This window comes from Podarcis muralis, chromosome 15 (assembly GCF_964188315.1).
Source record: "Podarcis muralis chromosome 15, rPodMur119.hap1.1, whole genome shotgun sequence".
Lineage (NCBI taxonomy): Eukaryota > Metazoa > Chordata > Lepidosauria > Squamata > Lacertidae > Podarcis > Podarcis muralis.
In genome coordinates this window covers 41,146,513-41,432,985 of record NC_135669.1, presented here as the reverse complement: position 1 = coordinate 41,432,985, position 286,473 = coordinate 41,146,513, and the positions used below count along the sequence as shown (strand labels likewise).

General features: G+C 45.1%; 7 protein-coding genes, 2 long non-coding RNA genes and 1 other non-coding gene across 19 annotated transcripts in view; 5 read left to right on the top strand and 5 right to left on the bottom strand.

Moving 5' to 3' along the window:
• Positions 1 to 79,943, top strand: part of PPM1E (protein phosphatase, Mg2+/Mn2+ dependent 1E) — a 91,992-nt gene extending 12,049 nt beyond the window's left edge. For both annotated transcript variants that reach the window (XM_028707742.2, XM_077919526.1), the window contains exons 2-7: positions 66,916 to 67,034; positions 70,410 to 70,609; positions 71,269 to 71,457; positions 72,088 to 72,231; positions 72,979 to 73,072; positions 74,368 to 79,943. In XM_028707742.2, the coding sequence (XP_028563575.2) occupies positions 66,916 to 67,034; positions 70,410 to 70,609; positions 71,269 to 71,457; positions 72,088 to 72,231; positions 72,979 to 73,072; positions 74,368 to 75,431 (1,810 nt within the window). In that variant the 3' untranslated portion in view covers positions 75,432 to 79,943. The remainder of the gene's footprint in view (positions 1 to 66,915; positions 67,035 to 70,409; positions 70,610 to 71,268; positions 71,458 to 72,087; positions 72,232 to 72,978; positions 73,073 to 74,367) is intronic.
• LOC144325731 (small nucleolar RNA SNORA11) lies at positions 26,187 to 26,343 on the bottom strand. The gene has a single exon (XR_013390933.1). It is a non-coding gene; the product is annotated as a small nucleolar RNA SNORA11 (small nucleolar RNA).
• A 591-nt stretch (positions 79,944 to 80,534) lies between the features above and the next one.
• On the bottom strand, positions 80,535 to 118,444 carry TRIM37 (tripartite motif containing 37). Of its 4 annotated transcripts, none has more exons than XR_003703842.2 (26): positions 118,197 to 118,442; positions 117,996 to 118,095; positions 116,042 to 116,143; positions 114,295 to 114,335; positions 112,771 to 112,887; positions 111,006 to 111,093; positions 108,934 to 109,056; positions 108,080 to 108,203; positions 107,084 to 107,151; positions 105,731 to 105,855; positions 104,654 to 104,704; positions 103,688 to 103,769; positions 101,116 to 101,192; positions 99,044 to 99,223; positions 98,267 to 98,381; positions 96,872 to 97,084; positions 95,380 to 95,516; positions 93,934 to 94,028; positions 92,004 to 92,204; positions 89,980 to 90,285; positions 88,336 to 88,464; positions 87,587 to 87,773; positions 86,500 to 86,621; positions 82,769 to 82,934; positions 81,731 to 81,818; positions 80,535 to 81,230 (listed from the first exon to the last, which is right to left on the bottom strand). XR_003703842.2 is itself a non-coding variant. In XM_028707738.2 (26 exons), the coding sequence occupies exons 2-26, from the start codon at positions 118,014 to 118,016 to the stop codon at positions 81,227 to 81,229; spliced, it is 2,958 nt and encodes a 985-aa protein (XP_028563571.2). In that variant the 5' UTR covers positions 118,017 to 118,095; positions 118,197 to 118,442; the 3' UTR covers positions 80,535 to 81,226. The 4 variants fall into 4 exon arrangements, 2 of the variants coding, with proteins under 2 accessions (XP_028563571.2, XP_028563572.2); XM_028707738.2 differs by having other exon boundaries at positions 82,773 to 82,934; XM_028707739.2 differs by lacking the exon at positions 81,731 to 81,818 and having other exon boundaries at positions 82,773 to 82,934.
• A 5,141-nt stretch (positions 118,445 to 123,585) lies between these two features.
• SKA2 (spindle and kinetochore associated complex subunit 2) lies at positions 123,586 to 133,112 on the bottom strand. Of its 2 annotated transcripts, none has more exons than XM_028708369.2 (5): positions 132,990 to 133,112; positions 127,765 to 127,854; positions 126,538 to 126,714; positions 125,318 to 125,404; positions 123,586 to 124,351 (listed from the first exon to the last, which is right to left on the bottom strand). In XM_028708369.2, the coding sequence occupies exons 1-5, from the start codon at positions 133,053 to 133,055 to the stop codon at positions 124,322 to 124,324; spliced, it is 450 nt and encodes a 149-aa protein (XP_028564202.2). In that variant the 5' UTR covers positions 133,056 to 133,112; the 3' UTR covers positions 123,586 to 124,321. The 2 variants fall into 2 exon arrangements, with proteins under 2 accessions (XP_028564202.2, XP_077775656.1); XM_077919530.1 differs by lacking the exon at positions 132,990 to 133,112 and adding an exon at positions 129,501 to 129,595.
• Positions 132,690 to 146,980, top strand: PRR11 (proline rich 11). Of its 3 annotated transcripts, none has more exons than XM_028708363.2 (10): positions 132,690 to 132,790; positions 134,883 to 135,096; positions 135,952 to 136,087; positions 137,652 to 137,774; positions 139,476 to 139,706; positions 140,279 to 140,377; positions 142,331 to 142,443; positions 142,552 to 142,611; positions 143,191 to 143,287; positions 144,577 to 146,980. In XM_028708363.2, exons 2-10 carry the CDS (start codon positions 134,987 to 134,989, stop codon positions 144,643 to 144,645), a joined length of 1,038 nt encoding a protein of 345 aa, XP_028564196.2. In that variant the 5' UTR covers positions 132,690 to 132,790; positions 134,883 to 134,986; the 3' UTR covers positions 144,646 to 146,980. The 3 variants fall into 3 exon arrangements, with proteins under 3 accessions (XP_028564196.2, XP_077775653.1, XP_028564195.2); XM_028708362.2 differs by lacking the exon at positions 132,690 to 132,790 and adding an exon at positions 133,562 to 133,697; XM_077919527.1 differs by lacking the exons at positions 132,690 to 132,790; positions 134,883 to 135,096 and adding an exon at positions 133,543 to 133,645.
• A 2,582-nt stretch (positions 146,981 to 149,562) lies between these two features.
• Positions 149,563 to 156,315, top strand: SMG8 (SMG8 nonsense mediated mRNA decay factor). Its single transcript, XM_028708361.2, has 4 exons — positions 149,563 to 151,589; positions 152,237 to 152,382; positions 153,715 to 154,590; positions 155,810 to 156,315. The coding sequence occupies exons 1-4, from the start codon at positions 149,669 to 149,671 to the stop codon at positions 156,005 to 156,007; spliced, it is 3,141 nt and encodes a 1,046-aa protein (XP_028564194.2). The 5' UTR covers positions 149,563 to 149,668; the 3' UTR covers positions 156,008 to 156,315.
• LOC114585572 (uncharacterized) lies at positions 156,312 to 160,292 on the bottom strand. The gene is made up of 2 exons (XR_013390866.1): positions 160,130 to 160,292; positions 156,312 to 157,166 (listed from the first exon to the last, which is right to left on the bottom strand). It is a non-coding gene; the product is annotated as an uncharacterized LOC114585572 (long non-coding RNA).
• Positions 160,293 to 160,450: 158 nt separating this feature from the next.
• GDPD1 (glycerophosphodiester phosphodiesterase domain containing 1) lies at positions 160,451 to 191,447 on the top strand. 2 transcript variants are annotated; one of them, XM_028708367.2, is made up of 10 exons: positions 160,451 to 160,720; positions 172,629 to 172,671; positions 180,373 to 180,508; positions 181,755 to 181,800; positions 182,078 to 182,196; positions 182,474 to 182,563; positions 183,306 to 183,439; positions 184,910 to 184,969; positions 187,148 to 187,199; positions 189,400 to 191,447. In XM_028708367.2, exons 1-10 carry the CDS (start codon positions 160,585 to 160,587, stop codon positions 189,544 to 189,546), a joined length of 963 nt encoding a protein of 320 aa, XP_028564200.2. In that variant the 5' UTR covers positions 160,451 to 160,584; the 3' UTR covers positions 189,547 to 191,447. The 2 variants fall into 2 exon arrangements, with proteins under 2 accessions (XP_028564200.2, XP_077775654.1); XM_077919528.1 differs by lacking the exon at positions 184,910 to 184,969.
• On the bottom strand, positions 163,494 to 170,000 carry LOC144325658 (uncharacterized). The gene is made up of 3 exons (XR_013390865.1): positions 169,892 to 170,000; positions 167,739 to 167,905; positions 163,494 to 163,527 (listed from the first exon to the last, which is right to left on the bottom strand). It is a non-coding gene; the product is annotated as an uncharacterized LOC144325658 (long non-coding RNA).
• A 9,141-nt stretch (positions 191,448 to 200,588) lies between the features above and the next one.
• YPEL2 (yippee like 2) lies at positions 200,589 to 258,454 on the top strand. 2 transcript variants are annotated; one of them, XM_028708709.2, is made up of 5 exons: positions 200,589 to 200,731; positions 236,323 to 236,637; positions 248,459 to 248,502; positions 248,865 to 248,973; positions 250,712 to 258,454. In XM_028708709.2, the coding sequence occupies exons 2-5, from the start codon at positions 236,521 to 236,523 to the stop codon at positions 250,799 to 250,801; spliced, it is 360 nt and encodes a 119-aa protein (XP_028564542.2). In that variant the 5' UTR covers positions 200,589 to 200,731; positions 236,323 to 236,520; the 3' UTR covers positions 250,802 to 258,454. The 2 variants fall into 2 exon arrangements, with proteins under 2 accessions (XP_028564542.2, XP_077775957.1); XM_077919831.1 differs by having other exon boundaries at positions 200,590 to 200,725.
• Positions 258,455 to 286,473: the final 28,019 nt, after the last annotated feature.

Below are 286,473 nucleotides of genomic sequence, written 5' to 3'. Positions count from 1 at the left end.
GATTATCGTCTGGCACAGCTTGTGAGCAGAATGTCCCAAATGCTTTGCCAGCAATAGAAGCAAACACAAAACCTTTCAGTGGTGTAAACAGGAGCACTGCTAGCTCAGAAATGAGCTATTGTCCAAGAGGTGGTAAATTAGCCACTGCTTGAATAATGAGACTTTTTTTTCTCTAAGGAAAGAAAAGGGGGTGCTGTTTTAAAAGTGGGATGCAGATCTGCATGGCCCTCTGTTGAAGGAAATGAAAGCAATTGAAAAGAAAGAAAGGAGATGGGACTGTAGTTGAAGAGGGGACAGAGCTGTTCCACCAGGCCTTTGGTCAGGGCACAGCCTGACCCCCTCCTCTGGCAATCTGCACAGAATTTTGCTTGATGGTTGCCATTAATTTGATTTTAATTTGATCTAATTAATTTTATAATGAATGTTTTTAGAATGTTGGATTCTTTTGTTTGTTGTTAGCCGCCCTGAGCCCAGCTTCGGCTGGGGAGGGCGGGATATAAATAAAATTTATTATTATTATTATTATTATTATTATTATTATTATTATCTAAAGATGGTGGCATTCTGGGCTTGTTTGAAAGCCAAGGGTGGTTTAGGGAGGAAAGGAGATTGGGAGAGACGTAAAAGCATATGGGAGAAAGTAGTGAAGTTGGGAGACAGGCAGCAAATGAACTAGTTTGGAACAGGAGGCAAGTGGAAAAGGGAAGACCGCAGGGGTAGAGGCAATAGGAAGGGGAAGCAGGAGGGTCCCTCTGTGTGTGTGAGACATGTAGGGAAAGACAACTTCCTAAACTCATGCCTCAGCAACACATCATATATCTCCTGTGTATGATAGGGTAAAAAAAAGTTAACAGTAAAAAGTCGAAGCATGCCTGTAACTAAGCTGAATTGGGAGTGAAAGTTTCACTGTTGAAAGGGAAACAACTTAATGTTCAGAAAAGAGGAGCCAAAAACAACAGCAAGAGATGACATTTTAAACAACTCTATATAGTGAGACATTTGTTCACAAAATAGATACTGGCATGTAGAAAATGTCATTTTTACAGAAATGGAGGAAAGTAATGGAAAACCTAAAGGAGTGGAGATTGCTTTAGAATATCAATCCATGAATAATGATTCACCAGTATATGGAGAACGAAGTGCATTGACAATAATGAATGTATGTAGCTAAAGGCTGAAAGTCTGATAAAGAAGCTAGGACGATAGGTTCTCAGATGTTGAAGGCAGTGTAGTGAGAGCTACAAAATGTTGTTAAGTGAAAGTTGTAGAAGTTTAATGTAAGGTAAAGATAGGAAAGATATAAGGAAAAGCAGTGGAAAAACACAGCTAATATTTTTATTGTGTGCTATTTTATTGTAATTTAAAAGAAAACAGGTACATTTTATGACCAAACTACTATTAAGATTAAAGGATAGCCTCAATCTCAGAACTTGCAAACACATAAGGTTTTGTGTGAATCTTTTATCTCTGATTCAGAAAAGCTGGAATTTGATAGACTTTGGTGCAGACAGTTGTGATGGTCTAACCAGCTACTCGCCTTCATCTGAATGGTTTTCATTGGAAGAATCAACCACAGGGCAGAAAGGGGAGTGAAGATAAAACACATTGACACTTTTAGAAGAATAGTAATTACATAAGTGGTAGAAAAGTAACATCTTTTATGAATGGAACATGTTCTTAGAATGTTGGAGACTGTTCCTGGAGAGACAAAGCATCCATTTCACATGTCCTCATCTTGCTCTTCAGACTAAGCACTTTGCAGTTTGGGTGTGGAAAAAGCTTTGATGCTCTAGTAGTAACAGCATCTTTTCTGTAGCAAATTAGATTATCCAGACTGGGGCTATTTCCTTTAACTTGATACTGCAATGCCAAAAGCACCAATTAACACTGTGAGGAGATGCTGGGAGTGAGAAAATGAAACTGACAAGGATCTTTACTGCCTGAAATAGATTAGCACAGAAATGTTTTGGTTTGGCCAGACTGTTACAGCTAGAATGTTATTAACAAATCTTATTAGGTTATGCCAAAAGCCTGTAAAGCTGAGGTTAATGAAAACCAGCATTATTTATTCCTTCAGTTTTCATCCTTTGAAGACACAGTTTCTGTTGTCTTCTGTAGTAGAACTTTGGGGCAAAAGCTCAACACTGTGGGTGTTCTAGAGTTTGGTTCTCTCTCTCTCTCTGACACACACACACACACACACACACACACACACACACAGAGAGAGAGAGAATGAATCCTGTTGATGATGCCTCTTCTTAAGTACAGTGGTACCTCAGGTTACATACGCTTCAGGTTACAGACTCCGCTAACCCAGAAATAGTACCTCGGGTTAAGAACTTTGCTTCAGGATGAGAACAGAAATCGCACAGCCGCACGGCGGCAGCAGCAAGAGAAGAGGCCCCATTAGCTAAAGTGGTGCTTCAGGTTAAGAACAGTTTCAGGTTAAGAACGGACCTTCTGAACAAATTAAGTATGTAACCAGAGGTACCACTGTATTATTGTTGACTAGTATTTGCCTATGTCTTCCACAGATTCTAGAGCTTCTGGGAATGTATTTCAGTTTACCCAATACTATGTTATGGCATATACTTTGCAATGTAAGTGTTATGCTGTTTGGGAAGTTCAGATTCACTGGAAGTTCTGCCGTTCATAAAGCTTTATAGTAAGAAGCAGATCTAAGATTGCGGAACTAGATGCTGTTCCCACTTCAGAGACAACTATGCTTGCATTTAAGAGGTGATGTTTGGGGTGTGTTTATGTCTTTAGTAAACTGCTTGTAGTCTTTCACCTGAGATTATTTTTTCTGTAAAGCTAGGTCAAAATATAGCAAGCAGCTTCTGGGGCTATAGTTAGTACAAAATGGGGTGCTCCCAGTGCATACTGCCTTGAGGGCAAGGTACAGGTGTGATAAACGTCTCCCCCTGTTGACTCAGTCTACTCCATGGATGCTTCTCTTTGCTACTGTTCTGAGTAGCTGGTAACTTAGGAACATAGGAAGCTTCTTTATACAAAGTTAGACCATTGCTTCATCTAGCTTAGTTTTGTTTACTCTTGACTGCCACGACTCTCAATATTCTCAGGAGTCTTTCCTCAGGAGTCTTGCCCTACCTGGAAATGCTGAGGATTGAACCTTCAAAATGAGTTTCATATGTTTTCTAAAATCTGGAATATTCTGCAGAAGGTTAGCTAAGAATTAAAAAGTAATACAAATATTTAAATAGATTCAGATACTTAAGCCATTTAATTATATTTTTCTCCAGGAGTGTTGTATTTCCGTTAGAAAGATGAAATGAATATCCCCGCTGGGTAGTGACTGAGAGAACACCAAGTGCTATTTTTCCATGAGAAGGACGTACAGATTTGCATTAATTTGTGGAATTCTTGTTGTGTTCAGAATTGAGCATAGAGAAGAATAATTGTTCTCTGACAGAATGACGTTTGCCTTCTGAATTGTTGCCAGAGACAGATGGTGCTGTCTGATGACACACAGACAAAAGTTCCACAGTGGGAAGAATGAAATTGTCTCTCAAGGCAACCTGTCTTAAGCATCCTACCAAGGAGTAGGATGTTTAATAGCTGGCCTTGATAGTCAAATGTTGTTACTTATAAGCACTGAGGTGAGGGCCTATTGTTTTTGCTCCATAGAAGCAAAATAAGTGCAACCCTTTTGAGCCTGCTGCTTTATGAAAATGGCTTTATAAGAGAGGAGCCAACATGTGTATTACAACCTGTTCCCTCAGTCTATGATCTAATGCTGTACCCTAGCACAATAAGTAACCTGGCACCGTCTTGAAGGTTAAGAAAAATTATTTTGTTGCTCTTCTAACAGTATATTTGAAGCTTTCCCAACTAGTTGCCAGAACCAAATTTATGGGGCAGTAGGACTTGCCGATCAGAAGGTCGGTGGTTCAAATCCCTGCGAGAGGGTGAGCTCCCGTTGCTCGGTCCCTGCTCCTGCCAACCTAGCAGTTCAAAAGCACGTCAAAGTGCAAGTAGATAAATAGGTACCACTCCGGTGGGAAGGTAAACGGTGTTTCTGTGTGCTGCTCTGGTTCACCAGAAGCGACTTAGTCATGCTGGCCACATGACCCAGAAGCTGTACACCAGCTCCCTCAGCCAATGAAGCGAGATGAGCGCCACAACCCCAGAGTCGGCCACGACTGGACCTAATGGTCAGGGGTCCCTTTACCTTTAGGTATATTGCCTTTTAAACTGTGTGTGTGTAGGGGGTTGTTGTTTGTTTTGTTATTATGTATTTTTGTGTATTTCTACTGTAAATAACACTGTGATCATTGAATGAAGGGTGGTATATGATTTAATAAATATTAATAATTTGAACAAAGTTGAGGCATCTTCTTGCATTTGTGTAAGTTAAGATGGCAACCGTGGTCAGAACCATGTTCAGTTTATGGAATACTAGTTCGTCATTCACTAGTTCCCCTTCATGGATCACTGCCTTGCCGTGGCGAAGGGGCTTGAATAACTCAGAGAAGCTATGAACTATGCCGAGCAGGGCACCCAAGATGAACAGGTCATAGTGGAGAGTTTTGATCAAACGTGATCCACCTGGAGGAGGAACCGGCAAGCCACTCCAGTATCCCTGCCAAGAAAACTCCATGGACAAAGACAACAGGCATATAAAAGTTATGACGCTGGAAGATGAGCCCCTCAGGTTGGAAGGTGTCCAACATGCTACTGGGGAAGAGCGGAGGACAAGTACAAGTAGATCCAGAGCTGATGAAGCGGCTGGGCCAAAGCCGAAAGGACGCTCAGTTGTGGATATGCATGGAAGCGAAAGGAAAGTCCAATGCTGTAAAGAAAAATATTGCATAGGAACCTGGAATGTAAGAACCATGAACCTGGGTAAGTTGGATGTGGTCAAAAATGAGATGGCAAGAATAAATATTGACATCCTGGGCATCAGTGAACTAAAATGGACGGGAATGGGTGAATTCAGTTCGGATGACTATCATATCTACTACTGTGGGCAAGAAACCCGTAAAAGAAATGGAGTAGCCCTCATAGTCAACAAAAGAGTGGCAAAAGCTGTACTGGATGCAATCTCAAAAATGATAGAATGATCTCGATACGAATCCAAGGTAGACCTTTTAACATCACAGTAATCCAAGTTTATGCACCAACTACTGGTGCTGAAGAAACTGAAATTGACCAATTCTATGAAGACTTACAACACCTTATAGAAGTGACACCAAAGAAAGATGTTCTTCTCATTATAGTGGATTGGAATGCTAAAGTAGGGAATCAAGAGATAAAAGGAACAACTGGCAAGTTTGGCCTTGGAGATCAAAACGAAGCAGGGCAAAGGCTAATAGAGTTCTGTCAAGAGAACAAGCTGGTCATCACAAACACACTTTTCCAACAACACAAGAGACGACTCTACACATGGACATCACCAGATGGGCAACATCGAAATCAGATTGATTATATCCTCTGCAGCCAAAGATGGAGAAGCTCTATACAGTCAGCAAAAACAAGACCTGAAGCAGACTGTGGCTCAGATCATCAGCTTCTTATAGCAAAATTCAAGCTTAAACTGAAGAAAGCAGGAAAAACCACTGGGCCGGTAATATACAATCTAAACCAAATCCTTTATGAATACACAGTGGAAGTGAGGAACAGGTTTAAGGATTTAGATTTGCTGGACAGAGTGCCTGAAGAACTATGGGTGGAGGCTCACAACATTATACAGGAGGCAGCAACTAAAACCATCCCAATGAAAAAGAAATGCAAGAAAGCAAAGTGGCTGTCCAACGAGGCCTTACAAATAGCGGGGGAGAGAAGGCAAGCAAAATGCGAGGGAGATAGTGAAAGATACAGGAAATTGAATGCAGATTTCCAAAGAATAGCAAGGAGAGACAAGAAGGCCTTCTTAAACGAGCAATGCAAATAAATAGAGGAAAACAACAGAATGGGAAGAACCAGAGATCTGTTCAAGAAAATCAGAAATATGAAAGGAACATTTCGTACAAAGATTACCATAATAAAGGACAAAAGTGTTAAGGACCTAACAGAAGCAGAAGACATCAAGAAGAGGTGGCAAGAATACACAGAGGAATTATACCAGAAAGATATGGATGCCTCGTACACCCCAGGTAGTGTGGTTGCTGACCTTGAGCCAGACATCCTGGAGAGTGAAGTCAAATGGGCCTTAGAAAGCACTGCAAATAACAAGGCCAGTGGAAGTGATGATATTCCAGCTGAACTATTTAAAATTTTAAAAGATAATGCTGTTAAGGTGCTACACTCAATATGCCAGCAAGTTTGGAAAACTCAGCAGTGGCCAGAAGATTGGAGAAGATCAGTCTACATCCCAATCCCAAAGAAGGGCAGTGCCAAAGAATGCTCCAACTACCGCACAATTGCACTCATTTCACACGCTAGCAAGGTTATGCTTAAAATTCTACAAGGAAGGCTCAAGCAGTATGTGGGCCGAGAACTCCCAGAAGTGCAAGCTGGATTTAGAAGAGGCAGAGGAACCAGAGACCAAATTGCAAACATGCGCTGGATTATGGAGAAAGCTAGAGAGTTCCAGAAAGATATCTACTTCTGCTTCATTGACTATGCAAAAGCCTTTGACTGTGTCGACCACAGCTAACTATGGCAAGTTCTTAAAGGAATGGGAGTGCCTGATCACCTCATCTGTCTCCTGAGAAATCTCTATGTGGGACAAGAAGCTACAGTTAGAACTGGATATGGAACAACTGATTGGTTCAAAATTGGGAAAGGAGTACGGCAAGGCTGTATATTGTCTCCCTGCTTATTTAACTTATATGCAGAATTCATCATGCGAAAGGCTGGGCTGGATGAATCCGAAGCCGGAATTAAGATTGCCGGAAGAAATATCAACAACCTCAGATATGCAGATGACACAACCTTGATGGCAGAAAGTGAGGAGGAATTAAAGAACCTTTTATTGAGGGTGAAAGAGGAGAGTGCAAAATATGGTCTGAAGCTCAACATCAAAAAAACAAAGATCATGGCCACTGGTCCCATCACCTCCTGGCAAATAGAAGGGGAAGAAATGGACGCAGTAAGAGATTTCACTTTCTTGGGCTCCATGATCACTGCAGATGGTGACAGCAGTCACGAAATTAAAAGACGCCTGCTTCTTGGGAGAAAAGCAATGAAAAACCTAGACAGCATCTTAAAAAGTAGAGACATCACCTTGCCAACAAAGGTCCGTATAGTAAAAGCTATGGTTTTCCCAGTAGTGATGTATGGAAGTGAGAGCTGGACCATAAAGAAGGCTGATCGCCGAAGAATTGATGCTTTTGAATTATGGTGCTGGAGGAGACTCTTGAGAGTCCCATGGACTGCAAGAAGATCAAACGTATCCATTCTTAAGGAAATCAGCCCTGATGAGTGCTCACTGGAAGGACAGATCGTGAAGCTGAGGCTCCAATACTTTGGCCACCTCATGAGAAGAGAAGACTCCCTGGAAAAGACCCTGATGTTGGGAAAGATGGAGGGCACAAGGAGAAGGGGACGACAGAGGATGAGATGGTTGGATGGTGTTCTTGAAGCTACCAGCATGAATTTGATCAAACTGCGGGAGGCAGTGGAGGATAGAAGTGCCTGGCAAGCTCTAGTCCATGGGGTCACAAAGAGTCGGACACGACTAAACGACTAAACAACAACAACAAGTTCGTCATTAATTTTACCAAATTTGGAACAATCAGAAAAGATTAGCATGATATCTGTGATATATTTTGGCGATCATATGGAATTAAGTCCAAATAATCTTGATCCAAACCTTATTACCAACTACACTTGACTGCTACGCATTCTTCATACTATGTGTAATTTTATAAAATTATCAGCCCCTGTTGGACAACTTCTTTAAAAAAATGAAAATGCCCCAAATGCATTAGTCTTTCCTCATGGGGAAGTTTTTCCAGCCCCCTTGATCAATATAGTTGCCCTCTTCTGTAACTTTTCAAGTTCTTTAATAGTTCTAAACCAGAACTTATTTTTTAAATTGTCAAAAACTTTATATTTTAGGAGAAACTTTAGGATGGATCCGTTCTCTCAGTAAGGGCAACTTCAGGTTTTTTTGGGTTTTTTGTCATTATGTCAGCTTGAAAAAGGGAGGTGGTTGTTGTCCCTGTGTAAGTGAATTGCTCTTCACATGTTGATGCAACTGAGTAGAGTCTTGTGTGTGAAGCAGCCCTAGATTTCTAGCCTTATTGGTTGTAAAGTTGGCTGTTCTGTCAACCACACTGAGGGTCATTGATGTTAGCTTTAATTGTTGCTGATGGACTGAGTTGGAATGTCTGACCAGCAAGGCTCCGCCTACTATGGCTCCAGTGATTGGGTGATTTGAACTAGGAGATTTTGTGGACATTCGTGCCCTGTGATATGACCAGCTGGGGTGAACGTTAACATCCACCTGCCCCTGCACGATCTGGCTGCCCGGGAATGGTGGCAGGACTGTGAGGGGCTGTAACCACCACCCACCCAGAATGGGGTTAACCTCTGAATCAGCCCCTTTGCCAACTGTTGTTGGCATCTGCCTGCCACAGGGAAATGGCTCATCCTGATTTACAACACAGTATGTTAGCAAGGGGATAGCTCTTATCTAGACGTAATTAAAAGTCTATATTTTAATTTGCCATTAACGAGTTGATTGATTCATTGCATTGGGTAATCGATGAAGACTTTTACTCCTACTTTATAATTTTTCCCATGACTGATGAGATGTAAAGATTATTATAGTTTGAGCATTACATTTCCTTATTCAGACTTTTAATGACATGTTCTAACACCAGCTTTTATTTAATTGCATGTTACAACTCAGAAAGTATACTTTCTTGCAGGCAGGCTTTTTTAATATATAAAAAGGCAGCTTGGATAAAAAGTGGAAGGTGAAATAGTCTAATGAGTGTGGTGTGGCAGTTATATGATTCCCAGCCTCAGAATAAACCAGGTTCTAAACCAGGGTTTGAAGTTAGTTTAGGATCCTGGCTTGTTCTGAAGCTGGTAGCCATAGTTTTCTGATATCTGTGAAACAAGAAACTGTGGTTAACTGAACAGTTAGTCATAGTCAGTTTATTTATATGCCATACTTTCTACAGTTTAACAATTAACAGTTCATTTAAACTATATATTTAAAAATGAGGATAAAACTTAACTAACAGGCTTACTAATTGCATTCAGACTATCAGAAAGGGAACAGGGGTGTGCTAAGGCTAATTTTTATTTACTGTATTACAATTGATTTGTATTAGCTTGTATCCTATGTTGGTCATGCTCAGAGTAGATCCTTTGAAATTAATGGACATAGCTAACAGGTCCATTAATTTCAGTCTGAATAGAACTGAGTTAGGCACAACCTATTATTATTATTATTATTATTATTATTATTATTATTATTATTATTACTACTACTATTACTGCTACTACTGCTACCACTGCAACATTTTCATATACTACTTTTTCATATACTACATTTTCATATACTACTGTTACAATATGTAACAAAATACAATAACATGTCATAAATGAGCACAAGAGCAAAAATGACATTATTGGAAGGCTAGATAAAAGCATTTGCAAGCTAGAGAATTAAAGTGTGCTCTCACCAGAAAGGGAAGAGCAAAGGGAGTACATGCTTAGGCAAAAGTCTTGTTCTAAACTAATCGGAACCTGGGTTCAAGTACTCACTCAGCCCTGGGTGACCTTGGGGAAGACACCTCTTAGCCTAACTTACAGGATTGTTGTAATGGGTGGGAGGGAGAGAACTGTTTGTGTGTTCTTCTGAGATATCTACAGGAAGAGTAAGCTAAAAATGTAATAAAATAAACAATCATTTTGGCAGAAAGCCATTAGACTGATTTTTTTTTTTAGTAACTAGAATTATTATGTTGGGTCTTTATGTGTTTTAGTGGCAAGTTGCAACATCTCTCTCTAGCCCATGGGTCTGCAACCTTTAAGACAAAAAGAGCCACTTGGACCCGTTTCCGAAGGAAAAAAAACCTGGGAGCCGCAAAACCATTGCGACATTTAAAACAAATATATCTCCGGAGCCGCGATCTGACAGCGGGCGGGAAGGTGACGTCGGGACGGTGCGTGACTAACGCACGCACCGCCCCCATGCGACGTCACAGCCAGTACAGCGCCCGCCACAGTGGGGAGTGTCGGGGCGCACAATGCGCCTCCTCCCCTCGCTAGTATCCGCCCCGGAGCCGCGGCAAAGGTGTAAAAGAGCCACATGTGGCTCCGGAGCCGCAGGTTGCAGACCCCTGCTCTAGCCTTTAGACAAATGTTTCTGAAATTTATCATATTGGGCTTAATGTCATGAAAGAACTACCGTAGTTTGGCCCACTTAGCTACTCATAACTGCATAACTCCTGCAACTGGTAGATAGCCACAATTGCTGAGAACACTTGCAAGTGTCAGTTGTACTGTGTAGGTGAAAATTTGCATCCCATGGTGCCCCTTTTCCATTTCTATTGAACTGATTGAAAAGGAAGAAAATGGCACTCTTCATGACTCTTGAAGAATGCTTAGCAACTTTCTGTACCTCCCAAGGAAGGCTTACTGAATGCACTCAGAACCTTGAATCTAGAGCAGGAAGTGAGGGCTGATACACAAAGGGTAAGAATTGGCTGGTGGGTGAAAGGAGTCTTTTCCCTTCTATGTTCCTAAACAATAGCTGAGGAACACAAGTTCCGGCCCTAAAGGGACACACGACCAATCCCTGCTTTTTCCAAATGTATCCCAAGGCAGCATTCATACTTGTTTATTGCTAGGATAAATAATTTAAAAGGTGGGGGGCATGGGCGTAGCCCATGTTGGGGGGGGCAGAACCAATGTGATTGGTCAGGTGGTTAAGTATTTCTATTGTTTTACTTGATGGGGGGGCAGCTGCGCCCCTGCCCCCTCCTTGCTATGCCCATATGAGGAGGCATGTCTCATGAACCTCTTGCATGTGTTGATTTCCAGGAGGAGAGATTTTTGGGGATTACGTGTGGCACTAGGTATGATCTTGGGTAGTTTGTCACAACTGGGAGTCCCACTTACAGTGTGGTGCCTATGATCACACTGAGAGAGGCTGTCATTTGCTGCAGTTAAACTCATCTGCTCTCAGAGATCCTGGAAAAGGGGTGATTAATGCAGTATTATATTGGTCCAGGCTGAAGCTTCAAGGAATAGGATACTCCTTCCTATTTTCAGAGCAAGGAAACACATTGATAAAAGACAGGTTTCTGGCCTCTGCTCTTATTGAGGGTATATAGTGAGGTTTGCCACACAAATAGCAGTTGCACTGCACAATAATTCATGTTACACACTGATTACCAAAGATTATGTATCATGTATCTTTCTCTGGTATGGGGCCAAATTTAATTAAACTATCGGTGCATGCTGCTGTGGTATGATTCTTCGAAGCTTGGAATTCTTGATAAAATGCTTGTTCTCTTGGTCTCTATGTTGTTGGAGTCTGCTATGCATTGCCTGGGGCTGAGAGGACAAGATATGTTGTTTTTGACATACTTCTGCTTTCCTATTATGGGATTGATATTTATATATGATCTGGCAGTTCTTAATCAGTGAGGTTATCTTCAATACTACATTGAGCAGGTATAAGAAGTACATATGAACTAAAATTACTAAAATGTCTATCTGGTTTTATTTTGCATGGATGAAATGCTTTAGTGCTTTTTGTTTTTAGGCTTGCATTCCTGATTGATTCAGAATCACACCATCTTCCTCCTGCATTGTCATTTGCAGGAATGAATAACACTAATATGTGTTTTTTGTTTTGATTTGTTCAGTGTTGATGCTTTTATTTATTGTGTTTATTGTAATTGGTTTTAGTATTTTTAATGTGTTAGTCACTTTCGGACGTTATTATGAGTAAAGCAACTAGTTATTGTTAATAATAATAGAACTGTTCACCACTGATACTACAGGGTTACAGTCGCCAAAACAGAATGCCTAGTTGCCTTTTTGGCCCAGGTGGCTTGAAAGTCACATTCTTCAGTACGACTTTTTGGTTCCTAAAATTCATTCTAAATATGCAGATAAAATATAACAGATAAAATTCTACAGGATGTGTTGCTAGTGTGTGAAAACAGTCAAGATCCAAAAATCCCCAGCATGCACCTTCAGATGGTAGAGATGTCAGGTGCCATCTTGGCACCTGCGCAACTTCACTTGGTCACAGGTGGCCAATAGCCAGGTGCAAAATTTGCTTGGCACCTGGCAAATTTTGAACGCCTCTGTCAATCATCTGATGTCATAATAACACCACATGATTGACACCTGGCAAAGTCTCTTATGCAGTGGTTCCCAAGTGCCTGACAAGCAGCTGGCATCTTTACCTTCCCCACAACTGATGTCACATAATGACTAGGGCAGGTGAGCCAAAACAGCTTTGTGGGCCAAATGCGGAGGTCTGGTGGGCCAGAGGTGCCCTCAGCCTGCAGTAATAACTTGTCCATGGTTGCTTACAGTATACTCAGAATGAAGCCTCATTTAGTTCAACAGGACTTATTCTAGGTTGTGTGTAGGATTGCAGCCTCACTGAAACAGTGGGTGATTATGAGTGAAATGTAATGCATGAATATATTCCAGTCACTGTTCTGTTTATTCACTTTCCAAGTAGTCCCAGTTCCATTTAACTCTTGGGTCATTGTTGTTCCCAAATGGGAAGAAACCCTTGTCAATGTCTTATTTGTAAATCTTTGTTTTGTTTATTTATTAGTTAAATTCATATCTTGCCCATCCTCTGCTAATTTTCAGTGGCAGAATCTGTTTAACACTCAGTTGGCCCATTTGTTCTTTATTCATAATATGCAGCATTGTTGTGATTAGTTTGCTGCACAGTGGGATTTTGTTCTATTATGATGCCTATTGCTTTATATGGATTGGCCCAAAATGCAGTTTCATTTTGCCTTTATTAGAGTGTCTAACAGGATCTGTACAATATTTCTGTTTGGAAGACCTGTGGCACTAATATTTTTGAGAGATGACAGGTTAGGACAATGTCGTCATTATACAAACAAAGGAGATTGCTTTCTGATCAATGAAAGACTTCCTCTGCCATTGTATTTCAGCTTAGAAATTGCTTTAATGTTTCGTTCTGGTTTTATGAACTGCTGTAACAGCTTCTAAAAATTAAAGGCTGTGTTTTTACTGGTGTTTAAGTTGGTCGTGTGAACATATTGTTGTCTTTAACCTTAGGGCTTTTCTGCATCTTTCAGAGTGTTGTGGGGAGTCACAATTCTTTATACCTCATGGGAAAAAGAACTGTATGACATGGGAGAGGTTAATGATTATTCTGCACTCTGCTGCTATTTGGCTTATCTGGTGCACCAGTAGCTTCAAGTAATAATACCATGTCATTCCATTGCTCCCTATGTTAAATGAATGCACTAAGCGTTTTTATAGGGCAGCTGGAATCCTCTATGTCAGGGGTAGTCAACCTGGTCCCTACTGCCCACCAGTGGGAGTTTCAGGATTCCAGGTGGGTAGCAGGGGGTTCTACGGCACATGTTACTGCAGCACTGGTGGCCGGTAAGGAAATTATACCATCAAGAAAGATGCATTAGTGGGCAGTAGGTATAAAAAGGCTGACTACCCCTGCTCTATGCTTTTCCCCTTTTATAATCTCTCTGGGCAGATTGTGCAATGGTATATTTGAAACTTGCAGTCATTTTCTTGTCTGGAACCAGGGAAATGGACAAGAAAGTGAAGTGCAAAGGAGATTAAAAGGGACATGGCGGGTTGCCACAGGCAGCAGTCATATCTGATTCAAAGATTTTCATCCATAGACAGCTTTTAGTGCAGCAAGCTGGATGAAGGTGTGGAATATTTATCATAGTGTAAACTGTATCCATTTCAAATATTGTACCCACATTGGTTCACAGGTCTTTAAGAATGCAAAGTAGGGTATACATCTTTAAATATCAAAACAATACTTTAAACAACCACAGTTTCCTCAAGGTAAAATATCATGGTGGCTCCATTAAAATGAAAAGTGGAAGCTTCCAATCTTCAAATATGCAGAAGAGGAAGGGAGAGTGGAGTGCACAAGCTCAGGGCTCATCACAGCTTATTTACATAGTGGGAAGCTATGGATTTTTGCAGCACCTAAACTACCTGCTCAAATCTTTGCATCTGAATTAGTTTGAATTGAATTAGTTTAACTAATGAATCCATCCAAATTTCTCAATTAAAATGTTGCTTCTAAGACGGTGAGATTTTTTAAAACAACATCTTTTTGTTTCTGTGCTTTATTATGCCATAGTTTCATTTCTGTAATACCCCTTGGTTGAAGCAGCTGCTAAATAAATATAAACTAAATCTACAAGCAGGACTACTTAGGTTCACTACATGTTTCAAAGCACTGGAAGAAAAAATGGGACTACAGTGGTACCTCGGGTTAAGTACTTAATTCGTTCTGGAGGTCCATTCTTAACCTGAAACTGTTCTTAACCTGAAGCACCACTTTAGCCAATGGGGCCTCCTGCTGCTGCCGCACCGCCGGAGCACAATCTCTGTTCTCATCTTGAAGCAAAGTTCTTAACCCGAGGTAATATTTCTGGGTTAGCGGAGTCTGTAACCTGAAGCATATGTAACCTGAAGTGTATGTAACCTGAGGTACCACTGTATTTTGATTCCCAGCATGGATTATCTACCTAAATCTGGTGCTTATGTTCCCTGCTGAATCAACATGCATTTTGTGGGGGCTGGGATGGAGCAGTGTTTGAAACTCCCATTGTTCTAGGCACATTTTGCGACAGGGAATTTCATTAGTGTGAGCAGTTTCTGAGCTCTGGGTGCCGTACTGCACCTATGATTTCAGATTAAAACTGCAGAGTGGAAGGAAAGGAGGACGTTTTTCTGCTTCCCCACTTCCAGCTGCTCTCTGAAGACTGGAGAAGAGACCCTCTTAAGAATATTAGGGGGTGGGCAGGGGAAGGACTAGACCTTGTGAAAAATGAACATAATACTTTAGCTGCAGTTTATTCATTTTCAGCTTTGTATTCTTGTTATCAAAAAGCGCACTTATAACATTCCGTTGTTGCTCCCATAACCTAGGTTTAAGGTGGTGCCATTTAGCTCCTTGCTTTCATATCTCAGTTTCTAACACTGGGGTGGAGAGAGTGTGAATGCTTCCTCCATGACGTCTGCCTCACATTTTTAGGCTCGTTACTTCAGGTTGCTGGTGTTACAGCTATTAAAGGTGGCCTGCCCGCCCTCCTTTGGGAAATGCATAGTTTCATAAAAGGTGTGCTGCTAAGTATGTTTCCAATAAAAATTGCTGCAGAAGAAATATAGGAGTTACCCAAAAGAATGAGCTTCATATGACCTTGTCATATCCAATAATTGTACTAGAGTATGTAATGATTATTTCCATTTCTTCTTCAACTCTTTTTTAAAAGGAAGCACACCTGTGTCCTAGGCAAAATGAAGCGTACTCCCTTGACCACAGAAATGATACCTTTTCTCGTCACGTACTAGACATAATTATTTCTTCTGCTTCTCCATGGGATAGTCAGGGGAGCATGCTTTTGTTTTCCCCAAGGGGTATGCTAAAAGAAGATGGCATTGTTCCCTTTTTCTTTTTTCTTGACAAAGAAGATTCTGAAGGCTGTAAGTAGAGAAAAGAGCTAAGGCAGCACTTTCTATCACTTCATACAGTTTTTGTCCCAAAAAATGTAAAATAGAATAGATTAAATTTTCCACCATTGTCTTGGGATTTTATAGGAATAAATATTTCATAAATGTTTTCATCATAAGCAGGGCTTTTGTCAGCCAGAACTCACTGGAACCTCTCAGGTGGGCACCATTGCCATTATAAGAGAACAGGGGAGGGGTTCGTGGTGAGTTCTGGCACCTCTTTTTCTAGAAAAATATCACTGATCATAAGACATTATCAATCAATGTCTTCTTCGTAGAAGCACACCATCAGTGGCAAGAAGCATCTAATATCTTACTGACTACATTCATTCAATAGGAATTTTCATGATATACTGAAGCTGTGTGCTACAATTTGTGTGTTTCAGGGGCAGCTCATAAACATTTCCATAGAACACAACTCTGCTATTTTTTTGGTAGTAGTTCATATAAGGGTTTTTTTAATTGAAATAGTATATTTACAGTATATTTCTGTACGTAGCATAGAAAGAAAATAATTGACAGAGGTTATGAAAAAAAATGTAAGTGTAATTAGATAATTTGTTTATAGGTTCTAGTGTCTTAAATCTAAAAGTTAAAAAAAAGTCTCTAATCATTAGCATTTGGCCATCTGTAATAATAGGGTATAAACTCTAAATATCACAATGCTGTGGGCAGTGCTGGTGGGCATGGCAGCATGTTAACTAGACAGATAAAAATGTATTGTCCCTTTCAACCTCACTGCTATCTGCCTTGCATTTTTTATTTTTTTATTTTTTTTGGTAAAAGATTATAACATTTCGGCTCTCCAAAGCAGTGTGTATGTTCACATTAGCATTCTGTGACCCAGAGATAGCAGGTGATATTGCGCTGAGTAATGATGCCTGGATCATGACATAACAAAGATCCTTGTTGAATATTAGCCAAGAGATTACTGTGGTTACCCTTGTATGCAATGCCTAGAGACAACGACCATGTTAATCTCTTGATAGGCACAAATCTGCATCTAAGCAGTGGCGCAAGATATGTGGGACTGTTCTGTGATACTGGTGTTACAGTACTTCAGTTTTTTATTTTTTTTTCAAAGGTGTGGCCATGATAATCCATAAAAAGTCTCCACTTTCAGTTGTTGTTACTGCAATAATTGACCCAGGAGCTCACCCCGTTTCGGGGATTCGAACCGCCGACCTTCTGATCAGCAAGCCCTAGGAGTAAACAAATCATAAATACCATAAATGAATAAATAGCATCACTTTTTTACACCACAAATGAAGAGGCCTGGCTTTCTTTTTGGTTTCCTAGTTCACTGTGACAGCCCAGAAAATAAGCAGTAATCTCATTTCTCTTCTACTTGTAGCACCACCACTCTGTTGGTTTTTATGTGTGCTAAAATAAAAGCAGAACATTTTAACAAAATTCATAACATCCAATTCTACACACAGTCTAATTGGTATAATTGCTCTCTGGTAACTCAAAATCAGTACTGAGTGTACACTGCTCAAGAAAAATAATAATTACCATAGCAACAATATGTGCTACCTCCTAAAACATGGTTCATCCTCTTAGAGGCACAGAAACACAACATCCAAACTCTTTACACAGATTTGGGGAGGAATTATTTTTCTTTCAAATAATTGTTAAGAGGCAGGCTGGAGATGTAAAGTAGATGTCAGTCAATGCTTGCTCCTACATACTGTATTTCCTCTCTAGCTATTCTAGTCTTTTTTCCTTCTTGCAGGTGGAAAGCATCCTGAGGAATGTTATCTTGATAGGAAAAACAGCACTCCACTGGTTCTGATGAAATTTACAGCCTTTCAGCTGCTTTTTATTAAAGAAAAGAACTCAGTGTTACAAACCTTTAGAAGACTGTTGCGTATATCTGCCATGTAGTGTGTGTTTGTCACTTCCTTAGTTCAGTAGTTGACCTCTTGCTTTAATGTGAAGGGTAACATTCATATCCAGATGTGCCTAATCACTACAGGTGTGTGCATATTTGTGTGCTGAAAAATCTCAGGTTAGGGAAGGGGATTATATCTGCAAACTATCAAGTAATTATAGTGATTATTAATTATAATCCACTATAATTACAAATACTACTTCAGACATCAGTGTTGAAATGCTAGAGAGAAGTTAAAGAAAACTGTACAAAAGAATCCTTTTCTACTTCCCACTGTGCTTCAGACTACTGTCTTTATTTCTGTAATACTCTCAGTATTTGGATCAGTTGCAAAAGATTCTGACAATGAGGAGAATAGGAAACTGTCATATTCAAGGTCAGACTCCTTGTCCATTTAGTCCAGTTTTCCCCTAGAGTCTCAGGTAGAGGTATTTCCCATCGCCTACTACCTGGTCCCTCTTTAATTGGAGATGCTGGTATTACATCCCACTTTATGATGAAAGAATTCTGTTTTACTCAACTTCTATCCTGCCCATCATTGACCCAATTCAGGCTATATGTATGAAAGCACTGGCAGGTTAATTTAGGGAGAGGGGCTCTTTCAGGTGACTGGATCCCGAGTTGTTCAGAGCTTAGTAATTAAGCCTTAAAACCTTGACTAGGACTTAGCAGTATACAGACAAGTAGTGCATGCTTTTCAGAACGAGCATTTTATTAGCTTAACTAGATATATGGGACGTGGGTTGCGCTGTGGTCTAGGGCTTGCTGATCGGAAGGTCGGTGGTTCGAATCCCCGCAACGGAGTGAGCACCCGTTGCTCGGTCCCAGCACCTGCCAACCTAGCAGTTTGAAAGCACGTCAAAGTGCAAGTAGATAAATAGGTACCGCTCCAGCAGGAAGGTAAACGGCGTTTCCGTGCGCTACTCTGGTTTCGCCAGAAGCAGCTTAGTCATGCTGGCCACATGACCCGGAAAAACTGTCTGCGGACAAATGTCAGCCAGTAAAGCAAGATGAGCGCTGCAACTCCAGAGTTGTTCACGACTAGACTTAACTGCCAGGGGTCCTTTACCTTTACCTTTTTAGATAGACCAAGCAATACTCTTGCACCAGCTACAGCATCTGAATAGTTTCCAAGAGCAGCAACTGCAGAGGGCATTACAGTAATCTAATCTGGAAGTTAGCTAAGCATGGAACACTGCCCAGGCTACCTCTGTCCAGGAATGGTCATACCTGATAGTAGGCTCACTAACCTGCAGGGCTGATCTAGAAGGATACCATGGTCAATGGTGTGCAAATGACTGAGAGAACCAGGTGGATTCAGAGAGTTGCATTTCCCATGTCTCTTCCCAATACAGTGGTACCTCGGGTTACAGACACTTCAGGTTACAGACTCCGCTAACCCAGAAATAGTACCTCAGGTTAAGAACTTTGCTTCAGGATGAGAACAGAAATTGCGCGGTGGCAGCGGGATGCCCCATTAGCTAAAGTGGTACCTCAGGTTAAGAACAGTTTCAGGTTAATAACGGACCTCCAGAACGAATTAAGTTCTTAACCCGAGGTAGCACTGTACAGGTCATCAGCTGGGGCAACCAACTGAAATTTAATACATGATATAGAAATAATATAGAAATTTAATTAACAACAACAATATATGTTTAAGTGTCAAACTAGGCCTGAAGCCAGATTTGAACAGGTCTGGGTAATTTTGTGATTCTTAAAATTGTTTTCTTCCTTTTACCTAGACATAACAAATTATTTTGACACAGTAAATTTATTTCACAAGTTTAAAAGCTATTTTTGAATGTTTGGGGCTTTTCCTTCTTCCAGTATAAACTATTTAACAATACTTTAAACTGTGGTTAAAGTATTATTGCGATAAACACTACAGTCTGTTGAAACAACATCTTTTTTGTACATTAATAGAAAGATACTGCGATCTGAAGGATTTTTTTCACATTAGATACTTTTCAGTTTGGTGTAGTGTTTCATTTTACATGAACATTCATGCATACACAATCTGAAAAAATACCCTAGGTGACTTCTCAAAATATTTGCATCTTGCATTTTTGCTCCTATTTAACTCCAGCATTTCTGTAGGTGGAAGTTGCTTATTTTCAACTATTGGGTTGAGTAACTGCAATTAAAACATTTGAAAGGGAGGTATGGTGTTCTTTTCTGAAGCACACACATTAGTATTGCTAGAGGCAAAAGCATCCTTTCACTCGCTCTTTCAACTGCTTCTTTGTTCATTTTTTTTCTTCTTTGCTGCTTTTGCTGTCTCCATAACAACCAGAAATAACACTGTAAACCCTCCTTTAGTAAATGTCCCCCTTGTGAAGTAGGTTCATTGGACTTGCTTGTCTTTCCTCTTTGTTTTAATATTGAAAAGATTTCAAACTGGAGCAGTTAATGTGAAGCCAAATCCCCTTCCTGCTGCCTATCAAATGGGTGTATTTGGCTGGGCTGCAGTACTGAGCAAGGCCTGGAGGGGACCAACTTCAAATGAGAGTCATCCTGCAGGCACAGGTTCCAAGGGGCAAGGTCTGCAGAACCTGGGAAAACTCCCAGAGGAGAACCGTGTTAATTCGGCAGTGTTGAGAGCCTTAACTTAATGGCTGGGATGAAGCAGGTGGATTGGCAAAATATGTAGGCTAAAAATCCAGTGTTATCTGCCTCTGCTAAGATTAGGAATATGTTTAAATACTTCATAGGTGGTACTTGACCTCACAAAGATGTAATAGAATAAACAAGCAGGTCTCATAGAATCATAGAATCATAGAGTTGGAAGAGACCACAAGGGCCATCGAGTCCAATCCCCTGCCAAGCAGGAAACACCATCAGAGCACTCCTGACATATGGTTGTCAAGCCTCTGCTTAAAGACCTCCAAAGAAGCAGACTCCACCACACTCCTTGGCAGCAAATTCCACTGTCGAACAGCTCTTACTGTCAGGAAGTTCTTCCTAATGTTTAGGTGGAATCTTCTTTCTTGTAGTTTGGATCCATTGCTCCGTGTCCGCTTCTCTGGAGCAGCAGAAAACAACCTTTCTCCCTCCTCTATGTGACATCCTTTTATATATTTGAACATGGCTATCATATCACCCCTTAACCTCCTCTTCTCCAGGCTAAACATGCCCAGCTCCCTTAGCCGTTCCTCATAAGGCATCGTTTCCAGGCCTTTGACCATTTTGGTTGCCCTCCTCTGGACACGTTCCAGTTTGTCAGTGTCCTTCTTAAACTGTGGTGCCCAGAACTGGACACAGTACTCCAGGTGAGGTCTGACCAGAGCAGAATATAGTGGCACTATTACTTCCCTTGATCTAGATGCTATACTCCTATTGATGCAGCCCAGAATTGCATTGGCTTTTTTAGCTGCTGCGTCACACTGTTGGCTCATGTCAAGTTTGTGGTCAACCAAGACTCCTAGATCCTTTTCACATGTACTGCTCTCAAGCCAGGTGTCCCCCATCTTGTATTTGTGCCTCTCATTTTTTTTGCCCAAGTGCAATACTTTACATTTCTCCATGTTAAAATTCATCTTGTTTGTTTTGGCCCAGTTCTCTAATCTGTCAAGGTCGTTTTGAAGTGTGATCCTGTCCTCTGGGGTGTTAGCCACCCCTCCCAGTTTGGTGTCATCTGCAAATTTGATCAGGATGCCCTTGAGTCCATCATCCAAGTCGTTGATAAAGATGTTGAATAAGACCGGGCCCAAGACAGAACCCTGTGGCACCCCACTAGTCACTCTTCTCCAGGATGAAGAGGAACCATTGATGAGCACCCTTTGGGTTCGGTCAGTCAGCCAGTTACAAATGTCTCATTTCAGTATTGGAGACATTTTGGCTGCATTGGAACCATGTTTCACATGAGGTAGATATATGACTTAAAGCTTTCCAGAAGAGAATTTTTGATCAAATCAGATCAGTAGTTCAAGAAACACAGTATCCCACAGCTTGCTTTATTAGCTTATCTTGCATTGAGAACAGAAGGATCTCAAACACAAGGAATTGATTACCGGTACTTTTGTTTTTTGAGTTTCAGCAAGACAACTCATATCGCACAAATGGAAAAATCTATGCCACTTACAAATTTATAGCTGGAGACAAAAATACATTATTAGGTTGTTTTTGTTATATTGATTATGTATTTTGTGGTTTTATATTCTGATTTCTTCTGTGAACTGCCCTGAGACCTGTGGGTATAGGGTGGTAAATAAATTCATATACTACTACAGTCATACCTCGGGTTGAATGTGCTTTGGGTTGAGCGTTTTCGAGTTGTGCTCCACAGCAACCTGGAAGTAACGGAGCGCGTTACTTCCGGGTTTCGCCGCATGCGCAGACGCTCAAAATGACATCACACGCATGCACGGAAGCGTCAAAACGCGGCATGCGCAGACACACCGTCGCTTGTTACGTTTGCTTCAGGATGCGAACGGGGCTCCGGAACGGATCCTGTTCGCATCCCGAGGTACCATTGTACTACTACTACTACAGACAGTTGAATCAATGGAGAAACTTTAAAAAAAATAGCTATGTGACAGTTGGAATAACTTGTAGTTTTGTAGAGTACATTTTTTAAAAAATCAAACAGCCAATAAATACTTTTTGAAATAAGAATTAATTTTAGAACCAAAATCAGAGGTTGGGGGAACCACTAGTAAATATTAATGAATAGCATGAACTCTGCTTCTGTGCAACATGCAGCACTTACTCCTTACATCAATAAATCAAGGAGTTTCAGCAGCCTGCCCCCAAAAAAGTAGTCTTTAATAGGCATTTTTTTAGTGAATATTATTACAGTTCAAAGCATTGTGCAATCAATGAGAACGAAACTATTACAAGTCGAAATATAATTGAGAGTCTTCTCTCTTCTCCCTCCTTTTGTGTTCCTCAGACTGAAGTGTCTTGTGCTTAAGCCGTGGCAATTTACCTGCCTCTGTGTCACATAAGTAATTATTGATCAGCAGACATAAAGTAAGCCATTCTTGTTCTGTTTTTAAAAGTAGTGTGGGTGGAAGATGCATTTATTGTAATTATGTGTATTTACAGCCAGTGTCAGTACCTGGGGAAAAAGAAGTAGAAACTTGCTTGCAAAATGTATCCTCCCCCACAATTCTTGTACCTAAATTAAAAAGGAGCATTATTTCAGACAGTCCTAGCAATCATACCACTATTGTTTCTTTGTCCCGGGAGCCCCTCAGTGCAGCCTGAATGTGTTTTGTACCTAACCAACACTAATATAATTAAGTCTGCCTAACATCTCCTGAATTCATTCTTAAAAATGTTTCAAACCACAGACTTTCAGCTTTGACAAAGTGCCCAACTTCTCTCCCTCCCCTACATTTGCTAATCATCCATTTTGAAGAACCTGAAATTTGTTCATAATCCTGTGACTTTCTTGTTGGTCCTAATATATTCTGGCTTTTGGACCAACATCTTTCCTCTTGCCCAACACCCCCTTGTGAATAATTTGTGCTGTGTTGATAAATCCTGTAGGATCGTCTCATTCCATGTTTGATTGAGTTCTAATTAATCCACATTTACCTTTTGCCAGAGCTTTTTTTCTAGAAAAAGAGGTGCCAGAACTTGTTGAGCTTTTTTTAGAGGAGCTCACCCCTCTGCCACACCAATATCCATGTCACACACAGCCTCTGTCGCTCAACACAGCACAGAGCACTGTGCCGTGACACTACAGAGGTGCCGGAATGCACCAAAGAGGTGCCGGAACTCAGTTCCAGTGAGTTCTGGCTGGGGGGAAAAACGCTGCCTTTTGCCCCATTCTTTCCAGGCATGGCTCACGAATTAAGGCTCAGTTTTTTAGTTCCCTCCACTTTTGCTCTGCAGCTTTCCCAACAACAACCTGCTCTTTAAAGCTCATTTGGAGCAAATGTCAATCTGCTCTTCAGATCTGAATTAACCCAAAGTATATACACATTAGTAATGGTCAGGAATTATGTTAGTTGCATTCTAACAATATGTGGAGGACAGAAGTTTGGCTGTTACACACACACACACGGGTTGGGGGGACCTTTTTCTGTGGAGGACTACATCCCCTCAAGGGTAATCTATTGGGGACAAGGTACCAACAGTGGGGAGGGCACTGCTTTCTGTTTCTTCTGGTTCCTTACCTTTGTTTCGCTCCTTCCCACTGTCCTTGCCACCTGCATAAAATTAGACTTAACTCCAAGGTGCTCCCTTTTCTCCCTCCTCCTGTGTCATCTCTGAACTGCAATTGTTTTCATTCTGTTTACAAAATCACCCAATGTACAACACTTGCTGGCAAAATCTCCAGAAGGGCCTCCTCTGCAGATCTTGTGGCTCTGGGAATTTGATAAAGTATTTGGATCCCAAGTTGTTCAGAGCTTCATATGACAACAGCAACACCTTGAATTGGACTTGGTAGCATAACGATCAGTGCAACTGTTGTAAAACCAGTATTCCATGATTATGCTAAGCTGCACTGCTTGGCACTTTCAACGTTGCCTAAAACAGATTATCTGTTTTACTAAAATTGTCTTACCAAAATTGTCTCAGTTTATTGGCCTTCATCTAGCCCATTACACCCTTGAGGCACTAACTACTTTAGCACCTGTATGTTGTTGTTGTTTAGTCGTTTAGTCGTGTCCGACTCTTCGTGACCCCATGGACCAGAGCACACCAGGCACTCTGTATGGCCAGCACCTGTATAGCCTGTATAGGCTGTATAGGCACTCCTGTCACCTGTATAGCCTGTATAGGCACTCTTGTCATTTGTATAGCCAGCACCTGTATAGCCTCACCGAATTCTGATGACAAGAAGAAACAGAGCTGGCTGTCATCCATATATTGATGATACCATTATCCACATCCCCAACCATATACCAGTTGATATTACTTAGCGAAGGGGACAATATTGAACCTTGTGGTTCAGTATTGTACCTCTCTGACACATGTGCTGGAAGTCATGCAGAAGTCCCTCTATTAGTTAGAGCATGGTGCTGATAATGCCAAGGTTGCATGTTTGGTCGCCATATGGGGCAGTGCGTATTCCTGCATTTCAGGGGTTGGACTAGATGATCCTTAGGGTCCCTTATATCTCTACAATTCTATGATTTTATTCATAGAAACAACCCTGCAGGTAGGAGAAGAACCACTGTGATGCTTTGTATCCGTTTTCCAACCTACCAAACTGATCCTGGAGGGTACTATGGCCAATGGTATTAAAAGCTGCTGAAAGGCCCAAGAAGATGCAACAGTATTGCCTTCTCTGTCCCTCCCCTGATATATGTCATCTATCAGGTAAAGGTACCCCTGACCGTTGGGTCCAGTCGCAGACGACTCTGGGGTTGTGCGCTCATCTTGCTGTATGGGCGTTTACTCTATAGGGTTTACAAAAAGACTCTTAGGGAACAATAATCAGTCACCACTGCTTTAATTTTTATTTAAATCTTATTATTTTTGTCTTGATTTTATCCTCTTGTCAATCACAAGAGATCTGTGGCCAGGAAGAAATGTGGTATATAAATATTTTAAACAAAATTTTGGTGCTGTAGATATATAAAGCAAGGGTGCAAGATACTCATCTTGCAGGTTGCAGTCCTACATTTTGGTACAGGACATAGATGTGATTTATCTTACTGCAGCATAAGCCACTGACATTTCTGTTGTAATACTGAGAGAAGTAAAATAAACCACATTTTGTTGTCTTAAGAGTGAAATTCAGGCACATAAATCCAGCTGTTGCATTTAAAAATAGCTGGAGCTGTCCTTGGCAATAAAAGGCTTTTTGCATGTTGTTATAGCAACTGAAAAAAACCCAGAACTTAAAGATAAGGAGTATTGTGTGCCTTTCATTTAAAGGGGCACAAGCTCTTTACATAGCTAGGTCTGGGTGTTGATTGCTGTGATCATGGGGAAAATCTGTATCAGATTTCTATCTTGTTTTGATTTATTTCATTGATCACTTTTCTGCAGAGTATGGGGTTTGTAAGTTTGCAGCTCTTAAAGCTACTACAGTTTGCTAAACAGAGCGGTTTTATAGAGCTAGCCTATGGGTTCATTTCCACAGTTCACCTACTGTCTGCCTGTGATGCATTGTGTTTTTGACTAAAGTTGACCAATTGGCAGGCTGGTAGATGGATGGCCTTGCCTTACAGAAGTTGGAATGGAAAGTGCTCTTGACCCATCCAGCTGTGTGATTCTAGGCTGATTCACACATGTAAAAATAGCAAGGGAGTCATTACCATCTACTGACTGGTCCTGACTACGAATTTGGAACAGGGTTTCCCAAACTTGAGACTAGCTGTTTTTGGACTACAGTTCCTTTGGGATTTGTAGTCTAAAAACAACTAGAGACCCAAGTTTGGGAAACCCTGATCTAGAAGTAAGTAGTTCACACCCCCAGTAGCAATGCCACATGAGAACAGCTGTCCCTTCTATCACTAGATTGATTTCTTATCATCAGTGAATAATATGAAGAAAATAAATAAATTCTAAAAATAGCACTACAATTTAAGTAGCCTAAAATGCCATCCTGGTCCCTGCTTTCGGGTAATTATCCTTGTGTTGCCCAATGTGGAAGTGCATGCATTTAAAAGTCGGAAAGATTCATTTAAATCTATTGTTTTAATCAGAGACAAGTTAGCAAGAAAAACTTGTTTTTTAAAAGCTAACTCAAAACATTTATAAATAGAACATATATTTTCTGTGTCTCAGAATATGATGTTAGAATATTTATATAGGGTGAGTCTTTTAAAAGAGGCCCCGTGGAACATGTGTACAGTACTCTGTATCCACAGGGCCTCTTTTAAAGGACTCACCCTGTAGATGGGTTGCAGACCTTCTGATAATTTCCCATTTTGCAATACAGTAGTGTGGCTGCTAGCAATTCCACTACTGTCAAGTAGGAGCCTTGCTAATGAATTGAGTAGATAAGATACAGATTGCCCATAGTTAGTTAGTATAGAGCGTTGTTGTTTAGTTGTTTAGTCATGTCCGACTCTTAGTGACCCCGTGGACCAGAGCACGCCAGGCACTCCTGTCTTCCACTGCCTCCCGCAGTTTGGTCAAACTCATGCTGGTAGCTTCAAGAACACTATCCAACCATCTCGTCCTCTGTCATCCCCTTCTCCTTGTGCCCTCAATCTTTCCCAACATCAGGGTCTCTTCCAGGGAGTCTTCTCTTCTCATGAGGTGGCCAAAGTATTAGAATAATTGTCTTCAACTTTTTCAGACCTGGGGTGCACCTGGATTCTGGGACCTACTTCTTAATTTTTTACTGTAGTTTTTAACAGTGATAATTGCTACTGGGGCAAAGCACCTTATGTCAGGCTGCAACTTGGTAAGAGTCCTGACCAACTAGTTGAAGGCCAGTGGCACAGGGCGCCTGTGACCCTCTTGATGTGGCTCCAGCCACAGTAGTCCATGATCAAGGACTATGGGATTTGTAGGCAGGGCCACAGGTTCCTCATCCCTCATATAGAATATATCTACAGAAATTAGGATCTGAAAAATAACACAATTGCTTGCCATGCGCTCTTCTGCCATCTTGTTGTCACACAGTGCCTGCTGTTCAAACATTTCTACTTGGTATGCATTGGCAGTAGAAACCTGAAATGACGAGATGTCTGGCCTCTAAAGTACCATGCAATTCTACTTGCATTGTGATTCGTACACTTTCACCAGGCTAAACATCTAGCACAGATGGAGTCGTTGCAGACATGTACAGCACAATAACCAAAAGAAGAAAATGAGGGAGCCCAGAACATTGGGAGCAGAAGCAGGGAGAGAAATACAAATGGAGGATGGTTTTTGTGCAACACATTTTGCAAGTGTTCTACACATTTCCTGTTGCATACAATTACAATAGGGAGGTGAATCATTTTGTATGAAGGAGGTATATTACAAATGAGTGAGTGAATGTTTGGTGAAAAGTCTGAGTGAATATGTATATTGAAGGTGCCAGGCACCAAAATATCTGTGGTGAGCTCTGCCCGTGGGAAGAGTAAAAGCCTGTAGGTAGCAAATTGCAGAGGATTTTTGAAGGAAGTTTGAATTGCTTGAAAGCAATTTCACTAGAGAGCATAGTGAGAAATAATATATTTTCAGAGCCATTTAGGGCTTGAATTAGAACACAAATGGATGAGGATAGCTATAGATTTATGCCACTTTTCTACACTATTGCACTGGTGTACAGAATTTGCTCCTGAAACCTTTAGCTCTCAATTGATTTCTTGAGAAATAGTGGTAGAGAATCATCTGTAAAAAGCATTGAAATAATTGTCTTCTTTTTGAGAAAAGCCTTGAGCCACAAACTAGAAAATGCCCTCATTTTTTCATGGTAGACTTTTGGGACCAATTTCCCTGATGTGGGCAGACCTTTAAAGGATCTTATGCAGGTGGTCTTTGAATTGAATAAAAAGCTTGCCTTCTCTGTGGTCTCTTCACTGCTAGTAGTAATTAGAAATGAAAAGGAAAGTTAATTATTATGCCTTTCAACCAAAGCTTTTGTTTTATTTTCTCTTTACAGCAAATGTGGTGAATTGCAAAGTCTCTCTGCATAGAATCTATTTTAATTATACTAAAGGTTCGTAGTTTTTATTATACAGGCATCTAAACCATAAAGTAGAGCAGTCAAGTTATTTAAAAATATTTGTTTCATGATATGCACAGCATATCTGGCACTCTGATTTAAGACTATTGGAAGCAATATTGCTCTGGATGCTGCCGTTGCCTGAAATGAGGTTGTTGTTTTTTGTCATGAAATAAGTCGTCTCTCTTTTTGGTAAGGGTGCCTGATCTTAGGGAACTGTCTCTCTTTCATGAGGTCAGAATAGGGGTATAAGAAGGGCATTACTTAGGCAGACCCAGCAGAGTGATATGCTGAGGTAAATTTTGGGTCCATTAGACAAAGTTTGAGTATGATCAGACCAGGAAAGGTGGGAAGGAAATAGTAAATTCCCCTTCCACACCTGTTACGATGCCCAGTATTATCAGCCCTATTTGCATTTTAAAAAACTTATTGTTTGACTATCTTTGTGATCATACATAGAAAGGTACCTTAGAGTCAGACCATTGGTCTATCTAGCCCAGTATTCTTGACATTGACCAGCAATGGCTCTCTTGGGCTTCAGTGGTGGAGGAGGACGGGACCTGGGACTGTTTTGTTTGCAAAGCATGTATTCCACCACTGAGCTCTGGCTCTTTTTCCTGGGGCCCATGAGGAAGGCCAGGCTTGATGGCGAGATAAGAGCCTATAATCATATGCAGGGAAGGGGTGGAATTAACCCTGACAGAGCACTATGGACCACAGCCAAGTAGAAACTCGATATTTATTTATTTATTTAAAGCACCCTTTAGCTAAAAGGCTCCAAAAGCAGCTTACAAAAATTAGTAATAAGACAATGAGTAGAGTAATAATAGAGTAATTAGTAAAAGCCCTCTGTCTGCACAGATTCTGGCTGTCTAGCAGAGGTCTTTGGAAAAACACCACCACACTTCGAATTAGATCTGGGAGATCAGGTGATAATGTCCAAGCCAGGAGGATGTTAAGAACTGAACACAAATTTAATGTAACCCACTTGTAAGGAGTTGCACTGGCAATTCCTTTCTTGGTAGTGTCACATTATGATTTAGTGGTGTGGCAAGTGTTGTGATTCACGTTTGATTATGTTTTTGCTAATCTTTGAAGATTAGTAGATTTGATCGTGAAATAAGTAACGTTCTTTGGAATCTCTTCAGTAGGTTTACTCATTATTTATTTTATTCATTGTATATTCTGCCTTCAACCAACTAGCAGAATATAAATGTAGCTATTAACTACATTCAACTTTATCTGAGAAGAAGCCCTGCTGTACATAGTTTACGTTTGAGTTAACATGGGTAAGAGTGCACTTGAACTATATGGTGTTGCCAATACTTCTCATTTTTATGACTTGTATAAGTCTTCCAGTGAAAAGTTAATGTTCTGCTGTAGCAATTGAAGTCTTCTAGATGAAAATTAATTATGGAAGCACATCACCACATAATCAGAAATCATTAAATACTCATTGTTAGCTGGGCATTGCCATGATGCAGTATATCAAGAAAGATTTAGCAGAGCATTTAAATAAATTGCTATTATAAATTGCTTTCATTTCATGCAGATTTATGAAATAGATTGGTGTTGGATGTCACTATGACTTATACTGAGTTGACTTTTCTCAGTTGAGCAGAAGAAAAATATACTTGGTCATCTATTTGAAAGGGATTTTTAAAGAAAGTTGTTGTTGGCAATCATCTGTTTCAGGAGACAGTGGAGTACATCTCCAGGGGTGAAATCAAACCACTGGAGAATCACAGCACCCGCTGTGGCTGCAAAACTGGTAACTCTTAACTGCTGTCTCCATGTTTTTGCTGCATTAGCAGCACTGAATTGACCTTTCTGGGACACAAGCCTTGGCAGTGTGCATGGAGGTCCTGGATGACAAACCCTCCTCAAGGCCTCACTGATGTGATCCAAAGGAAAGCAGAGCAATACATTTGGCACCAGCTTGACTGCAGGAGTTGCCGGAAGGAGACATACAAGATGCTATCCAACCATCTTAGGGACTCCTCTCTGGATTTGTGTAGGATTTACTTCTTAGTCTTTTCTTTTCCCAAAAATGTCCTGCAAGGCAATGGGTCCAGATTTTTCCTTGGAGTTTACTCCCGAAGTCTTTCTCACAAATGAGAAAGCTGCAAGGCTACAGAGGCTTAGGATCAGAGTTTTTCTTCTCCTAGTAGATGTATTCTTCTCCTAGATTCCTTCTTCCCAGATTAACCCATCCACTCCTCGTTTCCCTCTACAGCACATGCTATAACCTCCTTCTTGATTGTTAGGCCCACTTGTCTGCTCAGTGTTCTGAAACCTGTCTTTGCATGCAGGGGAAATCCTTAACTCACTGAGGGTTTGAGCAAAAGGAAGAACAAAGAAACCGTGGGGTCACTCAGAGGAGAAGATGGTGAAATGCAAACAGGGGACACAGAAAGGGCTGAACTCCTCAATGCCTTCTTTGCCTCAGTCTTCTCCGATAAAGAAAACAATGCCCGACCTGAAGAATTTGGAGCAAATGATTCAGCAGAGGAAACACAGCCCAGAATAACTAAGGAGATAGTACAAGAATACTTGGCTAGTCTAGATGTATTCAAGTCTCCAGGGCCAGATGAACTGCATCCAAGAGTATTAAAAGAACTGGCAGATGTGATTTCAGAACCACTGGCAGTCATCTTTGAGAATTCCTGGAGAACAGGCGAAGTCCCGGCAGACTGGAGGAGGGCAAATGTTGTCCCTATTTTCAAAAAGGGGAAAAGAGAGGACCCAAATAATTACCGCCCAGTCAGTCTGACATCAATACCAGGGAAGATTCTGGAGCAGATCATTAAGCAAACAGTCTGTGAGCACCTAGAAAGGAATGCTGTGATCACCAATAGTCAGCATGGATTTCTGAAAAATAAGTCATGTCAGACTAACCTGATCTCGTTTTTTGACAGAATTACAAGCCTGGTAGATGAAGGGAACGCAGTGGATGTAGTCTACCTTGATTTCAGCAAGGCATTTGACAAGGTGCCCCATGATATTCTTGTAAAGAAGCTGGTAAAATGCGGTCTTGACTATGCTACCACTCAGTGGATTTGTAACTGGCTGACTGACCGAACCCAAAGGGTGCTCATCAATGGTTCCTCTTCATCCTGGAGAAGAGTGACTAGTGGGGTGCCACAGGGTTCTGTCTTGGGCCCGGTCTTATTCAACATCTTTATCAACGACTTGGATGATGGACTCAAGGGCATCCTGATCAAATTTGCAGATGACACCAAACTGGGAGGGGTGGCTAACACCCCAGAGGACAGGATCACACTTCAAAACGACCTTGACAGATTAGAGAACTGGGCCAAAACAAACAAGATGAATTTTAACAGGGAGAAATGTAAAGTATTGCACTTGGGCAAAAAAAATGAGAGGCACAAATACAAGATGGGTGACACCTGGCTTGAGAGCAGTACATGTGAAAAGGATCTAGGAGTCTTGGTTGACCACAAACTTGACATGAGCCAACAGTGTGACGCGGCAGCTAAAAAAGCCAATGCAATTCTGGGCCTCATCAATAGGAGTATAGCATCTAGATCAAGGGAAGTAATAGTGCCACTGTATTCTGCTCTGGTCAGACCTCACCTGGAGTACTGTGTCCAGTTCTGGGCACCACAGTTCAAGAAGGACACTGACAAACTGGAATGTGTCCAGAGGAGGGCAACCAAAATGGTCAAAGGCCTGGAAATGATGCCTTATGAGGAACGGCTAAGGGAGCTGGGCATGTTTAGCCTGGAGAAGAGGAGGTTAAGGGGTGATATGATAGCCATGTTCAAATATATAAAAGGATGTCACATAGAGGAGGGAGAAAGGCTGTTTTCTGCTGCTCCAGAGAAGCGGACACGGAGCAATGGATCCAAACTACAAGAAAGAAGATTCCACCTAAACATTAGGAAGAACTTCCTGACAGTAAGAGCTGTTCGACAGTGGAATTTGCTGCCAAGGAGTGTGGTGGAGTCTCCTTCTTTGGAGGTCTTTAAGCAGAGGCTTGACAACCATATGTCAGGAGTGCTCTGATGGTGTTTCCTGCTTGGCAGGGGGTTGGACTCGGTGGCCCTTGTGGTCTCTTCCAACTCTATGATTCTATGATTCTATGACCCAACTGCTACTCTCACCTGGTTTAGCCAGCCAGTTGAAGCCATTTCCTGGGGCATGGCTGCTGTTGCATGCTGATAGCCTCTAGGAGCCACAGTTGAGAGCTGAGTGCAGGGTAGGGTCCAATGGTGGACATACCGCTCCTCCCCTAACATCCCATATATACATACAAAAGTAAACCTTGAGAAATGCCTTAAATTAGCCAGCAAAAATGACTTGTCTTGAAGAAAACACTGTTTGCAACATAAAGATTCTTTTATGTTGGAAATTTTATGATTTCAGCTAAAAGCATGGGGTGCCTGTGTTGATGGAGTATATGCTAATGGGAAGGACTATAATAGATTTTCCTAATCTCTGTAGGATTCTAATTGCTTGTGCCTCAGTGAGTCTTTTTTTTCACAAGAGGATTATAATAACAAGAAATATGTTTATTCCTTTATTGCCATAAAAGCAGGAAGTTTCTTTTCTTAATAAAAAGAAACTCCATTTATTTTACTATGGCAAATAAAATGCCTGTTAAACTATGCAGAACTAATAAAGTTGAGCTAATGAAGTATTGCCAGTATTTAATGATCTTATTTTCCCTTAGTTCATTTCCATTCTTATTCTCTGTCAGCACCATCCCAATTTTGTGTTCAGTTCCTTGATCCTTAACCTGCATTAAACTGTCCCACAAATAGACATATACTGTACATAAATCTATTATGGTTGGGTGGGTGTTTCCCATATGTACCACTTTATCTTAATAAACTTGTAGCTTGGGGAGCGTCTCTGGGGCTTATTGGGCCTGCCAGACATTGCTAGATTCTCATCTTTCTAAGACAGCTCTTTTGTGCTTGTTGGTAAAACTCCTACTGCAAAAAGTAATCTCTCCCAACAGGGTGCCCAAGAAAGCATCTTGCAACATCCTTGATCACCAATACCATAGTCTGTGGGTAATAATGACTTTAGCTGCCCCACAGAATAAACACAATATATATATGCACAATAGGGTGGAGGATAGGGCTGGGCGATATCTGGTTTTCAATATCACAATATATCACCAGCTAAACATTGCAATGCCTCAATATATCACAATATCTTAAAGAAGGCTGGAGTTTATAATAATCTGGGGAAATATTGGGGGGGGGGGGGGAATCTAAATTTGATGCGTATATTTAAATGAAAATTTACTCAGTGGTAGCATGCTTAACTAAACCCTTAAAGATTTCTGGAGAATATATAACTATTCTGTTAAGGGCTTTATATACCCATAGTAACACATTGAACTTGGCCCTGTAGCAAATTGGGAACTGGTGTAGATCAGTGTTAGAAAGTCAGGTAAGCAATCTAGGTGCCATATGGTGCCTGAAAATTAGGTTACAGATGGCCACCCAACCTCTGCTTAAAAACCTTCAAAGGAGGAGAGTGTACCACCTACCAAGGGAGTCTTTTTCACTGTCGAACAGCTCTTACTGTCATAAATTTCTTCCTGCTGTTTAGTCAGAATCTCCTTTCTTGTCACTTGAAGCCATTCATTCGGGTTCTGCCCCCTCCAGAGCAGGAGAAAGCGTGCTGCCTCCAGTTTCCACGTGACACCCCTTCAGATATTTGAAGGTAGCTACCCTACCTCCTCTCAGTCTTCTGTTTTCCAAGCTAAACATACCCATCTCCCTCAACTGTTCCTCATAAGGCTGGGTTTCCAGACCCTTGATCATCTTAGTTGCCCTCCTCTGCGCATGTTCCAGCTTGTTAGTATCCTTCTTAAATTGTGGTGCCTAGATTTGGATACAGGACTCCAGGTGTTGTCTGACCAAGGCAGAATAGAGTGGGACTATGACTGCCCTTGAGCTGGACACTATACTTCTGTTGATACAGCCTAGAATAGCATTCACTTTTTTTGCTGCTGCATCACACTGTTGACTCATCTTAAGACTCTGCATGTATGTAGCTCTGCTTACTACTACTCTATAGTTTAGCGTAGGTATGTTTCTTATATATTTTGTGCTTTAAAAAGAGCACATTTAAAAATATGTGTTCTTAATATTGAGCCACACCAATAAGAGATGTCAAATTATGTGTTACTTACTAAATCCTTATAGTGTTTCCTCCAAGAAACTCAAAATAATGTACATGGACTCCACCCCACTGCCTCTCATATTATTTTATTTTATTTTATTTTATTTTATTTTATTTTATTTTATTTTATTTTATTTTATATTTATTTATTTATTTATTTATTTATTTATTATGTAATATATTTATATCCTGCCAAGTCGGGATTCAAAGTGGCTTACAACATTTAAAAACGTGTCATAGAATAAAGAATAATAAAAACAAACGTTAAAAACAATACTTAAAATACATCAAATATATCTCAAACTAGAAATTAAAATTTGAACAGACCGCAGCCCAGTCATCAGCATCGTCTGCAGTTAGTTTCCAAATGCATAAAGCCTTTACTGCAAAAGTAAATTGTTGCTTCCTTGCCTGAACAGATGCAGGAGCCAAGCCACAATGATCTTATCACAAAGAAACTTTGTTTACTGATCAGAATCTCTGTCCCATAGGCTGCTGAGGAACAAAGATTCCAACAAGCAAACAAAGTTTCTTTTTCTGCCGATAAGATCCACAGGGCCTTAAGGCACACACCATGTCTCTTGCTAGTAGAGCTCCTGATATCATGCTTAGCCTGATATCGTGCTGGGTCTCTATCCTGCCTAGCAAGAGGCACAGTGTGTGCCTTTAAGCCATGTGGATCTTATGGGGGGTGGGACTGGTTGCTGATCGGAATCTCCTTCCCTCAGCAGGGAAGCTGGGACTCCACGTTAAACCTCCATAAAAAAACAAGAGCAAAGCCAAGTAGATCTTATCGTTTGCTGATCGGAATAAGGGAAGCTTATTGTTATGCTGGGTCTGTCTCTAGCCAGAGGCACGGGGCTTGCGCCTTGCACATTGTGCAAGCAGAAAGCATCTTTTACTGCAAAATAAAGCCCTTTACTCTGCAACACCTGCTGAGAGGGACCAGGACCTTATGCCCTGGCAAGATCAGCAGGCAAGAAACGGCCATTTACTTTGCAGTAAAGTGCTGCTTCCTGCCTGCTGGGTCTGCAAGGCCAGCTGGGCAGTGCATTCTTGATATGTTAAAGGGTGGGGAAAAAATGAAACTTTTATCAAGGTCTGGAGTTCATACCATAAAGGTAAAGGTAAAGGTACCCCTGCCCGTACGGGCCAGTCTTGCCAGACTCTAGGGTTGTGTGCTCATCTCACTCTATAGGCCGGGAGCCAGCGCTGTCTGCAGACACTTCCGGGTCACGTGGCCAGTGTGACAAGCTGCATCTGGCGAGCCAGCGCAGCACATGGAACGCTGTTTACCTTCCCGCTGGTAAGCGGTCCCTATTTATCTACTTGCACCCGAGGGTGCTTTCAAACTGCTAGGTTGGCAGGCGCTGGGACCGAACAACGGGAGCGCACCCCGCCACGGGGATTCGAACCGCCGATCATGCGATCGGCAAGTCCTAGGCGCTGAGGTTTTACCCACAGCGCCACCCGCGTCCCTTGTTCATACCATAGTAGGAGACAAAATATCAATATATCACCCACCCCTAGTGGAGGATAGCTGATTGCTAAGGAGGATAGCATAGTATGTATCCTTTTTTTCTGTGAACTGCCCCTCCCTCACAAGATGAATTCTCAACACTGATACTGTTTCATATAGGACCTATTATATGTACTGCAAACATGTGTCTTTTCTGGCAGGTGTATGAGTAGCAGAGTGCCTTTATCACTACCTGTATCCTGCCTTTCTGTCTGTCAAGCATCCTGAAAACTGCTAGCAACTGTACAGGCAAAGCTTGTGTGGTCTGCAGTATTTTCTGATGTTTTGGGTCATGGGAGATGCATTGTTTAAACCTTATGTGGGCAAGAAGGCAAACGTGGATGGGTGTTCATTGTCTCAAGGAGGGACCATAACAGCATTCCACTAAACAAAATGACAGCAACAAACACAAGGCAGAAAATAATATAACAAAAGATTCTATTTTTTTATCTCATCCCATTTCTGCATTATGGCTGTTTGAAATTCCAAAAAATTGACAATTTTGGCCTTGCCAGACTCCACAAAAAACTTAAAAGCATAAACTTAGAATTTTAGATTAAAACCTAATATTTTGTACACTTGTTGAATGATCAAAACTAAGAAATTTGGATGACATGAGGTAAAAAAAAATGGATCGCTTGATATGGAATGACCCATGTACTTAAATTTTTTTTTATATTTCCCCATGCTGTAATATTTTTCCTCCTTAATGTAGTATATTATTGATAGTTTACAATTTCTCAGAAAAGTGAGGAATGCTTATTCTTTATCAGAGCATGCTATGGATTTCTCCCCTTTCCTTTTCTATTAACTCTGTAAACTGCAGCAAACCTAATGTTATTTCTCTCACTTCCTTTTGCTAGATGAAAATCTAAGGCAATTGATTCTCCCACCTTCCTGATGTATACTGCTGTTCAGGCTGTAGATCTTAATTTCTGGCATGGCTCCTACAAGCCATTTTGTAACCAGCCACCGAGTCCCTGCATTGCTCATTCTGTGAACAACCCTGAGTTTGAGTCAATGGCTGTCTGTTAAAACTCAGCCACTTTAAGATTTATGACATTTCAGCAGTTTCATCCTTTCAAAAAAGCATGAAAAATGAGTAACAAATGATGCAGTTTTTGAAAACATTTAGAGGATTCACCTTGCTGGAATAGAAGTCTGAAAGAACCATGTAATGTGCTTGTCGGAGTCTGCTAAATTAAGCTTACATATTTTCATGATACAATGAGTTGCCAGTGACTCATTACTACTTGGCTGCAAGATGCTGATGAAGAATAGGAAAGTTCTGATCTCCTCCTTGATAAAGCAGTGCTTAATATAATAAAATTAATATCTAGACTTCCCTGTCATCACTGCCTGTTGGACAAGAGAATAATCAGCATGGCACAAATTTTAGCAGGGGAGTAAGATGGCAGTGGAAGCTGAGCTTCCATTAATCAAGCAGGCATAATAGCCACCATCCTTTCTAAAGCTTCCAAGATACTGTCACTGTCACCTGTTCTTTCAACTGACCCCCTCCCCCAGCATAATAAAACATTGGCATATTCTGAAATGTTTTGCCTTACAGACATAAATATGTGTATATATATATATAGGCAGGGGTGAGCGGGTTATGATTAAAGAGAAGCTAGTTTTATAATTCTCTTTGGCACTAATAAAATATAACACTGAAATGAGTCATTTTTAGAGAAATCTGGCATGGCCTGATTATGTAACTCAAAACCTGATAAGAAAGAACAGACTGAACATCAGAAAACACAAAAACAGCTTTGCTTAAAAGGATGACATCCTGTTGTCCTATTACTTGTTTTATCGCAGAACCCTTCTGATGTTAGCAACTTGTTTTAATTTCCCCCAACCTCCAAGGAATTTGCTGCTGCCGCCTCTGCATTTCCTCTTGTTTGACCTTGCTGTAGTTTATTAATTTAACTTGGATTGCTTATTCTGAAAGCTTGTGTTCAAATAACTACTGAATCTGCGTACTATCATTATAGATGATGCAGTGGTCCCAGTTATGCCATTCAGAAATAACTCCATTTGACATCAGCAGGGTTACTTGTTCGGGGGGTGGGGGAGAACTCTAGCGCAAATGAGGACAGGAGTGGAAATTATGCAAGATGTTTAATTCTAAACACTTTCTGCTCCTCCGAATGTCTCAAGTCGTCATCAGCATTTCTGTTTCCGATTTTAGAGAGTCTTTTGTGCTTTCTGAGTTCTACCTTTCTGGGTTTCCCATCAGTTCTGCTTTCCACTCTCTACTACAGTCTGTTTCTTAGTCTAGCTGGCTTTCAATATACTTGGCCCAATGCCCATATGATTGGAACAACTGCTTTTCTATCCCACCTGGGGCTCTAAACTATTCTTAGTTTATAACAGCACCTGACATTTACTGATGGTGTCAGACAGAGGGAAAATGTAGAATCCTGAGTTAACAGTGCAATATGAATACTAGAGATTAGTGGAGAAGATGGGAAGAGTACAATGAACAAAAATTAAATCTAAATCTCGTAGCCTAACCAATCTTCACATTGTGGTATGATAAGGAGGAAAAACATGGAGGAGGAGCATATATATAGGTAAACTATGAGATCAGACTTGCAGCAGTGCAGTCTTACTGAAATACTATTTTTCTGTGATAGCAAGATCCCGAATCTTCCTGTTCCAACAGGCTTTTGGGAATTGACTGCTTTTAATGAAAGGGCTGGTGCCATGCTGTTTTTATTGTAATTATGTATATGTAATTTAAACAGATTTTATATGTGTATATAGTTTTAATTCTATTAATGTCAATTTGTTTTTTAATTATTGCTTTTTCTACATTTATCTGCAAACCCTTGAGTCCCATCAAGGAAAAAGGCGGGATATCAATATCAATCACAAAAAGCTACTGCTACTACTGTTGACAATAGAAAGCTTTTAATAGCAGGTCTTTCCCTCTTTGTCATAGACAGATCTGCAAAATCCAATGGCTGCTAGGATGGCCTGCCAATATTCAGTTGCCACAATGTTACAGTATTTTGGATCTTGATTGACTGAAATGGAAATAACTTTTAATCAAAAGTGGAAAATATTAGACATACTTAGACATACAGTACTTACCTATGTTAATATGTACAGTAATGTAAAAATGGTTTGCTCAACAAATGAATCACCTCACAGATGAACAAACAAGTCATGGTTTGTTTTCAGCTACTGATGGAATATATTCAGAAATTGATGGAATATATTTGCCTGAGAGATGACAATCAGCACATAATCATCTGGTAGTACTTTGTTCCTTTTGTGAATTTAAGATATATAATCTGGATATTAAAATGCATAAACATTTATCAGTTGATTGTATCCAAATATTTACTTAGAGTAGGCCCACTGCAATTAATGAATCCAAGTTAGTTATATCCATTATTATCTACTTTGAGGGGGACTAAGTATTGGATACAACCCAATGATTAAAAAAAAAAATAGCGTACACTTTATTTTGGCTATGTGAACATAAGTATGAAACCATTTTGATATATGTTCTTGTGGTTGGTTGATTCAACATCAGTTTCTTTCATGAATCTATTGTCTGAAGGAATGACAGTTAAGTTCTGAAAATATATCATTTTGTGCATGAGAGCTATGAAAGTCCCATATCACTGTGCTTGGAGGATCTTTTTCAACTGGAGGGTGTACATATCATAGCTCTATTGGATGGCAAATGTCACATCTTACTGCATCAATGATATCCAATTTTGGAAAAGTAATAAAATGTATGCATAATGTTTATCTATTCTGAGTCAAAGTGAAGTGCTTGCATGCCACCACACTGAAATACTGACTGAAGTCTCCTGTTTTACAAATTCTGACGAGGCATTTTATAAACCCATTGCACCTCATCCAGTCCTTGTATGATGAATTCTTACTCCTCCTTTTTTCCATCTCTAATAGTACTAATTCTAATACAATGAGTCTTTCTCAGGATTGTGCCATCAAAAGAGATTGTTTTGAAATAATTTCATTTTTATTGAGGTAATGGATATTTTAAAGAGTAACCTTCTATTTGTTCCTCAAATTAAATGAGATATCTTTTTTATGTGCCTTGTTTCTAAGTGTGCCTCATATGAAGCTAGAAAATGTTGTTTCCATTGCCAATTAATTTTGCTATTTCACTTTTTACCATTAACAAAGCCTGAAGTTAATATGATGCCTTGAATTTCCTCTCTTCCCTACTTGATTTCATTAACATTTGATTGCTGAAATGAACAGCAAATAAGAACAACATTTTGTTTGATTGACATGAGTGTGAACTCGTCTAAAACAGGACACACATAGGTTCCTGAAGACAATTGAAGGTGTTAAGATATCTACAAAAGAGATACCTTGTAACTTTTGAGTTATCCATGGCAAGCTGATGGTCATGGCTGATTTGCATATTCTAGTTTCATGTGGTTGGTGTGATTTGCCTATCATATCCATTAACATGGCAGATGCCAAAATACAATTTGTTGGCATGTCACACATATTTTACGTCATTTCTGTTATTTCTGTTGTAATCCACTTACTGGGTTTTACAGAGGTCAAAGTAATTACTGGTACTGCATTTTGCATCTAAAGCATTCTTGGTTATAGCATGTAGATAGTATAATTATTGTTTTCCTTTTTTATAATTACTATTTTCATATTATATTCCTTCTGCTTATACATGTTACTTGTTTTAAGTTCGAGAAGAATGATTTTGGGATCCATTCTGACAGCTGAATATAATTATGACATCACTGTATTTGAAATAGCCTTGAGTGTAATCATCAATGGGGATGACTCAGCTTTTGTTATAGTCTCAACTCACAGAGCTTTAGACAGATTCTGGTGATCTGACGTTTGCCATATGCTTTGAATATGTTTACTGCTTGATCCAACCTTAACTACCAGATATTACTAGGCTTTTCTTACCATTCATTAAAATAAAGCTAGAAAAATACATACATTACAGCAAAATTCTGCAAGCTGGATAATTTGCCATACTTTTGCTTGCAAACAGAGATTTGTGCAAACAGAGATTTGTGGGGGACTTGAAGAGGTATAGAGGACACTGTAGGCCAGAAGAGAGACTGGCATGCTGTGGGCTTAGTTAGGGAATGTCCAATTAGCTGCTGAAGCCGCATCTTAATATGATCCAATAGTTGATCATCTGTGAAATTCGCAAAAATAGGATACTATATCTGAAAATGCAAGCCATAATTTTAACTTTAGCACTTGCTGACTTCATTCAGAAGTGTACCATGAGCCCTAAGTATTTGCATAAAGTTTCACCAACTTAGTCCAATTAATGTAACTGACGAGATAAAGTTTGCCTGCCAAAACTCGTGTCCAGATAAACGGTTTCAATTCAAGTATTTCAAAGCCAATATCCAAACCTTGTTTTGGTGCTTTGGAGTATCACAATGGACTCCTTGCCCGCCCTTCCTTGGCTTGAGAGATACTTAGTTTGTTAAGACATTCAAGTTGAATATAACATTAACCATAGTTTGCTTCCAAACCAGAAAATAAAACTATGGTAACCATGGTTTGCCCAGTTCATTTGGGCAAAGTCTGGGTATCTTGAACCACAGAATGAAGCAGCCCACAGGGGCCCTCAAAACTGCCAAACTATGCTGTCTGAATTGTGCTTTACTTTAAGATATCACAATGCTTTTTTGCCATTTCAGCTCTCCTTGCAAGCTGCTCACAAGTACTAAATAGTATTAAGATCCAGATTAGCCCCACTATTGGTTGCATAACTTGGGTGCCACTAAGGGCAGTAGAGTAAAAGCCAAATTAAACAAAGAATCATAGAACTTTTAAGAGCTGGGATCGACCTTGGAGGTCATTTGACCCAAGTCTTCCCCACCTGGTTCCCTTCAGATTATTTGGGCTTCAACTTTAATTGGCCTCAGACAACACAGCCAATGTTCAGGGATGATGGGTGTGAACTGGGGGGGGGCACCAGGCTGAGCAAGGGTGATCTCATCCAACCACTGCTCAGTGTGCAAGATGCAGCTACAGCATCCCTGGCTGGTGGCGGTGGTCTCCCATGAAGGGGAGCCCAACAGCTGTCATAGCAGGCTATCCCATTGATGAACATGCCTTGCCTTCAGGATGTGGGAGATCCATGCTTTGGTCACCTATGTGTTGTTTTACTTTCTTTTAAAAATTTTATTAATGATTTTCAGGTTTATATATTTCAATGATTTTACAGTCATTTTAACTTAACTTCCTTCCGCCTCTTTCTGCAGTTCCTTAAATTTATTTTTACTATCTTCTGCATATCCAAATTAACTTAATTTGTTTTTTTATTCATCTATTTTAAATATATACCCTTATGAAACTGCAGGTTATTAAACTAATCCTGCCATGTTCTTAATCTGTTTACAGTTTGTCTGTAAATATTCAATAAACCATTTCTATCTTTTATAAAAAGTTTGTTATCTTTATTTCTTATTTTTCCGGTAAGTTTCACCATTTCTGCATATTCCATAAGTTTTTGTATCCATTCTTCCTTTGCTGGGATTTCTACTTCTTTCCATTTGGGGGCAGTTTTACTTTAAGCAGTCCCTATGCAACAGCTTTGAAAATCTGTTGTTCTGGTGGAGGGTGTTTAACACTTTTCTTTCTTTTTTTTCTTTTTTCGTCTTTTCTAAATTGCCCCCGCATCTGTACCTTTCTTCTTTTCCCTACATATAGATCCAAGAGCAGCTTTGTGGGAGCTGTTTAGATCTAGAAAAGGGTTAAATACCCTCTTTTAGTGTGCCACTTACCTGGTAATCAAAACAGCTGCATGCGATTGCTAATAGGTTAAAAAAACAAAAAGCTGAACACTAAAAGATGTTAATCATCATGAGATAACTGTTACTTGGTTTTGTAGTTGGTTGACTGACAGAACCCAAAGAGTGCTCACTAATGGTTCCTCATCATCCTGGGGAAAAAGTCACAAGTAGGGTTCTGCAGAGTTCTGTCCTGGGCCCGTTTTTGTTCCATGTCTTTATAAACAACTTGGATGAATGATTTGAGGGGATGTTCATCAAATTTGCAGATGACAGCAAAACAGCAAGGGTAGCTAATGCTGTAGAAGACAGAATCGGGGTTCAAGATGACCTTAACAGATTGGAAAACTGAGCTCAAACTAACAAAATGAATTTCAGTAGGGACAGATGTAAGGTTCTACACTTAGGCAGGAAGAACCAGCTGCACAAATATAAACTGGAGGACATCTGGCTTGCCAGAAGTACATGTGAAAGAATCTAGGGGTCTTAACAGATCACAAGCTTAACACTGTGTGATGCAGCAACAACAAAAAAGTCATGCTATTCTAGACTACATCAACAGAAGTATAGTGTCCCGATCAGTGGAAGCAATAATACCGCTCTATTCTGTCTTGGTCAGAGCATATCTGGAGTACTGTCTCCAGTTCTGGGCATCGCAATTTAAGAAGGATATTGACAAACTGGAATGTGTGCAGAGGAGGGCAAGCAAGATGATCAAGGGTCTGGAAACCAAGCCTTGTGAGGAATGGTTGAAGAAGCTGGATATTTTTAACCTGGAAAAGAGGAGGCTGAGAGGGAGGTATGATAGGCATCTTCAAATATCTGAAGGACTGTCACATGGAAGATAGAGCAAGCTTGTTTCCTCCTGCTGCAGAAGGTAGGACCCTAACCAATGGATTTACCTTTTCAAGAAAGGAGACTCTGACTAAACATCAAGAAGAACTTTCTGGCAGTAAGAGCTGTTCAACAATGGAATGGACTCCCTTTGAAGGTGGTGGGCTCTTCTTCCTTGGAGGTTTTTAAGCAGAGGTTGGACAGCCATCTGTCATGGATGCTTGAGTTGAGACTCCTGCATTTCAGGGGGTTGGACTAGATGACCCTCAGGATCGTTTCCAACTGTGATTCTGTGAGCTCCCATGTAATGTCAACTTTGGCCCCTTTGAAACCAATATCTGATCCACCAGGCAGAACCAGGAAGGACTCCTCATTCAAATTAGCAAATGCTGTGCAGGAGAACTTCCTGGTGGTCTGTGCCCCATGTTACTTAACAGGAAGAGGTCTATTTGAATTTTCCATCTTATGTAACAAGGGCCAGGCCTGTGTGTGCAGGCTGCCCTATTAGGAAGCATTGCAGTGGTTTTATAACATATTTCCAAGCTACTAGTTGATATTTCTGCAGCTTTAAGTGCAAAAGAAATCCACATTGTGTAACACTCCTCTGCCAGACTTGTTTGAAATCCTCTGCTCATTGAGAATCAATTCGTATAACCTCTGTGCGCAAAATATCTATATATAGAGGCAGTGCTGCAGGCAAGCTAAATGGTTCTGTAGGTCTGGAAGGCAGAGGCGGTGCACTCAGAAACAAAGCCTCATATTTCATCTTTGTTTTGTGCTTTGTCATTCGGTGGCTGACGTCTTCTTTAATAGCTGAGCCTGCTGTCTGGATATCATCCGAATGCAGATTGTGACTAACTCAACTGACAGCAAGGGGTGCTGTGCATATAATGGCAGAGGCAATGTTTTTATTTGTGTAGCAGCTAGCCAGGACATTGTTGCTTAGCATATCATTAACACTTTTGCATAGGAATCCCAGGCACCCCCAAACCCTAAAACCTTTCCATGAAATATTCTGGACTTTAAAAAACTGTTATTTGCATACAAAGATGGCAGACTAATGCAGTGAAAATGGATGCCAGTGAAAATGCACTGCCTGGTTTGGCATGGGAAATCTGTTAACTTATCCTATCTACTGTCATCTTAATTATCCAGAAATCTTGAACTTAAAACATTTGCATTAGCATAAAGTGATCGTAATATCAGATAAGCTTCCCTACAACACTAAAGTCAATGTCAGTTTCAGTGAAACAGCATTTGATGTTCCCTTTTATTTGTTAGCGCGTCAAACCTGATGTGCTTCATGCACAGTGACTTTTCTGTGTAGAGTTCATCTTCATGTGTGTAATATCCAGTCTCTTCTCTGTGTGTCACACACACACACACACACACACACACACACACACATCCACTTCGTTGTTGTCCTGCTCTGTAAACAACAGTTTCCAGATGAGAAGCAGGAAGTTAGGGTAGCAGGTCAGTGTAGTCTTTGCTATCTTGATGAATCAGAGAGCAAGTCTGACCCAGAAGCTTTTACTTGGTGATCAGGCCGCTTCCTTTGCCAGTTTGTTTACCCTGCACTTTCCTTCTCTTTGCCAGATTTTGATGATGCCACATTTTATAAGCTTGTAATCCTAGACAAATCCTCACTACTCAGCCATCTATGCAATCATGTATGAAAACCAAATGAACATATTTTCCCACAACTACACAACTGGAACTAACATCTTGGTTGTACTTGTTCACATGCAAATACTACAGAGAAATGTGCAACTTTTATACATGATGTTGTGTGGTACTTCCCATATGGAGATCATTCAGTCGGGGGGGGGGGCGTTGTAAGACATGTCATGACCCTTAAGATCTACCCACTGATTACTTTAAGCCCCACCCCTTCCAAGGGGCTCAAGGGAGGCTTATGTGAGGTTTCTGGATCTTTGTCCAAATACTAGCCAAGCACAAACCTGCTTAGTTTCACAGATGGAAGTTGGTAAAGTACCTTGAGACCACTGTTCTGTACCATTTAGCTGCTTATAGCAATTTTCTCCTGGAAGTTATTTGAGGCTGTATCAACAGAAGTATAGTGTTCAGATCACGGCAAATAATAGCACAGTGGTACCTCCGGTTATGGACGGGATCCGTTCCAGAGGTCTGACTGGATCTCAGGTTTTCGCAACCGGAGAGACCGCTTCTGCGCATGTACAAGCAGCAGAAGAGCGCTTCTGCTCATGCGCACGCGGTAAAACCCCAGAAATATACTTCCAGGTTTGCTGCGTACGTATCCCAAAGTTTACGTAACCAGAGGGATACATAAGTGGAGGTACAACTGTACTGCTCTATTCTGCCTTGGTCAGACCACCCCTGGAATACTGTGTCCAGTCGTGGGTGCAACAGTTTAAAAGGAGATTGACAAACTGGTACGTGTGCAGAGGTGGGCGACCAAGATAACCAAGGGTCTGGAAACCAAGCCATATGAGGAATGCTTGAGGGAGTTGGGTATGTTTAACCTGGATAAGAAGAGACGGAGAGGAAGATGTCACATGGAAGATGGAGCAAGCTTGTTTTCTTCTGCTCTGGAGGGTAGGACACAAACCAATGGATTCATGTTAAAAGAAAGGGGATTCTGACTAAGCATCAGTAATAACTTTCTGACAGCAAGAGGTGTTTGACAGTAGAACAAACTCCCTTGGGAGGTTGTGGACTGTCCTTCCTGGGAGGCTTTTAAGCAGAGGTTGGATGGCCATCTCATGGATGCTTGAGTTGAAACTTCTGCATTTCAGGGGATTGGACTAGATGACCCTCAGGATCACTTCAACTCTACAATTCTGTAATTCTGAATGGGGGCTTTGCCTTTAAGAAGGATTTCCCTGATACTTTTTCACTCTACAGTTTCGCCCATTTGATGGTTGATTAAAACAAAAGAGTGGGGAGGAGATGAAGATAAATAGAGAGGAACATTGAATTATTATGTTAGAATACTGGGGAAACAGAACATATTTAAGGCATTTGCTTAGGTTGTTTCTTTTAACAAATTTTGCTTATGATTTTAACACACAATTTTTTGTTCTCTTATAAACTGTGTATGAGATTAACTCTGTGTCTTTTGGAGAAACATTTGAAGTTAGATTTGGAACTGTGCTGCTTACATCACCAACCCTATAAGAAACAAATCTAAAGGGCATCTGAAATCCTCCCAAAGCCCTCTTCATGTGCTCTTTCAAACACCCCCTTTCTTCTGTGCTGTAAATAATTCAGATTCTTTAGTTTATCTACAACTTGCAACTGTTATTTATTAAAATTTAGTGGAATAACTGTGTGGCTCAGAAGAAGAGAATACAGTATATTTGGGATTCAGATGTGAAAGTGAGCATCTGAAACATTTTGGTCATACTTTAGACGGTTTTTGAAAGTTTTCTGTCAAGCTTTATGTCAATTTGGCAGTGATGGCATGGCACTGCGAGACTAGCATATAGATCATCTGGAGTGAGTCCAAATCCAGTCCCACTGTTTCTCTGAGGAACATTAAAAAGTGTATTTTCTCACGTGCACACATACTGGTTAATTATAAATTATTCCACATACTGCTCTGCGGATTCTCATGATTTGCATTATTGACTCAAACTGATGCAATATTATATAGTCAGGGAGTTCCACAGTTTGGTAGCATGGGCTTTCTTAGATGTTCCCAAGCCATTATCCTTCTGTCTTTGCATCATAGAAGTCTCCTAACTCATGCATGCATGAATATGTTTTTGGCACCATTACCTGTGTGTTTAATTGTAAAGACTTGCAGTGATTCCTTTTGTATGCACCTGGTTTTGGCATTGTATTTGGATAATTAGAATAAGAGGTTCTATGTTGGTTGCTTTATAGATTATGTATATAATAGGTCTCCCTGAAACCTTGGGTGCTTTAAGATAAAAGTTGCCCTGGCCTACTTATGTCACATGGTGGATTTTTTGCCTATGTTTGATTCAGGTACACTGAGGATTGAATTTGGCAATGCACCCCCAATCTCCACTGGGTACATGGACAGTCCAATGACCTGAAAATGCACTAGAGGTAATCTGGTGGAGCTCAATGTTTGGGGAAATTCTGGTTCAAGCTGCCAAATTAGCAGAAAGCAAGATATATTGATCAGGACCTTCTTGTCATGGAAGGGAGCCTGCAGTAATGGCTTAATCCTGCCAGTTTAGGGTCATGCTTCAGAAGTCTCTCAGGATCTTGCAAAGACACAACCCTATTCAGTATAATGGTCTGTAAGGGGATATATCTTCCACAGGTTCAGCTCACTATTTGTTGGCAGGAAACGCCACACATTGTATTCCTTGATAAGCTATAGGGTTGGCCATTAAGTGCAGGGCCTTACCTGTCTGAGAATGTTGTGGTTTGGGCCTTGCCTAGGCAGCTGCTTTGGAAAGAATTGGAGCTGATGGAGTAGATTGTGTAGATCCAGCATCAAAATTGAGGCACTTGAGCAACCAAGTGTCTGTGCTAATCTCAAGCACTGGATCAAACTCAATATTTATTTTATGTTTGTTTGAAGGAGAAAAGATCTTGGTAAGATGACAGTGTAGATATTCTTTAAAACAATGCATAAAACACCTTTAGGTCCCATGTGTTGTTCATCATAACATCTCATATTTTCACAAATCACAAGCACATTTTTTCTGGAAAGTATTAATTGCACTATTAAGCTAACACTCTCACCATCTCCTCTACAAAATTGGCCTTATAATTTGTACAAACACAATATATGTAAGGGAGAGAGAATTTAACACATTATCTTTAAGAGGAATGTTTCCACTCAGTTACTTTGATTAGTCTACTTTACATAGTTAAAAATATCAATAGCACAAGAGGGGGAAAAAATCATTTCACCAGGTGAGTGGCCCCGCCGAAATAAGTGAAATTACCAGGGGGGGGACGGACGACGTAAATGGTTTTCAGTGCTAGAACTACCTACCTTACCATGAATGAAAATAGAAAACAATGATAGTAAAGAAGAGTGACAGCATGGTTATCCTAATACAAATATCTAAAAGCAGGTAATCGAAGGGGTGAAGGACTGCACAAAAGTTCCAGATCTCATGAGATGGCAGTGCAAGTTGTGTTTGTAGGGGGTGTTTGTTTGTATACAATATAAATTTCCATCAGTGGTAGGAAAAGTAACAGATAGAGATGTGTCCCTCAGTGTTCAAAGATGGGATAGGTTTTTTCTCCAGAATAGCTACATTTCAAATATTCCTGTACCAAAGTGTAAGATCCAAGACCTGTAATGTTTTCCATTTTTGTACAGTGGAAAAGTGGAGCTACTAGTGAGTAATTCCCTTTCATGTCTTTTGACACTTTGACTCATGCAGTGTTGCATCCCATGGGATTGAATTTGTACCTTGTAAAGAAGCCATTCATTTTATTTAATGAATTCCTGGTGGGGAGATGATAAAATTTGTCTTTGGGGCTGTTGTTGTTGTTTAGTCGTTTAGTCGTGTCCGACTCTTCGTGACCCCATGGACCAGAGCACGCCAGGCACCTCTGTCCTCCACTACTTCCCGCAGTTTGGTCAGACTCATGCTGGTAACCTCGAAAACACTATCCAACCATCTCGCCCTCTGTTGCCCCCTTCTCCTTGTGCCCTCCATCTTTCCCAGCATCAGTGTCTTCTCCAGGGAGTCTTCTCTTCTCATGAGGTGGCCAAAGTACTGGAGCCTCAGCTTCACGATCTGTCCTTCCAGTGAGCACTCAGTCTTTGGGGCTAGAGCAGGTTAAAGTCCAATGAATAAACATAGAAGCTACAGTTCTTCCTCAGAAATCATGGGTGCTCCTTAATCTTTGAATACAATAAATTGCACTCTTCTGCTTCAGCATGTTTTAGATTATTTATGTAAGTGTCACCAGCAGATGCTCGATTGAATGAACTAGATCTCTGCTGAAAAATTGCCATCTGATAACCAGACAAAGGAGGAAGGGAAGGTAGCAAAGACAATAAGACAAATGAGATTATTATCAACTACAGTAATATATACAGTTTTTAAAGATAAATTCACAAGGCCTCCCAACTCTCTTAGTCAGAAAGAGAATATTTTCTCCACAATGGGAACAATACAAAAGAGTAGTTTAACCTCCACTGAAGTGATTCTGTGAACAATTCAGAATTGCAGTGGTGTAGTGCTGTTATTTTCCATCCTCTGCTAAGAAGTGCATGCTGTTAGTAGGTACCAGCTGTGGAAGGAGAGTGCCTCGTACAGTAGGGCTAGTAGGCAGCTGTCTAGTATTTATGGTATGTATGTATGTATGTATGTATGTATGTATGTATTTACTTACTTACTTACTTACTTACTTACTTACTTACTTACCGGTACTTACTTACCAACCAACCATATTTATAACCTGCCATTCATCCCAGGACAGGGTACATACAGTATAACAATACAATAGGAAATTAACAATAGCTTCAACTAAAATTTGTTAAACATTACACAGACATAAAAAGCAGCAGGTGAACAAATAAAACGGACAATATCAGTTCAACATTAAGCATTGTGGTGGTCAAACTAATCCACTGCTAAATAGGGACCCAAGGGCCCTCTCCTCCACACCCAAGCTCTTATTGTGCCCCCCACTTCAGTAGGAGAGTCATCAGCATACAAAATTGGGAGAAAACCCCCTTCCTGGCTTCTTTTGAAAGGAATTCACTGATGGAAGAAACTAGTGTGGGATGAGTGTTGGTCAGTGTTCAAACTATTAGCCACTGTTGAACACAGATGAGATAGTAAGCCACATTTCTCTTTGTTGGTTGCTTTCCTGTTGTTTGGGACAGTTGCTTCTTTATCTGAGAACCCTCCACACTGACAGGAGAAAGAAAGCAGTGTTTCTAAATAAAGCCACCACAGAATGTAAATAAAGCTTGGTGCTGGCTTTTATTCAAATATAAAATTGAATTAGTCTCTCTCTTTTATATAATAGAGTTGAGAATGAGGGGATGTTTCCTTTTGTTTACTAATGGAGCTATTAGAAAGATATTGAATCATGCTGGCTTTCAGATTGACTGAGAACCAAGCAGAGAGGAATCAATAATACCCTCCTAAAACTTCCTGGAGTGCTTTTTAATACCCCACCCTCATCGGGTGGAATCTGTAATGTGAAGATGAGGGATCTGAAATGGAAATAGTATCTTAAATTGGAATAGTGCTGTTCTGATAGGCAAGCATTCAACAGTTTCCTGCACAGTCTCATTTGCTGTCATAGTGGCACAATACTTGCTAATGCCACTTACATTTGTGCCTTTGAACTGGCAGCCCAGCCTCTGACCTATAGTGTCCCGATCGAGGAAAGTAATAGTACCGCCTTTGTTAGACCACACCAGGAATACTGCGTCCAGTTCTAGACGCCAAAATTTAAGAAGGATATAGACAAGCTGGAATGTGTGCAGAAGAGGGCAACCAAGATAATCAAGGGTTAGGAAACCAAGTCTTATGAGGAACAGTTGAGGGAGCTGAGTATGTTAACCTGGAAAAGAGGAGACTGAGAGGAGATATGATAGTCATCTTCAAATATCTGAAGGGTTGTCACATGGAAGATGGAGCAAGCTTGTTTTTTCCTGCTTCAGAGTGTAGGACTTGAACCAATGGCTTCAAGTTACAAGAAAAGAGATTCTGACAACATCAGGAAGAACATTTTGACAGTAAGAGCTGTTCAACTGTTGAATGGACTCAGGAGGTGGTGGCTTATCCTTCCTGGGAGGTTTTTAAGCAGAGGTTGGATAGCCATCTGCCATGGATGCTTGAGTTGAGATTCCTGCATTGCAGGGGCTTGAACTAGATGAACCTCAGGATCCCTTCCAACTCCACAATTCTATGATTATGAAAAACCCAGGTTTGGAGCTGACTGCAAGCCACAAAGCTCAACAATTTATTGCTATAAAACTTGGGTGGTGAGGAGCAGGGCGTAAGTTGCTTGAAGTAAGCTGTCCATGGGGAGGAGAGTTTAACATTAGATATTCTAATTATGCAGAAGCCGCTGCTTCAGTTTTGAGTGGCCCCATCTTGCTTCCAAACTGATAGGCACAGGACCACCCAAGTTTGAATTTGGAGGGATTGAAGATTAATTCTCCACCTATCTTCCTTTTCAGGCTGTTGATGTGCTACAAATGACTTACAGGAACCCTGCACTCTCTGGCTAGTTGTGGGAGATATGTAGTCAAATCTAACAATGCATATTCTTACTAGTTAGCATGTGGAAAGGTTAAGACCTTAGAGTTGTATTGCTGATAGGTGGACTCAGAGCATAGTAATGTAATTAGTAGAGAAGGCTCTATGTCATGGGTAGGCAAACTAAGGCCCAGGGGCCAGATCTGGCCCATTCGCCTTCTAAATCTGGCCCGTGGACGGTCCAGGAATCAGCATGTTTTACATGAGTAGAATGTGTCCATTTAATTAAAATGCACCTCTGGGTTATTTGTGGGGCATAGGAATTCGTTCATTTTATTTTATTTTTCAAAATATAGTCCGGCCCCCCACAAGGTCTGAGGGACAGTGGACCGCCCCCCTGCTGAAAAAGTTTGCTGACCCCTGCTCTGTGTGATGTCATTTTCCCTCCTCTGCTGGGAGAAGAAGCAAAAGAAGTATTTCCTGTTCCTTCTCCCCTTCTCTCTCTTCAACCATGCTTTAAACACAAGTATTTTACCTGCATTTATTTTTAATGTTGTTGCTGCTAAGGATGAATGCATTACTATGAGTAAAATATATGTTTTAAACTTACTTTTCAGTTTGTAGACTGTTTCTTTGATAAACAGGGTAACAAAAGGACAGCTCAGCCTAACAGCTGATTCTTATGCTTTCAATTAAACTGCATAACTCTATTTAAAAAGGTAAAGGGACCCCTGACCATTAGGTCCAGTCGTGACCGACTCTGGGGTTGCGGCGCTCATTTCGCTTTATTGGCCGAGGGAGCCGGCGTACAGCTTCCGGGTCATGTGGCCAGCATGACTAAGCCGCTTCTGGTGAACCAGAGCAGCGCACGGAAATGCCGTTTACCTACCTGCCGGAGCGGTACCTATTTATCTACTTTGACGTGCTTTCGAACTGCTAGGTTGGCAGGAGCAGGGACCAAGCAACGGGAGCTCACCCCGTCACAGGGATTCGAACCGCCGACCTTCTGATCGGCAAGTCCTGGGCTCTGTGGTTTAACCCACAGTGCCACCCGTATAACTCTATTTAGCCCCATGCTTTTAAACTTAAGTGGTAAGCTCATCCTTTTGCCTGTTAACCTACTCACGTGGGTCTGTAGGGGGATAAAATATAGTTAATTATATTCCCTTACCTACTAAATAAAACCCATCACTAGTAAAAAATTTTGTGGTCTGCAAATATTCATGGGCTATTTGCCCCGCTCCTGCCAAGGTTGCTTTGACATCACTGTTCCACAACTCCCCCAGCAGTTCCTCTTTGTGTGCCTTATTCAGGAGTAGCTTAATGGCCCATGCAGATGCACTAATGCTGCACCTTTTTGTTTTACAAAGAACAAACGACTGAGACTAGAACTTCCTGCAATCTGGAGTGTATACTCAGCTGCCATCCATTTCATTTAGTTTGAGCTCCCACAATTAAAAAGTACCAGGTGTTCGCTTCTTGGATTTAACGCTGCTCCTCTCTAACAACATCTGGCGTAATTTCAACATTGCTAAGATTTCTTCCAAGGGTATTGTAGTGACAGATGTCTGGCGATGCTTGTAGCAGGTATGGAACTGAAGGGTCTAGAAATTGAATTGAGCAAAGGGAGTTACAGAATGAGGGCATGGGACATGATTCATGTTACAGAACGATCTCGTTTCAGAAGGGTCAGAAAGGCACCAACAAAGTAACCCATATTAGGCATAATTATGTACATTATTCGTCAACAGATGCAGTGTGTTTCTGTCCTATAACTTAGGAGCTAATTATTGATCCCAGAAGGAGTTTGAGTGAGGGGTACCACCTCCTCAATCTCCAGCAGTCACTAATAAGGCCAGCAGCTTTTGAAATGCCATGTTTGAATGATGTCTAGCTCTAGCTAGCCAAACTTATGATTACATTTTGATGTGTTAATTTTTTTTGATACATGGTCAGGCAAAGGAATCAATGACATAAGCTTTTATTATAGTACTAATGTATCTTATGTGGACAGCAAACAAAGAGCACCATACTTCTGTTTCGTTTCTGTTTTTTTAAAGGCATTTGAACTTTTTCAGATTACAGGATAATTTACTCCACAATTCATTTTTGTTTTATAATTTTTCGGTCATCTTCTTCCTGCTTGGTAAGACGAAGCCTTCTTGCAGGCCCGCATTACTTCTGAATTCTTAAATGAGACATTTCCTTGATGTTTTCTAGGCATTACATTAAATGTTGTTTATTGGGGGGCAGGGAGTGTATGGCAAGACACGATGTGGCCTTATTCCACCCTAAACTCCATATACCTCTTTTACGCCTAACAAACAAAATGGATGTTTAGTTCACACAGCAAGTAAAATAATATGTCTACTGGACCAGCTAATGTCCAAAATAGAAGCTGGATGTTGCTGGACCACTCCTCTTCCCATCATCTCTGGGTGTGGAGGTCAAGTTAAATGATGGGGGGAATAATACTTTTGGTGTAGCTCACTGGATTTTTATATTAGATTTTGTACTTCTGGTGATGATTTCCCTTGAAAAATAGTGTTATGCTTAGAAGCTGGAACATGTTGAGATCCTTCTATGTTTTTAGACATTGTGACTGTCCAAGCCTGTTTTGGCTGGGCTTTGCTATATAGGGACTATAAAACTTTTAAATTTTTAAAATTGTTTTACCTATAATTTTGTTTTATTTGTTTTGTAAACCACTTTGAAGGTTTTGGGTTGTTGTTTTTTTACAGTAAAGCAGTGTAAATATTTTATGAAAAAATAATTTATGCTGCAAACCACCTGTAATCTTCAGATGAAGGACAGTTTATAAATTCAATAAATAAATAAATCAAGCAAGCAAGCATGCAGTTATGAAGCAATTGGGGTGTGGAGTCAGGGTAGTATGAGAGTCTTCATCTCATGTTATAGCATTCTTTGTAGGTGAGGGAGAATGTTTTGCAAACTTATTTTAAGGCTTTTCTTCATTTTCATCAAGTAGGGAGCCTGTGATTGCCAGGAATTTTATAACCTCATTTATGCCATCTCGCAAAATGGAAAAAGAAAAAGAAATGAAAGCTTGTGAAGGACACACGCTGTTCCTATAAAAGAGCACTCTTATTCGCTACATTTAACTGTAGAGTCATTGGACTATCTTCCCAGATCACAGCCTCAATGAATTTTCTATCAAACAAAGGGAAGAGTCTGATGGCACAAAACAAACACATTTCTGTCCACAGTCGGATGCACACAATTGGCTGTTTCATTGCAGTTACTGAAAACAATACAGTGGTACCTCGGGTTAAGAACTTAATTCGTTCTGGAGGTCCGTTCTTAACCTGAAATTGTTCTTAACCTGAGGTACCACTTTAGCTAATGGGACCTCCCGCCGCCACCATGCTGCTGCTGCGCGATTTCTGTTCTCATCCTGAAGCAAAGTTCTTAACCCGAGGTACTATTTTTGGGTTAGCGGAGTCTGTAACCTGAAGCGTCTGTAACCTGAAGCGTCTGTAACCCGAGGTACCACTGTATTATCTAAGAGAGGGTGATTGGCTGGGAATTGCACTGTCACAAAAAGCAGCTCCACCCATCCCTGGAGTGGATTATCATCTCTCTTTAAATGACATTTTAAGAACTAAGTGTGACAAATAAGCATTTAAATAAACGAAATAATTAAGTTATGCTTGAAAAAATACTTTTAAAAAGGTAGAAAGCCACCTAAAGTTTGTGGGGGAGCATGATGGGATTTTCAGATGTGTGTTTGAATCTCTGATAAGTATGTCAGATGCATTGTAAAGCTGTGGGGAAGTCATGGAAGAAGAAACAGTAGCAAGTCATGTGAATGCAACTACTGTTTTCTCTTCTTTGTAACGGGGTTGTTTTTTTCATTTTCACATTTAAGCTGTTTAACATGGTTGCATTAAGATATATTTTTGTTTAGATTAGAGCATATATGCAATAATTACATAAAATTAAAAACATAAATAAAACAATACACTCAGATAACGATTTATGAAAATATGAACAAAGTTGTGTCAAAGTTTACCAAATTTATTACAGTTATATCACATATGAAATGATTTATAGTAATGTGTATTGCTTAGATTGGTGATCAAAAGTAAAAGGTATTTTATATCAAAAACAATTCGAATTTATAGGTATTTACAGTGGTACCTTGGGTTACATACGCTTCAGGTTACAGACTCCACTAACCCAGAAATAAGTGCTTCAGGTTAAGAACTTTGCTTCAGGATGAGAACAGAAATCATGATCCGGCGGCCCGGCGACAGCAGGAGGCCCCATTAGCTAAAGTGGTGCTTCAGGTTAAGAACAGTTTCAGGTTAAGAACGGACCTCGGGAGCGAATTAAGTACTTAACCTGAGGTATCTATATATGGGACGTGGGTGGCGCTGTGGGTTAAACCACAGAGCCTAGGGCTTGCGGATCAGAAGGTCGGCGGTTCGAATCCCCGCAACAGGGTGAGTTCCTGCTGCTCGGTCCCTGCTCCTGCCAACCTAGCAGTTCGAAAGCATGTCAAAGTGCAAGTAGATAAATAGGTACCGCTCCGTCGGGAAGGTAAACAGCGTTTCCGTGCGCTGCTCTGGTTCATCAGAAGCGGCTTAGTCATGCTGGCCACATGACCTGGAAGTTGTCTGTGGACAAACGCCGGCTCCCTCGGCCAATAAAGTGAGATGAGCACCGCAACCCCAGAGTCGGTCACGACTGGACCTAATGGTCAGGGGTCCCTTTACCTTTTTATAGGAAGGGGGAGAAGGAAAAATATGTACTTCACGCACACCAGACTGTGCTATAAACTATGGGTACATTTCTACCATATGCCTTGTGACTTTATTGATTACACAAATAACACCAGTCTGCATAAAAATTGTCATGTTTCTTTTGGCCTCTTGCTACTTTTAGGTTTTGTGTCAGTTTTTCCAATAATGGTGTTTGCCTAATTGCATTAGCCACCTGTTTTCTAATGTCAGGGCATTTTGTAGAATAGAAGTTCCAGTCCTAACCACTGAGGTTTACTGATGAACATGTGTGTTAAAAATCTCAGGACATTTTACACCCAACACTAGACATTGATCGACTGATTGATTGGATTTACACTGGTGCATATGTGCATACAGTTTTTTAGAAATCCTATTTTACTAAATTTCTAGATCATCCATCAGGGCAGTTTACAATATTCAGATAAAATAAATAAACCAATTAATACAACCAAACAGTTAAAACGATAATGCCTTCAGAAGAGACCTTGATTCAAGTGGCCCTACCTTGTAAAATTACACTATTTAGTTTTATGTGGCTGTGTTTTGTTTTTATTGTGTTGTATGTTTTAATTATTTGTAACCCAACCCCCCCCCTCCCCACCACCGTTGAAAGTCCATTGTTGGATTTAGAGGCATATATGTGCAAAGACTGTAAATATTATAAGCTAATAAGAAGTCATGTAACATTCAGTGGTTTTATATTAGATAAGTTTCCTGCAGCAATTGCTGAAAAGACAGATTAATATTGCATTTTAACTGAGCACTCTCTATTCCATTAACACTTTCTATTCCAAAGACACTTTCTTTCCCTGAAACACAGGGTTTTTTTGCATCCTTTTGCTGTCTAAACACTGTCTAATGGAGTTACACAACATTTAAAAAGACAAATCTGCTTTCTTTTTCTCCTCTATGTGTGCAGTAGCTCTGATTTCACCGTGTGTCAGAAATAAGCACACTCTGATTTTGCCAGCACTTTGGGGCTTAAAAATAACAACCAGTGCCTTCACCTGCTGTGGAAAAACCACTAGCCAGCCATAGGTTAGGGCAGATCAGTGTGCTAGCAAGTGGGGGAAGGTGATGTGTGCAGATTGAGAGGAGAATCTTCAGTGACACCTCCGCCAAGAATAGCACACTCTTGGCATCCCTTATGTGCACCAGTAATCCGTTCAAAGCTCCACAGGCTGCTTATCAAGGATGGATGCTCCTCTCTCTGGCTGTCTCTGTGCCAAGCATCTTTGAATAACACAACCTCTAGCACTAAGGAAAGACCCAAAATCCTCACTGGTACTTAAATGCTAGAACTGTGGACAGAGTCATTTTTATTAGTTGATTTTTCTTCTCTAGCTTTATTAAATGTACTTGCATCTTAACAGAATCACAATAAAGTTTCATTTTCTGAGGTATGGAAGGAAGTTCAGTAATCTACAACGTAATAAGAGCTCTTGCTTGTTGGGAGGAACATCCATCTTTAATATTTTATTGTGTTTTGTATATACGGAAGAGGAAATGTCATGGGTTGAGGTGCAACCGAAACTGAGAAGCTTTCAGGAGTTCTGAGTTTTTCTTACTAATTTTTAAAGTTTTATTAATGTGCTCAACAACAAAAAACTACACTCCCTTACACACACACAAAATATGTGTGAGAAAAAAATACAAAAACAATATAATAAGGACCACTTCACTTGAACTTGTCACAACTAATCTTTACATTAACCTTATTTACACACTTAATAACTTATCTATCTATATCTGTATCTCTCTCTATATATATATCTACACACATACACACACTCTTAAAGAATATATTATGTCCTATGGTAAAAACCTTATAAAAATCAAAGTTGTCAAATCATTCAGTTGCAGAGATGAATCACAGGAAATACCTTTATTCACAACATTGCTTTGTTGTTGTTTTAATGCTCTCCATATTTTCAGGATAGTAGGGGATGCTGAGGATGGTAGATTTTGCGTATCTTTCTCATAAAGTGTATTCTGCACTCTATTATTTATCTATTCTTAGAAGTGATTGGTTTGTAATCAGAGCAAGATAGACAGATAGATAGATAGATAGATAGATAGATAGAATCAGTCCTATATAGTAGATCTTGAAAAATAGTTGAGGTGGTACAGGGAATATTAGAAGCACTGAAATATGTAAAGTACATAAAAGGTAACAAAAGCAAATATTGAATTTACTGGTAGCTGCAAGACCAGGTATGGGAAAGCCCAATCTGCTCCATTAAAGCATGAATGCTTGCAGAAAGTTTGGTACTTAAACTGTCAAACCTTATAAACTTATCACAAATCACTAGTTAAGTTTTTAACTCTTTTGATTATTTAATTTCTATATTACTTAATGTATTCAAAATATCTCTAAGCAGTGTACAAAAAACTGAAGCACCAACAGATAACAAAGTATTACAAAAATACACAGGTACATCCACCCAATCCAAATAACTTTATTGTATTAGCCATTGATCATGGCAAATCTGAATCAAAAATAAATACAAGCAAAAGGGATGTCGTGCTATTTAGATCTCTGCATCTTCCTTGCAGTTCACTGCTATATTGTCAAGAGTCTTCTTTCTGATCTTTTTGGCCTCCAAAGCAAAAAGGGCAACTTTATGAGTCACTGAAACGTTTACATCACTAAGAAGCCATAGGACCTTCTCTGCCAGGGAGAGACATCTTCCCTGTACGGATGGTAAGGTGAGAAATCACCTCCTGCAGCTGCCCACATATTCTTTGTATGGTACCCTTTTATATCGTCTATCTAGGACGGTGGAGGGCATAACTTGAAAATGCAGCTCAGTAAAAGGAAATTTTAAGTGAGGCTGGCTGGAGATTCGACAGGTAACTGGCTCTAAAATGGACCGTTTTTAGAAGGGGGAACCAAGGAGAGCGTTTAGAGGATTTGACTGCTTGCAGATCACGTAGTGATTCTGTCCAGTGGCACCAATCCCTTAACTGGCGTTTGTCTGTGGATATAATCTCCTCTAGCTTATGGAAATAATAAGAGTTCAAATAACGTTGGGTGTTACATTTCCACCATTGGCTGTTCTCCAATTCCAAATAGCACAGGGCTGGCGAGCTCTCGCAAGGCATGGAGGACAGTCTTTTCAGGTAATTAAATCTGGTGCAATCAGCTCTTGCGGTTAACGTTGGCCATCCAGCTTCCATGCGTAAGAGTGCAGCTGCCGTTCCCTTGGGTAGGGAAAACAATCTCTTGAGAAATTGGTTTTGCACCATCTCTAGCCCTTTAATAGCACTCTCATCCTCACCCCAGATTTCAACTCCATAAAGCATTTGAGGGATCACTTTACTGCCAATTATTTTTCTGCTCTTTGTGAAGTCAAACTTCATCAGAGCCCCCATCTCTCTCTTCCTTATAAAATGTGAAATAAAAATGTTACATTAATACAAAATTAAGGTAAAAGGTAAAGGTACCCCTGCCCATGCGGGCCAGTCGTGTCCGACTCTAGGGTTGCGTGCTCATCTCGCTCTAGAGGCCGTGAGCCGGCGCCGTCCGAAGACACTTCCGGGTCACGTGGCCAGCATGACGAAGCTGCTCTGGCGAGCCAGCACCAGCGCAGCATACGGAAACGCCATTTACCTTCCCGCTATAAAGCGGTACCTATTTATCTACTTGCACTTAAGAGTGCTTTCGAACTGCTAGGTGGGCAGGAGCTGGGACCGAACGACGGGAGCTCACCCCGCCGCAGGGATTCGAACCACCAACCATACGATCAGCAAGTCCTAGGCACTGAGGTTTTACCCACAGCGCCACCCGCGTCCCCAATACAAAATTACTAATACATATAAATCAATATCAGCTCATTTTCCTTCAGACAAACCCTTGCTCTCAGCCTCTGGGTTCTCACCCAGGGTCCAAACAAACTCTCAGCTCACCTACAGAAGTCTCACAATGAGAAGAGTTCCTAAAACAGCAGACATCACTCTAGTCTCTCACTCTAGACTTGCTTTTTATTGGCAGGCCCAAGGTGGATGGTACTTGCTCAGGCTGCCCACAGCCGTATCCCATTTAGCTGCACTCTTCACATCCATTTCCAGGTACAGCAGGTTTGTTGAGTTTCCCAAGGGGTCCAAATAATGGGGAAAGGGCCCCCCTCTATACACAACTCTTTCTTCATCCTCTGTCCTTCATCCTCCTCAAGCTGCTTTTGAGACCACAGGAGTTCACTCGTGTTTAAATGTAATGAATCGGCTCAATATCATAAAGATAATTGTTTTAACTTGTTGTATTAGGTGCCATAAATAAGTCACACTCAGACTCCAGCACCTGCCTTTCATGCAGAAGTAGGCTGGCTCTTGATTAAAATGAAGGCTACATGTGGCATTGCAATTTCATAAACATATTATATGGGATCAGATGAATGGCTGGTAAAACAGGCATATATTCCCTCAAGTAGAATGGAAAACCAAAGTGGCATTATTTATTGTCTAGCACAGGTGTGCCATCTACCCATACTACTGTTGGGCAAAAAATAACTAAGGGGCAAATTATATGAAGGCTAAATGTAGAATATATAGGTAAAGCAGCAACAATTTAAATTATCTCATAGCTACTTCCTTATTTTTTTTAATCAATTGATTTAAAGTTAGTTTTCCAACCCAATAACACTGCAAAACATGTTAAACATGTACTTTGGAAACTGTACATCACTGAGGACTAATTTTACACCTGACATTTTGCCTTTAGTTTAAGAAATAAAGCATGGACAACATTGTATTGGGATTATGCTTGTGTCTATTTTTACATTGTGTTGAGGAGCATCACACAGACTGAAACAATGAAAATACATTCCCTGATACTAGTTTGAAGTTAACTGGTATTAAGTCCAGAATAGTATTGGAGGTACTGAATTGCATGGTTGTATTTCAGAGTAATAGAGGGACATCTCCACTGTTTAGCAGTCAGATTCTTGTCTAGTCTTGGCTGGCAGCGCACAGCAATCCAGTTAAGGTTCCTTAACAAAAGCCTCTGGAAAGAGATTCCGATGGTTCCTAGTCAGAAGCAGAGGGACTGCCCCAGCTGATCACTTCCCTGCTTGCACTGCAGTCCTGGAAAGCCTCTCTAAGAAGATTTGCAATGTACAGATGTCAAAGGCAATTAATTCTGCGGCCGTCTGTTGGTATTATTAGAAGAGCAGGAAGGGGAGCTTTCCTGGAGATTTCCCCCCTTTATCTTGCCCATCAAAATTGTCGAATGACTGTTTTACGAATTTGGTGGATTGCTAACTTTTGTATTAAATTTAGAACAGAAATAGAACTGTATAGAATAAGTGCTTTTTATAGAGATTTCTTCCTTACTCTCTGACTGGCTCTCTGATGTTACATGGAGCCATTAGCCCAGACAAATGTAATAAGGTGACACGAGCCTATTTCAGACTGTTTCCCTCTAAAGTTAATTGATGGAAGCTGCCTGCCTTCCAGTTCAGTGGCTTTATTCCCAGGAGTAAAGGAGTGCAGCTGTGGGTGTTGTGCCAAGTGCTTGCATTGCCCAAGAGTCAGAAGAATATACTTCCAAAACCATCTAATTTATCTAATAACACCCTGAGTAGCTTTTGTTGAAGCCAGCGTTGTCAGGGTATTAGCTCGATATTTTGGCTAGATACAAGTGTGCAAGCTTCACAGGTGTGGACTAAGCAGACTCACATAGGTAGCTGTTGGCAAAACCCAGTCACTTGCATCTCAATGGTTATTTTCTGGTAATGCTAATGGAAAAATTACATTTTAAAAATCATGGGAGGATTTCAATTTCATTTTTGTGATAGGGTGAAAAACTATAGCTCATTAGTAGAGAAAATGTTTGCATGAAGAAAGTCCCTAGTCTCTGCCACCTCTAGCTTTATAAAGGGGTCAGATTGGAAGAATCTCTACCAGAGTCCCTGGAGAGCAGCTGCCAGTCAGAGGAGACAGTACCAGTGTAGAAGAACAACAGTTTGGTCTCCTACAAGGTAGCTTCCTACCCTTGGCATACCTTGCTCTATCCTGATCCTCAGTTTAAAAAGGTAAAGGTACCCCTGCCCGTACGGGCCAGTCTTGCCAGACTCTAGGGTTGTGCGCTCATCTCACTCTATAGGCCAGGAGCCAGCGCTGTCCGCAGACACTTCCGGGTCACGTGGCCAGCGTGACAAGCTGCATCTGGCGAGCCAGCACAGCACATGGAACACCGTTTACCTTCCCGCTGGTAAGCGGTCCCTATTTATCTACTTGCATCCAGAGGTGCTTTCGAACTGCTAGGTTGGCAGGCGCTGGGACCAACGACGGGAGCACACCCCGCCGCGGGGATTCGAACCGCCGACCTTTCGATCGGCAAGTCCTAGGCGCTGAGGCTTTAACCCACAGCGCCATCCACGTCCCTGATCCTCAGTTTAGCTTTCCATAATGACCTGAACTGTGACTGTTCTCAAATAGCATATATTCTCTGCCAAAACATTTATTTTTGATGCCACATATTCTGAACTGGCAAGGGGCAACTTGCAGCTTTAGGAGCATGTGACTCAGTAGGAATTGGTGTATTGCCTCCCTCCCCCCACCACCATTGCCAGTCTACAGGCAAATGAGGAGAAAATGGCATTTGTGGCACCTGAAGGGTCTTTTGAGAAAAGAACAAGGAGCGCTAGGCTTCCTTAAATGCCTAAGGAAGCCTACTGCTCCTTGTTCTTTTCTCAAAAGACCCTTCAGGTCATCTACCTGTATGAACAGGGCTCTGCACTTTTTATTATTTTTAGTATTCCACTATATATGGTAGGTATAAGGCAGGTCTGCTTCCAAACACGCTTACAATCAAAAGTTTGCCAGAAAGGAGAGAACAGAAGGACAGGCAAGAGCAAGCAGGGATGAATGAGAGAAAGTGTAGCATGTTTAGATTTCGTTGCAGTTGAGGATAGCTAGTTGTGGGTGTAATCAAGGGATAATACAAAAGTTGGGGTTTTGTGGGCTGCTTTGAAGGAAGAGAGACTAATGGAGAAGACTTCACACAAGAAGGAATGGGATCGGGTCATTAAAACCTTGTTCCTTTTTGTATTTTTAATAATCAGGTTCTGTTACTTTAGTATGAAAGCCACCCAGGATGTGTGTGTGTGTGTGTGTGTGTGTGTGCACGCGCATGCACACACAACACACACACACTGCTTAATTTATACATTCAGATTTTATAATTTGGCTTGCCTTTACATCAGATTTGTGGATGGGTGGCTACATATATTTATTTGTTGACTATTTTGTTGATTTATTTGTAGCCCTTTTCTCAAGAGCCTCCTGAGTCTATCACAGTTCTTAACACAGCATGCATGAGATGAAATAGCAACAAACTGTGATAGTTTTCAGGGACACAGGAGTTCATTGTAAATATGCACACACAGATACACCTCAGCTAAATAAAGCGATTCATTTTATAAATCTGTGGTTGCATTTTGAGCATGCTGGAAATGAGCTGGGAAGAGCATGTCAGAGTGCATTCATTTTTGCTGATGGATGTGGAGAGCCAGCATCTTGCTGTGTGCTAAATGGTATCCAAGGATTTGCCTAGTGCCAGGAAAAACCAGCCCAAAGACTCTGTAATATCCCATGCTAGTCGTGCTTCATTAGTGTGCATATTACTGAGCTTTGAAGTCACTGCGTGGGTAGTCGGCACAACTGCTGATGCTGAGAAAGGGCTCGTGTTGATGGCATTTAAGTTAAAGGGCTAGAACTTGACTCTTGACAGGATATCATTTGGTGGATATTGTTGGTATTTTATTTTTAACCCTATGTTTAAGTCCCGTATTTTTCCATGTATAAGACGAGTTTTTTTGCTAAATAAAAAAAAGTAAAAGAATGAGGGTCGTCTTGTACACGGAATATGGGCATCCAGGGGGATTTTTTAAATATTTAAGCATATGTCCAGGATTTTGGCTTGGGCGGGCTGAGGCGGTCCCTCCTGCTGCCGTCCCCCCTTTCTCCTCCCCCTCCGGGCTGCATGCTGGCGACTGGCTCCTGAAGCGACTGGCTGGTTCGACCACCGGAGCAAGAGCAGCTGCCACTGCTGCTGCTGAGAGCTGCCTCAGCTACCTGTCCTTGCCCTTCTTTCCTTCCCCCCCCCCCTTCCCCTCTCAAACTCCCACCCTGCCCCCAGCCCACTCACCACCTTCCTCAGCTCAGTTTGCTCAATGGCCTGGCCTGGCGCAGAGTGGGCACTGCCTTCCCCCAGCTCTCCTGCCTGGGAGCCTCCTTCGCCTCGCTTCCCCGCAGCAGCAGCTGCCACCGAGGGGGAGCATGCGGTGCCCCAGCTGCTGCCTTTGCTTCTGCACCGCGGTGCACTGCATGCAGCCCATGCTGGAAACTTTGAAGGAGATTGCCCCCAAAAAGATTAACCTGCCACCGCAGATCAAAAAAATAAGGGTAGTCTTATACATGGAAAAATACGGTAACTTACATAAACATGAAATGCTAAAAATTGAAATAGCCAGGAGATTTAGCATATGCACTTAAGTTATAAATCTCTTTATGTAATGACACTCCAGATTTACAGTTTCAAAAGGCTGCTTGTTGGCAAAAGCAATCATCTGGGAAGCACTGAGTAAAGTGGCTTTATAACGGGACTAAGAAGGGCTGTAGCTCAATGGTAGTGCACCTACATTGTGCCAGATTCCCAGATTCAGTCCTCAGCATCTCCAAGTAGGGCTGGAAAAGACTTCCTCTCCGAATTCCTGGAGACCTGCTGCCAGTCAGTGTCATCAGTACTGAGCAAAATGGACCAGTGACCTGACTCAGCATATGGCAGCTTCAAATGATTCTAATGGGTGCAAAGCCACGGTTGTTACTACTCAAGAGTGTAAGGTGTCAGGGTAGGGGTGGGTTACTGAGCTCTAAGACATTTGGACAGAGATTTTTTTCTATCTTACCATAATCACTGTTTCAATTTCCATGTTGTTGCTATAAGGGAAAACTTGTGTTTAGGCTGCAAAGTGTTATACACCATAATAAATCAGATATGTACTTCGTGCAGATTTGTGCACAGTTGTACTTGTGGCCATGTTGGGATCTTTCTAGTAGGTCCACGTCTACCTCTAAGCAGACTGGAACATATGGCAGATCTTACTCCAAGGGAAAGATTGCAGTAAATAGATGTGCATACGCTGAGGATAACATTTGATGCTTAGAATCAGTAGTGGAGTATTCAGATTGCCCCACATTTATTATTACAGCCTTAATACTTATTATTACCCTGTTAATTCAGTATTGAAATTAGTAGTAGTATCCAAATACTTGCAGATGGGATTGCTGAAAGAATAGTGGTTTGCCTAGTGGCCACCTAGTGCATTAAAAGCAACTGAGTTTTGCATTGTGGACTTGCTGGTTCACATCTGAGAGTCTTGGACACTATTCTCCATTAGATCTCATTTGCCCATGCCAGTAACACCAAAAAGAAAAAAAGTACAGTGGTGCCCCGCAAGACAAACGCCTCGCAAGACGGAAAACCCGCTAGACAAAAGGGTTTTCCGTTTTGGAGGTGCTTCGCAAAACGAATTTCCCTATGGGCTTGCTTCGCAAGACGACAGCCCATAGGGAAATCTCCGGGACAGTGGGGAAGCGCAGCGCGTCTTCCCCACTGTCCTCGGACCTCCTCCGAAGCCGGGCGGCGGGGCGGGAACACCTCCCCCCGACGCCGGGCTTCGGAACGATGCTCCGAAGCCGGGCGGCGGGGAGGGAACACCTCCTCCCGACGCCCGGCTTCGGAACGATGCTCCGAAGCCGGGCGGCGGGGAGGGAACACCTCCCCCCGACGCCCGGCTTCGGAACGATGCTCCGAAGCCGGGCGGCGGGGAGGGAACACCTTCTGAAGGCCGGCGGGGGGCAAAAGTCTTTGTCCCCCCTGCCTGCCTTCCCGGGGGCTTTTAAATCGCCCCGGGACAGCGGAGAAGTTCCCCGCTGTCCCGGGGCTTTTTAAAATGCTGGCGGGCGGCAGCGGAGGCTTCGCTCCCACCCGCCCGCCAGCATTTTAAGATCGCCCCGGACAGCGGAGAAGTCCTCCGCTGTCCCGGGGTTTTTTAAAATGCTGGGGGTGGGAAGAAAAGCCCTTGTCCCCCCCCCCCAGCCTTCAGAAGAGGTCGGGGGACAGACTGTCCCCGGAACTGGTCTGAAGGCGGTTTCCATAGGAACGCATTAATTGATTTTCAATGCATTCCTATGGGAAACCGTGCATCGCAAGACGAAAAACTCGCAAGACGAAGAGACTTGCGGAACGAATTAATTTCGTCTTGCGAGGCACCACTGTATGCTAGTGATCTAGCTCTGCAGTGGGTTATGTGGCGATTTTGGGGGAGGGTAACAAAGAGAGCAAGCTGAACAATGCAGCCTTTCAAAAGAAAAAGACCAGCCCTTAAAGGCCAGCTTTTTCTTTCGACGTTCTTCTTAGGAAAGATGAGACAAAGGACTAGTACTATTTGTTTTCAGTTTGGGGGCAAAATGTACCTTCCTATTTTAGTTAATATTGTCCTGTGTGATTCTGTGTTGTGGAACTTGCCAATTACCTTATTAGCAGAAAAATGATTTTCCCAATTCTATTTTCTCTTCCAGTAATTGCCCTTCATTTTTGGCGGCTGCTTTAGCCCGTGCGACAGCCGATGAAGTCCTCCAGAGTGATCTTTCGGCACATTACTTGCCCAAGCTTGAGGATAGCCCCGATGGGATCATACGTAAGTGCCTGATATACAGTATCTTTTTGTAAAGCACTTTGAGGTTTTTGCAGTCAAGTAGTGTATAAATGTTATGAAATAAATAAAATCCCAGAACATGATGAAATGTCAGTCCATCTGCTTAATTACCAACTCCGAGTCTCTCCACTCCTTTTGGCTTTGATGCCATGGAGCATGATGCTTAACTTGCCCCCCCCCCAGCAAAGAACAGGAACAGCATTGCAAGCAGAATCCTCTGATTTGCATCTTACCTTTGGACAGTTGTTTATGGGGTGGCATCCATTGTGACTATTTCAGGAGCCCTGCCCTAGGCTGTTCTAAGGGATATATTGTGTTTCTTCTTGTTCCACACATTATTCTCTTCTCACCTCCCCAGAAAATTCAGGAGAATTTCAGAGGGATCATTGTTGTTGTGACATTTGCAACACAATGTCTTTCTTTTCAAAGGCAATCTTTTAAAAAGCAAAAGAAACTTTCCCTTTTTACTTGTTTGTATTTATGATGCAGCAAAACTTTCCATCCTCCAGCCCTATGCTGTAATTCATTCTGAGTTGTGCTGACTAAGCTCCCTCTGCGGGCTCCCCAGAACGCTTGTTACAATGAAAGATAGCATCTCATAGGAGAAGCTGACAGGGTGTTTGTTGTTCAGCCTGGAAAATATATTGTCATCCTTCCCTCCTTTGCATTTGCTTAAAATATAAAAAATTAAGTTCATGTGTTATTTACAGCAGAGGCTAATACTGCCTATACTTTGCCCTCATTTGTAGGTCTTTCTGCCTTTCCCAATCCTGTGCAGGTGAATGAAGCAGATTTGTCATTGTTCTGGCTGAGCAGCCCTCATTAGTTCCAAATTGAGATCTGTTAAAACTTGCATAAATATTTGACAGTCTCCAAGGAAATGTTGACATTTTTCAAACTAATCACTCTACACAGAATATTTGAGAGAGCTGGAAATTCCTTGCAGCTGCCCCATTTAGAATGTCTTTAAGCTTGTAATGTACAGAGCCCAACACGCTAATATATCAGTTAGCAGAATGAGAACATGGGTCAGCACCAGTGACTGTGGCAGAATCATATGCAGAGGGCAGTGGCTCAGATACAGGATTGAGCAGGCTGGGATTTCCTATCTCCCTTGGCATACAGCTTCTTGGTGACTTAAGGCAAGCTGTGAGCCTTAATTTCCAATTTGTATGTTGGAAATAAGTCCTGCTTTGTCTTGAGAAGAGGAACTCCGAAGCATTTCTGCACTATAAATGTATGGTGATTCCATAAATTACTTAAGCTAGTTTCTAAAATACAAAAAGGATTCTTAAAGAATTGGAGGTTCTTAGGAGGACTTCCTAAAGACTGAGCGAGTTACCATGTGGCTTCTTCTGAGAGCCTTGACCTTCCTCTCTTTTTTTGATGGCTTTAGGAATGAACCTGAAAGTTATACAAGTCTCAACTGAATTAATGATGGCATAATCACAATCCTTGTTTCATATTGATTTTAATACTTTGTATTATATTTATATTGAACTCAAGGAATATTCAAAACAAAAAAATTCCTTCCAGTAGCACCTTAAAGACCACCTTAAAGTTAGTTCTTGGTATGAGCTTTCGTGTGCATGCACACTTCTTCAGATACCTCACCAAGGAATATTCAGCCTCACCAAGCAATATTCAGCTAGCTTAATGAACTCATCAGCTTTCAGTTGCAAACAGCCGCATAACCACTCCAGCAGCTTTGAATTTTGTCAAAAGAATATGCAAATCTACCATTGGAAATGGGTCACAAATTTGCTTTCCTTCCTTCACATGTCCCGTTTTTGCAGCAGTTGTCAGCTAGCCAATTCCCATTGTTGGGTAAAATGGCTGGGCTGGGTCTCCTTCTGTAACTGATGCAATTAAGCAGCACTTCCAGCCCTGATGGTTCCCAGGCAGCAGGGGGAAGATGAAATGGTGCATGACATAGGCAGGATGACAGCTGACTCAGCCCTAGCTTGGCACTGCAACATTAACGATTGATGAGTAATTTTCAGCTGCACGGGGGTGGATAGCCTGTTGAGGGCTCTTTTCTTAAAAAAATCTGAAGCAGTAATTATTGATGATGCTAACACTGTGTGTGTTATCCACAGGGGGCTGCGTTTAAAGTTTCAGCACAGCAAATGGGCACCTTCCTTCAGAGGGGTTTTCTGAAATGTGCAGAGCTGCAGGAAAGACAGTGCCTTCTTCCTCCGGGGTATCGGGTGGGGAAGCTCTGCAACCAATGTGGTGTTTCACTTGTGGGGGTGGCAACTGCCTAGACTAGAGGAGCGGGCAAATCACCATGTGGTTTGCTCTGATGACTTTTGATGTCGGAATATTCACTACCTGCTGCCAGGAAACCCCATTGGGGTTGGAGCTAGAAAGTGAGGAGAATGGAAATGAGCAACTGGTTCCTCAGTGGTGACTACATTAGAGATGTATCAGGCTGGAGAGCTGCCAAGGAAGTCTGCCTGATTAACTATTTGCTTCAGGATTGGCAGACACCAGACAGCTGGTTCTGGTCAGTGTTTTGCAGCTGAGATGCAACCCAAAAGACATATTGCTAATCCTAGAAGTTCAGAATTATGTAGCAGCCGGTTAAAATCAGATTGGAAAATAAATTTGGATAAATGAACTAAGTGGCTAGAAGCAGACTTGAATCGTAGTGTTTGGTTTGATAGCTCATGTTCTGACCCATCACACCAAATTGTTCATTACCCCAGCGTTGTGTTTGAGAGCTCACCTGGTCCATAGCTAACAAGGAATTATATGCAGGCAAATAAGCATGCTGGCAGCGGGATGGACTCTGTCCTCCTCTGCAGCCACCATGGAAACATGTAGTCCCCTCCCCCCTGCTGCCCAGACTACTACTTTTTTGGACTTATTTACAAAGTTAGATTAGAGGTTACTTCTGTCAAGTGACAAAGGCATGCAGTTTCCCCTGGCTACTTTTGGTGGATAAATCATGCCTACTTAAGGTTCATTTTAAGATCATGAAAGCACAACAGAAGGTAGACTGTGCAAATACTACTGGGGACCTCGCTAGTTGTGTAAAGGGATCTCTGCATACGATCTGTAGAGTGGGACTGGAAATTAGTATGTAGTTTTGTTTGCTACAAGCACCTGACATAGTGTTGATACATTTGAAAATTTCAATAAAACATAGACAGAAAAGAGGTTATCTGTTTAGGGGTGAGGAACCTGGGGTCGTCCAGATGTTGCTGGACTAAGCTGGGAGTCCATCAATATCTGGGGGGGGCACAGGTTTCCCACCCCACCACTGGAAGTTCCTGGTCAGCACAATGATGCTTCTTATTTCAGCAGAGACCACATGTCCACTCTTCTCTTCTCTTGTATCCGGTCTCTTAGAGGTAGAAACAGTGAAGCTGGCTCGTACAGTGTTCAGCAAACTCCATGAGGTTTGCAGCAGCTGGGTAAAGGACTTTCCCCTCCAGCCAAAGCCCCACCGTTACTACGAAACATCCATTCATGCCATTAAGAACATGCGCCGCAAGATGGAAGACAAACACGTCTGCATTCCAGACTTCAACACCCTCTTCAACATTGAGGTAAAGAGCTTTTTGAGGAAAGGAAAATGGACGGGAGGCAGCTAGGACACAGTTATCAAACCTCTGGTGGGACAAGAGCCAACAGATCCCTGGTGTGTTCTGAGACAGAAAGAAATTGGCACTTGCTGTACCCACAGATAAGCGTAGTGATGTCGATGTAGCTAATGACTGTCCAATCAGAGAACAGAGAAACATCACCAAACCAGCAACCCAGTTGCAACCACTTAATCAGTTGTTGTCGGCTGCAGAATAGTCAAGTCACCTAGCTCTTTATTGAGTGTGGCTTTTGTCCCCCAACCCCAGTTAAAATGCCAGCAGCTGAAGCTGTTTGCCTGTGCTATTTGATGAATATAATAAGAGCCCGCTGGATCAGGCCAGTGGCCCATCTAGTCCAGCATCCTGTTCTCACGGCGGCCAGCCAGATGCCAGTGGGAAACCAGCAAGCAGGATTCAAGCACAAGAGCACTCTCCCCGTTTGTGGTTTCCAGCAACTGGTATTCAGAAACATTGCTTCCTCCAACTGTGGATGCAGAGCATGGCCATCATGGCTAGATAGCCCTTTTCTCTATGAATTTGTTTAATCCTCTTTTAAAACTATCCAGGTTGGTGGCCTTTCTCAGCCTCGTTCTCAGATCATATCAATGCCCTTCTCTTGGCAGGATCAAGAGGAGCAGGCCTATTTTGCAGTATTTGATGGCCATGGAGGAGTGGATGCTGCCATTTATGCTTCCATCCACCTCCACGTGAACCTGGTGCACCAAGAGATGTTCCAGCATGACCCTGCAGAGGCACTGTGCAAAGCCTTCCAAGTGACGGATGAACGCTTTGTGCAGAAGGCAGCCAGAGAGGTGAATGAGCAACATTAATTCGGGTGAGGGTGGAGGTTAATTCTGAAAAATCTGCTCAACAGTCATTTGAGCCTATCTAAATGGCCTCCCCTGAGGAGTGGGGATTAAAGGGGTTTGGACAAAGCTTTCTTCCTGGGGCAGCTGTTTGTGCCATGAGATCTGCAACAGGGAGCACTTCTGCAGCCAGCCACAGAATAAACAGTTGTTACCTGGAGCAACTTGTGGTACAGGTTAATCTTCCAAATCTTCTAAAGGCTGTGTGTTTCAGTGGAAGGGTCGTTCAAGCTGGGGGGAAGAGTCCTCAGAGAATTACTTCCACTTTATTGGGGCTATTTCACATTCTCTGCAGTGTTTTGATTAATATGCCAGGATATGCAGAGGCACAACTCAGAACTGCACATTAGTGCATTAGAGCAACTTAGTAAAATCTTTGCTTGTTACTCCATAGGCTTCAAGTATACAATAATAATAATAATTTTATTTATATGCTGCCCATCTGACAGTAAATAGTCCATCAATCCAACTACCTGTTTAGTTCACAGTCTAGCTGCAGTTGAGATGTGTGTTTGAAAATGCCTGAAGCAGCTTCTGCCTGTCTATAGCAAGACTAAGGCTCTGTTTTCTCCCTAGAGCTTGCGGTGTGGGACCACAGGTGTTGTGACGTTCATCCGAGGGAACATGCTGTATGTGGCCTGGCTGGGAGACTCCCAGGTGATGCTTGTCAGGGGGGGCCAAGCAGTGGAGCTGATGAAACCTCATAAACCGGATCGTGAGGTGAGCCTTCCCTGGGATAATGGCAGAGTAGATGGTTTTCTAGCTCCACAGGAAGGGAAACAGGTGTGGTGGTCACTGCACCATTTATATAAAAGCATTTCTAAGCAACTTTGGAACAAATACAAGATCATAAGAAGATAAACAGTAAAACAGTATTAGAAAAAACACACCCCAAAACAAACCATAGTCAAATGGTTCAGTTTTTTGTGCCAGGAAAAGCAGAAGAAAAAGATGTGTCTTTTGAAGCAACTGATGGATGATGGCAGTCCCTCTGTTCTTCTGATTTGGGTCCTGTCAGACCCTCACTGTCCAGTTGCCTACTAGCTACTGTAGTTAGCCATTACAGTGGTACCTCGGGTTAAGTACTTAATTCGTTCCGGAGGTCCGTACTTAACCTGAAACTGTTCTTAACCTGAAGCACCACTTTAGCCAATGGGGCCTCCTGCTGCTGCCACGCCGCTGGAGCACAATTTCTGTTCTCATGCTGAAGCAAAGTTCTTAACCTGAAGCACGATTTCTGGGTTAGCGGAGTCTGTAACCTGAAGCGTATGTAACCTGAAGCGTCTGTAACCCGAGGTACCACTGTAATTTAGGGCCAACATATTTCTACTTCAGAGGGAAATGGATGAAAATTGCCACAGCAAGTAAATTGTAGTGTGTGAGAGCGAGAGAAAGCATGCACTGAAATATTTAGGAGAATCCCCAGCGTCAGCCTTTGACCAGCTTATGTGTTCCCTTCTGGTTTAGGATGAGAAGAAGCGCATTGAGGCCCTCGGAGGCTGCGTGGTCTGGTTTGGGGCTTGGCGAGTCAATGGGAGTCTGTCTGTCTCCAGAGCCATTGGTAGGAAACTGAAATCCTGTCTTCTGGTCTATTTTATTTTTCCTTCTTCATTTTCTTTCCTTATTAGCCCCTATGAGTTTTAGTGACTAAATATAGTTTCTAAATTGGCTGTGACTTCCCAGCCAAGGGATACTGTAATCACAGTGAAAGATCCAGTGAAAACGTCTGCTCAGAGTGCTGTAGTAGCGAACAAGGCAAATTCAGCACTGGGATAGGGATGTTAGAGAGTTGCTATGAAAAATCTGTCTTCAGATCTAGGTGACTGAACACCTCATCTCAGAATATTGTAGAGCTGGAAGGAAGTACAGAAGAAGGAACACCTGTAACAAAGAGGTTGGCGCTTTTCAGTTCAAAAAGCTGGGAAGAGAAAGATATGCCTTTATAAAACACTAGGCAGATGCATGGAGGAAAATATCATTAGCTGTATTAGTTAAAGTGGAAGCTTTCAGGAGGAGTATACCTGATGAGGGGACAAGCAGCTCCAACTTCAGAATTCCCTTGCCAAATCAATATGTCCATCTTGAAGTCTAGTAGTCATAATTGAGGTGTTTATTGGATTAACAGCACAAGATTATTGCACTTCCAATTAAACCAGAGTGTGACCAGATGGCTCTATAAGTAGAGGAGCAGATGCATTTTGCCAGTCGTCTCTTGAGTGGGGCACTCTCTGACTGCACCAGAGAGCATGGTGCAGGGCTCACATGTTGTGATAAGCAGGGGCATGTCCAATGCAGGAGTTACTTGTCTTTCCACTGTCCTGGAAAAGCAGTGCTACAGCAACATCCCAGAAGGTGGGGAGCTGTTGCTTATTAGGAGAGCTGTGCTTTATGATCAGAGTATGGGAGAAAGACAGCATGCTAAACTCAACACAAGACAAAATGGGCTTTTTATACTCAGGAATCCCCATTGAATTTGCAAGGTCCAATTTGATTTACAGCTTTCCTCTCATCCCCATAAAGCAGTGCAAATCCAAAAGGGGGCCTCTTACCAAACTGAGGTCTAAACTCCCATGAGCCAGTAGCTTAGAAAAGATGGCATTCTGAATCATCAATCGATTCCTAGGCCTTTTAAATTTGCTCCACCTCGTGTTTTCTGGCTTTCATGCCAAATGAGAGCTAGTAGTGAGTCCCCACCCAAGAGGTTTCAAGCCCTTGTCTCCCAACCAGTGAGCATTCTGCCTTCACTATTCCAGCAGTTCCGCTGCCTTAAGCCGAGAAGTAAAGAGAATTCACTGATCTATCCTGACTTCACAGCTGCCTAAATCTTCTCTGGATCTCTTTACCCACCTACTCCAGGTGATGCAGAACACAAGCCATACATCTGTGGGGATGCGGACTCGGGCTCCACAGTTCTGGATGGATCGGAAGACTACCTCATTTTAGCCTGCGACGGCTTCTATGACACCGTGAACCCTGATGAAGCAGTGAAAGTGGTGGCTGACCACCTGAAGGAGAACAATGGGGACAGCAGCATGGTGGCCCACAAGTTAGTGGCTTCAGCTCGAGATGCTGGCTCCAGCGACAACATCACTGTCATTGTGGTCTTTCTCAGGGACATGAGTACGGCCGTAAACATCAGTGAGGAGTCAGAGTGGACAGAGAACTCTTTCCAAGGTGGGCAAGAAGACAACGGCGACAATAAAGAAAACCACGGGGATTGCAAGAGACCGTGGCCTCAGCACCAGGTCTCCGCACCTGCTGATCTAGGGTACGATGGGAGAGTGGATTCTTTCACAGACAGAACTACCTTGAGTGCAGGTTCCAGGATCAACGTGTTGGAAGACCCAGGCTATATCGACCTGAGGAAAATAGGAGCTAGCAAACTTCAGAGTGCAAAACGCCTGTCCTCAGATCAGTGGTTCAGCACTTGTGAACCAAAGAGGGCAACCTTGGGTCAGGGTGTGTCAGCAGAGAACGAGACAGTGGCCGACCCTGCGCCTCCCGCAGGCGGGCAGAGCAGTCTCCAGCAGCAGCTAGCCTCTCTTCCTTCTGGCTCCACAAGCCCCCACGAGTACAGCATCTCCAGCAGGCTCGAAGGTGAGCACTTCAAATCTTGGGGAGGAAGAGCTTCCATTTTCTCTCCCCTTCACTTCTGTGATGCAAAGCGGTGGCAGCGACTAGCCAGACTCAAGCCCAAGCTCCACATGCTTCTCTTTGAGAACAGGCTGCTTTCCCCCACAGAAGAGTTAGCTCTGGCCTCACCTTGCAGTGTGAACAGCCGTAGAAATAAGTTGATAAGAAGCCGTCTCTGGCAGGGCTTCTCTAGTTGTTGCCGGGGTCACGGCAAGAGTATCCACCTGCTGCAAAGGCAGAGTCACTGTATACCAGACCCTGGGCTCCTCTGGAGGTGTACAAAGTAGCATGCTCCTTTGTATTCCCCTCTCCTGCCCCCCTCCCCCAAATAGTTTAGGTTAGGCATTCACAGAATGAGGAGTAAATTTAAAAGAGTGAGCATTTCAGAACCATGTGATTGTGGAATGCACCACTCATGTAAATAGATCCTAGGAATGTGTGTTTCAGTCTAAAAAAAATAAAATAATGGCTGGTGTGCCAGTCTCTCTCTCTCTCTCTCTAAGCAATGTCACATACACATTCTCTCTCTTACCCACATACACAGACACGTATCTATAGCTTCATCTTGCTCATGGCAACTAGATACTGACAGTGACACGATGGAATAAATAGGAGAGAGATTCTTTCAAAAGAGAGATTGCCAAAAAAAAGTGTTACCTGTTTGAGATGAGTCTGTGGAGCAATATTTTTTGAAGGATCTCGTTTTTAAAACCTGCCAGTTTTTGTAGGTGGGGTGGAGGGAAGGGAAGAGGAAGACAGAAGTAGTTGGTGGGGTGGTTCTTTAAGGTTAACAGAGCCATTGTGGAAGCAGCAGGCCTTTGCAGGTACATTATTAAAAGCCATAGGGGGTTTGAATCTAGCACTTGAGCACTCCTAGCCCCTGTTGTATATCCACGTTAAGACTAATCTTATCTATGCCCCCATGTAACATATAAAAAAGAGGGAATGCTAATTTTTGTAGTTTTTAAAGATCATTTCCTGTGGCTAAAGTTGAAACTATATTGAAATTTCAATAGCTTGGAGTCTTTTGGGGTGCTTAGTGACATTTTAGTCTTTTAAACTAAAAAAGTAATAATGTTAAAACTGTTTGCATCTAATAATAGTAGTGGTTAAATCTTTCCACCACTGTGTCCTCCCCAATCCCTAATTTATCTCAGGTGTCAAACTGATATAAAGCTAGTTCAGATTCAAATATGTTGTCCTGTGAACTGATGGAGCCAGCAACTTGCTTGTCAGACTTTTTGGTCATCAGTTCTCCCTTCCCCATTCAGAGGGGACAGTAATATGGCAGTGTAGTGTTTGGCTCAGCTATTTGTCTGGTCCTTGCAAGAGACTTTCAGAGTATGAAGCGACTGGGGGAAAGCTAGAGGAAGGCAGCTTGCTATAGCAGTTGTAAAATGAGAGAGACTAGATGAACTCTAATTGTCAGTTGCTCAGGAAGGGTTTGATGATTGCCTGTCTCCATCCTTCATACTAAAGAGCAAAACACTTCTCTCTCTCTCTCTCTATATATATATAAATAAAATCAGTTTTAGCATTAAATAGCTGAAATGCAGAATAATCAGGGACAGTATGTTAGAAGAGGTCTCTTGGTTGCTAACATTCGCTTGAATGATCTAAAATACTAAGGCATTAAATGTACACAGATCTGAATATGTTACATTACATAATTCCACGGGGATTAAGTTTTAGCTCAACAGAATCACTGCCCAATGCAGTTTGACATTAGTTATAGGAACATAGAAAGCTGCCTTATACTGAGTCAGACCAGTGGTCTGTCTAGCTCAGTATTGTCTACACTGACTAGCAGCAGCTCTCCATCATTTTCAAGCATGAAGATATTTCTAGCCCTAGGATTGAACCCAGCACCTTCAGTATGCAAAGCGGGTGCTCTGCCCCTGAGCTGTGACCCCTCCCCAAACTGATAATTTGCCTAAGGACTGGGGAGAATTAGGTAATTATTCTGAATGGCTTTTTATTAACTCAATTTCTTCAAGAAACTTGATGAAACTGTTAGAAATCAAGTGCAGAAAGCTAAAAGGTCTTGGCTTTTACCCACCGGGGGTGGGGTGGGGGAATAACCAAAATTAAGGAGCAACAGCACTTTCCCACTTATCTGCAAGCCTTAGGTGCGTTGTGTTACAAATCAAGTGTTACCAATGAGATGAGGAGCTGCAGACGAGCAGGCTGTTTCTGCTGCCATGCTTGAGGACATAGCAGGGGAGAAGGTAGACTGCAATGCCCTTCTGCTCAATTAGTTGTGCTTCTATGGGGAAAGTGCAGTTCTTTGAAGACATGTCAAAATTCTAAAATGTTGCAAATGTGTTTTGACCTCTTCCCAACATGCAGTCATAATTGGAAAGTACTAGCCTCAGAGTGTGCTCTCACGTTTTTTATAAAAGAAGTGTAACTCCATATGTGTGGATTCATACATGGATTATCTGCTGCTCATCCTGTTCATCCTACAGGAGAGAATCTGCCATCCATTCCTAGTGTGGTCCAGTACAAAATATTGTTACAACTAGAAAGTGTTCATCTTTCATTACATAGTGGTAGAGTATGTAGGATCCATTTGTGAGGCAAGTCTTCAGCCATGGTAGAATACATATTTAAAAGTAGTAGTTCTTGGTCCAATATAAGCTGCTCAATTCTACACACTAGGCAAAAAAAAAAGCAGTGCTTTGTGATATGCTGTGTGTTTTTCTCTTAATGCCACTGGTGATAGGACGTAGTTCTCTTCAGTTCAAACTCCTGTGCCCTTATTTGCTGCTTGCTGACGTAAGCAATAAGCTCCCCTTTTTAATTAATGATATTCTCAGTGTTCTGTATCTTGTACTTTGATCCTTTAGCTGGTGAGAATGTACAAAAAATATAGGTATCTAACTGTATTTATTAACTGTTAATGTTGGTTGTCTGTAAAGTGTTTTGTAAATCTGTGTATTTTAATAGTGGTGACATTTGCATAATGAGACCTTTCCAATAAAGAGCTGAAGCAGCCCTCAAGTTCTCATAATCTGCATCAGCTACATGAGTTGTGTAGGAACACTAGTAGTAGTGGTGGTAGTTGGTGAGGACAGGAGACTCCAGGCTGCCTCTCCCCTGAGGCTGTTCAAAACCTGCTGGTGAGCTTATTCACTGTGAGTTTCAAAGGGATTCATTTAATCCCTCTCCTAATGTCTCCTGTCTCCAGCTTTAACAGAGTTGTGAGGAATGCCTCCGATTGCAAGAAATGGAATAGCAGCAGAGCAGCAAGCCATTAATCCATTTCACTTGCACTAACAAGTTGTAGAAGTAAAATATTTATATTTTGAAGTGCCATCAATTGTCCTTGTCTGTTTGGAAGCCAGGGAGGCACACACCCGCCTACTCCATGTGACTCAGCCCTCCTCCCCCCAACAAAAGGAAGCAGACTCCTGTGGTTCCCCTGCTAAGCACTCCCTTCTTTGTCCCCTCACTTCCTTGCTCAGAAAAGCAAGGGAGGACATATGAGGAAGAGAATATCCATCCTTTATTTTGGCAGAGCCTGTTCCTGCTTCTTGTGGCTTTTAGCAGCCGACACTCCTAAGTAGCAGCTGCCACTTGCTAATGCCTTTTAAATTTAGAACCTTCCATCTCATCAAGTATAACATTACCTTTCGCCTTCTGTTCATAGTGGTCCATTGTCATTTATGCAGAGGCACAGTGCTCTTTTCCCTAGAACATTCAATTAAAGCAACTATGCAGATTACATTCAAGCAGTCCCTTCCGTTACCTATAAATTTCGTTACAGCTCTGGAGAACCTGAACAGCCGGCTCCGCCAAAATGTAGCTCATTCTCATGCAAAAAAGGGAAGCAAGGCGAGGCTACTGTAGCTTTGCGTATGCCTATGAGTTAGGGCTGTGCAGCATAAAAACCTTCAACTGGAGGTTAAAAGTCTTGCACCAATGGCCCATTTTGCACATGAAAGTAAGCCACAGTCAATGGCTTACCAAGAAAGCACCTTTTGGTGTTGTTTTGTCTCAGCCCTGCTTATGCTGAAAGGAAACCAATCATGACACACACACACCCAGCTTAGTCTTATGTTTGAACCGGGGATCATGTTTTGCTTCAATAGAGCATGATCAGTACGTCAAGAGCAAACCTTGGCTACAGATTGCTGGGAGCAAAATAAATCATGACCCCTGACGAAGCAGGGATCCGGATTTGTTTCCTGCTAGCATAAGTTGAGAGGAACAAAGTGGGCACAATCCACTCATGTACAGTAAGCCATGGTGGTTTATGAGCTTACCACACCATGTGAATGTGCCCACTGTCAAGGAATACATTCAAGTGACAAAGTCACTTTTAACATTACATTAAACACTAATCTATAACTTCCAGTATTAAACAGCACCGTATTATACAAGTATCAGAAGGTTTGGTTTATAAATATAAACAGATTTGTTTTACTTACCATTCTTGGCTGTTGCTTTTTTGTTTCTAGAAGTAGGGAGAGTCTAAACCAAGCTAGGTTGGGGAAAGCCAGCTGAGATTCACCCTTATTACTAAAAACGTTACCATGGCACATTCCTAGGAATGCCAAGTGTATTACTGAATTCCTGTTGAAATATACTTATGCTGTCATGAAAACTAATGAAGTGGGTTGGTTTAATAGAAATGACTTTACTACTCTGTTGGGACCCGTTGACAACTTTGTTCCTATAGCTCACAAGTTCAGTAGGAATCATGTATTAGCCATATTTTATTTATTAAAGCTGTTCACAAAAGGTAAGGACTATGTTCAACTTCTACCAATATCTTAATAAAACAGCAAACATTATGCTCTTGTGTACTTATTTCAAGGGAAATAACCACATTTTTGAAGAGGGGGAAACAAAGTCACTTTTTAAGAGGAGATGAACTGGGGGGGGGGGATCTTATGTCAGACAACAACAGGACTTCAATTCTGCTGCAAAGCACAGTCTTGCTGTTCTAACTGAAAATATCACCAGAGGAACTTGCAAATGGCTTGACATTTTGGAGTATTGGAATTGACCTTACCCAGTGCAAGCTACACTTTCAAGAGGAAATGTTACATCTTTGTGCCTAACGTGGGCCCTATGAAGTGTGGGTTGGAAGATTTCAGCAATCAAGCTATGACCAATAAAGCAAGTGGTATATCAACTGGCAGAGGGATGTGGCCAAGTTTACCCACTGGAGACGACCCAACCTTAAACACCTTCATCACTGCTGCTGCATTGATATGAAATCCTAAGAATATACATCATTCTCTGCTTTAGGCACTTTCCCTTCACCAGCTTGTAACGATCAGGGCATTTTAACAGCTATTTCTTGCATACAATCTGCCATCCTCGTACCACACACAATATCCCTTTCAATCCAAGGTCTGTGGTTTAAACTGCACAAGCACTGTCATTTCCATGTTCATTTTATTAATTAAAAGTGCAAACCATTTTCATCTGAACTATATGAATTTTTACAGCAGTTAGAACGACAATTTACGAATAAATCCTTCCATTAAGTACAACATTCAGGAGGACGCAACAAACATTTATACAGTAACTCATGCTTAAAAGGAAACAGCCAATTCAGCTTAGCTTCACAGAACACCTTTAGCAGCTCAAATGCAATGCACAGTGGCAAAAGAGTTTGGCAACAAATGTTTTCAACTGGCCAAAAATGGACTAATGGGGAGAGAGGAGAGACTTATGGATAGAGGCATTTCACTGTAAGTAGCTCAGGAATCAGAAGTGTAACAGCTTTAGTGTCCGTTCAATTCACTTAAAAATAAAGGTGAGGTGGGCATCCCCTTCCCCTTCTCCCTCACCCATCCCAAACTCCTCAGCCATGAAGAGCAAGGCTGAGGCTCCAGCACCTTTTAAAGGCACGCAGGGTGCAGGTTGACACCAAGCAGGATCAGAAAAGCGAGTACAGCTAGATTTTCAGTAGGAAAAGGACCGGAAGGAGCAAGGAAATGTGCACAAGGCATTACCAGAAACAATGCAGGTGAATTAAGAGGGACCCAGTGATGCTTCATCCAGCCACCTTCAACAGGCTAATGAATGCTAATCCATCTTCGGGTAGCCCCTGCTACCTCATGCTCTACCTGGGCCAGAGAGAGAGAGAAATTTCTTATCAGAAGTAGCCCAACATTCTGAGGGGGGCAGGGAGCACAGAGAAGGGATACACCTGAAGGTATTTTCCCCCCCAGCCTGGTTTAAAGAACCCAAGCCTAGAATTATGAACAAAAAAGGAGAAAGCAAAGCAAGTAGCTCTCAGAGCAGCCTAATGTCTCCTGCAACAACAATGCAAATAGGCAACTATGTACTGCAATGCTTCAGCAGGATCTCCTCCTCCTGGAAAGACAGTTCTTGACAGAAGCATAAAGAGTGAGGAAACCTATCAAGTCTTAAGATGTTACAATATCACCCAGGCAGAAAGTTACTTGTGCCAGAATGGCAGTTTTCTCTGGTAGCTGCCTCACTCCACAGATCCCAAATCCTCATAAAAGTTAATGTATCAAGGGTGACTGAAGTCAGTTGCCACAATGAGACTTTCAGGTCATACAGAAACTAGTAGCTCAACAGCAGTTCCTTTGCCATTTACCTTGTGCTGCCGTCCTTTCCGGTGGCAAAAGGGAGGTCTTCAGGGCCTGTTTGGTCACCCTCAGGAAAAACCGAGCATAGCTCAAAGGCTGAACACACAAACAACCGGGATTTAGAACACAACACACCAAAAGCAGTTTAAAATAATTTTATATAATGCAACCCATATAATGCAAGATGGGTGGCTGCTTCTCACACAGCTTTCCCCTGAACATATGATGATGGAAAATACCTGTACTATAACACTGCCACATTGAGCAATGTGCCCACTATACTGTGCTTGCATTGAGTTGCTCAATTTCCAAGATCCCTACGCATTATGGGTAGGGGATGTTTGTCCTACTTGCAAGACACTCAAGTGAAGGTCCTCCTACACCATGCAAGAGGCAGCCTTCACAACCATGTGCCCATCCAGGCTGCATCACCAATGTGGTCCTTTCAGTGAAAAGAGAGAGAGTGGTGATGCATGAAGCCTATGCAGTTGCTAAGGCAACCATACTGCAATAAGAAGGCCCACACAAATCAACAGAACTGTCGTTGCCTCTTTGGGGGAGTCCTCTCTGCTTCATAACTAGGAATGCTGAGGAGGTCAGAGTTTAAATATTGGCATCTTCAGGATCCAAGAGTGTAACTATGGGGTTGGGGTGTGTGTGTGTGTGTGTGTGTGTATGAGAGAGAGAGAGAGAGAGAGAGAGAGAGAGAGAGAGAGAGAGAGAGAAAGAAAGAAAGAAAGAAAGAAAGAAAGAAAGAAAGAGTGGCAGATGAAATATTTGGAGTAGCACTAGATAAGAACCATCAGTACAAAATCAGAAGTTCACAGAACTAGGAAAAGCAAAAGTATATGCAGAGTATAGTCCAGCCACCCTTGGCCTGTGCCCTTCCGATGTTTTGAACTATAACTTCCATCGGCCCCAACCAGCACTGGCTGGGGCTGATGGGAGTTGCAGTCGGAAACATCTGGAAGGTCCCAGGTGGGAGACAGTTGACCTAGATGCTGAGTTTTCCCCCAGCCCTGATCCCTGTCCGACAGCCTCCTTACCTACCGTCACTTGAAGGCTGGGACTGGAAAGCCTGGCTGAAGACATCTGGAGCGGCACTGGCAGCTTCCCCATCCTCCTGCTCTTCATTCTCTGTGTCGCATTCAATGTCACTGTCACTGCTCATGCCTGGCAGGAGGTGAAGGATGTGCTTTTGGCAAAGCCCAGCTGCACACAGCAAGGAGGAGAAGAGATTGCTGAGGCTCTAGAAACTGCTCTCAAAAAAAGCACCAACAGCTTCAGTCTCTTCCCTGAGAAGTGCAATCTAGATCTAAAAAACACTCAAGCTTCCCAGCCTTGTTGGTCCAGAAAGCAACATGGAGCCTTGGAAAGAGAATAAAATCATTCTCTCACTCTCCTATGGAGTGATGTGGTGGGGGGAGACTTGCTGAACAGGAAGAATCAGCACCACAGAAAATTATTGAAGAGCTGAAGCACCACAGTTTGTTTACACTCTTTGAGACAATACCATTAACAAAATAAGTTCCACATTTTAATGGGCACTGGCTGAAATCTTGCAAGTTTGGCTACTCTCTTTCAGCAAGATTCCAAAACTGGCCACCCAGAATTGTGAGAACTGAGTGAGCAGAGTTGGGCAGTCAAGTCAAAAGACGAAGCTGCAGCAAACCCACTGCCTCAGGGGACTCAGGGCAGAGTCACAGAGCAGTTCCTCATCCTCAAGCAGAGCAGGATATTCAGATTCACCTTGGATAAGGCCCAAGTTTTTGTTTGGGTACTTCTCTTTAGCAATGGAAACCTGTTTCCTCTCAAGATCTGCATTCCCATGGGGGTAAACTGGGAGACGGGGATGCATCAGCCCTTTGAGCCACAAGTTCAATGACCCTAGGAAGGGCAACCTAGTTAAAACCTTAGAAAGGACTCTTTATGACAGATGTTACTGTCTCACTTCTAGTTATATTTCAACGCTTTTTTGAAAATTAGTTTTTAAAGCTCTGATCCCTGTCCTATGGCCCCAGGATGGTTTACAGCACAGGTCGGCAAGGTTTACCTCACCTGGGCCAGTTCACTCCCGCAGAGATCGCTCCATGGGCCGGATTGCATCTGCACAGATGCGATTTCCTGCGTCTGCGTGGGCATGATTTCCGGCATCTGCGCATGTGCAGACGCAATTTCCGGTGCCATGGAAGCAAGTCCCCGCTCCGCTGGTTTAGCGCAGCGGGTGGGGACTTGCCGAGCAGGCGGCTCAGTTTGGGGGCAACTCGTGGGCCGTTTAAACAACCCCCGTGGACTGCTGGTGTCCCATGGGCCACAGGTTGTCGACCCCTGGTTTACAGAGTTCAGACAAATAATACAATAATAATACTTAATGCAGCTTTGTATTATATATGAGGGGTTTCTAGTAAGGTTTGGTTGGAGTGTAGCAATTCTAGGACCTATTAGGATGCTCTACTCCTGGAGACTTAGGGAATCTGATGCCTGAATGCTCTGAAGGATTTTTCAGCCTCAATACCTGAGTGCTACCTCTCTGGTGTGTATTTCCTTGGGAGCAGGACTTCCAAATATTACCAGATCATTTCCCCAGTAGAAATTTTGAAGTCTCCATGTCCTGACTCCACTGGTCAATGGGAGCAGCACCCATCACTAGACAGTAGCCTGGTTCCATCTGAACAGAAGGAACCTTAGAGGAAGTCCAGTGCTCTCCATTTTGCTTCCTTCCTAGTTTTCAATTCTGAGTCATTTTTGTTACTGACTTTCAAACATGTGTGGGCAACTACGTATTGTCTCTAGTTTTTTGTGTGTTTTTAATGAAAGCTATAATTTTAACAAGAATTCCTCATGGCCTGGACTGGCTGACAGGTTATATATATTCCTTTTCTACTCTATGTTAAGCTTCCATGTCTGCTACAAACAATCCTCAGTGCACTAAAAAGTCAAACCTGCTGACATCAATATAACTTGTTCTGAAGTTCACATGTTGAAGACTGGACTGTTAGCCACATGTTGTTTTCATTGCAGACCAACGTAATCTCTTTTTTACTCTTACTTCAGTAAATCCACCTAATGATAGTCTTTGCTTCCACTATTTAAGCTGCTTTTTGCAGTTGGTAGCCAGCCAGCCAGCATGCCCTCTTGCCACCAGCAGCACATCAGTGAATCACTGTTTTTCTAAAAGCTCCAAAGTCAAAACGTTATCTATATTTAGCAGCTGAAGGCAGCGCCGTAACCTCCTTAAGCAGGTTTTCACACCACCCAGCTTCTCCAAGTGCTACCCTGCAAATCAGGACACTTTTCCAGATCACAGAGAGGCTGTAAAGCACATCTGGGGAGTTTCAATAGAAGGGCCAAGGTGCTGTAGGGCTTCTGCCAAGCAGCTCCATTTAGGAAGGCACTCCCCGTTTCACATACAAAGAGAACCTAAACGTCAGAGTGAGGTTTCCCCAGCTCAGAGCATCACACTACAACATCAGGCTCCCAATTAACTTTGTCCTTGAGTATTAACAGAGAACTGCCAACATTCTCCGTCTCCATGGCTACAAAAAGCCAAACCAAAAGGGTTCTGCTGCTTCCGATTCCCTTAACAAAAGGAAATAAGAAGGAACGGGGTTTTCCATAATGCAGGTTTTAAAAAAACCAATAAATTAGTGTGTCTGCCTTCTTCCTGCTGCCTCCTACGACAGCCAAACTGCAAAGCAGAGTGACTAAGAAGGAATTTCAGCCTGATGTCAGACACGCCTCCTGCAACACCTACGCAAGACTGCCCTGCGCAGATAACGGTGGTGGATGCTGGCACCTTAGTGCCGTCACACATTGAAATTCAAATGCCTGCAGGGGTAGAAGGCAGAGCTTTGCAAGAAAAGTGTGAGTGGCAGGGGGTGGGTGGGGAGACCTTCTAAATGAACAACCTACTCCCTGCCCCAGGGTGGCCTCTTGTTTCCATAGGGAAAAGCAAAGTCTTCCCCACTGCTGCTAAGCTTGCTTTAGATCGCATTCTAAAGATGCATAAGAACCCCAACTAAGCCACAATCATTGCCAAGAGGACCTCACAGCAACCTCAGCCCACTGCTCAAGAGAGATAAACAGCCCCTTTGCTCATTAGCACAACCTCCTTCTGTGAGGCAAGCCACTTATTCCAGTTTCACAGATGGAAGAGCCGAGGTGAGAGATGGAAAATGTTTCCCAGAGGCAACCCACTGACTGCATGGCTACGGCAGAGCCTTGTTCTGCAGTCTGTTGAGGTGCACACCTGACCTTCAAAGCACTGCTCTGGATACTCCTGTTGCTAAATGGTTAGACCCACCTGGTGCCCTCCAATGTCACCTGACTACAACTCCTACAGTTTACTCAGACAGGAAGAAGGTCCTCCAAGGATCCAAGAACAGGGGCAGATTGAACCAGCAGCCTCCTGGATATAGAAGGTATGCTAATACAGGCTCTCTTTGCACTGGCTAACGACACATTAGAGCCCTGCATGGAAGGTAAATGACCAAGTCCCTCTGCAGCTCAGACTACTAACTTAACCCCAACCCCAAGCAAGCTACCAAGTACAGCTTGGCTTTCCAGCTAGTGATTTGCAAGATTCCAAACGTGTGGAATAGTAAGAGAAGGAAGTTCATTAGAAGGCTCTTTGTACCGACAACCACAGCTGCTTCTTTAAATTCACAATACTTGAACCTGCAAGGTCACTGAGTCCTTAATGCATGTGAAGAGACATTCCTGCTATTTTGGTTATTGGGCCGGTTTCCCTGCAAAACCGAAACAGCCTTGGGTTTACCTTCTTCCGCCCCTGCTGCTGAGGCTCCCTCAGAGAGCACCACCTGCAGCTCTCCAGCCTCCGTGTTGTTTTCTAAGTCAGCAGGCTCTGTTGTTTCCACGCGGCATCTATTTGAATTGGGTCTAAGAGGAAGAGGCAGGGCAGGTTTTACAAAGCAGCCAAGGACATTCAGTGCTAAGCTAGTACTGCCAAGAAGCTCGAGCTTTTGTTATTTAAAAAGGCACTTGGTTGCAGGGGTTAAACTGAAATCATGCAGACAACAACCACCAAGTCTAGAAGGTCAAGTCTCCATGCCCAAACTTTTACGTAAGAAAGTAAGGAGAACAGAAGAACTCTGCCAGGTCAGGCAAATGGCCCATCCAGCATCCTGTTCGCACAGAGGCCAAGTGGATGCCTGTGGAAAGGCTGCAAACAGGACCTGACTGCAACAACACTTTCCCAGCTTGTGATTCCAGCAACTGGGACTCCAGCCTGGAGGCACATTTGGAAGTTGTAAAAAACCTTCATGGGCACCCCAAAATATCAATTTCACAGAATAAAAAGTGGCTATGTTCAGAACCCCCTTTCCAAACAGGTAACCCACCTAAATAACCCCCCCCCCAAAAAAAGATAAAAAAGCAGCCACCCATGCAATCTGAATAAACACTATTCCAAAAAAAAAAAGAGGGAGGAGCAGGGGACCTTGCCAGGCACCAAAGGAGCACCTGAGGATACCTACAGACAGCAATTTGGGGCCTTACATGGCTATCAGTCTTTTACAAAGGATCACCCACCATATTGCCCCTCTGCAAATACTCCCCTGTCAAGCACACTACTTAACCCATCATTTGCAACAAATACAAGGTAAAGCCGGCACATGCCAGAGAAAACATGGGCTACTTTTACTATATGGTGGTTTTCTGGGTGCAGGTAAATTTATTATATATGTAGCATTAACTACTGAGCATCTCCCAAGAGTGAAAAGCAGAGGATGGAAAAGAGAGCGACCCCAAGTTGAGAAATATGCTACAAAAGCCACAAGGTGAGACTAAAATGATGTTCCTCTCTTTGAAGACACAAACAGGCTAACTGAGCAACACAAACTTACCCCACAGCAGTTATTTTCCTGGCCTTTTCCACAGGCATTATGCCATTTAAGCCACATGCACCAACATCAGAATCTGAGACTTCACATTGCCTGTCTTCGGGCTTAGACAATGGCTCTGAGGCACAGCCGTTGGTCAAGGACCTGGGGGAGCCATGCCTACTGCTGGGCTTTGGGTTTCCCAGGCAACCTATGGAAAGGCAAGGCAAGTGTGTCACACGGCCACCCAGGCTATAACAATGGGATCCCAATGTTGTTAGTGTTGTTAGCCGCCCTGAGCCCGGCTTCGGCTGGGGAGGGCGGGATATAAATAAAATTTATTATTATTATTAAATTTATTAATGTTGCAGCACACAATCCATACTTTGGAAAGTACTGTATATTGTCAAGCCTGGATACTTTGGGTGGTTTGGTTTATGAACAACTTTCTATTGCATGGGTAGACATTGGGGTCTCCTCCATACGTCACTGGACTTCAACACCCATCAGCCCCAGCCAGCATGGCCAATGGTCAGGGATGATGGAGTCTGGAGGACACCATGTTGGCTACCCCTGCTCTATTGTAAGGTCTATTAACAGCAATTTGGAATCTCAATATGCAGTAGTTACCAGGAAAACCAACCTACCTACCTACTTTCTTTCTTTCTTTCTTTCTTTCTTTCTTTCTTTCTTTCTTTCCTCTCTCTCTCTCTCTCTCTCTCTCTCTCTCTCTCTCACACACACACACACACACACACACAACCTGTTTATACCTTCAGAGGAAATCTGACAATCTCCCTTCAAGTGAAGATTTCCATCACCACAATCCATTGCTCTTCGCAGAGACAGACTCCCTGCTCCACTTCGACTTGCTTTGCTTGAATGAATTTTCTTATTTGTGGCTGCAAGATTTAGAAAAGGAAACCTACATTTAAAATAACCAGCATTAAAAAACAAAAAATAACAAAGATATGCCAACTAATGTTACCATTATCACACCTTTCAGTAATGACTCTGAAAATGAGGGTGACATCCCACTTGCCCCCCCCCCCCCCGGGAGATGGGACATTCCCTTTCTTAGGGTAAACCTCCCCACATGCCTTTCTCACTCTGCAAGTTTAATTACCCTCCATCATTGAAAACTGCTGCTACAACGGAAGTTATTTAGTATCTAAACCAGAGCACCTCAAAGCACATCTGTCACCTAAACTGATTAAAAGCTTCGTAATTCCAGTTCTGGGGATGGGAGATCACAGAGCATCTAGTGGGGGCACAGCTCAGTGTGAGCACGTGCATTGAATGCAGAAGGCTCAGTTTCTGGTGTCTAGCTAAGAGCATATTCTGGAAGCACAGATAGGAAAGACCTGTCTCTGCTGGAGACCCTGGAGAACTACTGTTAGAGTAGATAATATTCAGCTATTGAGATGAGGGGCCTGACCCGGGGTAAGGAAGCAGCCTACGATCCTTAGGTACATGAAGAGGCTCCTACTTAATTGTTATTAAGAACTCTCTACCCAGTAGACCCGCTGAAATCCTGTTATCTTGCTGTGTAAGCGATGATTCTTCATACATTAGTTAAATTATCTCTATCAATACAAATGAGAAAGCAGAGAGCAAAGGAAGAAGTCCCTTTCGGCTCCTCTGTCTGTTCTCTTATTATGTAAATGAACCTGTTTGCATCAACTTTTATTGGTCTGTGACTGTAATAAATCAAATCAATCTATTGAAGGTTTTGCTTCATTTAAATTCTAATGAATTATTTCTACACCAGGCCTTCCTGCTGCAGTCTATCAAGCAGAGCACAGCTTCCCGGCAGCTTAATAACCCTCCTGATCTTTCAACCTACACAGGACTGCAACATCATGGAATGCGCCTGGAGAACGCCACAATAGGCTCAGGCATGTGCCGGGCTTGGTAGATCAAGTTATGCAGGCCTGCTCTGCTCTGTGTGAAGCACCAGAAACGCACCACATGAGGAACCTCATCTGAAAGTCTTTTTTTGGATTGTTTCAACACTTGCATGTTTCAACACTCCCCAGGGCTGGAATTCTTAGAATCCCAGGAGGCTGCTAACTTGAGTAAAAACAACCCTCAAGAGAACCACCATCATGGTGGCTGCTTTGGCAAGAGCTGTTTAACATTCACAGTACAGGCGCAGTCGGTTTGAAATTGAATCAGAAAACTATATAGGCTTCCAAGCTGCTGGACATGTAAATCCACAAATCAAAATGTCTGGCTGGAAAGGTTTATTTAAAACCATTCCAATGGAACCATGAGTGTGGGCTATCAGCTTCTTTTGCCACCTTCAGAGCAGGCACACTCACGGCTAAGCTATAGAAAGGCTGCATACTTCTGTTCTCAGGCAGACAGACCCCATTCTGCAAAAAAGGGACACTTAAGCCCCCTTCCCCACTTACAATTCCGTATGTAGCAGCTAGAGAGGGATGATTTTGTCAGCAGCTCCCTCCCAAGTTCTTGCAGCTTGTTGTAGCTCTCCGTCCCACAAGTAGCCAAGGTTCCTTGGTCACCAGGAAACGAGTAAGCGGTTGGCCCATCAGAAGCATTGCTGCTCCGGACCTCCGACAGCTGGTTCTTCACATCTGACATTTTACTGCGGACTTCGGCCATCTGGCTTTTCAACCTCTTCAGCATCTTCAAGTCTGGCGGAACACGCCACATGGCCTGGTGCCTCCGCTGATCCCTCTCTTTGAGAGAATAGGATGCTTGACACAAGAGGAAATGGAAGGAAAAAGTTAGAAGCCCAGCAAGACAATGTCTATAGACAGAGAGCAAATACCTGGGCCTTGCACTGCGGAAGACGCCTTTTCTGCTCCCCAGCTAGTTTCACAATCACAGAGCCCATGATTTCATTCTGTTGCCTGTTCTGTGTACACCATACATAATGGCAACTACAGAACCAGCACAAACCATGCGGTCTGCACAGCAGAAGTGAACGCAGTTGGAAACCAATCAGATGTGGCCATGCAGGCACATCAGTGAAGGCAAACTGAAGCTGCACTGCCTTTGCTCTGAAGCTCTGGGTTCTGCTCAGAATGTGCATCTGGATATACATCAGAATGCTCATTTAAGTCCTTAAATTTGCTGTAGTTATCCCAGCTGCATTCCAACAAGACACCATATAATCAGATCTCTTCCTCTGCCCACTCAAAGAATTACAACACATGTACCACGAAACATGGCAATGGAAACGGCAGTAAAGTTCGCTCCCCATCATCTCACTCCTAGCTGAAATTTAGAGCTCCCTTGTCAGTGGCCACCTTGTCATTGTCCCCCTGCCTACGAATCTGGATAACTTCACAAGCCACTTAGCCACCTCTCTTTCTACTGATAACATGAAGCCTGCTTAATTTTGCCAGACTGCAGCAGCCAAGTTCTGTTCCAGCCTCTCTCTCTCTCTCTCTCTCTCTCTCTCTCTCTCTCTCTCTTCCTATCTTTAGAGCTGACAGTACAAGAGGCGTTGCTATGGAAAGAAGAAAAAGTGTGTGTGTGTGTGTGTGTGTGTGTGTGTGTGTGTGTGTGTGTACCAGATGGATCATCATTTTATCCTCTGCTCTCTAAAGTCAACAAAATGGTTGCTTCAAAGTGACCTGAAACCAGGTATCAGTGGCTCCAGGCCAATTAACTCCAAACAAAATAAAAACATTAAAGTTTGACCTTCACTGGTTTGTAGCAACAAAAGGATGTGTATGGTTAGGTCACCTTTCCTCTGGCACGTGCCCAGTTAAGGCCAAGATACATCTCCAGTGTTTGAAAGACAGATGAAAATATGGCAAACATGGCTGGTTTGCCCTGAGATCATGCCTGCCTCTCTAAGAGCTCAGATGGGCCATGGGCTGAGGACTGCAGGCATCTTAAACAACACCAAGGAGAAGCATCTGCAGCAGCAAGTATGCTACTAAAGGAAAACAGAACTGGAATGTATTATTAGAGAATTCTTAGGCTGGACAACAACAGTAAAGTTATGTGGACAACACTGGATAAAAACCCTAAGATATCTGGTTTAAGCCAAATGCCTACATCCAACCTCATGCACACCCCCTTGGTTGTCTTCAGGGTTCAGGTTCGGGTTCAGCTTTCTCCAACCTGGTGCCCTCCAAATATTCTAAACTCCAACTCCCATCATCCCTGACCATTGGCCAAGATGGCTGAAGCTGATGGAAGTTATGGTCTAAAACATCTTAGGAGATGAGGGTGGGCAGAACTGAGTTTAGGGGAAACTAGTGCAGACTATAAATCCTTCCCAGAAAAAGACCCTATGTGACAGACACAAACCTAGCACTGCACAGCTTTAGCAGCCAATTTCAAAACACACAAAGGTTTCGACTTAAACACACAACTGGATGACTGAAGGAAACCATTCAGAAAGCTCCATCCTGTTAATGCTGTTGATGGGGGGGGGGGGGAGGTTCCATCCACTCACCTCTGTTCTGCAGCAGTGAAGCAGGAGGGCGCGGCTGTAGGCCCCACAAGTTTTCCATCCCATTTCTGTCCTTCAGGTCCAACAGGTGAATTAAAATCAAAGGGTCTATGTCAAGTAAGCTGCTACTGGCTGAAGAGCCTAGTGCGCTTCCTCCCCTCCTGGACATGCGGCTGCTTGCAGTGGGATAGCCATGGCTCCCACCTGGAAGGAGGAGAAGAATGCTTAGTGTTTCTATAACGCTTAATGTCCAAAACACTTCACATTCAGCAGTGGAGGCCTTCTAAAGTCAGGGGTGGCTGCCACCCATTGGGACTGGTGAGATGGAAGGCAGAGAGACCAACAGGAGAAGAGTAGTAGAAGAGGAGGAGTTTGGATTTGATATCCCGCTTTATCACTACCCGAAGGAGTCTCAAAGCGGCTAACATTCTCCTTTCTCATCTTCCCCACCACAACAAACACTCTGTGAGGTGAGTGAGGCTGAGAGACTTCAGAGAGAAGTGTGACTAGCCCAAGGTTACCCAGCAGCTGCATGTGGAGGAGCGGAGACACGAACCCGGTTCACCAGATTACGAGTCTACTGCTCTTAACCACTACACCACACTGGCTCTGATAGTTCTACTTTTGTTCCCACCTTTCTCCCTGCTGAGTTGTACAAGGGCAACACTAAGGAGGAGGAAGCCGACAGGCAGCACCGCTCCCTGGATTGGTTGTAAGTAAGAAGGCAGGCAGTCGGAGGCTGGCTGAGGGCAGGTTGAGGTTGGTGGGGCAGTGCCCCGTCCGCTGCAGTTGCCAACCTCCACTCTCCCAAATAGCGGATTCAGTATGTGTGTCTGACAGGATTATAGCCAGACTACTCTTGGTGCAAAAGTCTGTGCAGGGAAACAGTGTATCTAGTTGCCAGCTGTAAGTTAGTTGAATGGGGAAAATAAACACCCATATAAAAAGCCACTAAGGGGCTCTGGCAAAGCAGGTGATTAAGAACACACAATTAGCAAAATTGGAGATTCCTCAGAATTGAGTGGGTTACAGACAGACACCAGTGAGGGAGGATTTTACAGACAGCAAACACTTTTAAAAAGAGAAGGCTAGGGAACACAATCAATCACTTAGTTCTGCAGACATTATGCCTCCACCTCTGTTCCTGTAAAGGGGGTGGTATTAATCAGCTAAATATGAATTAATTTCCTGGCTCAGAAGGAATTCTAACAGAGGTATAATTTAACTGTCGTATGCCAGTGATTGCTATCTGAGCCACAATAGGATTTAGACAGTTATAAGGAGAACTGCAATACAACACCATCAACGCTTCCCTCCCAACAGGATAATTGACAGATCTTTGCTAGAACTGGTATCTTAAAAAGAAACCTTCCAAGAGCTTTCAAAATCCCAGCTGCAGATGAAGAATCTGTGTCTGACTTAGCCAAATGTATAGGCACTATTCCCTTGGACTCCTCTCCACTTGATACTTAAGAGGGTCACACATTTCATCCCTTCCTCACCCCAGTAAGGAAGCTTATGCAGTGAGATCACACTGTTTAAGATAAAGTGTCAACACTCCCAAGGGAAAAGGAAAATGAGTAAAAGGCAAAAGAGGAAATCAACCACTGGCTCTCCTTAAGAGTACTTTTTCTCTTTTCTTTTTAAAAAAGAAGACTGGGAAGCGTCAGCACTCCATTGATGCGTTTTTTAAAAGCCCTTAAGGAAATTCAGCTGCAAACCTCCCATGACTGTGAGCCAATGGGAAGACTGCCCTACATTGCAATAATCTCCACATACGGTACATGATGCAGCAGTTCCAAAAATAGAAAATCCTGCAGAATACACAGCTCTGCGTTGCCTCTGACGTGGCAGTGAGAGAACAAGGAGAAGGATGGAAAGCAGGCTCCGTATACTAAGATGCAGTTTAATGAAAAAAGGGTCCCATTCATACCCGAGGCACCTGCTGCGGCAGAAGCTGCCTCCTCCACAATATCTCCTTCCTCCAGCTCCATGTTGTGATTGTATTCCACATCATTTTCCCCAGACCTAAGAAACAAATTGAACAAAAACAAAGAGCTCCTTTGAAGCCTTTGTTCTGAAAAATCACTTCTGCTTAAAAGAATTTCATAGATTTTAAACTGCACAGATTAGCAAATTCATTGTTATGGGATAAAACCACTCTTTCACACATGCACTTACATCACTCAAGTACTAGCATCTAAGGCTCAGTCTATATATGCAGCAGAATGAAGCAGCAGAGTCCCAGGGTGCTGGAATGGATTCTACCCCTTCAGCTACTTCAATACTTCCTACAAGGTAGGTATTCAAAAGGTTCTAGCTTTGCTAGTTTTCTCCTTGCAGGAAGACTTGTTTTTTCTACCCTTTAACATTTCCATTTCCACAACCGAATTCCCCCATCCTCTCCCCCTGCACCCTCCCCAAATCTGTTCTAGATAGCTTGAGGAACCCCCAGAACAGATTTTAGGGGGCACATAGGGAGAGGAGATGGAGGGCAAGTTCAACTGCATGGCCACAAGTGTGTTAAATATCCACTTCATCTCCCACTTTTACTCTGAAGTGGTACAGTTCATTCTGCTATCTCAATCAATCAATCAATCATTCTATTTGTATGCTACCTTTCCAAAGTTAAAACCATGCTCAAGGCGGATTGCAACATATAAAAAATACAAGCTTAACAAAAAGAGTAATAAGCAAGAAACAAAACATCAAAAAGTACACAACCAGACTGAACAATTTCCACATAAATCATTGGATCCAAAATAAAAGATATTAAAAAATTAATAGCAACAACCCCAACAAAACTCATAAACAATACCCCAGTGCTAAAAATGCTCATTCATCACTATTCTCAGCCCTTGATCCCTCATTCTATTAAAAGCATAGACCACTGGGGGGAAAATCACATTTGAAATGTACAGGCATGTAGTCTTAGAAAGAAGCCAAATATTTGTAAGTGCAGACTGCTTCAGTGTTACAGGCGCCACACAATACTTATTCTGCACCTCTGTGCTGCCTCTCCAGACATTTTTCTTTAGGCAAGCCTTTCTAGACATGTAGAACTGGACATGAATTTTAATCTCTTTTTAGCTTGTTGATTTTCATTATCCTCTGAATGCTTTTCAATACCTGTCCTTTTACTGATAATTATGATGGGGTATTTTTGTAAACTGCTTACAGGTTTTATTGCAGCCATGCACTGTCTGAATTTTGTTAAATAAATACAATAGATAAAATTTTTATCACAGTGTTTCATTTGTCCTTATGCTTTGTTAGCTGCCTTGGGAGCAACAATAATGTAGGGTAGGATTTCCCCTCCCAACCCCGCTTCCATTTCAACAGACAACAAAGATGGCAGAACAAGAACAGGGTCTCTTACATGGTCTCTTCATCAATATCATTTTCTTCTGTGTTGCTGGTCGCTGTGGAACTAGCTGAAGAGCTGCTGCCGTCAAGGTGGTTTGCCTCGTCCTCCCCAACAAGATCAACATCAAGGTCCCCATCTGAGAGTTCATGCTGCAGTCAAGAGCATGCAAAAATGGCTCTGAAATAATGCTTCTGTGTGCAGTGCAGAGCAGGGGCAGCCAACATGCTGCTCTCCAGTTGGTAGCCCAAGAACTTCCATCAGCCCCGGCCAGCGTGGCCAACAGTCAGGGGATTATGGAGTCCACACCACTAGGAGAGGACCATGTTGGTTATCCTGGTGCAGAGAAAGCAGTGACACTAATGTTTAGCTGGTTAACTGGAAAGAAGGAACTCTGGAAGCAGGTTTCTCACAGGCATCTGGCTGAACCCTGTGGGAACAGGATTCTAGACTAGATGGCCCATTGGTCTGACCCAGCAGACACTTCTTATATGCTTATGTAAGCCAGGAACACACAGGACTCTGCCCATACCGCCAGAATTCCAGAGGGTAGCTGGCCCTATTCCAGAATCAGAGATCTGCTGATGCCTGGAGCATGGCAGAACAGGACTTTCCTCTCACAGCATGGAATGAACAAGAGTAATGTCTATTGGCTTGCTAACTGTAGCAAGTAAAAGGGGCAGAGTACCTAAGAACATCCTCATTCTTGGAAGGAAGGCATGGTTTTAGGTACAGAACTGAGCTCCCTGAGAATCTCTACTTTGATTAAGAAACAATTTTTCTAGGTCTTATTCATTAAAAGCAGATACTGCATGTCTGAAATCTCCAAAGCCAAGGTGGTGGTCAATGAATAAGGTTTCCAGGACTACCAGAAACAGAATACATTATACATTATGCAAGATAGTAGAATTCAGCCACACTAAACACAGATTTGCATGCTCTGGGCACAGACATTGAAAGGGTGTGTGTTTCAGCACTGATAAAAGGCTCCTTTAGCAGATGTCCCTCAGTACCACCCAGGATGTACGGTAATCTATTTTGAGATTCAAACAACTCAGCAACAGTTAGCAAAACAGGTTGGCTACTATTTTCAGATGTGTACCTGTCATCTACCCTTTTCTGCTTACCAACCACAACCCCTCTCCATTAGCACAGGCTGGTCTATAGGCATTGGGATTTGCTCCCACAATAAATAGTGATGGTCAACAACTTGGATGGCTTTGAAAGAGACTCAGACAAATTCATGGAGAAGAAGGCTATCAGTGGCCAATAACCACATGGGCCGTGTTCTCCCCTTCACCATCGGAGGCAGTGTGCCTCTGAATACCAGCTGCTGGGATTCACAAGTGAGGAGTGTGGTTGTTGTGCTCAGCTTCTTCTGGGCTTCTCAGAAGAGGCATCTAGTAGGCCACTGTGAAACCAGGATGCTGGACTAAAGGGCCATTGACATGATCTCAGGTTTGGTCATTACAACAAATTCACCAGGGCAGGAGAGGAGGATTCTTACATTGAAGTCTTCATACTGTATTTTTTCTTCCTCGTCATCCTTTGCTTCTCTAGCAGATGCTGTGCTGGCCACAGCCTCAAGATGCACTTCAGAGTTTGATCCTGACTTCTTAGGTCTTGCTTCTGGACCATCATCACTTTGTGGGCTGAGGTGAGTATCAGGGGGAGACATGCCATGGGATTTCTGGGTACGAGAAAGCTCGATTGCAAGCCTCTGTCATTTAAAAAAGAAAAAGGAAATAAAGCATACACATATGGAAAACAGAAGGCATAGGTTTAACGTAGCCAACATTCTTTATACAGTCGTACCTTGGAAGTCGAACGGAATCTGTTCCAGAAGTACATTCGACTTCCAAAATGTTCAGAAACCAAAGTGCGGCTTCTAATTCCTGCAGCCAATCACAAGCTGTGGACGTTTGGCTTCCAAAAATTGTTCGAAAACCAGAACATTCGCTTCCAGGTTTTGATTGTTCGGGAGCCAATTTGTTCAGTAGCCGAGACGTTTGAGATCCAAGGTACGACTGTAATACTAAACCAGTTGTTCGCAAACCGCATGGTGACTGACAGCAAGAGCTGTGATGCCATGAGAAAATAATTAGATATTCCCTAGTGCCCAAGTTACATACCCAAAGAGATTACCCACCACATCTACTCCTGATTCACTTTTCTCTTTCCAATTAGCCTCTCCTGGAGACAGATAGCTCTGACACATCTCTACATTGGATGTGATTGGCTCAATCACTCCAGATGCAGCAGCTTTGCCTGCCTGAGAAAGCACACCCAGATCTGTGACTCATGCAGAAATTCAGAGGTAGGTCCTTCTAAAGGCAAACAGCTCTTGCACATCTGGAAAGATGCTGCAGCACAAAGATGCTGAGCAGGCTTCCTCAACCTCTGCCCTCCAGATGTTTTTGGCCTACAACTCCCATGATCCCTAGCTAGCAGTGGTCAGGGATGGTGGGAATTGTAGTCTCAAAACATCTGGAGGGCCGAGGTTGAGGAAGCCTGGGGCAGAGCACATGCTTTGCATGAAAAAGGGTTCTAGGTTCAATCCCCAGTGACATCTCTAGGTAGTAGAGGGAATGCCCCATCTAAAACTACTGCTGCCTCTCAATGTGGACAGTACTGAGCTAGTTGGACCAATGTTATGACTCAACATAAGAAAACTTCCTATGGACCCAAGTGTAAATTGAAGCATGCTTCCAATTTCAAAATATAGAAAATAAGAAAGGTTCCTAAACCCTCAGCAGTCTGGGAAACAAGCACAACACACTAACATTCATGATTTCATTGTTCAAATTAGCCCAATACACTTGCCCCCCAAAATATCAGCCACCCACTATAGTTAATAGCATTGTCCCTCAATTTAGCATTCATGTGACACAATGCTGCTCACCTCTTTAAGGTTATTTATCTGTTGGACATAGCTTGTCTGAGCAGCTTCCAGCTGAGAAATGTACCAGTGCTGATCCCGACATTTCTGGAAGAAGGTGGGTGACCGCACCTGGAACCTTGTGGGGAGCAGAAGGAGGGGAAGACTTCACAATGCTTACAAAAGTCCCATACAAGAATAATGCATGTTCTATTAGCAGTTGGGTTCTCTACAAAGCTGTGACAGCAACCATGTGTCACCTTTGTTAAAGAAGAATCTGAAAGAAGGGACAGAGCCATCCAACTTCATCCCATTTGCTGCTAAAAATTTAGGCTGCTAATTTAAATCAGTGAATTAAATCAGCTAAAGCTTAAAGCTTACACTTTGTTTACTGATGCTTATTTTGCTTCTAAAGTGCTACTGTAACAGAGATCAAAATTATATTAGAGAATACCCTTCCCTGTAACAGTGACAGGTAGCTTGCATCTATTAATCTGCAAAGTCCTCATACATCAAAAGGCACCAACTTGGAGGTCCAGCCAATATTCACATTTATTGGGCAATGATTGCTCAATTAAAATTCTTGAGAACTTTTTTAAGAGACAGGCCTACTAAACAAGTTAAATTGAACTCCTCTCACCATTACGACACTACATACAGTAATAGAGTGAGGCAAGGGCTGTTCCCCCACCATATAGGATGTAGTGCCAAGAGGTTCCTTTTCCTACTGTTCACCCTCAAAAAGCTATCTGTGGTCATCTTGCACCCTTACAGCACTTGTGCAGTAGGCCTCTCCCGTACCTTAAGATGACAGTGTCATTCTGCCTGTTTAAGTAGCCTTCATTAGCAAGCAAGTCCAGTCGAAAGAACCTGTTGTAACCCCAGCACTCGCCAACTTCAAAATCAGACGCAAACTCTCGAATGATATTTTTAGCAGGATCATTAGTGGACTGGTGGACCATTTCCACACGGTATTCATACCTAGAAAACAAAAATGCCACAGGTAAACAGAAGATAAATCACCCAGTGCTAGACCTGACCTTATGTGGAACCATATATTAACATCTATTAATTTTATAGTGCCACCCATGTATATGGCATTTTGCAAAGAATGAGAGGACAGGGCCCGGCCCCCAGGGGCTTACATTCTGTATATTCACACAGGAGGAAGTGGAAGGGGAATGAAACAGTGGCAAAAAGGGGAAGAACATTTAGTTACTTCAGTTATAATTGTTGAGCTTTGTTACAGTAATTGTTGGTTCAATTATATCCTAAGTTACATTTCACTAATTAATAAATTTCCATCAATTAGCAAGCATGTCATCTTTCTACCAGCTTTTAGTTTTGTTTAAACAAAAAACAAACCTGCATTTCAATGCATGGCTGCCCTGTGAGGCAGGGCATAAGTCACATGAAAATACAACTAAATAAAAAACCACAACAGCAGCACTACTATTCAGCCAAACATAGACTTGAATAAGTGTGTCTTCAGCCTTTTTTCAAAGACTAGCAACAGTGAGGCCATAGATATCTCCCTGGGATATTTAAAAAATGCTGATGTGATGGGTGCATGGATAAGGGTATACACTGCGGTAACAACCAATGCCAGACAGCTGTGGTGGCCCACTGTAGCCTTCGCCAACCAGAAGCTGCTGGGTTGTTGAGAGTCCAACATCTTATATGGAGGGCACACCTGACACAAGAGGGTAAGAACAACCGGTGCAACCATGGCTACAACTGTCTTCAACCAAAAATGTTCAGCTTCTGAGACAAAGTTTGCAAACTGGAACACCTACTTCCGGGTTTGCAGCTTTCAAGTTCCTAGTTGTTCATGAACTAAGCTGTTCAAAACCAAGGTACGACTGTACTATCAAAATGATTTAAAATATGAAGAGACAAATAAACCCATAACCAACCTTCCCATCTTATTTCACAGACCTTTTCAAAAAAGCACATTTATTAGCTGTAGCTTACCTCCCAAAACTCAAGCAATCTAAATGAAAACCCACCCCTGAAAAACTAGGATTGGGGACCAGGGTTTTTATTCACATCAGGGCCGGGAAAACTTTGGCCCTCCAGATGCTATTGGACTCCAATTCCCATGAGGCATAGCCTGCATAGCCAATTGTTAGATATGATGGGAACTGTAGTTCAGCAACATGTTGGGAGGGCCACAGGTCTCTTAGCTCAGATTCAGACTGGCAGGAGTGGCAGGCTTGGTTCCTTGTCAAGGACACAATCTGGCTGTGGATGTTTTGAAGCCTTTGAATCAGCTGTGCTTAAAAAGCTGCTTAGGGACTAAATTCTTAGGGACCTAGCATCTATGGTATTTTTTTGGCAGGTAACCTCTAGCTCACCTGAAAGACAGGCAATTTTCAACAATTCTGCTTTGCCTTAGCATACGCAAAGACTCGCTCCAGAAGATTGGGGACCATTCAGAACAGGATAGGAAGTGTTGTGGGAGGGGGGCTCAGGGGGGACTGGAAAAACTGCCACACCATTTCCATTCATAGAAAACTCTTCTGGACCAAAGCCCTTTCTACACAAAAAAGGACTTTTTGGATCGAGCACAGTTTTTGGTGAAGACCCATAAAAGATTGGACTAAGTACAGTGGTGCCTCGCAAGACGCACCTCCAAAACGGAAAACCCTTTCGTCTAGCGGGTTTTCCGTCTTGCGAGGCATTCGTCTTGCGGGGTACCACTGTAATACTGCCTAGGTTCTTTACTACAGAATCACATGGTTTGAGCATACATTTCATGTTTGGTCAGACACATAATTTAACTAGACTCCCTGCTTCCTCCCTCCAACATTACCACAGACACAGAGTGCAACCCTATTCCAGACACAGGGGGAAACAGTGATTGTTCTTACTTGGATGTTTCTGGCAATCCAGCCGACAGCTCGAGAAACACAGATAAATAATAGCCTCGCACCACTCCGTTTCCATCCTTTAAAAAACGTTAAAGTCAAAGTTAGTTTCTTACAACATGCCTACTACCTGCCAAATGAGATTTCAAAGTTCACAATTCAGCTTCCTGCAATTATTGAAAATACAGCTGAAGTGGGCTTTTACCTGATGCACAGTTCTCTAAACTGAGATAGAATGCTCCCCCCTCTGCCACCACCAATGCTTAAATACTATCAACAAATTGGTGATCTGTTTGAGGGGGCTTTACATCACGGAAACCACTTGTGCACTGAAGCCCCAAATGTCTTATGGCACTTTGGCCTCAAAAGCCAAGCACTAGCACCATAGTGCCTGAGCCACTAGCCCCTCCAATGGGTGCATGTTCAAATAAACAGAACTTGGGTGTTTCTCCTTCTTAGGGTAATAGTTTATAATAGTTTCTCCTTCTTATGGTAACCTCTTCTCACATTTGTTAATAATTTTCTGTGTGTGTGCATGGAAGAATTTTTCACAGAAACCAGTCAGAACAAGAGACAACCAAGGAAAAGGTGTGGGAGAAAAAGAAGAGGGGATGAGTAAACCCTGTTAGCATGCTACCCTGTCTTACAAGATGCTGTTTGTATACCACTTCCCACACAGCCTGACTGGGCTTAAGGAGGTGTTTCTGGAATAGATTTGAAGAATCCCAGCATATTATTCTTGGGGGACATGCCAGGGCTGCCTTGTCATGTTAGATCAGGACTTTTTGGCCACCATAACAAGCATGGGGCTGCCCAAGCATAGAGTTGGTTATATGTTCAACCTGGCTCCCATGACAAGGTGGAGTCAGCATGATCCAGGAGAGAAAAAGAAAATGTGTGTTCCCCAGCACTTTCCAACGCAGTCTTTGCCATTATTGGAAGAGGTCCAGCTTGTTCTTCCTTCAGTACTGGTGGTGAGGAAGATATTTATACAAGACAGGGCATCCTCCAGGCCAGCACTATGAAACACCCTCACAGGTGCAATCAGCTATGTTCACACACAACTGGACAACTCATCAGGCTTTTGAGGTATGATTGGTGTTGGGGAGATATTATCTGTTAAGCATTTATTGATAAGCAGCCATTTGATGTTTTCCATGTTTTTATGATTGATCTATTGCTTTATGTCATTAGCTGTCCTGTGCTCTCTTTTTGGAGGAAGACAGAAAAATGTCAAATAAATAAAAGATAGTATAAAGTCACACAGTGCTGCTTCATGCAAATAGATTGGCGTAAGGAACCCAAATGACTAGATATTTTCCTTCCTGTTGCCTCTGCCAGAAGGCTGCCCTTTCATTTGCTGCCAAAAGACATAAGCCTTCAGTCTGTTGCACAACCAGTGGCAGATATTTTTCTTCCAGCCTTGGAGTACTAACTTATTTGCCACTGTGAATAAGTGCCCTCAACAGCCAAACATGTTGCCCCTCCTCAGTTAGGCCCCATACAATCAGAATGTGGTTCAACAAAACGTTTATACCCAGAAACTGGAAAGATTTCTTCAGTGTTGTGGTAATGCAATATTATAATGTGAAAAACATCTTGCATTTTTAAAAGCAGAATATTTCCTCTAGGCCTCACTGCTTGGAAAATATCAGCAGCATATAAAGGTCCAAAATCTAGAAAACTAAAATTGTGTGCATGGCCTCCCTCTTACGGTTTTTCTGTTCTTTGTCACTTTGTTCTACCCACCAGGCAGCCACAACTGCAAGGTTTTTCCTTTCTTCCATTTTACCATATTATTTGAAAACCGAAGCTGCATAAAAGCTATTGGCAAAGTTCCTAACCTGCATAATACATCCTGAGCACAGATTTTTGGCTTTTCTACAGAAGCAATTTTAAGGGTTGTGTCAGATTCAAATCTTAGCAAAATTGTACGCTTTCAGAATAACCAGTTAACATGTGAGGTGCCATGCAATAAATAAGTAATTATTTACATTGCCTGTCAATGCAAGACCACTTTTATTTATTTATTTTTGCCTTATTCCTGTGGCCATTACATGCTTGCTTTACAAATTCACCCTGTTTTAAATATGTATTCACCCATGTAGTGAATAGGGCAAACATGAAACTGGGTAAATGCTGCTGCTAGATAAAAAAGTAACAACATTAAAAAGTATCCCAGAGGTGATTGGCCTAAAAAAATAAGGGGCTTATGATCCATCTGTAGTACTGTACTGAACAGAAACTGCTTGCAATATCCAAGCTGCTTTTCAGGAAATGGTCCTACTAAGGGGTGTTTTAGTGAACTCTTTTCTTCTGGTGTATCCCTGGTGTATCAAATCATGAGGGTTCTTTTTTCAAGACTCCCCCCTATTATGTTTCCCCCACATTCTTTTAAATATTAGTTCCAGGTAATTAACCCAGAGACTGACATTTTTGGTTTCTGGAAGTTGTACCTCAGGACTACTCATAAGAATAGAACACTGCAGGGCAAGTTATGGATCGCAATGCACCAGGAGTGAGGTTATGACTGAGATTTCAGTAGCTGTTTGTTAACAGTATCAGCCACACTCACTGGATAAACCTTGAGCCTCCAGCAAAGCCCAGAAACTTGAAGAGGTGGACTGTAAACTGGATCTGCCCGCTGGCGTAAAGTGCTGTTGAGATGAGAGAAATAAATATTCAGTGCAAAGGTTAAAGTAAATCTTTCAACACAAACGGGAGGGTCGTCATCTCTAGAGTAAGCATTCCTTAATGTGCATTTTCAAACCTAAGGAAATATAAAATAATTATTCACTAGGATCCACTCTCTCAATACACACCATTAGAATTTTCTTTAGCAGCCATTCCATTATGCAAAAATATTTCCGTGTTCTGTTCTATGCCTCACTCCTCTTTATTCTTTTCCAAGGCTTTTATTATAAACTCCCTTATAGTTCTCTCTTTCACACCTCAAAAGCAAATTTTATGCTTCCTTATATTTGTACACACCCTCCTATCTTGAAGAAGACAGGAGGACGGAGTAGCCAATGTGTGCCCTCCAGTTGATGTTGCACTGTAACTCATATCAAACACAATCACCGGCCACGGTGGCTGGGACTGATGGGAATGGGACTCCGACAACTTCTGGGGGAGATCATGTTGGTATCCATATAGCGGGACAAAAGCCTGACCCCACTCATTCTAAGTGGATTGTGGCTATTTGATCCTGGTGAAATGCACTCTGTATGTGCTCAGAAGCACCCTCTAGCGAGGAAGGTGATAAATACAGTCCCTGCAAACATAAGATATGGGAAACGCTGACTTCAGAGTTTGACACTTGCTTCTGAAAAACAGATTTTGGGTCCCCAGTTACCACAGAGAACAAATTAAGCATCATGTTCAGTTCTTTTGTTCCAGCTGGGAAAGTGAGCTGGTTACATAAACCAATCTGGAATTGAAACCCTGCCAGTGGCAACAGGCTTAGCCCACCCTCTGATTAAACTCCAGGGTCACACCCAAGCTAGCTAGAATCCCACTTCTTGGTAAGTCATGCTCCTACCTGAAGTTCTCCAAGACAAAAGTAGTCGAATCATATGCAGGAACCAACTCACTACAGGAAGGAAAATAACAGGTAAGACTTGAAAGTGCAAGGTAAGAAAAAGATTTACTTACCAAGAACATGAATGGCATACAAATGACTCTCCAAATGCCCCTAAAAAACTGCAGGAAGTTTCCAAAGTTCACTCACAACATTACTAAAAAGGATGGTAACAACTTGTTAGGCAATCAGTCTTGTTGCAATAGTGATTGTACCCTTAGCTTTATGCAGTCATTTGAACAAATCTGGGCTATACTCTGGCGGTCTGAGACACACCAAAGTCAAATAAGCCTTGTTGGTCCCGCTTCAGGTGTCCGTTCTTACCAACACTGAGGGAAGTGGAGCCTGCAGCTCGCTCCTGAACTCTCAGGTGGCTAAAAGTTCCATAGGAGAAACAGGCTATAGGTCTGGCCTTCAATCTGGCATCCCAGCGCCATACATTACTGAACATTTTTATCATCCGCTTTACACAAAACGTGAGGCTGCCTCACTCGCAGAAATCTGTCACTGGGCCAAACTAAAAGCATGATTAACACATGGTATCATGGCTAGAGTGCCAGACTAGGGCCTGGTAGACCAGAGATCAAATCCCCACTCAGCCATAAAGCTCACTGGGTGACCCTAGGGTGGCTCTCAGCCTAAATTTCCTCACAGAGTTGTTGTGGGGATTAAATGAGGGTGGGGGGAGAACCGTGTACACACCACCTTGACCTCCTTGGAGAAAAAAGTGAGATACAAATGCAAGAAAGAAATCCCCAAAGAGTTGTGGGGAGCCAGATCCCTCTTCCCCACTGGACAATCTTCACCTAGGACTTAATGTCTGCATAGAATCTATGTATGCAGATCAGAACCCTACAACAATCCCTTTCCCTGCAATTGTCAGGGGTAACAATAATGAGGATTTCACCAATGCCTATTGACTGTAGAATATGACATCCTGTGTGTAGATGTACACCTTGGGAAGCTTGCATGAATAAGGATCAAATGCCTTTTACCACATCAAATCTGCAAACTTAAAACTAGTGGAGTCTGGAGTACCTTGTGAAGTCTGGAGGGACAGGTGTAGTGACAAAAGAGGCCATGGGTTTCCGATGCACCTGCTGAAACATCATCAATATCTCTGAGCTTTTTGATATCAGTTCACTTTTACTGCATGACCGTAGCTGCAAAAAGAGGAAATGGAGAACAAATGCACGCCTATGTCAATAAATCCACCAAGTGACGTAGCATTTTTAATTGGTTTAATATATTAAAAGTGTCTGTGCTAAGCTTAAGCTGCAGCAGCAATGCCCAGACAGAGGACTAAGGATATCTAGCATAGCAATATCTAAATAATAAACTTCAAACTTTTAAGAAAGCCAACCAAATCAAGTAAAATAATTCAAATTTGCCAAATGAGGAAGACTAATACTTCTGCTGCATCCAAGCTTTAAAACAGAATGGATGTATGTAGCCATCTGTTATTACAAACACACACACAAAATGTGTTCCTAAGAGCAATTCTCTAAATGCTAATCATTGTTGGCATCTGTCTGTCTCAAGAGACAATGGAGTGTGCCTCCAGGGATGAAGTGAAACTGCTGTGGTAGCAGCACCGAAGTGAACTCCCCAGGGTGCAAGCCTGGGCAGTGTTCATGGAGGTCTTGGGCTACCCACTGATGTGGTCAAAATGAAAGCAGAGCAATACATTTCACACCAGCTTGGTTGAAGGAGTTGCTGAAACGAGGCACTATCCTACCGTCAGGTTCCACTCCGGATTTGTGCAGGGTTTATTCCTGAGCCTTTTGTTTCTTCAAGATATCCCACAAGGCAACAGAGGCTTAGGATCAGAGTTTTTCTTCTCCTAGCTGGGCTACCTTCCCAGGTTGACAAGCCCCAACTGCCCCTTACTTCCCTCTACAGCACGTGCAGAAACCACCTTCTTGATCATTGGACCCAATCTTGGCCTTGTCCATTCAATTCACCAGAGCTTGCCTTCGCATGTAGAGGAAATCCCTAACTCACAGAGGGTTTGAGAACTATCAGCTACCCTCAGCTGGTTTAGCCAGCCAGTCAAAGCGCGGGGCAGGGGGCTGCTGACACATGCTGATAGCTTCTAGGATCCACAGGTGAGAACTGAGTGCAGTGGGAACCAAAGGTGGACATACTACCCCAGAAGGACCACAGTGTGTCCCCCACCGCAGATACTACCCCTCCCCTAACAACCCATACACCCCACTAATAATACAGAATATATATTTATCCAAAACTGGAGTACTGTTCGCAGAATTTACATATGACACATATAAATTCAATTCCAAATAAGAAACCCATACTATTTGCTAGTGAGAGCTGCCGGATAAAAATAAATCAAACTTTCTCAAAGGGATTCAAACCAGCTGCTTCCATCACCTGGTGCTCTACTTCTTGTAACAGGGATTCCAGGAGTTCAGTTTCTTGGGTGAGGGATGTCTTCTGACCTATTTAATTTAAGCCAGACAAGAAAGCCATAGTCAAGTAATGATAGGCTTTTAAGTAAACTGTCCTGGTGCTTTAATGCTAATCCAAACAGCATTTAAGGGATAAAACTAAATTTGGAGGGCCAGTTCCTAAAACATACATTACATACATGCATTTATTTATTTAACCACTCTAATGCTTAATTACAGCTGTCTCCAAGGGGTGTACAGAAGGCTCAATACAGTAAAACTAAAATGAATTAACCTTAATCAGTAACACTATAAAACAGGTAACAGACCAGGTAACAAATCATAGGTAACAAAGAATACAATTAAGATGCTTCATATGCAATAATATGATTCCACTTCACTGTATTTTTCTTAACGTGTCCCCTTTTTAGTTAAGAGCATGAATTTGAGGTTTAATGCAAAGTTAAATCATGGGCTTACAGCATAGCTTGTGGGCTACACCTCCTGCCTGAAACACGTATTTATTTTTATATTACAAATATGTACATCTGGCTCTTCATCAGCCAACACCAGGACAGAGTAAAATATAAAATAAATAAGTCTTAACAGCCATCAATAAAACAAATTCCTAAGACAACCAGCAAAGCTAAGCACATCCATGAAGGTAAAAGTCACTCCTTACAAGACCTAAAAAGTCTGAGTAAACAGGTATGTCTTCACTTGGTGGCAAAATACCAACTATGTCAAACCTGACATGCCTGAAAAAGGGCACCCACCAGTCATATCACTGTACCGTTTAATTAGTCTAATATAACTTATTTTGGGCATCAATATATTTGCTTTCTCTGTCTAATTGTTACCAACTTTTGGAACAGAGCAAGCTATAGTTCTATGGATCACTCTTATCTCATGTGGGCAACAGTTTTGCCAAAATCAAGATGCCTGCCCCAAAATCTAACAAAACAAAAGGCAAGCCTACCCATTAGTGTTATAAGCTTGTTCTTCAGCTGAGTGTCTAGCCTAGCAATCATCATCTCTACTGCATTCCTGATTTCCCGAACACGCTCGTCTTTCGCACTGCGTACTGCTTCTACGTTCCTTTCCTGGAAGACACAAGACATTAGTTTACTACCAGCTGGAAAATTCACAAACCAGTTAAAAGTAAGTCACCTTGCAGCTGTAAAAGCTTTTTTGACTGATTTACTTTTAAGATGTTGATTCAACCAGCACCATCATGATCAGTTGAACACAGCATAAACTAGCTATAATGAAAACATGATCTATTATACAAAGCTATTGTCTAGACACATCCATCATAACAATCCCCAAAAGTAAGTAGCATGCATACTTCTTTTTTATAGTGCAAGCGCATTTTGTTTTGTGTTCTAAAGAGCGCCCTCTGGTGACTTCAAGAGAACTGGTGCCTGAGCTTGCTCCCCACCCGCCCCAACTCTTCTTTCCTTGTTGTGTTGTGTCTTTTAGATGGCAAAATTTGAGGGCAAGGACTATCTTTTCTTATTTACCAATAGTAAGTCATTCTGGGAGGCTTTTCAGCTAATGAGCAGCAAAGGGCCAGAATGCTTTAATGAATGAACTGAAGAGCAGAATATGAAGCAGAATACATTACCCAATGTGTCAAGTTTCTAAGTCTACAGATTGCAACCCAGCACAAAGGATGCATGAAGCAAAATTGCCCATTATAGGCATGATATTTTTCCAGTGTATATTTCCTTTGTAGAAGGTGCACAATATAAATTTAATAAATGAATAAAATCCTAAGAACATCATTGTAATGATATGTTAATCCAAAATGGGTATGAGGATTGCCCTTACCACTTCTTGCACCAAACTGATCAACTCCATCAGTCTTCGGCGAAGCTTTGCCACCTCTTCATTTACTTTTGTGACATGCTGTTCATAAATTTCAGCTAACGGTTTGAACGTATGTCCTCCATGCTGTTAAAAAGACAGAGGCTTCAGCTTCATTGCACCAGGACAGGACAGGTTACTTCCCCACCTCCTTTCTTAAGAGACTGTCCCATAGAATATTATCTTGCCTTTAATGTGTTAACAAGCCTTGGATCTGGCTTCTGTTCCAGTCACACACTTCCTGAAGGAATCTATTCTGAGTCCAAAGTGACTGCCTGAAATGAGGTTCTGTATTCACTGTGCATCTCTTCAGCTAATTAATTTGAAACTGGCTTGACACTCTGAACATGTATATACCATTTCAGGAAAAGGCTAAATTAGCCCCCAGACGCACCTCTTACGGGAAGACTAATTCAAGGTTTAGGGGACTTAAAGGACTTACTTTGACAAAGCCGAGCTTCCTCCATTAAAGGTAGATTTAAAAAAAAAAAAACAAAAAACCTAGACATTTAAAGAATGTTGTTCCAACAAAGCAGTTCAAATCAGAGGTTTCATTGAGCAGTGGGAGGTAGTTAGGCTACTATTTGGTAGTTCTACCGAAGCTGAGAGAAAACTATCACATTAATGGAATCCTCACATTAAGTCTATAAGCCTACAGGGATCTGCAGCAAAACAGACGGAAGCATTCCTTTATGGTGCAGCCCACTGAGAAGACTAACACTGCACTGCTCTGTCTTAAGGGCCCTTCATTTTTCTAATCCTATAAAATGTAATTTAAACAAGGTCCATTTTCAAGTGCCAACACCTACCATGAGCCAAATGAATAAACATGAAATTCTAAAGCAAACAGCACTGTTGGAACCTTAAAAGTGTGAGATCTGCATGTAGAGAGAGGCATCTTGACACTGATGCTGGAATGAACCAGAAAGGTAAACAAAAACAGCAAATCTATTTATGAGTTGCCTTAAACAAAAAAAAAGCCTCTAGGTGATTTATTTAAATGTTATACACATCCAATATAGGAAATATAATCAATAAAACCCTAGCTAAAAACCAGCACTATCCAAATTCCCCCCACCCAGCAGCATAAATACATCAATCTGCAAAAATAACGGCACAACCCCCTCCATCACAGCCTTAACTAACACTATTACAGTCAATAAATGATGTTAACAGCTGAAAATGAAAAAAATATATTTAAAAGTTTCAGGATAAAAGGAACATCTTTACCTGCCACCCAAAAGATGGTAAAATCAGCACCAAGCAAGCTACCCTAGGCAGACCACTCCAAGAGGGAGCCTCTGCTGAACAGGCCCTTCCTCTCATCAGCACCCTTTGAATCTCAGCCAGAGGGGCTACTCCAGAGGACCTCCATGGAAGAACTTAGGTCCTGGGTGGGCGCATATAGGAAAAGGTGCGATTGAATACAACAGAAGTATAAAAATGATTTCCCAATGTGTTTTGAGTAACCATGTTCTGCATCTTGGAATGTCAAAAATCTGTGATACAAAGAGTTATGCCTCCACGGTACTTCATCTTATATAGCAGCTGGCTGTCCTAATCAGATTTTCATAGTTAAGGCAGACTTCTTTTTCAAAACACATCTTTTTAATTTTTTTAAAAACCCTCAAACAAAGTTCTCTGCTAAAAAATCTCAATATTCAGGATTTTTGTGATGGATCAATAACCTGCATAACTTAAATGCTTGAGAGATAAGGGATCTGAGTAACTTAAGATTACTTATATCCTAAAACGAATGAGTTAAATGTTTCAATGAAGTAGTTTTATATTTGGTGAAGGATGGCTTTGTTCTTTTTAAGAAGGCACAAGCAATGTTCTTCTGTAATGATAGAAACAAGCTATGAAAAAGAAAAAAGAAAAACCATTCAGGATCATAATCATATATACAAGATTAATTTAAATAATTTATACCATCCTTTCTGAGCTCTTGGCTGCACTCCTGTATTAAAAAGCAAGCACTGAGTAGGAAGCTCCTTGCTCCAGCTGTACACAGAGAAAACTACTCTGCCACTTACCATTCCACCCCAAAGAGCACACTGGTGGCAAATGCATTTCTTACATGTCCAACAAAACACACTGAGCTTTTCGTGATGATTCTCACACCTATGGAGAGGGAGGAAGTAAAGAAAAGAGTTTGCAAAACACACACAAACATGTCTTTTGCAAGACTGTTTCTCAATCATTCTTAAAATTTAGTGTCACTAATGAGAATGAGTTCATTTTCACTTTCACTAATGAGTTCATTTTCACTTGCCATTATCAGGCTCTGGAATCAGACTAGTTTAGTCACATTTCTGATTCACTAAATTAGAAATGGAATTACTTTACGGTTAGTGTGTGAGGAATTCTTCACTGAATTTGGGCATGTTCACAACCAAATGCTGGTAATCGCTCATCTCTTCTGCACACCGCTTTTGATAACTTATCCCAATAATATTATTAAATTATACACAGTGTGGCCAGTGTCTATCAGGAATTACTTGTGCTCCCTGCACCCACCCACATCATGCCCATATAGGGCGAAATATAGAGGCAAAACAGACTTCTTAACATTATCCCCATAGCCTCTTTCTTTATATTTTTCACTCATCCTCTGTCCTCTAAATTGGAACTTGTTTCTTTTGTGCTTGTCCTACCGGCACTCCCCCATTCCTATAGTAAAATATTTGTTAATAGAATGGAGCAAAGAAATTACCGTCTTTTTTGCCCTATAGGACACACTTTTTCCCCTCCAAAAATGAAGGGGAAATGTGTGTGCATCCTATGGGGCGAATGCAGGCTTTCGCTGAAGCCTGGAGAGCGAGAGGCGTCGGTGTGCACCGACCCCTCTCGCTCTCCAGGCTTCAGGAAGCTATCCACAAGCCTTGCGAGCCCGGCGGGAGTGCCCGCCGGGCTCGCAAGACTTGTGGGCAGCAGCCTGCAGCCCGAAGCGCGCTCCGGAGGGCGCCCCCTGCTTCACGCAAATGTCCGCATGCCTTGCGAGCCCGGTGGGAGTTGCCGCCGGGCTAGAAAGGCTTGCGGGCGGCAGCATGCGGCCCGAAGCACGGGGCACGCTCTGGAGGGCGCCCTGTGCTTCACGCAGATGTCTGCAAGCCTTGCGAGCCCGGCAGGAGTTGCCACAGGCTCGCAAGGTTTGCGGATAGCAGCCTGTTCTGGGGGCTGGGGTCGGGGGAAGTTCGGGCTTCCCCCGCCCCAGCCCCGCGGCTGGAGGGGGGAAATATTTTTTTTTAATTTCCCCCCAAAAAAACGAGGTGCGCCCTATGGGCCAGTGCGCCCTATTGGGCGAAAAATGCGGTACTAAAATTCTTTGGGGGGAAAGATACATTCTGAGAAAGGCAACCTGAACACCTTGAGAGTTTTCCTATGTTCTTCATGCCATTCAAGAATCCCAAGATACAATTTCTCAATGAAATGAAAAGGTTGGTTACATCAGAGTCAGTGTAGACCTTGGACCTGGTTACACTTGGAAAGAAGAGCAAGGTGCTTAAAAAAAAATAAACCTAAAAAATGAGGGGAGAAAGCAGGGTTCTGATGACCACAAATTTGGCTGCCCAGGCCAGCCAAAGCTGTGGACCCTTAATTTAGACTGCTGTTAAATAGTTGCACTGTAAGAAGAGATCTAAACTCTCCGGCATCTTACTTAACACAATTGTCAATCCAGCCCTTGACACGATGGCAACAAATTTTACATAGACAGAATACTTTATTTCCCAATTCTGAGCAGAATTAAACCAGTCTTTAGGCAAGGCACATCGAAACTCGCTGTCTAATCCCACTTACTTGTCCTTTTCATTTTCTTCATGCTTGTTCAAATTGCACAGCTGAAGCGTGTCAAGCTGCTGGGTGACCTCCTCAGCCCAACGACAGTTGACAAGTTCTCGCAGCTGGAGTGGGGCCCTGCAAGTAATTAGTTTTCCCAAGTAAGATTGCAAGGAATTTAGTTTAGCAATTAGGAACCAATTCCTACTCTCTAGGAAAGTAAGAAAACAGGGAAAGCCTGGCTGCTGAATCAAACCAAAACCCCATCGAGTGCCGCATTCTGTACTTAGAGGCCAAACAGATGCCTATGGGAAGCCCCCAAGGCCAGCCTGAGTGCAACAGCCCTCTCCCCAATCGCATTCAGAGGTATACTGCCTCCAACACTGAAGGAAGAACACAACCATCATAGCTAATAGCCACTGATAGCCTTATCCTCCATGAATATTCAAGCAAACATTATTATTATTAGGAGGCTGGAATGTATGCAGTTAAAGGTAAAAAGGTAAAGGGACCCCTGACCATTAGGTCCAGTCGTGACCGACTCTGGGGTTGCGGCGCTCATCTCGCTTTATTGGCTGAGGGAGCCGGCGTACAGCTTCCGGGTCATGTGGCCAGCATGACTAAGCCGCTTCTGGCGAACCAGAGCAGCGCACGGAAACGCCGTTTACCTTCCCGCCGGAGCAGTACCTATTTATCTACTTGCACTTTGACGTGCTTTTGAACTGCTAGGTTAGCAGGAGCAGGGACTGAGCAACAGGAGCTCACCCTGTCGCAGGAATCTGAACCGCCGACCTTCTGATCAGCAAGTCCTAGGCTCTGAGGTTTAACCCACAGTGCCACCTGTGTCCCACAGTTAAAGGTAAATCACTAAAATAGATACGAATTTTCATCATTTTCCCCAGCCTGTGAGACATTGAATGGGTTGACTGAACACAGCTGAGAGTTTGAAGGGGAGGGACCATTAGTGAGGCCCTGACTGAGGGAGGAAACTGGAATTTGCCTTCTGACCTCACACAATTTCATATGAAATAAATTCATGAGGAACTGCAAAATGTTTTAATGCTCCTTCGGGAAGCCTTGCAAATAATTTAATCCTCCTTGAAAATCCTGGAACCTATAAACAAAAAAATTCTTCATGAGCAGTCAGGCTCTACACCAGCCATCCTCAACTTGGTTACCTCCAGATGTTGTAGGCTACAACTGCCATCAGTCCCCGCCAGAATGGCCAGGTGCATCTAGACAATGAAGGATGCTCTACATAGGCATGCTAAAAAGGTGCTTGGCCACAGAACCGAAAGAGAGATGCAACAGCAAGGTGGTAGAATCTCTCACACAATTTTTGAAAACTCTTTTCTTTTCCACAATTGTAGGACAAGTTTTTACCATACCCTGATTTGGTAATGCCACTATGGGTCAAATAACATTGCTTCATAGGTCAAATCAGGCCTACAGGCTACCTGCCATTCATCTTCACCTTAAGTAAACAGTGCAGCAAAAATAAGTGCCCCCAACTAAAACAAAATAGAGCTTTAGAAGTAAGCTTACCGACAATGAGGGCACTGAGCTCTTTGTTCTGTCAGCCAGCGCTGTCAAAACAATGATAGACATATCATAAGAGACTGGAGAATTTCAGAAGTGTTAGAAGATAAGATGTCACAGATCTCTCCAGATTTGGACTTACTTGTCAGAAGTAAGTTATCATTCAGGGGCTGTATCCAATGCCCTCTGTGCAGGAACTGAATAGACTTTATGCATACAAGGGGTCTTCACCTTCCTACAGCCCTCTGTGCACCGTAAAAATTTGCTCCAGAGGATTGGGGGACACTCTGAAACAGGTTTGGAGGTGTGCAGGAGGGAGGAAACAATGGCAAAACCTGCTGCACAAGCAGAATTCCACTCACACAAAATTGGATTTTGGAACACTCCTAGAACACTTTTTCACACACATAAAGACACGAGCTGAGGAAATCTGAGAGATAACTTACTGAGTCTGGGAATGGTTAACTTGAGGAAGTTTATGGAAGGAAAGTTATCCACCAGCAACACCCAGCTGGCAACCTTCACTGGCCTCTGAAAAGCCTCTCCAGGGGTCGCACTTGTTCAGAAGAGCCCCAAACTCTCCAGAGAGGCTTTTCAGCAGTGCAGGAGGTTGCAGGGGGAAGGAAGGGATTATAAACTTTCCCTCCGTCAATATTCTTAAGTTAACTTATGTAAGGGTCCAAGCCACTGGGGCATTTAGAAAGCATACATAATAGGCATCAAACTATAAATGCCAGAATACATAATACACACACTAACAAGACTACCCTTCCGGAAATTTTCAAACTTCATGTTTAGGAAACTCTAGGGTTCCCCAAAAGATCACTGGGGATTTCTCTATTAACAATTGTATGTCCTTTTCCCACAACACACAGCTCCATGGAGTGTTAGGTATAGCCTGGCCAGTGCTGCATATTACCTGAGTGTAACATTCCTGAAAATATGCTCCACTACCTTCTGCAGTGCAAAGACGTTCCATGCCTAACAAAAATTACCTCCAAATAACTGGCCAGAAACGCCTCACAACTGTTAGTTACCCCTCATCACCTCTTTGGTGGTCTGGTAACATAGTAAAAACGTAATGCTAGCAATTTTAGTTGACTTATCTGAAAAGTCTGAGAGCTAGTAACTTGCTGGTGTCTTTGAAAGTATGTGTTATATATGTACTTTTCAGATTCATCAAGTGGTTTAGAGCAATTCTACCTACCCTTCAGTTGCTACAGCAGTGACGTAAGAAAATGCAGTGTTTGTGGTAAGGAGGAAAAAATCTCCAACAAAAATGTATAAATTAGCAAAGTTTTTTTCTTTCAATTGCAGCAGCATTTCACACGTTCACGTACAAAAGCTGAAAGGGGAAAGGGTCAAACAACATGGGAGATGTAAAAGAAGTTGCTGGGGTGGGGGTGTTGAAGTAGATTACCACTATGGTCCAAAATGGGTAGATCACCACTGTGGACTGACGACCTAACATTTTCTCTGCATGGAGTTTCAAAGTCTTTTCCCCTCCCTGAATCAGTTATTAGTTATAGTAGGTAAAAAAAGATAGCTGCCAGTCTTTTACCCCACTGCCACTACTAGCAGTTGGGGAGAGCAGGTTTTTAAAACATGGAAATGGCGCAGAGAGAAAACAACTCCTCTCACCCAGAGCCACCACCAAACCCAGACCCTCCATGCTGCTTTGAAGTATTTTTTAAATAAGCCAATCACAAGTCTCCCACATAATTTCTAGTTTGACCCAAAGTTCACAGCTCACCCGAATGCAACTGAAGCAACACAGCTTGGAGCAGTGTGGACATAGGCGCGCATCACGCAACTTTTCCATACAAATGAAACATCGGAACACTTCAGCAATGCTCTGCAAAGGAAAAAAATAAAGTACTTCAGTCATGGACAAGACAAATTGTCTATGTATCAATCATGTATGTTAGCCACGTACACCCACTCAGTTCTTACAGACTCAAGGAACTGTGGAACTCTTAATACACACATTTAGACATAGTCTAAAATTTTGACATCTTCTAAAATATCATTTTAAATAAGACCAAGCCAAAACAGTTTTAAAAAAACAACAACCATAAAAAGCTCTTCCAGAGCAATTAGGCCATCTTGGTTTTGTAGTTCTGTGCCACTATACAATAATCAAAGGGCAAAAGATGAACAGCTAGCTTATTACTCATTCAAATGAAAGGTGAACCCAAGAAAGAGGCCTCCTACATCCACAAGGAGCACAGCACCTAGTCAAAAGGTAACCAATGCAGCACCCCAAGAGAAGTATTTATTAACTTCATTTTATTAAACGTATTTGCATGCTGCTTTTCAGGGAAATTCAGATTGGCTTATAAAACAAACAAATGCAACGAAGAAGTGGTGTTCCAACAACAAAAATAAGCCAACAATATGATATATCAACAGAGAAGGCTAGGAATCGCCATGTAGAACTTGGTCGGGGGGGCAACTTTGATGTAAGGACTTCCAGGACATTCCCCCACCCACTCAGAGGAGAAGAAAAAAGAATGGTGGTCCTGCCCAGTTAGGAAGTTGCTTTGGGGTCCAACCAAAAGGGACCCCCCCAAAGAAGAGCAGCAACACCCTCAAGAAACATACATGTGATGGAAGTTGCAAAAGAAAGGCTCAAGCGTCCTAATATTATGCCACCCCTACACACCAACTTCGTAACAACCACCAACTCCCAGCAAAGCAACCTTGTGAAAGCTGTAGCCTTTGGAAGGGTGCTTAGAATTATCTGAAATAAATTAATTCACTTGCCTGTGAGTAAATGGGGCAGGGACTCAGAAATCTTGATTCCAAAGTAGCCCCACCAACACACTTTAGGAAGGCAAGGCGAAGAAGAGGAGACCAAGGGAAGGACCCAGGAGTCCTAGCCCCCATATTAACCTCTTAACTCCTGTCGCCACCCGCTCCACTAACCCCTGATAATAAAGAAGCCAGGAAGCTTAGCTCCAAACTAACTAACACATACATACACTTTAGGAAGGCATAGGAAAGGAGACCAAAGAAGGGACTCTGGAGTTCTGACCCCCCCCCCCCCGCAAAAAAACCCTCCAGTGACCAAGAGCAGGAAGGAAATCCCAGGAATCCTGATTCCAATTTAACACATACATAGAGCAAGAAGATATGGGGATGGAAACCAAGGAAGGGACTCAGGCCTCCTGTCCCAGGCCCTGCCCTCTGAACTAATAATAATAATAATTTTATTATTTATAGCCCGCCCATCTGGCTGGGCTTCTGCAGCCACTTCCGGCGGCTTCCTCTACTACTATTCCCTCTACAAACCCATGATAGCGAAGAACCCAGGAGTCCTGGCTGCAAAATTACACTCACAGATATACATATACACAAGCACCCCTTAGGAGAGGAGACCCAAGGAAGGGACCCAGGAGTCCTGCCCCCACCCCCGCCTAGTATTGCTGCCCCTTTCACTAATATGTGATAAGAGAAGAACCCAGGAGTCCTGGCTGCAAAACAACACACATACACACACACACTCCAGGAAGGGACCCAGGAGTCCTGCCCAGCCTAGCGTTCATCCCTCCCAACCCGAGCGGGGAGGAGGACCCAGGAGTCCCGGCTCCACTAAGCCCACCGACCCACTTTCTGAGGGAGATGCGAGAGGGCGAGGGGTTTTTAAGGCCCCTCCATCCCCTCAGCAGGTGGATCCCCCGCCTGTTTATTTTATATTTTTTTACCTCAACACTTTGCTCGTCCATGACTCAAACAGCGTCTCCCCCTCAAGCGAGCGGAGGGGTGGGAGGGAAAGGAAGCGAGAGAGGCCTCCGGCGCCGTCACCTGAGGGAAAAGAAAAATATTATATTATATGTATGAATGAATGTATGTATTAATAAAACACACTGCAATGTGGAGGGAGGGGGTGGCCGGTTTTTAGGCACCTCACGCCGCAACCGCCCGGTGACCAGCCATTTTCCTCTCAGGCGAAATAGGAGGGGCGAAGCCGGGGGGCAAGTGGTGGGAGAATAAATAACAGGAATAACAAGGCAAATAACACGGGAGTCGTTAACGGCGCCTCCTCCTCCTCCCGCCTTGCGGCTGAAGGGGGAGAGCCGACGAGGCTCCTTCTGCCTCACTGCGCATGCGCCGCCATGCTCCCCTCAGAAAGGCCGGAGCGCCGGAGCAGAGCGAGCGAGGCAGCCGGCAGCCGCGCATGCGCCTATCTCTTCCCCGCCCTCCAAGGGAAATGGCTTGGGCTCGCCGGTGCTTTTCTCTCTCCCTTGGGCGAGAGGGAGGGAGGGCCCCGCGGCACATGCGCAGTACGGGCTCTCTGGCTCCGGAGGCTGCCGCATTCAGTGGAGGGGGATGAGCGCGGGTTTGTTTGGATGGCGGAAAAATAAGGCGCAGCCTTATAAATCCCTCCAGGGTGAACCGGGGAGAGGATTTTGGCTGAAACGCTGGGGAGCTGCTGCCAGTCAGTGTAGGCAGTACTGAGCTAGATCATGGATCAGTGATTGATTTCCTGTGTTTCCAAATAAGCTCAGCAGAGGTAGGTTAGCGTAGCATCCATAGCTAAACCTTACACTGCCACTTTTATTTTTTGGGGGGGAGGAAATAACTCCAAAAACCTCTCCATTTTCACCGACCAAAATGAAAGCTTGTGAGCAAGATTTTGAGTATGCCAGAACTCTTTATTTTTATCAGGGTTGCATGGATGTGGCCAAGGGGGGCAGAGGAGGGCAGCTGCACCCCCCTAAATCCAAGTAAATAAATAACTGAGGTTCTGCCCCCCCCACAACATAAATCCTGGCTACACCCATGCAAGCTATTTATTTATAAAAATATTTTATAGACCACCATATCATAAAATATCGGCAGTGTACAATATTAAAACTTAAAGTAGTTTATAAGCATATAAAAATATTATCATCAAGGTCTCTGGCTAACCAAAAATAAAAATTAAATAGCTACAAAGGCCCACCTACTATTATAGATGCCTGAAGGTCAAAAGCTTGAGGCCAGTCTTAACACTGGGGACTGAAAAAAATGGCAATTAAGCCAGGAATGAGGCACCTGCGGCTCTCCAGATCTTGGACTTGAACTCCCATCAGCCCCAGAGGTCAGGAATGATGGGAATTGTAGTCCAAAATATGGGGGACACCAAGTTGGGGAAGGTTTCATTGGATCCTAGCAAAGCTGGTGCTAAGAGTTCAGCTCCTTGGCCAGCTAGTGCCACAGTAATTAATAGAGCAGCTTATGTTCTGCAAGCCTATTAGAATGTATATCCTGTTTGTGGTAGTGGTTAGACCAGTGCTTCCCAAACTTGGGTCTCCAGCTGTTTTTGGACTACAGCTCCCATCATCCCTAGCTAGCAGGACCAGTGGTCAGAGATGATGGGAATTGTAGTCCAAAAACAGCTGGAGACCCAAGTCTGGGAAACCCTGGGTTATATTATTGGACTAGGACCTAGGAGGCAAGGGGTCAAATCCCCACTTGGCCATTAAGCTCAGGGTGTGTGATCCTGGGCCAATCACCACCACCTCTTGGCCTAACCAAGGGTTCTTGTAGGGATTAAATGAGGCAGGGAAAACCATGTATTCCACCTTCAGCTCCTTAGCTAAATGCAATTAAAAATAATATATACACAAGTCTTAGTTTCTGGTATTTATGCTACTTTTTTAAAAAGAAGTCACTCGCTATAACCCTAACAGCCACACATTTTAATCTGTTCCCCCCCTGCATTCATTACAGCAAAACTCTGATCGCCAAGTCAGTACTGTATTTGTGATCAACGTTGCTCCGGTTTTCCTGTCTACGAATGCTGACACAGTTTACATAACCCTGTACATGTAGTTTAGCAGCTCCACTGCCACCCGCTTCGCTGGGCACCACTCAATGAAGGGGTTAGCACACTGCGGCTTGCAGTTTATGCCACAAAGAAACTGCTTATACAGTGAGGGGAAAACAGGCCAGCTGACCAAGCAGATTCTGCTTATTATCCTATTATTTCCTCAGAGAAAACCTATTTCCCCAGCACATTAGGAGTACTAATACTTACTCAGCTGTATATTACTTTTAAATTAAGTGGGACTTCACTTCTGTGCCAGAATGAATAGGACTAAACTGCACGTAATTTATGGGGAAGGGGTCCCAGCTCAGTAGCAGCATTATCCGCTTTGCATGCAGAACGTCGCAGGTTCAATTGGTAGCACGTCTAGGTAGGGCTGGGAATGTCCCCTGCCTGAAACCCTGGGAGCTGCTACCAGTCAGTGTAGACCAGGGTTTCCCAAATTTGGGTCTCCAGTTGTTAGCTAGCAGGACCTGTGGTCAGAGATGATGGGAGCTGGAGACCCAAGTCTGCGAAACAATAGACAGTACTGAGCTGTATACACCAATGGTCCACCTCAGTATAAAAACAGCTTTCTATGTTCACTCCTAACCATATTTACCTGTAGGTTTATTGTCAGCCTTCCTCTGGACAAGTATAAAGAGCTGTTAGCCAGCATATAGGATTGAGGTTTCTTCTTAAACAGGTTACGATCTACCAGGGATGGGAACTCCAGATGCTAAACTCCAACTCCCATCATCCGCAGTCAGCATGGGCAGTGGTCACGGATGATGTGAGGTTGGTTTAAGATTTTGAATTGGGAAGGTGTGAGCAGCTGAGGAACAGGTAAGGCAAAGAGCGAGTAATTGACTTGTCCTGGTCAGTGAAACTTGCAGTGAGCTTGGGCATGCTACAGCCAAATGTATCTCGGGGTAGTGCAATAACCTCATTATTATTATCATAGGTAAAGGTAAAGGGACCCCTGACCATTTGGTCCAGTCGTGACCGACTCTGGGGTTGCAGCGCTCATCTCGCTTTATTGGCCGAGGGAGCCAGCGTACAACTTCCGGGTCATGTGGCCAGCAGGACTAAGCCACTTCTGGTGAACCAGAGCAGCGCACGGAAACGCCGTTTACCTTCCCACCGGAGTGGTACCTATTTATCTACTTGCACTTTGACGTGCTATCGAACTGCTAGGTTGGCAGGAGCAGAGACCGAGCAACGGGAGCTCACCCCGTCACGGGGATTCGAACCGCCAGCCTTCTGATCGGCAAGTCCTAGGCTCTGTGGTTTAACCCACAGCACCACCCATTGCTTGTTACACAAAGGCCTCCATGCACGCCATCCTTGACCTCTTGGAACTGATGCCAGGGTACAAGAGCCTAGCAGCTGGATCAAACTAAAGGCCTATCTAGTCAAGCATCCTGTTCACAGTGGCTGCCCACAAGCAGGACTCTTGAAGCTAAACCCACGGACAACTCCCCATCTCTCACATCCAGCATCTCCCGAAAAATGTTTGTAGCCTTCTGTGAATCAATTGCACTAGAAGGCCATCACACAGGAAGAAATCAGTTTGATCTGTTCAACCTGCATTAGCTTATGTCATGAAAAAACAAATGATTCTAATTAAGGTGATGCACACAGATGTTACACAAGATATCTTAAAGAGGGGTGGGGGTATTTCTTTTTAAGATAATGTTGGCCACCTGCATCCATTCATTAAGAACTAGCAACCTTGTTCCCAGCGTTGGTCTAGAATTCTAAGAAACCCAAAAGTCAGGGCGGTTTTGAAAGGTTCGGTCCATTTTGAACCAAAATTGTGTGCAGTCACATCCAACTAGAGACAAAAACCTCCTCCTTGGTGTCTGGAAACATCGTGCAAGATTTGGTTATGATATCTTAAGAGGTGTTGAAAAAAATAGCAAACAGAAAAATAACTCAAAAATATAGCAGCCTGCTACTTCATCAGGAACCCCTTAAAAAATATAGAGAGGGGTATTCTCCCCCCCCCCCGTCAATTATTCAGCTCAGGCTGCAACCCTAAACTCTTTACTATATCAACTAAATCTTACTGAGTACAGCAACACATATTTCAGATATATAGGGTTAGACTGTACACAGTTGAACCCCAAATTGTGCCAATTAAATGTCGCCATGAACAAAAATGAATCCCAGAAGAAACAACTGGATTAGTAACCAGTCAGCATAACTCAATCATATTACTAAATAAGACTATTCCCGTAAGAGCTCTCAGCCTCCCTTTATAAAACATGAACCTTGACAGACAGTATTCCAATAAGTAATCTTAGGATGATATGGTACCTTCCAAGAAATTCAAATCCAAGTGGAACTTTGGTTCGTAGGCACCTGGGTGACATTTTGTCTTATTGCATCCTTGAGCCTTATCAAGGCAAGGCCATATCCATGTGAACAATGCTTTTGTCTTGGGATGTTTGAAGCTTGGTTGTCCAGAGCTACAAGAGGCTCCCAGCAACACGAGTTTGACTAAGTTCACAGCAAGAAAGTGAGCTGCCTCTTGGCTCTTGTAAGTGAAAGGAACTTTCCAAAGGTCGCTCACCATTTCTGGCTGAGACACAACTGGTTGATCACTGGGTCCACTTGGGAAAATCTGGTGCCATTTCTTAATGCCAGCCTACTCGCTTGCCCTTCATGCCCCACCTGTGCTGCCACTGCTAGGCTTAACAAATTTTATGAATTGAATTGCTTTGCCACTTGTTGCTCTACAGAGGAAGTCGTTCAAAGGCATATTTAAGCCAGACTTTCCCCAAACTGTAGGCCTGACAAATCATTCAAACTTTCAGAATATGGAACAAGCCATTTAATTTTTTTCTTACATGATAAACATGCCTACAGGTTTACCCTCTAGGGCACAACCATTCAAAGTTAAGCTTATTTCGACAAGCAAGATTTAAGCTTTTACACTGAAATTGACAGGATTGAAAAGTACTTACTTTGACTGGCTAGAGCAGGCATCCCCAACCTTCGGCCCTCCAGAAGTTTTGGACTACAATTCCCATCATCCCTGACACTGATCCTGATCATGGGAGTTGTAGGCCAAAACATCTGGAGGGCCGCAGGTTGGGGATATCTGGGCTAGAGTCAATGCCCAGGAGGAAAAAGAGGTAACCTAACTGTGTGTGTGTGTGTGTGTGCGCGCGCGCTTTCTTGGAGTCACATCTGAGACACAAGTATAATATTATCTGCTCCCACAATAACTGCTACTCAAGAATTTTAGACACACACACACACACACACACACAGAGAGAGAGAGAGAGAGAGAGAGAGAGAGAGAGAGAGAGAGGAGTTATCTCTTGAGCTGTCACTCCAGGTTTACTAACTGAAGATTCACACAGCTATTAAGATTTGGCTTATTCTATCCACAAATCAGATTAGCCAAAGGCACAATAGTTCTGGAGTTAACTGAAGGTGAAAGACACACTAGGAAAAAAAGGTGAATAAACCACAAGATTTAAAAAGGAAGCCAACTCTTTGTGTTGTCGTACATTTATCTTTATTGTTTCTATGTATTTTTAAAAAAACAAACATAAAACTTTAAGCACAATGTATCAATTTGGCTACTGTTTCAAAGGTACAGCTATGGCTTTGAATCAGGCTTCCTCAAATTTGGCCCTCCAGATGTTTTTGGCCTACAACTCCCATGATCCCTAGCTAGCAGGACCAGTGGTCAGGGATGATGGGAATTGTAGTCCAAAACATCTGGAGAGCCGAGTTTGAGGAAGCCTGGCTTTGAATATACAAGTAGATCCACATTAAGGAGAAAGGTACTGTACAATGTATCAAAAACAGCTTCCATTCATTGTATAGTGTAAGCAGCAGAGTGAATTAACCCAGACCAAGAGGATGCCTGCCAGATGTTGTAGGACTCCCAACTCCCAGCAGCCAGCATGACCAATGGTGAGGGATGATTGGAGTTATAGTCCAGTAGCATCCAGAGGACCACAAGCTCTGGTTGAAAGCACCTTTGGAACATTACAATATCAACCCCATCACAACACCAACAACAACATCACCACCACAAAACGTTCAAGTCATTGTTCATCTGACAACAATTTAGGAAGTATGTACAGGAAACTTGGGTACCAATATTAAAAAGAAAACACAAGCAATCTAGACATTTAAAGTGTAGCCTCAGTTTTCAACTTCCAACTCTGATGGGTGCGCTCACATACAAGCTATGTTTGGAATTTTTGTCTGGGATCAGTGGCTTTCATGCTCTTTGGGACAATTCTGTAGAAAAGAAGAACAGCATTTTTAAAAAGACAAATCATATTCTGTCCTCAAAGGGGAAGAGAGAAAAAAGGAACTATCTTTCATTTGTAAGACATTGCTCTAAACTACAGAAGTCAAGAATCACAGGCTGCCATATTTTGCTCCAATATTTCTTATGAATTGTGTTAACTTTTGCAGAAGTATCACATATCACCGCCTATCTGAATTCACACACCCATGCCCACTAGACAAGAGCAAGATTAAACTGGTGCTCACACACAGGAGAACTGCCACTACAGATAATAAAGATGCAGATGGAACTTTCAATGCCTCAGTACTTCAGGAATGATTGTGGAAGTCTTATTCCACCCAAGCAAGAGCCCAAAATATGTTTTGTAGCTAGGTTTCAAAGCATATCTGTGAAAATATTTAAAGGGAGCAGAAAGTGTGAGCCCATTCTTTAGCGCTTCTCAAAGTTGAGCAAGTGGTCAAGTAACGATTTCTACAGGCAAAAAGGTGGGAGAAGGAGGTATTGCCTTGTTTCTATTATTACTTGTTAAATTGTGGAGTAGGAGAGGAACATAAGCCACTTTTCCGCCACCGTGGCGTGTTTTTATTTATTTATTTGCTGCCGGATGAATCAGGGTCTCCTGGGCAGCGCAGCAGCAGAAGACGTAGCAGCAGCAAAAAAACAAAGACGTGACTTTTGCTGCTGCGCCACTGGGTAAATCAGCTGTCTGGCAGGGTAGAGTGATAGCAAAAGATGTGCCTTTTGCTGCCGTGCTACCCTGGAGACCAGACCCCCTGAATCACCTGGCCAGGCAGGTGGAGATGCTGGGTGCCAAAAGTGGCACCTGGACATCGCCATCAAGTCGCAAAAGGCCAGTTGCAAGTTGCAAAATGCAACTGGCACCCGCTAATTTCGAACCCTGTCTGGAGCTACTCAGCAAAAACACAGAGAAGATCCCCAGGTTTCAGAATTACCTGTTTTTCTGGGGCATCTGTTACTTGAAGAGTCTGGTACATTAAGTGCTGCATTGCAAGTTCTTCTTCTTCAGATAGAGGTGAGATCTGGGGACAAGAAAGAGGAACATTTTAAAGCAGGGCTGTTTACATTCTGCAATAAAATAAATATTGTCCTCAAGAACCTCATCAAATCTTGCCTCTAACCCAGACCCTCTGTAATGTTTTGTAATTTCTTTGTTAAAGGTCATTTGTTCACATTCCTAGCCATATTTTAGATCATCAAACAAGACTGGCAGAGGGTTCCAACTTCCAATCATATATAAAGGAAACAAATATATATGTGCCATGGCAGGCCTTATGCTAATAGCTTCTATGTCAACTTCAGATGTTCCTCACTTGTGAAATTCGTTGGTTGCCTTTGCCAGGTCTTTGAGAAGTTATGCTGGGTGGTTTTTAAAACCCCCAGTTTGTAGAGATTTAAAATCTGTAGCTTTTAGTAATTTAGTGATATGTAGGATATTCCAAGGCTGGGGCAACCCAGCTAGATGGGCAGGGTATAAATACTAAAATTACTACTACTACTATTATGCAGGGTAAGCCAACCTGTTGCCCTCCAGAAGTCATGGGGACTCCAACTACCATCATCCACAGCACAGCTAAGGGCCAGGGAGAATGGGAGTTGTGGTCCAATGCATAAGCTATCCCTGTCCCAGGATACGTCTCACGAAGAGTGATAGAATATGGGCTCTGCCCACTAGCCAACACTTTGCAAGAGGCTCCACAGCCCCCAACCCTCTGACTCCAGCCAGTGGATCCCAGGAATGTAGCATAATAGATCCTACAACTCTGAAATCTTCCAGATCTTGTTCTAAGATATGCCGTGGGACTGATCCTGGTGCTCACATAGCTTGTGATGGGACATTGCAAGGCCCAACTGAGTCAAACTGAAGCCCAGAATATGCTCAGATGAGCCTTGCTGGATCAGGCCAGTGGTCCATTTAGTCCAGGATCCTGTTCTCACAGCGGCCAACCAGATGCCCCAGTGGGAAGCTCAAAAGCAGGAGCTGAATACCAGCAGGTGTACATTTCAGACCTGCAGATGCACACTTCAAGCAACTTGTGTTCTTTCCTGAAGTGCCTATATGCTGATGGAGGAAAGTCCAATGCTCTCTGTCTCTCCCTATATCTATATGTGTGCACACACACCTCCCTCAAGCCAGGCAACTCAAGAGCGCTACCTCCATTCCAGTGTGCTGCTGTATTTCCTGAACCAGCTTCATTGTTTTGGCCAGAGTAGCACGGATCAACCGCATGGACTCCCGCCGCTCGGTAGAAATCCTTTCTAGCTGCTCACACAACATTTTGTAGCGAGACTTCACCTGTGACAGCTGCTGTATGACAACCAGAGGATTCTCCTGTTGCCAAAGCAAGGAAGATGCACACAGTTGGAGGAGAAGCAGAAACGGGGGGGGGGGGAGAGAAAGGACCCTCAAAACACAACACAAATGGAAAGCCCACCCAATCAGATTCAGCTAACTGGAGGGTTAAAAGTCACAGCCACACCATACACTTAAAGAATCATGGGAACCATAGTTTCTACCCACAGAGCTACCATTCAAAGCACCCTTAAACGAAAGTCTCCGGGATTCTTTGGGGAAAGCCATGTGCTGGAAGCATATTGTGTGGATGTGACCAGAGAACTTGCACAGTGCAGCACGGACATGGTGATGTTTTTCAGGCAATTTTCCTTGGCAAGTATGTGAGTCAGTATACCATGGGTTGCTAAAATTAAATTAATTAGAGCGCCAGATTCAAACATCTGTGATTTCCCCGCCACCACCCATGAATTTCAGCAAATTAAAGCATGTACATCCCTATGAGCATCGCTGTGTAATATTTAAGCCATGTTTAATTCCACTGTCCACCACCACAAATTCAAATGCTTGTGGTGGTTCGGGACAAAAAATTAACACGGGATACTTTTTTAAAAAGCTGTGTTTACTGAATTAGATTACTCTCTGGGGCAGTGGCAACCAACATGGTGCCCCCAGGGATGTTGTGGGACCGCATCACCCATCATTCCTGGCCATTAGCCAAGATGGCTGTGGGTTGATGGGAATTTCAGTCCAATGGCATCTGGAGAGCACCAAGTCAATTAAACGTGCTCTAGGACACCGGAAAATTTTCTGATGCAAATTTCCCTATGTAAATCTGGCTAATTTGCATATAGAAAATGAATTCAACATTTTTTCAGAAAACTCACACCACTACTTTCAGCACAATCCTAGATAGGGCTACTCAGAAGTAACCCCACGTGGTTCAGTGGGGCTTACTCCCAGGTAAGTGGACATAGGAGTGCAGCCTTAAGCAAAGTTATTATTATTATTTTTCATTTCATTTCTATAGCTTTATAAGGGGGGGGGCGACTCAAAGTGGTTTACAACCTACATTAAAAGATTCAGTACCTCTTTAGACAGTCCGTCAGCATGCCCTTTCACCATTTCAAACTCCAACATTGCCTGAATGTAATCCAGGTCGGATTCGGCCTTCTGGAACTAAAACACCCAAATGGTCAATCACAATTCTGTTATATAAATTGGAAACAAAACACCCCTACTGTTGCAGTACACACATTAGTGCAGGAGATGTGAAGAGAAGATAGAGAAAGGTGCACTTGGGCTGGGTGATGTCAGCTTTTCAACTTCACAATGTATCACTAGCCACAAATTGCGATCTGCCGATACATCCCGATGTTGAAACCTGGCCGAGGGATGCCCTCTGCCCCCAGCGCTCAGCAGCAGCAGTATCAGGCAGCCTTGGCACCGCTCACCATCCCACATAATTACCCTACAAAACTCATCCTCTTGATAGCTCCTCTTGCCAGGCATTTGATAAACAAGGCTGATGAAGAGATAATCAAGCTTACAATGTTACCATTCCCCTCTATTCATGATTACTGAGCCACCAGGGAACTGAGTAAGACAGTGGGATGACAGGGGCATTACTTAATTAACGGTAATCAGTTCCTTAAAGGAGCTATTAAAGACTTATGGGAATCGCAGCTGCACACCCAGTTCACAGAAACAGCCCAAGGAATGTCTTCAGAGGAAAAACATCGCTTTGGGAAGGGACTTTATTATTTGCCAAATTTAGCCATCCAGATCCTGGAAATGTTACCTTGCCATACAGATTGGCCTCCATATTAAAAGTTGGGGCTAGCTAGTAATTAAAGGCTTCCTACTCAGAGGCCAACAGGTGCCTACGTATTTTAAAATGCTAAAAGAAAAAAGAATTAAACCAAAAGAATGAACCTCCCTGCAGGACAGAAGGCTGGAGGAGGGATGTCTAACCTGCGCTTCCCGACTTTGGACACAAGAGGGCAGCACGCCATTCACTCACCCTCAAAGGAGACTATGCAGTTATAGGGCATCAGATCCCTTGGAAAAGCCATCTCCACTGGGGTCCCCCTCCACTGCCCTCAGCTGTCACGTGGAAGCAGCCCACTCCAGCTGGCTGCCTTAATGGAGGAGAAGGGAAGCGGAAGCCCCATTCCCAGGCAGCTGTGCTGCAAAACTAGCCCCACCAGGCACCTCCTGCCCTTGCTGGCCATTGCGAGAACTACAATTTAACTTGAGGAAATCATGCCCGACTTTGCCTCCCCCACCCCCATTCCAGAGGGTCTTTTTTTAGCTGATCAAAACCGTTCTTGCGATCACAAGAGCCCAAAATACAAAGCACATGCAACAGTTTGTAAAAGACCACAAAAAGAGACAGGCTGTTGGATCGGACCTGTGGCCCATCCAGCATTCTGTTCTCGCGGTGGCCAACCAGAGGGCCTGAAGTGGGAATCCTGAAAACAGGACCAGAGTGCAAACAGCACTGTCTCTGCTTGTGATTCCCAGCAACTGGTACTCAGAGGCATATTGCCACTGACAGTGAACATAGCCATCCTGGCTAGTAGCCAGTGATAGCTTTACCTCCCATGAACTTGACTATTCCTCTTTTAAAGCCCTCCAAGTCAGTGGCCATCACAACTTCTTATAGAAGTGAATTCCATGTGTAAAGAACTACTTGGCTTTCTGTTTTCCTGCCACCTATCCAATTAGGGATTGCAGGCAAGGAACTCACAATGTCAAAGCTTGGATATGCCTGATGCCCAAAAGGTTGCATCTGAAAATTGTAAGCATGCCCTGTTACGTACCCAGATTTCCATATTTCAATTCCATTGAAAGGAATTACATGGTCATGCTGGGAGCTGCTCAATCAGAAAACTAGCGGTCCATTCCAAATTTCCAGCAAGCTGCACATAATAAGAGAAAAGAAGCCTCTTTCCAGCAGCAAAATAAATAAAACTAGTGCCATTTCTCAGTGATCACAAGCTTGTTGTATCATGCAACAGGCAGGCTGACCTCACAAAGTGATATCTAGTTACCAGGGCTGTCAACAAATTAAAGAGGAAAAAATGACAGGGCATTAAAAAATAAATAAACCTTTAAATAAAATGTGCATCTTGCCAGCAGCTCCAGTACCTTTGAGATGCTGAAAGACATGCAAGAAAACTGGCAATTTATCAAGCAAAAGCTGCAGTTTCAATCAAAAGGTGCCACTCCTAATTAAAAGGAAATTAAAAGCCATCCAATATTCTTCTACATCTCCTATGATGGCAACATGCCAGAATCAATATAGACTTTTTTAAAACTCTCAAAGATAGTTGTGCCCTTAACCCACAGCTCCATCAATTACCCAAAGAGTCAGTTTTAAGGAGGTACAGTAATAGGAACACAGGAAGCTTCCTTATACCGTCAGAGCGTTGATCCATCTGGCTCAGTATTGTCTACACTGACTGGCAGCACCTCTCAAGGACTTCAGTCAGGACTCTCTCCCAGCTCTACCTAGGGGTGGCAGGGATTGAAGCTGGGACCTTCTGCATGCAAAGCAGATGCTCTACCAGTGAACTGTGTCTCCTTCCCTGTCAAGTGACTGGCAAAACACACCGGACTAAAACAAATCCCACCAACCCATCCTAACCAAGGTGTGAATAAGCAGAGTTTATGGTTACTGGACAACATCCCATTTTGGTGGTGGTTGATCATTCCTCCATTCCCTTCTCAAAGCAGCCCTCCAGCAAATCCACTTGCTAGCCAGAGCCTTTGTTCACTAAGTCCCCGGCTAATGTTTGCAGGCCTGCTGTACAGTCATAAAAGCAAACACAAAATCTTTCCAGCCCCCTCTGCACGATTCACTTACGTAGGCTTTGGAGAAACAGAGAGAAGCCACAAGGCCACTGCCGAGGGTCCTGCCCACAAGTGCTTTGACAATACTATTGCACTGCTCATCGGGAAGTACAGTAGTGCAATGAAGTCAGAGCCCTTGTCAGCAGCAAGGTGCTTTGGAGAGATGTTCTGCACGAGACACATTGCAAGAAGCCTTCAGAACAATGAATAGGCTACTGGACTTTGAATTTATAAATGAACTTCACAATAAGAAAAAGGTAAACAGCTTCTCCTCCTTTTAAAAAGGGCTGGGGAAGCCTCCAAACTAAATCATAACTCCCGACACACACATAACTCTTTCCAGCAGGCTGTTTGCAACTCATCCACAGTCCATGTTAGTTTGATCTCACCTCATTTTGAGTGGTCTAGATCAAGGAAGAAAGAATTTGGCTCTTTTCTGACTGGGTGCTGATGCACTATTGAAGAACTGCAGTGGAAAGCTAGTAACTGCATAAGGCTGTTATTTATGCACATGTTATATAGCTGGGTGCACATATCAGTACACCAATTTTAAAATTCCCGCTATAAAAAGGCGTCCCCCGCCCCTGTTTCAGACAGACACACAGACATACAAAAGATTGCATACTTCCCTTCAAGTTGTCACTTTAGCTGACTGAGCATCGCTGGCCAATGCCCTTTTAACATTGCACTGCTTTTTGTGCACGTTCACTAGTAGTACAACATAAAAAGGGCAGTGGACAGACACCTCTCGCCATCCACAAGGAAGCAGAATCGAACAGGTTCAGAAGGGCGTTCTTTGGTTCCAAAAGAAAGGCTAGATCCTGAAAATGTAAGCGGCTTGGCAATAAAGAAAAGAAAAGCTTACAAAACATTTCAGCAACAAGAACTGACTCTGTGAAATGCACCATCACCTTTGGTTTAAAAAAGAAAAAAAAAGCAAGCAAGATATTTGGGGGGGGGTGTCTGTTTCTCCTTGGGAACAAAAGGTACTTTCAGTATTTTCATTTAAATATGTGTGTGTGCGTATATCCACACAAATGCATCTTTAGAGGAGGATGGTGTTCTTGTCAGCTTCCACCTCCAAGAAATATGCCAACTACCAAAGAAAGGAACAAGGAGTGTTCTCATCCAGCCAGCTGACCTCCTTCAACCCTTGACTCGGGATCATGGGTCTGAAGTCTCACTGTCCCCTCCCTCAAATCCACCAGAAATGGAGTGGATTCTTTGAATCCCTCTCTGGAAGAGGACAGTGATACAGTCTCATACTCCAGATCTGGGAGTGCCATCTGAGAAATTTTGAAAGATGAGTCTGAATTGTTACCATGTATTGCACCTGTATTTCACACGTTGTTTGTTCTCTTTAAGACCCTTGGCAGGGAAGACAAGATACACAATTGAAGGCCTTTCTCTCAATAGCGTGCAAGTTAAGCTGGAGTGCGCTACATTTTTTGCAGCTTCCTCCTAAAGGCTGGATTTCTGACCACTGTCAGGCCCCTTGCTTGGAGGACTGACTCAAAGCAAGCTGTAGACTCTGTCAGATCAGCTGCCATTCCTGGGATGAAGAAAATTGCAACAGCTACAGGTCAAATATTACTTGAGCCCAAACATTATATATTAATAATATAAAATAGAAACCAAAGTTCAAGCTCACCTAGCTGGTGCGATATCATACAAATTCTGCTTAAATAAATAAATAACTACTGCTTTGCATATGTTTCTTATTGGCAACCGCTACACCCCACAGCTGGTGGATCTATGTACATGGGTGGCAGTTTATAAAGAAATCAAGTCATATGTTGGTAATATAAAAGCGAAACCCAGGTTCAAGTGGACATAGGTAATGTCTTGTGAATTATTGGTTCAAACGGACATAAAAATTATTTTGGTAATTAGAGTTGTTGCTTAGTAGTGGCACCAGCCTGAACTCTATTTTCTCTCCCATGGAAGGGGGACATGGCCCCTTCTACACAGCCTTATCTTGTCCCACCTTCTAAGAAAAAGGACCTTTGATGAATGATGGGTGGGGAAATGGACCAATCCGACGGGCCACGCCCCCTCGAAGCTCTGGCCACGCCCCGTAAATAGCAGGCTTTTCAGAGAATGGGTTAGGCCGGAGGGCCACGCCCACACAGACGAGCCACGCCCCCAACAGCGAGCCTCCAAAGAGAAATGGACCAAAACCGGCACGCCCCTTTTTGTCCTCCCCTCAAAAGATAGTGGATTCGCCCAACGGAATCTTCTCCGAAGCCTCTCCGCGGTGTGTGGTTGGGTCCAAAACGGTTGGGGGGGGGATGGGACTATCCCCTTACATTTCCCCCTTCCTCAACTGTTCCTTCCCCCTCCCGATTTTTTTTTCTTTCTTTCTCCCATTCGTCGGTCCCACATTTTCAACGGTCGGCCCCTTCCCTCAAGAAAACCGCGGCCACATTCGTCGCGACGGCAGCCCCGGGACTCACCATGGTCTCGAGCGTAGTAACCGCCGTCTCCATGTTGAATAGTTGACATTCCTCAGGCGGTGGCATTCCACCCCTCTCCCCTCCCTTTCGTTATAAGAGGAAGGGACGGCGCCTCTGATTGGGCAGCTGTCACCACGTCCTCTGTTTCATTGGCTCCTCTCAAACACAACCTCGCGCCTATTGGAGAACAAAGCGTACAGCCCCGCGGCATGAGACAGCGGCTCCTATTGGACAGGCTCGAGACTGTGGCGGCTCTGATTGGTTTGTTAAGAGAAAACTGTAGGGGGCGATTACTGGGCTGGACCGAGAGACTCCATTGGTCAAAAGGCTCAACACCCGGTTCTTCATTGGTCCCATTTTTTTCTAAGGCGGGTTGACATTTTGGCCACCCTTTTCTCGTCCCTCCCCTTTCCCTTTATCTTATTGGACCCTTTTTTCCAGACCTTTAATCTGGTTGGCTAATGTTTCTTGATTGGCTGGATCTACAACCAATCGTGGGACGCAGGATGCCAATAGGTTTTTGTTTCAATAGAACACTGGCTGCAGCACGGGGAACTGTGATTGGCTGTGGCGCAGGCTGCTATCAGTTTGAAATGTTGGGCGTGGCAAGGAAATGTTGGCATGTGTCAAGAAGGGCGGAATTTTGGTTTTTTAATGTAGGGGTTTTATTTAAGATATGAAGAATTAGGAGATGGAATGAGAGCGCTCGTAAGTATTCTGCTTTGCGGGAACCACCTGCTTCTTTCTGGCTTTATTGGGTTGGGAGTCAGGTGTTTTTCCTGTCTGCTGAGGAACATTGCCATTTTTTCTTCTGTGAAATGGGTACTTCTGTGCCCCCTAAGAGAGTTTCTTAGATTTCCATATGCGCCCGCAGCCTCAACAAGAGTGGGGAGGACCCCATATTTCAGCTGAGCTTCTGTTTGTTTGTTGTTTAGTCGTGTCCGACTCTTCATGACCCCATGGACCAGAGCACGCCAGGCACTCCTGTCTTCCACTGCCTCCCGCAGTTTGGTCAAACTCATGCTGGTAGCTTCGAGAACACTGTCCCACCACCTTGTCCTCTGTCGTCCCCTTCTCCTTGTGCCCTCCATCTTTCCCAACATCAGGGTCTTTTCCAGAGAGTCTTCTCTTCTCATGAGGTGGCCAAAGTCTTGGAGCCTCAGCTTCAGGATCTGTCCTTCCAGTGAGCACTCAGGGCTGATTTCCTTCAGAATGGAGAGGTTTGATCTTCTTGCAGTCCATGGGACTCTCAAGAGTCTCCTCCAGCACCAGAATTCAAAAGCATCAATTCTTCGGCGATCAGCCTTCTTTATGGTCCAGCTCTCACTTCCATACATCACTACTGGGAAAACCATAGCTTTAACTATACGGACCTTTGTTGGCAAGGTGATGTCTCTGCTTTTTAAGATGCTGTCTAGGTTTATCATCACTTTTCTTTCTTTCTGCTTGTTTACTGTGCTTAATTTATATGTTGCCTTTCTGCAATATGCCCAAGACAGTTTACAGTTTTAAGATGCTCAGTCAGATGAAATACAACGTAAAGTTGGCCCTGTGGGTGTGGAGAGGATAGATCAATTGGAGCAGGCTGTGATTTTGGCTGCCTTGCCTGCTTGGCTCCCTTCATCTTTTCCACAGGGTGTGTAAAATGAACGCAGATATTACAAGAGATCAGTGCGCCTCCAGTGACCATATTCCAAAGGAAATCAAAATCTGTTTCAGTGTGCAGAATCCCTGAAAACTCAACACTTGGACAATGGCAATATTTACATCTGTGGTGGGTGGGTGTTGGTTTGTATGGGTGCTTCTTGGGCATGATGTTCCAGCTGGCAACACCTACATATTTAAAATCTACGCTTGGTCTTTTTAAAAAAGCTGTCTTTTTTTTTTTTTAAGGGTATGGCAGCATTCCTGTTACTCATTTGTCCCCTTCAAACAAAGCTTCAGATCAAGGACATCTAACAGGGATATGATTTAGCCTGAAGTCTAAGTTAGAGAAAATGGGCAAGGACAGTCAACGGCGTCGAAAACTGAGAGCCAGAGCAAAGCGTTTAGCAAACAGGAAGGAAGTTATCATTCAGCCTCAGTGTTCAAGTTCTCTCCCTCCAAAGTAAGCACCTCTGATCTTTTAATTTTTCTGTTCAGTGTTCTTTCTATGACTAGTCATCACAGTTGCCTTGTTTTCAAACCATTGAAAGTGACCGAGACCATTTATGTAGCAAGAAAGTAATAAAATGCATATAAAATTGTTGCGAAAGTTGGGTGCTTTCCCCTCTCTCTGCCAAGTGGTGGCAAGAGCTCAAGGGGTTCCAGGAACTCACCTAGGGTATGTGGAGACTGTAGTAGCTTTAAGAAATATGGTTTATTCACCTATTCACACCTTCAGTCTGCATGGAGGGAGTCCAGATCTTACAGCATAGCCATTTCAAGAGGGGCTTGTAACCCCACAGCAGTGCAGCCCTGGAGTCAAAGGCATATCTCCCAGTCAACCCTGCAGCCAGCCTGCCCAAGATGGATCCCAGTCCGTCTTCCATCATCTTCTTTTCCTCAGCAACCCTTGCTCAAGACTTTTTTTTCCTGTCACCTCACACCCAGTTATCCTGGCAACCTACCAAACCCCCATCTCTGTTCACACCTCAGGGCAAGAGGGGAGGACAGTTATCTTGCATTGCCAATGGCCCTATATTGTTTCTTGGCCAGGTCATTTTGCATAGGCTTGCACAGGAATTCATCTGCAGCTTGTATTTCCCCTTCATATCCCAAATAATGAAAATCCTACCATTTATTAATTTCTAATTAATTTCCCCCCTCCCAAATCTATAACAATATCTTTGTAATGCTCATGCGCTGCTTGTTCTAGTATGGAAGCCTATGGGAATGAGGAGGTTTGCTGTGCCAAAGACAATAGGAGCCATCCATGAAGGTCACCTTTTTATGATTTTGATTTGGTGTTTGTCTTTGGTAGGCTTCCGGTTTCACCCTGCAGCTGGAGCAAACCTCTTTACTCATGGCCCTTGGCATTTCTGAGCATTGCAGTAGTGAAGGCTTTACAGACCGCAGGGTTGTGTCTGTACAGGTGGTGCCAGAAAAGTGTTGGACGGGTAAGTTTTTGTTCATGTGATCTTTTTATTTAGAATACTGAAAACTGTAGCGGCACCAGCTTTGTCTGTTTGAGCTGGAGGGCATATGTGGAATTAGGAGAGTGCATGATGAATGACCGTAACGAAATGGAGGTGTAGCCTGACATAGAATGGCTGCCACATCTAAAAGAACAGAAAAAGTGACAAAGGCAATAAATTGTGCCAGGATGCCCCACCTATCAATGTGGGGGACTTTACCCCCCATTGCACTGGCTCGCAAAGAGACGTTCTTTGAACCCCTACTCAGTGCAGAATGGAAGAGAGCGAGAGTGTCTAATCTTGGCACCCAGTTTAATGTGGATGTTTTGGGAGGAGGGTGTTCAGCCTAGGAGGGGCTGAGCCACTCCATGCTCGCTGGTGGATCCCAGGCTTCACATGAGTAAAAGTACTGGGTTCAATCTCTGACGCCACCAGCTCAAGGGATCCTGAAAAGCAGCGCTAGAAAGGATGACTCCTCATTGCCATTCAGAATCTACAGTAACAAACTTAGACACAGGGACTCCAGCTTAGTGGGAAAGCATCGGTTTGCAAACAACGACTCCCTCTTTTGATCCTCAACACACCCAGGAAGGACTGGGGTAAGATTCCTGATGGCAGGACATCAGGTGTGGGGCTGTTGGACCAGACAAGCATCTTGATCGATCAAGTAGGTGTCTTCTTAAGTTGTCTGGGGCGGGCTCTGAGATCTCCTTTACCTGTCACCCTTTCTTTCCTGGGATCCTGGTCACAGGTTTTAAAATCCAGCATGATGATTGATTGTAGCAAGAATTTTAGACTCCCTTTTTCTCTTTGGAAATGGCTTTTCATTTCAAGCAACCACTAGGATGTTGGCAGTCAAGGGCCCACTTCCTGCTTTTGAGGCCCACCCCCAGCCAAAATGAAAAAATAACAACCCACCATTGGAACGGATATATTTTTATTCATATTTATCAACATTTTAAACTCTGTATAGGTTAAGAAAAACGATGTCTCATCAAATCATGTCTCTTACCTGCTCAGATTTGCAGCACTAAGCTGAGAGTCGCATTTGAGTCGGGTGCACATCGAAACAAATTGCCCCCAAAAATTGAATGTGAAAAAACTAAATCTGAGCCTGTTATGTACTGAAGTTCTCCCCCTGGGCCAGCAGGGGGATACTGTAGATAGTTTTCACTCAGGTCCACATATGCAAATAAGGAATTGAAAGTGACTTCAGTGATTGGATAGTTACAGAAAGTGGTTACTGTTGCGTTCTAGTGGAGCTCTATATAAGCAGGTTGGCTGAACCCTTCAGTTCAGTTCTGTTCTGGCCTGTGAATAAACAAGAGCTGTTTGAAGAATCGCTGTGTCGTCTGCTATGTTCACCCACAACCTAACAGAGCCCCCTTTTAAACCTGGAACCCAAGGAAAATGGCCCTCCTGTGTCCTTTCCCCCCATTGCATTGGTCCGGGGTGTTGGCTTTTTTTCTGCTGCCAAGTGTGCATATACATCAGGCTTATGCCTAGCTCTGTAGAAAATCAGTTTCTCTTGCTTCTTTTCTCCCAGTTCTTTCAAGTCGTCAAAAAAATTGTGTCTCCATCAAACACGCGTCTGCAGGAGTTGGCTGCACTCCGGGAACGGTTAGAAAAGCTGGAAACTGAATTTGCCAGCCTACAGTTGCTGGTCAAGGTAAGTCGTACTTTTTACAAAGTTTGTAGCAATCCAATCTGCCCCCTCCGGCCAGCTTCTGGTATATTGTAATGAACTGATTTGCTTCCTGACATTCCTACTTTGGAAACAGGATCCTTGAAGCCCAAACCATTGGCAAGACTTTTACCTGCGTGGAGGGGTGGCAACTTTGTCTTTAATGTTATTTCTTTGCCGCAGGCAAATAGCTGGGGATGAGTCCAATTTGTTGTGGTTTGTAAAATGTAGATAATAATTACTTTAAAATTAATCTATGTACTGCTTAATTCCATAATAGGCTTCCAAGTAGCTTATGGGTATAAAAATCAGCTATTTCAGTTATTTATATATACTGCTTAATATTCAGATACAATATACAAGCATTAAAATATAAGTAGCCAAAATTCAATTGTGTGATAGAAACCGCTTTAAGATTATCTGGGGGGGGGGGGTTTACAATCACGTGGCATAGACGTTTTATGAAATAAATAAGAGGAAACATATATTGTAACTGGGAGTTTGGGGTGTGTGTTGGGTGTGTGCACTAATGTGGTTTAATAAACTTCCAAAATGAAAAGTTGGTGCATAAGAGCTTGCATCCCATAATTGAGTTGACAACCTGGCCGCTCTGGTGCCTTACTGCCGGATTAACATTTCCTGCTAGAAAAATGCAACCTGTGTAGTACGACTCATGCAACACGTTGGTGACTAATATAGAAACAATAATTGCCAAAATAATTATACATTCTTTATCAATCTTCTGAGCAAAATACAAAACCTTGTGTGAAGCCACAGAGACTTATGAACTACCCAACTTAAGATGAATCATAGAATCATAGAGTTGGAATAGACCACAAGGGCCATCGAGTCCAACCCCCTGCCAAGCAGGAAACACCATCAACTTATGAACTTATTGTTAAGTTGTGGGTGAACATATCAGATGACACAGTGATTCTTCAGACAGCTCTTGTTTATTCACAGGCCAGAACTGAACTGAACTGAAGGGTTCAGCCAGCCTGCTTATATAGAGCTCCACTACAATGTAACAGTAACAACTTTCTGTAACTATCCAATCACTGAACGTCACTTTCAATTCCTTATTTGCATATGTGGACCTGAGTGAAAACTATCTACAGTATCCCCCTGCTGGCCCAGGGTGAGAACTTCAGTACATAACACTTATAATGTCTGGTTTCAATGCCAGGGCGAAACAGGTGCAAAACGCCGGCACTCTGTCTACAACTTCACTAACATCCATCTACAGCTTCACTAGCATCTCTCAGTATTGTGAACAACACCGAACTTATCCTTTGCTGGTATCTTCATGAACTCACCTAAAAGTTAAAGAAAACAAAAGACTGAGTTAAACATTTGAAAAATCCATTGAAGTTCATCTTAAGCTGGGTAGTTCATAAGTCTCTGTGGCTTTACACAAGGTTTTGGATTAACATTTCCAGCTGATGAGACTTCAGTTTTTGCCTCTATGTGCTCCCCCCCCTCTTTTTCTGTTTTATTAAATTTGCTTAGTAACATAACATTATTATATATATTCTGTAAAACAAAGAATACAGAACAAAATTCATTCATACTACAATGCCCAACTATATAACATTAATATATATGGTTTCTCTTCAGATCGTATAAATCTTTCGCCTCTATGTGCTGAATTGAATCCCCCTCGCTGATTTCTCCCTCTTTCAACAGAATGGAACTGTTGTGCCTTTCTCGGAAAAGCCGCCTTGCCAGATGCAGTTGGAGAAACCGGAGCCAGCTTTTCCCACGCATGCGCAGCTGGGCCTTCCAGAATCTTTGCCTCCACAGCCCTTAGCTCCCCCACCTCCCCCACCCCCTCCTCCACCCCCACCCCCACCCCCTCCGCCCCAGCCTCTACCTGCACCTCTCCATCTCAGAAGAGCTGATGGCATTAAGACGCCGGTAATGTGTATGGCAGTGAGAGTTCCTCTTAACTCCTCCAATTGGGGTCTTGTCCGTTTCAGTCTCTTGCCTGCTAGTAGCATATGGGTTGGTGGGAGCAATCCAGGGATGGGAAACCCATTTTCAGCCTGGGGGCCGCATTCCTCCCTGGGCAGCCTCCCAGGGGCCGCTTGCCAATGGTAGGCAGAACTAGAGGTGAGCAAAGGTAAATGCTTCCAAGCTTATGCAGACAATTAAGAACATACGTTAATCGCAATACAGTAGTTAGCTGATCTCCGATTCTCAGTTTTACATCGTTTTTTTATTTTATTTTACATACGATTGCTGTAGACAGCTTGGTGTTTTTTTAAATGAATATTGCCGTACAAATATCTAACTATGTAAGTATTTTATTTTTATGTAGCATTTCACTGCTCCCCACCCTGAGCCCCTTTAGACAGAAGAATGGGGTAGAAATTTAATTCCTGTAGGATTTCAGGAGGAGCTGAAGGATATTGAGTCGGAGACTTTGTTGGTCAGTGTCGTTGAGAGAGCTGTGGATTCTGAACCTCTTTTCTTCTTCTTGGATCCAGGCAGCCTCATTAAAAAAAGACGTACCCATGCAGATAACACTCCAGGACCTCCTAAATGTGAAACTAAAGAAGGCCCAAAGCGGCATGGGGATAGACAAGGTAAATTCGGAAAGGCGTATTAAATGTGCTTCACATTTTGTGTTAAATGCTCTGAGCTGAGCTGTTTGGGCCCTGCTGTCTGATGATCGGCCACTGTATCAGATTGGTATTGTGAAGGACTCCTAGGCTACGGTAACCTGGACAGGTGTGGTATTGTGATGGTGTCAGTAACAAACAAAATTATCTGCAGAAAACGGTCCACTTTCAAGCACTGATTAAATAGCATAATGAATGGGACCCAAGTGAAATTGGGCCAGGTTGATTCATACGGGCCAGGTTGATTCATACGGGGGAAAGTGGCCCTTGGTGTATTGGGGGGACTGAGCTGCCTAAGGCTTTATAGGTCAAAACCAGCCATTTGATTAGTAACAAAGGGAATTCTTTGAGCTCAAAAGGAAGGTTTATTGTATGGTTGTTTTATGAATCTGAGAGTTTGAATCAGGTTTTTGTAGTGAGCTATGCATTTGTGTAGTTTCTTTTTCCAAATTCAATTTTTATTGATTTTCATTGATTTTCTATTACAAAATAGTTTCAAAAGCGTTTGCAGAACATCTTTAAACAATTTTTTAAAAAATTTGAAGATCCAGTTTATCTTGGGAGAGTGTAATAAAAACAATATGATAGTGGGTTAGACCAGACAAATAGATTTGATTTTAAGCAATAACTTAATTATGTTTGTGCACTTTTCAGTCATTTCTATGAGTTATGAAAGCTATCTTTGTAGTTGTATAAAACCATTTTGATTATTTATATGATTTGTAAAAAGACATACATCTTTAACATCATTTCTTCTTTGGCTGTAACCAAAAATGCAGCAGCTTGTATGACTCTTTACGATACTTAAGTTAAAACAAAAATAAAGCTTTGAAAATACAGAAACACATAAAACACCACTTTCAATTGAACCCAAAAGCTAATTGGTAGCTGATGCAATTGGGCCGGGGCTGGCATTTCAGCCTCAGACTGCCTTGCCCTATCAGGCCCCTGAATTTGGCCACAACTGCAGTTTCTGGACAGTCTTCAAAGGCAGCTCCACGTATAATACATTGCAGTAATCTAACCTAGAGGTTACCATAGCATGAAGAACAGAGGTTTGGCTATCCCTCTCCAGGTAGGGGAATAAATTAAAGTCATACCTCGGGTTGAATGTGCTTCGGAATGAGCGCGTTCGAGTTGCGCTCCATGGCAACCCGGAAGTAACAGAGCGCATTACTTCCGGGTTTCGCCGCTTGTGCATGCACAGACGCTCAAAATGATGTCACGCGCATGTGCAGAAGCGCCGAAATGTGACCCGCAGACGCACAGACACGGGTTACGTTTGCTTCTAGATGCGAACGGGGCTCCGGAACGGATCCCGTTTGCATCTAGAGGTACCACCGTATTTTGAATAGCAAGTAAGAAATAAAATAAAATAACATCCCCAGACTTCAACAAGTAGTTAATTTCCTACTTTCCTGAAGTCACCAGCAATTTAAGCTATTTAAGGTTATGTCCGAACTTCAAGGGAATGGGGGTTGGGTAGAGGTATTGGTAGGGTTTATTTAGAGTAGGGGTCACCAACCTAAGGCCCATGGATCAGAAGCAGCCTGCGGAGGTTTTTTGACCGGCCCACAAGCTGCCCCCGAACCGAGCCACCTGCTTGCTCACTGCGCTAAACCGCCACAGCATGGCACAGGAACTTGCTTTCATGGCGCTGGAAATCACATCTGCGCAGACGGCGGAAATTGCAGGCAGGCGCGATCCAGCCCACGGATGGATCTCCGTGGGACCGATCCAGCCCAGGCAAGATAAACCTTGCCGACCCCTGATTTAGAGGATAAAAACAAGAATAATGGAGAAGGGAAAGGGCCCAAGAAAATTTTTGTGCCCCCCTGATAAAATTCCTCACAAAGGCCCTGTGTTGAAGCTTCTTTCAGAAGGTATGGTGCAGTAACAAGTCTTTCTTTTCTTCAGAGGAGATCGCCGTTTGAGAGGCGCAAGGCATTAATCACCCTCTCCGACTTGCAAAGCATCAATCTGAAATCCAAAGCCCCAGGACCACAAGCTCGGGTTACAAGTCACTTGATGTAAGGCACCTCTGACCTTTCTGCAAATTTTATGTGCAGCGTTAACGTTGGTCCACTTAGGAAATCTGTATTTTAATTTTCATGTTTGCTCTTCTTTTCCCCCTCCAGCACTCCTAGCAGAAGCAGCTTAGATTTCCGGAAACACTTGAGAAAAGTCGCTATTGAGAGGTAACCATCTATATAGGGAAGTGGGGGTCATTCTCCCCCTTTTTTCTTTATTTTAGCTCACTGTATGATCCTGCCCAGACCCCAAGGTTGTCATTTGAGGGAGTTCCGGGGTGAGGACAATGAGAGAACAGGGCCTTGTCTGTGGTAGCCCCCATTTTGTAGCATGGTCTCCCCAGGGGAGACCCACCTGTTGCCAACCTTGTCATCACATCAGCACCAGGCAAAGGCATTATTTCTTTCCTCAGGCATTTGGGTAGAGCCAATAATTTTAATGTTGTATTTTAATCTTGCTTTTAAGTTGAATTCATTCAACTTGTTTTTATTATTGCTTGTTAGCTGCCCTTGGCTGGGGAGGGCGGGGTATAAAAATAAATAATTAAATAATTAAATAAATGGAGGCTTTCCCTCTGTGTCTTAATACATTGACATATTTTTATGAAAGCATTTATTATTCCTGTTAAGTTGCTTTGGGATATGTTGCTCTAAGAAGCAAAACATAAATCCAGTTAACCAGAACACAAGTTTATGGCTCCCAGCATAGACCGTGTACCTTTTTTCCCTCCCCTTCCCCTGCTTCAGGAGCCCAGGAGGAACCCCGTTAAGCAACAAAGAGAACATGGAGACTGGCACGGGACTGACACCCATCATGACCCAGGCTCTGCGACGCAAGTTTCAGGCAAGGCTCTCTAGGGATCTCTGTTGGGTTGGCAAAGCAAGTGCTGAAAGGGGGCTTCGAACACACAGTCCCATCTTCCCAAGTCAGGGGTGGGGAACCTCGTCCCCATAAGGGCCACATATCCCTTGCGGGGGAAACCTTCCGCAAGCCATGTGCCGGGGTGGGTGGGGCTAGGGGCAAAATTGGGAAGAGCAATGGAGGTGTGACTTGTACTTTTGCACACTAGTCTACATTCCAACTGCAAAAGACAGAGGCTTTTTGCACGTCTGTATATGTGTGTGTGTGTGTGTGTGTGTGTGCTTGTGTGTACACACACACACACACACACACACACACACACACACAGAGGCAACCCCCATTTGCGCAGGGGTTATGTTCCGAGGCACCCCATGTTTAAGTGAATACCATATTTTTCGCTCCATAAGATGCACTTTTTTCCTCCTAAAAAGTAAGAGGAAATGTGTGTGCGTCTTATGGAGAGAATGCAGGCTGCGCAGCTATCGCTGAAGCCAACAGAGCAAGAGGGAGAGCTGCGCAGCGCCTCTTGGTCTGCTGGCTTCCCAGCGAAGCAGGAGGAGGAACGGAAGGGAGCCCTTACATCGAGCTCCTTCCGTCCCTCATCCTGCTTCGCTGGGAAACCAGCAGAGCAAGAGCCGCTGCACAGCTCTCCCTCTTGCTCTGCTGGATTCAACGATAGCTGCGCAGCTTGCTCTGGCTTTTCAGGGAGGTGGGAGAAGGGATGGAGGGCAGCCCATCAGTCCCTTCTCCCACCTCCTGGAAAAGCCAGCAAGAGCCACTCTATCTTTAAAGAGCCACGCCAAGCAAGCGTGTCTGCTGGCTTTTCTTGTTTTCCTCCTCTAAAAACTAGGTGCGTCTTATGGTCGGGTGCATCTTATAGAGCGAAAAATACGGTATTTGAAACAGCATTGAAAAAGCCTGCAAGCAGCGCTTACCCCACCCCTTCCCGTTCCGCTCCGCTCCGCTCCTTTTTGTGACGTTTTCGGGTCACTTCTGGGTTCAGTGTAATGCGCTTTCACATATTGAACGCGTGTAAATGCGGGGTTGCCTGTGCACACTCTCACACACCCCTTCCCCAGCCCAAGCAAGTGGTGTTGCTGCGACTAACATGCATTCTGCATCTGTACAAAAGAACTTGAGGGGAGGGTGTGAGGTGAGGTGTGCAGCCTGAGGAGAGGAAGTGCCTTTAGGAAGCGTGGGCAGAACGGCGCAAAAACTGAAGTTGCAGCCAGGAGGAAACGTTGAAACCTCTCTCTCTCTTTTCTTGACAGTTGGCTCACCCAAAGAGTCCTTCTCCATCCCTGTTGCCTAAAGGAAGCAGCTTTGAGGAGCAAAGTTAGCATCTCCTGCCTGCCTGCAGTTCCCCGTGCTGCTTTTCTGGCCTCTGCTGATGGGCACTACTAATGTGGAAGGAATTTATTTTTCAATAAAATACACTGGGAGCAGGGAGGGAAAAATAAAGGATGATCTTCACCGTCCTTTAGAACAGAACTCACCATCCCCAGGTGAAACACACAATGGAGAGACAGTATAAGTATTTTTTCCCCAGCCTACATGCTGATTTTTATTCCTTTATGGCAGAGATAGGGAAGCTGTGGCCCTCTGGATTTGTTGAACTACAATTCCCAGCAGCATCCAGAGAGCATCCCTCCTTGCTTGACACCATATTGGCAAATAAGAGGTTATCACTATAAAACACCTTTAGGATATAAAATACCTGCATGGGGAATTGGGCATTCCTAACCTTGTTTTATTTGTAACTTACTTGAAACGTTTATATATATATATTTAAAGTATTTAAAAAGATTTGGGGAGAGTAACATTTAAAAAAACATTTAAGAGAGTAACATTTAAAAAAACTCCCAAGTTCTTAAAATTCAGAAGGGTGGCAGTTAATCTTGGAAATTTCATCTAAAGTGGATGTGTACACATGAATTTGTGTATGTTTTCTCCATAATGAAGAAAAGGTCTAACATGCCTTTGTCCCGGAAGAGGCTGAATGTTCAGCAAACCTCAAATGAGGTTTTTGCTTCTGGTTTGAGATCCTGATGCATGCTGAGTCGTTCCTGACACCCTCTTGGTCTGCTGAGAGACAATGAGGTTCTGCCATGACGGAAGAGGTTGGAATCATCGGCTGGTCATTCAAACACTCCTTAAACAATGTGAGTAGCACCTAGAGCTATTTACAGAGTGTACCACTATGTACAGTTTGTATCTGTAAGATGGAGACTAGGTTCTGGTTGAAGATGACAGCTATTGTTTTCAAAGTGCTGACGGTGCTGTGAAAGCGGCTTGTCTGCAGGGGTACAGACTTCTCATCGGTCCTGCTCTCTTCGGTCAGACTGGGTTTTGAAGAACTGCAGAACTTATTTAACTGGAGATTCATCGAACAGAGGAAAGCTATTGAAAAAGCCACAGCAGCTCATCTAAAAAGCTGTATTGGCAATCTGAAGAATTTATTGTTTGCCTCGAGTCTGCTTGCAAGTGCATTAAAAGGCAAAGTAAATTTGCAGGACCCAGAAAGGAAGCTTCAGCTCATTAGTTTTCCAGGGCCGTTGACATGCTGCTTTTGCATCAAGCCCATGAGCAGCTCAAAAGGGAGCCAGCACATCAAATTGCCTTGGCGGTGCAATGGAAGGAAATGCCTTAAGTTAGGTAGCAATCCTTTCAGTTCAGACGCTGTGGTAAACAACTCTTGGTCTCCTTTAGATGCAGTTGGGTTAGATCCACACCATACATGTAAAGCACAGGTGCTCCCCTGCCGGAAAAACACACAAAGAATTCTGGGAATCGTAGTTTACCCCCACAGAGCTATTGTTCCCAGTAGCACAGTTCCCAAGATTATTTGTGAGAAGCAATGTGTTTTAAATGTATGGTGTACAATGTGGCCTTAGTGTTTTGCAGGGATATTGTGAGCATATGCACGTTGTTGAAGTGCCCTGGGACAAGTGGCGCCAGTTTTCTCCTGATATGCCTATGATACATTCCTGTGTAGCTTGGAATCTTGGAGATTGTTCGTCTGTGCAAGGACAGGGGCCTTTTAAGAGCATCCTCACAAAAGTTCCCAGGGAGAAGCTTTTTAAAAAATTGTGTGTGTGTGTGTGTGTGTGTGTGTGTGAAGCTTTGTAGAACAAGGATCTGGACCCTGTGGTCCTGCCAGACAGTGTTGGACTACAATACCCATCATTCCAGACCATTGGTCAAGCTGCCTATGGATGAAGGGAGTTGGAATCTAGTGACACCTGGAGGTCCATAGGCTCCCCAGCTCCACTGCAGAGTAAACAGACACCCTTCAGACTGTCGATCTGAAACATGGAGCATTCCAGAAAAAAGATTGAACCTTTTATGCTAAGGTAGAGATGGCCAGTAGGCTAAAGTGGTCCTAAATGTACACGTCTACATATGCATGCTGCATTATACAGCTGTAACCCAGCTCACCTAGTTACAATTATTTACAAGTTTACACTATGTTTCTGCATCCGTTTCTTACCCATTACTCATTTTATTGCTGTTTGTTACGTGTGTCAATTCAATCGCTTTGCTGCCCTACCTCCTGCACATTTCAAAGACAAATAGCTTCTGTAGCTACCTGTGGCACATTTTGGAGCAACTTGAAACTAAATATTGTAAAGCAGCGTGGACTGAAATCAGTTCAATAAAAAAAGAATATGGCAATCTGCTGGCTTTCTTGTTCTGTTCCTCATTCATGTTCTCTTTGGAAAATAGTGTTTTATTATTGTTCAAGATGATGGGTCTCATCAGAAATGTGTGAAGTGGTAGCCAATAACACTTGGAAGTCCACTTACATGGTTGATGTATGCTTCACGAAATGGCTGTAGCTCGGTGGTAAAGCAATCAACTTAGCAATGCAGAAGGTCCCATGTTCAGTCCCCAGCATCTCCAGATAGATGGGGGGGGGGGGAGAGGAATTTTAGCCTCAAACCTGGAGAGCTGCTGCCAGTCAGTGAAGAGGATGCTGAGTTGGCTGACTAATGTGTGGTCAGAGTCAGCAGGACAACAACAAATCTATGGTTACGTGAAACATACTCAATAAACACACAAGACGTAACCGTCTGTACTTTTGAATAAATAAGGTATACTATTCATTGAACTTTATGAGACTTCTGTTGAAATCTACAATACAATGAAAAAAGCAGAAGACCCAGTGGATCAGTTCATTCTCTAGTCAGTTCATGCATAAGGTCCATACATGTAAAAGTATCTATTCCACCTGTCTGTTCAAAGAGTCCAATAATCCACATGAAGGGTTGTTTCCGTTCCACAGAATCCTTTCACAGAGTCTAAGACAAGGATTTCCGGAATATTAGCCTTGTTTTGCCATCCCAGGCTTCATCAGTAGAGCAGGCTCATATGTAATATTACAGAATAGTGGATTTTATAGCATAGTAGTGATTGCAGTAAACTTTATGAGACTTCCGTTGAAATCTACAATTCGATACAATGAATAGTATACCTTATTTATTCAAAAGTACAGCCGGTTACGTCTTGTGCGTTTACAGAGTCAGCACTTCCTATGTGCTATACCCAAATAGTGGATAATGGGCTGCTGCCTACATAAGAGATAAGCAAACTTTTAGATTTGTGGGATCCGCTAACCAGAGCCACATGTAAATTGATGGCTTGGATCAGGTGAGCGTTGCTTATCTACTGTTATCCATTGGCATAACATGCATGCCTCTGTGCCAGGCATCCCCAAACTCTGCCCTCCAGATGTTTTGGGACTACAGTTCCCATCATCCCTTACCACTGGTCCTGTTAGCTAGGGATGATGGGAGTTGTAGTCCCAAAACATCTGGAGAGCAGAGTTTGGGGATGCCTGCTCTGTGCCGATCTGCACTTGAGTTATGACAGCTCACTGATTTAAACACACAACATTAAAGGTAGCCAGTATAGCGACACAAAAGATATGGTGAAAAGCAACAGATACATATTTATATTCTTACAGGAGAGAATCATGGAGTTTGATAGGCATTTGTCATAAGGCAATCTGTGCTGGAGAACTACTTTACTTGTTATTGATAAATGGTTGGGAGTTGGAACCTAGCTGCTGTACTGCAGATCGTGCAGAGTTATACCTTTTTGCTCAGTGTGGGCAAGATACGTAGCCTCTGTCCCCTATCCACCGTCTTCGGACCTTTCTGTCTTGCTTCTAAGAAGGTGAACTGTAGCGCTCTAGGTGTTTGACTACAACTGCCATCATCCCTGACCATTGGCCATGCTAGCTGGGACTGATGGGAGTTGGAGTTCAGCAACTTCCGGAGGGTCACAGGTTCCCCAGCCCTGCTCTTAAAAAGGACTTTAATGACAATCGTCGAGCACACATCTGCATCTGTCAACAGGTGCGTGGGGAGAAATAAGAGGGGAATTCATGGAATTTAGATCATATGTTGTTAGCATATGAAAAGCTGCGCAAGGCTATACACCTGTGCAATGCTTAAGGGCCCAATCCTGTGCACGTTGACTTAGAAGGGCGTGCGCTGACAGCAACACCCTGCCTGTAGCAGGTCACGTGCTCCATTCGGAGGATCGCAGAAAGAGGAAGGGCAGTTCCGGGACACAGCGGCTTCATAGTGATGTCTGAGCATGTGCAAGGAAAGAGTCCTTCGCCTCCCTGCCCTGACTTGTTTCAAACATAGACTTTAAAAGCAGACTCTCACAACGTTTCCACCTTCTGGCTTGACTTTGCAGATCTTTTTTTCCCCTTTGTCTCCTGCCTGCTGGATTGGCAGCAGGATTTGGGAGGGTGCTTGGGGACGGAATCCTGGGTCCCCGTCCTCACCTCGCGAAAACCAAGACGTGCAAGCGAATATTGCTGTGATTTATTTATTTTAACCAAAAATGCAGGCTACACATATTTCAATAAAAGGTAGCTGGGCTGCAGCTCCCATCAACCCCGCATTGCAAGGGGGTTGGACCAGATGACCATTTGGGTCCCTTCCATTTATTATTATTATTATTATTATTATTATTCCATTAACCCCTGTCAACACGTTCAGTGGTGTGGAATGATGCAGTCTAGATACCTTCCTAGATACCTAGGAAGCCTGCCTAGGGTGCAACCTGACAAAACGAAGGGGTCGGGTGTGGAAACAACAGGGGAAATCTCGCCTTCCGACGCTGGGAGTGTCCCTCTTCACTTTTTCCCATCTCTACGTTCGCAGAAGGCCTTTCCAGCCGCGGCGGCTTATTGGCTGCCGCTTCGACACATATCGCGTTCTTTTTCCTCCCCGCGCCTGCGCAGTTTCTTCCTTCGTGCTTCCCGGGCTTCGGACGGCGGCTGCTCCCGGGGGGCGACAAAGCAGCCCTGCAGGGAGGCTCGCGGTCCCGTTGCAAAAGGCGAGGATGGTGGGCGCGACGGCGGTGCAAGGCCCCGTGGGCTTGCATGAGTTGCTGCTGGCTGGAGCGGAGCGGGGAAGCAGCAGCAGCAGCAGCGCTGGCATTGCTGCCGCCACCCCTGCCGCCAGCACTGCAGCCGCTGCTCCTGCTGCCGCTGCCGCCCCCGCTGCTCCTACCACCAGCACCACCAGCAGCAGCAGCGGCCCCGGGGTAGTTACCCCGGGGGAGGAAGAAGAGGTCTGCGTGGTGGGGATCTTCGGGAAGACCGCCTTGCAGCTCAGCTCGGAGAAGGCGGCCTTGGTGAACACGGTGTGCGACAGGCAAGTCTTCCCCCTTTTCCAGCGCGGCGGCGAGGCCAGATCTTCCGCTGGAGGAACTGATAGTGCAGGAGGGCAAGGCGGTGGCGGCGGCGGCGGCGCAGACCCAGGAACCGTTTCCCCCTCGGCTTCTTCCTCCGCTTCCTCTTCCTCCTCGGCCTCCTCTTCTGCCGCCTCCTCTTCCCAGGGCGACTACAACCTCCTGGAAGCCTATTACAGCCAGGATTGCAAGGTGCTCTACCTGGTCCTCACGTCCATCTGCGACAGCCACCAGCTTCTGCAAGCCTGCAAGGACCTGGATGCCATGGGGGATGCCCGAGGGCCTGGCAGCTTGGGGGCTCACCTCCTGGCCCCGGGCAGCTCCCAGCTGCCCCACGCCGAGGCCCATGAGTTCTGGAAGCACCAGGAGAAGCTCCACTGCCTCAGCCTCCTCTACCTCTTCTCTGTCTGCCACATCCTGCTCATGGTCCACCCCACCTGCTCCTTCGACATCACCTACGACCGGGTCTTCCGAGCCTTGGACGGCTTGCGGCAGAAGGTGCTGCCCTCTCTGAAGGCCGCTATCAAGGACTGCCCCGTTGGCAAGGACTGGAAGCTCAACTGCAGGCCTTGCCCGCCCCGCCTCCTCTTCCTCTTCCAGCTCAACGGAGCCCTGAAGGTGGAGCCCGCGCCCGGCAGGGGGCAGGAGTTCTGTGGGCACCTGGAGAAGCCCCCCGCAAAGAAGCACTCTCCCAAGCGGCGACTCCAGCATGCCTTGGAGGACCAGATCTACCGCATCTTCCGCAAGAGCCGGGTCTTGACCAACCAGAGCATCAACTGCCTCTTCACCGTCCCGGCCAACCAGGCTTTTGTTTACATCGTGGCCGGCGGGGCGCAAGAGGGTGACGACCCCATTGCTGTCTTGCTGGACCAGCTGCGGAGCAACTGCACCACCCGGGAGGCGGAGGCCTCGCTGGCGCCTGCCTTGGCTGGGCCTCGGAGGTACCAGGCCATGCGGCACGGGAGACAGCAGCTGTCTTTCCACGTGGAGAGCAGCAGCAGCAGTTCCAGCTCCTCGGGGCAGCTGGTGGACTGCACCTTGAAGGAGTTCCTCTTCCAGCACGTGGAGCTGGTCCTGGGCAAGAAGGGCTTTGACGACAGTGTAGGGAGGAACCCGCAGCCTTCCCACTTTGAGCTGCCCACCTACCAGAAGTGGGTGGCCACAGCCCTGAAGCTGTACGAAGTGGCCATTGAAGGCAAGGACAGCGACCCATCTTCGGCCATCGGGGAGCTGACCTCCAAAATCATGGGGAGCATCAAGGTTTTGGAAGGCTACCTGGACATTGACACCAAGTTCTCAGAGAACCGCTGCCAGAAGGCCCTCCCCATGGCCCACAGTGCCTACCAGTCCAACCTGCCCCACAACTATACCATGACTGTCCACAAGAACCAGCTGGCCCAGGCCTTGAGGGTCTACAGCCAGCACGCCCGGGGACCAGCCTTTCACAAGTACGCCCTGCAGCTGCACGAAGACTGCTACAAGTTCTGGAGCAACGGGCACCAGCTGTGCGAAGAGAGGAGCTTGACTGACCAGCATTGTGTGCATAAATTTCACTTGCTTCCGAAATCGGGTAAGTTCAGGTCATTCAGGGTTTAGAAGCTCATGGTCTGGACTGTCTTCCTTCCTCCGCTCCCAATATTCTATTTGTTTACATATGCATCTCACTTAATATACACTCACACAAGTTTGGAAATGGGCCCTGCCAGATCGCACTAGGCAGGAAGGCAGAGTCTTTTTGCTAATCTTTTAGGTTTCTAGCCCTCATTGTCCTTCACAATATTGTTCAATCATTTCCTGCTACATGTTCAACTTCCAGAGTGGGGGATCCCTAATTGAAAGGTGAAACTTTCAGCATGTCACATCTTTCTATATACACATATATGGATGGATAGATACACAAACACACACACACACACACAGAGAGAGAGAGAGAGAGAGACTTAGGGGTCTTTAATCTGTCCTATCTGCATTAAAAGCAAGTACAAAATATTCAGTATAATGACAAACACCCTTTTGAATAAAATCTGTGGCAACAAATGTTTTCCGGGATAAAAAGGGCTTGCATCACTTCCAAAATGCGTGGTTTTTTTGGACCGAAAAAAGTGGGGTTATGATTCTCAAGTTTCTGGATTCTGTGTTGTTCAAAGCTTTTAAAGAAGCAAAAAAGTCAGAGGAACCAACTAATGGAAGTTTTCCTTCTGTGGCTCTCTTTTTTAGGGGAGAAACCTGAACCAGACAGGAACCCACCTGTCCTGTACCATAACAGCCGAGCTCGCTCCACTGGCACCTGCAACTGTGGGAGGAAACAAGCACCCCGGGATGACCCATTCGACATCAAAGCAGCAAATTACGATTTCTATCAGGTAATTATTTGTCACCTTCCTCTTGCCGATACAGTTCTTAGATAGATGGGTAAACTAACAGCCACACTCCTTCTGGGGTAATCTGTCAGGGGCTGCCTTCTGCAGTTGGAATCTGGGCCGCAAGTGGGCAGCTTCCTGACTTTCCCTGTTCCTTCTGCCGACCCACCCCTGTGCTTTTCCTGCTTCCCTCTTCATCTCCCCCCAGCAAGTTGCAAGGAAAGGGTCAGATTGCTCTTGCCCAAAGTTTTAAGCTGATTGCTTACAGAGGGCTTTTGTACTTAGGCCAGGGGCAGTAGATTTCCCACCCCTTTTTGAACTAAAGAGTCTTCAGCCAGGTGCCTCTTCCCTTTGCTGCCCAGGAGGGAGGGGGGCACAACCTCCCAGCAGCCTTTGGATATCCAGCTTCCAGGCCTTGGGCTTTTACACAGCATGTTCCTGGAGGCATCTCTATATCGCAAGGGTGGCGAACCTCTGGCCCCAGGTATGGCTCTCTGTGCCCCTCTGTTTGGCCCTCAGGACTTTCCCCAAGTCACCCGTCCTTTAGGCCACATTCACATTAGTTGCTTTTGCCTGGCTTGAATGCATCGTTGGGCTGGGACAATTGTTATTATAATTGGGGCAGTCCACAGAATAAAATACAAGATAAAACACCAGTAAATAATTAAACCAAGACGACCATAGCCTGGTTGAAGGGAAACAATGGCCCTTGCTCACCTAGAACAGGGGTCTGCAACCCGTGGGTCCGGAGCCGCATGTGGCTCTTTTACACCTTTGCTGCGGCTCCGGGGCGGATACTAGCAAGGGGAGGAGGTGCATTGTGCACCCCGACACTCCCCACTGTGGCAGGCGCTGTACTGGCTGTGACGTCGCATGGGGGCGGTGAATGCTTTAGTCACGCACCGTCCCGACGTCACCTTCCTGCCCGCTGTCAGATCGGACATTAAGGTAAGAAACAATATATGCGGTGTTATATTTGTTTTAAATGTCGCAATGGTTTTGCGGCTCCCAGTTTTGTTTTCTTCGGAAACGGGTCCAAGTGGCTCTTTTTGTCTTAAAGGTTGCAGATCCCTGACCTAGAAGGATGGAGGGGTGTGTGTATCTGTGTGCAGATACGGCTGCCTTATGCATGACTGGGCTATGGCCTGTGTTACAAAGATAGGAATCTCATTCATTGCTCCACCTGCTTTTGCACCTGTTTTTCATCCACCACTGTTATGCAGCCCCGCAGAAGGTTACCTACAAGGAAACACGACCCTCAAGCTGAACAATGTTCCCCACCCGGCTCTAGGTTGCAAACCTTCTCATTTCTACCCCTTTCTTTTGCTTTCCTAGCTGCTGGAAGAGAAATGCTGCGGGAAACTGGACCACATCAACTTCCCCATCTTCCAGCCAAGCACTCCAGATCCAGCACCGGCAAAGAATGAGACGTCGCCCAGCCCTCCAGAGGGCGAAGCCGAAAAGCTGAAGGAGAAGGAGCCGCAGACTCAGGGGGAGAGCACCAGCCTGAGCTTAGCGCTCAGTCTGGGCCAGTCCACGGACAGCCTGGGGACCTACCCAGCTGACCCTCAGGGCGGAGGGAACAACACGGAGTCTCACGGGCAGGCAGCTGACTCCAAAGGAGAGAAGAGGCCCAGTTTGGTTGACCGCCAAGCCTCGACGGTTGAGTATCTGCCAGGGATGCTCCACTCCAATTGCCCCAAGGGCCTCCTGCCCAAGTTTTCCAGCTGGTCGCTGGTAAAACTCGGCCCTGCCAAGGCTTACAACTTCCACACCGGCTTAGACCAGCAGGGTTTCATCCTGGGAACGAATTACCTAATGCCTTGGGACATTGTCATCCGGACACGGACGGAAGAGGAGGGGGAGCTGGACACGAATTCCTGGCCGGCTCCTAACAAGGCTGTCCCCGGGAAAAGGAGTGCAGTCGTCATGGGCAGAGGGAGGCGGCGGGACGACGTGGCCCGGGCCTTTGTGGGGTTCGAGTACGAAGATGCCCGCGGCCGGAGGTTCATGTGTTCGGGCCCCGAGAAGGTCATGAAGGTGATGGGAGGGGGGCCAAAGGAATCGGCTCTCAAGGCTCTCAACTCCGACATGCCCCTGTACATCCTGTCGTCCAACCCGGGGCGGGGGCTGAAGCCGCACTATGCTCAGCTGATGAGACTCTTTGTTGTGGTGCCTGACGCTCCGCTGCAGATAGTACTGACTCCACAGGTGAGAAGATTATAGAAAAGCTGGAGTGTGTTGCGCTCAGGTCCTGCTTGTGGGTTTCTGGCGTATGTGAGAACAGGATGCTGGACTAGATGGGCCATTGGCTGTTCTTAGCACACATGGCAGGGTCTGGTTTTATAGGTCAGGGGAAGGCTGTGCAATATAAGTCTTCACAAGATAACCGCAGCGACTGACATATCAGTATTTCAACCTGTGTTTTGGTGAATGTTCTTAGAATGTGAGTAGTGGTAATCCATAGCAGCAGCAGAATGCTAGGCCTATACTAAATGTATTTCTTAGATTTACATCCTACCTTTCCAAGGCTTGTGGTCATAGTTCCCCTGCAGTTTTTATCTTTGTCCAGTTGGTTTGGTTAAGAGGGGGTGACTGGCCCAGGGAGTAAGGCAGTTCTTTTGAAGCGGAGGGCAGATCAAATAGCTTTGTGAATTTTGCTTGTTTGGAGGCACTCATAGGCTTGCCATTTCAGTATCACACATCGTGGCTGGGTTTGGGAAACTTCAGGTCCTGAAGTGGACCTAAGACCTCCAGCTCTCGCTCTCTCTGTGGCCTTTGGGGTTCTCTCTCCAGGCCCCACGCCCTTTGCAGTGCTTTTGCCTGACTGGAATGTGTCCTGGGGGAGTGGCAATGCCTCTTGTTTGCCTGGATAGAGTGGGCTTATGTAGAAGCCCCTGACTTTTGCATGGCTAGAGTGTAGCCTGAGAGGCACATCCATAGATCACTCACTTTTGCCTGTTACCCCACCCACGGCTCACATGTGGCCCCTCAGAAGGTTCCCCATGAATGAATGTGGCCCTTGGGGTGGAAATGCTTCCTCACCCTTGGTTTATGCCGCGTTACTTTTATTTGTATTCAGTGTGTCATGAGACCACTTGATCTTAGCCACAAGGCTGAGAAGTGGATGGCTTTAAAAGAGGACTGGGCAAATTCATGAAGGATAAGGCTATCAATGAATGGCTATGAGCCATGATGGCTGTGCTTTGCCTCTACAGCTGGAGCAAGCAGTATGCTTCTGAATACCAGTTGTGCGAAACAACAGGAGGGGAGAGTTGCTCCTGTGCTTGAATCCTGGTTTCCCATAGGTATCTGGGTAGACATGAGCCACTGGCCTGATCCAGTAGGCTTTTCTTATGAGAGACTTGTCATTTTGCTACAGCTACCTGTCTGGAGATTTTGTTTATGTTTGTTTCTCTTTCATTCCTAGGTTCAGCCAGGGCCACCTCCTTGCCCTGTCTTTTACCCTGAGAAACAAGAGATAAAACTTCCTTCCGATGGACTGTGGGTTCTTCGGTTTCCTTACGCCTACGTGACGGAACGCGGACCGTCCTTCCCTCCAAAGGAAAACCAGCAGCTCATGAGTTACAAGGTGCTTCGAGGAATATTAAAAGCTGTGATACAATAGGACTTACTTGACCACACAAGTTGAATTGGCTTTGGAGTTTAGTATTTTCTTTCCTTCCCCCCCACCTCCACCCCATTATAAATGACGGATTTTGATTAACAACAGCTGGAATTCACACAGCAATCACTGCTTTGATTTTATTGCACTTAAAAAGTCCCGGTGTTGAAACCATATGTATGTGCCAAGTCCTATCAGAGACACTGGACTGGTGGGGTATATTAATGCGGGAGCCAAATTAAGTTCTAGTTTGTAAAGGTCTGTGGATCAAGATGAAGAAAGGAAAAATAAAACATAAGACCTGCTCTTAAGTCATTACTGTTTTATATTGTATTCAAGTGGCTGCAACGACATAATGAAGTATATCCTCACCCTGCAGGCTGGGGCTGATGGAGTTTGCTCTTAGGAGGAGGGGGGTACAAAGAGAGATATGAAAAATCAACTAAAAAGTGCTGCATTAAAGGACGTTCTGGATGCTATTTATTATTATTATTATTACTATTTAATGTTTATATCGCACTCTTTTACCAATAAATACTCAGAGCCGCTAAAAAAAAAAGTGGGACACAATGATGCGATAAAGAACAAATAAAGCACTTTAAAAAGGATTAGAAGCAACCAACCATAAAAGGCAGCAGTTAGAAACAGCAGCAGAGCTAGATGGTAAATGCCTATTTGCATAATTTCTGTTTCTTTCCAGGAAATGTCAGGGCCAGGCAAGTCACCACAGGGAGGGCATTTCAAAGCATCGGCACCACTACTGAAAAGGCCCTGTCTCTTGTGTTTAGCCACTTTGATCATTCATGCAGGGAGCAGGGCCTCCAAGATAGATCTTAAAATGTGGGCAGCTTTATATAAGAATCCTTGTGGGTAATCATTGGATCTAGCACAAGTCTAGAATTATATGCTCCAGTCATCAGGTGCCCCTAGTAATTCTGGTCACCTCCCTTTGGACCAACTGAAGTTTCCAAATCCTCTATCCAGTTTCCTGGGAATAAATGCCACTGAATTCAATGAAACTTACTTCCGAGTAGACAGCCAAAGGATTGTACTGAAGTGTGGATGTCATGTCCATCTTCTATAAAAGGTAATTCAATCAAAGCTGCCAAAAGGCAATCTTGGCTGAAGCTGGTAAAACATACATCTGGCAGCTAATTGTCTCCTGCTTGACAAAAGGAGAAGGGGTGTGAAGGAAGAACACAGACCATTAGGAAACAGATATTTGATGTGGACAGATCTTTTTTATATATAAAAAAGCAGAACTTGAACTAAAAACTTCTTAAACATCAGTGATTCTTTTAAAGTGTTGCAACAACAAAGGGCACTGTTTTTTTGCTGCTCTGTGGTTTGGACTTCCAGCTAATTCCAGATGTGGAATAGCATGTTACAATTATTCAAACATGATTGGGAAATACTCTGGCCTGGTCAGATGTTTTTTGCTTTTTGTTTAATCTATGCACATTCCTGGCCTTGAACCTTTGCCTTTAAAAGAGGAGCAAGGCCTGCCAATGACCTTTTGGACTATGCAAGTCCTTGTTCAAATTGAGCTGTCCTTTTCTCCCTCTCTGCACTGTGGCTCCACCTGCTGCTCCTGCAGAAAACAGCCAAAGGCTTTGGTGCACTCTTGCAAATAACCCCACAATGTTTGTTCAGTTTTATGGCACACCTGCAGATATGAGCCTGTGTTTAGTCATTTAGGACCTTAAAAAGAAAACAGTAATATAACCCGCCCACCTAGTGACCAGGATGGGGTCTACACAGGTAACCAAGTGAGGGATTGTCAGCAGTTGGAAACCTTGAGCCTTCAGGCCTAATTTGGCTTTCCTGCTCTCCCTGTTTGGCCCACAAGGCTGATCTGGTCAAGCCATACCCACTTGTCTATAACCTGCCATGATATGACTTTGGGTACAGGGCAGATTAAGTCACAGCTGCAAAGGAATGTTCATTTTTTTTGGCTGTGCCTTGAATTCAACACCTTACCCTGCTGTGCTGTTTTGTTAAGGGACTGGATATGCTCTGGGACCCCCGATCGCTGCTGTGTGTATCCAATCCCTGCTGAAAGCAACACAACAGGGAAGGTGCCAAATTCAAGCAGCACAGCTGCAGCTATAAAGGAGCAACCTATGAGTTCCAGAAAAACATCTACTACTGCTTCTTTGACTACACAAAAGCATTTGACTCTGTCAACCACAGCAAACTTTGGCAAGTTCTTAAAGACTTTTGCTTTTGTAATGTATGCTACATTATAGCCTTAAAAATGTCAGAGGTTTCTACACATACATTTCACCAATCAGGCAAGCAAGAAACATTATCACAGTTCAAGGACGCATTCCAGCTAGGCAAAGGCACTCAAAGATAGATGTGGCCTGTGGAGAGGCGTAAAGGGCCGCAATTAGCCCTCAGGCCTAAGGTTTCCCACCACTGCTGTGCATCCAGTATTTGAGATTTGGCTGAACATGCAAGGGCGGTTTATGAAGGGATTTGTAATCCTATGGAATAATGCCTGTCATTCACATCTGAGGCTTGCTTGTGGAAGCCCTTGCACTTCAAGGAACCACATGGTTGCAATTGCTTGGACTAGCCCACTAGGGGGCTCTCAGCACAATTAAAGTTGGGAATGAAGGTATTTCGGCTTCCCTAAAGAGTAATCTTCAATTAACTGAAAGTTATGGAACATCAGTGTTTCATTTTGAACAGAAATATGTTGGAAGTGCTGCAGATGTCCTTGGCCTCTTTGGGGAAACCAGATCAGATTGATTTTTTTCTTTAAGTTATTGATAAGCTGGTGTCAGTTTGCATGGTGGTTTGGACCACAGTTCAGGAGGAAAGGTCTCTGTCCCAAGGAGGTCACAAACTAGAATCTGTCCACAAATGAAACAGAGGAAAGGAAACAATTTATGGTTGTTTCTATTATACAAGACAGTGCTTTGTTACAGAGGAGCAGTGGTATCCAAGATGGTGCCCTCCAGATGTTGCTGGACTACAACTCCCATCATCCCTGACCATTGGCCAATGCTGCCTAGGGCTGATGGGAGTTGTAGTCCAAGGATACCTGAAGGGCACTTTAAGCTGCACCTGCAAGTAGAGTTTGGGAAGTAGAGGGTTGTGTTGAAGTGTTAATGGAAAAGGTAGGTTTTGAGGAAGGGCTGGCAGGAATAAAGAGCAATGGCATCGTACAGCTGTTCTCAGAAGCTTCTGCTCACATAGAGCATCATAGAATTGTAGAGTTGGATGGGACCGTGTGGGTCATCTAGTCCAACCCCCTGCCGTGCAGGAATCGTCTGCCCAACCTGGGGCTCAAACCTGCAACCCTGAGATTAAGAGTCTCATGCTCTACTGACTGAGCTATTGAGCCAGAACTTGATCACTAAAAATAAAATACCCCCCCAAAAATGTTAACTTAGAATTACCATACTAATCACAGCCTCTTTTGCATCCTGGACTAAACAATAGCTGCAACTAATAGAGTGACTGCTTAGTGTCTGTGTTGGTCTGTTTTAGTCTATTAAAACCTTATTATGGAGTTAAAGGTTTGGGCATGTGTCTATGTAGCATAAGCAAATAGGGGTGTCTTAGTCAGGATGAATTAATAAAGTAATTGTCGTGCGCAAGTCTGTTGAATATCGTTTGTATATGACACTGCCCAAAAGTATAAACCTTAAAGGTAAAAGTAAAGGGACCCCTGACCATTAGAACCTTAGTGTGGCCTTAATTAAGTAGCATTTAAAAAAAAAATGGCTAAAAAGATACTTTATAGACTTCTGCAACTCCACCCCGGCACCTTATGGTGAAGGACAGGTAAGAATTTGAAATAACATCAATAACAGTAATGGGTCGTATCCATCTAAGTTCTACTCACGAGTAGCCCCATTGAAACTGATGGACTTAAATCAAAGTCATGCTCCTCCTTTTCAGTGGTTCTTGTCGGAGCAGGATGTACACTGAATACTACCCAATTGCTTGGCCTTCATATTATTATTATTATCATCATTATTATCTTAGAAATACTAAGCTTTATTGTCACTTCTGTTTTAACGTGTTGTTAATTATTATTCCTTAAACGTTGGTGGCGTTCATTATTCTAAAGCGCGAGGAGGGGAAGAGTGACCGTTATTTCAGATTTACCTCACACACTGTATTGGACGCGGTGGGCGGGGCGTCTGCGACCTAGCGACGGCCCGTGACGTCACAGCGGAGCCATCGCCACCGCCAGCAGCAATCCCTTTCTTTCCTTCGCCGCCGCCAACATTCTTCGCCGCTCCGCGCTAAAATCGTTATTGTCGGGCCGCGCGCTTCGCCGACCAATCAGCGCGCCGAGCGCGCTCGCGCCTACATCTCTGCTATCCTTATCATCATCATCCACCCCCCCTCCACCAACCGCAAGTGGGACTGGCGCATGCGCTGCCGGAGTGGGCGGGGCTCCCTGGCGGTCCGGAGAAAAGACAAGGGAGCGGTGGCCGGTCGCCTCAGACCCCCGCTCAGGAGGGAGCGGGCGGTACTAGGCGAGAGGGGCTGCGTTTCCGCAGCACTCGGCGCCTGCCGCCTTCCATTCCTCCTCGGCCGCCTGAGGAGGAGCGACCATGTCGGTCGTCTTCTACCTCCTCTCCACGCTGGGCGGCTACCTCTTCACCTCGGCGCTGCTGCTGAAGTACCCGGGCTTGCTCCACCGACCCAAGCGCCACCGCTTCCGATGCCGGCACATCTCCCACCGCGGCGGTGAGGGCGGCCGCTGGGCGTCGTTGTCTTCATGTATATGCATATATATTGTCAGATCGAGAGGCAGGATTTTTTTTTCTTTTGTGAAGGGGCGCAGCTTTATTTTGGGGAGTGGGCGTAGCAATTGAGAGAGAAAAAAGCGGAGGAGGGGGGTTGCCCACCTTACCATTTGTAATTATTAAATACGGGATTTTTTTAAATATTGAGGCTATCCGAAGAATATGGGAGGGAAGCTGTTACAAATTGAATCATACAATAATGATAATTGGGGGCGGGGGTAGGGTCTTGCCTTACTAATAATAATATTCGCAGTATTTATATCCCTCTCTTAACTGGACATTTTCAATCCCAGAGCAGGGAACAAACAGAGAAAATAAACAGAGAAAAACAATATACAAAAAATGCAAAATCATATAAAGGGGGCGTCCCTAGCATATTATTTATTTGTAATTATTGAATGCACTGTTTTTAATGTTATTTGTTAGTCACCCAGGGAATATGAGAGGGAAGCTGTATGAATTTAATAATAGAATAATGGTAATTTTGTGGGGGAGGGGGATTTGTCTTATCTACTTGTAATGATTAAGTACATTATTTTTTAATATTATTTATAAGTGTCCAAATGGCTATTTATTAATGGGAGGGAAGCTGTATACATTCAACAATATAACAGTGGTAATGAATGTTCTTGGGGCAGTGCAGATTTTTGGGTGGGGGACAGATATTTTGCGGGGAGGCAATAACTGGGGAGAAAACTATTACTGGGAATGTAGAGCATTTTGGGGGCGACGAGTTGGGAGAAAATATTGGGGGGGCAACAAATGGATATAAATCTTCTGAGGAGGGGTTGAAGGGGGGCTACAAAGAACTATAGGGGCAACAGATTGTCATAGAAAAATAATACAGTCTTCTTGGGCAGGAACTGAATGGGGGGTTATGGTAGAGGAGAGAGAAGACCCACTTGCCCTCCCCCCTTGGGGTGATGAAAAATGTGTATGTGTACAAGGTCACACCCCCACCCCAGCCCCTGAAAATCTCCAGGTGAAGCAATTGATTGTCCTAGGGACTTCAGCGACAATTTAAAGAGAAGAAAGGGAGAACATTGGCGGTGATGCTGGCCTTGCTCGCTCACTCTCTTCCTCTCTCAAAAAAGCTGACCTTGAAATCTGTGCCCCCTCCTTGCTCCCCCGCCCCTAAGAAAAGGGGTGGAGATTGCTACCTTTCTTTCGTGCCCCCCCCCCCAAATAAAACACTTCTTCAGACATCAGCAAGCAAATTTTACTGTGATGATAATGTCTGAATGTTGAAATGGAGATTATATTCTGTTTTTGTATGTTACACTGTTATTTTTCATCATCGTCTCTCTCAGGGCTGCTTCTCACCCCCTCCACACAATGGCAAGTTTCCTTTCCTCTCTCTCCCCCTATCCTCTTTATAGAGAGGATCTGCCTTTTCCAACATCCCCCAAATCTGGCCAGCTTTGTTTTCTAAAGTTCCCCCACACACTCCTTTATGCAGTCCTCCGCTCCAGTATCCCTTTCATTCTTCCTCCCCTTTCGTCCTCCCCAAGCCCTCCCTTTTGTCAGACACTTCTCTGCTTCGGATTTCAGAAGTGTCTTTCGGAAGTATCATTTAGCTTTTCCAACCTCTCCCTCCCCCTTCTGTAACTTGTCTGCTTCCTAAACTTCAACTCCTTCCACCTTTTTGCATCCTTCTGAATTCCTTTTTTGTACACCCCCCTCCCTATGCCCTGTTATCTTGTCAGCCATCTGTCAAACTTTAAATAGACAATTTCAGAATATTCTCTTTTTTAGAGATGTTGCAAAATCTGTCTTGTTTAGACAAGCTGCAGCCCTGAGAGGGCAGCAGGGTCAGGGTTAAGCTGAGAGTGGGTGGGTTTCAGGGCAGCTAATGGACAGCATGTTTTTAAATCTTGTTTTGTTTTAAAAGCAGTCTTTTAATTGGGTCTGTCGCAAGTTCATATGGAGATAGGGCTTTAAAAAAATCAATGCATTATAATCCTGTGTCTGTCTTTTTGGGAGGCATTATTATTATTATTATTATTATTATTATTATTAACAATGTTTCTATACTGCCCTTCATCAGAGGATCACAGGGTTTACAGGTTTACAGTATAAAAACACAACAATACATACCATATTCATGCCAGACCTTTATTGAGCAACCTGTGCTTAAATTGTGTTGGGCGCTTCGTAACTTTGTGAGCATGCACCTTGCAGTAGTTATTCCCTACTCCTTTATGATAGGAAGGTCTATTCTCCCCGTCCCAAATCTGTTACCTCTCACCATTTGATACCAGCTTCCTTAGAGTTGAATGTCAACTACATGTTCTGAAAAGGAAGTAATAAAAAGGTAAGAGGTACCAGCACCTATGTGTTCATTAGCATTATGATAAATAAGAAGAACATAAGAAGAGCCTCTTGGATCGGGCCAAAGTGAGCCCATCCAGCTCAGCATCCTGTTCTCACAGTAGAGGTAGGAGGTAAAATACATGGGCCCCAAATTTCCTCCTCAGAGGGGTTGCTCATCATGCTCCCTTTTTGCAAGAGGGGTTTCTGAATCCTTTAATCGTATATTTCACAACCCTACACTTTATCTTAGTACAATTGCTCAGCTAGGTCATTTTAGCAGCCAATGGCAATTAAACTGTCATCTTTCCTCAAGGGATTTCACTTGACTCACTTTCTAATCTCTTTAGCCTCTGCTATTGGGTGACAGAGAGAAGGCGGAACTGCACAACACCTACTTTGCCTCTGTCTTCATCCAAAAGGAAAGTGGCACCTAACCTGGTAAATCATGCAACACAATAAATAACACAATAAATCATGCAAGGAGGGAGATGAAGCCCAAGATAGGAAAAGAGCTGGTAAGGGAACACCTAGCTGCTTTAAATGATCTCAAATCTCCAGGACCTGATGAGCTGCACCCAATGGTACTAAAGGAGCTTGCAGATATCATCTCAGAGCACCTGTTTATAAACTATGTGAACTCTTGGAGAGCAGGTGAGGTCCCTGCAGACTGGAGGCGACAAATGTTGCTTCCATCTTTAAAAGGGGTGTGGGAGAACAACAAAAAGTTCATCGGTTCTCAAAGTGTGTGGCATACCAAAACTAACAAAATGAATTTCAGCAGGAACAAATATAAGGTTCTACACTTAGGAAGGAATAAGAAGCTGTGCAAATATAAGATGGGAGACACCTATGGACAGGATCTAGGGGTCTTAGTAGACCACAAGCTTGAACACAAGTCAGCAGAGTGATGCAGCAGCAAAAAAAAAGCTAATGCTATTTTAGGCTGCATCAGCAGAAGTATGGTGTCCCCCTCATACTAGTCCTGTTCTGTTCTGCCTTGGTCCATTCTGCCTTGGAGTCTGTCGAGTTCTAGGCACTACAGTTTAATAAGGACATCTACAAGCTGGAATGTCTGCAGGGGAGGGTGTCCAAGATAATAATGGCTCTGGAAACGAAGACTTATGAGGAATGGTTGGTGGAACTGGGTATGTTTGGTAAAGAGGACACTGAGAGGAGATATGATAGGTAAAAGGTAAAGGTACCCCTGCCCGTACGGGCCAGTCTTGCCAGACTCTAGGGTTGTGCGCCCATCTCACTCTATAGGCCGGGGGCCAGCGCTGTCCGGAGACACTTCCGGGTCACGTGGCCAGCGTGACAAGCTGCATCTGGCGAGCCAGCGCAGCACACGGAACGCCGTTTACCTTCCCGCTGGTAAGCGGTCCCTATTTATCTACTTGCACCCGGGGGTGCTTTCGAACTGCTAGGTTGGCAGGCACTGGGACCGAGCAGCGGGAGCACACCCCGCCGCGGGGATTCGAACCGCCAACCTTTCGATCGGCAAGTCCTAGGCGCTGAGGCTTTAACCCACAGCGCCACCCGCGTCCCAGGAGATATGATAGCCATCTTCAAATATCGTCAGGGGCTATCACATGGAAGGTGGATCAAACTTATTTTCCTCTGCTCTGGAGGGTAGGACCCAAACCAATGGATTCAAGTTACAAGAAAGGAGATTCTGACTAAAGATCAGGAAACATTTATTGACAGTAAGAGCTGTTTGACAGTGGAACAGACTCCCACAAGAGGGGGTGGACTCTCCTTCCTTGAAGGTTTTAAAGCAGAGGTTGAATTCACGTGTGATCTAGTGGAGATACCTGCATTGCAGGGAGTTGGATTAGATGACCCTCAGAGTTCCTTCCAATGCTACAATTCTGTGCTTCTAATCCAGAAGCTTTTAAATGAATGGATGAGGGCATGTAAGCAATCACAGAACCTGCAGTCCAGTCCTGAGCTGTTAATACCTGCCTTGCACTCTGAACTGAGGCTGCTTTCTACGTGATGAAGCTTCCCAAGAGTAAACCTTCATCAGCGCATTCCATGAAGATTATCCTGCAAAGCTAATGCCTTCCACTGCTATTGTACAAAAGTAAGATGTGTGACCAAACAAAGTTGTGACCTTCAGTTGAAGTGGGATACTTGCCTTGTTTGGACTGGTTCTTGTATTGTCCCTGAAGAGGCTGACCAGACCAAGGCTGTTTTCTTCAGGAATTAGCTTTAAGTACAGATGTTTAAGTACAGCTACTTGCAAGGATGATCAGGATTTTTCAGCTCCATCAAAATAATTTTAGGCATCTGGATGACAAGATCCTTGTCATCTTTTCCTCGCTCCATTCACCTGCTTATACTACTTCCATTTGCTGCCTTCCATGCATCCCCTAAGGGACGTGGGTGGTGCTGTGGGTTAAACCACAGAGCCTAGGACTTGCCGATCAGAAGGTCAGCGGGTCGAATCCCTGCAACGGGGTGAGCTTCCGTTGCTCCGTCCCCGCTCCTGCCAACCTAGCAGTTCAAAAACACGTCAAAGTGCAAGTAGATAAATAGGTACCGCTCTGGCGGGAAGGTAAATGGCATTTCCGTGTGCTGCTCTGGCTCACCAGAAGCAGCTCAGTCATGCTGGCCACATGACCCGGAAGCTGTACGCCGGCTCCCTCGGACAATAAAGCGAGATGAGCGCCGCAACCCCAGAGTCGGCCACGACTGGACCTAATGGTCAGGGGTCCCTTTACCTTTTACCTATGCATCCCCTAGACCTGTCAAGCCTCTGCTTAAAGACCTCCAAAGAAGGAGACTCCACCACACTCCTTGGCAGCAAATTCCACTGTCGAACAGCTCTTACTGTCAGGAAGTTCTTCCTAATGTTTAGGTGGAATCTTCTTTCTTGTAGTTTGGATCCATTGCTCCGTGTCCGCTTCTCTGGAGCAGCAGAAAACAACCTTTCTCCCTCCTCTATGTGACATCCTTTTATATATTTGAACATGGCTATCATATCACCCCTTAACCTCCTCTTCTCCAGACTAAACATGCCCAGCTCCCTTAGCCGTTCCTCATAAGGCATCGTTTCCAGACCTTTGACCATTTTGGTTGCCCTCCTCTGGACACGTTCCAGTTTGTCAGTGTCCTTCTTGAACTGTGGTGCCCAGAACTGGACACAGTACTCCATGTGAGGTCTGACCAGAGCAGAATACAGTGGCACTATTACTTCCCTTGATCTAGATGCTATATTCCTATTGATGCAGCCCAGAATTGCATTGGCTTTTTTAGCTGCCGCGTCACACTGTTGGCTCATGTCAAGTTTGTGGTCAACCAAGACTCCTAGATCCTTTTCACATGTACTGCTCTCAAGCCAGGTGTCACCCATCTTGTATTTGTGCCTCTCATTTTTTTTGCCCAAGTGCAATACTTTACATTTCTCCCTGTTAAAATTCATCTTGTTTGTTTTGGCCCAGTTCTCTAATCTGTCAAGGTCGTTTTGAAGTGTGATCCTGTCCTCTGGAATATAACTAGAACTCACCAGGTTAAGACTCTCTCCCACCTCTGTCAAATCTTTCTCTGTTGCATCCTTGTGTTCTTTTGCTGGTTGTAATCACAGAAGAATTGACCCTTTCCTCACCTCTACTCCTCCATCAAGCTGTAATCTCTCCTTTCGTTTTTTGTCTTCCATTATTTAGATTTTTAATGCTCTCTGAGCAGGGATACTGGTTCTTCACGGGGGCAGGGAGAAAAGGAAGGCTTTCTTATTTGTGTTGGGTCAATGCCTTCTGTCCTGATGAATGTGATGTCCCTTGTTTTAAGGCTTTTTAATCTTTCTAGCTGCTGGCTGTACGGTTACCTGCCATATAAAAGCCACCTTGTTTGCTGCCTCCCATCTAATGCAGAAATCAAACTCTGCCTCATCCTGAGCATCAACATGAACGCTTCAAGTTGTCTCAGTTTACAAGCCTTCATAGAACTTCCTCATCTATTATTAGTAGACAGTCCTGCATTAAGAAACTGCTTGTTCTGGAAGATGAGTAACTGAGCTCTCAGATACTCTTATGCCAGAGCCCTGAATCTCCCATCCCTGAGTGGATGAGCTTTCTTTTTTACTTGTGCTACACAATATGCTTTCTATTGAGTAGATTTGAATGAACGATGCAGAGCTGCCAAACATGCAAATATGAGGCCTTTGTTTGGCCTGTTGAAAAGTGCGCTTGTTTAATCAGGAATGGTTTTATTATTGTTACTGCTGTTATATTTATTTGATGTTTTACCTGCCTTTTTACTATCAGGTCCCACGGCAGGTTACAAGTGATCAAAAAGTCAGTACAGTGGTGCCCCGGGAGATGAATGCCTCGCAAGACGAAAAACTCGCTAGACGAAAGGGTTTTACGTTTTTTGAGTCGTTCCGCAAGACGAATTTCCCTATGGGCTTGCTTCGCAAGACAAAAAGTCTTGCGAGTTCTTACGAGTTTGTTTCCTTTTTCTTAAAGCCGCTAATAGCCGCTAAGAGCCGCTAAGCTGCTAATAGCCGTGCTTCGCAAGACGAAAAAACCGCAAGACGAAGAGACTCGCGGAACAGATTAATTTCGTCTTGCGAGGCACCAGTGTAATATATAACCCTAAAACAAATTGCACTTAACAGGCGTAGGGTGGGTACCAAAAATATATACCTTAGATGTCAAAGGCCAATGTAGAGAAGTGTGTTTTCAGAATACAGCAGAAACTGTATAATGAAGGTGTCAGGCGCACCTCTCTGGGTCTTCTGGGCCACTACTATTCCAAACTTCTGAGGGTGATTGAACGTCCAAGATCTGCTGATGTTAACATCCAAGAGGGTCTGTAGGGAAAGAGGCAGTCTTTCAAATATTTGGGGCCTGAGTCATTTAAAGCTTTAAACACTAATGTGAGCACCTTCGATTGGGCCTGGGTTGGGCCTTGAACTGGCAACCAACTATGGTATATTAGCCCTACTGGGCATCTACATGTATCTGTGTTTTCAAGTGGTGGATCCAGTAAGCTCTTTGGCCCCTGTTCATGTTGAGGGGTCAAAAGGCTGCTCCATTTGCTCAAGATACAGGTCATAGATAAGTAGTGATGGCTCTCTTCCACATTGGGTTGTTAAGAGTTGGTTTAAGATGCCAAGTTGAAATTAGATCAGATCTAAAACCACTCATTGCACACTTTCATTGACTTGCGTAGGATTTGCCCCCGTGCGGCACATATTGTGGTATAGTCATTCTTTTACATTTCCCCTTCCAGGGAACCGATTCTAAAGACCTTCTGTCCCAGGAGAACAAAGCGATATAGGCTTGCCTTGAGAGTGTCTGGCACTTATCTAGGTCACATTTCATCAGAGTTAAATTACATAGAGGTAAGAAGATCAGGCACTAATGCACCTGAATCTTCTGCAAGCTGGGCTGGTCCTCTGACTTAAACTCACTCTGTAATGTGGGATTCCAGGTTCCGTCCTCAGCTGGCTGATGCAACTCAGTTCTCTGACATGTGGAAATAAAAAGCCAACTTTGTTCATGTTTGTTCCCCAAACATGTGCTTTTTATTTCTTACAAAGGGCTAATGTGACAAAGTGACTTAAGAGACACTGCTAAGAACCTAAGAAAGCCTGAGCTGTAAAAGAATCTGCCTTGTGCTTCTTTTCCACCTAGCCCAGTTTCACACAAACACACACACACACACACACACACACACACCCCGACTGGCACAGGATTCTCTGGGTTTCTGGGAGAAAGTGATTTTTCTTATCGCTTACTACTGAGCCCTGCAGGTAGAACTAGGGTGGGCATGTAGAGAATTGCAATCTTCTCTGAATATGTACTAGTATGTATAATCAGCCTTGCACAATGTGGTTATAATGGTTCCTTTATTGCATCCTTCCCCAACCTCTGTCCCTTCATATCAGCCTCACTTTGCATGGCCAATGGTCAGGGGAGATTTTCTTTCTTTCTGAAAATAATGATATACCACTATTGATAAAATAAAATCAAGAGTCGTTTGCTACAGTTATGCATAAAACCACACAGTAAAAAAACATAGGAAATGTTAAAATCAAAAACCAAGCAACTAATATGGAAAGATGTACAGTTCTCTTAATTGCCTGTGGAGCCTGCTGCATGCATTAGAAAAGTTTCCAGCAGGTGTTGAAAAGCAGACACAACGCCTGTTGAATCTCTGTAGGCAAAGTATTCCACAACACCGGACCGATGATACTAAGGACTCTGGTACAGTGATACCTTTTGGTTACAAACTTAATTTGTTCTGGAGGTCCATTCTTAACCTGAAACCGTTCTTAACCTGAGGGACCACTTTAGCTAAAGGGGCTTCCCGCTGCCGCTGCACAGTTTCTGTTCTCATCCTGAGGTAAAGTTCTTAACCCCAAGTACTACTTCCGGGTTAGCGAAGTCTGTAACCCGAAGTGTTTGTAACCCGAGGTACCACTGTACTTGTAGCTGTTAATTGGGCCTTTCCAACTCAGTTGATGATCTCAGTGATCAAGCTGGGATATTAGGGGTTCAGCCAACCCCTGAGGTACCCTGAAGCTAAGTTGTTCAGGACTTTAATACAAAGACCTTGAGCCTGGCTTGGTAGCAGACAGACAGCCAGGGCAGATGCTTTAACAATGGTGTCACCTGTTTTCAGCCCAATAGCAGCCTGGTATCCCAAATTCTTCACCAGCTGGAACTTCCAAACCAGACCCAAGAGGAGCCCTGCATGGTGGGAGGTGTAGTTCAACAACATATGGAACACAAAAGGTTGTGGGAGACTGATCTCATAGATGAAGTGCTGTGCTAAGTTGTGTTTCTCTTACCTTGCAAAAGTACATTGGGTACATGTTTTGTCCAGCTGTTTTGTAGTCCAACTTTCTGTTTCCAAAAGTGGTTGACTAGGATCACTTAGTTACTTGCCCTCAGCATCTGAAAATTGGAGGAATCATGTCTCTGAATATGGAGGCTTTATGATGTACTAATATCCAAGTTTGACTAACACTTTTAACAAGCCATCTAAGGCAGAAGCAATCATTACCTCTTCTAGTAATGATTTCCATATTTTAATTAGAGAGAAGTTCGCCTCACTCCACATCCAGCCAAGGGCTTTAATGTGGATCAGATCTCAGATTCAATGGTCGCTTAATTCTGGCACTCAAATCATACAGATGAAATCATAACTACGCAATCAAATATTTAGAGTCCTCTGCTTATTTTTCCCTTGTAATTTTGCTAATTCCTCCATTGCACTGTGTGAGCACAGCAAAGGTAGAAATGGTAATTAGTAAGGGGGAAACATGACTGTTCCGTAGAAGTTTGAGTGTGGTGATATTTATGTGTGCTTGAGCCACTTAACAAGATGTGTCAATATAGTAATTAGATGAACAGCTAAGTGGGCAGGTGGCCATGCTATTACGTTGCAGCAGAAACCTTGATGGTGCATTGAAGACACAGATTCCCCCCCCCCCCCCAGGTGGATTAGAGTGCATTTCATCAAATCCATTAATTTTTATTTAAGATATTTATATCCAGTCTTTCAGGGCAAAACCCTCCAAAGGCAGCTTATAAAATTTAATTAGCTACATATACCAAACAGGTATATGCACATTCAAATAATTTTGCAGTATAATCTTCCTTTTATGCACCTATCTGTGATACATACTTCCCCTGTCCAACAAAATTGTCCCCATGCCATATACCAAGGACAGTCAGCATGGTGCCCTCCACACGCTTTGGATTTGAACTCCCATCAGCCCCAGGCGGCATGGCCAATGGTTGGGGATTATGGGAGTTGTTGTCCACAACATTTGGAAGGGCATCATGTTGCGTACGCCTTCCTTATGTCTTTCCACCCTGCGCACCAACCATCCCACCTTGGACGGTCTGAAGTCTTAGTCTGTACAACTTTCATTCTAATAATAGAAAGGTTTCAGAATTACAAGCAGTGCATCATGTCAGGTGTGGTTGTCATCTTTTTGTCCTGTTCCCTAAAGATTTTCACATCTATGTGGCAGGCTGTCATTCAGCAGGTGTGGATCTGTACCAAGGCGTGACGGAGAGGTACCTGGCTTATTCCTTTCCTGTTAATGAGCCCAGACTTCCTCTTCCTCACCCTGTTCTGCCTTTATAGAATCAGCAGGAAGAAGGAAGGTGGCAAACCCAGAATTGGCCACTTAATATGGGGCTCCCTACCTTCCACCCTGCCGTTCCCAATGGGTACCAGCCGCCAGTGTTTAAAGAATGAGAACAGGGATTGTTACGATGGGGTTTCCTTGCAGAACTTGCCTGGTAACACCAGAGTTTGTAGCTTATATTTTCTCTTTCTCTGTTGAGGAGGTGGAGCGGATGCATTTGCTTCCTGATTTAACAGGCGTTTGGTATGTTTAAGCTGAGCGTGCCCTATGAACTGTATCCTTAAGGAGGAAGGGCAGTGAGCACATGCGTTAGTGAGTGGGTGAGGGTAAATAAGCTTTGAATCTCCTTACGGTTCTAAATGTTAGGGGACCATGGTTAAATTGTACTTTTTTCACTTTTCAAGTGCCTCTGAAGAGTGGTTATGCTTGACACATACGTCAGAAGGCATCTCAGTAGATTAGACTTTTTGAGAGAGGAAGAGGAAGGATGGGGTGGCAAATGTTTGCTAAAGCCTGTTCCTTAACCCACTGCAGTGTCTGTTTGCAGACAGTTTCGCACACAATACATTTTGTCTAGGATATCTTATTGAAAACAGCTGGTGCACAGCTGTATGTTGTAGTAACAAACATTGTACGTTCAAGATGTCGGAGGTAAGAGTTCTGAGTTGCTGCATGGAGTGCATATTAAGTGGCTTTAAACTGGCATCGACCCCACACAGCTTTGCACCCACATTCACTCACTTGCCGCAGTCCTTGGCAAGAATCTGTGTCAGACCCATGCCTCTCAACTTGGCACTTACTGTGCAGTGAAACTGGGTCCTTAAGGATAAAGAAGGAAAGACAAAGAACTTTTTGTTGGAGCACAGTAGTATAGGCGATTGAGTTTGTTGCAAGTGCTACTTAGATGTCTGGCCAGTTTTGATAGCATTAAATCCATTTAGCAATGGCAGATGGAAGCAGCTTTCTCAAAGTTGTGCCATTTCTGTCACTGGTTTTAAGTATGTGTTATGCATCCCTGTTTCATTATATATATATATATATTCCTGTGAGGTGAAACTAGGCACTATTCTCCCTTTTGGTGAGCCAAGCAAACCATAAAATTCATGAAATGCCTTTAAAATATTATTTTATTATTTTATATGCCACTTGATGCCAAAATAGGCTTCCTGTGGTTTGCAACATATGAAGAACTGTTCCACTAGCGTTAAAATATAAACATCCATTCAGTACAAACCTCAAAATGCACAATGAAACAATCCAGCCACTAAAACAGGAGCATCTTCAAAACAGGTGCAAAGAGTTCCTGTTTAGTAGTTTTTGAATTCACAAAATTCGCCTAGCTCCCTTGCAGCTCTTAAAACATGCAGCCATGATTATAAGCCAAGTGGTTGCTGTTTCCTTTAAAATGCTGTTTTTCCCCCTACAGGAGCTGGAGAGAATCTGGAAAATACCATGGCAGCCTTTCACCAGTGAGTATCACGATTTTTATCATCAGTATTTGCTTACACAGACAGTTGGCACATGTGCATCTCTAGTGGCACAGTGGGCCTGGCTGTTAACCGGAACATTGGTGGTTTGAGTCCACCCAGGGATGGCTGTGGGCAGGGCTCCTGCATTGCACAGGGTTGGACTAGATGACCCCCGGGGTCTCTTCCAACTCTACAGTTCTATGATTCTATGACCTGCTTACACAGCCAGTTGTTCTTGGACAATAGCACTTGAATTAGCTTCAGTCCAATCTGTTCCAGTGTTTGAGAGCTAATCAGCAGAGACCCCCTGAGGCTTTTGTCTTGCTTATAAATTATCTCAATAAAAATGTTCAGGTTAGGCAATAGGCTTATTCATTTGACCTTTCCCTGAGCTACAGAGATGTGGGTGGCATTCCTCATTTCCTGCAGGTGGCATTCCACATTCCCTGCATGCATTCGGTTTCCGTTGAAGGATCTGTGTGTCTGAAATACTTTAGCGTTTCCTTTCATGTGTAAACAAGAGCTGCTGTTTGCAGAGGACATAATGTCGTCCTCCCTTCTATTAACTTCTCTTGAAAAAGGAAGCCGTCCAGCACGTGGGGTTGGCTTTTCCAGGTCAGGGAGGCAGGTTTAAGCTGGAGGAGAGACTTCTCCCTTCAACTCCCCACCTACCTTCCAAGGCATCTTTTCACTTTTGTAGTAGCAGACTGATGTCTTGTGGGCTCTGTTGTCGTCAAGGTGTCTCCTTCCTTCCACAAGCAAAACAGATGAGAGAGAGGATTTTCTTGCTTTCCTGGCCAGGTTCCATCTGTGGTGGGATGGCCCTCCCCCCCCCCCAAATAAAGAGTAATAGCTGTAAATCTAGGAACCCCTAGAACAGATTTAGAGGGCATGCAGGGAAAGAGGAAGACCAGTTGCAAAAACATGAACCTTTGCATCGACGGAACACATGAATTGAACTCCAGCCAATGGATTTTCTCTTTAATATTTTGGAAAGTAATACGTGATGGAGGGAATACTGGTGTGCAAGTTGTGGCTTGCCCAAGATTGCTTGCTTAAGAATAACAAATTTGAGAGTAGAGCCCAGGAGAAAAGTTTCTGTTTCCTTCAAACCAAAACATAAAACTGCCTTCCAGTGCCGGCTTTTCAACAGAGCTGAATCCCTGAACACAGAAGGTCACTGTTGTGAAAGTTAGATAGTTTAATGTGTTTGTGTTACTTCCTGGCCTTGAGGCTGGGAATGCCGTGCAGAGGTTTGCCGTGTTCTTTAAAAGCTTTCCTATGTGGGCCTCCTTGCCACATGGATACACATTGGAAAAAAGCTACAGCAGAGGGCAGTGAGAAGAGGCACCTGTTCAGTGGGCTAAAGTTATCAGATGTTCCTTGCAGTCTGCTGCAAGGGTCACAGAGAAATAAAGGTCAATGTATTTCCTATTTGCCACTGAGAGCTTTGGCTTCTGAAACAAAATAAATCCAGGGTGGGTGGGTGTATATCTGCACCTGCAATTAAATATATGAATGTCAAAGCTTGTATTTCATAGACAATATCCCTGGATTAATGAACCTTTTAGTAAGAGGACACCCAGCCTTTCAACAGAGGTGCCACAAGTGGCTGCAGTCTGGGACAGGGGAAAGTGATCCATGCAGGCTTGATTGTGGCAGAGTCAGACCTGCGTAGCCCTCTCCCTAGTACTGGGCTAATGGTTGCCTAATATCCCAATGCTTTTAGAGGCAAAACACACAGGGCACACAGATTGCATATGTTCTATAGCACATACTAATCAGATGATGGGGACAGACTGCTGCCAGCAGATCAGTGTGGTGTGTGTCCTGATTTGAGCAAGGGCTGAAGACTCATCAGAATCGGCTCTGTGATGCGGAATCCCTAGAGGTACGAAGTGATTAAAAAATATTCATCTATGCAGATCAGGGACTCAGGTGCACGTCTCCAGGGACTATAACCTCCTTTTGGCAAGAAGAACAGACGCCACGAAAAGCAAACACATTCAGTTATCACATGTGAAAGAGGTGTACTGAAATCAAGCATTTGGAACTGCAGTGGATCTTGCGGCAGCTTGAAGGCTAGCAAATATATTGTGGCATAAGCTGTAGTGGGCCATAGTCCCCTTCAGCAGATGAATTAAGTGTAAGCCTGAATTGCCATGGTGCACCTGTAGCAGCAAAATCGGGTGCAGTTAAACCTGCAGTTAAACATATCTCTCCCATATCAGTCTCTACAGCCACAGCAGGCGCTGTAACTCTCCAGCAATTTGACTTCACCCCCAAAGGCGCACTCTTCCATTGTATCCCAAGACAGATGGATGCCAACAACAGCAATCGCTGAGTTGGCAGTCCAGTGTGGTGCAGTGGTTAGAGTGCTGCACTAAGACTTGGATGACCAGGGTTCAAGTCCCCACTCAGTGGGTGACCTTGGGACAGTCAGTCAAGCTCAGCCTAGCCTACCTCACAGGGTTGTTGTAAGGAGAATATGAGGAGAGGGTGAGTATATATGCCACCTGGAACTCATTGGGATGTGGATGGCGCTGTGGTCTAAACCCCTCTTGGGCTTGCCGATCAGAATGTCAGCAGTTCATATGCGCACTACAGGGTGAGCTCCCATTGCTCTGTCCCAGCTTCTGCCAACCTAGCAGTTCGAAAGCATACCAGTGCAAGTAGATAAATAGGTACTAGTGCGGCGGGAAGGTAAATTGCATTTATATGACCTCTGAAACTCGTCACGGTCCTCCGTATGCCAGTAGTAGTTTAGTCATGCTGGCCACATGACCTGGAAAGCTGTCTGTGGACAAACGGCATCTCCCTCGGTCTGAAAAGCAAGATGAGCACTGCACCCCATAGTTGCCTTTGCCTGGACTTAACCGTCCAGGGTCCTTTACCTTACCATTTGAGGAAACGCAGGATGGAAATGTGATAAATGAAATAACCTCCAGTGCTTAAAAACTACCCATATGTTGCCAGGTCAGATTCAGTGTCCTTGTATAGTGGAACACTGGTTTTCGAACATAATCCATTCCAGAAGTCCGTTCGACTTCCAAAATGTTCAAAAACCGAGGATCAAAAGGCTGTCAGCAAGTTCAGCAGGGAAAAATGAGAAATGTTCGGCAGCCGAGACATGCGAAAACCAAGGTTTGACTGTATTAGTTTATAAGGCCCATAATAACTTAGGTCCAGGATATCTTATGAGCCATCTGGATCCTTGACATTCCTGTTGGTCATCCCTGATGGCTCAGATGCGTGGCTCTTAACTGCTAGAAGTCCCGGGGCTGTTTTACAACCTACACACTCTCCAGTAAATTCATTAAAGCTGCTAGGTATTACTTCAAGACTACCTTGAAATGTGTGGGCTGTGGATTTCAGCATTAATTTCAGAATCAATAACGAGTTGGAGTTGCCTCCCCCCTCCCCCGCATCCAATTACTCTTTGCAAAATGGCAAATTACTACAGATTTCTCAGTGGGGAACCAGAAGGAACCACACATGCCCGATCCTTTGTGAGGGAGTTGTGATTATAACCCAGGAATTGATTCAGGTTTTTTAAGTCTTTCTTTGTACTTAGTAGTATTATCACAGCTAGTACTGTACACTTTCTTCCAAAGTGCTAGGCATTGTTAGAATTTTCCTAGCGTGAACAAGGCTGTTGAAAAGGGCCACAGGCCATTCTAATCTCCATGGCAGCTAAACGTGATGGTTTTAACACAACAAAGTTTCCCCTCTTCTCTTCTTTAGCTCTGCTAAAGCAGACCTTAGAAGGAGGTTCTTCAGATTTCATAAAGATTGTGAAGACTGGCTTTATTTAAATAAAGAATGAAGTGTCAGGGTGTGCCTTGCTAATTGCTTGCCAACTCTCTTGCTTTTGGTAAACTTGTTGGCTATTCTTTTTGGCGTTTCAGTTCCCTCTGAACCCTACAATCCCCTCTTCCGGCCATATGCGTTTCTTAGTATTAGTAGTATTAATTGCAATTGCAGGCCACCTTTCCCCCGAAAAGCTCAAGGTGGCGTACCTTCTTCTCCTCCTCATTTAATCCCCACAACAACCCTGTGAGGTAGGTTAGGCCAAGAGGCAGTGACTGGCCCAAGGTCACCCACTGAGTTCGGTGGCAGATTGGGGATTTTCAACCCTGGTCTCCCAGGTCCTAGTCCAGCACTCAAGCCACTGCACCACACTGGTTTGCCAACTCAGGATTACAATCAATGGATTGTGGGCCCGCAAAAATTTATGCCATAATAAATTTCTTAGCCTTTAAGGTGCCACAAGGCTCTTTGTGGTTTTATCATGTGCACTTTTCTCACATTCAATAGCAACTGTGCTTCCTTTCCTTTGGGGTCTGTTCTTCCTTGGAGAAGGAGGTTGCTGTCACTGGATCTGTGTCCCTGAACCTCATAGATGAAACTGGGAAGAGTATTCTTTATCACTTTCTACCTCTAGGGATTCCACAGCACAGAACCAATTTGGGTGGCTCTTAAGCCCTCGTTCAAATCAGAACATGCTCCCTGCAAAGCCACCAGCCGAGATAAGCGTTTAGAGTCTTCCATAGGTTTATTGTGTTGTGTTTGGGCCACGAATGCAAGAGTTTAACATTACACAACAACTTCGTTTAATTAAGCACTCAACCAAGATAGTCAAGGGAGCTATCGTCTTCTTGGGCTGGGTGGCTTCAGTGTTTCCTTTACGGTGCTGAGGCAAGAGCTCATTAGTGCCTTTATTGGGACCTGTGGGAAACAAAGTGAAGACTTTGGTCAGTCGGATGTTTTGCACAAACACAGTGTCTCAACTGAAGGCGAGACTCCAGGGTGCAAAGTTTTCCCTGTTTGCATATTTTGTCTGACGTGCGTAGAACATTGTAGTGTTGATGCTTATCAGCCACTACACCACACTGGTTACCAGAGTGGTTTAGCAGCATTTTTTTTTAAAAAAGAAAGGTTTGTCAGCATTTTTAAAAGCAGCTCTATCACACCAAGCATGTAAGGGTCCGATTTCAACAAGCTAGCCAGCGCATTGACCCTTTTAGCTTACTTCTTGCACTTTTATCCTGCCTTCTAAGCAGCTCAGAGTGGCCTGCTTGGGGTTTATCCCCATTCATTCTCACAGCAGCCCTGTGGGGTAGGCTAGGTTGAACGGGAAGATACTGTGACTGCCTTAGGGTCACCCAGCAAGGAGGGATTTAGCCTCCTTTAGCACTCCTGATCACTGATGCCAAGCGGTGCATCTTGTATGCCTTATTTATAGGTGGAAAATAAACTATTCAGAACCCTTGTTTCAAGTCCTTGAAGAACCATTATGTAAATGGTCAGTAGCTATTGGTGCATCACATTTTCCTACTAATTCTGAGGCTGGTGTGAAAAAAGGTTCCCCCCACCCCTTCACTAGCATGCAATCTACAGTGGTACCTCGGGTTACAGACGCTTCAGGTTACAGACGCTGCATGCTACAGACTCCACTAACCCAGAAATAGTACCTCGGGTTAAGAACTTTGCTTCAGGATGAGAACAGAAATCACACTCCGGCGGCGCAATGGCAGCAGGAGGCCCCATTAGCTAAAGTGGTACCTCAGGTTTCAGGTTAAGAACAGTTTCAGGTTAAGAACGGATCTCCAGAAAGAATTAAGTTCTTAACCTGAGGTACCACTGTAATGTCAAGAAGTGGGGCACAGTGACTATATATATATATATATATATATATATATATATATATATATATTCATTCATTCATTCATTCATTCCTGGAGGCTTAAAAAAAGCATTTGCATTCTGCTTTTCTCTACCTTTCAGAATTGTCAGAAATATCAAAGTGTGTGTCATGTTAAAATCCACCCACCGAAACCGTTTTGTTTTTTTAAAGTGGCAGACTCAGCAGGGCTTCAGGAGAGGCTGTAGGAGCATCTTTGGTTTCAAACAACAGCAGCCCGCTGCATTGCAGATCCTGCATCATTCACAGGCCACGGACAGAGAGAGAAATACTCTCAGCTGAATTAATTCTAATGCACAGGACTGTTGGAGAATAATGGATAAAAAGTTAGGTTACTGTGGCCCCTGGTGGCAGAAAGATGTACCACAGCCTGAATAAAAATGTCCCATGATGTGCTAAGCCAGGGCTCCATGACATTTTCAGCCATATCTGGAAATTTTAAGCAAGTGCTGTAGGCATCACCCCCTCTGGCTATTTCTCTAGCCCTGGGACAGCCCCCTGCTATGAGGGAAGCATGTGCCCGTGCACACCTTTGCTTTCTCTAGGGATCTGGGTAAAAGTGAGATCCGGTGAAATTAAACAGACCCTGGAAAAGAACATAGAGGTGAGAGAGGAAGTGGGAAAGAGTGTAGCTCTTTCAGCCTCCTCTTTCAGCTCCATGTACTTTTTGAGGGAGGAAAAGGTAGCGGCCCTCACCACATCCTGACGGGGGGGGGGGCAGCTGGGGGGGAGGCTTAGAGGCTTTGCAGGCATCACTGCACCCATGGGTGTCTCGCTGACAACCCCTGGGTTATGCAGATGTCTAGAGAACTGAGGCAGTTTCCCTCTTTAGGGAAGTTTTTTTTAATAGTTAATGTTTTATTATGGTTTTATATATGTTGCAAGCCCCCCAGAGTGGCTAGGGTAACCCATTTAGATGGGTGGGGTACAAATAATCACCCATCTGTGTCAATCTAATCATTCAATTTGTGCAGGTGGCCTAAGAGTTGCGGCGGTTGTACATTTTGAGGCTGAAAAGCTCCCTGCACTGTGGTTTATAAGGAGAAAGGAAAGGTCTCAATTGGATGGATTTTCCCTCTAAATTGATTTTTGAATTCTGAATTTATTGTTATTCACGTTTTATACTGTATTTTATGCTGTTTTTTGTTGCATCAATTAATCAATTGTTTTAAATTTGTTGCTAGCCGCCCTGAGCCCTGTTTTCTGAACCGGGAAGGGCAGGGTTTAAATAAAATTATTATTATTATTATTATTATTATTATTATTATTATTATTATTTATTTCCACTCTCTGGTAGCACTTGTGCAGTATATAACAATAAAATGCTCGCATTGTACTCTGCAAGACTTGTAGAGCTATATAGCATAGAGAAGGGGGCATGGAGAGAAAGGAGATATTTATATTCTCTTTCTCTCTCCTCTCCTGAAATGCCTCCCTTGCCTGTCAGGCCTGAACGGGACCTCAGGGTTCCTGCTCCAGGCTGGCTGGAGCTCTGTTCTGCCTCAGAACTGCAGGCGACATGGACCTATAGTGGGGCTGAAACCTAAGCTGCATATTTTCTTATGGTTTGGGATACAGTGGTGCCTCGCAAGACAAAATTAATTCATTCTGCGAGTTTTTTCGTCTTGCGATTTTTTCGTCTTGCGAAGCACGGTTTCGGAAAAGTTTTGGAAAAGCTTCAAAAATCACCAAAGTCTTCAAAAACCTCACAAAAGGCTACCACACCGCGTGCTATGAGTTGCTCCTCGAAGTCAAGTCGCAACTGTATTAACGGTTTTAAGAAAAAGGAAACAAACTTGCAAGGCGTTTCCGTCTTGCGAAGCAAGCCCATAGGGAAAATCGTCTTGCGAAGCAGCTCAAAAAACCAAAAACCCTTTCGTCTTGCGAGTTTTCCGTCTTGCGAGGCATTCGTCTTGCGAGGTACCACTGTACTTCTCTCCATGCTGCCACCCCCCCCAAAAAAAATAAAGAAGCTCAAGTTTGCTTTCTGCCTTCAGTGCAGTCGACGTTGGGACCGATATGCTGGAACTTGACTGCCACTTGACGAAGGATGAGCAAGTCGTCGTGTCTCATGACGAGAATCTGAAACGGTCGACCGGGGTTGATGTCAATATATCAGACCTCGAATACTCGGTAAGTTGAAATAAGCACCCTCTTCTTTCCTCCAACGCTTAATTTCCCAACCGGGTGCACTCCATAGGACATCAGACTCCAATTCCCTGCAGTCCGGGGTTGTTTACATGATTTATATGCTGCTGAATTGATGGCAAAACTCGATGCTGTTTGCATACAAATCATGGGACTCATAGTACAAAAGGTCTAGAAGGCTGTCTGTAAGACTTAGAAAACAGTTAATAATGTGCTTAAGTATTCTAAATATAGAAAAATAGTGCAGAAGGTCACATCCAGAGTCCTGCAGATCTCCCCTGCTGAGGCTTGCAGCTTGCTGAAGTAGCTAAGAAGGCTGGTAATGGAAACGCCCATTTGAAAAACTCACATCAGGCTCTGCTATTATAAAATGCAACACAGTGGTGGGGAACCTCTGGCCCAAATGTGACCCTCTAGCTCCCTCGGTCTAGCCTTCTGAACTCTGCATACCCCTTCCCTGGCCTTGCTCTGCACCTCAGATATTTTTGCCTGGCTGCAATGTTGATCATGCCTCTTGCTTTTCTGGATGGAGAGTAGAGAGGGGTGTGTGAAAATGTGTGTAGAAAACTAGCCTACTGTACAAAAGTAAGATCTGCGTTAGCTGCTCTGCCTCACTTTTGCCTCTGGCTGCACCACCAGTTGGCATGTGGTCCTTGGAGGCTACGAAAGGTTCCCTACCTTGGGATTCCTTCAGTGGTGAAAATGGATTGTATGTTTTTCTGGATCTCCATAACAGTAACACTGGTATTTCTTGTCTCCCTGGATGCTCTGCAGTGGTCTCCTTGTTTCAGGATCTTTCTGTTGTGCTTCCTCTTAAGCTGATTGGCTGAGGCGCACTCAGCTGAGCAAGGCCCCATGCTCTCCCTCTAGGAAAAAAGCACTGTATTGAACTGATTAGTTCTTCTATTTAAAAGTCAATTTCTAGCCCAATCTTCCTCTGCAAATTTGTTTGTGTATGTTTAATAGCATTTCCCCCCTTGTTTACTTCCTTCACAGTAAGACCCAACGTTCTTTCTCTGCGAAGATTACTCTTGTTCCTGTGACTTAAAAATAAATCCCAGATAACTCTTCCCTAGATGTTTCTTTCCAGAGCACCTGATGTGTAAGGTCTGAGAGGTTGAAACAAGGCTGTCTCTGGATGATGATGATGATGATGCGCAATCAGTTTGTGTAAATCGGCATCTGTGTGGAGTTAACGCATCCATGTCTTTTTTTTATTATTTATTTAAAGGAACTCCCACCGTACCTCTGCAGATTGGATGTAACATTCCAGAAAGGTAATATTTGGAAGACCTTACCACTTTTGAAATGTTATTTTTTTTGCTCACGGCATTGTTGGGTTTCTGTACCTGAACTTTCTGTCATTGGAAGTTGCTGCCAGCCAGTGTAGGCTGGGTGGACCCGGTGGTGTGACAGCCGCTTCATATGTTAACCCAGCACCAAATCAGCTTTGTTGCCATGTAACATGTGAAACAACTCTAGCTCTCCCCATTGCAAATGATGGCAGCTTGCGAGTTTCCCCAGCAGCAACCAAATTCTGCTTGTGTCCATCAGAGTGCCATTGCGAAGGTGAAGACAAGCGCATCCCCCTCCTGAAAGAGGTATTTGAGGACTTCCCCCACACTCCTGTCAACATAGATATCAAGGTGAACAATGACGTACTGATTAAAAAGGTGAGACTCCACCCCACCCCAGTCTGGTTCCTCTCAAAAGCCCATTTGTGTATTTCATCAAACTGGGAGAACATTGACTGACCACTGGTCCTGCTAGCTAGGGATGATGGGAGTTGTAGTCCAGTAACAGCTGGAGACCAAAGTTTGGGAAACCCTCATCTAGAGAAATAATCCAATGACTTGAGGACTGAGAAATAACATTAAAGAAACCCTGCCCCATTGTGTAATTGCCACAAACAAAAAAACAGCAGCCCCTCTGTGTTCATATTGATCTCAGGTCTCAGAGTTGGTGAGCCTTTACAAGCGAGAACATCTGACGGTTTGGGGCAACGTCAGTCATGAGATAGTTGAAAAGTGTCACAAAGAGGTAAGCGGCCAGCATTTCATCCTGATAAACTTTCTCCTGTCAACGCTTTTCTCCTGTCCTTCCTCAAGGCCACGTACAGAGTTATTCCTCTCCCCCCACCTTGCATTTCATCCTCACAACAACCCTGTGAGGTAGGGTGGGCTGAGAGAGATTGTGAGTGCCCCAAGATCGCCCACTGAAATCCGTGGCTGAAAGGGGATTTAAAACTAGGACTCCTGCTCAGACGCTCTAGCAACTTTTAATACTATACATGTCCCCCACCTTGGGGCCATGTGGTAAAGGTTGGGTTGTAAATGCGCCAAACGTACTGGCCTTAAAGGTAAAGGGACCCCTGACCATAAGGTCCAGTCGTGACTGACTCTGGGGTTGCAGCGCTCATCTCGCTTTATTGGCCGAGGGAGCTTCCGGGTACAGCTTCCGGGTCATGTGGTCAGCATGACTAAGCGACTTCTGGCGAACCAGAGCAGCGCACGGAAACGCCGTTTACCTTCCCGCCGGAGTGGTACCTATTTATCTACTTGCACTTTGACGTGCTTTCGAACTGCTAGGTTGGCAGGAGCAGGGACCGAGCAACGTGAGCTCACCCCGTCATGGGGATTCGAACCGCCAACCTTCTGATCGGCAAGTCCTAGGCTCTGTGGTTTAACCCACAGCACCACCCACGTCCTTGTACTGGCCTTAGTTGTGCATTAAAGCGGCTGTGTTTGTGCCTTATTTTATCTCTCACTTTCTATTTCTCCAGAACGCCCACATCCCTATCCTCTTCTGCTTGCGACGTGTCCTGCTCCTCCTCGGCCTGTTCTATACTGGCCTCCTGCCTTTCTTTCCCATCCTGGAGGAGTTCTTGGAGATTCCTATGCCTTCCATCATTCTCAAGTAAGTTGCTTGTTTTCAGTGGTGCTAGCAGCACAGCGGAGCGAAGCTCACCTGGTTCCTCAAAGCTCTCGCAGAAACAGAAGGAAGCTGCCTTAAAACAAGTCAAATGATTTGTCTTCTCTAGGCTAGTATTGCCTACTCTGAAGAAAAGGTTGTGGAGTTTGGGACTTTTTAGTTTAGAGAAAAGGCAAGTAAGAGGAATTTTATGAAATTCCTACCCTTGTTCTGTGGTGTCACTCAGAAGTCTTTGGTTGCTTTTTTCTTTAATAAGAAAAAGAAATGCTGAATTCTTATGATCTGTGCATAAATCAGGCACATTTATTTCTGTTGCTTTTACAGAATTACACCATTCAGTTCTTAATGCTTGAGTACCATATTTTTCGCTCTGTAGGACACACTTTTTCCCCTCCAAAAATGAAGGGGAAATGTGTGTGCGTCCTGTGAAGCGAATGCAGGCTCCTTGCCTTCAGCGATAGCAATGCGAAGCCTCCAGAGTGCAGAGGGAGTGCTCCCTCTGCGCTCCGGAGGCTAAGCGTTGCTTTCGCTGAAGCCTGGAGAGCGAGAGGGGTCGGTGCACACCAACCCCTCTCGCTCTCCAGGCTTCAGGGATAGCCACCTGAAGACTTTGGAGCGCAGCGGGAACTCGCGCTGCGCTCCGAAGGCTTTGGGTTCCTTTTGCTAAAGCTGGGAGAGCAAGACTCTCCTGGCTTCAGCAGAGAGGGAGAGCTGCGCAGCGCCCCTTCAGCAAAGCGGGAGGAGAAATGGAAGGGGCTCCATTTCTCCTGCCGCTTTGCTGAAGGGGTGCTGACCAGAGAGGGGGAGATTTTTTTTTCTTGTTCTCCCCCTCTAAAACAAGGTGCGTCCTATGGTCGGGTGCGTCCTATAGAGCGAAAAATATGGTAATTTTGTTTTTATACTTGTAAACTGTTTAAAGGCCTGTCTTTTTGCTTACAAGTTACATAAAGTAATGAACTGCTGTTATTACTCTGCATGAGATAATTTCTTGCTAAGCACAGAAGGGGCAAGAAGCTAACACAAAGGTTTGCCCGCAGCTTTTGGGGGGAAATCTCATTCATCCACCCTTGACTTCTGAGAGAGAAGGGCTAGAAACCCGTATAGGGCTGTGGGTGGGCTCCTTGCACCAGCAGGGATGATAGTAAAAGGGATCCGGGCTTCTCTGTATGTTTTTGAACGGGTGGTGCTTGCATTCCAATTCCCTACATTTTTCATGTTGAAACTGTGTTGCAACAGGGCCTTGTGGCCTTGCTCAGGCTCTGAGTGCATCTTCCAGCCGCTTGGCATTAAAGCCCAACAAGCTTGATATCTATGCTACACTCAGCGCGGAACAACAGGAGCCCTCCTGAACTGCTGCTGTCGCAAAGATCATTGTGATCCCTTTTCTGTTTTCCCAGTTGCTAACAGCATGTATTAAAATGGCAGTCCTGTAAACACGAGTTCTTCTCTTCTTAGGTTGAAAGAATCAGAGAAGATCTCAAGGAGCCAGCGGTTTACAATATGGCTTACTGACGCGTAAGGCTAGCTTTCCTCCTCAGCCCTTTGTCATAGTGCCGTCATTCTCCTCTAGAGCAGAAGCCTCACCCCTCTCCCCGAATGCAGTGCTTCAAAAGGAGTAACACCTCTTAGGGCCTGTTTTCAAATGTTATCTCCAACTCTTCCCGTGATCCAACTACTCTTGCTGTTTGGGCTTCCCAGTGCTTCCCTGATCCACAGCTCTATATCCCAAATGGTCAGGCTCTTTGCATAATATAATAAATATAATATAATATAATATAATATAATATAATATAATATAATATAATATAATATAATATAATATAATATAATATAATATAATATTTATTATTTGTACCCCGCCCGTCTGGCTGGGTTTCCCCAGCCACTCTGGGCGGCTTCCAACAAAGATTAAAAATTCAGTAGTACCTCAGGTTACATACACTTCAGGTTACAGACTCCGCTAACCCAGAAATAGTGCTTCAGGTTAAGAACTTTGCTTCAGGATGAGAACAGAAATTGGGCTCTGGCGGCACGATAGCAGCGGGAGGCCCCATTAGCTAAAGTGGTGCTCCAGGTTAAGAACAGTTTCAGGTTAAGTACAGACCTCCGGAATGAATTAAGTACTTAACCTGAGGTACCACTGTACATTAAAATGTCACACATTAAAAACTTCCCTGAACAGGGCTGCCTTCAGATGTCTTCTAAATGTCAGGTAGTTATTTATCGCTTTGACATCTAATAGGAGGGCGTTCCACAGGGCGGGTGCCACTACCGAGAAGGCCCTCTGCCTGGTTCCCTGTAGCTTTGCTTCTCACAGTGAGGGAACCGCCAGAAGGCCCTCGGCGCTGGAGCTCATATTAGGCATTAGGCATATTCAAGTCTCCCGTGAGCCCAGAACACTCACCTCTGAATGTTTCAGTGCCTCCCTCCAACTAGCCTCCACTGGTGGGTTAATCTTTTTTTTTGCTGCATCTTGGCTTCCTCTGGTACCAGTGCAGAGGTGCTATAGAATTACCTGACCCCTCCTTTCCCAAGGAGGTTGCCTGTTCGTTGCTCTAGCCTTGCCACCTCCCGGTTAGCAGGCATAGCCAGACATGCCACAGGGGCATATCCTGCTGATAATGTACAAAGTGCTGCTTTGGGGAGGAGCCAAAACTCAGTGGCAGAGGACATGTTTTCCAGGCAGAGAATCTCAGTTCCACCCCCTTAGAAGGATCAGGAAGCAGGTGTGAGAAAGATGTTGCTTTGCTTTGTGAACCTCTCCCAGTCAGAGTAGACAAAGCTGGGCTTAAACGCACCCAAGGCCTGGTAGATAATAAAGCCCATCCTGTTTACCCATACTTTTAAAATCATCAGATTATGGCTGCGTTCAGACAACACTTTATTCCGTCTTCCCAGTGTTTCCTTACTGGTCAATTTCTACCTTCTATGTGATCTTTCACACATTGGAAAAGCCGTTTAGGAAATCTAGTGGAATCTAGCAGAGGCTTGGCACTCATTTCTGTATTAATTTTCGGGGGGGGGGGGGGCAGATCTGTTTGCAACCTCATAAACTTGAGAATTCATGTTGTAATTTTACATGCTGACATTTGGGGCAGTATTCCGGCTGCATGCAATTCCAGCATGCAGTTCTCTCCCGCCGTTTAAAATTTAGCAGAACGTGGCAATTTTGTCAATCAAAGAGCCACAGTTCCATAACTCAACAGGAGCCTCGGTGTGAAAGGAACGTTAGAAGACATGACAGAAGTGCTAGCGTAATAACCAGTAAAACTAACACAATAAACTGTCGGTCCAAGTGCAGCTTGTTTTGCATTAATTTGTCGGGTGCCTGGAGTGCTAGTTTAGTGGAAAGGGAGGTATAGCTACACACACACACACTGGTACCTCGGGTTAAGTACTTAATTCGTTCCGGAGGTCCGTTCCTAACCTGAAACTGTTCTTAACCTGAAGCACCACTTTAGCTAATGGGGCTTCCTGCTGCTGCTGCCTTGCCGCCGGAGCACGATTTCTGTACTCATCCTGGAGCAAAGTTCTTAACCTGAAGCACTATTTCTGGGTTAGCGGAGTCTGTAACCTGAAGCGTATGTAACCCGAGGTACCACTGTATATATATATATATGTATGTATATGTATATATGTGTATATCACACCTTTGATAGATGTGTCAATGATCTTACTATCCTGTCGTTGCAGATTGTTAATGAGGAAAGCATTATTTGACCACCTCACTGCTCGAGGAATTCAGGTACAGTGTAACACAGATCTTCTGAAATTTTGTGTGGGAACTGCTCTGTTCTGTTCCCCTCTCCAACTAACCTCAGAAAAGTGTGACATAAACAACACATTAAAGAACTTGGCATGTGTTAAGTGGGATCCCACATAGTTCACTCAAGCGCTGCATTGACTCCCACCTCCGCTCAACCTGTAGCCAGGGTGGGGAGCCTTCTTGCCTCCTTGGGCCAGATCCATATCGGGATCAGCCTTGAGTGCTGAATTTGACAGCCGGGTGGCGCCCTCCACCTGTCAGTCACTTGATGTCACATTGGAACTTCAAAGCACCTTGCAAAGTGCTGCTAAGAGGAAGTTTTTTTCTCCCATTTTAGCAGGAGATTCTGTGCGAACCCCTTCCTTACTGGATCTCCTTACTGCATGGAATCCTGCCAAACTGAGCACAATTTAACCCCTGCTCATCAGTTGATAGGCAGAAGTTGAATCCTGCTCAGTTTGGCTGTGTACCCCTGTTCCCTGTAATAGGTGCACAGCTGATGCAGGATTTAACCCCACTTTCCCACCCATCAGATGACTTCACAAGCAGGTAGGCATGGGGGACATGGCCTGGCAGGCCCCAAAATTGACCTCTGCTGGCCAGAGGTCTCCCACCCCTGCTTTTTGGGATTCTAAGGAAAGCCAGTTTGAACCTCCTCTTTCTGATGTGCTGCTGATGCTTCGAAATTGACTTAAGGTAAAGGTAAAGGTACCCCTGCCCGTACGGGCCAGTCTTGCCAGACTCTAGGGTTGTGCACTCATCTCACTCTATAGGCCGGGAGCCAGTGCTGTCCGCAGACACTTCTGGGTCACGTGGCCAGCGTGACATCGCTGCTCTGGCAAGCCAGCGCAGCACACGGAACACTGTTTACCTTCCCGCTAGTAAGCGGTCCCTATTTATCTACTTGCACCCGAAGGTGCTTTCGAACTGCTAGGTTGGCAGGCGCTGGGACCGAACGACAGGAGCGCACCCCGCCGCAGGGATTCGAACCGCCGACCTTTTGATCGGCAAGTCCTAGGTGCTGAGGCTTTAACCCACAGCGCCACCTGCGTCCCCGAAAGTGACTTATCTGATGCCAAAAGATACTTAACTCCTTCTGACTGACCTAGTACCTGAGCAAGTGACTTCCAGCTCACATTATACTAGCTTTGATCATCCTGTATGCACAGCCACCACGGAGCATGCCTGTACGCTGGAGATCATGTTTCTGGTCCTCATGACAGGAGGGCTGGCTGTTGTTTTTCAGCTTACGGGAAACGTGGATGGGCAGCGTTGCTTGACCTTCTCACCTCTGGACAAGCTTTATGCTTCATGCTCTTGTCTTGATCCTCCGGTCTTTCTTCTTCTTTTTCCCTCCCTCCCCACCCAAAAGCCGAGGGCAAGGGGAAAGAAGCTTGTAGAAATCAACATGTTTTTTTATTCTCCAGCATCTCCCCTTGGGGCTAGGAAATGCTGCCTCCCAGGAGAGCAGCATCTACTCAGTGTGGACAATACTGAGCTAGTTGGAACATTGGTCTGGCTCAGCAGAAAGCAGTTCTCTGTGTTTTTACCCTATTATAAATGTTAACTATATTTGAGTTTTTAATGCTCCTTTTCCACTGTCTTTCATTGGGGGGGGGGGAGGTGAGAGAGAGAGGAGAGAGAACCGTTTAGAGGTTTAAATTCTGTTAAATAAAAATTTTAAAGTGGGTGACAAGACTAATGAAGGATGAATGTTAGCAAATGCCAGCATTCCTGCTTAGGTTCAGTTTCAGTTGAGGCCTTAGCCCATGGATAGGCAAACGAAGGCCTGGGGGCTGGATCCAGCCCAATCGCCTTCTAAATCCGGCCCGCGCACGGTCTGGGAATCAGCGTGTTTTTACATGAGTAGAATGTGTGCTTTTATTTAAAAAGCATCTCTGGGTTATTTGTGGGGCCTACCTGGTGTTTTTACATGAGTAGAATGTGTGCTTTTATTTAAAATGCATCTATGGGTTATTTGTGGGGCATAGGAATTCGTTCATTATTTTTTTTCCAAAATCTAGTCTGGCTCCCCACAAGGTCTGAGGGACGGTGGACCCAGCCCCCTGCTGAAAAAGTTTGCTGACCCGTGTGACTTAGCCAAAAGCAGCCATACGCAAAAGTTGTATTGGGAGGCATTATCAGTCACACATCCATTGTGTGCCTTCTCTCCCTCCAGGTGTATATCTGGGTCCTCAACGAAGACGAAGAGTACCAGCGAGCGTTCGATTTGGGCGCGACAGGTGTGATGACGGATTACCCCACGAAGCTGAAGAACTTTTTGCACACCTACACGCCTGGGCAGCAGAAAGACAAGGAAGGGTAGTTCTTGCAAAGAGGAAGGGGGGAGAGTACACAATCCCCGGACAGCGCCAAGCCAAGGAGGAGCAGCAGCAACACCCCCCCTCCGACACACCGGCACCCTCCTGCCTGAACTTTTCAGTGACATGCGCTCACCCGACAATGAGACGTAGACGCAGCTGGGCTTTATTACCTCATTCTTAAGTCATTACACCTCTTAGAGATTGCACACAGCTATATTTATTTTAAAATGTAAGCGGCATAGTTGTTATGTAAATAGCTTGATGGGCGGGTGTTGCACCCTGGTCCGACGAGACGTCTCTAGGAAGGAACCTGCCGACAGGGCGATTCCTAGAGGTGGTAGGTGTAACTTAACCGTATTCGTTGCTAGCTCAGATTCCACCAAGTTTCCACATGGAAAACATTCCAGCGGGACACTTTTTTAAAAATAATAATAATAACAATAATTTTACTTTGTTGCCTACTCTGTGTAAAATGTTCTTAGTGGACTGGCTGACGTGGCCGTAATTGTCACATTTTCTTAGTGAGGCAGAAAGAGGAAAAGAAGTAAGAGCTGGAAAAACGGACAAGCTGGACCTTTCTCTCTGCTAAAAGCCCCTGTCTGACATCCATGTTTTATTTGCTGAGGACAACTGTGAAGAGGGGGTGATGAACTGTTCCCCAATGGCTACTCCCCCACCACCCAAATCCGGTAGGCTGCTCTAAGCGCTGTTTGACGGCAGACACTGTTTGCTCCATGCGCCATTCCTGCCTCTTGAGCAGGCTATCTGGCCACAACAAATCTTGGCCAGGGAACTCATGGCGGCCAGTCCTCTAGCATAACTCATGAAAGTTAGCCTTCTTTTATGGTGTGTGTGTGTGTGTGTGTGTGTGTGTGTGTGTGTGTGTGTGTCCAACATCGAACCCTAAAACTAGCAATAGTGCTGTTTGTATTAATGTAGGGATGTCTTGGCCAGTTTGTTGTACGTACTGCCACATTTTTTTAGCCTGAAGCATTTTTGGGAAGGGCTCGCACTGCAGTCATTGACTCCGAGTGGGAGCAGAAGACATATAACAGTAAGATGTGACACCACTTTTCAGGGGCTGACGGTATCAAAAGCTGCAACCTTTTTTCCCACCTGGCCTGAATTCAGAATGTAGAATAAGCTACAATTCTTGTAGATTCCAGGCTCACCTGGCTCAATAGTCATAAGCCTAGTAGCACATGCCACGTTTTGAACCAAGAGGCTGAAATTCCCAAAACAAAGCCTCCCTAATTGACTGGCATACGTAGAAAGAGGTCTCTGCACTTTGTACCACTGTTGGAACACTGTTGCCTCCCCAGGAGAGGTCTGGCATAAGAATTCCTGGAGCAAGTGCTGGGTCCCAGGAAAGCTCTTAACCTCGCCTCTGCAAGTGCGCTTTGGTTAACTGAGCTGGTCTCCACTCCCATGCACAAGGATGTCTTCTGACCTACTGACATCTAGCGAAAATAGCATCACGTTTACTTTAAAATAAGTCAATGTTTTAAATATAAGGGGGTGGCAAGCCACAGAAGAAAGGTATGGAAAACCAGTGCAGTTCAAGACCTAGACCTAGGTTCAAATATCCGCTTGATTAAAATAAAAAGTAGCTGGGATAGTTTAGAGCAGTCACAATCTCTCAGCCTAACCTACCTCACAGGGCAGTTATGAGGATAACAGGGTATTTTTTAAAGAAAAACAATGGCACTGTAGACCACCCTGAATTCTTTGGAGGGATTTGATACAAACTGTGACTTTAAAAGGCCTTTAAAGTGTAAGCGTTGAAACTGTAGCATGTATATTCCGAAGTACACTTCTGTGTCGCCTCTCCTAAATTTAGCTTAAACTGTACTGTGAGGGACGTAGCGGTCTCTGGATCAGCGAATTAAAAAAAGAAAGAAAACGCGCCTCTCTGAGCCATGTCTGTGATGAAACGGTTTCCCTCGTTAACCTGAAAACGGTTTTCAAATTGAAAGGGCGCTCCACCACCGCTCTGCCATTGCAAACCAGCCATGCCTGTGCAACTTGGTGGCTTGGCTCTTGAAAGCATTTTAATTCCACTTCAGATCTCGTTCGCGTCACCTCTTCCAGTGAACGTGGTGGTTCTTGCCTGCCTGCTACCCTGCGTGAATAACTTGCCTAGGGAGGGAATCGCAGACATGATATGTAGACCTTCTTGACCGAAAGCCTGTTGCTACCTCAGCCCTGTTGCCTTCCCCTCTTCCAGCCCCACACTGCATGTTATCCTTGCTAAGTTCCTTGGGGCAGAGAGCATGTGCTTGCTTATGCTACTCTGCAAACCCTCCATGTACTCTCATGCTCACTTCTAGGCAGCGGATGTCACCCATTAGGGCGAATGAGCCCCACCAACCTCAGTCTACCCTCAGCCCATCCCCTCCTCATCTATTTGCCTGCCTTTCTTACAGTAACGGGGCGGCACTGTCGCTGTCAACTCTTCCAAGTCTCAGTGTTGCCTTCGTGGAACTCAGCAAGGAGTCTCCCTGACTTCTGCCCTACCAGTCCCACTGGGCGCCAAACAGCACTGAGAAGAAAGCTTTTATGAATTGGAAGCAAAAGAAAAAGTGTCATTTCAATTCCACTTGACTCCTCAGCCGGAATCAAACAAAGCAGTACAGTCTGGCCGTACTTCTATGCAAGGGATGTTTGTGTTTTAGATTGTTAGTCTGAATTCACCTAAATGTGCAGTTCCCCCAAAATTGGTAGCCGCATACATTCTGAGATAGTTTTATTTATCAGCAGGGTATTCTTTGCTTCCTCAGTTGGATTCAAGCTTTCAAGCTTAATAAGTAAATAAATTGCACACTAGGGGAAAGGGAGGGAGGGGGAAACTTGGGCACCGATTTTTAAAACAGTTGTTATTATGCCCAGCTTTCATATTTCAGGGATAGCCCAAGGCTGATGGAACGAGCCCTGTTTCCCATAACTCTGCCTCCACAGACTGGTTTAATGCTTCAAACCAACAGGTTGCTCTGATCTGTGCTACACACACACACCCTTCTAACCCTTGAGTCATCTTGCCCTGATGCCACTAGAAAGATGCAGCTACCTCTTCTCCACTCTGCAGGTGAATATTTCCCCTGGCTTTGCACATCCTGGGCCATGTTTATTTAAGCTGTGGTACCTCTCTCTGCCACCAGGGGTCACAGTAACTCAGCGTTTTCTCTATTACTCTCTAATAGTCTTGTGCATTAGAATTAATTCGGCTGAGAGTATTTTTCTCTCTCTCTCTGGCCTGTGAATGATGCAGGATCTGCAATGCAGCGGGCTGATGTTGTTTGAAACCAAAGATGCTCGTCCAGCCTCTCCAGAAATCCTGCTACTTTTTGCCACATTTTTTTTAATGTGGGTGGGCTTTAACATATGCCTTGAGATTTCTGACAATTTTGAAAGGTAGAATAGCAGGATGCAAAAGTTTTATTTGTTGTTGTTTTCAAAAGCCTCCAGGATACTTTTACAAGAAAAGTTGAAACAACATTATCCCAATTGTCCGGAGGCCTGCTATGGTCTTCCGAGATGTGTGTTTGTTCCTCTTCCTGGGGAAACATGCAGAAGGAAGGTTGATATAAAGAGATGACAGCGGAAGAAGATTCTCTGTAAGGCCTGCTTGGAATTAAATTTCACAAGGCAAAGAAAGCTTCCAGGTGCCACATGACCCCAGAGGCCCAGCAAATGTGAATTTTCCTCTTCTTCAGCAGACTGGTTTCTGCATGCAAACACACACACACACAGCTCTCTCGCTCCCCCATCCAGGAAAGCACAAGATAGGACCAGAGTTCAAAGACGCATCTCAGCCGGGCAAACACTCAAAAGGTGCAAAGCAGGTCAAGTGAGGGGGTGTGGTCTGGGGAGAGTTCTGAGGGCCAGACCCAGAGGGCAGCATTTGATACCCCGGGCCTGAAGACCTCCTCTCCCAATAAACTATAATTGGATCTATGCAGAAATAAGAGATTTGGGTCTACACTTCTAGGTTTTGGCCCCCTTAGGCTCAGAGGGTTGCATGCATGAAGCTATCCTTGTTTTCTCCCCTTCCCTGGATAAGAAGTCCTAAACTACATTCTAGGTATCAAGACGAAACATCTCCCCTTATCTGTGATGCCTTGAGCCTTGTTGACGGAGGGATGCTGCAAGATGCAGTAAGCTTCTTCGTGCAGAGTACAGACACACATGCAGCCTCAGCCGTAGTGGGGGCAATGTTTGTCCAGCCCAGGTGAGTGGCAGAGCCCATGGAGAGGTTCCCGGGCTCAACCCCCAACATCTCCAGGTAAGGCTAGGAAAAACTGGAAAGCTGCTGCCAGCCAGCGATGGCAGCATTTGAGTTAGGCAGATCAATGGTCAGCTGCGGCAGGAGGTGATTCCCAGTGAGGATGACACTGATACGGCTTGCAGGGGCGCTGTGTGCCTTGCAGAGATGATACATGCACAACTCTCCGTTCAAAAAGCCTTCGGTAAATCTCAACGGTTATCAGGATTAGCTGGGCTGAATACCCAAATGGGGGAGCACCAGCAAGATTACTATATAGCTCAATCTGACATTCTTGCGGGGTGGGGTTGAATTGTCCAAACAAGCCATCTGCCAGTTGTTTTTCAAACGGTGCTGGGTGGTTGCTTTCCCGTTGTTACAACACGTGGCTTTTCCTGGGAATTCCTTCTCAGGCTAGCTGAAATGTTGATGCATTAAATGTGTTCTTTCTTGCTTCGCTGGCACGTTCCGTTGTGCTTGCAAACTCTGAAGAGCCAACAGATTTGAGGGAAGCAAATGATCTTAGCACATTCTGGGAGCTGGGCCAGTGTTCTGAACTGAGTCGGCCACGACTGGACCTAATGTTCAGGGGTCCCTTTACCTTTAGTTCAGGCTGCAGACAGAACTCTCAGGAAACTGGATTGTCATGAAGATGATGATGATGGTGGTATTTATACCCCGCCCATCTGGCTGGGTTTCCCCAGCTGACTCAAAGCATTTGTCCATCTAACTCACTAATGTTGACACTGAGCAGCAATGCCTCTCCAGGGTCTAAATCGAAAGAGGACCCTGTGACCCTTCTGCTGCTGTTGGACTCCTCATCCCATCCGCCCTGGCTAGCTCAGCCAATGGTCAGGGATGATGGGAGCTGTAGTCCAACCGTGACTTTAAATCACCACCTTAACCGCTCCTGGCCCAGAAGTCACTGGTGTGTACACTCACCCTTTCACCTCTGATAAGCAAGGGAAACAGGTTACTGGTTCCAAAACCTGATTGACTAGAAATAGTGTGTGTGTTTGTGTGCTTAAGGATGGGGGAGAAGCTTGGTTCAGTCCAGATTTTGATGCAACCAGCCCCTCACCTAAAGGGCACATCCCAGAACAGTATTGGAACCGAAACACTGCTATTCTTTTTTTGAGACACACAGTTCTCCAAACTTCACAGTGTGGTTCTCCCACCAAAAACATGCATAATTGGGGGAAGGTGCTTAAAAGGCGGTGGAAACAACAGTGAAAATGACATTTAAAATGCACACTCTAGGAGTGTGCTGCATTAAAAAAATGTATATAGAAGGAGAAAGGGAGACTAAAGTGCTGTTTTTTGTTGTTTTTTTAAAGGTCCCATAATTAAAAACAACACACAAATGGGGCAAACTAGGAATGGAGCAAACTGGGAACATCAGATTAGAAAAGTCAGAAACTGAAATGGACAGATTTATCCATCCCTCTGTCATTCGTTCATTCATTTAACCGCACTATACCCGCAGCTCTCACAACATAAAATCACAGTATAAAAAACACAAAATACATAATAACAACAAAAATAACCTGCATCACAGGGTTGTTGCAGGGGGTTAAATGAGGAGGGGAAGAAGAACCATGTTCACGTCACTCTCAGCTCCTTGGAAAAAAAGGTGGGATATAAATGAAATGCAATGCAATCAAGCTTGTGTGTTCTACTATTTATTTCATAAAATTTATATACCGTCTGATTGTACAAAAAACCTGTATGCCATTTCCAAAAGGAATAAAACAATAAAGTTATCAATAAAAAACAGCTATTTGAAATTTTTAAAAAATAGTTAAAATCAACGATATGATAAAGCAGTTTAAAACCTGTGTCCCGCCCCCTCTCTGAAGGGAATCCCATCTTCCATTGCATTCTGCTCCCTTTCAAAGCCTCCCCTGCCTGCCTACAGCCCCCCCCCCCCAGCATTCGACAGCATTCAACATGGGAGGGCTGTACAGTGGTACCTCAGGTTAAGTACTTAATTCGTTCCGGAGGTCTGTTCTTAACCTGAAACTCTTCTTAACCTGAAGCACCACTTTAGCTGCTGCACCGCTGGAGCACGATTTCTGTTCTCATCCTGAAGCAAAGTTCTTAACCTGAAGCACTATTTTTGGGTTAGTGGAGTCTGTAACCTGAAACTTATGTAACCTGAAGCGTATGTAACCTGAGGTACCACTATATATAAAACAAGAGCCAGGCCCCTCTCTCTTCCTCATTGTCTTTCTCTACATGGAAACCTTGTCCAGATGTTCCTGCTTCATCTGGTACCCAAAGAATCTTGGGCACAAAGGGAGCTGCCCTTCGGTCATGTGTGCAATGTGATCCCTTCATTTCTTTGCTGCACAAGCCATGATCAGAGCTGTTTTAAAACTGGGGGGGGGGGCTATTGGCTACCTGAAGCTGGTCCTGGGTTCAATCCCAGGCACTTTCAGGTAGGGCTGGGAGAAACTGCTGCCTGAAATCCTGCAAGAACTTCTGCCAGGTGGTGTAGACCAGGGCTGGTCAACCATTGGCCCTCCCGATGTCACCGGACTCCAACTCCCATCATCCCTAACCACTAGCCATGGTGCTCAGGGCTGATGGGAGTTGGAGTCCAATAACATCTGGAAGGTGCTAGTTAAACAAAGGCTGTGTGTGATGTGCTCAGTTATTTCTCTTCTGCTGTCTTTACTGCCTTGCCGTTATTGCATGCTAAACACCCGTCAGTCTCAAGGTTATATTTTGTTTTGACAAAATAAAGGGCTATAAATTTTTAAAACAGCATAAAAATGAAATGTTAAAAGTATCTGTCTAGCAGGGCTTGGAAACAGCAGACTTGAAACAGCAGGAGCCTGGTCAGACTCCAACACAGTAAGAAAGAGAAAAGTCTTGCGGGACCTGCAAAGTCCAACAGATTCATTTCATTTCATTCTTTCCCATTATGTTCTATTAATTTTCAACATACACAAACACAATTTCATCTTTTCTCTTATCTTTGTCGACTTCCCACCCCGTTTTCCACAGAGTTGTTGCTTCTCCTCTTCTGCTGCACCCTATCTTCTATCGATTAAATCATAACCACAATTTTATAATCTAATCACGTCTGTCGCTCATAGCTCAAATCCTGCTCGTGAGTTCATCCTATAATATTTCTTTAAATAGTCCAAAAAAGGCATCCATTCTTCCATAAAACCTTTGCCTCTTAGATCCTCTTAGTTTTGCTGTTAATTTTTCCAGTTCTGCATAGTCACATTATCTTACTTATCCATTCTTCAGTCCAGCAGACTTATTTATGGCATTGTCTTTGTGGACTAGAGTCCTGTTTGTCAGATGCATGAAGCCTTGCACTTGGTGGGTAGCTGTGATGCCTATAGGGTATGGTAGGGCGGAAAGTAAGGAGCCCAACACTAGGTGGCGCTAGAACCCCTTATTGGCAGAGCCAGGACTTCCTTTTATTTGTCCGGAGTTTCCCAACACTCAGTCTTCTAGTGTTATGAGGGAGGGAGAAAAACCTTTCTCTGTCCGCTCTCTTCATGCCATGCATAATTTTATAAACTTCTCTCGTTATACCTGTTATGTGTCCTGCTGTTGCTGGTGAGTTGCTGTTTTGGGTTCAGAGGTGATCTGCAAGGTTATCGCAAGTCCTACACCCAAGGCCAGTGAGAGGGGAGTATAATTATCCAGATTCTGGATGCTAGTGTCATAGGCTGGGCTGGGTGGCTCCTTTTAAGATGCACAGCATGTAAGAACAGCTTGCTGTGTCAGGCCAAAGGCCCAGCTAATTGAGCATCCTGATTTTACAGTAGCCAACCAGACGCTTCTGGGGAAACCTCAACAGGGACCGCAGCCCAAGAGCACTCTCCCCACTGCCTGCCCCGCAGCAGGCAACTGGTATTTCCAGCAACTGGTATTCAAAAGGATTACGGCTTCTGCCAACTCTGGAGGCAGGGCATAGACATCATGGCTAGTACAGTCGTACCTTGGAAGCTGAACACCTTGGGAGTCAAGCGTTTTGGCTCCCGAACGTTGCAAACCCAGAAGTGAGTGTTCCGGTTTGCGAACGTTCTTTGGAACCCGAACGTCTGGTGCAGCTTCTGCAGCTTCCGATTGGCTGCAGGAGATTGCTGCAGCCAATCAGAAGCCACGCCTCGGTTTCCAAACATTTCGGAAGTCGAATGGACTTCCTGAATGGATTCTGTTCGACTTCCGAGGTACAACTGTAGCCGTTGATTATGGAACCTCTAAATGTTGTTGTGTTGGCCTCCTTCTGTCTTGGGAGATAGTGGAGGAGTGCACCTTGGGGGGGCGAAGTCAAACTGTTGGAGAGTTACAGCGCCTGCTGTGGCTGTAGAAACTGATGCGGGAGAGACATGTTTTGTTGCAGTTGGGGCAGAGGAAGGCGTCTGGCTGTGCTGATGCAGGCTTATTCTCTCTGCGCTCGTCTTGGCTGTCATTCCTCCTTTGGTTAAGCCAAGCACAATTCTGACTCCCACAGCCTTCACAAGTAAATTCAAATGATGCAATTCAAATTGTTCTAGGATTGGGGTTGGGATGGGGGTCTCTTCCAATCCTGTGGTTTTTACAGCTGTGTAAGGTTTGAGTCTGCATAGTCTGGGACATTCTCTTTTGTTTGAACCTTTGCATAACTAAAGAGTTGGCTGGGCACAAGTGATTTGTTGCCATAGGAGCTAATAGCTGGAGACCCTTCTAGAAGGTGAGCTGGAGAGGGCCTGTTTTTCTTCCTCCCCTGGAGGTGATGTTATTGCTGTGTGTGAAAGAGAACAGGAAGGCTAGAAACAGAAGAAACTGCCTTCTCCTGAGTCAAACAACTGGTCCACAGAGCTCAGTATTGTCTACACTGACTGGCAGCAGCTCTGCAGTGTTTCAGGCAGGGGGCATTCCCAGTCCTACCTGGAGGTGCCAGGGACTGAACTAGGCACTTTGCCCACCTGGGATTCCCAACAACTGGTCATAACCTGCATCAGCCCCAGTCAGCATGGCCAATGGTCAAGAATGATGGAGGCTGTAAGCCACAACATATGGAAGGTTTGGAAAAGCTGTCCTAAGCAAAAGAATAAAAGAACACAAATCTGACCTCAGAAATAGCAGCATTCAGAAACTAGTAGGAGCACATTTCAAGGGCATTCCCCACTGATGTTAGAATGGCCAGGCTTGAAGGATGGAATTTCAAAGGAAGGCTCCCGAGTGAAGCTGCTACATTGCAAATACTGGAGACATCCAAAGCAATTCATTTGGGACTTAATAGAGACAATGGTTTGCAGTTGTAAATTCACTCAGCACTACCAAGTTGGTTTGTTTCATAGCCTATCAACTGCTTCCCTAAAGAGTCTCTGTGCTTATCCTGCCTACATTGTAGCTGTAATCTGAATGGTCACTACCTGCATTTCTGGCATTTCTGTTTTCCTCTGACCCCACTGCATACAACTCTCCTCTTACTGCTATGCACGTGTGAGTGTGTGTACACACCCCTGTAACTGAGAATCACCACCATATATGGGATGAAGTAGGCTTTAGTTCAGCACACACACCTTGGGCCGGAATAACAAATGTGTGCTCCTTCAACGTGCCACAAGACTCTTTGGGGTTTGTTGTTCTTGTTTTGCAGTAAACAACCGGCAAGCGGAATCCTCCTGATTCTTATCTCCTGGCCAAGCCCACAATCCTAAACCCAATTAACTGGGGTGGTGGTGGTGGAGGAAATAAGCACCATTTAATCCAATGCAAATTACTTCTGAGTAATCACCTTGCCAACAAAGGTCTGTATAGGTAAAGCTCTGGTTTTCCCAGTAGTGATGTATGGAAGTGAGAGCTGGACCATAAAGAAGGCTGATTGCCGAAGAATTGATGCTTTTGAATTATGGTGCTGGAGGAGACTCTTGAGAGTCCCATGGACTGCAAGAAGATGAAACCTCTCCATCCTTAAGGAAATCAGCCCTGAGTGCTCACTGGAAGGACAGATCCTGAAGCTGAAGCTCCAATACTTTGGCCACCTCATGAGAAGAGAAGACTCCCTGGAGAAGACACTGATGCTGGGAAAGATGGAGGGCACAAGGAGAAGGGGACGACAGAGGACGAGATGGTTGGATAGTGTTCTCGAAGCTACCAGCATGAGTTTGACCAAACTGCGGGAGGCAGTGGAAGACAGGAGTGCCTGGCGTGCTCAGGTCCAGGGGGTCACGAAGGGTCGGACACGACTAAACAACAACAAATCCAATGCAATTTACTTCTGAGTAATAGCCATAGGGGTCCATGGGGTCACCACCAACAACAATAGCAATAAGACTGCAGATCGGCAACTTGGGACACCCGCGCCTCGCACGATTCCAAGCCGTTACCTGGGAGCAAGCCCCATAGAGGTGAACGGGACTTGCTCCCGAGGAAGCCCATTCTCCGCTCCTCCGCCTTGGCCCGGGATGCTGCACCCCGCGGCCCCTTTAAGGCGCGCTGCGTTCGGTTTGTTATCTTCCCTCCCACCTCCCATGCTGGCGGGGTCTCCGCGCTTGCCATTGGCTGCCTGGCCGCCCAGCTGTTGTCTGCGCCTCTCAGCTCCCTCTTCCTCCGAGCTGGGGGGGGGGACAGCCCCGGGAACCCAACCCGCCGCCGCTTCCCATTGGCCCCTCGGAAAAAAGGGGGCTGCGGCCGCCGGCAGCCAACCGGCTGGGTGTTGCTAGGTGCCAGGGCGCGTCTATTGGCTGGCTGGGGTGGCCATCAGAGGAGCAGGGGGAGGGCCCTCGCCTGCCCTTTATAAAGGGGAGGGGGGTTCGCTAGCGGGGGTTGGAAATCAGGGGCGCCTTCGGGGAAAGGGGAGGGAGCTGCAGAGCTGGAGGAGGCTGGATCTCTCCAGGGGGGCCCTGCTCCTTCTGCGCGCCGCTTGCGTTGCGGGAGGCTGGAGAGGCTCCAGCGCCGGGCAGGTGCGGGTGAGTGCAGAATTGGTCCCGATCGATCTGTGTGCTGCTGCTTTTTTTATAATATCAAAATGTGTTTTTAATATATATATATATGTTGCGGGGATCCAACCTCCAGAAAGCGGGGTGATCGGGGAGCGGAGGCGCGCCAAGCACTTTGAAATCCAGAGATCCCGGAGTTCTTCGTTACGCACGGTGCGGGGCGCAGAAGGAAAACAACCGCCGCCGTGCGTAATGAAGAACAACTCCGGGATCCCGGGATTGTTTTGGGAAAGCGGGTGGGGAGGGCGATCCTTCTGGCCAGATCCGACTCTTTCCCGCCGCCGTCGTCCTTCCCCCCCCCCACCGCCCCGCCACTCAGTCCAGGAGGGAGATCGGGGGCTGGATCGGCGCCCAGAGGCCAAATCGCCTGGGAAGCTGGGGATGGCGCGCGCCGAGCGAACCGCAGGAGACGTGACGGCCCTGTCTGGAGCTGTGTTCCAGCCTCGCCAAGGGTCACTACTTAATACCCGGCGTTATTACGCTTTTAATCTCCTGCCGCTCTCCTCCTCCTCCTCCTCCTCTCTCTCTCTTTCTCTGTCCCGGCTCTCCCCCTCCCCCCCAAAAGAGCATCTCTAGGGCTCCCTGGATTCCTGGCCATTTCTGATTGTTTTCATTTATTTCCTCTCCTGCCCACTTTTTGAATTGGGAAGCTGGGTTGGGGGGGAGGGAACCCCCATTCTGTAGGCACAATGCAATGGCAGGCAAGTCTACTCGGAAGTAAGCCCCCCTGGGCGCCGGTGGGGCTTGCACTCGCATGGGTTGTGCCCCGCGTCAGGCGTACTGGGATGGACCCATTGAAATAAAACGAGCGTGGCCATTCATTCCAATGGGTCTGCTCTCGAGTAGAACTTCGCTGGATGCCATTCCTAGTAACTGCGTGTTGCAGCCAGTACTGGATCTGCTCAGAGTAGGTCCATTGACTGCAATGGTCCGCGGCTGAACCTCTTCCGCTTGAGGCGCATGTGTTTGAGACCCAACTTATTTACGTGATAATAAGTTGCTGTAAACTGATTTGAACGTTGTGCTTCGATTATTGTAAGGACCTTTAGGGTGAAGGGCCGGGTATAAACGGCCCCATTAATTTAAATAGGTCTACTCTGAGTAAAAGGTAGTTGACTGCAACCCTGTGTTTAGAGGTGCAGCATTTTTACTGAAGGAAGCCTAGATCCAGCAGCTCCCCCCCCCCCCAATTTCTTTCCAGGTTTTGAAATGGTTTATTTGCTGCTGTTTAAGCTTTTCCACAGGTCAACGTGGAATCAATGCGGAGCCTGGGCAGAGGGCTGCCTTTCTCTGTTTTGATTCCGGTTTGCGTCAATCTCCAGGGCTTGATTTATCAGTGGTACAGTACTGTGCAATTCGAAAAGGTTTTGGAGATGGTGCAATTGGGTGCCCCTTTTCACAATATACCAGAGTCCTGAGGACCCTAAGTGAGGCTGCTTTTGAGAAAGTCTCTCTCTTTCTCTCTCTCTCTCTCTCTCTCTCTCTCTCTGTAGCTTGTGGGGTGAGCTGTTCACAATTATGTCTAGGTACCTATTTACCCATTTATAATTTCCACGATTACAAAACTGTCTAGGGAATGCGTTTAGGGCCGAATAATCCATTGCAGCGTTAAGCCGCAACAGTGTTTTAAATACGTTTCAATCTCTGCAACATCTTGCAACATTTCAGCCCTTGCTTCCTTTCTCCTTTTGCCACAGACCCATCAAGTATCAGGTTGCTCTTATGCCCATTTTACACATGTGGAAGACTGAGCAGGGGAGCCAGTGTGTGGCGTGGCCAATTTGGCCAGAACTCCTGGCTGTTTCCCAGATCCAAAACCCTGGAACAGATCTCTGTGTTTGGATCAAATTTCTTGGCGATGGATTGGCACCTGGTTTGTGTGTGTGTGTGGTTTCCGGAAGGACAGAGGTGCCTTTTGCAAGACGTGTGTCCTAATGTGTGGGGGCGGGAACTGACTGAAGACTTATTTACTTGGCAGGGCACTCTGCACAGACACAAAGGCACTATATTTCAGGGAAAGCCTCTGCTTTTTCAAGCTTGACCAGCATTGTAACCCTAGCATGGATTAAGTCCTAAAAGCATGACTGTGACTGTATCGCAAATAGCCCACTCACCTGTGGCGAGTGAACGTTAGCTCTAGGTAACCAAGCTAGGATCATGGTTGGGGCAGGAATCAGTACTTTCCCCCCTGCGCCCCAGGGACTGATGTACTGCAAATGAATAACTTTGACCTGTGGGGGCAAAACAGGCCATTAAATGGATTTTGTGGAACAGAAACATTGTTTGTGAACTTTGCAAGGCTGGGATTGAAGTAGCAGTAAGTTGTATCCAAACCCCACACCTTGCATCTTCTCTCTCTCTCTCTCTCTCTGTGTGTGTGTGTGTGTGGATCTACTTGGATCACATGGGATGTAATAGCTCAGGATGAGATTTTCCTCCATGTAAGGCCAAGAAAAGCAATCGAACCTTCAAGACTTTCTGCAATTCAGGAAAGTCTACCCAGGGATTTAGATAGAAGCTGAGGGGTGGGGTATTTGACACCCTTCCTCACAGTGTAGTTCATGGGTAGGCAAACTAAGGCCTGGGGCCGGATCCGGCCCAATCGCCTTCTCAATCCAGCCTGCAGACTGTCCGGGAATCAGCATGTATTTACATGAGTAGAATGTGTCTTTTTATTTAAAATGCACCTCTGGGTTATTTGTGGGGCATAGGAATTCGTTCATTCCTCCCACCCCCCCAAAATATAGTCTGCCCCCCCCCCCCACAAGGTCTGAGGAACAGAGGCCTGGCCCCCTGCTGAAAAAGTTTGCTGACCCCTGTTGTTCACACCCTGCAGAAGTTAAGCTGCTAACTTCTGTCCTTCTCTCTTCCTCCTCTCCCCATCAGCTCCACCACGTGATTCTGTTTCTATTTATTTACCAACGTTGCTGCTGCTGTTGCTCTCTGGTTTGGTGCTGCAAAGGGCTTAAGGGTGCTACGCAAAAGAGGGAGGTGCTATTTTTATGTACGAAATTTCGTCTGCTGTGCAAGGAAGGGGGGTGTTCCCATGTTTTAACAGAATGGTGTCGTTCCTCTTGTGCATCTTGTCCTTAAAACAAGAGGGGGAACCCCCCCCCCAATTTCATACTGCAGAGGAGATAAAGATATAGGAAGTTGCCTTATATATCAGATCAGCCCTTTGCTCCATCTAGCTCAGATGCTCACCCACTGAGCCCCAGCTCTTTCCCAAAAAATAAAAACCAAGATCCTAGTCCTCATGGCTTTGAATTCAGAACCGATTCTAATAGGAACATAGGAAGTTGCATTGTACTGAGTCAGGTCTCTGATCCATCTCAGTATTGTCCACAGTGGCTGGCAAGGAGTCTCTCCCACCCAGCCTTGCCTGGCGATGCAGAGGAATGAACCTGGGACCTTCTGCATGCAGGGCAGATGTCCTGCCACAGAGTTATGGCCCCCTTCCATGCATTGACCACAGTCTTCCAGTCCACTTTTATCAGAGCTGGGTATGAAGAGATCCTGCTCTTATAAAGACAAATGCTGTTCTTTCGGATTCAAATGTATGCCAAAAGTAGGGGGCGAAGGTGAGATGGGGGGAAATCAGAACCCTATGCCAAAAGAAGCTGGGTTTTTCAATGTCTGTACACCACACAACTTTTTCTTTCCATCATTCATTTTGCAGTGTTCGTTTTTTTGCATGCTTTTCCTTCTGTCCATCATGGGGGGAGGCAGTGGGTCCCCTCTCCCCTTAGAAACTCTACTCTGCCATCGCAAGCTCCTGAGACTCCACCTACCTATCTGCTTTCAAGCATCCCTTTCCATGAGGACAATAAACTTACTTAAAAGTTCACAATCTTTAATCTTTTTTAAAAATGTTATTCCCATAAAAGTTTGCTTCTCTTTGCCCTGTACTGCAAATAAATCCCCTTTGGCACAGAATCACAGCAGTCATGTGCCCCCCGCCCTCATTTCAGACTCTGCTTCCAGCAGGGCAGATGAAATTAAGAGCCTGGTGAAGCCCTAGGGATTTTATTTTATTTTTTAAAACATGCAGATGCAGTCGCTGGCTTTATCTCTCCCTTGGGGGCCGAGGGAGACAGCAAATGTTCTGTCTCTGAGTGCATGTCTCGAAGGCAGTGGTTTCTGAGATACAGACAGAAGGGGGAAATCCTCAGGCGGTGAAATAAAACAGCCAACAAACTCTTCTGATTTGCCCTCGGAAACAGGCCTTACTGCAGTGACAAAGAGGATGGTTGCTTGATCACGCACTTTCATACATACAGTGCAACCACAGAAGGGAGCTTGGTTGGTGGAAACTCTGCTAGGATAAAAATAGCACCCTGATGGGTGTAGATTTGACTAGAGGGACTCAGGTTCAAATTGTGTTGGGCAAGTTGCTGCATCTCAGCCTAGCCTACCTTGAAGGGTGGTTGTGGGTTTTGAACAAGCCTAAGTGTGCTACCAGGGACGCGGGTGGCGCTGTGGGTTAAACCACAGAGCCTAGGACTTGCTGATCAGAAGGTCGGCGGTTCGAATCCCCGCAACGGGGTGAACTCCCGTTGCTCGGTCCCTGCTCCTGCCAACCTAGCAGTTCGAAAGCACGTCAAAGTGCAAGTAGATAAATAGGTACCGCTGCAGCGGAAAGGTAAACGGCATTTCCATGCGTTGCTCTGGTTCACCAGAAGCGGCTTAGTCATGCTGGCCACATGACCCAGAAGCTTTACGCCGACCAATAAAGCGTGATGAGCGCCACAATCCCAGAGTTGGTCACGACTGGACCTAATGGTCAGGGGTCCCTTTACCTTTTTAAGTGTGCTACCGTAGCTTCTGTTTAAAGCAGCCTTTCTCAACCTGTTGGTCCCCAGATGTTGTTGAACTACAACTCCCATCACCCCTAGCTAGCAAGGCCAGAGCTCAGGGATGATGGGAGTTGTAGTCCAACAACATCTAGGGACCCGCAGGTTGAGAACCGCTGGTTTAAAGCTATTCTTTTTTAACATAACAGCTTGCTCTGTTTAAGAAAAGATCTCATTTTCTTTTTTAGAACCTCAATGTGGTAATCAAACTGCACATCAAGGATCTGGGGCTCTTGGGGTTTGGAGCTCAAATACTAGGTTACTATTATAGAACGTTTTACATCAAGTTTGGGCTTACAGAAGCAGCAGAATGAAGTGGTGGCATCTGGAAGAGGAGTAGCTAATGAGACGCCCTGCACAAACTTGTTGGACTACAACTCTCATCAGACCCAGCTGGCTCGGCCAATGGTCAGGGATGATGGGAGTTGTAGTCCAGCAATTTCTTGAGGTCACTGCATTGGCTGCCCCTCATATGGACTGTACCACTTCAGACTTGGTGGGGGATTTGGTTTTTAAATAGGGAGTGGGGAACCTTCTACAGTGGTACCTCGGGTTAAGTACTTAATTCGTTCCGGAGGTCCATTCTTAACCTGAAACTGTTCTTAACCTGAAGCACCACTTTAGCTAATGGGGCCTCCTGCTGCCGCTGTGCCGCTGGAGCACGATTTCTGTTCTCATCCTGAAGCAAAGTTCTTAACCTGAAGCACTATTTCTGGGTTAGCGGAGTCTGTAACCTGAAGCGTATGTAACCTGAGGTATCACTGTATCTTGTGAACCTGAGATCTTGTGATGAAGGGTGGAACAGTATATATAATTTGTTGTTGTTGCAGTTGTTCCAGTTGATGGGCAGGGCCAAATTTGGAAGTGGATAACGCCACACACAGACACACACTGTACCTTTGAAGCACATTCAAAGCACATTTCTCTCTCTCCTCAAAGAATTCTGGGCAATGTAGTTAGGTGTGCCCAGAGATACACGCATGTGTCACAATACATAGAGGGTAGAGTTACCTCTTTCTAACTGCAACACCCCCACCCCACCCCCTATAACAGCCCCCGGCCTCCTGAAGTTAGGCTTGAGAACAAGCTCCTGTTTGTTTCACCGGAAGGCTTTTTCCAAGACTGGTTAGAGTCTGGGGGTGCAGAGGGGGGAGTCTGTGGGCCTCATCTGGCCTGTGGGCTGGCACCTACTGGCCTCTGGTTTAAATGATTCCCCTGTGTGCAAGCCCCCCCCAAAAAACCCCCCCAAAATTATCATTGCAAGAAGTGAGGTGAGGGAACATCTCCTCCTTAATGTGCAAGACCTGCTATTTCAAGATCCTGCCACCTCCTCCTTGCTAATCTTCAGTAGTAATAATAATAATAAAAATACTACTAATAATTTATTATTTATACCTCACCCATCTGGCTAGGCTTCCCCAGCCACTATGGGCGGCTTCCAACAGAACACTAAAATACAATAACCTATTAAACATTAAAAGCTTCCCTAAACAGGGCTGCCTTCAGATGTCTTCTAAAAGTTTGGTAGTTGTTTTTCTCTTTGACATCTGGTGGGAGGGCGTTCCACAGGGCGGGCGCCACTACCGAGAAGACCCTCTGCCTGGTTCCCTGTAACTTGGCTTCTCACAGCAAGGCAACCTTCAGAAGGCCCTCGGCGCTGGACCTCAGTGTCTGGGCAGAACGATGGAGGTGGAGACGCTCCTTCAGGTATACAGGACCGAGGCCGTTTAGGGCTTTAAAGGTCAGTACCAACACTTTGAATTGTGCTTGGAAACGTACTGGTAGGCCCGTGGTCACTGTTTTGAAGATTGTGGGGCGAGTGGTCTGGGCTTGTGGGAAAGATGTGCCTTGCCTCAGTCCCCCTAGTGCATTGGGGGCCTGATATGTGCTCTTGGGGGGGGGGTGAGCTTCCTGGCTTGCAATCTGGACTTGCAGGCAGGGGTGACATTTTTTCCCATACCCTGCATGTGATCTATCAGGTAGCCTTGAGCTGTCCTCCATTGGAAGCAGTTTGCTGGGCTAGGTAGATTTAAAATCCTGACCTGACACCGCCATTCTTACTTTCTTAAAAGAACAGAAGCCATGCTTGGAGAATCTCCTAGGCTTCTCTGTCTGGTTCTTGGCACCCTCTCCAGCCCCACAGAACTCACTACCATTTGCTTCACACCCCTTGCGAGTGTCTCTGGCAGGCTGGAGTCTGTCCCTGACGTGTAATATTTAGTTATGCTCTAAAGGTAAAGGTACCCCCTGCCCGTACGGGCCAGTCTTGCCAGACTCTAAGGTTGTGCGCTCATCTCACTCTAGAGGCCGGGAGCCAGCGCTGTCTGGAGACACATCCGGGTCACGTGGCCAGCGTGACAAAGCTGCATCTGGCGAGCCAGAGCTGCACACGGAACACCGTTTACCTTCCGGCTGGTAAGCGGTCCCTATTTATCTACTTGCACTTAAGAGTGCTTTCGAACTGCTAGGTGGGCAGGAGCTGGGACCAAACGACGGGAGTGCACCCCACTGCAGGGATTCGAACCGCCGACCATGCAATCGGCAAGTCCTAGGCGCTGAGGTTTTACCCACAGCGCCACCCGCGTCCCTAGTTATGCTCTACCTTTTGTTAAATGGGACTCAAGGCAGCCCTACGCTTATTGCATTTATATCTCACCTTTCCTCCAGTTAGATCAAGGTGGATTACATGGTTCTCCGCCCCCCCCCCCCAGATTTGGTCCTCAGAACAACCCTGTGAGGTAGATTTGGACTAGCTCAATGTCTCCTTCATATCTGAAGCTGGAATTTGAACCCTGGTTCTCCTAGCTCCTGGGACGCGGGTGGCGCTGTGGGTAAAAGCCTCAGCGCCTAGGGCTTGCCGATCGAAAGGTCGGCGGTTCGAATCCCCGTGGCGGGGTGCGCTCCTGTTGTTCGGTCCCAGCGCCTGCCAACCTAGCAGTTCGAAAGCACCTTCGGGTGCAAGTAGATAAATAGGGACCGCTTACTAGCGGGAAGGTAAACGGTGTTTCCGTGTGCTGTGCTGGCTTGCCAGAGCAGCGATGTCACGCTGGCCACGTGACCCGGAAGTGTCTCCGGACAGCGCTGGCCCCCAGCCTCTTGAGTGAGATGGGCGCACAACCCCAGAGTCTGTCAAGACTGGCCCGTACGGGCAGGGGTACCTTTACCTTTACCTCTCCTAGCTCCTAGTCTGACACACTAATTACACGCCAGATGTCGTCTTTTTGCTTGTCTGGATGGCAATGTGGATTGTGGCCCCCAGAATATTAGAATGTGGCCCTCTGGCTGAAAAAGATGGCCCACCCCTGTCTGAAAGCATCTTTCCTGTTCCTTATCCAGGCGTCATGTGTGCGAATCACTGTGCTGCTGAGTCTCTGTCAAGGTGGAGGCGTGTGTGTGTGTGTGTGTGTGTGTGTGTGTGGAATGAACTTGTCTAACAACCCCAGGGCAGCACTGGAGACGGCTGGCTAGGGGCTGGGTTCCTCTTGCGTTGAGGCTGAGGCAGCAGTCTTCCTACCTGCAGATTCTGCGTCTCTCCTGGCTCCAGATTACTTTGCTCGCTGTCCCTGGCAACCCATTTAATTAATTAGCTCATCAGGCTGATGAGGATGCTGGCCCAGGGTGGGTGGCGTCAGCAGCAGAAAAGGGGTGGCAGCTGGTGGGAGGTTGACCCTGCAATCTTGGCATGTTTTGCACCCAAGACCCGGCGGCAGGGCGTCTTGCTTTGAGCCAGCGTACTGGCTAAACCACAGAGCCTAGGGCTTGCCAATCAGGTCGGTGGTTCAAATCCCCACAACGGGGTGAGCTCCTGTTGCTCGGTCCCAGCTCCTGCCAACCTAGCAGTTCAAAAGCAAAAAGTGCAAGTAGATAAATAGGTACCACTCCGGCGGGAAGGTAAACGGCGTTTCCATGCGCTGCTCTGGTTTCGCCAGAAGCGGCTTAGTCATGCTGGCCACATGACCCGGAAAAACTGTCTGCGGAAGTGGACAAACACCGGTTCCCTTGGCCTTGTGGAAGAGTAACAAGAGCACGTGCAAAGTGTTTTGTCACTTCATCTTAGCCCCATACGTTTGGGGCTGGGGTTGACGGCGGGGTTTTGAGTCTCACTTGACATCCCCCCACGGCAGAAGGTTTCCATTTTAGAAAGTTAACATCTGGTGGGATATTCTTCCGCGATATGATCTTATTTCTCTTAACGCTATCTATAAAAAGCTCCGAAAAGTTTGCATTGGGGTTGGTCAGTCTCTCCCCCCCCCCACCGCTGGAGGGTCTGCATTTCCTGGTGGGAGGTGATCTTTTGGGTAAAGGTAAAGGTAAAGGGACCCCTGACTCTGGAGTTGCGGCGCTCATCTCGCTTTACTGACTGAGGGAGCCGGTGTACAGCTTCCGGGTCATGTGGCCAGCATGACTAAGCCGCTTCTGGCAAACCAGATCAGCACACAGAAACGCCGTTTACCTTCCCACTGGAGCAGTACCTATTAATCTACTTGCACTTTGACGTGCTTTCGAACTGCGAGATTGGCAGGAGCTGGGACCAAGCAACGGGAGCTCACCCCATTGTGGGGATTCGAACCGCCAACCTTCTGTTCGGCAAGTCCTAGGCTCTGTGGTTTAACTCACAGCGCCACCCGCGCCCCTGATAATCAGTATAATTTGATTTAATTTGACTTTTATGGCGGTGATTTCACTCTCCATTAAATCGCTTTCAAAGTATGATCTGCTCGTTACAAACGTTTTCCCCTGCCCCACGTGGTGTTAGTGTTACAGTTCTTCCCCAAACCACCACTACCACCCTTCCTCCTGGCCTATCTAGGGTCAGGGAGTTCCACAGATCAGTGGCATCTATGCCATCTGCGACTCAATGAATGATATATGACAGTGATTCTGCAGTGAGCGCAGAGATAAAAACTTGGTTGTGCTGCAACCACGTGGATGGGGGTTGGGTGGCCGGGAGAGGGAGGGAACCACCAGGCCCTGATCACTGTGATCACTTGAATTTAATCGGGATCTCTGCTGCAGAGGCTTAGTGAGCTATATGGGCTAATGAGGTTACAGTGTGGTTTACGTGTAATGCATTCTGTCCCACTAACAGTGCATCGAAAAGTAATTTTGTCTCTTCCACGCAAGCACCCTTTTTTCGGTTCTCTCATTCAGTAGTACTGTGGGTCTCCTACCCCCCCCCCCCAACCATTGCTGTGATTTGGGAGTTGCTAATAGCTGGTAAGTGGAATCATATAACTTTAGGGACCCCCAATGGCCATCTAGTTCAACCCCCTGCAGGAAAGTTATGGATCAGAGTTGATAGTTCCTTTTGTTGTTGTTTAGTCATGTCCAACTCTTCGTGACCCCATGGACCAGAGCACGCCAGACACTTCTGTCTTTCACTGCCTCCCGCAGTTTGGTCAGACTCATGTTTGTAGCTTCGAGAACACTATCCAACCATCTCGTCCTCTGTCGTCCCCTTCTCCTTGTGCCCTCCATCTTTCCCAACATCAGGGTCTTTTCCAGGGAGAGTTCTCTTCTCATGAGGTGGCCAAAGTCTTGGAGCCTCAGCTTCAGGATCTGTCCTTCCAGTGAGCACTCAGGGCTGATTTCCTTCAGAATGGAGAGGTTTGATCTTCTTGCAGTCCATGGGACTCTCAAGAGTCTCCTCCAGCACCAGAATTCAAAAGCATCAATTCTTTGACGATCAGCCTTCTTGATGGTCCAGCTCTCACTTCCATACATCACTACTGGGAAAATCATGGCTTTGACTATACGGACCTTTGTTGACAAGGTGATGTCTCTGCTTTTTAAGATGCTGTCTATATTCCCTTATTCTCACAATAAAAGATGGGGAGTGTTGACCAGTTCCTGGGCTGATCTATTCCAGACAGCAGATAAGGAATGGCAGCATCAAATGTTTCCTCCTCCCAGTCAATTAAAAAATAATCCCTGCACTTAGAAAGCTAGCATGTTGGAGAGAAGAGTTCTAGACACTGATGATCATTTCATGAATGATTGCTAAGGATGGGGTTATTCTCCTTTTTGGGGGAGAACGCACACCCAGCAGCTTGCAAAGCTTTGAATGCGCAGTAAAACAGGAACCGTAAAATATAAACACTTGATACAAAATGCTTGTAAAATAGCAATGAAAGTTAAGTGGTTTTAAGGAGCACCCAGCATTGAAAGCAGGGAACCGCAGGCTGGTAAATCGTAAAATCAAGCATATGTTAATAGATAGCTATTCATTCAGCAGGTGGCTGGAGACTAAAATAAAAGGGGCTTGGCGGATCTCCCTGGATAAGATAACTCTCTGGTCTTGGTGCCAACACTAAGAAGGTCATGCCTTTGTCACCGACCTGTCTGATCTTGTGTAGGGGTACCAGGGCCTTTGATACTGATCTCAACCGGCAGACAGATTCATATTTTTATTTATTTCACAAAATGCTTACGGCTGCTAAATTTGCTTAAGTGAGCTTGTTTTGTTGCAAGGGCTTTGCAAGCGTTTGTTATCTTGGTCTCTCCTCCAGGAAGCCCCTTCTTTACTTCTGAGTATCTGTGTATCAGTAACGTAATATCAATAATGCACAGCCTGTGACAGACCTGAATGGATTGAGCAGGTATCTGGAAAGTCCCGGTGATTGTGGTGTTCAGGTAACTGAAAGACTTAACAGCCCTCTTAAGTTCATTATTATGCAGACAGTCTGCATAATAAGTAGCAAGGCATCCAGAATATTTTATATTGAACTTGACGCTGAACAGATTTGCTCTGTCTTTGTCTTTCCTGACAAACTGATCTGTTTCAACTTGTGTTTTCTTTGGGGAGGGGGAATTCATGGTGCAGAAAGACTCCAGAATTTAAGTCTGCCCAGAGACTGGGATTTTGAGCTCCCCCCCCCCCCAAATCCAGGGTTCTGTGGCAAGTATTTTGTGCATGCTCAGAGGTGTTCATGCTATGCTCCGTGCTGGGGCGCAGGGGTCAAATAAGGTGAATTATGTGGCCTCTGTGGATCATAGGAGCAAATTAGTTTAATCTGCATATGTGACTGTTCTTCCTAATGTGTTCCTTTTGCCAGTCAAGGTGGAAAACTGTCTCTTTATCCCACCCCAGATCCTGCTCTGAATTCTGACAATCTTGGTGTGCGTGGCTTACCTTGAAACCCCTTTGTCTATAGTCGCCAATGGTGAGAACAGCTACGTGCAAGCGAGTGGAAAGAAAGAAAAATACCCCTTTTCTGTATATTGGAAGAGAGTTGGCTTTCCTTTGCCCTTTCATGAAGTCAGTCACAAATGACCTGACAGCTTGTTGTAGATGGCTAGAGTACTTTTAGGAAAACAGGATAACAAGGGCTATTATCTGACAGAAATAAATCTTACCATAGCGAATAAGACATGTGAGTTTTAATTGATGGATCAACCAATTAAAATTTATGTATGGGGGGAGGCGAAGGATAGCTATCAAGCAAGCAGAATAACTTTTTAGGTGTGTCTGTGTCTTCAGGTTGGCAGGGTCTTAGAGCAGGGGTTCCCAAAGTTTGGTCCACGGACTACCGATGGACCACAACTGGTCCTCAGTGGATTCGAATTCAATACTAATATTTATTTATTTTTTAAAAAATGTGTTTGTAATACATATTTTATTTCCTGTCTAGTACTACAGTTTGAATTCTGTGAAATTCAGAATCTTAATACTGTACAATAAAATGCAATATATAAGAAGCAAGAAATACAGTGGTACCTTGGGTTACAGACGCTTCAGGTTACAGACTCCGCTAAACCAGAAATAGTGCTTCAGGTTAAGAACTTTGCTTCAGGATGAGAACAGAAATTGTGCTCCGGTGGTGCGGCGGCAGCAGGAGGCCCCATTAGCTAAAGTGGTGCTTCAGGTTAAGAACAGTTTCAGGTTAAGTACGGACCTCTGGAACAAATTAAGTACTTAACCCGAGGTACCACTGTAATTAGGGACCGCGGGTGGTGCTGTGGGTTAAACCACAGTGCCTAGGACTTGCTGATCGAAAGGTCGGCAGTTTGAATCACCGCGTGACGGGCTGAGCTCCCGTTGTTCGGTCCCAGCTCCTGCCTACCTAGCAGTTCGAAAGCACCCCAAAGTGCAAGTAGATAAATAGGGACCGCTCTCTAGTGGGAAGGTAAACGGTGTTTCCGTGTGCTGCGCTGGTGCTGGCTCACCAGCTGCGGCTTAGTCACGCTGGTCACGTGACCCGGAAGCTGTCTTCGGACAAGCCCCGGCTCCCGGCCTCTTGAGCGAGATGAGCGCACAACCCCAGAGTCGGCCACGACTGGACCTGTTGGTCAGGGGTACCTTTACCTTTACTTTTTTACCTTAGCACTGTAATACAATTTTTTAAAACGTACAGCATCTAGCACAGGGTCTTACGACGGCTGCAACAGGCAGAAACATTACGTGGATTGCCGCAGACCACCTGTGATTTTCAAGTGGTCTGTAGAGAGGAAAGGAGTCCTAGGACCTAGAGGGATTTTCTTGAGTGAGAGTAAAGATTTCATACTTTCTTTAAAAAAGTTTGTGCTTCCCATCCATCTTAAGTTTCTATATAGACATGCTCAAGAGGATGCCACCTGCATTACTTCCCCCCCGGCAGTCATGAGGACTAGACACTTTGCGTCTAGTTTGTCTTCTTCTTTTAACGGGGACAGGATTACTTTACCATTGACCCAGCGTTTAATGCATGAAAATATGTATTTTGAATCTGATGTTCAGATTAGTCAGGGGAACAGCTTGTACCAATCGGCTGACTTGCTTGAATACTGGAACCATATGATTAACCTCTGCAGACTTAACCTGTTAGGCTGCCTCCAAGGCCAGAAACCTGCTGTAAAAAAACAACAAAGCAGAATGATAGGTTCTGAGCCTTCATGTTGCCAATGCATAATATATCATGGATAATTATTGTTCTTTATATCATCATTTATTACTGGGTGTGTGTGTGTGTGTGTGTGTGTGTGTGTGTGTGCATGCACAGCACTTCCTAGGATAGACCCTGAATATACAACCTTTTCCTGGGATCAGGCGTTCAACATGCCAGCTATCCCAAACAAAACTCTTGTGTTGTGTAAGTGGAAAGGAAAGGGCAGGTGTAACCTTGGCTGCCGTGTCACCAAAGCAGACAGGAAACAGGATGGTAATGATAATATTTAGCTCACCCACACCTTCCGCATGACAGTGTCCAAAGTCATTTGGCAAGCCTTAATTAGTCTCCTTTTTCCCATCCCAACTAAATTTGTGACTGCCGTTCTAGGCTCAACAAGTGGGCGATGTGTTTGTGTGTCCAAAACACCAGGACTTTGGGTGTACATTGGAGCACGCTGGATCAATGGTAAAGTAATCCTGTTAAAAGAAGAAGAAAAGCAAGTCGCAAAGTGTCTAGTCCTCATGACTTCAGGGGGGGGGAAGTAATGCAGGTGGCATCCTCTTGAGCGTGAAATCAAAGACGCTGAGTCAGCAGAGCTTCTTGAGGGCAAGGTTTGAAGAAAGAGGATAGAGGAGTTTCCTGGCAAGGCATCTTCCGATGTTATACAGGTGGGAAAAGGTTGCTAGACTAGACGATCCTTTGGTTCGGCCCATGACTTTCATCTACGTTGTTTATCAAAATATTGTACACTGCTATCAAAAAAACTGCCAACCACACCAAAAAGTGGTTTATAACATTCGTGCATGCCATACACACAATAAAAACTGGGTAAAAAAATTAAAATCTGAGGTCAACTAACCTATTGCAGAAAGGTAATAACGGTCACTTAGAGAAGGATCTGAAATATTTTCCTTGAAGCTTGAATTCGTTTTATTCTGGATTGTTTTATTTGATGTTTTAAGGTGTTGTCAACTGCTCTGAGATTTTTTTCTTTTAAATATAAAGCTGTATAAAGGTAAAGGGACCCCTGAACATGAGGTCCAGTCGTGACCGACTCTGGGGTTGTGGTGCTCATCTCGCTTTATTGGCCGAGGGAGCCGGCGTACAGCTTCCAGGTCATGTGGCCAGCATGACTAAGCCGCTTCTGGCGAACCAGAGCAGTGCACGGAAACACCGTTTACCTACTTGCACTTTGATGTGCTTTCGAACTGCTAGGTTGGCAGGAGATAAAGCTGTATACTACTACATAAATTTCACTGGGGGGGGGGAGGCACCTAGACCTTCCGTCTTGGCAACTGCAACCTGGGTTTAAGGTGCCATTTGGCAATTAGCTTATACAGTGGTACTTGGTTTTCGAACGTAATCCAATCTGGAAGACCGTTTGACTTCCAAAATGTTCAAAAACCCTGAGGCACAAATGGCGGTCTGCAAATTTACAGAGAAAGTTGAGGAAAATACAGTGGTACATCAGTGGATGCCGAGGCGCGTTCAAAAACGGAAGCACTTACTTCTGGGTTTATGGCGTTCGAGTTCCGAAACATTCGTCAATGGAGACGTTTGACAGCCGAGGTACCACTGTATATCTGAGTTTCCAACACTGACATCTTACACCCCACTGATAGGTGATTTTTCTGCCCCCACCCCCGGCCTGCACTCCCAATGGAGGCTGGTTTCACTGACCTCTGGGTATGCCTCTCGGTGCATGTTAGTACAGTGGTACCTCGGGTTACAGACGCTTCAGGTTACAGACTCCGCTAACCCAGAAATAGTACCTCGGGTTAAGAACTTTGCTTCAGGATGAGAATAGAAATCGTGCAGCAGTGGCGCAGCGGCAGCAGGAGGCCCCATTAGCTAAAGTGGTGCTTCAGGTTAAGAACAGTTTCAGGTTAAGAACGGACCTCTGGAACGAATTAAGTACTTAACCCGAGTTACCACTGTAGTTTTGTCTCTATCCTGAGTTATGCAGGGGCAACACTGAGATTCAGGAGGAAGAGGAAGGGGTCCAGAAGGTGCCCTGTGAACTGGTTGCAAGGCAGACAGGGACAGGCTGAAGTTGGTGGGTCCTTAATGTACCAGCTTTGCCAGGTATCAAACTCATCTTTCTAAGAACAACAGAAGCAGCCACCTCCTTTTCCTGGTTCTGGCAACCCAGGCTGGCGTTATTGCTGGCGAGCAGAAAAATAAAGCAAATCTGTGCTCCCAGCGACACCAGAGCAGGGCAGCTGCCTCCGGTAGGCAGGTCAGTTTCCTGGCTCCTGGGCCCCCCACCGATCAGATAATGGTTGCAGACAGATGCAGACAGATACTGGAGTTGGGATGCCAGACTGGCAGGGCAGAGGTGGGGGAGTGAGAAACTGAGCAGGCAGGCAGGCAGGCAGGCAGGAAAATATAAAACAACCAGTGATTTGGTCTGCAGGGCGAGAAAAGAGAGAGAGGGAAAATTGCAAGCTGAACTGATTTAGAAGACAAAAGGGGATCTGTTTTCTCTTTACATTTAAATGAGGCGGGTGGGGGTGGAAAACCAGCTCAGCAGTCTCGTTGGTAACATGATATGCCAAGCCTTAAACTGAATGGGCTAAATATATATCAAGCTCTCGTCGGGCAAAACATAAAATAAATTGGAAATGGATGGCAATACAGAGTTGGTTCCCTGCGTATTCACCCCCCCCACCGCGCAATCCTAGGAAAGGTGATGTTGTTTCACCTGTCTTTACAGGTGTCTGAAGGATGAAGGTCAATGTCCTTCCATTGTTATATTTGGAGATCTGTTAAAGATCGCTGTCCTATTGTTGTTTATCTGAATCGTAGGGGGCCTGGTCTAGTAGGACAGGCTGTGCATTGACCCACCAATATTGGCCTCCCTCCAGGGCTGTCTTAAGCATACGCCCCCCCCCCCCATTGAGCGTCTCGCTGGCTCGGTTGCCCCCGAACTCGCGACACAGAGCCGCCTGCAGCAGAAGAGCCTGTTGTGGCGCTCCAACCGACGGGCGGGCTCTTCCCCAGACTCAACTCTCGGGCCCCGGACTCTTGGCCTGGCGCCCCTGAGAGCCCGGTGCCCAGGTGCCCCACACCCCTAGCGCCTATGGGTAAGATGCCCCTGCCTCGCCCCCCCCCCAAAAAAAACACTTGTTGGGTCTTAGTCATTGGCTCTGGCGCCACCTGCTGTTGGCCTCCTTGCCTTCTACCCTGCAAGTCCTAATAGGCACCAGGCACTGCTGCCAAGATGGTTGGGTTCCTCAGTTAAACACATGATCTACACACCTAGCTGAATTCTCTCTCTCTCTCACCCCAATCTGAATGGGGATAGTCTGGCTTCAGTGGCCAATGCTCTGGTAACCTTGAGTTCACCTAGTCTTCCACCTCCTTGAGGCTGTCTGTTCCACTGTCACACAGCTTGTACCATTGGGAACCTTCTTCTGATGCTTAGTCAGAATTGGAGAACAAGTCCCTCTTCTGTGTTACAGCCCGTCAGACATTTGAATACTGCTTTGGTGCATTTATTTCAACCGTCTCTTCTCTGCAGGCCCCCAGCTCTGCCTAACAGCTTCTGCCACTGCTATTCTGTGGTTTGCTTAACAAACCATGAGTTGTCCCACAGACAGTCCAACAAACCATGGCTTGTTTGCCATCTTTGTAATTTGGGGAGCATCTGGGCTGCTCCAAACAAACCATGGTTAAGGACGGGGTGGTGGGGTTCACACAAGACTGCAAACCAGGGTTCATAAGCCAACAACAAACCCATGGTTCAGTCCCAGTGGGGCTTTTGAGAGTTGTAGGCCGAAACCTCTGGAGGTTGCCATCTTGGGGCAGGCTGTCTTAGGAGTAAACAAAGGAGGTCCTCTGGTTGGTGGTTGGATAACAATTTGCTTTTTGTGGCTGTGAATGGATATATGCCACACCTCAGTGACTGCTTTTAAAACACTGTCAAGTAACTTTACAACCTTGTGTTAGACCTGTCTTTTGGTGACGTAATTTACAAGAGGTGTGTGTGTGTTTCAATATACATTGATCTAAGCTCTTGCAATTCACATTGCCTTGTTTTTGTTTTTAAAAAGACAGGTTAATGAAGTAGTAATCAATTGTTAATCTGTACCAGATCAACAGGTTCTGAGCCTCTGTGGTTATAGACAACCTGCTCATTGTAACTGAAGGTTTACGGCCTACCTCAAAGAGTGACCTTAATTTAAAGAGTGGCCTCTTTAATCACTTAAGGTTTACCTTTCTTTGGATAGATAATGCAGTCCAAGTTTTTATGACCAGCATATGTTGGATCAAAGCAAAAAGAGCTTTGAGAAATGCGAACTGTCAGGTTTAAGGGAAGGGAAATGGACTGTCTGTTCAATGGTGCAGAAAAGAGGCAGAGTGCATTTCTTCCTGGACTGATCCATGGATTGCCACTTTGCCAGAGCAAAACCCTCCAGAGCAGCAGCAGCAGCCCAAACTAGCAAATTGCAGCTTTTCACAACACAGGATCATCTGCTGATGGGGGCTGTTAAAGTAGGGTAGCCATATATATATTTTTAGGGAACCCCCAAATTTGTGGAGCGTTTTTCTTAGGGAAACCTGAAAAACAAGTTGCAGAGTATCTTTTTTCATACAAACCCCAAAAACTAAATACAACCCCAAACACCCCATGATTTTTCAATTGACTTGCCTAAGATCTAGGACATGGGTAGGCATACTAAGACCCGGGGGCTGGATCTGGCCCAATCGCCTTCTCAATCCGGCCCGCAGACGGTCCGGGAATCAGCGTGTTTTGACATGAGTAAAATGTGTCCTTTTATTTAATATGCATCTCTGGGTTATTTGTGGGGCATAGGAATTCGTTCACCCCCCCCTTTCAAAATATAGCCCCTCCCCCCCCAAGGTCTGAGGGGCAGTGGACTGGCCCCCTGCTGAAAAAGTTTGCTGACTCCTGATCTAGGACAAACTGCTGTCTTTCGGAAGTTCCCCCATATATCACTTCCGTCAATACCAGGAAAATATGGACGTATGGCATAGAAGCAGAAACCGTTTAAAAAGGTGGCAACGCTTAACTGTACCAATGCCAGATTAGGGGTTGTGTATGTTATAATACTGGAACCCTATAGGCCCATCCAAGTTGGCAGCCATCCCTACATCTTTGGGGGAGCAAATTATAATAAATAATAAATACATAATAAAACATTAAACATTAAAAAGAGCAAATTATGATAAATAATAAATACATAATAAAACATTAAACATTAAAAGAAACAACACCTTACATATGCAGTGCTTCCTTCAGATGTATTCTAAAGTTTGTATAGTTGCTTATCTCCTTGGCTCGGGGTGACATAATTCCATACCTTTTTCTGATGAAAATAGGGACGTCCTAAAGAAAACCGGGACATCCTGGGATCAAATCAGAAACCATGATGGCTTCTGTAAATCCAGGGCTGTCCCTGGAAAATAGGGACACTTGGAAGGTCTTGTTACTACCTCCAGACGTGGAGGCAAAGCAATCATGGCTAGTCCCCATTGATAGCCTTTCTCCTCCATGAACTTGTCTGATCCTCTTTTAAAGCTATTGAAGGTGTTGGCCATCACTGGCTCCTGCAGGAATGAGTTCCACAGTTTAGCTGTTTGTTGAGCACTTCCTTTTGTTCGTCCTCAACCTTCAAACATGCAGCTCCATTGGATGGCCCTGTTTGGGTTCTAGTGTTTTTTGAGAGAGAGGTTTCCCCCAGAACTTGATGGATTCCCAACTCCCATCAGCCCCCGACCACCTCTGCCCAACGATCAGGAATGTAATGTAGTTAAGCAAAAATGGGGGGGGGGGCACCAGGTTGACTATCGTAGAATTAAAGGCAGCCTTGTCAAATAGACAGATGTTTATTCTGGAAAACGTCTCTGCGTGCAAAGCATCTATTTTGCCCTGCTGAGGAGCGTGATTAATATAATCGCAAGGATTTCCTTTTTTTGTTCTTGGCAGAATAATAGATCACTCGTTGTATTTCTCTGCGATTTGCCAGGGGATGACTTGGGACAACAGCAGGTACATATAATATACTTTGGCGCATCGGCTTGCCTCGCTGCCTTTAATTGCTACTTCCCCAAATCCTGCAAAGCCAGTTGGTAACCATTTCGTTACGTGGAACACCCATTGGTTTGGACATATTTTATCGTTTTGGTTTTTTTTAAAGTGTTTATCACGTGGGAAAGAGAGAGAAATTGCTGTTATTGGCCATAGACACTCAACGCCTCTGGTGTAGGAGGCTATTCAAATCACGCTATGTCCTGGGAGGGTTGCACTGTGCTAATCACCATTTGGCTATTAGCTCATACATCTGAGTTTCTGACACTGCTAAACCTGTGCCTGGCCCAGCTGTTGTTGAACTAGACACTGGTCCCTATCAGGGATGGCGGGGATTGCATTTTGGCAGCCTCTGGAGAACTGCGAGTCAGCCACCCCTTTAAGGCTCAACCTTTGGCCATCGGGTGCCCTTCCAGGTGTTTTGGAATAATAATAATAATAATAATAATAATAATAATAATAATAATAATAATAATTAATAATAATAATAAAATATTTTATTTATATCCCACCTTCCTCAGCCGAAGCCGGGCTCAGAGTGGCTAACAACAATAAAAATAACACAATTTACATAAAATCACGTTCAATTCATTGAAATGCATCCTAAAATCAATTCAAGCTAAAATCAGTTCTGATTCAGCCTGGTTGAGTTGGCTGGGGAAGATGGGAGTTGTAGGTCAGGCTGCCGAAGGCTGCAGTCAACCTACACCTTTAGCAGTGCAAGACCTGCACACATCTCCATTTTAAAAAATAAAATAATAATTTTGCCACCAGTGTTTTGGAAAAGGTCTGGTCGCCAGTCCAGAGGGTGAAGATGCGCGCACACATGTTCTGGTGATGCTGTGTTCTTGCGTTGCTGACCTATCTAAGCTCCTATTAGCTGTTTGAACTTGATCGTTTGGAAGAGAAGCACTGTGGCGGGGGGGGGGGGAGAGAGCAAGAGAATATATTTGTTCGAGCAGCTCTTTGGCCGGCTGCCAAAATGTGCTCAGCAAAACATCTGTTGCTCCACATGGAGCAATGCCAGGAGGTGGCGATTATGTGGCACGATCCAGAAAAAGCAAGGGCAAATGGACATTTATTTTTATATGCATAGCGCTGTAGGCTTGGAAGGGGCCCAAGGGGGGTCATCTAGTCCAGCCCCTCCGCAATGCAGGGGTAAGAAATAAATATTTCTCCTTTCGGAAAGGCGCTCACGACTCTCTCAGTGCTGCGGGCTTGAGGGCTGCCCTGCCCTCTGCTCTGCCACCGTGGGATGGGTGCCAATCCTGATGGTGGGTGGAGAAGCTGGTTGCAACCCAAGGCTGAAACTGCTGTTTGGCGAAGCAGGGAGAGAGAGATCCTGCCTGGAGGTGGTTGGTGGGGAATCTGATGGATCCGGCCAACTTTCAGGCACCATCTGCACCTTACATTTGAAGCAGTATTGTACCACTTTATAAACTGTCAAGTATTCCTTCCCTTGCAAAAAGAAGAAGAGAGAATCTTGGGGGCTCTAGTTTGTTAAGGGTGCTGAAAGGCTTTAGGAGACACCTCGCAGAGCTACAATTTCCAGAGCCGTGTAGCAATGAGTCCCGCTTCCCAGGGAAGCTACAGTTCCCGCGGTGCTTTGGAGGAAACCATGACAGTTTGAAGTGGTATGTGGCTGCTTTAAAGTGTAAAGGTAAAGGTAAAGGGACCCCTGACCATTAGGTCCAGTCGTGGCCGACTCTGGGGTTGCGGCGCTCATCTCGCTTTATTGGCCGAGGGAGCCGGCGTACAGCTTCCGGGTCATGTGGCCAGCATGACTAAGCCGCTTCTGGCGAACCAGAGCAGCGCACGGAAATGCCGTTTACCTTCCCGCCAGAGTGGTACCTATTTATCTACTTGCACTTTGACGTGCTTTCGAACTGCTAGGTTGGCGGGAGCAGGGACCGAGCAATGGGAGCTCACCCCGTCGCGGGGATTCGAACCGCCGACCTTCTGATGGGCAAGCCCTAGGCTCTGTGGTTTAACCCACAGCGCCAGCCGTGTCCCTGTCGCTTTAAAGTGTAGATGGAGCCTAAAAGTTGCTGTGCTACCCAGGAAATGGCAGGACAGAGTCTCAAAGTGGTGCTCTCCCAATCCCACATTCCCAACATGTTTGCAATCCTGTCTCAGGGACGTCTACGCTGGCTCTGTCATGTTCGCAGAATGGAAGATAGCAGGATCCCCAAGGACATTCTTCAGGCACCAGGCCTGTTGGCAGCCCAACTCTGCGCTACAAAAATGTCTGCAAACGTGGCATGAAGATTGGCTATATCAACCTTGCTGTGTGGGAATGGCTTTGAAAGTTGGTGTGGCGTTTGCCCTCCTAGGTGGGTCATAAGGAAAGGGTTAAATGAGTGTGAAGTGATTGGCCGGTGGGAACCCAAGGGGAGGAGTTAGAGTTGGAGTTGTTTGGAAGTCAGTTGGGAGTTGCAGAAGGAAGAGGGAGGATAAGTCTATGGGTTGGTCGAGTTTTGATGTGTGTGTGTGAGAGAGAAACTGATAGGAGTCAGATAGACAGTTGGGATAATCAGTTAGCAGTTATTAGGAAGGTATAGGCCGGTAAAGAAACTAAGATTAAGAAACTGACAAGAGAAATTATCTGAAACCATACACTTGTTAATGCTTATAAAATAAACTTGTTTATTTGGATTAATGTTAACAACTGTCTGGACTCCGTGTGTACCCGAGAGAAACAGGTTGGTGGCAGCGGGGAAGCAATCACAGTGGTGGCACAGGGATCAATAGACCGTCAAACGTCCGGGGACCCTGTGTGATCGCCACAGATGGATAGTCAGTTTGTGCATCCAAAACAGTGACCAGAGGAGGAATGGCTGCTGGGAGGAGCGCAGAGAGAAGAAACACCATAGTGAATCTGCTGCAGCTCAGCACAACCGAACATCTTCCTCTGCCCCAACTGCAACAAAACATGTCTCTCCCATATCAGTCTCTACAGCCACAGCAGGCGCTGTAACTCTCCAATGGTTTGTCTTGCAAGAGAGGTAGATGCCAACAACCCAGGCAAACATGGGATTGTGGTTCAATCTCTTACCTGGTTGTGTTACGGCAGGGCTCGGCCGGTGGGACAAATGCGGACCCCAAGCTTCTCTGTGTGGCCCTCTGGATTCTCACCAGCCCAGTTCTACACCTTCATTGTTTACCCCTGGCTGGAGAGTGTCTGTTCATTCTGATAATGCCAAAATATGTGACTAGCCAAAATTCACACCCACCCACTTTTGCCTTTGGCCCCGCCCACCTGTGGCATGTGGCCCTTAGAAGGTTGCCCATCACTGGGTGCGGTCCTAGAGCTGAAGAAGTTTCCCAAGTACAGTGGTACCTCGGATTAAGTACTTAATTCGTTCTGGAGGTCTGTTCTTAACCTGAAACTGTTCTTAACCTGAAGCACCACTTTAGCTAATGGGGCCTCCTGCTGCTGCCATGCTGCCAGAGCACGATTTCTGTTCTCATCCTGAAGCAAAGTTCTTAACCCGAGGTAATATTTCTGGGTTAGCGGAGTCTGTAACCTGAAGCATATGTAACCCGAGGTACCACTGTATATGTCTTCAGCTTTCAAAAAGAGGAAGGTGGAGTTCTTATCAGCATCACTTCAGTTCTCGATTTCCAGTTTAAAGGATCTTTCATCTATTCCGTGGCCATGACTGAAGTTGAAGTTCAGTTTCTTATTTGGTGCATGGCTGCCCGACCATGCTGAAATAGAAAAATAAAGTTTATGTGTCCCTGCAAACCCAAATAACATGATGCTTCCTAACCTACAATATGCTCTCCTTTCCAAAGCCCTAGCTTCTGTAGGTGGGTGTAGAACATCTGCTTTGCATCTAGAAGGTCCAATGTCAAATGGCATCTCCTGGTAGGGCTGTGAAATACCCACTTCCTGAAAATCTGGACTGATGCAGTTGGTCAGTGTCAACGATACTGAGCTTGATGGATGAATGGTGTGACTCTGCATAAGGCAGCCTCCTGTGTTTGTGGAATATATATATATTTAATGGGAAAGTAGGATACAGCCTCTGTCTCACCGTAAAAAGGCACAGCAGAGTGATGTGCGACACTGGAGTGAGTCACGATTCAGCCAGTATCTCTCACTCGGGTCCCTTGCCTCACAAATGTGTGAAAAGTGTCTCATTTCTTCAGGAGAGGGGCTGGCAAAATGAAAACTGCAGGGAGGAAGGGATGAAGTTTGGTGGAAGAGATTTGTGGGATGTTAATTTTTTTCTTTAAGGGTTGGGATTTTTAAATTTTGCTTTAGCAAGTCTAGAGCAGGGGCAGGGAACTTTTCTGCGCAGGAGGCCAGGTCCTTACCTCTCCTCACTGTGACATCAGATGCGGCTGTGCTATGTAGCCCCGACCGTCAGGACGTCAAAGAGCAGCATGGGTCTGTTTGAAAGCCTTTTTTGCAAAAGGTCCAGCGCTGTTTTTTAAACCTCTGGGAGTTTTGAAGAGCAGTCCGGGGCTGGGTGGAAAGCATCTGTTCTGCAGGTAGCACAGGATCCAACCCTGAACCTGCATCCATTAGCTGATGTTGCCCCCATCAGAGCGATGCCAGCTGAGTGGAAGGTGGTTATGGGTTTTGAAACAACATATTGTGGGCCTCGATTGGCCTGCAAGCCAGAGGCTGCTCCCTGCCTGCCCACCCGCCCTCCTTTGAGCTCCCTGTGTCCTCCTTTGAGCTCGGTCCTGTGTCCGTCGGTGCCCTGAGGCCTTGGGTACCATGCAGTGCGCATGGCCCTGGCACAGAAATTTGTGGGGGCCCAGCCCTTTCATGGGGAATTTTGTGGGTGCTCAGGGCCCCTGGGGGTTGGCACCTATGTCAGACCTTGTGAGATGAGTGCAGTCTAGATGTTTAAAATGCACATCAAGCAGTGGTGAGAGAGGAATTTGCCCCTGAGCATACACGGAGTGCAGAATGTCCAACAAGAAGGCATAGCTGCTCCATACTTGGAAAAGAGTTGTGTATATATGGGGAAGAGACGATTGCTCAGTGAATAGAACATATGCTTTGCCTCAAATTTCATCCCCAGCATCTGCAGTTAGAAAGAACCCGAGGTAGCTGGCAAGAGCTGCTGCCAGTCAGAGCAGACAGTATTGGGCTCAATGAGCAAATGATCAGGCCTAAGATTTGCAGATTCTTACAGGATAAGGTAAGGTGGTGAAGTGTTTTCAGTTCAAGGGCCGCACTCCTTTCTGTTTGTGAATTCTGTGGCTTTTTCATACAGTAGGTAGGGTTGCCATATGACCAGAATTTCCCAAACATAGCTGGGATTCTGTCACCATAAACAGCGTCCGGGCGGGAATCGCTGAAACGTCCAGGGAAATCCAGGCGTATCAAAGCTCATGTTGGAAGTGTAGCTCCAACAGCTTTGTTGTGTCCAGATTTTCAGTTTTTGACCGTAGGCTACACAAGCAGCTCTCGTCATCTAGACAAGCAAGGGACACTTATCAGAGTTCAAGGACACATTCCAGCTGGTCGCAATCATTCACACTTGTCAGCAAGTTTACACTTATCTACAGCTCAGTAGGGTTTGCCAACTGATCTCATACTGGCTGGCTCTTCTGCCCATAATAGCCGGCTGATTGGCCGAGAGTGGCAGGGGAAGCCTTTTCCTGTGTGTGTGTGTGTGTGAGAATTGAGAGGGAAAGGGCATGTGGGGCAGAGCAGACCTTGCCACCCAGGCAAAGGCTCCCTCCAAAAAAAACTCCTTCCCAACAAAGAGAGGGCGCAGCTTTAAACCGCTGGAGGGGGCGTTGATTTGAGGGAAGCCCCTATTTAAGGAGCAGGGAGTGGAAGTCAAACACTCCCTAATCTTGAAATACTCCGGCAGGAATGGAAACAGAAGGCTCTGGGCTTTAAATAGCTCAAAAAGGCCTTTTCCATACAGCCAGAACCTGGTTGAAGCATAAAAGAAGGGGCCGTGGGAGGCTGCAACTGGTTCTATTTATATATTTTTATGCGATCAACAATGGCTACGTGTGGGCATATTCACACAGGTTCTTTACACAGCGGGAAGTTGGATATCCACAGGTTGGCAGCCCATTTTCTCTGGAAACTACCTTAATCCTGAGTCTGGCTCTTGGCCCATCAAGCTCAATATTGCCTACACCATGGGTAGGCAAACTAAGGCCTGGGGGCCGGATCCAGCCCAATTGCCTTCTAAATCTGGCCCGCGGACGGTCTGGTAATCAGCATGTTTTTACACGAGTAGAATGTGTGCTTTTATTTAAAATGCATCTCTGGGTTATTTGTGGAGCATAGGAATTTGTTCATATTTTCTTTTCAAAATCTAGTCCGGCCCCCTGCAAGGTCTGAGGGAGAGTGGACCGGCCCCCTGCGGAAAAAGTTTGCTGACCCCTGGCCTACACTGACTGGCAGCAGCTCTCTAGCCGAGCAGGTCTTTGTCCACCCTGCTTGGATCTGCTGGGGCAAAGCTGAGGCTCTTCCACTGAAACAGAACAATCTCCCAGTCCTCATGATTCTGGATTAAGGGTCGGTTTCATTAGAACCCCTTGCTGATTTGGAGGCCTCCAAAGATCGCATCGCCCAATGTGTCATGAGGGTCCCCGAGGTGGAGGAAGCAGTCTTCATCCGTGTTTGGAAACCAGACGCCATGTTGAATCAAGATGGCGGACCAGTGAACCTTAATTGGACATTAGCACACAGGCACAAATGGATTTGGGGCTGGGTCAGGCAGGAGCCCTGGGTTGGTTGTGCCCTAAAACTCACAAAGGCACTATCTGTATAAAAAAACACAATGTTTTTGGGTTTCCTTGGTGGTGCCGGGAACTCCCCGCTAGTAAACGAATAGACCAGATGCCCCAATGCGAGGCCCAAAAAGTAGGACTTGAACGCCACAGAAACACTCCCTCCACTTCTGAGTGGACGCTGAATTCGGCCATTGTGGCTGGTGCGTTCCAAGCCTGCCTCACCTTCCGTAATCCGGAATTGGAGAGGTTTGGCAAGCGGCAGGCAAGCTCAGAGCATCTTGAGGGCTTCCCTCCCTTTTTTCCCTCTGCTGAAAAGCCGATCTGCTCAGTTGGCAGTTCTGCAGAGTGTTGCTTTCCCTTTCTCTCTCTTTTTTTAGGCTTAAAAGCGCTGAGTTTACTGTGATGGTGATGGCAGAGGGCCCTTGCTCAGCAGTTTACGAGACAAGTGAGGCGTTCGTGCCTGTCATTGCCCTCCTGGGGCAGAGCGGAACAGGGATCCGCGGTGGATGGCTGGGGAGAAAACCGTCAGCTAGGGACATTTTGGAGCATCTGACGTTAGAATTGCAAAGTTGGCAGGGACTCCAAGGGTCATCTAGTCCAACCTCCCTCAACGCCGGCCTTACGGTAGCTGTGAGCTATTTCATTTAATACTCCACCTTCCCAGGGAACTCTGGGAATTGTAGCTCTGTGAAGGGAGTAGGGGCCTCCTCGCCACACTTAGCACCCTTAAGAAACTACAGCTCCCAGAATTCCTTGGTATGATCCCACTTTTCATGTATGGCGCATATGGGGCCTGGGGCCTTCTTATCCTGTGGGGCAATGGTATCCCATACCCTCCAACATTTCTCCGATGAAAATAGCGATGTCCCATTCCACAATGATAATTTTACTCTTTATACAGTGGTACCTCAGGTTACATACGCTTCAGGTTACAGACTCCGCTAACCCAGAAATCGTGCTTCAGGTTAAGAACTTTGCTTCAGGATAAGAACAGAAATCGTGCTCCGGCGGCACAGCAGCAGCAGCAGGAGGCCCCATTAGCTAAAGTGGTGCTTCAGGTTAAGAACAGTTTCAGGTTAAGAACGGACCTCCGGAATGAATTAAGTACTTAACCCGAGGTACCACTGTACCACACAAATCTTATTGGGTTGCCCCAGCCACTCTGGGCAGCTTCCAACATATATGAAAAGATAATCAAACATTAAACATTTTTTAAAAGAACTTCCCTATACAGGATTGCCTTCAGACGGCTCAGGGGTCGAATAACTCCATACCCTCCAACATTCCTCCAATGAAAATAGGGACATCCTAAGGAAAAGTGGGACATTCTGGGATCGAATCAGAAACTGGGATGGCTTTTCTAAATCAGGGACGTCCCTGGAAAATAGGGACACTTGGAGGGTTTGGTACCCCAGCACACAGTTTGGGGGTCTTTCTGCTTCACATTCTCTAAACACCCCAGGGGTTTCTGTGGGGGACGAAATCTGTGGTTGAAACTTCCCTTCTGTCTAGTGAGCCAGGCGGCTGGATCGATTGGGATCTCTTCTTCTCTCCTAGTGTCTCCATCCACTGCGGTATCTCTCAAATCCCCCTGAGTGATCAGCAGCGCTGCCTCTGCTGAGCTGGGGCCACGCCTTCATTGTGTTGAGATTTGTGGTTTGGGGTCTTTTTGTTATGGAGATGGTTTTCAGCAGGACAGAAATAGTTGGAGGTCACCTTTTGGGAGATCAATTCTTCTGCTTTTGGCAAGTTACTTCAGCCAGCTTAGAGAAAACTTTTTCTGCTTTCCCCCTTTCATTTTGTCTGCTGGGGAGTTTCCCCTCCAAGTTAACCAGATAATAAAGTGATTAAAAAAACAAAAACCTAAGTAATACAATAGATGGGGGAAGTGTATTTACATCAAAAAGAATGAATACCTTCTGGTTTTAGCAGAAAGGCTGTGTTACGTCAAATATAGGTGAAATGCTTAATATGCAGAAGGATTGTTTAAACTGGCCACTTCCAAATTGGAGGAAGAACAGCTGGGGCCATAATGCAGATCAGGGATTGTCCAGCAACAATGCTATCCATGTGCTTTTTGGCTCCCAAAGATGCTCTTTTCAGAAAACCTTTATCTTCAGCTGCTGGAGAGAGATGATTTTCAGCAAGGACCTGGTGTGTGGACCCCAATCTCGATCGGGGCACATTCCTGACCAAATGGGGGCTGCTGCTTTTTATCTCTTCAGAATAAAAACAGCCAGTTCCTGTGTATGAAAAATATTCTGTCATTTGGTCCTCAGTTGATCGATTGCCTGAGTTTTTAATATATTTGAAACCTGCATCAAATCAGCATATGCCCAAATCTATATATCTATATCTATATGAAAATGGTGCAACTTGCTGCTTGAAGGTGATTTTTTTTTTAAAAAAAGGTACCTGTATATATATTTTAAAGAACCGGCCTTGCCTAAATATAATAATAATAATAATAATAATAATAATTTATTATTTGTACCCCGCCCATCTGGCTGGGTTTCCCCAGCCACTCTGGGCGGCTTCCAACAAAGATAAAAAATACACTAAAATGTCACATATTAAAAACTTCCCTGAACAGGGCTGCCTTCAGATGTCTTCTGAATGTCAGGTAGTTGTTTATCGCTTTGACATCTGATGGGAGGGCGTTCCACAGGACGGGCGCCACTACCGAGAAGGCCCTCTGCCTGGTTCCCTGTAACTTGACCTCTCGTAGTGAGGGAACCGCCAGAAGGCCCTCGGAGCTGGACCTCAGTGTCCGGGCAGAACGATGGGGGTGGAGACGCTCCTTCAGATATACTGGACCAAGGCCGTTTAGGGCTTTAAAGGTCAGCACCAACACTTTGAATTGTGCTCGGAAACTTACTGGGAGCCAATGTAGGTCTTTCAAGACCGGTGTTATATGGTCTCGGCGGCCGCACCCAGTCACCAGTCTAGCTGCCGCATTCTGGATTAGTTGTAGTTTCCGGGTCATCTTCAAAGGTAGCCCCACGTAGAGCGCATTGCAGTAGTCCAAGCGGGAGATAACCAGAGCATGTACCACTCTGGCGAGACAGTCCGCAGGCAGATAGGGTCTCAGCCTACGTACCAGATGGAGCTGGTAAACAGCTGCCCTGGATACAGATTTGACCTGTGCCTCCATGGACAGCTGTGAGTCCAAAATGACTCCCAGGCTGCGTACCTGGTCCTTCAGGGGCACAGTTACCCCATTCAGGACCAGGGAATCCTCCACACCTGCCCGCCTCCTGTCCCCCAAAAACAGTACTTCTGTCTTGTCGGGATTCAACCTCAATCTGTTAGCCGCCATCCATCCTCCAACCGCCTCCAGGCACTCACACAGGACCTTCACCGCCTTCACTGGTTCTGATTTAAAAGAGAGGTAGAGCTGGGTATCATCCGCATACTGATGAACACCCAGCCCAAACCTCCTGATGATCTCTCCCAGTGGCTGCATGTAAATGTTGAAAAGCATGGGGGAGAGGACAGAGCCCTGAGGCACCCCACAAGTGAGAGCCCAGGGGTCTGAACACTCATCCCCCACCACCACTTTCTGAACACGGCCCAGGAGGAAGGAGCGGAACCACTGTATGACAGTGCCCCCAGCTCCCAGCCCCTCAAGACGGTTCAGAAGGATGTTATGGTCGATGGTATCAAACGCCGCTGAGAGATCCAGCAGAACTAGGAAACCGCTCTCACCTTTGTCCCTAGCCCGCCGGAGATCATCAACCAGTGCGACCAAGGCAGTTTCAGTCCCATGATGAGGCCTGAATCCCGACTGGAAGGGATCCAAATGGTCCGCTTCTTCCAGGCGTGCCTGGAGTTGTTCAGCAACCACTCGCTCAATCACCTTGCCCAAGAATGGAAGATTTGAGACTGGGCGATAATTGGCCATCGTGGCCGCATCTAAAGATGGTTTTTTAAGAAGCGGTTTAATAACCGCCTCTTTCAGCGGGTCTGGGAAGGCTCCCTCACGGAGGGAAGCATTCACCACCCCACGAAGCCCATCGCCCAGTCCTTCCCGGCTAGCTTTTATAAGCCAGGATGGGCAAGGATCCAGGAGGCAGGTGGTTGGCTTCACTTGTCCAAGCAGCCTGTCCACATCCTCGGAGGTAACAGGTTGGAATTGATCCCAGACAACTTGACTAGACAGGACTCTAGCACTCTCCCGCCCTGGCTCTGCTCCCACGGTGGAGTCTACTTCTTCCCAAATCTGAGCGATTTTATCTGCAAAAAACTTTGCAAAATCATTGCAGGAGATCATGTGGCCCATACTGGGCCCAGATGTCGCAGGTGGTTCCGCTAAATTGTGAACCACCTGAAAAAGTCTCCTGCTGCTGTTTTCTGCAGATGCAATAGAGGCGGCGAAGAAGGTCTTCTTCGCCGTCGCTATCGCCACTTGGTAGGCTCGATGTTGAGCTCTAACCTGTGTCCGGTCAGATTCAGAATGGGTTATCCGCCACCGGCGCTCTAGCCGTCTCAACGATTGTTTCATTGCCCTCAGATCCGTGGAGAACCACGGGGCTCTCCGGGCTCCATGCAATCGGAGAGGGCGCTTTGGAGCCAAACAGTCAATAGCCCTGGTTAACTCCACATTCCAGCGGGCCACCAGGGAATCGGCTGAAAGGCCATCAACATGGGATAAAGCATCCCCTACCACTCTCTGGAAACCATTTGGATCCATTAAGTGGCGGGGGCGGACCATCCGAATTGGTCCCACCTCCCTGCAGAGGGGATGGGTCGCAGAGAAGTCCAGTTGCACCAGGAAGTGATCTGACCATGGCACTTCTTCGTTTCGCTTTTACTTAGTGTCAGATCACCAACATCCATAGAGGTAAACACCAGGTCCAAGGCATGTCCGCGGCTATGGGTTGGGCCAGACTTATTCAGGGACAGCCCCATGGAGGCCATGCTTTCCACGAAGTCCCGAGCAGCCCCTTGTAAGGTCGTGTCGGCATGGATGTTAAAATCCCCTAGGACAACCAAGCTAGGTGTCTCCAGGAGGACATCCGCCACGACCTGAAGCAGCTCGGGCAGGGAATCCTTGGTGCAGCGGGGAGGTCGGTACACCAATAGGAATCCTGTACTGCCCCTATTGCCCAACTTCCAGAACATGCACTCGGAAAACTGGGTCTTCCCAATAGGACGCCTGGTGCAAACTAATGACTTCCTAAAAATCACTGCAACCCCCCCTCCCCGCCCACATGACCTCGGTTGCTGTGCGTAAGAGAAACCTGGTGGACAAGCAGCGGCAAGGACAGGCCCATCTGCTTCATCCAACCAAGTCTCTGTCACACATGCCAGGTCAAGTCCTCCATCCATGATCAAGTCATGGATGGCAGTGGTCTTATGAATCATTGACCTGGCATTGCACAGCAGCACCTTCAGGTCATGTGGGTATCCCTTGCTGATTCTAGTATCCATCCGGTCAGGACCAGACCCGGAGGCAGGGATAGTCCTCAGACAACGACTAAACCTGCCTCCTCTGTAATGACATGGTCTGGTCTTAGCGTAACTCCTCCTCCTACCCGTGATCACTGAGATCGGTTGTCCTAGTACATCCTCCCCTGTGGAACATGCCCCAGCCATTTTGTTGGCCGGGACCCACTCCCCGGCAGCCCTGACCCCTCCCCTTAAGAACAAGATAACACCTTAAAAAAAAACAACCAATAAAACAATACAAACAAAAAACAGTAAAAATTACAAAAACATAAAATCAAACAAATTCCCAGGCCCAGTAAACATCCATCCCACCCCCACCCCCCCACTTACAAAAAATTCAAAGGAATTTAAAAACAACAACAACAACAACAACAACAAAAACCCAAAACAAAACATTTTAAAAGCACTCTGCACCCCTCCAGTAGTAACAGCAACTGTTCTAGTGATGCCCGTCAGGCCCTCTGCAGCAGAGCGCAGCAGTCCTTATGAGGAGGCTTCAGGCCCCGCCCCAGGCCAGATGGTGAGTGGCAGGAAGGAGCAGGGCCCTCAGACACTCACACAGGAGGGTCCTCCTGGGCAGCAGAGCGCAGAGCAGAGCGCAGCAGTCAGCAGTCCTTATGGAGAGGCTTCAGGCCCCGCCCCAGGCCAGATGGTGAGTGGCAGGAAGGAGCAGGGCCCTCAGACACTCACACAGGAGCGTCCTCCTGGGCAGCAGAGCGCAGAGCAGAGCGCAGCAGTCCTTATGGAGAGGCTTCAGGCCCCGCCCCGGGCCAGATGGTGAGTGGCAGGAAGGAGCAGGGCCCTCAGACACTCACACAGGAGGGTCCTCCTGGGCAGCACCGTTTAAGTCAATACAAATAGTAGCCCAATAACAGCTAAGTAGGTCCTGTAGAACACAGTAGGATTAACTTCCTACTTCTGAATAAATATGCAAAGGACCTATTTCGTTCAATATTTTTTCAACTGCTACCACTCCCAATTGCTGTCAGTATAGAGTTGGGACGCGGGTGGCGCTGTGGGTAAAACCTCAGTGCCTAGGACTTGCTGATCGCAAGGTCGGCGGTTCAAATCCCCGCGGCGGGGTGCGCTCCCATCGTTCGGTCCCAGCGCCTGCCACCCTAGCAGTTCGAAAGCACCCCTAAGTGCAAGTAGATAAATAGGTACCGCTTTATAGCGGGAAGGTAAACGGCGTTTCCACATGCGCCGCTGGTGCTGGCTCGCCAGATGCCGCTTAGTCACGCTGGCCACGTGACCCGGAAGTGTCTCCGGCCTCTTGAGCGAGATGAGCGCACAACCCTAGAGTTGGACACGACTGGCCCGTACAGGCAGGGGTACCTTTACCTTTACCTTTTATAGAGTTGTAAACTGTAAACCCATGTTGACCAGCCTTGCACCTTCTAGATGAACTACAACTCCCATCAGCCCCAAGCAACTCTGGTGGGAGTTCTAGCCCCACAAATATATGGCAATTTATTCAATAAGTAAAAGCAGTTCCTTGACAATTACCCCATCCATTGACCATCTCTATAAGTAAAAGGACTAGAGAAATGATCAGGCTTCCCCAAACTCGGCCCTCCAGACTACAACTCCCATCATCCCTAGCTAACAGGACCAGTGGTCAGGGATGATGGGAATTGTAGTCCCAGAACATCTGGAGGGCTGAGTTTGGGGTTGCCTGGACATGATGATGAATATATCTTGAATTGGGAGAGGATCTGAGACCCTAAGGTAGGAACCTGTGACACCCCTCCCAATCATGGTTTCTCAACTAGGAGGGTATGCCTCTCCCTGGGGCGTGCTTATGAAAATATGGGGAGGGGCGGGTGAGTACCGTATTTTTTGCTCTATAAGACTCACTTTTTCCCTCCTAAAAAGTAAAGGGAAATGTGTGTGCGTCTTATGGAGCGAATGCAGGCTGCGCAGCTATCCCAGAAGCCAGAACAGCAAGAGGGATTGCTGCTTTCACTGCCCAGCGATCCCTCTTGCTCTTCTGGCTTCTGAGATTCAGAATATTTTTTTTCTTGTTCTCCTCCTCCAAAAACTAGGTGCGTCTTGTGGTCTGGTGCGTCTTATAGAGCGAAAAATACTGTATTTTCAAAAAACACCAGCAGCAGCCTAAGTTAAAAAATGTGAAAGTCCCAAAATTTTGTTGCAAATAAAAAAATCAGGCGAGCCATGTTTGAAGGGGCAGCGTAGGATTTTTAGCTATAAGGGGAGCTAAAAACGTCGAGAAACTCTGCCCCAGATGTTGTTGGATTCCCATCATCCCTGACCACGCTGCCTGAGGCTGGTGGGAGTTCACAAACATCTGGAAAGCTACAGGTTCCCCGCCTGCCCTGGGTAAAAGGATATAGGCCTGTCTGGGAGACGACCTGGGTCTATATTGAGAACATAGGAACCAGCCTCATGCTGAATCAGACCTTTGGTCCATTTAGCCCAGTATTGTCTGCACTGACTGGCAGCCTCTCTGCAAGGTTTCAGGCAGGCGTGCCTCCCAGGCCTACCTGGAGATGCCAGAGATTAAACCCTGCGACCTTCTGCATGCAGAGCAAGTGCTCTCTCACTGAGCTGCAGGCTGCCCTTCCTCATACTTGAAATACTTAGGGGCTAAGACTACAAATCCTGCACACACTTTCCTGGGATTTAAGTCCCATTGAGCTTAATGGAGCTTATATTTCTGAGTCAACATATAAATAAGATTGCACTGTAAAAACTGGCAGTTTTAGCCCCACAAATGCACCCCTGGAGGCGTCAGTTTGTTGATTTAAAAATAAAGAGACAGAGGGCTAGAAACTTGAAAACTGGTCAGGAAGCAAACAGACCTAACCTGTTTTCTATTCTGTGTTGTGAAAGCACAACTGTGTTACTGGAGAAGCTCTTTTTCTCCACCCCTATTTTTTATCTCCCTTTTTTAAAAAAGGAAATTTCTAGTGTTCACATCTCTACCGAAGACACCTTTCGAGAGTTCTGGTGTTGGAGACGTCGGCATGCTTGCTAAATTTTTCATTGCCTTTGCTCGGACTAACTTCTGAGTAAACCCACCTAAGGTTGTGCCGTAAGGAAAGCCATTTCCAGGAGCTGAGGGAAAAACCCGGGCATATTTCAAATTGCATTTTCTTCTCGGCAAATAATTGGGGACTGGGAGTTGACAGATTCCAGGTGTGTGTTGATGTGTGAACCGGGACAGGTTTTTAATTTGTTTCCCCATTGCAAAATGATTAGGGCTGCTCATGCAAGAAACAGACTTGAGAGGTTTTAGGTGTGTGTGCATCTGCAAACACAAGTTCGTCATTCACAACTGGAACTTGAGCTATTATAGATGTTTCTGCGTGTGTGTGTGTGCATTTGTGTGTGTGTGTGTGTGTGTGTGTGTAAGCCCAGGCTTAAATTCAATTTTCTTATTGGAAAACCTGGTGTTTCTCATTTAGAACGGGAACTTGAGAGATTTCAGGGGTGTCTGCATGCAAATTCAACTTTCTGCTGGGAAAAATATCAGGGTTGCCCCTTCAGAACGGGAACCTGGGAAATTTCAGGTGTCTCCCTGTGCGGCCTTTTTATCTGTTTAAACCCTTCGTTTCACTTCCTTGTTTTTCCTTCTTCCGCCCTCCGCAGGTCCGAGCAGGTCGTCGACCGGCCCCTGCGCCAGGTTCTCTTCCCCCGAAGCTGTCGCCAGTGTGTGGAGCCTGCCCCACACCTGCGCCCTGCCAAGCCACGGCCTTCACCTGCGTGTTCCAGTGTTTCCCCTGCGACCCGTCTTGTGGGAGCGCCTCGTGGGCCACCCCCGAGTTCACCCAGCGCTCCGTGGCTCCAATGGTGAAGATGACACGGTCCAAGACGTTCCAAGCTTACCTGCCTTCCTGCCACAGAACCTACAGCTGCATCCATTGCAGAGCCCACCTGGCAAACCACGACGAACTCATTTCCAAGGTACGCCTTGGGAGCGCCGGACCCCAGGGCTTGCGAGCGGGGTGAAGGGGCAGTTGCCTCCCCGTCCCGCTTGTGGGCTTCCCAGAGGCGTCAGGGTTGGCTCCGGGATACTGGGCTGAATCGGCCTTGGCTTGTTCCAACAGAGCCCTTCTCTTATGGGGATTTTGGAATGCCTCGTTGCCTTGGATAATAAGGACCCGTGTGAAAAGCTTTAGACCGAGGAGCCGCCACAAGACAGCCACCAGGTTTTATGGAACCGTGTTGCCCCCTCCTCCAAAGGCACATAAGGTTCTTCTTAGGTAAAGGTAAAGGGACCACTGACCGTTAGGTCCAGTCGTGGCCGACTCTGGGGTTGCGGTGCTCATCTCGCTTTATTGGCTGAGGGAGCCGGCGTACAGCTTCCAGGTCATGTGGCCAGCATGACTAAGCTGCTTCTGCCAAACCAGAGCAGCGCACAGAAACGCCGTTTACCTTCCCGCCGGAGCGGTACCTATTTATCTACTTGCACTGGTGTGCTTTCGAACTGCTAGGTTGGCAGGAAAGGTTCTTCTTAATCCTCACTAATAACCCTGCGAGGTAGGCGAGGCTGGAAGTGGCTGACCCAGGGTCACCCAGCAAGCTTCATGGCTGAACAGAGATGCACGAACTGTGGCCTCTTTCCCGCCCTCCCCTGCCACTGCCCTCCTAGTCTGAAACCTTAACCACTGCACCACACTGCCTCTCGGTTCCTATTCCTGTAGAATCATAGAATTGTAGAGTTGGAGGGGACCCCGGGGCTCATCTAGTCCAGCCCTCCCTGCAATGCAGGACTCTCGGCTAAAGCAGCAATGACAGATGGCCATACAATCTTTTAAAAAATAAATAAATTAATTTTTCATTCATTACATACATCTCAAATTCTTAACGTTTCTGGTTTGTTTCTATTTTCACCCGCTCTGCTATCTCTCAACAGGAAGTTATTAATAACATAACATCAAACCTTAAAAACATAAAAATAAAATTAGATACATCGTCTTATTTCACTAGCTTCCAAACATTTTCTGATGCTAATAATGTGGGTGTTTATTTAAATCCTGCCATCAAGTCTATTGTCTTTCTTTGTTTCTGCAAACATAATAGGAATGGGTCCCAGTCTTTTTCAAAGTCTCTGTTGTCTTTTTCTCTTAGATGGCCAGACAATCTTAAAAACCTCCCAGGGAAGGAGAGCGCACAACCTTCTGAGGGAGACCATTCCACTTCCCAAACAGCTCTTGCTATCAGAAAGTTCTTCCTGATGTTTAGCTGGACTCTCCTGTATCAAAGCACTGATGTAGTTTGCCTCTTTCGCACTCCTTTGGAGAGGCCTTCCTCATCTGCCTTCTTGACTTTTCAGATGACTGCTGGGTTAGGCTTGCGATAAAATGCCGTGCATTTATTTATCCCCTATCTATCTCCCTTCTTCTGTGTAGGTTTCCACCACCCCTAGTTTTCTCCTACCAACAAGCCTGTGGTGTAGGCCAGGCTGAGATAAATTTATTGGTCTGCAAAGCGGCATTCTTGGGAACCTGCCTTGAGCTCTTTGCAGACCAATAAATCTTTGCAGACCAACTGCAGGCTTCTTGAGAAGTCGCCTTGGCTGCCCAGAGAGGCTGGCTGTGGGTCAGAGAAGGACACAGCTTTTCATCTGACCATCCTTCCAAGGAACACATACTGTTGGTGGGCAGGACCAGAGGGAAAAGTGGGTGGATCAACGAATTAGCATTTTACCTTTGGACAGGAGGCTCATTTTTATAACCGCTCTCGGCCCTCCATGCAGCCAAGCAAGAGGCATTGAGTCCGCAGTGGCGTAGCGTGGGGGGGTGCAGGGGGGCCGGCCGCACTGGGCGCAACATCTGGGGGTTAGGGTTAGGGGGCGCAAATCCACGAGTTAGGGGGCGCAAATTACTTGCCTTGCCCCGGGTGCTGACAACCCACGCTACGCCACTGTGAGTCCAAGAACACATTTCTGCCAGGCAAAAACATGGAAGGAGGGTGTGCCAAGGGGTGAGGCTGGAGGAGGGGGGGTGGCCTGGGGAAAGTCCCGAGGGCCAGGCGGAGAGGTGCAAAGGGCCCATAAATGGCCCTCGGTCTGGAGGCCCCCTACCCTTTCACTTTTTCCGTTTCCACTTTTTATTTGTGTTCCACCTTTCTATATTACGCCATACACAAAGCGGTTTTCAAACTGAAGAAACAACAAAACAGACAAATCACTCGCCTAATAACAATCTGGCCCCATACAAAAAAAGTCACAATAAAAAGATTACTTTACAACTAACAACATATTGAATAAAGCAAGAGTCAGTAATCTGTTAGAACGTAATAGCAAAGCGTAAAATTAAATGTCAGCAAGTAAAATTAAACTGTTTGGTAATTCTTTATTGTAATTCTTAAACTATAATCAATGAAAATAGTGGAAAGTCACAATGCATAAAATTCCACAAAACGTACAAACCCATGTAAAAGGATCAAATTGAAAAACAAGAGCACTAGGACCCTTTCTCTTGCCCTCCAACAAATCTCTCTCTCTCTTTCTCTCTCGGAAACTTTTCAACACATAGATGTGTTGCTTTCCAAAGGAAAATGTGGCCCTTAATCAGCAGATTCTATTTGGGGAGGCGCATTGATCACCCAGTGCTTTTAAGCAGGCCCTTTAAATCCATTCCGGGAAGTGAGCATATGGAAACTCATTTTTTTGCTTTCTCATTGGGTGGTTTACTGGGTCTCCTCCCCCCCCCCCCCGTCTTTGGCAGGTGTGATGGTGAAAGGGTTTTGTTTCAGCTGCATTGTATCTCATCTGTAAGAAGAGCTACGTGGTGGCTTTGTAGTCCGGCCAAGAAAGTTCTTAGGAGGTTTAAGCGAAAGCAGAGTGGCGACGGGCAGATGCGGCTCAGTTTATTTCTGTGGATTCTTGTATCCCACTTGCTTTCACAAAACGACGTGGGTGTGGCCGGTGGGTCTGGCAGCAACCAACTGCACCTTTGCCCTGCAAAGTGGGTTTTTAGAACCCAGAGCCTCCCAGCCTTGGGGCCCACTCAAAACAAAGCCGCAGAGTCCGGTGGGGGGCATTATGCAGAATGTATGCGTCCTCTTTATTCATGGAACCACCCTGCTACCTGCTGCTACTGGTCTTAATAATAATAATAATTAATAATATATTTATACCTCGCCCATCCAGCTGCATTTCCCCAGCCACTCTTGGCGGCTCCCAACAGATTAAAAACAGAATAAAATATCAAACATAAAAAACTTCCCTAAACAGGGAATACATGTATACATCTCTGGATACATAAACTCCGGGATGCGAACACGGCAAACCCAGAAGTATTTTTCCAGGTTTTGATCGCGCGCATATGCGCAGAAGCGGTCCTCTGGTTGTGAATTCCTCGGGATGCGGCTGGACCTCCAGAACAGATCTCGTTCGTACCCGGAGGTACCACTTAGTTGTTCATTTCCTTGACATCTGATGGGAGGGCGTTTCACAGGGCGGGTGCCAACACTGAGAAGGCCCTCTGCCTGGTTCCCTGTAACCTCACTTCTCGCAGGGAGGGAACTGCCAGAAGGCCCTCCTTGGAGCTGGACGATGGGGGTGGAGACGCTCCTTCAGATATACTGGACCGAGGCCGCTTAGGGCTCGAAATGTCAGCACCAACACTTTGAATTGTGCTCGGAAACGTACTGGGAGCCAATGTAGGTCTTTCAAGACCGGTGTTATGTGGTCTCAGCGGCCGCCCCCAGTCACCAGTCTAGCTGCCGCATACTGGATTAGTTGTAGTTTCCAGGTCACCTTCAAAGGTAGCCCCACATAGAGCGCGTTGCAGTAGTCCAAGTGGGAGATAACCAGAGCATGCACCAATCTGGCGAGACAGTCCGCGGGCAGGGAGGGTCTCAGCCTGCATACCAGATGGAGCTGGTAAACAGCCACCCTGGACACAGAATTGACCTGCGCCTCCATGGACAGCTGTGAGTCCAAAATGACTCCCAGTCTGCGCATCTGCTCCTTCAGGGGCACAGTCACCCCATTCTGGATCAGGGAGTCCTCCACACCTGCTCGCCTCCTGTCCCCCAAGAAACAAAGGTAAATGTGCTGCAGGCTAATTTCGGCACCCACTCATACAGGCCCCTCTGCCTGTCCTCCGTCCTGGCAAGCAAGTGGCATGAGCAGAGATCAAAAACACCTTTCAGCTAAGCCCAAACACCCTCACTTAGGATGTGTAGCAAGTCCAGTGAAGGGCGTGGCCTGGGGAAAGAGGGTGTGGCCTCAAGAGAGTTCCAAGGGCCAGAGAGAGAGATCTGGGGGCCACATCTGGCCCCCCGACTTGAGATTCCACCCAACCCTGCCCTAAATGAGGGGAAATTGGCGTTTTTTGTGACACATTGCAGCTCTCTCAAACACTTGCATGCCGTTCTAACAATAGGTTGCTTTTTCTGACTAGGATGCCTCCATCTGTCTCTCTTTTTTTAAAAAAAGGAGGAGAAATAACCCAACAGTGATGTGCTTGATTATGGAAATATGTAGGGAATGCTTTGCTGGCCTTCCCACACCTCCTTTTTCCTTCTTCTCTTCAGATGGGCGCTCCCAGTCCCAAGTACTCAGACTGCTCTCTTGGAGACGTCTGTAGGGCTTTGAGCTGCCCTTTCAATAATTCCACACACACACACACCCCACCACCATAAATCTCTTCCCTTTTAAGAATCCTTTTCTGGGCACAGCTGCAAACCTCCTGGAGGGAAATCAAAGCAAATAAAAAAACAGGACAGTAAAGCCCAAACTGTGTGGCATGGCCTGAGATTGCCTGCAGAGGAGGGTGCCCGGTGGGTCTCTGTGTGATCCATAGCTCCATCCTCTGAGCACTTTCCAGTTGGACTCCATTGCAGGGAAGCAAATGACTGAGTCATTCAATCCTTTCTGTGACCGAGACACATTCAGGTGGTTTGTGTTTTACTTGCCTGTAAAAGTACAATTAAAAACCATACAGCACCTAGCACAGCACATTACAATTCCTACGAAAGGAATAATAATAATAATAATAATAATAATAATAATGGTAATTTTTTAAAAACGTAATTCTACCTCACCCCTCTGGCTGGGTTTCTGGGTGGCTTCCAGCACATAATAAAACATCAAATATTACAAACTTCCCAATACAGGGCTGCCTTCAGATGTCTTCTAAAAGTTGTACAGTGATACCTCAGGTTAAGTACTTAATTCTTTCCGGAGGTCCGTACTTAACCTGAAACTGTTCTTAACCTGAAGCACCACTTTAGCTAATGGGGCCTCCTGCTGCTTCCGTGCCACCGGGGCCCAATTTCTGTTCTCATCCTGAAGCAAAGTTCTTAACCTGAAGCACTATTTCTGGGTTAGCGTAGTCTGTAACCTGAAGTGTATGTAACCTGAAGCGTATGTAGCCTGAGGTACCACTGTATAGTTAGTTATCTCCTTGACATCTGACGGGAGGGCGTTTCGTTAAGTGGTCCACCAAGACCCTCAGCAATTTTCAAATGGTCCGAGGTAGAGGGAGAAGTTGGAGGACCATTGCTCTACATTGTCTCTTTGCCCCTTCCCCTAATCCTCCCCTCACTCGGAGACAGTATACTGGGAACCAGAAGTGTTGCTCTCAGTTCCTGCTTTCAGGCTTCGCTTAAGCATCTGGTTTGCCCCTGTGAGATCATGGCGCTGAACTGGTTTAGCCTGAACTAGCAGGTTATTCTTCCTGTTCCTGCCTCCAGGCTAAACATATTCTGCCTTTCCAAAACACGGCTTGGTCTCCAACCCCTCTCGCCATTTTTATCTCCTTGCCCCGGGGAACATTCCAGAACATTGCCATTTCTTCTCATTATTTGGTCACTTCGCTTTTTTGTTTGTTATTGATGCTGCCTAGAATTGCATTAGCCCTTTTAGACGCTGCGTCACGCTTCTGCCTCATGTTTTCCTCACACCCGCATTTACGTTCGTTTCCAGATTAATGTTTCAGATAAAAACCACACAGATCCCGTTTATCGTCTCATAATTCATGTCAGGGCCGCGAATCCTCTGGGCTTTTTATTGGGCCAAGGCAGTCTACTTGCTTAAATTATTATTATTTCCCCCCCCCCAGTAGTAAATCTGGATGATTTAACTTGTTGGGTTTCTCCACCACCTGTCAGCCTTGAGGGAATAAATTGCCGTTCTCCTGTTTTCAGAAGTAGGATTCTTTTGTTTGTAAGGCTGTTTCCCAACGAGATAAGAGAGAACAGTAAGGGTAGTATTATGTAAAAAGAATTAGCATTTATATAGAGCTCCGGATGTTCGGTGTTCCTTGTGAATATTAACACCGCAGTCTTCCCAGCAGGTACGTGAAAGAAAGCTGCGTTATTATCTCCACATTGCATTATGGGTGGCTGCATGTTTACGTTGTACAGCAGCTGCATTAAGACGTTTGAGCAAGGACCGCGAGTGCCACCACCTCCGGTGACATCTCTTCCCGCCTCCATCAAATCACTCCCTCTCTTGACACCCAGAAAGACAAATCTGGGCAAAAATTGAGTCCGGCAGAATTAGTATGAACCCCTTGAAAAGCACATACAGTCATACCTTGTATCCCAAACGCCTTGTGAGTCAAACGCGCTGGCTCCTGAACACTGCAAACTAATAATAATAATAATAATAATAATAATAATAATAATAATAATAATAATAACAAATTTATTTATACCCCACCCATCTGGCTGAGTTTCCCCAGCAACTCTGGGCGGCTCCCAGTCGAGTGTTAAAAACAATACAGCATTAAATACAGTGGTACCTCGGGTTAAGAACTTAATTCGTTCTGGAGGTCTGTTCTTAACCTGAAACTGTTCTTAACCTGAAGCACCACTTTAGCTAATGGGGCCTCCTGCTGCTGCTGAGCCACCGGAGCACAATTTCTGTTCTCATCCTGAAGTAAAGTTCTTAACCCGAGGTACTATTATTGGGTTAGCGGAGTCTGTAACCTGAAGCGTATGTAACCTGAGGTACCACTGTATTAAAAACTTCCCTAAACAGGGCTGCCTTCAGATGTCTTTTAAAAATAAGATAGCTGCTTATTTCCTTGACATCTGATGGGAGGGCGTTCCAAAGGGCGGGCGCCACCACTGAGAAGGCCCTCTGCCTGGTTCCCTGTAACCTCACTTCTTGCAATGAGGGAACCGCCAGAAGGCCCTCGGCGCTGGATCTCAGTGAGTGTTCTGGTTTGTGAAGGTTCTTTGGAACCCAAACGTCCAACGCGGCTTCCGATTGGCTGCATGTGTATTAGCTTTGTATCTTCCAGAGGGAGCCTAGGATTCCTGAGGGGCAGAGGAAGTTACACCCTGCCATAGCAGGGCAGCCTGTGGGGGAGAATGCACATATTTATATGCTAATGCAGTATCCAATTTAGAGCTGTTCCCCCCCCCCAAAAAAAAAACAGTGCACAAAAACGCCATTTACTTTCCCGCTGGAGCGGTACCTATTTATCTACTTGCACTTTGACGTGCTTTCAAACTGCTAAGTTGGCAGGAGCTGGGACTGAGCAACGGGAGCTCACCCCGTCATGGGGATTCGAACCGCCGACCTTTCGATCAGCAACCCTAAGCGGCACAGTGGTTTAACCCACAGCGCCACCCGCGTCCTTTCCTCTTGATTTTGTTGTTGTTTAGTCGTGTCCGACTCTTCGTGACCCCCTGGACCAGAGCACGCCAGGCACTCCTGTCTTCCACTGCCTCCCGCAGTTTGGTCAAACTCATGTTGGTAGCTTCGAGAACACTGTCCTACCATCTCGTCCTCTGTCGTCCCCTTCTCCTTGTGCCCTCCATCTTTCCCAACATCAGGGTCTTTTCCAGGGAGTCTTCTCTTCTCATGAGGTGGCCAAAGTATTGGAGCCTCAGCTTCAGGATCTGTCCTTCCAATGAGCACTCAGGGCTGATTTCCTTCAGAATGGAGAGGTTTGATCTTCTTGCAGTCCATGGGACTCTCAAGAGTCTCCTCCAGCACCAGAATTCAAAAGCATCAATTCTTTGGCGATCGGCCTTCTTTATGGTCCAGCTCTCACTTCCATACATCACTACTGGGAAAACCATAGCTTTAACTATACGGACCTTTGTTGACAAGGTGATGTCTCTGCTTCCTCTTGTTTACCTATCCCCATAGAAAGGTGCCGTATATACAGAGTCAGACCATTGGTCCATATAGCTCAGTATTGTCCACAGTCCTCCAGGATTTCAGGTAAGTTGGTCTTTTCCCAGCCCCTACCTGGAGATGCCATTGAGGCCTTCTACACTTCAAGCAGATGTCCTACCACTCAGTTTCGGCTCCTTCCCACTCAGTGGTTTGGCCTCCTTTCCCCCCTTCAACTAATTTAAAGTCCATCCCCCACTATCTGTCCCCTTGCACACTCCAGAGGTATCTTGTGGCCTGTTTCTTAGGGGTTTTGCTGAGGTGCTTTGTTTATTTTTAAGCCACTGGTGGAGATTTCTGAACTGGTGGGCTGGAAGGGAAATGGAGTGGGTGTAGGAGCTGCGACTGCTGATTAAAAATAGATCTGAATCATTCCATCTGACCTGAGGGGGATCAACAGCTTCGGCGTTGACCTTTCGGATCTGAAATCTGCTAAGTGTTTCTATGGTAATTGGGTCCCTCTCTGGGGCTAATCAAAGATTTTTTTTAAGCCGGATGAAAACCCTGCAGAGAGTGTGTGTGAGAGAGAAAGAATGAATTATTCCTGCAGTCCCTTGTTTACGATTCCTAATGTCTCTAGTGCAGAGACCTGAGCAAGGACCTTGTGTTAAGCAGCCATGAAATCAGGTGGATTTGGTTGAAAGACTGGGGTCAGGAGCTATCAAATTACCGTATTTTTTGCACCATAACACTCACTTTTTTCCTCCTAGAAAGTAAGGGGAAATGTCTGTGCGTGTTATGGAGAGAATGCCTACGGATGGCGGGGGGATCTGCTGCAGTTGTGAGCAGAGGATCCTTCCCTCCTCCGTGGCTCGCTTTGAAACAGCAAAGCGGGAGAAGAGCCGTTGAGTGGGGAGGAGAGAGGGACAGAGAGCCTGCTTCTTTAAAGGAGCAAAGCGGGAGAGGAGAGGAGCCGCTTACACGAGTCCGGACCTCAGCGAGCCAGGGAGGAGGGAGAGAACAGCTTGCTAAATAGCAGCAAAGTTTTTCGCAAGCAGGCTCTCTGTCCCTCTCTCCTCCCCACTCAGCTGGCTAAATAGCAGCAAAGTTTTTCAGTGAGCCAGGGAGGAGGGAGAGAAGCAGAGCCTTTAAAGGAGCAAAGCGGGAGAGGAGAGGAGCCTTCTCCTCTTATACCCCTCTCCTGCATTATTAGCAGCATCCTTCTCCACCCACCCCACGCGTGTTCCTTGTCCCTTGAGTGCTTTTCCTTCCCTCCCCACTTAAAACGTGGTTACAAAGCACGGATCCACGTGGATCCTCAGGATTTTTGCACTGGGTCACCCCAAATTCACCATCAGATCACATAGCATGTCCATGGCTACAGCCTGCACCAAAAAAATCACGCACCCACTGTTGCCTGGGGTCGCAGTGGTGCAAAAACGTGGCTACAAAGCATGGATCCACATGGATCCTCAGGATTTTTGCACTGGGCTACCCCAAAATCACCGTCAGATCACATGTCTGTGGCCGCAGCATGAACCACAAAAATCATACATCCACTGTTTCGTTTAGAATATTTTTTTTCCTGTTTTCCTCCTCTAAAAATTATGTGCGTGTTATGGTCGGGTGCGTGTTCTAGAGCGAAAAATATGGTAATTCATACCTATCTTGTGCATCTGGGTGGCTAAACAGCCTCGCAGTTCTGGGGGGAGGTGATTTATGCTTAATAATAATAATTTATTATTTGTACCCCGCCCATCTGGCTGGGTTTCCCCAGCCACTCTGGGCGGCTTCCATAGAAACCAAAAAACACTAAAATATCATACATTAAAAACTTCCCTGAACAGGGCTGCCTTAAGATGTCTTCTGAATGTCAGGTAGTTGTTTATCATTTTGATATCTGATGGGAGGGCGTTCCACAGGGCGGGCGCCACTACCGAAAAGGCCCTCTGCCTGCCCTCTGCCTGGTTCCCTGTAGCTTTGCTTCTCGCAATGAGGGAACCGCCAGAAGGCCCTCGGCGCTGGACCTCAGCGTCCGGGCAGAATGATGGGGGTGGAGACGCTCCTTCAGGTATACTGGACCGAGGCCGTTTAGGGCTTTAAAGGTCAACACCAGCACTTTGAATTGTGCTCGGAAACGTACTGGGAGCCAATGTAGGTCTTTCAAGACTTAGTCTCCTGTGGCGAGTCAGAGTTTTCCTCTAGGTGATCAGGCAGTCAAGGTTTCTTCTTCAAATCAGAGAGTAGTTGTTTCTTCTTCCTTTTTTGCCCTTGGCCATGAAACAGCTCACCCATCCCTAGTTTATTAGAAATTCTGTCTGGGCAGGCAGGGTAGAAGGAATGTCTGTGGGCCAGAAACTTTGGTTGCTGCAAGGCAGAAGTAAAATGCTGATGTATCTTTCACCAGACTTTGAAGAAAACAATTGTTCTGTTGGAAGATGAGAGTGTCTGCCTTACAGTTAGCAGTGCAGGAACTATTCTTGGCTGATTTTGATGAGAAACTCAAAAACCAACCCTACCTATTTATTTGAGCTGGGATGGGGAACACACACACACACACACACACACACACACACACACACACAGAGTTTTTGTTTTGTTTTCCATAGTCTGGCTTACTATGTTCTCTGTTCTTCACAAAGGGTGTGTGGCTCTTTGAAACCTTTGCATGAGATGGAAAAGTTTCCTTGCCACATATTTAATTCAAACCAAATGGTGTTGTGTTTTTGTGTGTGTGTGGTTTTTTTTTTTTGCAAACATCCCAAGAGGTTGGAGGGGAGGGGAAACGGTCTGTGTTCTACTCTGCAAAACTCAGATGGGGAGATGGGGTGGGGGTAGCCCTTTAAATGGAGGTGGAGTCTGTTTATTCTTCTTGTGGGCGGGCCATTTCATGTAATTGAGCCAGCAGTCAGGGGACCAATCAAAAGGTGTCTGGTACATTTGTGTGTTTGAAGGGGGGGGGGGTGAGGCCAGAGGAGAGCTGGTTGCTAATGTCACTTGAGGACACCGAGTCAGAGGTGCCATAAACCTCTGGCTGGAGTGGGGAGGGGGCGGTCCTGCAATCTGGAGATCCGGCATTTGGTATGTCAACAGAGGACCCTGGGATCAGAAGGTCTGGGGTTTGTTATGCCAATTAACTATGTTCCAAAGTCTGAAAATATTGCAAGCCCTTTTTATTTTTGCAATCTAGATGCAATCCAGATTATAACTAGATGTAATCTAAAAGACCATTTCACTCTCTTAAAACTAGAATCTGAGCTTCTCTCCCTCTCCCTCTCCCCAACCTACAACGTACACTATTCTCTCATCCTCTTAAACATCTCCTCCTACACTGCTAACTTTTCTGACCTGCAGACTGCAAGAATCCAAGTTTCCTTGAACAGACACTTCTGGGTCTTTTCTTTCTCCCCATAACTGCTCCAGAGGGTGGTGAGGTCAGGGATTTGCACCAACTAGAGTTGGGGTGTTGTTGTTTTTTTCTTTGCAGAGAGGATCCACAAGGATGGAGCGAATTAATCGCTGCCAGCCTCTTCTGGGTTAAAAAGATGCTCTCTCCCCTACCCACCCAGGTGCAAAATCGTGCTGCTGCAACTGCGATCACTGCTAATAATTCATCAGGGACTGATTTTTATTTTTTGGTTGTTGACAGGGTGTGACTTTCATCATGACAAACACTATTTTTATTTTGCCTTACAGTCTTTTCAAGGAAGCCAGGGCCGGGCCTATCTCTTCAATTCAGTGTAAGTGTCTGGGTTCCACCCCTCACCCCCCTCTCCGTTGTCACTGTTGTCGTCAGAAAGGGAGAGGTGGAACCTTCCGCCCTCCAGATTGTTGCTGGAATACAACTCCCATCATCCCTTTGTGTTGGCCCATGCTGGCTGAGGCTGATGGGAGTCTGAGTCCAGCAGTGTCTAGAGAGCCACGGGTTTCCCCATCCCTGCCCTTTCCAGTTAACAAGCCATGTCTGCTTGAAGTGGCATGATACTGATTTATGCATATAAGAACAGAGGTGTGCTTAGTGAGGAGCACAGCTGCTGCTGCAGCAAAATGGACCAGGACCTGCAAATCAAAACTTCTCTCTTCCTTCTTCCCACATTTGCAGAGTTAATGTGGGCTGTGGCCCTGCGGAAGAACGGGTTTTGCTAACAGGACTGCATGCGGTCGCTGACATTTACTGTGAAAACTGCAAAACCACGCTGGGCTGGAAATACGTGAGTGTTGTTGTTTCTTAAAATCTTGTCCCCTTTGGCCCTTTGTTCAATGCGCTCTACGTGGGGCTACCTTTGAAGGTGACCCGGAAACTACAGCTAACCCATAACGCGGCAGCTAGACTGGTGACTGGGAGTGGCCGCCAAGACCACATATCACCAGTCTTGAAAGACCTACACTGGCTCCCAGGACGTTTCTGAGCACAATTCAAAGTGTTGGTGCTGACCTTGAAAGCCCTAAACGGCCTCGGTCCAGTATACCTGAAGGAGCGTCTCCACCTCCATCATTCTGCCTGGACACTGAGGTCCAGTGCAGAGGGCCTTCTCGGTAGTGGCACCCACCACGTGGAACGCCCTCCCACCAGATGTCAAAGAGAAAAATAATTACCAAACTTTTAGAAGACATCTAAAGGCAGCCCTGTTTAGGGAAGCTTTTAATGTTTAATAGGTTATTGTAATTTAGTGTTTTGTTGGAAGCCGCCCAGAGTGGCTGGGGAAACCCAGCCAGATGGGCGGGGTATAAATAATAAATTATTATTATTATTGTGATAACTGGAATCTCCTTTTATTTTTAGAGGGCAAGCTGTAGCTCACTGGCAAAGCCCTTGCTTTGTATGCAGGAAAGTTCAATTCCCTGGCATTTCCAGATAGGGCTGGGAATGTCCCCTCCCTGCCCGAAACCTAGGAGAGAGCTGCTGCCGGCCAGTGAAGACAGTACTGAGCTAGATGTACCAACGCTCTGATTCTCCATAAAACACATGCTTTATTCCTGGGACAAGGTCTCTTTCTGAATACCAGCTACCTGATCCTTTTGGCGGTGTGGCGAAGCCTACTCTGGCTTTGAGCTGTGCAAAAGACCCGAGAGAGGTGCCCTCTTCCACAGCAAGGCTGGAGTTGGGGTTGGCTGCTGAGCAGCTGGGGAAGTTAGCAACATTTCAGCCTCTGGGATAAATCCGTGAACTTGATCCTGTTGCAAAAGGGACCTTGGGAGTTCACGCCAGCCAGGCGCTAAAACCCTCAGTCCTTTGAACAATCGGATTATGTTTCCAAAACACAGTTGGGCAGTTCAGGAACCAAAAAGAAAAAAAGTGAGCCTCTGTAAATTTCCTTCCAAAACCTCTGCTAATACACAATGTTTAGAAAAGGCCCACAACTTTTGCACACTTCAGCTGGGTTTTAAAAGAAGCTGAGCTCCTGTCTGTGGTGACTGTCCATTTCACACTGGAGCTGTACTGTCAGATGATGATCACAGTTCCCACAGTAATGCAAGAGGGGTGGGAAAATCTCCTGGACCCACCTGACCTCCTTCCCTAACCTGGTGCTGTCCAGATTCCTTACTGAAGAGCTGTAGCTCAGTAGAGTTTGAGTTTGGACTTGATATCCCGCCTTTCACTACCCTTTAAGGAGTCTCAAAGCGGCTAACCATCTCCTTTTCCCTTCCTCCCCCACAACAAACACTCTGTGAGGTGGGTGGGGCTGAGAGACTTCAGAGAAGTGTGACTAGCCCAAGGTCACCCAGCAGCTGCATGTGGAGGAGCGGGGAAGCGAACCTGGTTCACCAGACTACGAGTCCACCGCTCTTAACCACTACACCACACTGGCTCTCAGTGTGTAGTACAGTATCTTCTTTGCATGCGGAAGGTACTCGATTCTGTTTCCGGACATCGCAGTCCCTGGACTGAGACCCAGGAGGAACTTCGCTCCTTTCCCTTGTTTTGATTCTGTCTCTTTCCCTTTCCAGGAACACGCGTTTGAAAGCAGTCAAAAGTATAAGGAAGGCAAATACATCATTGAATTAGCTCACATGATCAAGGACAACGGCTGGGATTGAATGGCGAGGAGACGCACGCCGAACACGGGCGAGAGAGAGAGGGAGTTTGTCATCCTACCGAACATTTTATCTCCTGGAAAACCCCACACATATATATATGAGCGAGTGACTGGCAACTGTTTGGTTCCGTGCGTTTGGGGGCTTGTCGTCGTCATCGTCGTGTTGAGATGCTTCCTCACAGAACCCTTCCTGCCATCCTTAGCGGTGACCGGCCTCGATAACTTCTGTCTCTCTTTGCTTTTGTCTCTTGTTTGTGAGTTGACTTCTGGTCCCCTTCCTCCTCCCCCACTCCCCTGCCCAGCTCCCTTACTCCTCTGTGTTCTGGCATTGGGGGTGCGTATAGATGTAAGGAGGACTCAAACTCGGTGCCCCCCAAAACCGTTTCCTAAGTGACATTGTCTCAGTACAAACTGGAGGTTGGTTTTGGGGTGGTGTGTGTGTGTGTGTTTTTTAATCCAAGGGTCCCGGCACGAGGGAAGGAGTGCTGGGTCTTCAGACGTCGGGCGCGCGGGAGAGTTGCATCGCCCCTACCCCTTTCCCCGCTTGGCCTTTTAAAAAAATTCCTGGTCAACCATGGCTTGAAACTTGTGGACCGCAGAAAAAAATATATATACCTCATGGCTGTATCCTCTCTGCATCTCAAAGACTGTAGCCTAAAAACTCGTCGCTAGTGGCATCCCCAGACTGGTCTGTGTTCCTCGTTTGATTGCTTGTTTCTTTTTTAAGTGATCTCTTTGGATTTTCGTCTTTTTCGTACTAATGTTTGATTTGAGAGGAGGGGGGGTGTAAACACAGGTCCCTGGCCTCCTGTTCCCCAGTGAACAAGCCCACCCAAACGCTGCGGTGCTGATGTTGGGAGATCGGAAACCCTTCGCCATTTTCTTCCCACCACGTTGACACTTCAAGTGCAGGAAGCGTGTCCCTCTTCAAAACTGAATGGAGCGAATACATTTGAGGCAGGCGGGGGAGCAAGGAGAACAAGGAGGTGGTGATCTATATCCTTAACAAAATTGCTGGCAGTTTTGCAGCCTCCTGACTGCTTGATTTTATTTTATTTTTGCGGGGAGGGGGGCTGACTGGTCTCACTAGGATGATGGAAACAAGCCTGGATCGCTTCTGCAGATGATAAGTTGGACGACCTGCACTTGTGCTGTTAAGTGTGACTCTTTAAAAAGAACAAAAACACAACAGGGGTGGTGGACTCAGGCAGTAACAAATGTTTCAGAGCCTAAGTGTGTGTTAAGTTCTGGTTCAGCAGGTGGGGGGGGTGAGTGTTTTGAACAGAGGCAGCTCTGAAAGAAGCAGAGGACTCTTAAAAACCTCCAGGTGGAGAACCCTGCAGCCTCCCCAGGTGCCGTTGGACTCCAGTTCCCAGCAGCCAGCATGGCCCAAGGGTCAAGGATGATGGGAGTTGTAGTCTAGTGGCATATGGAGGGCCACAGTTTTCCTCTACTCTGTTAAGTAGTGTTCTCTACTCGGTGCGAGAGATAGAGCAACGGCTCTGTATAGAAGAGGGGAGAGTTCACAAACGATGGTGGGCCATTTTAGCCTGCCCAAATCTGGGGCTACTGTCAAAATTGTCCTTCCCAGTTGGGAAGGAAAGATGCTGTCTTACTCCTGATGTTGCACCAAGGTTGAGTGGCCATCAGAAAGCAGCAGGGCCTCAGTTTCCCAATACAAGACCTGTGAGAATCCTTGTCTGCCTCTCCCTCCCCACTATATTAGAAGAAATTGCTTTCTCCATTGGATCTGGCTAAACATGTTAACTGTCTGTTAAGATTTGCAGGGTGTGTGTAGAATATTACTTGCCCATGTTCGATGTCGGGCCAGGGTTGTGCATGGCAGAGGGGTAGCCTTCTTTTGAATCACTCCTGTTTTGCTTCAAGGCCTCCCTCTGGTCAAGTTAAGGGGTCTTTTTTTGGGGGGGGACACAGGGGGCCGCAAGGGGAGAGCTTTGAGAGCCCCCTGTTTTTTTTGCATTTCAATGCATTGTCAATGACACTGTGAATTTGCATTCTGCATCAAAGCAACTCCGGTGTCTGACAAGTGAAGTCAGGCTGAATTTGTACACATCTAAATGAATTCCTTTCCATCCTTCCCCCCTCGCTGCCTCTCTCTTTTTCTCATTCCACCCTTGCTTTATTGGTGGAAATCTTCTCATGTAGGTTAATCTGCTCTGCAAATCTGTCGCAATCTGCTGGCAAGAAAGAGATCCAGTACAGCCCATGGTGTGGGGTTTTGTTGTTGTTTATTTTGGTCAGGGCAGGCGTTGAGAACCATCCGGTTTTCATGGCCTCCTGTTGGGATTCCTTTTTCTGCGGCAGAAACTCAGGTTAGCAGCAGTGGGGGGGGGGGGGGAATGCCCGCTTGAGAGTGATAAGCAAAGAGAAAATTTGGGGTGAGGAGGAGGGAATTAGGTTCAATCACTAATGTTTGCTGATTAATTGGCTCTAACGATGCAAGAGAAGCACCCCCATAATCATTCTTTGTAGCAAATCGCTTAATTTCAGGGCACAGATCTGTCTGTGGGGCAAGATCCATGAATTGCTGCCTTTGCAGATGAAAGGATAAGCAGGAGTCTTGATACATCTCCACACCACCTGTTTACATGCTACTCCTAATAACAGTGCAATACCCAGCTTGGACCTGGGAAGTCCAGTCTCTCAAAATCCAAGCCTGTTCCACTACAAGTGTCTGTTGTTTACCTGATAGGACACCCCATTTTTATTGTGTGGCTGCAGCCCATTCCCCTCTCTGAAACCCTTTGATATCGGAAGCACCCTTTTGGCCTGTCCCTTCTGAGATCTAGTTTCAGTCTTCCTGCTCTGCTAAAACATTAACCTCAAGTGCTTCTTAACTTTTGCTAGATTTTGCTGCTAAATCACCCATCACCTGCTCTTAGAGTACAGACTCTCGTGACAGCGTTTTGTGTTTGGTAATGGAAGGGGGAAAGCAAAAGTAGGTGCCCTAAACTACTTGTGGGGAACCTGAGGCCTTCTTGGACGTTGTTGGACTCCCATCGTCCCTCACCATTGGCCATGCTGGCCGCTGGGGCTGCTGGGAGTTCGAAGCCCATCAGCATCCTGATGCCCTCCCCCCGGTGATTTTGAGTTTATGCTCAAAAACACTGTGTTCTGAATCAATGGCTTTTGGAAATTTGATTTCTCTCTTTTTACAGCATGACCAAAGAACTTGGCTAATTTTTTTTGTCCCCAAGTTAGTTGATAGGTACCATATTTTCCTGATGGGTAGCAGACTGCAGAGGTCAGCCGTTGTCTCCGGGGGGGGGGGGGGGGTTAAAAACAAACATTAAGCAATGAGAGTTGAAGTTATCTCCTGATCATGAGGGCTAGAACCATGGCCATTCCCCCCCTGAATCCTACAGGTTGTAGGTGGAAACACCGCCCCTGTCTCATAGTGAGTTCCCCTTGGCTGATGGAAAGAATAGATCTTGAATTATATCCCTCTGACTTGCAGAATTTGATAGGGTTATTCCTCCCCTTGCCCATTCCACTTTGTTCTTCCCTTTCGTTCCTGGATCATATAAAAATGACACCCTGATTATAATATCTACATACCATACAAGGCAGTAGCATATGTACTTTTTATGTTAATAATGTTGAATTTAAAAAATAATATATATGTGGTCTTTTACACCCCGCCGGCCCCCCCACCAAACCACTTTTGCGTGTTACAGTTTTGGATTTTTCTAAACTTTTATTCTCTCTCTGTCTTGCAAACTATTATTTAAAGGGAAATAATGCAGATGTTAGGCAGATGTTTGTTAGCAGGGAGTTGCGTTCAAATCAAACAAGACCTTAAGAAATGCAGGGCAGGGAAGAAACTAAAATACAGCCAGTTTCGTGGTTAATGAGAAGCCCATTGGAACGTCTGGAGGCAAGGATTCACTTTTAAGTATATAAATAAATTCAGGGACGCGCGGTAATTCACACTCTTGAATGTAGACAGAGACAGATGTTGAAATAATTCCTTGTCTTGGGACTTCCATTTGAGTGTATGTAGGTTGCTCCTGATAATCTCAGTGAGTGCCGTTCAATGGCTTACGCTATGCTGCTAACTTTTGCATGATGTTGTTTTAAATCTTGTGCCTTTTCGTCTTTTCAAAGTCTCTGTCTTTGGAGCACCCTCATCGTTGTCCCAGAGAGAAGTGTGGAAAACATGTTTGTACGATACAATAATTGGGGTGTTCAGATTTGAATCAGGGGAACATGTTTTCAAATTGGGCACTCGAGTGTCAAAGAGCTCCCTGAATCTCTTCAGGAAAGGCCATCTTTCAGCGTTCTTGTTAGGATAAAATGGGAACAGACCCTCATATATATTTGTCAAGGCAGGGCCAAATGTAGTGTCAGAAGAAAGAGATTGAAGATATAATTCTAACTCCATTAACATAAGCTGGACTTTCATTGATTTCAGTTGGGACGTGACTTGTACCTACATCTGAAGGGGGTGGCATTTGTCACGGCTAAAGCGCAAGGTAGGCAAAAACAGATGTTGAGCTATACTTAGAAGCAAGGAAGTTTAGGTTGTGGTTTGGAAGGATTTAAATATCACCAGGCTGTCTAGTCTTTTGTGTCCGGGGTTGATAACGGCGGGGTGTTAGAGGGAAGCCTCGGTTTGGGAAATCTCGCAAGACTTACTGGGTTTGTCTGCTTCCTTAAAGTAGATTCCTGAGCCACTCTGTGACTGCTTTCTAGGTTCTGAGCTGCCTGATCTTCTTGTCAAGGGACACCCTAGGAACACCTCAGCCGCTGCAAAGCTGTGGCCTGGGCCTTAGGCCATATCTGCACCATACATTTAAAGCTCTGTGGTACCACTTTAGGCAGTCATGGTTTCCCCCAATGAATTCTGGGAGCCTTAGTTTGTCATGGGTACTGAGAGCGGTTAGGAAGGCCCCCTATTCCCCACTCAGAACTACAGTCCCCAGAGTTCCCTGGGAAGAGGGATCGGTTGCCATATTTCAAAAAGTAAAATTCCTGACACACGCAAAGTTGTGAGCTTTTTTTTGGGGGGGGACAAAAATTGCACAGCATATGTTTTGGGCACTGCATGAAATCGCAACCCCCCCCAAAAAAACACATTTTGCGGGAGAAATCATGCCGCGAGATCACAGCAACCCAAATGGCCACTGTTCTCTTACAATAAGAAACAGAGTTTCCCCTTTTTTTTTTCTGGGACACTTGAGGGGTATGTTAAAATGTTATAACTGCTTTTAAATGCTGGGTGCGGATGTGGCCTTGGCCTAGCTGAGACCCTTATCTGGACCTGGGAACAGTTCTTGAAAGACACTGTCTTCTTTCCTCCTTTCTGGAATTGTAGGCTAACATGAGCCGTTCTCTATTCAAACAGGAGTGGATTAGTTTGTCGTTCCCTTCAACTTGATTGACAGCCTAGGGAACATCAATGGCTCTCCGGCTAGTGGTGTTGGGGGTGAAGGGAGTTTTTGTCCATCAACATCTCTCTCCCCTCTGTCCCTGCCATCAGTGGGAGCAGCCACAACCAGTGAAACCACCCTCTCCACTGCCCCAGAGAAGCCCATCTCTTGTGTGTCTCTGCATGAGTCCGCGTTCAGCATGTGCCTCCCCTACCGCAAGAGAGGTGCAACAGGCACCCCATTCATTGGACTCGCCGGGTCTTAATTTCTCGCACCGCCCCAGACTTTCCCTCTGGACGCATTAGCTAGGTTCCGCTGCACGATGCAGGAATGATTTCGTATCGAAACTTGTCTATGATTTATTTATTTCGTTATATGTTTACCGTGGAGGGGCGGGAGGGAGGTACCATTTAGATTTTCTTGCCTTAGGCACCACCAAATGTATTGGGCCACCTCTGTCTATATGTCTGTATGTAGAGACTTCCTCTGAACCAGACCAAAGAATCAATTTCAGAGCTTGTTCATTGCCTCCGGAGTCACTATAGCACTAGCAATGGCCGTGCTCTGTTCACAACAAGAAGTAGCTCGTGAATCTCTGCTGCCGGATTTCCGTAAATCTCTGTTTTACCAGGTGAACCATCTAATTCAGTAAGGTGAATAATATGGAAACTGTCTTCTAGAATGAGGCTTCAAGTGGCAGGCAGCATAGCAAGGCAAGTGAGTTGACAACATAGATTGTCCTTTTTTTAAATAATAATATCTCCAAACAGCACAAGCTGCTTCCTGTCCTGTTCTTTAGCCACCGGTCTCTGTAATGTAAGCAGGCCTCCTGTTTTAGGTTTTTGGGGTGTGCGGCAGCAGATATTGTCTAGGGTTGCCACCTTTTTTTTAACAGCACCCTCGCACACAAATTTGCAGGCAGAGCAAAATTTCTCAGCATGTGAACTAGTGAGGGGGGGTCTTTTTCCTCCCCTCCTGTGACATCTCAGTGGCTCTATTTAGCTGTCATTTAAAGGCGCAGGGTCAGAAAGAAAAGGTGGCAACCTCTGATTCTTTCTGTTTAGGCCCTCCAGCTGTTTTGGGACTACAACTCCCATCATCCCTAGCTAACAGGACCAGTGGTCAGGGGTGATGGGAATTGTAGTCCCAAAACAGCTGGAGGGCCAAGTTTGGCCATCACTGTTCTAGATTCTGGCGACATGTTTACATCTCTGGCGTTAATGGGTCTCTTATTTTTTTCCGCCGCTGTTAAGTCTTTCCTTTTACCCCAGTTTTGATTGCTCTATAAATCTCCCAAGTGGACCAACAGCACAAATGATTGGATTGCGCTTTGGCAATATGACTCTTTGGCAGTGTGCTTGATCAATGCTGCGTGTGCTTCATTTCTCCACACGCCCTGCCCCTTCCCATAAAACTTTCTGGTGCACACACATTTTAAACGACAAAACAAGCAGGTGAAATCTCTTGTTCCACGTGTTCGCGTATTGGTTTGTTTGTTTTTTATTCCTGTGTGTATGTCTGTGTTTTCGGACTGAGATAATTATGTATTAAATATACATTTCATAGTATCATTTCAAAGATGAGGAAGAATCGCACTTCCCACCACACACACAACCCAGCTTTGCATCGCTCATGATGAAAGAAATGAATGAGTAGCTGAAGAAATGCTTTACCTGTCTGAGAGAAAACCGGGGAGTGGAATGTTCTGGAATATTTGTTTGTGTGTTGACTTTCAGGAATCTTTTTTTAAAAGAAAAAAGAAAAAGGAAGTTGAATGCTGGGAAACGGTTGAAGAAGGAGAAAACAAATGGTTTTTAACTTTAAATTAAAAAAAAAAAACCCTGCCCACTTAACTGTGAGCAGAATAGCATTATGGGTAAGAGACAATGGGCACCTTAATGCTTTCTTTAAACGAAGCAACTATTTTTCCAATACCAGCCTGTCGTGTTGACGCCCTTGTGTTTACAAACTGTGTGTACATATTTCTTGGGTTTTTGTTTTATTTGTATTTTATTTTTATTGTTTGGCATATTCTTCAGGTCTTTTTTTGCTTCAGTAATAAATGTTTTTAATTGTTTTGGGGTTTTCTTTTTTCTTTTTTGGGGGGTGTGTGTTCACCTCGTCATGTCCTTTGTATAATTGTACATAGTACTTCAGTATTAGAAGGAAGGAAGCATTTGTTGACCTATTTACGATATGTGTTGGTGCTCATTTGGAAGAGAAAAAAAATAAAATAAAAGTTTTCCAATATTAAAAAGCCACAGCTCTGTGATAGTGGTGATTTCTAGCCTCCCTCTTATTTGTTGCTTAAAACAAACAAACCCTACAGTTTCTGAACATATGCCTTAAATCAAATATCTCAAAGGAGTGGGGGAATCAAGAGATTCTAAGAAAGTATACCTGAGATTTGTAATGCTGATTGCTCCACCCATTTTTACTTCTGGCCCCGCCTACTCCTGGCATGTGGCCCCCAGAATGTTACCTTGAATATGGCCCTTGGTGAAAAAAAATCCCTTCCCCTGAGTTAGGAGGTGATTATCTATGTCTTCTTTGTGACAGGCATACGCACAGGTCCAGGACCTTTTTGAGATCCCCTGGCAAACCTCCCAAGTTCATAGCTGTCAACGTTTCCCTTTTTTTAAGGGAAATTCCCTTATTCCAAATAGGATTCCTCGCAAGAAAAGGGAAAAGTTGACAGCTATGCCCAGGTTCCAGGTTATAAGGCTTGAATTGGTGCCAGCCCTTAGTGGACCACAGGCTTAACGTGAGTCCAGCGTGTGACGCAGCAGCCAAAAAAGCTAATGCTATTCTAGGCTGCATCAACAGAAGAAGTCTAGTGTCCAGAGGGAAGGAATGGTACCGCTCTCTTCTGCCTTGGTCAGACCACACCTGGAAGACTGTGTCCAGTTCTGGGCGCCCCAGTTTAAGAAGGATGTTGACAAGCTGGAAGGTGTGCAGAGGAGGGAGACCCAAGATGATCGAGGGTCTGGAAACCAAGCCTGATGAGGAGTGGTTGAAGGAGCTGGGTATGTTTAGCCTGGAAAAGAGGAGACTGAAAGGAGATATGAGAGCCATCTTCAAATATCACATGGAGGATGGAGGAAGCTTGTTTTCTCCTGCTCTGTGGGGTAGGACCTGAACCCATGGCTTCAAGTTACAAGAAAGGGGATTCCGAAGGCAACATCAGGAAGACAGCAAGAGCTGTTTGACAGTGGAACAGTCTCCCTCAGGAGGTTGTGGACCTGCCTTCATTGCTGGTTGGTTGGCTGTCTGTCATGGATACTTTAGTTGATATTCCTGCATCACTGTGATTCTGTAGTTCTATGATTCTACCTTAGGACAAAGAGGCAGGTGGAGGAGCAGGCCATTAAAACAAGACTGAACAGCTGTTGGTGTCTACGTCTCGTCATCGCCCTCAGACAGCAAAGTCCCTTTGGGCCTGGCTTATTTTGAAGTGGCCAGAAGTTATACCCCAAATCCAAACAGTTTGACCTCCCCCCCACTCCCTTTTATTCCTGCAGAGAATCTTCCTTCTCACTCATCCTGCTCTGTAGCTTTGTGTTTCCATGACAGCGGCATGGAGGAGCCCACTGTTTCCATGGTGACAGATGATACCCTGGTACTGGGTTTCACCTCCGCTAGCCTCTTGGTGTTGTGTTGCCGAAATGTGAAGATGGGTTCGGGCGGGTGGCAAAGAGAGAGCTCAAACGCTCCATTGTAATGTGAGCTGCTGCTGATCTGTGGCTGAATGGAGATTTGAACCCGGGTCTTTCCCAGTCTTGCTCCAAAATGAATGGCTACATCAGCTTTTAAATGTGTGCTACAACATCTACAACATCTACTTTTCAAGCAGGTAGAGTAAGGCCCTTACTGAAGAGCTGCTGTAAGTCAGTGCGCGCAATATTGGGCTAGAATAATGATCTTCCCCAGTATCTAAAGGCAGCTCCCGCAGTTTCCAATTAAATTCCACTTAATTCAGAACCATGAGGACTGGAATCTTGCTTCATTTTTAGGGGAAGGCCCTAGGCTCAATCCCCACCCTCTCCAGGCAGGGCTGGAAGAGGCACCGCTTGGCTGAGACCCTGAAAAGCTGCTGCCAACGTAGAAAATACTGAACTGGATGGACATATGGCAAGATACCATATAAGGCAAAACATAGCCTTGTGTTGCTGTCCTCCCCCTGGGCAATTTGCAACGGTCCTTCCGTGGGATTGTTGTGATCAGGGAGCAGATTTGCAGATAAAAAACCCACCCTGTCTATGAATCACCATTTCGTTTGCATCTTGGAACAGAAGCTCGGCTAATAGTCAGTAATGGCCGCATGGAAGCGAGAGCAAGGCTTGGCATCTGTTCGTCTTGTGACAGCCAAGCTGCTAGCTGGGTCATTAAGGATGGGGGGGGTGTTAATCGTTTTCTTCTGTGTATGAAACTGCTTGATGCCGAATCAGACCCAGTTCTGGCTTACTCTGTCTGGCCTTCTCTCCAGACTATTATACGGCTGAGAGAGGAGGCTCTTTTCCCCATCCCTTGCTCTGCCTAACATCCTTTTAACAGGATGTAGCAATGGGAGAGAAATCAGGTTCAGTTCACATGAAAAGGTACAAGCCCGCCTAATCCTAGCCAAAACACGCCCGTCTTTTTGTGGATTTTGTAGAGCACTTACCCAGCCAAGTAATGGGTACAAAACAAATGCAAACACTGGGGTAAAGTGTTCATAAAAGTGCGTATAATCATGAAAATGACCTGCAAAAGTGCATTATAATATATTGTTACATTTATATCCCACCTTTTCTCCAGGGAACTCCAAGTGGCATGCATGGGTTCTCGTCCTGTTTTACCCTCCTCACAACCCTGTGAGGTAGGCGGAGAGGCTGTGACTGGCCTGAGGCAACCCAGTGGACTTAATGGCCAAGAGGGGATTTGAACCCTGCTGTTTCCCTAGTCCTAGTACAGTGGTACATCAGGTTACATACACTTCAGGTTACAGACTCCGCTAACCCAGAAATAGTGCTTCAGGTTAAGAACTTTGCTTCAGGATAAGAACAGAAATCGTGCTCCAGCGGCGCAGCGGCAGCAGGAGGCCCCATTAGCTAAAGTGGTGCTTCAGGTTAAGAACAGTTTCAGGTTAAGAACGGACCTCCTGAACGAATTAAGTACTTAACCCGAGGTACGACTGTACATGACTCTAACCACTGCACCATTATAGTAAGGGAATTTGCTTTGCAAGAGTTCCTATTAGGCAAAATTGCTTAGAGAAATGTGTCTATTGCAGCATTAAAGATTTGATGAATTTTCGTGCAAATTTGCAAAGTGACATGGCAAGCCAAACTAAATATATTGAAAATGAACTGGGGGCCTTCTGCATTCCAAGCAGGTGTCCTGACCCTGAGCTTGTGGGGCCTTGTGGTTCTGGGAACTGCTGAGTGGAGTGGTGCTTGTTTTCTTTGCTTCATCTCTGCCTGTGACATATTTAGGTAGCATTGTGGATGGCGTAGGTTTTCTGCTTCTGGTGACAGCAGATTTTCTAATGGGCCCTGAAGCTGGAGAGCGCGTTCTGATGCCCGGGGGGCTATTTCTGTTCAAGATGTACGCTTTGGGGTATAAATAGCACAGTGGGTTATTCTTTTCCTGGGACAGGGCATAGCTAGATTAAATGCCTTGCAGAAAGCAGCTGCAAGGCGGGGGAGAGCGGTCACCTAGAGGTCATCATCTCCCGCTGTTCACAGGATTGGTGCCAAAAGATCTCTAAGGAAATGGAGGAGGTTTGGCTACTGTTTTCAAGCACCTATCTGCTTCCTCTGCCTCCTCCCACATCACTCCAAATTCTGCACCAAGGTGCCTGGAGCTATGCATTTGCAAAGATGCCTGCACCTAATAATAATAATAATAATAATAATAATAATAATAATAATAATGTAATTTATTATTTATACCCCGCCCATCTGGCTGGGTCTCCCCAGCCACTCTGGGCGGCTTCCAACAAAATATTAAAATACAGTGGTCTGTTAAACATTAAAAGCTTCCCTAAACAGGGCTGCCTTCAGATGTCTCCTAAAAGTCTGGTAGTTGTTGTTCTCTTTGACATCTGGTGGGAGGGCGTTCCACAGGGCAGGTGCCACCACCGAGAAGGCCCTCTGCCTGGTTCCCTGTAACTTGGCTTCTCGCCCTACATTTTAAACTGATTGCAGGTCAGTTTCTAATTGTTGTTAAGGGTCAGAGCGGTAACTTGGGGTTCGGGGGAACCAGTGCAGACGCTCTAAGTTTCCCTATTTACAGAAGTCGTTCCAGTTTCTGATTTGATCCCAGAATGTCCCGCTGTTCCTTACGATGTCCCTATTTTCATCGGATAAATGTTGGAGGGTATGGAGTTATCCGACCCCCAAGCCACCTGAAAATAGCCCTGGATAAGGAAGTTTTTAAAAAAATGCTTAGTGTTTTCTTATTTTTAAAAAATCTGTTGGAAGCTGCATAATAATAGTAAAACTGTTGTTGTTTATTGATGAAGATGTCCCTGTTTTCATTGGATAAATGTTGGAGAGTCTGAGAGTGGAGGTGGGTTTATTAGGGCAAATGGGGCACTGCCTCATCAACCTCTGTCTGCCCTCTCGGCCAGCCCCCACTTGCCTGTCCTTCTTACTTACAACCAGTTCAGGGCTTGTCCTTGCCGGCCAGCTTCCTTCTCCTCTTCATAAAGGTAAAGGGACCCCTGACCATTAGGTTCAGTCGTGGCCGACTCTGGGGTTGCGGCGCTCATCTCGCTTTATTGGCAAGGGAGCCAGCATACAGCTTCCGGGTCATGTGGCCAGCATGACTAAGCCGCTTCTGGCGAACCAGAGCAGTGCACAGAAACTCCGTTTACCTTCCCGCCGGAGTGGTACCTATTTATCTACTTGCACTTTGACGTGCTTTCGAACTGCTAGGTTGGCAGGAGCAGGGACCGAGCAACGGGAGCTCACTCCGTCGTGGGGATTCGAACCGCTGACCTTCTGATCGGCAAGTCCTAGGCTCTGTGGTTTAACCCACAGCGCCACCCACATCCCTTCTCCTCTTCATAGTCTCAGCAGGATTTAGCAGAATCTGCCTCTCATTGACTCTGGCCTCCCCTCCTGTTGGCCTTTCTCTCTTTCCTCCCAGCCACCACCATCTTAGAGCAGCTGCTTTGCATGCAGAAGGTGACAGACGGAGGTCCTTGCATCCTCAGGTAGGCCTACAGAAGACATCTGTCCGAAACAAAGTTTCCCAAACTTGGGTCTCCAGCTGTTTTCTGACCACAACTCCCACCATCCCTAGCTAGCAAGACCAGTGGGCAGGGATGATGCTCTGAAGGAGCGGCTCCACCCCCATCGTTCTACCCAGACACTGAGGTCTAGCGCCGAGGGCCTTCTGGTGGTTCCTTCACTGTGAGAAGCGAAGTTACAGGGAACCAGGCAGCGGCCTTCTCGGTGGTGGCGCCTGCCCTGTGGAACGCCTTCCCACCAGATGTCAAAGAGATAAACAACTACCAGACTTCTAGAAGACATCTGAAGGCAGCCCTGTTTAGGGAAGCTTTTAATGTCTGATGCATTACTGTGTATTAATATTTTGTTGGAAGCTGCCCAGAGTGGCTGGGGAAGCCCAGCCAGATGGGTGGGGTATCAATCAATCAATCAATAAATTTGTTCAAAAGCAGCTGGAGCTCACCAAGTCAGCTTCATAGCCCAGAGGGGAATTGAACCCTGCCGTCTCTCAGGTCCTAGACCAATACTCTAACCACTACACCACACTGCCTCCCCCCATGGGTGAAAAATTAGCAGAGTATAGCTGAATACTACTGTTGCCACTTAGCTGTTGAAAACGGTCGCTACGCTTAAACTTTCATGCATTTCAGCTTTGCGTCTTGTCTTTGACGACCTTTTTTTATTATCATTTTTATTAAATGTTCTGCTTTACAATTTTGAATACTCATTTAAACAGCCTTAAAATATCAATGACTTCCTTTCTTCTCTTTCCATGGTTCATTTTGCATACCATAAATCCCTGCATATTTTACATAAACTCAACCATTCAGTATTCAGTATTCCTTTATTACATCCATCAAAACTTATTTACACAGTTGAACGCTGCCAATGTTTTCAAGTGTACACAATTTCCCCCCATATATTCAATAAAAATTTTCCAATCTTCTCTAAACGTATGTTCTTCTTGTTTTCTTATTCTATATGTTAGGTCTGCAAGCTGCGCATATTCCATCAGCTTAAGTGACCATTCTTCTTTAGTTGGGACCTCGCTCGTTTTCCACTTTTCGGCTAACGAAACACGGGCCACAGTAGTTTGGATCTGCTCTTCATGCCTGACAAAGTGAAGTTGAGTCCACGAAAGCTTGTGCCCGCACTAAATCTGTTAGTCTTTAAAATGCCGCAAGAGGCTTTTTAAAAATTAAGACATCTACTTCTCTTCCTGTCAAGCAAATCTTCCTTGACACACGACCCTCTCCTTCCCAAAGAGCTGTGTACGACCCACGAGCAGCTTAGCCGGTCAGTTTCTTGCACCTGTTCCAGTCACAAGGTGCTATTTCAGATCCAAAAGGGAGATTGTTTCCCATTCAGTGGCCCCGCTTCCCCAAAGGCTTTGCACAGGCTGTTGGCGCATTTGGAACCCTGCGTAGATTAGTACATATTTCCAAGAGCCTAAGTCCTCGGATCCTGTTACAGGCCCCTGCTGGCAGGAAGTTCGTATTTTGGGGTCTGGCAGTCAGTGCAATCTTATATGCCTCTATTCAGAAGTCAGTCCCATTCAGTTCAACAAGACTTGCTCCTAGGTTATTTTACAGTCATGGGGAAAAGAAAATGCCTTTGAATCATGTGGTTTTACATATCAGGACATAATAGCAATCATTTGTTCCTTAGCAGATCTTAAAATTAGGTAAATGCAGCCTCAGATGGACAACACACGACATATGACTCTGTGTCATGATTTATTTAACAGAAATGAAGTCAGGATGGAGTAATCGTGTGAAAAACTAAGTACACCTTAGGATTCAATAACTTGTAGCAATCCCATGATAACACCCATACCACTTCCACAGGAATTAAGAGGCTAAGTAACAGCAAGGAGTGCAAATAAAATCATCAGCAAGTGTGCCTATCTCTAAAAAAGCCAAGGTTTTAGCAGTTTGCTGGTCTGGAGCATTCAGGTGTGTTTTAACACAATGCCAAGGAAGGTAAAGGACCCCTGGACAGTTAAGTCCAGTCTAAGGTGACTGTGGTTGCGGCGCTCATCTCGCTTCCATGCCAAGAGAGCCAGCGTTTGTCCACAGACAGCTTTCCGGGTCATGTGACCAACATGACTAAACTGCTTCTGGCGCAATGGGACACTGATGGGAACCAGAGCACACAGAAATGCCATTTACCTTCCTGCTGCAGTGGTACCTATTTATCTACTTGCACTGGTGTGCTTTCGAACTGCTAGGTTGGCAGAAGCTGGGACAGAGCAATGGGAGCTCACCCTATCGCAGGGATTTGAACCGCCGACCTTCTGATCGGCAAGCCCAAGAGGCTCAGTGGTTAGACCACAGTGCCACCCGCGTCCCTCAAGGAGGAAAGACGACACAATGCTCTCAGAGAAGCAAGTGCTGTTGCCAATGAAACTGGGAAAAGTTCTAAGGCCGTCTCCAACCAATTCTAAGTCCATCATTCTACAGTGAGAATGAATGAAAGGCTCTGAATGAATGAAAGGCTTCCAGCGTGGCTGACATACAGTGTTAAGCACTTCCTTTTGTCTGTTGTGAATCCTGAAACATGGGATGCCCACGGAGTTCTACTGCTTTGGGAGAGGGAAGGAAACTTTTCTCTGCATGACTCCGTATCCCTCCGTCTTGTTGCCTCTCGGTCGCTGGAGACGGCAAGAATCATAGCTGTCAACTTACAGATTTGAAAATAAGGGACCAGCAGCCTCGAAAATAAGGGATCAGCAGCCAAAATAAGGGATCAACAATTACTTTGATAAAATACATATTTTGTTGCATGCAAATGGCTTTAGATACCTATTAGGTCCATAAATTACCATATAGCATAAATTCAACACACAAAAACAGCAACAATTTGTTGTTGACAAAGGACAGCTGGACATAGAAAGGGCCCCATTACCTTCAGTAGCTTATTTAAGGGACATCATCAATAAGGGACAGCAGTGGGACATGGCGCTGGGATAAGGGACTGTCCTGCCAAATAAGGGACGCTTGACAGCTATGGCAAGAATGCCAAGTCATTTTGAAAGAAGGATCGTCGCATCGAGGCTGGATCTGTGAAACAGCCAAACGCAGCAGACACAAACATCACCTGGGAGAAGAACAGCAGGTGAGCAGCCCTGAGGGATGCGCAGAGTGGTTCTTTTGGGAGCAGAGCACAGAGGTGAACAGATGCAGTCCGTTTCTTGGTGCCTGTTCTCTGGTCTGAGCAGATGTCATTTCTTTTCTGTCTAGAAAGCGGGCCAGGACTGGCTAATGCTTTGCTGAGCTACTGGTGCATAAAGTGAGCTCTGGAGAGAAGATTGAATTGTGTATTTGTGCATATGTGTGTTTTCCTCCAGGGTTTCAGACAGAGTGTCTTTCGCAGCCCTACTTGGATATTTATTTTTATTTTATTTATTAAATTTGTGTACCGCCCTATACTTGTAGATCTTAGGACAGTTCACAACATAAAATCACAATATTTATGGGACTGCCTTTCCTGGTACACCCCACAGAGGACCTTAAGCTCCATGAATAATCATAGTTTAGAGGTCCTGGGCCCTAAGGAAATGAGATTAGCCTCCACCAGGGCCAGGGCCTTCTCAGTGATGGCTCCAACCTGGTGGAATGCTCTGTTCACATGAGACCATGGCCCTGCATGATTTAACTTCCTTATGCAGGGCCTGTAAGACAGAGCTATTCTGACTGGCTTTCAATCTGAACTTAGCCTGATATTTTATTACCTTTCCTTCCCTCCCTCTCCCCTTTTTATGAAGATTACGCACTCTGGGATCCCACAGCTAATTCTCCCCTGGTCTCCACGCTGGCCCAAATACAGTAGGACTAATTTAGCCAGCTAGCCCTGGTGATCATCCAATGTTTATCGGATGGATTTCCCCCCTAAATTGATTTTTGAATTCTGAATTTATTGTTATTCACGTTTTATACTGTATTTTATGCTTTTTTTGTTGCATCAATTAAATGTTTTAAATTTGTTGTTAGCCGCCCTGAGCCCGGTTTTCTGAACCGGGAAGGGCGGGGTATAAATAAAATATTATTATTATTATTTAATATAAAATGCCAGAGACTGGATCTGGGAGCTTCTACAAGGCAAGACTCCTTTCCTACAAATATACCGAAGCTCCAGTCCTCATGATACTTAATTTAGGCTACAATGGCTACTAGCCATGAAGGCTGTTCTCTGCCTCCACAGTTAGAGGCAGTAATGTTTCTGTGAGGAGAACAAGGACCTCATAACTACTCCAGCACAGCTACATTTCCCAGAGTTCCCTGGGAAGAGGGACGGACTGTTAAACAACTCTGGGAATCGCAGCTTTGGGAAGAGAACTGGGTTTCCTCTAACAACAATCAGCACCCTTTTCTTGTTCTTGTTGTTTAGTCGTTTAGTCGTGTCCGCCTCTTCGTGGCCCCCTGGACCAGAGCACGCCAGGCACTCCTGTCTTCCACTGCCCCCGCCGTTTGGTCAAACTCATGCTGGTAGCTTCAAGAACACTGTCCCACCATCTCGTCCTCTGTCGTCCCCTTCTCCTTGTGCCCTCCATCTTTCCCAGCATCAGTGTCTTCTCCAGGGAGTCTTCTCTTCTCATGAGGTGGCCAAAGTACTGGAGCCTCAGCTTCAGGATCTGTCCTTCCAGTGAGCACTCAGGGCTGATTTCCTTCAGAATGGGTAGGTTTGATCTTCTTGCAGTCCATGGGACTCTCAAGAGTCTCCTCCAGCACCATAATTCAAAAGCATCAATTCTTCGGCGATCAGCCTTCTTGATGGTCCAGCTCTCACTTCCATACACCACTACTGGGAAAACCATAGCTTTTACTATATGGAGCTACATTTCCCATGGTTCTTGGGGCGGGGGGGGGGGGGGGGAGGGAAGCCATGGCTGTTAAAAGTGGCACGATAGTGCTTTAAATATCTAGTGAAGACGGGTCATTTGTTTCAGCTGAGACAAAGCTTGGCGTTTCTTGCAACCGCTTTGCTGCCCCAACGGAAAATGTACACAGCACATCCTCTCGCCAGACTGTTCCATGCAGAGTCTTGAACCCTTTTCAAAAATAATACAATATAGGAGTGTGCGCGGCTATGTATGTTTGAACAGCATTCCGTGCTTCCTTTGGAAAGTTAGACTGATGTTTTCTTTTCCACTGGGTGACGGGAGTCAGGGGGGGCGTCTTTCCCCACCATGGAGCTATTTTTATTCAGCCTTTGTAAGTAAAACAGCTGGGGAAGAAAGTGTCTTGGATTTATGAGCCTGCAAAGGGAGGTTTGAAGAGGACCGTGTTCCTTTTTTAAAAAAAAAAAGTCTGTCATTCACTGGGGCAGTAGCCAGCGCAGACAGAGATTCATAGACTGATGAGTTAAGCGCTGATAGAGCCAGATTTTTGCTGGATCAGAGTCTCAGACGGAATGCTGGCAGGAACCTTAGCAGAATGAGATACACTAAGAGAGAGAGAGTAAAATGCAATGCAAATCTGATTCAATGCAGTCATGAGAGAAGTCTGACCTGTTAAATTTCTGCCATCCAGGCAGCTACCCAAGCCACAGAGCCCCTGCCCTAGAGGGAACTACAACGACATGTTTATTGTGCATAAATGCTAGAATTTGTGGCCATGAAGCTGAATGTTGGACAGTTCAGGGCAGTCAAAAGGAAGTAAGTACCGTATTTTCTGGCATATAAGATGACTGGGCGTATAAGACGACCCCCAACTTTTCCAGTTAAAATATAGAGTTTGGGATATACTCGCCGTATAAGACCACCCCTCTTCCAATGCACACCAAATAAAAAATTTAAAAACCAGTCGAGCCGACCGGAGCCTACTCCACGGTGGATAGCACTCCAAGAGAGCAGGTGATTGTGGGGGCTTTGGGGGCCGATTTTCAAGCGTATTTCTGCTTCATCTGAGCTCAGAGTCCTCTGATTTAATTTGCTGTCGTTTTGTCCTTTGGTGGGGAGTTGCTGCAGGAGCTGCCGCTGTAGCCGGCGTATAAGTCGACCCCCGATTTTTGAGAAGATTTTCCTGGGTTAAAAAGTAGTCTTATATGCCAGAAAATACAGTACTTCTCCACACATACAGCACATCGCTAAAACTTTGGAACTCCCTCCCACGAGAAAAGGGATGGCCACCAATTTGGACAACTTTAAGAGAGAATTAGTCAATTTGGCCACTGTGAGAGCAGGATACTGCCCTAGATGGGTCCCCCTCTAGCCTCATCCAGCAGCCAGGCTCTCATGTTCTTAAGAATATGTGTCCTGATTCATTTGCACAGAGTTTCCAGGAAGATATGACGTTAGCTGTTTAATGAGCATGTCTTTTGATTTGTCTGTGGGTCATTATGCGAGGTTGCGTCAAGCCACGGTGACGTTCCCCCACTTGCTGGGATGTTTTCCTGGCACTTTTCTCACTGCAGAGAGTGTCTGATTTGTGTGTGCAGAGGCGTGTTGGTTGCGCCAGGGCACCAAAAGGCACTTTAGTTGTGCAAACCTAAATTTGTGCCGTTGTGCAATCGACTCCCTAGACACAGAGTAGCAGCGGCATAGGAGCTCCCTGACTTTCAAAGCCTCTTGACCTATTTCCCCCGGGGTGGGGAGGGCGGACGGACAGATGAGGGAGTAACATTTAAGCTCTACATCCGTACTGAGAACATCTTTCAAAGGAGGTGTGCGTAAAAATAAATCTCAGCAGCTGGCCAGCAGAGGAGATGTTTCACGCTGCTTACAGCTGTGCTCTGTTGGGTGAGGAGGCGAAATTACAGTTTGACACACCAGACTCCTGAGGTGCCTTCTGCAACAATTCCTTCTGCTCTGAACAACTTCAGACCGTGTGGCGGAAAGCAGACTGGGGCCCTCTCCAGATGTGCTCCAAAACATAGGCCACATTCACACAATATGTTTAAAGCACTACGATTAAGGCGCCAGGGGTGCCCAAACTTTTTCAAAGAGGGCCAGATTTGATGAACATGCATGAGGTTGAAGTCGCTGAGCTTTTTTGAGAATTTTACCCCAGGACATATACTGCCACGGGGGCTGGATTAAATCCACTGGTGGGCCGGATTAGGCCCCCAAAACGGATTTTGGACATGCCTGTATTAAGCAGTCAGGGCTTCCCCTCCCAAAGAATTCTGGGAGATGTAGTTCATTAAGGGTGCTGAGGCATAGCTGTCACCTTTCAGAAAATAAGGGATCAGCAGCCTCGAAAATAAGGGATCAGCAGTCTCACCTGTCCCGGGGACAGTCTACGGGATATCTAACAATCTGGGATAGCAGCGGGAAACGGGGCTGGAATAAGGGAATTTACCACAAAAAAGGGGAAGGTTGACAGCTATGTGCTGAGGACTGCTAGGAGACCCCTATTTTCCAGGGACAGTCCTGGATTTACAAAAGCCATCCCAGTTTCTCCCTTGATCCCAGAATGTCCCTCTTTTCCTTAGGACGTCCCTATTTCCATGGGAGAGTATGGAGTTATATGACCCCTGAACTAAAGAGATAAGTAATTCTATAACCTTTAGAAGACAACATCTGAAAGCATCCCTGTATAGGGAAGTTTAATGTTTTGTTATGTATTTATATATGTTGGAAGCTGCCTAGAGTGGCTGGGGCAATCCAGTCAGATGAGTGGGGTATAAATAAAATCATCATCATCGTCGTCATCATCATCATCATCATCGACTTCCCTACTTTCATCGGAGAAACGTTGGAGGGGTGGTGGCGGGAACCAATGGCTAAGGCTCCCACAGTGCCAAATTATGTGCTGTTGCGAATTCGAATCCTGGACCTGCTCCTCCCCTACTTCAAACTTCCAACGTCGCCTCTCTCCCCTGCCCCCCCATTCTGAGAGCTTTGGGGTCATATCCCGCCTCTGTGGGAAATATATATAATGACATCAGTGTTCAAAATCCTGGCTTGAAGGCCTGGAGCCTTTACGATGCTTCGGGGAACAGTAGTACTTCCACTCAAGTTGCATAAAGGTCGTCGAGCTCGCCTCCCCCCCCCCCCCGCCCCTCTTGCGGAGCTGAAAGGCACTCAGTTCAGGCGAAACAGAACAAGCCCACACAGATGGAATGATCCAGGGGGCGGGAGGGGGGGGAACCAAAGCGGTTTGGCCGAGAGCATGGAAATGGATAATACGCTACAGAAAAGGCCTCTGTGCTTTCCCGATAGGGATGTAGATGGGGTGGGCAAGTGGCAAGGACTTTGCCCGCCCCCATCCTACCCTACATTTCCCCCAGCCTCCCCTGAATGCTCAGCTTTATATTTTAAAGTATTCTAAACGCTTCTGTAAAATATCCATATCTCATTTCTCTGGCTACACACACCCACACATCGATACACTGAATGCGTACGTCTTCCCCCAAAAGATTGTGGGAACTGTAGCTTGCTCCTCAAAGTGCTACAATTCCCAGCACCCCTAACATACTACAGTTTCCAGGATTCGTTGGGGAAGCCATGTGTTTTAAATGTATGGTTTGTGTGCAGCCCCTCTTTCTCTCTTTTGTTGTCTATATATCTGTTGAGATCGGATATAGATATATCTATTGATTGATTGATTGATTGATTGAGTGACTGAGTGAACAATCCACACACATACTTGTGCATCGTAGTTTCCATTTGATCTCCTCTTGTGTCTTTAAAATCAGCCTGGAACTTTTCCACCAGTGTGACCTAGAACGTCAGGCTAGGACTTGGGAGATCTGGGTTCGAATCCCTGCTCAGGCATGAGACCTACTGGGTGACCCTAGACCAGTTACCATCTCTCTGTCTCTGTCTCAGCCTAACCTACCTCTCAGGGTTGTTGTGAGGCTGAAACAGGAAGGAGAGAACTTTATAAAACTTTCTTAAAATCTTCTTCCACAGTTTCCTTGAGTATCCTAATATTTTCCCTTTTGGTTTCTTAGTGGCCCTTTCAGTTTTTGTCCCAGTCAGCTCCCACCATCTGAGTTCGCTATGAGCGCATGAGAGAGACGATCATCAACGCCGTGATTATTTCTATCGCACCTTTCCTTCCGGGAGCTCAAAGCAAAGATATTAGCATACTCAAGGAAACTGGAAGAAGAGTTATGAATAAAAAAATATGCAGGGTGGGACAGGACACTAAATGCTTACGAATACACACAGATAGCCCATATGAGCGTTAGGGGGGAAATAGCAAATAAATAGAAAGTTGGAATAAAGGATGGAATGGAGTACTGAGAGGCCGAGCAAGGTGGCTGGCTGGCATTCTGAGCAGGAACAAGTAGGTGCATGTTTGGTTGTCAATTTCCCCCTTATCTCTTTGTCCGTTATCTTAATAGCACATGTAGTCACATAGCCTGAACATGAGCTAGCAGGCATCCGATCAGCCTCGCGACATTTCTTCTGCTGTTTAAATTACGCAACTGGATATGTTGTTGCTGCTCTTGAGAGGCAATCTAACAGACCTTTCCCCCCCGTCCAATAATTCCTAATTTCTCCAATGAACTTGCCCTTTCTTCTCCGAGCTTAGTCAGATGTGTCAATTTTGACAGTGCTATGATCGTCCAGAGATTTTCTTTGACCGTGAGCCGCATTTCGGTAAGCTTCACTGATTCCATTTGGGATCCACTTTTAAAGAAAAGTACAGTGGTACCTCGGGTTTACAAACACTTCGGGTTAAGAACTTTACCTCAGGATGAGAACAGAAATCGCGTGGCAGCGCGAGGCCCCATTAGCTAAAGTGGTACCTCAGGTTAAGAATGGTTTCAGGTTAAGAACGGACCTCCGGGACGAATCAAGTTCTTAACCTGAGGTACCACTGTACACCATAGCTGTCAACTTTTCCCTTTTCTTGCGAGGAATCCTATTCAGAATAAGGGAATTTCCCTTATGAAATATACTTGGAGTCGAGAGTGGATTTCATGCTCTTTATTCAGCTCATAGTGATGAGGAGGAATGGAAGTTCCCCCACAATATCTGCTTTATATACATTATTTACACAATGGGCTGCATGTGATTGGCTAATTCCGGGATTCTCCTATAGGCCAATCAGGTTGTGGATTCACTTCCACCTGGAGCTGGATTGGGTGGCTCCTGCGGACCAATCATACTGCTGCATTGTTCTAGGACCAATCAGACTGCTGCATTTTGGATCCTATTCAACTCAGTACATAACACCTTAAAAAAAGGGAAACGTTGACAGCTATGCTGTACACAGATGAAGTGCACTATGCAAATCTGCAGCCATGGCTTCCCCCAAAGAATTCTGGGAGCTGTAGTTGGTTAAGGGTATGGAGAGCTGTTACCAGGCACCCTATTCCCCTCCCTGAACTACAACCCCCAGAGCTCTCCAGGAAGAGGGACTGATTGCAAAACCACTCTGGAAATTGTAGCTCTGTGAGGGAACAGGGGTCTCTTACCCAGAGTCTCAGCACCCTTGACAAACTACAGCTCCCAGAATTCTTTGGGGAAGCCACGGCTGTTTAAAGTGGTATGATAGAGAGAGAGAGAATAAGTCCACTAAGTCCAGAGACTAAAATTACCTAACTGTTGGTGGTGCCAGCTTTTAGATAGAGCCGGGCCCTATGTGGGGGGCTGGAAGGGTTCCAGACCCCCAACCCATTTCTGGAGAACTCAGCTGGTTCTTGAGAATACAGGAGTGAGCCATCCACAGTTAGCGCTTCAAGCCAAACATCGCCCCATCTCCCCTTCACCCCCCACTCCAGCCTCTTCTGTTTTCTTAAGGAACTGCTAAAATAATGTATTGATAAAGACAGCTGAACTTTGCTCCTCAGCTGAGTAAATATTAAGTTAGGAAGGAGGAAATTCGGTCCTGTCTAGTTTCTTTTGCGAGGAGCTGAGAGGTAAACACAATATAAATTTCCTTTTGGGTAAAAAATAATATTGACTTACCTCTCTGGTCCCTCTTGGCCCTGAAAGCATCTCAAACAGCATTTGGCTTTGACTGGGCAGAAGTGGATTTTTAGGAAGGCAACTTTTTATTTATTTTTTTTGCAAGGAACTATCTAGCAGAAGAAGACCACAGAAAGTCTTGGACCAACTCTTTTTATTTATTTATTGCATACATATCCCACCTTTTTTCCTCCTAGGAGCTCAAGGTAGCATACATGGTTTTCCTTACTGAATCCGCACAACAACCCTGTGATGTAGGTTAGGCTGAAAGGCGGAGACTGGCGCAAGGTCACTCACTGAACTTCATGGCCGAGTGGAGATTTGAACCCTGGCATTGCAAATTTGGAAGAAGAGTGGATTTTGAAACTGTGTTTCAGTTTATGGGTTGTTTCACAAAGTGTGAATCCCGTTTGTTGTTGTTTAGTTGTTTAGTCATGTCCGCCTCTTCGTGACCCCCTGGACCAAAGCATGCCAGGCACTCCTGTCTTCCATGCCTCCCACAGTTTGGTCAAACTCATGCTGGTAGCATCGAGAACACTGTCCAACCATCTCGTCCTCTGTCGTCCCCTTCTCCTTGTGCCCTCCATCTTTCCCAACATCAGGGTCTTTTCCAGGGAGTCTTCTCTTCTCATGAGGCGGCCAAAGTATTGGAGCCTCAGCTTCACGATCTGTCCTTCCAGTGAGCACTCAGGGCTGATTTCCTTTAGAATGGAGAGGTTTGATCTTCTTGCAGTCCATGGGACTCTCAAGAGTCTCCTCCAGCACCATAATTCAAAAGCATCAATTCTTCGGCGATCAGCCTTCTTGATGGTCCAGCTCTCACTTCCATACATCACTGCTGGGAAAACCATGGCTTTAACTATACGGACCTTTGTTGGCAGGGTGATGTAAGTAGGCTTGCCTATAAAGGCAAAGGGAATCAAATTAATCCCTTGTCGGCATCTGTCTATCACGGGAGACAATGGAAGAGTGAAGCCTTTGGGGGGTGAAATCAAACCATTGGAGAGTTACAGCGCCTGCTGTGGCTGTAGAGACTGATGTGGGAGAGACATGTTTTGCTGCAGCCGGGGCAGAGGAAGGCATCCGGTTGTGCTGATGCAGATGCGCCATGGCGTTTCTTCTCTCTGCGCTCCTCCCAGAGGTAATTCCTCCTCTAGTCACTGCTGTGGATACACAACCTGACTGTCTGTCTGCAGGCAAGGCAGTCGTCTGCAAGGGATTCCCACACAGCGCCTGGCGCCTGAAGCCAGCTCCCCAAAGAGCACGTCCTTGGGGTCCTGCCATCTTCCATCTACCAAGCCAGTGCAGATGTCCTTGAGACGGGACTGCAGCCATGCTGGGAATGTGTGTTTTAAGTTAACACAGCAGGGCAAGGGAGTATTTCCTAGCCTTGCTCAGAGAAGCTGAGGAAGGAGACCTTTTTCATGCAAGGCAGATGTTCTGTCACTGAGCTACAGCCCTCCACTTAAAAACAAAGCAAGATTCTAGTCCTCATGGGCTCTCCATGCCTATGATAGCATTGGTCTGTCTCAGAAGAAGTGGAGGACTGTGTCTTTTGGAGTGAAGGGCTGATTGAATAGGAACTCTGGAAGCTGCCTTATTTGGAGGCAGACAATTTGTGCATTTACCGTATTTTTCGCTCCCTAAGACGCACCAGACTATAAGACGCACCTAGTTTTTGGAGGAAGAAAACAAGAAAAAAAAAATCTGAATCTCAGAAGCCAGAACAACAAGAGGGATCGCTGTGCAGCGAAAGCAGCAATCCCTCTTGCTGTTCTGGCTTCTGGGATAGCTGCACAGCCTGCATTCGCTCCATAAGACGCACACACATTTCCCCTTACTTTTTAGGAGGGAAAAAGTGAGTCTTATAGAGCAAAAAATACGGTAGCTTAGTATTGTTTACAGTACACTGACAGGCAGCAGCTCCCCAGGTCTTTACGCAGGGAAATTTCCCCCCTTCCTACCTGGAGACACCAGTGACTGCACCTATGACCTTTTCACATAAAAACTGTGTGTTGCACCACTAGGCTACGTAGCCCATGCAAAACATGTTTTAAAAACAAAAATCCAGCCTGCTTTGTGTCACTCTTGCCCCGTGGGTCTGAACAAAGTGAGCTATAAGCAACTTCTTTCCTCCCCCACTTCCAGATTTAGATTCCAGGCTGCCTCTACAAAAAACGAAACTAAAGCTGATTCCTCAGCAGCCGGTGTCTGCCCTGGGAATTGAGCAGAGTTTATTTAAGGCCTTCTGGAAAAAAAGAAAAGAAAAAACCTTAAGGCTGCCTGCACACGACTGCAATCGAGTAAATGTTTTTGCAATAATTCTCCCGGGGAACCGAAAACTCACCCTCCTGACTCAGGCTATGGAAATAGCAGCATGGAAAAAGTAGCTATGGAAATAGCAATAGCATACGGACATTCATTTTGCGCCTATGTTTATGGGCAGTGCTGTGGGGGACACCCAAGGAAGTCACATTCAGGGAGGGAACAATGGTCCAATTCAACACATGGTAGGCGTCCGTTTTGTGGTGCGTTCGTGATGGTTTGTGCTGGTTACATAGAGGAAAGCTCAGTTGGTTAGAGCGTGGCGCTGGTAATGCCAAGGTTGCAGGTTCGATTCCTGTATGGGGCAGCAGCATATTGCAGGGGGCTGGACTGGATGACCCTCAGGGTCCTGTTACGGAAGGGGGGGGGCATGTCTTCTTCACCTTCTTCTTCGCTACAATATATCCATTTATTCCCAATTGTCAATGTCAAAGGGGACTAAAATCTATAAAATCCATAGAAAATCAACGTGCGAATTTGCTCAATTTCTCTAGGACTCCTGGAGACCTCCCCTATCCTCCAAAATCCCTCAAGTAAGGTGTCAAGACCCTAATCCTGTCAAATCACTCTGCCAAGCCTTTCCTCCGGGCAATGCCAGGTGGCAGACTGTGCATACATAGACCATTGTCTTCCCATCACCGGCACTCAGGAAGCGCTTATCTGCGCATATCTCCAGCTCTGCATATTCCCCCCTCCCTCCTCCATATGTTAATCCGGTGTAACCCAACCTCTCCTTAATGTATTCATGATGTAATCTGTGTAACCCAACCTTTCCTTAATGTATTCATGATGTAACTGGGATGTATTTTGCACTGTATTCTGGGACATGGAGGGAGTTTCAAAAGTTCATGTCACCCCTTTCTCGCGGTTCAATCTCGCCTTGAACCTGTTGCGCAATAAACTTGGATCTTCTGCAGTTTGCTCCTGTCCGGCTGAGCTCATTTTCTTCCGCAGGGACCCGCGGACTTACTTAGTCCGAAGAGCTGGGTGGCAGAGTAGCCCCGCACCCAGATTTTAGCTGTAACAGTCCCTATGATTCTATGATGGATAGTTATAAGGGGGAAATTCTATGGCAAGACCCACCAGGGAGAGCAGCTTAGGATTCAGTGGGTCTCCAGCTCAGCTGGCCTTAAGTCCCTAACCCCGGTTCTGCCAAAGATCCATTGTCATAACTTTATTTATATATTTATTGAGTTTTTGTCTCGCCTTTCCCCCCACAAAGGAGCTCAAGGTGGTGTATATAGCTCTCCCCCTCCGCATTTAATGTTCACAGCAACCCTGTGAGGTACATTAGGCTCTGAGCTGAGGCTGATCTAAGTCCCCCAAAATGGGGCATTCTGGGGGCAGGGGTACCAACTTGGATAAAATATTGGGGGGGGGAGGCTTACACATAATTGATCACATGACACAGTGCATGCACACCATTTAAATGTGAATGCCCATCAACTTTGGGGGTCCCGGCCCCCTCAAATATTTTATTGGAGGGGGGCCGAAGCCCCCTTGGTCCTAGGCATTGACTCCTATGTCTGGGGCCAGGAGCATCTGGGTGCTGGGAAGGAGGGTGTGCTGGAAAGAAAATGAATTGATGTTGATTTACAGTGGTACCTCAGGTTACAGACGCTTCAGGTTACAGACTCCTCCAACCCAGAAATAGTACCTCGAGTTAAGAACTTTGCTTCAGGGTGAGAACAGAAATTGTGCGGTGGCGGCAGCGGGAGGCCCCATTAGCTAAAGTGGTACCTCAGGTTAAGAACGGTTTCAGGTTAAGAACGGACCTCCAGAACGAATTAAGTTCTTAACCTGAGGTATCACTGTATATATATGTATGTTAGTAACTCTGTATTAATGTAACATTTTAATATGTAACTGTGTATTGTCGCAATGTTTTGTTTAAGCTGGCACTATGAACTTCCTTCGCGCTGCTTTTATAGCATCACTTGTGATATATTGTTGAGGACCGACATGTCTTATTGCTGTTGCTTATTTCCTTTATGAATCATTTCCGATCAAGCATATCAAAGTGATTTCACAGTACAATATTGGATGCAAACTGCTATTAGCTATAGACAGATAGCAGATAGATAGCTAGATAGATAGAAAGAGTGGTATATAAATAAGTTAACTTTGACAGTGATAATATATTTGCTAATTCAACCATGGCCAATAAATGACCTTTAGACAATCCCTCCTGCAAAACGTCTCCAGCCAATTCTGCCTGTTCCAGCACTGAATATTGCAAGAGCTCAGTCATCATTCTCCTTTGGCTGCCTTTGGACCAATAAATGAAACAACGGATGAAGCGCTATATTTTAAAAAGGAAAAGGGGGGGGGGGTGGAACCACTTAAAAGAAACGAAATCAATTTAAGGCAACCCCTCTCACAGATTCATAAATAAATTTATTTTAAATATGATTCCCCACTTTGGGAAGATCAAAGAGGATGGGGAATGGAATACTTCACAGTTGGTAAGATCAAAGGAGGAAATACTTTGCTTACTTAATGTAATTATACCACAATACTGTAGGAGTCAAATATTTGTGTGCCTACTGATGACCTACTTTCATCTTGCTTGTATGCAAACTACCTCAGTCAAGTAAAATGAGGGGGTTCAGGAACTCGCCTCCAAAACGGAGGCTCTCTTGGCAAGACCAAAATAATATCTTCATTTACGAATCACTTCCTGTGAAGCATATCAAACTGATTTCACAACAGAATTAAAAACACATGGAGCAATTGCATGCACAACAATCCCCAAGCAGCCATTTTAACTGTTTATATGATTACTGGTAATGAAGGCAGTTAAACAATTGCACACCTAATTTTATTTATCTAATTTAGACTCTGCTCTTCCTCGCCACAAGGAGCCCAGGGCAGCAAAGAGATATATGATGTAAAAAAAAAACCCAAAACAAAGCAAAAACATTTTAAAACAGATTTAAACAGCCTCAAAGCAATTACAGTGAAAAACGACTGAAAGCAGTTAAAAAGATTATTCCACTCAATGATCATGGGGTTGCCAGGAATAGTGTCCTTCGGCCACCAAATGCAGCAATGTTTTCAAATTCCTCCTGAAAGTTAATAATGATGCAGACAGGCACATCTCACTAGGTAGGGCATTCCACAGCTGGGAGCCACCATTAGAAAGGCCCTGGTGTAAGTCAGCACAACCGGGGCAACCACCAACAAGACCTCTCAACTGCTGATTGTCGAGTTTCAGACCTGAGACGCTAGCTTCTCCAGACGATTGAGGGGGGTCTGATGTGACGTCCTGACGTCATGCATGCAATGTCGAGAGGAGCCAGGGGGGCAGAGCCAAATGCCCTCTGAACAATGAGGGGTCCTGGCCCCTAAAAAACCAACAACAGGGATGGGGTGGCAAAGTGCCCTGGCTTCCAAGAGCCGGTCCAAGATGGTTAGCATTGGGGAAGGCGCACTTTAGAAAACCATTTCAAATCCAATACAGATACAGTGGTCTCTCGGGTTACATACGCTTCAGGTTACACACTCCGCTAACCCAGAAATAGTGCTTCAGGTTAAGAACTTTGCTTCAGGATAAGTACAGAAATGGGGCTCCGGCGGCGCGGCAGCAGCAGGAGGCCCCATTAGCTAAAGTGGTGCTTCAGGTTAAGAACAGTTTCAGGTTAAGAACGGACCTCTGGAACGAATTAAGTACTTAACCCGAGGTACCACTGTACTAAATGGGATTTGTTTTTGGTTTTTTATCTCCACTTTGAATACTTGTTGGAAGAGGAAAGTCCAATAGGTGATGGAAATACATTAGTAGCATGGCAGGTAGCGAATTCTATAAAGTAATAATATAACAGTCCTAGTAAAAACGGTCAAATGATTCCAGTGGAAAACCATCAGACCAGTCGCCATAACCTCTGCTACTCCTTCTCTCTACAGAGCAGGTGTGGGGTAGCTTTGTCCCTCCAGATGTTGCTGAACTACACCTCCCATCCAGAGCTTTTGGTCACGCTTGCAACATCCTGGGGACCAACGGATCCCAACACGTACTATAGGGAGGCAGTGAGGTGTAGTTCAGTGGCAGATCACCTGTTTTGGGTGCAGAAGGCCTCATGTTACAGTGTCAGGGTTGGACCGGGGAGATCTGGGTTCAAATCCCCCACTCAGCTATGCAGCTCTCACTAGGTCAGTGATGGCGAAACTGGGCCCTCCAGCTGTTTTGGGACTACAATTCCCATCATCCCTGACCACTGGTCCTGTTAGCTAGGGATGATGGGAGTTGTAGTCCCAAAACAGCTGGAGGGCCATGTTTGTAGTTTGGCCATCCCTGCACTAGGTGATTGTGAGCCAGATTTTCTCTCTCAGCCTAGCCTACCTCACAGGGTCATTGTGAGAAGATGGGAGGGGGGAAGAAATCACATCAGCACCATACATTTAAAGCACCCCCCCCCCCCAAATTATGGGAACTGTAGTTTGTTAGGAGCCTATTTTCAGTATATGAGGGGAAAACTACAGTTCCCAGTAATTTTGTGGGGGCAGGGGGAGAGCAAGGTAGCTTAAACGTGACCTGAGTCATGTCTGCTACCTTGAGCTCCTAGGGTGAGATATAAATAAAATAAAATGGATATATTTGGCCTCTTAACAGCAGCTGGCTTGGGAACAAATAACAAGCAAACCTCTCCCTCCCCTTCTCTCTCCCGACTTTTGATTTAAATGCTTTTAACAGGGTTTTCTAAAGCAGGAACAAAAAGCAAAGGTTAATATTTAATTAGGGGGCTTTTTAATACATATATATTTCCTGCCTGCTTTCTTTGCCTGAGAGAAAACCTGACAAGGAGATTGTTCTAAAAGCAGATCTGAGAGAGATATTTATACATCCCGGCGTGTCGAGTCAGGGAGGCTTCAGCTTTTTGTAGCCGCTGTGACAGATGAACACAGAGAGAGTGCTTTCGTGTTGTGTACAAGGTTGTAAGTGTGTCAATCCTTCACACACACACATCCCCCGTCAGAAAAGGGGCATCGCTCACTGACAGAACATCTGCTCTGGGTTCAATTACCTGGTAGGCCTGGCAAAGGCTCAGTGTAGGGCAGAGACTCTCAGGATCAGGGGCCTGATTCACATCTTTGTCTGGCCCTCAGGACTCTCTCCTTGCCATATCCTTCCTCTCCCCAAGTCGTTTTAAGTGTTCAGTGTTTTACTGTGGTTTTATCCATTGTTGGAAGTGGTCCAGCGTGGCTGGGGCAACCCAGGAAGATGGACAGCATATTATTATTATTATTATTATTATTATTATTATTATTATTATTATTATTATTCCTGCTGCACAACGGTGACATTTACTACTTTTGCTCTGGCATGTTTGGCCCTGGAAGGGAACGTGAGCGCCCCAGGCTACAAAAGGTCCCCCTTCCTGGGAAGGGTTCCCAGACCTCCAGGTGATCTCTGAAATCTTGCCTGGCCCCATCCTGGTGGCAGGCATAGGCCTGAGTCTGCAGGCAGGTGAGAATGCCTTGAATAATAAAAATAAAAATATTAAGACTGTATATGGCAAGCTTTAGCCCAGCAGGAGCTAGCTGGAAAGCATAAGACATTCTGCAGGGTCTGTCCTCCTGTGCTCTCCTCTCCCAATTAACCTCCGTCTCCAGGGCTCAGCCGTCCCCATGGCATCACCAGAGGCAGCCCCTAGGTCTCAGCTTTGGACCCTGAAATCGCAGGGTGCGGGGTGCTCCTAATCTGGCAACACTATTCCCAAATGTAGGCAACACCAAGCTGCATGGGCTGAGAATCTGACTCAGATCAAGGCATCGTCCTATGGACCATATTAGGGGAGGGGCTGTAGTTCATTGGTAGAGTGCCCACTTTGAATGTAGAAGGTCCCCAGCATCTCACAAGTGGGGCTGGGGAAGATTTCCTCTCCGAAACCCTGAAGAGTCACTGCCAGTCAGCACAGAAGACTATACTGAGCTAGGTGATACAATAGCCTGACTGCTATAAGCCAGCTTCTTGTGTTCCTGTTAAAACCAGCCCTTAATTCAAAGATAGCATCTTGCTTTGCTTGTAGGGAAGGGGCGATTGCTCAGCAGCAGAGCACCTGGTTCGCATGCAGAAGTCCCAGGCTCAATCCCTGGTATTCCCAGGTAGGGCTGCAATGGGCCATCTGAAACACAGGACAGTCTCTGCCAGTCAGAGTAGACAGTATGGAGTTAGTGTAAGTCAGCGTCTGAAGTATTCTAATTCCATGTTTGTTGCTGACACAGGACCTCAGCCTCTCACAAATTCAAGGTGGGCCTTCAAGACAACCAAGACTTTAGTAGGTGTTTTAGGACATACAGCTCCAGATCTCTGCTTCCTGTTCCTTGCTCCCTTTTTGAAACAAGCCCTCTGCCCAAATGTGGTTGCTGACCAAGATTTCACGAGTTCAAAAGCAAAGACAGGAACAGCTGCGAATGGAAGACGGGAATGACTTCGAGCCAACTCCAGTAACTTCTCAGACGGGTTCCCCACCCTCCTGGGCCCCAGCACGGTATTTTGATTAAACTCTTAATGGGCACGGTAATTAAGAAAATCCATTAGAGTTAAGGAAAGTCATTTGGAAACCGTTAATTGAACTTGTTGGTTGGGAGGGTTTGGATCCGCCGGCAAGCGAGAACGACTGTGTCAGCTGCTTCTAAATTGCGGCTAGTTGGTTTGTTTGTTCTTAGCAGATCCTTGATCAGAGAGTTGGAGGGGGCACCTCAGAGGCCATCTAGTGCAACCCACTGCTTGATGCAGGAAGAGGGGTGGCCGGTGGGTAGAGCTGCTCAGGAGAGCACCTGGCCTCCTGTCAGCCATGTTGCTGTGCTTACTGGGAGGTGAAGAGGTGGGGTGGCAGTGCTGGCGTTGGCGCGGTGCAGAAAGTGATGGGAACATCCCTGCGCTGACATCCTCACTGCCTCCCTCCTCCCTCTCTTGGAGACAACATAGGAATGGCCGGCTGGATCAGGCCAGAAGGGGCCCATCTAGTCCAGCATTCTGTTCTCACAGTGGCCAGCCAGATGGCCCAATAGAAAAGCCCTCAAGGACAACAACTCTCCCCACTTGTGATTCCCAGAAATTGGGATTTGGAGGCATTTACTGCCTGTGACAGTGGAGGGAGAATACAGCCACTGTGGCTAGTAGCCTGGTCCTTTGTGAATGTGTGTAATCCTCTTTTAAAGCCATCCAAGTTTGTGTCTACCGCTGCCTCTTGTGGGAGCGCATTTTGTTGTTTAACCATGTGCTGTCAGGAATGTCCAGAGGGGAGGAATCAACTCTTTATTATCAAAAGTACACTTACAAGTTATGAAAAGGCATGTCCATCAGTCCTTTTTTAAAAAATAATAATTTTTTATTAGTTTTTCAACATATCGTTTTCAACAACAATAAAACATACTTTCATATCATACCATTTTTTTTTTACTTCCATCAATCACATCTGAAAATTTTCCTATCTTTTCACTAAATATACAGTGGTACCTCGGGTTAAGTACTTAATTCGTTCTGGAGGTCCGTACTTAACCGTACTGCCGCGCCGCCGGAGCACGATTTCTGTTCTCATCCTGAAGCAAAGTTCTTAACCTGAAGCACTATTTCTCGGTTAGTGGAGTATGTAACCTGAAGCATATGTAACCTGAAGCGTATGTAACCCGAGGTACCACTGTACATTTCTTACTTCCACAATTACATTTAACTCATAACTAATATCTCTATTTTTTCTCTACTTTGCAATGCTTCATACATTTCTCCATCAGTCCTACGTCTCTCGGCTACCTTGATGAGGCAGTTGCCGCAACAGAGCCTCCAAACTCAGCTTATGTATCTCCCCCACCCGAGCTGCAGACGAAGACTACGCCTATGTAGTCTGCTTCTGCTCCTCCCTCTTCGGCCCTCTTCTGGTCCTGGGAGACAGTGGAGCAGGAGAGGTGGGGGCAGGAGGAGGTGGAGGTGTGGAAGCCCTTGACTCTCCACCAGCCTGATCCATCTCTCTTCCTCTCCCTGCCCCTGTTCTTCCCTCTCCAATTCTGTACCTTCTCCTGACTCTCATCTCCCAGCTATTACAAACTCCCCCAGATCCCCTTCTTCCATGTCAGTCCCCAACCCTCTTTCTTCCAGTGCTCCCTCATCTGTATTCAGACAGTCCCTGACCTCTGCATAGCTGGCTGTAAACTGGAAGCAGCCAACATGGCTCCCTCCAGATGACATGGACTACAACTTCCCTTGACTATGATGGCTGGAGCTGATGGGAATTGTAGTCCAAAACATCTAGAAGGCATTGTGTTGGAAATCCCTGCTGTAAGCAGAAGGCCAAAAACGCCATGAAATGAACAGCAGATTCCTCTGCGTGACTTCCCATCCTGTTCTCAGGAACTCATTTATAAGGATGGCAGCCAAAATGACCAAGGACCCGTTCATGTAGGTCAGCCTACAATACAACCCATTGTTTACTCTAAAGTAAGTGCCCGTTGTGGGATGTGGGTGGTGCTGTGGGTTAAACCACAGAGCCTAGGACTTGCCAATCAGAAGGTCGGCGGTTCAAATCCCCGTGATGGTGTGAGCTCCCATTGCTTGGTCCCTGCTCCTGCCAACCTAGCAGTTCGAAAGCATGTCAGAGTGCAAGTAGATAAATAGGTACCACTCTGGCGGGAAGGTAAACAGCGTTTCCGTGCGCTGCTCTGGTTCACCAGAAATGGCTTAGTCCTGCTGGCCACATTTGCTTTCTGAGTCTGAGCAATGAGGCCTAGTAGCATGTTTTCTGTTCCTCGACCAAAACGGAGCTTTCCCCATTTTTATTCAAAATACCCGGGGATGACGCAGAATGAGTCACAGGAGGACAGAAGGCTGCCCAATTTGTTCTGATTTGTAATAGTGAGGCACTGAAGAGAGGCAATTGCTCATCTTCGCCACTTCAAATCTCCTCCATCTCTTTGACTAGCCCACATATTATCGAATGCAGGAATGATTCATGAGCACATCGCACACTCTTTGCAAACATGTTTGTGAACCTCCTGTTGCTTCCACCTATTGCTTACGCCTACAGTTGGAAGGCAAACACAACCAACAACAAAAAGTCTTACAGCACCTTAGAAACAGAGACCTCTATCTGCACTGTATGTTTAAAGCAGTATGATAACACTTTTACTGCTACAGTTTCTCCCAAAGGATCCTGGGAGCTGTTCTTTGTTACGGCGACTGAGAGCGGTTAGAAGATCCCTATCACCTTGCCAACAAAGGTCCGTATAGTTAAAGCCATGGTTTTCCCAGCAGTGATGTATGGAAGTGAGAGCTGGACCATCAAGAAGGCTGATCGCCGAAGAATGGATGCTTTCGAATTCTGGTGCTGGAGGAGACTCTTGAGAGTCCCATGGACTGCAAGAAGATCAAAGCTATCCATTCTGAAGGAAAAACAAAAAAAATTCCTTCCAGTAGCACCTTAAAGACCAACTAAGTTAGTTCTTGGTATGAGCTTTCGTGTGCATGCACACTTCTTCAGATACACGGAAGATGCATTCTGAAGGAAATCAGCCCTGAGTGCTCACTGGAAGGACAGATCCTGAAGCTGAGGCTCCAAGACTTTGGCCACCTCATGAGAAGAGAAGACTCCCTGGAAAAGACCCTGATGTTGGGAAAGATGGAGGGCACAAGGAGAAGGGGATGACAGAGGACGAGATGGTTGGACAGTGTTCTGGAAGCTACCAGCATGTGTTTGACCAAACTGCGGGAGGCAGTGGAAGACAGGAGTGGCTTAGTGTGGGTTGTCAGCGCCTGGGGCAAGGCAAGTAATTTGCACCTCCTAACTTGCGCCCCCTAAGTGAGTGAGCCAGGTAGGGGCAGAGAGCTGCGAGTGCGAGCGCCCCCCCCCCAGATGTTGCGCCCGGTGCGGCCAGC

Bases quoted from the DNA above. Each gene is read 5' to 3' on its own strand.
- TRIM37 (XM_028707738.2), bottom strand. From the start codon at position 118,016: ATGGACGAGCAAAGTGTTGAG. The intron at 99,224-101,115 runs GTAAGAACAATC...TTTGTTTTCTAG, and splicing joins GGATTGCCAGAAACATCCAA to GTATGAATACCGTGTGGAAA. The intron at 87,774-88,335 runs GTATAAACAGGT...GCCTTTCCATAG, and splicing joins TTGTCAGATTTCCTCTGAAG to GTTGCCTGGGAAACCCAAAG.
- SKA2 (XM_028708369.2), bottom strand. From the start codon at position 133,055: ATGCCACCGCCTGAGGAATGTCAACTATTCAACATGGAGACGGCGGTT. The intron at 125,405-126,537 runs GTAGCGCTCTTG...TCTTGTCCCCAG, and splicing joins AGCAGCACACTGGAATGGAG to ATCTCACCTCTATCTGAAGA. The intron at 124,352-125,317 runs GTAATTCTGAAA...TCTTTTCTACAG, and splicing joins CAGATGCCCCAGAAAAACAG to AATTGTCCCAAAGAGCATGA.
- PRR11 (XM_028708363.2), top strand. From the start codon at position 134,987: ATGGGCAAGGACAGTCAACGGCGTCGAAAACTGAGAGCCAGAGCAAAG. The intron at 135,097-135,951 runs GTAAGCACCTCT...TGTCTTTGGTAG, and splicing joins TCAAGTTCTCTCCCTCCAAA to GCTTCCGGTTTCACCCTGCA. The intron at 140,378-142,330 runs GTAAATTCGGAA...TCTTTTCTTCAG, and splicing joins GCGGCATGGGGATAGACAAG to AGGAGATCGCCGTTTGAGAG.
- SMG8 (XM_028708361.2), top strand. From the start codon at position 149,669: ATGGTGGGCGCGACGGCGGTGCAAGGCCCCGTGGGCTTGCATGAGTTG. The intron at 152,383-153,714 runs GTAATTATTTGT...TTGCTTTCCTAG, and splicing joins CAAATTACGATTTCTATCAG to CTGCTGGAAGAGAAATGCTG. The intron at 154,591-155,809 runs GTGAGAAGATTA...TTTCATTCCTAG, and splicing joins AGATAGTACTGACTCCACAG to GTTCAGCCAGGGCCACCTCC.
- GDPD1 (XM_028708367.2), top strand. From the start codon at position 160,585: ATGTCGGTCGTCTTCTACCTCCTCTCCACGCTGGGCGGCTACCTCTTC. The intron at 160,721-172,628 runs GTGAGGGCGGCC...TTCCCCCTACAG, and splicing joins GCACATCTCCCACCGCGGCG to GAGCTGGAGAGAATCTGGAA. The intron at 183,440-184,909 runs GTAAGTTGCTTG...TTCTCTTCTTAG, and splicing joins ATGCCTTCCATCATTCTCAA to GTTGAAAGAATCAGAGAAGA.
- YPEL2 (XM_028708709.2), top strand. From the start codon at position 236,521: ATGGTGAAGATGACACGGTCCAAGACGTTCCAAGCTTACCTGCCTTCC. The intron at 236,638-248,458 runs GTACGCCTTGGG...TTTGCCTTACAG, and splicing joins ACGACGAACTCATTTCCAAG to TCTTTTCAAGGAAGCCAGGG. The intron at 248,503-248,864 runs GTAAGTGTCTGG...CCACATTTGCAG, and splicing joins GCCTATCTCTTCAATTCAGT to AGTTAATGTGGGCTGTGGCC.